This window comes from Anopheles nili, chromosome 3, assembly GCF_943737925.1.
Source record: "Anopheles nili chromosome 3, idAnoNiliSN_F5_01, whole genome shotgun sequence".
Classification (NCBI taxonomy): Eukaryota; Metazoa; Arthropoda; class Insecta; order Diptera; family Culicidae; genus Anopheles; species Anopheles nili.
Window position 1 is genome coordinate 53,690,765 of NC_071292.1, and position 241,469 is coordinate 53,932,233.

General features: G+C 50.1%; 2 protein-coding genes across 2 annotated transcripts; both read left to right on the forward strand.

Moving 5' to 3' along the window:
- Window positions 1–22,734: 22,734 nt before the first annotated feature.
- LOC128725874 (uncharacterized) lies at window positions 22,735–43,574 on the forward strand. Its single transcript, XM_053819644.1, has 6 exons — window positions 22,735–22,845; window positions 32,283–34,368; window positions 39,174–42,100; window positions 42,165–42,560; window positions 42,974–43,201; window positions 43,353–43,574. The coding sequence occupies exons 1-6, from the start codon at window positions 22,735–22,737 to the stop codon at window positions 43,482–43,484; spliced, it is 5,880 nt and encodes a 1,959-aa protein (XP_053675619.1). The 3' UTR covers window positions 43,485–43,574.
- Window positions 43,575–50,600: 7,026 nt separating this feature from the next.
- Window positions 50,601–235,658, forward strand: LOC128724611 (collagen alpha-1(XVIII) chain). Its single transcript, XM_053818333.1, has 24 exons — window positions 50,601–50,608; window positions 129,139–129,230; window positions 129,910–130,451; window positions 183,041–183,115; window positions 190,562–190,627; window positions 201,193–201,426; window positions 201,613–201,627; window positions 201,719–201,880; window positions 202,007–202,198; window positions 202,393–202,422; window positions 204,746–204,910; window positions 206,159–206,563; window positions 207,786–207,899; window positions 208,165–208,233; window positions 212,071–212,320; window positions 212,639–212,716; window positions 213,509–213,648; window positions 215,563–215,655; window positions 220,049–220,174; window positions 221,941–221,967; window positions 225,439–225,569; window positions 231,933–232,112; window positions 235,099–235,332; window positions 235,595–235,658. Exons 1-24 carry the CDS (start codon window positions 50,601–50,603, stop codon window positions 235,656–235,658), a joined length of 3,492 nt encoding a protein of 1,163 aa, XP_053674308.1.
- The last annotated feature ends 5,811 nt before the right edge of the window (window positions 235,659–241,469 follow it).

A 241,469-nucleotide genomic window follows, 5' to 3' on the forward strand; every position in this document is an offset into this window, starting at 1 on the left:
GCCATTCGAACGAACCCATGTATAGGTATGTGTGCTTGTGGGATGAGGTAAGGTTCGCACATGAATTAACTGATGCTGCCGGAAGGAATCATTTTCATGTAACGCTCGCTTTTATGCGCGTGTTTGCTTAACGCGCTTTTTATTGAGGCCGAGCGCGAGGGGCAGATTTCATCAATATTCATGGCGAACGGACGAACCTGCCGGTCTCATATTTATGCCATTCCGCTCGCATTTTCGATAATAGCGCGAATGTATGCATTACGCTTTTCGCAGTGTCACACGAAGCGAGCAAACAAACAAGCCAAAGTTAAACGAGGGCCGCTTTTAGGTTGCGAAATAATTTCTGGATCAATTAACCGCGACCCACCCAAAAGCGGGCCTTGTACCTGCATTTCGCAGTGCGATAGCGTAATAAGCAGGTCCCTGTGCAGGAAACCTCGCACGGGGCGACAATTTAATCAGCTTAATGATATTAGCACCAACCGACGACTGCGAAATGGGTCTGTGATCAATTGGCAGCGGTAACAGCAGCAGCAAACCGATGTCTTTTTTTCTTTGTCTTCTTCCTTCAGACCTGCCATCTTTATGCAACATACTGTAACCGTTCGATGTGGCCACCGCCACCGAGTCGCCGAGAGCGGTTGGGCGAATGTTTTTCCTCGTCCTTCGACGTCCTGCAACGCCCTCCACTTCGGGTGTTCGATTTTTCGAACCTTCCCTGGCTCCCGAGAGAGAAAGAGAGAGAGTGTGTGTTGTTCCAATTTTCCCTCGTTGGCCCTTGGGCACGGTGACCGGCGCCCTATATCCAAACCCACCCAACACCATCGCCAGTGACACACCTTGGTTGGGGCAATTGGGTTGCGTTCTTTTTCTTGTTTTTGCGCTCTCACACGCGCGTCTGTGTCCTACAGCGATCGGTGATTTTTATCCATATTTTTAACCGATTGCCTTAAACCAGTTTTCCTGCAGGGGTCTCGGTGTTCGCGCGAAGGCACCGTGCACTTAATTTTCTTCCTAACTCGATGACTCGCGCCGCTACCACCGTTCGGTGTGGTATGCCGTTGTGGCGTTCGGCATTTTGTTTATTTTTTTTTTGTTTTGCTCTGTGCCGCTGTTGCACGCCTCTTCTGGTTGTTTCTTTTTTTTCCCCCCATCACAACCATAGAGCGCGACACTCCCTGAACGGGTCGTGAGTAATTTTAGGGTCCGTGGGAGTGCTGCCGTAGCAGGGTGGCGCACGTCATCCAAACGACGGGATCGAGAAGCAGCCAATATCGGAGCGGATGGTGCGGCTGCTGTGGTGTGGAGGATAAAATAACTCCAAATAACTTGCTGCAATCGCCATCAGCAATCACTGACAACATCATCAATGTCGGTGCTATCGATCGCGTGGATAAATGCCGCCCGGATTGGTGGCGAAAATATTGGCACTATTTTTGGTACGGATCATGGTAGCCATGCAAACGGTCGCCAGATTGACAGCTGTCATTCTCCAAGCTTTTTTTGCAGCACCCAGGCGGTGTGGTTAGGAGGATTGTGGTTTTTTTTGTTGTTCACATGCCCCTAAGGCACTCTGTCCGTGTGTTTGCAACATCGAGCATAATGCGGAATGATAATGAATTTTTGCACACCATAACACCACTGTGGCGTTTGTGCTCGGTGTACGGTTTTATATGGATTTGTTCTCATTATGTTTCAACGTATAAACAAGGGAGCTTTATCGGCATGCTTTGGTCTCATGTTGTCGTGTGGAATTCACGCAAACCGTTTGACCCCATTTAAGAGTGGAGCTTTTGCGAGCGATCGATGGTGGCTTATCTTCTCGCACGATCTTCCACCGATCGCAGATGCATGATTTCTGTGGCAGATCTTCTCGTTTTACACTCCACCCCCATTCGTGCCCATTCGAGCTGGTTCGAGCGCTTGGTTTCGATTCATTTGACCCGATTTCTTCGCACGGTAGGATCGTGAGTCTCCCGGGGGCGAGAATTTCATCGACTGACTCCTCGAAACCTCGCTGGGCTCGTTTGCTTCCATCGCGCGGTTTCACGAGCGCTCCTTAAAGAAACCACACGGTGCCGGTTGGGGGCCTATTTTGCACCCGCAAATACCAGAAACACGGGCACAAGCTGCTTTTGCAGTTCCACGCCAATCCGCGCGGTCGAGACTCCACACTCTCAAGATGCTTGCATGCGCCGTTCGGGTTGAATTCCTGCGTAAATTGAATCGCCACTCGTAAACGGATGCCGATGGGGAGCTTGCGTGACCGCACACTAATGAGTGGAATCTTCCCATTTTCCTCCACTTTCAGCGTGTGGCCGTGTGTGCTTTCGTCGAGTGACCCCACCCAAGGCAGGGAATCGCTACCGCTCGTCCGAAACGACGCCTTCAGAAGTCATAGAGAAAGGTAAGTACGCGCGAGGGTATCGAGGGAACGTGGTTTGAAAATTCGATTGGCCGTGGCCACTTGCAGGCTCGGGGAGGCGGACGGTTTACGAGGCTCTTGCTTCGGTGTTCGAACACACGAACTGCAGGCTAGTGGTCGTATTTTGAGGCCCCCTGTTTTTTCTCGTTTTTTTGTTTTACTTTTCCGGAGACAAATCTCATTTCACAGCTCGCTAAGCTTGACGGGGTGGCTCGAGCAGATTGGTCACTTCTCGTTTTCGCTTTACCGGCTGCTGCTGCGTACTGGGCACCGAAATTGGTCGAATTACTTCATCGAACGCAACCGGTCGAGGGATGCGGCTCGGTGGAAAATATGCACCCATCGGATGGGCGGCTGTTCTTACGTCAACGTATTTTCCACCCGACCGGAAATCGACCTGGGACAATGATGGCACGATTTTGTGGCCGATGAAACTGGAAACGAAAGTTTGATTTTTTGCTGTTGTTGTGCGTAAGAGCCTCTTCGGTCGCTTCAATAGTTTGCCAAAGAGTGGCCAATCGAAGTCACGAAAGCTCCCCATGAGGGTGGTTTTATGGCAATGATAAGGACTCGTAATAATAAACTGTACTGTTGGTTTATGCGAAACCGTATAAAAGATTGGTTGATTATCTTAAAGCTAACCGAATTTCATGGTCTCTGACGTTGCTATACAAATTATAAAAATTGCAATAAACTACGCCTGCTCGAACCTTTTGCCACTAGACAAGAATCGTTTTCAGCATCCCATGTCATGGATGACAATACAGCAACCACGTACCGTGGAAGTTGTACAAATCAATTACGCGTCTGCACCAGCGTTCCGAACTCAAGCCAACCCAAAATGAGAACCCTAACGGCGAAACCTGTCCCTGTGCACAAAGCTGCGTGGAAATGCACACAGCTGGTCGCGGAAAAGGCAACTGTGGCCTCCCGATTCTGCTGGGATGTCGGGAGCCCGTTCCCAGGTGTCCCCAGGGAACGAATGTTTTCTCGCACCCGGGCAACGAATGGGACACGAATTTGCCAACAATTAAATTATAGCCCTCAACCATAGCGAACAGCTCGAGCGTAATGGGCAGCGGTAATAATTCCGCACGCCATTCTAATTAAACGCCTCACGTGAGTTGGAATTGTGTTCGGGTTTCGGCGTGTGTGGGTTTTTTTTCATCGTTTTTTTTTCATTCACGCTGTCCGCGTTTTTCCTTGGGTTTTTGTACCCGCCTGGAATTTGAGTGGACATTTGTGGGGTTCGCAATGCTATTATGGAAATGTGGTAGATTATCGAACGTGCGGTGGACCTCATGTTGGTGGAGTTTGTAATGTGGTATTAATTTCCACTGTTTATGAAGCCATGCGCGATGGAACTTCACCAAAACCAATTTTAAACGCTCCAAACTGGCGTAATTGTATTTCACGAATAAAACTTTTGCTCAATTCTAAAGCACTAATCGCTTAAATGTGGTGCTCGTACAGCTCAACCCCGTTTGTAAGCAGAGCGTAAGCTTTCGATTGCGTGAAAGCTGCTTGTTTCGTTTTTTTTGTCTCGTCAACCAAAAACGGTTTTCCCAGCTTCTGCAAATTGACAGTAATCGAATGAACGGGCTGACTGCCCGCGCTTGCAGTTCAATATTTCATGCATTTCCCTGAGCCGATTTCCGGGCGCCGGAGTTTTGCGAACCCGCGTGACAAACTGCTCACGGTACGTACCAGGCGCCTCCATCGGGATGATGCGGGCCGGCATCGCAACAACAAACAAAAAACTCTGACGCTCGGTTTCGCAAAGTTAACAACAGCCACCGTTTCCATCGATTTGTGGTGCGTAAACTATATTTCCAACGGAAACACATCCCGTAAAGCTGGCATGTTGCAGTGACGAACGAAAGAGACGCTCGATGAACGTGTGGAGTTCATGTTTATTCGTAAACCCGGCCGCGTTTCAGCGCCGGTGGCCCAGCGAACGGTGGCTTTCTGGGAAAAGGACTTTCGATGTGGCCCGTTGCTGAGTGACATTGATGGTTGTAAATTAATTCAAGGAGCGTACGCTTTTCCCGTTCCTGTTCTGCGTTCAGTTCTGCGTCCGTGGTTGGGAGCTCTCATCGACCGGTACAGAGTGCAGGCTTGTGTAACATTTATTGGACGGTTGCCCTCGAGCGGCTGTCGAGATTTATCGCTCATTCAACGGTCTGTTTGACGGTTATGATTTTTTAAAGACCGTACCGTATGAGTTTGATTGCACGTTGGGCGAGGCTCAGCTGCCGAGCTTATCGATGTTTGACCCTCTCGCTCTGGCGATTATGTATAAAGCCTTGAAATCAAATAAAACACATTTTAATTGTGTTTGGGAAAAATCCTAATAAATCCTCCTGTCGTCTTAAGCTCCCGGAACAAACGCTCCAGTGGTTCGAATGTGTCGAATTTTACTTACTGCAACGAGCAAAACTGTGTATTTTCGAGCACCAAATGTTGAACAAACTAATACAAACGAGAAGCGATCCTTCCCGAGCAAATCTGCCCGACTCGCATCCGGTCTGCGAAACGATTACGAAACATTTCGCCCCCGAAAAGCTGTCGAAAAGCCAAAACATACATTCCGAGCCTCGGGCAGCCCCGTGGGAAGGGATGTTACGGTAAGGGCGAGAGTGGGCTTTTAAATGAACGTCGACGCGTGTAGAATGTTCCGTTTATCGATGAGCCTCGAGGGAACTGGCACGGCCGTACGATGCCGCCGTCGGTTTTGGTTGTTTGCATTTGTTTCCGTGTCACGTATCGGAAAATTTATGCCCCCGGGGGCGCACTAGCGGAGCAGAAAGATCTCCGAGCTCGGGGAGCCGTTCGGGAAAGGAGCTGCCAGCACCAAGGGCCGACCGAAACAGGTATTTAGAGGCGGGTGTGGGCGTTGTGTTTCGTTCGCTTCAAGTGTCTAATTAATGCCGGAGGAAAGAAATCCTTAAAATGCGTCCTCGCTCGCACATGCTTCAACTGCTGCCGGTGGAAGAGAAACCGAACCGAAGCGAGGCCGGAACCGCTCGCTTCCGGCTGTCAGCTACTGTATCTGACAGTTGGAAGCTCGCACGCAAAAAGCAAACCGAAACGGCACCAAACACAAATAGCGAGGGGACACTTTGAAGGCTAGCATACCGAAAATAATCCACACACACACACACGAAAAAAAAACTCACCCCTCAAACAGCAAGATTGAAAATCTTCCGGCATAAAACTTTTCACCCTCCCCAAAAACCGGAAGTGATTTGTCAGTGGCCGGGCGAAAGTTTCGGCCGTGCTTTTCCTCACTCCGGATGCTTTTTTTTTTCTTCTCTTGACTCTCTTGATTCTTTCCAACCCCAGCGTGCACATTTTAAGGGCCAAGTCTCCGTTACCTTCACCAACGGGTACGTACACGGAATGACAATCGGCCATTCGTTTCCCGCGCGTCATTCGGCGTGTCACTCGAGCAGGCTCGCCGGAAAATCCTAAGAGGGTCAGTACAATGGAGAAGTACACCAGCACACTAATACAATCCCCACCCCCAACAAAAAAAATAGTCCCAAAGATATAAATTCCTGCCGAGAGGACTCCCACCACGCCGTTTGTTAGTTTTTACGTCCTTCGGCTTGGCTTTTTTCGTCGCCTTTTCATCCTTCGTCCTCGTCGGATTTGTCTCCCATGCCGGCTCTCTGCAGTCGGCTTCTAATCGCCCGCTCGTCATCATGATTTATGACGCCTTCCCCCTCCATTTTTTGTGTGTGAGTGTTCCACCACCGGAAACGAATGGGCGCTGATTTTGAGGCACCGAGAAGGCACTGCAAGGATCGCTTCGAGAAGTTCTCGCCGACGGGTCTTCCGGTCGGTGTTGGGCAAATATTGAAATTGGGCCAGTGCCAGCCGAGAACGATTCAATAAAAAAGGGGCTCACACCATCGGAAAGAAGCTTTGAAGCTTCGACTCACCCGGCAGCTGTCAGCGGAAGGTGTTGAGATTTGATAGCTTCACGCTTTATTGACACCGGTCCACTGATAACTGCCAAAAAAGCGGGAAACTGCCAAAGTCTGTGCGCGTCGTTAGATGCGCTTGGGTTCCATGCGTTGGTGCATCAACTCCCAGCACCCAATTATGAAGGCAAATACTCTTCTGCACGCGCTTTTGTGAGACGTATCAGCGTCAGCCTCCCACTTGTGCTTCCGTGCCGTAGAGGGAAATTCCAAAATGAGTTCGTTAGCACTGGATTTAGCTGGTGACGTCCGTGTCTGATGATGCTGGCAGCCGAATTCTTGATCCATTTCGTGTCAATTTTGCAACGACGTGGAAGGAATTTCATAACGAAAAATATGAGGTAACCTTAAAACAAAAAAAGAAAGCCAGAGCATATGCTCACCCACACAGTCCCACTTTCGACTGGCTAATGATTTTGGGTCGCGTTTGCATGTGTCCCAAAGGACGATGAAGCGCAGCAGAGGATTTCGTGGGGAGAGTAGAGATGAGGATTTTTTTGCCACTTTGTTCCCATTCCATCGATTGGAGATTTTTCACACAAACTCCAATGCAAACCGACCTGATCGGGGGTGCCAGCTGCGAACGCAGGGTGGACGGAAAATGTGTCAAGAGATAAAGCAAGATGACGGAAAAATTTAAATAAAGCAAAGTGTTTCAAACCGTTGCACACATCGAGGCAGCATCCAATCGGTTTTGGTGGAATTGACGTTTCATCGATTCCAACGGTTGCGCTGCTCGGCTCAGCTGGTTGGAGTTATTTCTCGCTCCCCTGGAATCGAGGTCGCGGTCCCGCGTGATGCTTACTGTCCCGTCCGGCCGTCCTGGGAGCCGATCGGGCACCGCGATCGAAAAGAACGAGCGGAACATTATCAAACCATCAAAACCCGACGACGACGACGACGACGTCGACAACGGCGATTGGGGACGACCATCAAAGCCAAACCGAATGGGACTGGGAAGCGAAGGGTGATTGCAGTATTTCTTTTTTTTTTTTGCCATATGCCATTGAGGCGCCACATGAAATGTGCACTTTTTTCCTCCCACCAACTGGACTGGAGTGGGCGCCGTTTGCGCGAAGTCGCGGCGGTTGCAAGCCCGACCGGGATTGCACAACTTCCAGTGACATTTTGATATTATTTTTCAATCAGCACTTTCGTTGGCTCGATCATGCAAACGCAGCCACGGTACGATGGCTCGTCCATTCGTCCTTTTGGCCGGGTCCGTGGGGTCACTTGGACGGGACCGATGATGCATGCACTCGATCGGGCGCACGTTTGCATAATAATTATTGCAAGCGCGTAGCTGCCCCGAGCGGCGGTGAGTACGATGAGCGCGAGATACTGGCGGGCATATTGTGCCGCTACGGGACCGGCTTGGGCGAAATGATTATGCCACCGGCCATGCACCATGATGTTCGGTGCCTTCTATCCTTCCCGCCTGGAGCAGTCACCTTCCCGGTGGCATAGTTTTTTTTTCACGCAAACAAACCGTGCTGTTGCGTTTTTCTTGCTTGCAATTTCTTCTTCTGCGCGCTGCCCGTGCAAGGTGACAAGCATGTTGCAAATTGTTTTTGAAGCGCACCATCACGTGGCCACCGGTTTGTGGCAGGACGATAATGGGAGCTGGTTTTTATTTTCATTGTGCCATTTCGCTTGCTGTCGTTGTCGGGGAGGAGGAGGGCCTTCGATCGAAGGAATTGATTGCGGTTTTGTCTCGGTGACCTTGTTTTTACTGCCGAAGCACATCGAAAAAGGCTGCAATTTTATGCACTGCATCTATGGTTGCATTCGACAAGCGATTCTTTTATCATATCTCGTTGCCAGTTCTAGCGCTTCGGTGTATTAATACATTTCATGGCTTGCTGGAGCGGATCGTACCAGCGAATGAATGCATTAATTGCATTGCATTTTCCCAAAATTCACGACTCGTAAAGAAGAGCCAAATAAAAAAGGAACAACGAACGTAACGTATCGGCCCTTCAGCAATACCACAATCCCGATCCGACAGCACGACGAAAGATTAAAAGGAATAATTCCCAAACCGAGCGCACCCGATTTTCCGTGGCATCTGCATATTTTCATTTGCATTCCACGCACACACACACGGCCACACGAGTGAGCAACAACAAAAAAATACTCGCGAGCGAATAATAACGGACGGCTGGGCAAACCCATCGAAGCAGGCTGGCAGATGTAAATTTTCCGACAGCCGCACAATTACCAACCGATGTCAACCGATGGCACGCCGGAAGCCTTTGAAGGACGCGCGCATGTGTGTGTGTGTAACTTTTGCCGCACATTCTCTACCGACATGTTGAGTTTTTCCTTCCTTTGCACCGGGCAAACTCCTGCCGCTGGAACAATCGTGCTTGTGCAAACACAACCCGAATGCAAGCGAACTGCATTCCGATGGGAATTTTTCCTTCTGGTTTGTGCTTTGTTTTCCGCCCACTTCGGTCTCGTTGGGTGGTTTTGTTTGCTGCAACTTACGCTTCCCGGTATCGGTTCCACCCGCACTGCCTCGCGCTATACAGCCGTTGCATAAATCATCACTCGCTCGGGCTGACCCAGCAATCAGTGGCGGAAAAACGAACGGCGCGTTCCCTTTCCGAGGGCACCCCATCATGGGGGGCATCATGCACTTTCCGACCTCGGGCGGCCGGGCTAGTTTACCGCCGAGCAAGCCGACCTCCGACGGTTGTTCATTTGTTCTTCGGCCATTCGGCGCTCGTTTATTGATGATTTCCATGTTTGCGCGCGGGGAATAATAATTTATTGGTTATGATTTTTTATCCGTCACAAATCAACCCGAACCCCGGACCGGTGGAGATGGATGGATGGTGTTCGATGGCGTGATTGGATACACGGGCGGTTTTTTCTCTTCCGTTTTCGCAACACACCCTCGGGAGGGGGATAGTTTTTGGAGTTTTTGGCCAAAAAGGAAAACATTCCTCGCCGGGGTTCGCTCCCGCCCAAGGATTGTGGGATTGATGACATTCTGATACTGTAATAAATGTGCGCCACGCCGAGCCGCTTTTTGGAGTCATTTTTCGGCGGTGGAAATGTGTCATGTGTTCGAGCGTGATAAATCACAGGCATCGGCAGTCGTTACGCTCGGCAAATGGTGCATTTTTAGCTTTGCCAGCGCCCCGTGAAGTGGAGTAAATAGGATGTGGATTTATTCGCAAAAGCTCCCACGGCAGTGTTAATTTCTTTTGTGCTTTTGAGTGTGTGCCGTAAAAGTCACACGCAATTATTCTGTTTGGTTGTGGAGATCCTTTTGCCATTCCAAAAATAATGATTGAGAGGATGGATAACGGATTGTTTTTTGATTAAAATTCCAAAATCATACCTACCTAAAAAAAGATACTAGATAGCAATATTTTATTTACAAATGTATTTTACATTAACATAACCTTCAAATCGCACCCAAAAGCCAAATTATGAATGCTTCTCATAATGCGCCCCAACGTAACCTCTCCATAATGAAGCAGGTTTTTCGGCGTAGCGACGAATTTTCCATCGTGAATTTTCACCACATTCCCACGAGGCTCTTGGGTCAAACCCGGACGCTACAAGGGAACTTTCTCACACCGTACAGGTGTGGGGCTGGTTTTCCGACGCATTTCCGGCTGTATTTTCCAAGCGCATAAATTACGCTTCCTTTCTCGAACCAAAAGCGTCACCACACTCGGCCATGGTTCCACGACCATCATCGCCACGGGTGGTCTGTTCGGTCGGAAAATTCCCTTCACAATCCGAGACCAAACCGGGCATTTACGCTAAACAAACACCCGCGCCAGGTGTGCCGCGAAAATCCCACCCACCCGCACACACACACATCGTGGCTGGTTTGGTGGGAAAATGATTACCATTTCCACAGGACCGGCCGCACGTGGCAAGTTGGTGCCACAGGTCGCACCACGGATAAGAAGCACCATCCGGTTCGGCGCGAAGGCGAGAACGTGCCACGATCGAGCCGGTCGAGATCCGTTCCGTTCCGCTTGCCGGCAATAATAATGAATGCCTTTCGGTTTGGCAAAAGCGTGCGATAACGAACTGGGCACCTAGGCACGCGCAGGTGCATACCGCGCTGTTTGCGTATGCACCGAAGGACCGCTTAACCCGCGTCGGTAGGCCAACCAACCAGTGACCACCCGGTGAACGGGCAATAATCGAGAGAATGACGAATGACGGGGGGTCGCACAGAAAGATAATCCGTACCGTGGCTCGCGACGGTTCCGGTGACGTTTTCCCGTCCACCCCTGCAGATTGGTGCGCTGCATGAATTATTAAATTTGCCATAAAAGCATATAATTACGGGTGTGTGGGTGTAGGGTTGGTGTGCGCCTGGCGTCCGTAATGAGACGTGTGGGTCTCCCAAAGCGAACTGAGCGAGCTATGGAAACCTAAACTACAGGGTGATAATGGTTTTCCCGGCAAGCGCGCCGCACGTAAAGTGTGCCATTGCAAGCCTCTTTACACGCCCGTGCTGGTTGTAGAACACGGCCACAAAAGCCACCCAACTGCAAAAAGGGGCGCATATTTTCTTATCCCGACGCTGGCGCGTCTTACTTGGACGATCCCCCCTAGGAACCTGCCAGCCGGGTTTGTCCTCTGGCAGGTGTTATCTAATCGTAAGCCAACCAAAATGGCCTTCTTTCTTCTGGCCCTTGTGAGTATGCAAATGCACAAACACGGCATACGGTCGGGTCTGGCCCGCCTTCTTAATTATGCCAGACGCATTATTATGCGACATTGTGCAAAACCCGTACCCATATTTGGTTCGGTTCGGGTTGGATCTTTTGTTTCGCGCTTCGTTTTCGCGTTTTTTTTGTGTGTGCTCTCTTGGCTTTTTTATCCCTCCTGCTCGCTGCAGTTTTGCATTTCGTTGACATTAAGCGCGCGAAACGTGCTACGGAATCGCGAATCGAATTTCATAACACAGCGCCTCCCATCGCGCCAGCCCACCCGAGGGAAACCCCTTTTTTCACCGGCTATGTTGGTGTGTGTGTGTGTGTGTTTTTTTTTTTTCTTTTGGTTTATTGTCATCAACTTATAAGCACTCAAACGGTCGTTATCGATTCGGTCGCTCCGATATGTGGTGGTTTTAATATATATATATTTCTTTTTTTCGCTTTTCGTTAACCAGTCTGCCTGGTGGTCGAGCGTCCGAAACGGTTCGATTAATTTTATGCATTTTCACTTTCTTCCAACGCGCGCCGGACGAGTCTCGTCGCATTGTGCCGGTGAAGCGTAAGCTCATTGTGTCATAATATCGGATAATATCGGCTTTGTATTCTGGCCGTCTGTTCCCAGGCGCGAATCGCAGCCGAAAAGAAGCAAAAAAACAACGAAAAAAAAGAAAACACTCAACCAAAATCGGATAATCTCTTATCCATCCTTGTAGCGTCTTTTCATGCATTCGTTATGTTTTACGAGCACATTATGCTTAAATCCCCATGCGATAGAAACATTACTAAATCGCTTCGAAACGATCCGCTCCGCGCAGGGGACAGGGAATGGACATTAAATACGATTTCCTTGTGGTTTTTTGGTGCAGCGAAAACAACATTGACCCGCCCGGGGGGCCCACACTCGAAGAAGATGAAAGCACACGGAAGCCTATAGATGGGCCATTTATTTGTGTTCCAAAGCCTTTTAAATTTGTTTACCAGTTGACGAAGGTCAAGTGTGTGCATACACACACACACACACACGTACACGCGGTCATTCCGGTTGTTATTTCGCGGGGTGCGCCATCGGCCTCGGGCAGGGCAAAATGTGTCTTAAGTTCGGGTTACTGCTCAGATGCGTGTTTCCTGGGACCATCCGTTTGGCCCTTAATAGGGATAGATCAGAGGGAGCGCTTTCTAAAATTTGGGACCACCAAAAACCCTCCCAAACTGACGGAAGCTGCTCCCGAACAGCCCATTCGGCGGGGATCGTTATGTCCGTATGTATGCCCCTCCGGGCTGGCATGTCGTTCGGGTGTGTCGTTTTCACTCGAATAGTTCAATTTCTCTTCCTAATTCCGACCACCTGGTGCTCTGGTGGTTGAGCATGAGAAGCAAGCGATAAAAAAAACACACACAAAAAAGGGCAACCACGGTCACCCAAAACATTCACCACCACCCGGTGGTGGTGCATTGTTTCTCGCTGCGCGGATCGCGTGGCCATCCCAGAGCTTTCGGGGCGAAACTGCAGCGTGTTAAAATTTAACCAACTCCCTCCTCGAAACGGCAATCCTGCCCTGCGGCCAGGAAGCTCAAAGTCCGTTCACCTTTACGACCAGCGCCACCGTCTGCCAATCCGTCACGGGCCAACCCACGGGTGCGCAAGGTTAGTTGCGGCCGCGTACAAAAAGCCGGTTCCCACCACGAGACTCGCGGTGGCGAAACCTTCCGCTGGCCAAGTCCAAGGCACCTGTTCAAGGGTGGGCGCGTGTGTGTATTACGAAGCGCCCGAGACATTGCTCTTTCGGGTCCGGGAGATAGTAACAGATGAAGGAGATTTCGAGCTTCACGCACGTGGTCGTTGCCATTCATTCATCTCCCGAACGCCATCACGGGGCGCTAAGAGGGCGCGAAAGTTTCGCTTTCCGTCTTTGGTTTCTATTTGACCATTTTTGGGGGAGCACTTCTCGTTCAGCTCGAGCTGCGAAAGTGCGAACGCCTGGTGTCTTTCCCTTGATGGAGGGATGGTTGTTGGGTTGATTTTCTCCCGGTTTTGGTGCGAACAGTCACCCGTTCACCCGGGGTTGGGAGACGAACCGCAGACCCAAAGCCAATTAGTGGCACTTGCGAGCGAAGGTTTCGTTGACCTTGCAGTGATTGATGAAAGGCACTTGCCGGCTCGACGGGTCGACGAAAATGCCATCGACGGCGAAATGGCCAAGGTGCAAAAACAAACAAATGGTGGGGTGTTTTTTTTTGCAAACCCGCTGAGGTGCTTTCGTGCAGCATAAAAGGCGTATTGTTAAGCGCTGAAATTAAGCCGTACCGTCTCCCGTAGCCAGCCAAGAGTACAAAGCTGCGAAGGATTAATAAGTTGCCGTTGGGAAGTTGCGTTTTATGTATTTTTTATGATTATTATTATCTCACCCCTAATTGGCATTATGTTTGCCGGTGTCGTAAGGACCGCTCGTCAATGCGGCTTTATGTTGTTGGGGCAATTATCGATCGGCTGTCGATATCGGCCTGCTTGGATCGATCTCGTTATGACAGCGGAATGTGTTCGATCGTAGTTGCCTTTGAAATGGGCTAGCGCTAGCCAAACGAGGGATTAATTTACGACCATGAAATTCATCTCGCAAGCACGCATCGAACGATAAATTTTCTGTTTTTCCAAAGCGTTGAAAATATTCATTACCATGCACCGCGTCGCAGCTGCTCGTGCATCGTGCAGGTATCCAGAATCGCTTCCAAACCGCGCTGGCTCCCAAAAAGGGCTGGAATAACAGCTAGAGGGTGTTTTTTTAACAACAACAAAAAATCAGTACACCTATGGCCGACTCTGAAATATGACAGATCGGTTGGCGTGATTTTCCACATCCGCAATGCCGAGGCCGCAATTCGGCCAGCCGCGAAAATGCCACTCCACTTTCGATGGAATCTAATTTCACCGAGTTCTACCACCCTTTCCCACCCCTCCTGGAGGCTTTTCGCTTTGTTTTTTGTTTGCGTTTGAGGGAAAATGCAACCCACCGCAGGTTTGGGACACGCGTACCCCATCGATGGTGATGCGAAATGTTCGGAAAATTATGCCGATAAAGAGATGCCCATCCCTGTGATGCTGGGAGGATAGGATGTGAGGGTGAATGTTGTGATTAAATTTGCATAACAACGAATGACATCGAGTGGGATCGTGGGATCATTCCGCGGTGCGCGTGTGAGTGTGTGTATGTACGTCGGAGTTCATCAGACACGTCATCGAAGCGCTAGTCCGTAAATGACTACGCGGTGGTTTTTGGGAAGTTCGTCCAATGTTTTCCTTTCTACCCGGCTATTAACCACCACCCCTTTGTTGTGCCTGACCTCTCCCGTGTGTGTGTGTGTACCAACTCGCTACCCTTCACCTCATTAGCGGTCCAGAGCCCTTTTGCCCAGGACGCGCGATGTCGGTTCTCATCGTTTAATGTGGAGCAGATTGAAATTGAGGGTTTCGACATCGGCACCCCATGGCACTCCATTCAACGAGTGTGTGTGTGTTGTCCAGAGCTTTCCATTACATGCGCCCCGAAGCACTCCGTCCGGTCGATTCTAACCAGACCCATCAGGCCTTTTACAAACGGGGCGCGCGCACTTTCTGGGCCAGTGGGTCGGGTCGAGCATAAGCCACAAGGGGGTCTGGGCTCTTGGTTGCCTGGACGCCGTGCAAAACGTGCCAGAAAAACGGCTCCACCCTGGTTCATTACGCCGGTGAAGGACAACGTCGGGACAAACGGGAGCGAAATTCGCGCGTATCAAACCTTCGCACCCGTACCAGCGCGCGCCAGGAGCACAAATTAATGATCCATCTTTGTGGTGTAATAAAGGGCTCATTGCGCCGTGCGGTTATGAGTCGATTTTTCGCCCCACCCGCCCAAAAGCGCACCGGATCGGTGTGCAACGGTGCATGCGGTGCAAATGTCACGCAGGCAGCAGGTACTCGCGCGATTGCGGAATTGCGCAACACCGAGGTGATCCATTTTCGCGTTTCCCGTCGCGGACTAGACGCACCGACGTGCGCTCGACGTTTCGGTGCATCGTGCGTTGCATATGCAAAATGGAGCCCAAGCCTTGTGGTGCGCGAGTATTTATGCAAATATTTGACCGATATACCCGCCCGTGGCCCGTATGTGATCGATCTTGCGGTTGTTGAAGGTTGATATGGAGTAAAATAACGCAAATCCTGCCAGCAAAATAAGAGCTTTACTTCGCACCGATCGAAGGAAACGTTCAAGAGTGTTTCCAATCTTTCTGCTTATCCCAATCCCACGGCAGCGTTGTAAATTACGGCATGGGTTAGGTCTTAATCGCAAATCCCTGCTCTTTACGATCCACCTCTGTCTTGTCCGTTCTCCCCCCCCCCCCCCGCTAATCCCGCTCGCTAATCATCGATTAATCAGCCTAATTCGACCGGATGGATGAAATCGCGCTTGTGTCCTATTTTATGACCCCGCGATTCGGGGAAATTTTTCCGCTTCGTTACAAGGGTTCGAGAGCCCTTGCGGATGTATTTCGACTCCCTTTTTTTTTGTCTGCACTCGCCCAGCCCACCCACTCCCAGGCTGGAATACAAATTCGTCTGCTCAAAGTGGAGGGGCTTTTTTTTTGGTCGCTCAAAACATTTTTTTCTATGCCCGATCTAACTTCCGATTAGGAAGCGCACCGAAGCGCGAACGTTGAGCGGGGCTGGTATGAAAGTCTTTTTTTGTGGTGCCTTCGCTGAAAGGAAACATCTTTATCGTCCCGGGTTCTGCGCTGACCCGACGGGGATGGCTAAGGCAACAGCAAAAAGAAGAAGAAAATGTATAACACGAAACAGATGAAAACCCACTGCAATGGACTGTGAAGGATTTCGGTCGAACGGAACCGAAACCCCGGGAGCGATCCCAAAACTCATACCCGTTGTGTGGGTGTGTGTGTGTGTGCGGGTGGGTGCGTTTGAAGGACCGTTGTAGCGCAAAGTTTAGCTATTACGGCCCAAAGGAGTGGGGCAATTTGTAGCAGAAGAGTAAATGCCCTCCGGGAGCCAGGGCAATAACGAGTTCTGCTAAAGTACTGCAGCGAAACCACTTCATTATTACGCACTTTGGCGCGTTTGGTCGGTCTTCCGGCGAGCGAACCCGGCGAAGGGCGAAAGCTTGCAGCCACTAATTGGACGTCATCATTCTGCCATGCGGGGTTGGTTCTAGGAAAAAAAAAAAGACAGAAGCGTGATGACTTTTCCGACGGATTAATCACAGCACCTTTCAATCGCGAATGGGTCGCAGATAGCCAGCCGATGATCTGCGGATGAAATGTTTCATTAGAATGTCCACCAGAAAAGTTCTGAGAAAGCTTGCTGCTGAATAAATGTCATTTTCTCTCTCCGTCCTTTTTTGCTTGCTGGTGAAAAGATAGCAGCAAAAAATGATCTCCGTGGAAGGATCAAGGGGGCTCTGACAGCAACGAGTTCTATCTGTCCCATTGGCGACACAAAATCATTAGGTCGAAATCATTTGCCTTTGCATTGGAATGAGAACAATCCTTGCCCCATCGCAGATCTATTACTTCGCTCGGTGGTCGGATTCGTTATGTTCAATCCTTTATTCTGCGAGCTCTATTTTTCTCGGCTTGCCAATCAAAGATAACCGACCGGCGGACGCTGACGCGAAATGGACGCTCGCGTTCTCCACCGAGACCGAACTCGCCTGCGGAATTGGAAAATGGAAGAAAGTTTTCCAATTCCACCGTCCGGTACGGTTGCGATTGCTGTGGAAAAGTTGAAAATTGGTCAATTCGACGAAAAGTCACCCTCCCGTCTTGACGCAGGACGCCTCTTGATAAAGCTGAAGGACGCCTTTTGCGTAAGCTCGCGTCCGATTTCGGTTTGGTTTCGCCTCATTTCAGGGACAGTTCAGCACTGATTCATTGCACCGACGTGCATTTTGGCGTTCGCATTAATAGCCGTCCTTCATGGCTCATCAAATCCGGCCATTTGCCTTTTGAGACTCGAGCCCTCGCGAGCTGGCCAGCAAAAGCAAGCACGTGTGTCTGTCCTCGTGAAAGGGTTCCGCCGCAGGCAGGTGAAAACTCTCACTTTCGTCGCGGGCGTTATCAAAATCGAGAAAGTTTCTCACCACCGTGGTGCGGCTGGACGGAACCGGTTCGGGTGACGATTCGGTCGAAGTCACCGGAGGCCCAAGATTGGATGCTGGGGTCCCTTGTTCGGCCTGGGGTGACGCTTTGGCTTAGCTCCGTGGTCCGTTTTTGGCGATTTCTGCAACCAAACCGTTTCCAGCGCGTGTGGAAAGGGCTCGGAGATATCTTTCTCTCTCTCGCTTTCTTTCTTTCGCCGAGGCTTTCATCTTACTCCCAACGTGGTCTCGCGGGGCTTTCGAGCGAGTTCCGACGCGGGCGCGTCGGTAAGAAGGTGCGTGCGACCGAGGTGGCAGTGAAAGTGATGCCGAAAGTTTATGAAACGATGAGCGAATTTCCATTTCATTTGAATGTCTTACGAGACGAGACGGTGCGGCCAACCATCCTTGGCGAGATACGGGACGCGCGCGTTGCATAAGCGAAGTTAGAAGGCTATCCGAAATATTATTCAAATCGAAAAATCTGGTTCATTTGCTGCTGTTACGCAACCGGGACGCATAATTTATTCTGTGCGCTTCATGGCTGCTTTTTTTTTTGGTGTCTTATTTTCGCCAGTAACACTTTTGAAAGCCAGAAAAGTTTGCGCCGGTAAGTCGTTTGCTGTCGATCGGTGGCGGTGACGAAAACCACATGGTTGATGTTTGCTGCGAGCAAATAAACAGACACCGGTACGTTCTGGCATTATTTATGCGACACGACGACGAACTCGGTACCGTATTCCCTTCGACGAGACCGGGTCGGGTAACGCTCAGCTCAACATGCGCTTGATTTCTCCCCCCGGAGCTATCTCTCAAACACCGAGCGCCACTAAATTAGTTCCCGTGCATAATGCATCTTCGTTGTTCTATCGCCAGTGAACTCGTGTGTGTGTGTGTGTGTGTGTGTGTGTGTGTGGTAATAAACTATTGCTCCCGCCTTTGCAACAAAGCCCCGACAGCGATGTCGATGGTGGTGTCGAAACATCGATGAAAACCCCCATTTCGGCGGTGGAAAACGCCTGGAGAAGTCTGGGGGCAAAGAAATACATTCCCCGGTTCGATATGTTTCACCGATGCATCCAACATCCACATCACTGCTTGCAGGGAAAATGCATCCCCCCCCCACACACACACACACACATACACTCCCATCCAGGTGTTGGTCGGCGGTGGAGCTTTTCTTTTCCTCAGCATCCCTTATTCTATCGCTTGGCACCCTCCAAAAAAGGGCGTTCGGTGCCGTCTTCCCTTCCCGAGCATATTGGGACCACGATTCTTTCCCGAATCGAAGCAGGCTGCCACCTTCAGGATCGTCGCGAATCGAAGTATCGATCGGTTGCCATGGCACTGTTGCACGCTTCCAGCGAGGCACACCTTTTTTTTTACGGCCCGAGGGAGCGTGAAAACTGTTTTGCGCGCCACAAATTGAAATACTGCTCACGTTCGGTGGCCACAAAAACCGCGAGCAACAGCACCATGCAGCGAGATGATGAAGACGATCGACTCAACCCCCCCATCGTCGTCGTCGTCGTCATCGAGCGGTGGGAGATTCTTTCTCGTTTCCACTTTGCTTTCCAATAGAATATTGCCGCCTCGACGGGCGCGAAAATCGAGCGCACGGGTACGCGAAACTCAATTACTTTACCTAGGTTGGTGTGGGTTGGGAGCGTGGGTGCCACGGGTACCAAAGCATTTACTGTTGTTTTCCCTGGCGCTCGCATGCAGCTAGCTTAGAAAGGAAAATAGTTTTTCGGGCTCTGGAACAAAACGCACCCACCCGCGCGTTGGTTGATTCTACCGAGCGCGTTCATTTCCGATGCAGATCGAAACTATTTCAGCTAAACCATTCGCCGCAATCGCCCTCAATCAAAGAAAACGGTTCTATGGTTAAGTGTAGCGGTGCGCTTGCAAAAGTCGAAACGATTCACTCCGCAAAAAAAGCAAAAATAAAATGGTGTACTTTCGCTTTGGCGAAAGGGTTCGAAAAATGGCGCTGTCCATAATGTGACTTGCAGCAAGCGCAATAATCCCGATGAACAGCGAGCAATGTAACCAGGTGTGCACAATCCATGGGAAAAAAATGGCTCGCAAATGCAGTGCCGTGTGAAAAATCAACCCCACACACTCGCCGAAAGCGCACTTTCTCCGGCCAACATGCGTCCGTTTTCGGAATCGATGGCGTGGATTTTGTTTACCCAAACATTTATTTATGCCACCCGCGCTACCCACGGCAATAGATTCGATATGCAGCCGTGTGAAAAGACCGCTGGGTTGACCGCTGAGAAGCGATCGAGGGCATTTTTGGAAGCCCGAACCAATGCACGGACCAGTAATCCTTGCCCCCGTGTCGGTTGTGGTGGCGTAAAATCGCGCATGAAGTAGCCCTCGCCGATAATGGGTTTTGGGGGGTTGGTTCTTTTTTTTGTTTTTGCTCTTCCATCGTGGGATTAGCAGGGTTAAGCCTGATTGTGGTGTGGTTAAAATTCTACCCCGTGGGCTGCGAAGCACGTGCGATTCAGTTAAGTGCGAGGTGATGTGTGTCGAGCGAGAGAGCTTTTCACGCCGGATGGTATTGGGTTGAATTTGAGTCATTCTGGGATGCGAATGTACACCATGAACATGACGGAAAATGTCCTAAAGTAACGCCTTTTGTGAGTTTTAGAATGACTTAGCATAAATCTTTTTGAGAAATAAAATAGGTTTTGCTTTATAATCGAGGTTATCTAGCGAGGTTGCATAGAAGTTGTTTTCTAGATTGTCCTGTTTCAATTGCCATCCGTACAATGCGCTACACGCTCGTCCAATTTCCTGCACTAAATTACTCATGCAGCAATTATCGGTCGCTCCTTCAGGAAATAATTGGAACTCTCCTGGCTATGGATTAAACGACACACAGCTGACTTCCTCGTGCGGTGTGGTAGATTGCTGCAAAACATACTCCATAGCATGCTGTGCAAAACATACCCCCCCATGCTGCATAGCATCGCTGTGTAGTGGATTATCTGCCACAATGCCGCACAGTTGCTACGGGCAACATGGGCTATATGGAACAGGAGCACTCTATCTTTTTGGAAAGTAGGCTACGCCTTTTGCAGAAGAATTTGTTCGTAAAAGGATTCCGCCCCACAAAAGCTCACATTCGGCATGAAAAGAAGCGCTCGTTTTTCTTTCCTTTTTCTTTAACAATCAGTCCCCCAGCCTGCACCAGGTTGCAGTCACTGCGGAAACATTGTGTTCCTGTCTCGTTATGATATTTGTCTCAAGTACACTAAAAATTACGACAGTGTAAATCATTAGCCACTCTACGGGACCGTCCTTTACGTTCAGCTCCCGTGCTTCCGTTTCGCAAAGATACCAACGAGGCTCATTAATGTTCAAATAAAGCCATAAAGTGCTCGCGCCAATAGCACGTGATGGGGTAATAAAAAAAATATCCACCCACCTGTGCACGGGTGGGATCCCTTTTTTCCCTCCTTTTTCCGCACGTGAGTTGGTGGCGCCTTCAAAAGGTTACGGAGCTAAGAAATGGATGAAACTTTCTCGGAAGCAACCGTTCGTTTGCTTTCTCACGCGAGCTGCATGCAACAATGAAAATGAAATGGTAATGGTTGCCGGCTGCTGCAGCGCATCCCCGAAGCGTATTGAGATGTAGAACATTAGAAATTCAACGATAATATTTTACTTCTCGTCGTAACTGTAGGAAGCCCACGCGCTGTTTTAAGACGCTTCTGTATGGTAGAAAAGATCACATTGTGCATATTTGAGAAGCTCAAAGCTGCTGAAATGCATGGTTCACCTGTGATTTCGTATACGCTGAGCTACAAAATCATACTAATTCGATAACCGAGATAGATGCATAATCAAGGGAAACGGTATCTCCAAGAATGAACGTCTTTAAGTGAAGTATGTTCCACCGAGCTTTTGTATGCTGATGCTGAGATGAATTTTAAACACATCACCATTACAGACCGCTGACGCTGCATGCCCTTCAGTTCAAACTGATTTTCCCCCTTATTTCACGGGGCAGCTTTATCGCGCGGTTGGCCACATCGTTCATGCATGAAATAGTAAATTATGGATGGAAATTTAATTAATTAAGTCCAAATGTAATGACTCGCCCTAATCGCGCACACATCATCTCAGTTCCGTGTGGTGGTAAATCCGGCCGGTAGGTTGCGGGACATTCACCTCGACACATCCGCAAACCAACGGTCGGCGTCGGCGAAGGTATTGAACCAAAATCAAACATCATCGACCGAGATCTCTCTGTCCCTGTCTCAAGATCCCATGCCTCCGGCGGATCTCGAATACATTTCGGTGGCTGTTAGATATTCGCTTCGACACTGACCGGAGTGTGTGGCCGGAAGCGCATTACCTCGACCTCGATGCGACCGGTTCGTATTATCGCAGATCCCGAAATTAACACTCGTAAAGCGAACGGACAGCGGCCGTCGTTTGTCAACATGGCGCGGTGCGGTGCGAGAGTGTTTGGCGGGTGTTCTCCACCCCCAGCATGGGGATGCGCTCGCCGATGGAGCATAATCAATTTAATGGTTCGTTGCGATAAATAAATCATCATCGATAATTAGAAAGCAGTAACGTGTTTATCGTGATTTGTTGACGTCGCTCTCTCGGGGACGTGTGTGGGGGGCGGTGGGTGGCTTTTCTTCGCAGGACGAATTTGACGCAAACAGGGGATCACGCCACCCCTAGAACGGTGATCGAAAAGCGTTCCGTGAAATCACATCCCTTTTGGGTGTCTCTTTTAGCGAGGGATGAAATTTCAAAAGCGTCCTGTTGCTCTCGCATCGTAAAGCACACGCATCCTTCCTTCCTTTGGTTGGCTGCTCGAGGAACGTTAAAACGCGGTTACGATACCAGTTATGACTTTTCGGTGTATGTGTGATATGTGTGTGTGGTGTAACATTCTCCAACCACCCACTGCCGCAGGGAACCGTAAAACCTGCCAAGGGATGATTTGGCAGTTCTTTTGCAGCTTCAGCATCGCCCGATGACTTTCGCACTTCATTTGTCAGCTTAATAATAAATTCATTAGAAGCGAAAGGAAAACTTCCGAAAAACACGCCTTTCATCTCCCAGCACCCCGACATCCTGTGTCGGAAAGGATGGAGGTCCTTTTTCTCGCACTGTCGGCACCCCCAACGACCCACCGAACGCCTTGACGTTCGTCTCGAAGGGGATTTACGACTCTCCCGGGCGTCGTTTGCCACGGACGGTCGTTCCGAGTGGTGTTGTGTTTGGAAGTAAATTAAAAGATCATAAATAAATTTGGCACGGGCACGTGCATTTGGGGCGGAATTCCTCGGTTCCCCGGAAAGGTGTCAGCCGAACGGTTGTGATAAGAAATGACAGTCCGATAGAGGGAGCGTTCTTTCGCGCCCGTGTATTCGAGTAACATGCGAGTAACGAACGTATATATGACTTGTTTTTTTGTTTTTGTTTTGCTCCCGTTCCTATTCGCAGAATGATTCCGTCCGATGGCGAAAGTTAGCCATCTACCAATGCGGCGCTATCCCTCCGACCAGTCAGCAGCCGTCAATGTAGATCCAATCAATTTCTACCCACCAGCGAACGCGACCCACCAGCGGGTAAGTTTAAGTTTGAAAAATTACAGGCTACGGGCATCCCGGCGCTAATTGACAGCTTTTGTGCGACAAACGTGCGCCATTTGCTTGCATTTGATGCCGCTTATCCCGCGCGATAACGGCAGTGCACTCGATCTCATGTTGCTGATGTAAACACGCAACTTGGGTGAGAAAAAGGAGAAATGGTTTTTTTGTTGTGCGCTGCGGCACGAGGGCGAAAAAAAAAAGCGAAACATTATGACAGTAATAAGCAAAAAGCACATTAAACGAAATAAAATTTAAATGACCCAAGCAAAAAGCGCGGATGGGGGTGCGAAAACAAAACTGAACAAAAAACACTCTCAACCACTCATTAAGTGAATGTGAGTGTGGTTGACGGAAGAAGAAAAAAAAAGGTTTATGCTCACACCTGGCGCTGGACACGAACCATGGATCGAGTGCAAAGAGGCAACACGAGCACCACGGAATGGATGAAGCAGCATATTCAAACGACTAAACAAACAATCCGTAATCATGCACGCAAACCGGGCGGGACTTTTTGTGAGCCGGCTTGGTGTCGTTTTGCTGCCGTGCCCGCAGCTCGTAGCGCATAATCGGGGAACGCGTACAGATTGCAGCATAAAAGGTCATAAAAATTATGTATCACGGCGAAAGCAAAACGGTTGATTTAACTCTCGAACGGCATGGATGTCTGGGTCTGGGATGGAAAGATGCCCTCATTTATGGTCGATTGTTCTCGCCGGTTCGCCGGTTCGCCGGTTCGAGATGATTGAAGCTAGTCCCGGCCAGGTGGGCAGACATTGCTCGGCCTTATGTAACCGGGTTCGGGTTAGGTTGCAGCGTGTGTTTGGTATTTTGGGAGGAAGCAAAAAAAAAACATTCGCAAAATTGGGTTTCATTTGGCATTACGCTCTAAAGTCCGTTCGTTTGAGTGATGAAAATCGTTCTTTTAAATGGTAATGTGCGGTATTTTATGCCGTTGAAGTGCAAGCGATGAATTACTTAAAACTCGCTTGAAGCGATGAAACAAAGTGCGAAAAAAAACGCTGCCAATAGTAAGTTCCCATAACGATGCAATTCGACAAGCATGGCCTACTTATTTGTTACTCCATTTAGGTTTTTTTGACAGATGGATTAGTTAAGTAATGGCAATATTGCTTCTAAACGCGTTTGTACGTAATATTCCCTAACGCAATTTGGTAGCGCTTTCGCCTACCAGAAACCTGTACATGTACTCCCGTTCATCGTTTCAATATCATCCTTTTTTTTGGCTAAAAACTCTATACACTAAGCATTGTATATTTCACGCAGCCTCTTCGGGATTATTCTCCCCGGTTGCACTTGTGCATGGATTCGATACCGATCCGATTGTTCTTTTTTTTTCACGCCCACATCAAACCAATAACGTATGGCGCTGGCTAGATCCTTCCCCTGCCAAGGATTCCGTGACCGGAATGTAAATATATCCCCCCTGATGTACGGTGTAGACATTTTTGTTCCCTTTTTTTACACACCCATTTCGAACCGAGTTTGCAGACGGCTTTACCTTCTCGAAGAGGCTTTCGCTCGACCAGCGGCAGGGATTCACATTTCATCGGCGGCTTTACTGCAGTCCGGGCACATTGCTTCCCGTAGAGGTGTCCTTTAGCCATTCTTCCTGTGGCTTGTTTTCGTTGCCATTTATCCTGCCAAACGAGGACCCGCGTCTGCTCGTCGTGCATGAAGTAGCAGAAAGATTTCCCGTTACCTTTGTGCGCAATAAACGAACGTTGCGTTCCGTGCCAATATCCGAGAGTACTGTTACGCTTCCGGTTCGGCTTGCCTTGTATCGCAGTGCATCCGTCGGCGTCGGTGTGCGTGTGTGTTTTTTTTGTGCAAGTAGAAACCGGAAGAGCCTTCCAGTGCGCTTTCACGCACGTCCCAGCTGAAACACGCCACTATCGAGGGCGCAGATATTTTTCCCGCGCTGCACGCCAGTTCTCATCTGGGAGCCGGCCTTTCCGAGGTATGAACGGAACAGGAGCAGCGATTCGAGCAGCAAAAAAAAATATCACAAAAACCTTCCTTCCCGTTGAACCACACGGGAATAGCAAGGCGTACCTTCCGGCCATTTCATCACGTCGCCATCTCGCGGCCCGGGACGTCCTGATTCCACGGGCGTTTCTCGGAAATCGAAACGATACCACGCGGACACGTCCCAGGCGAGGTGTCCTCGGTTTGGCATTGTTTCGGATGTATATTTTTTTTTCTCCTTCTCAAGCCCGGTTTGCGCTCCACCGATTCACGTGGCTCCATGGGGGATTCCGCGCATACACGAACCTTCAAGTGGGAGCCAAAAATATCCTTCCTTTTCGCGCCATCCGATAAGCGCTTCGGTCGGAATTAGTTCGATAGCGAGAGCTGTGGAGGTTTTTTTTTCTTTTTTTTATCCGCATGCTTCACTTTTTCGCTCCAGTTCCGTTCCGCACCGATGCCGTTTCGGAAAATTTTCCCCCGAGAGTGGAGTTTTCGCCGCCGGAAAAATGTGACATTCATGGACCGGCGGAAGTTAATATAACTTCGTTCCGAGTTCCAACCCGCTGCATTGGGAGTTTAGCAACTCGCGAACGACAGGCAAGGGAGCATGATTGATCATATCGTCCTTATCGGGCGCGATTGTGCCACCGCGAGTCCTGCCGGTGCTGCACGACGAGAAACTAGGTGCCCTTGATTGCGTTGCATAAGCGTCCCCAGGAGGTGCTGGTCAACCGTTACAGAGCTGAAACATATTTACAGCAAAACCGACGCGTTTGACAATATTTATGATCCCTTCGGCTCACTCGGCAGTCAACGTAAATTGTTACCGGTTTATAGTTTGTCAGACATAAAGCTCATGTTTTGTGCCACGAATCCTCTTGACCTTTTATCGCACGATCAATAAACCCATCCCCCCTGGCCGAGCGACACTTTTACGATCGCTTACCACTGATCGATCGGCGAATCGGCATTTTCCGGTCACAAAATCGTACAAAAATTGCTCCGGGGCGTTCATTTCGCGTCACCTTGCGAGTAACCTCCTGCAGGAGAGAGAGAAAGTGAGTGCGAACCGTTGCGAAAGCTACTTTGCGCGAAACCAAATTATCCGCATCCGATCGGTTTCCGCTGGCCGATCGTCTCTCGCCGTACCAATTAACGGTGGCGGCGCACTTTTAGGGTCGTGCCCTTGGCTTAAGAGGCCAGAAAACCACTCGAAGGAGAGTGCCCGGTGGAACATTGACTGACAATTAGTGGCGAAGTGAAATGAGCCCCACCGCCTAATTGATGCGGCCTAATTGGTAAAGTGAAGCCGTGACGTGACCGGAAAATCTGCGCCCGCTTCGGTGGAAAGGAATACGTGACCTCAGGCGGGAATGTTCGCGCGTTCTGAGAAGCAAAAATTCGAGAGGCTTACGGTTCGGTGTTTGGTAGCGAGATTTATGATTGACCGATCCGACCACACCCGGAAGGACACACCTAACAGGAACGATCTGGTGCGCTTTCACGGCGCTCATCGCAACTCCAAACTCTCGTTCCTGTTTCGCCGTCTCATCCGTGGCGCGTTATGCAACCTCTTGCAGGGTGACATCCCATACGCGACTTTTCGACCAACTCGAAATTAGCATCACCGACGGATGGCAGGAAATGTCACCGGCGTCCGGAGATTGGCGCCCGTGATTTCGTAATTCGTCCCGCCAAAAAGGGTACGCCTAATGTGCGCGATTTGATAATCGTTCGGCGCAGATATTATGCGAACCGGCGGCGTACGGTGAGCATAAGCGTTCGATTCCCGCCAAAACCGGAAGACATTAAGGAACGCGTGGGGACATAATTCGGGCGCTTCGGGGAGGCATCTTCTTCCCGAACGAAAGAAAGGAAAAAAACATATTCCACCCATCAGGAGCCGGCTTTCGGCGACCTCGGGCGATGGGCGATAAATATGCTAATTTGTTTGATTCGATGATGCCGCGAAGAAATGCGAACGAATCTGCACTTCCACTTACCGTGGGGCGATGGGGTGAGTAAAAAAAAATAAAAAGAAGCCCCCTGCTGAATGTAAATGAACCATTCGAGAGGGTCTCGTGGAGGAAAATTTTTACGCCTACCCCCATTTCGAATGATAACGAATTTTATTGCGATCGCGTCTGCTTATTGGGTGTGCTGTTTTTCTTTTGCTTTTCTTTCTTTTCTGCTTTTTCAAGTATCATTTTGTGTTCCGCAATGTGTTTTTTTTTAAAACCCCCAAGCTCAATCGCGAGCTTCCGGGATGCGCGTTCGATTTCCGGTCCGGTCTGGGAACCCTCTCCCTGGCAGGACGCACTCATCGAAAGTGTCGTCCTCTTTCACTCGATGTCGATTTCGAATGTCTTTTTTATGCCTGTTCCCGCTGCGTTTGTCCCCCATCCGAATCGATCCTTTCGGCATTGGCGTCACGCGAATGTTGGCACTCGGGGGCTTTTATATTTCCGATACTTATGTAATCCCCAAACCATTGATGGGCGAAATGGGCGACGGCGTCGAGTTTATATTTATGCGTATCTGGGTAAAGCACGGCTAATGAAAAGGTTAATACGGTTATCGTAAATTTGATGGAAAACATCTTGCGCGTTCCCCGGGCTTTGGGTGTGCAAATTTCGTCCTTTTCCCGTGCCGCTTTATCGCTTCGCGCAGGGTTCACGATTTTAGAGCGCAATTTATTTCGTGCATCATTTATGGGCCCCTGTTTGGGGAGGAGTCTTCGTGCGGCGTGTGCCCAGTTTGGGAGGAATAATTTAGGTTCGGGATGGCCTTTAAAAAACCCGTTGCGTGTATGGTTTCTTACCCAAAAGCTCACCCAAAAGCTCAACAGCTGTGGCAATTTACTTGATACCGTTGGCTCCCATATCGTGTGATTTAATCACTGTGAAATGTCGTATAGTTTTTCCCATGTGGGCAGGAAATGAAACATTTGGAGCGCTCATACGGAATGTGGGTGGTGATTTGCTGGAATTTAATTCATTTTAATGCGCTCCATACAAAACCGCATGATGGACGTAAAAGTTTCCACCCCCAAAAGACGATGTTCTCCTCCCCCGAGCGCGTGCGCTTATTTATCCGAGGTGAAATGAAGAACCACCCTGAGGGAACTTTTAATATGCATGTGTTATCTTCGTGTCTAATGTTTTCAATGCATATTTATGAAACTGCACTGCACTGCAGGATGAGCAATTTGCTCGTGTCCTTTTTCCGACCACCTTTTCATTCCCCAGTTCCCAGTTCCTTGCGCCAAAGAAAACTTCCTTCGAAATAACGCTCGCTGAGTTGTATTGCACCTTATTTTCTTTTTCGTTTTTTTGCTCTCTTTTTTTTGCTGGAGCACATCGTTGGGCCCGTTGGGTGTTGCCGAAGAAAATTAGTCGCCGAAAGAAAAAAATAGCTCCCCCCCACCCACACGCATCTAACACACATCCTCACCGCATCCGTGCTGAAATTTACATTTAATGAATTTCAACTTTCGAGCCCGAGCTCTCTGGAGCGCGCGCGCGCGTGTGTGTGTCGTTTACCGCCGGGCTCGTGCCGTGTTCATTTGCCAGGCACCAAGCGCCGAACGACATGAGGGAAACATATTTCTGCACCTTCGCTGTTGCAATTTTAATTTGATTAACTTTTCTCCGGTGGAAAGTTTTGCCCCCATTCTCGTCCAGCCCACGCGCCAGTTGCGTCGCGCGTGCATTCCGAGTCCTGCCTCCCAAACAGCCGGCGATGGGTTTGGAATCTTTTGGTTCCTGTTTTTTTTGTTTTTCATCTCCCCCCCCCCCCAACTCACCCTCGCAACGATGATGATCCTCGCTCAAAACGCGCAAAATAAACTCGGCCGTGATCCGTGTGCCGTACGCCGTTGGGTCGTAATTTGTGCGGTTCGTGTTTGGTTCGTGGTGCTCCCACCGAGATGTGTTGCATCAATTTGCATAGATGATCCGGGTGTTCGTGAAAACGTGCTCCCACCGGTGGGCTGCTGCCACGGGTCGGAGCGAAAAGGGCCCGGTTTTCACTGCCAAGTGATGGCGAACAAGCATAACAAAAAAAGGATATATGAAACATGTTGGCACATTCCGGCGTTTAACGTTTTTTAAATAATTCATCTATTTGCTGCGGTTTTCCACAGCTAACGGGCCGTAGAGGTACTCCCATTCGCTATGCTTCGCTATGCAAAGGAATTTTGTTGTAAATATGTGCCTTAAAACTACGATTAAAAAAAGCATTCAACTAAATTGGAGCTCCACTTCCACACGAACGTGACAAAAAAATCAAATTGTTCCTGCAAAGCAAGGTTTCGCTGGTGCACAATTCCAATATGCGACGTTCGAGAAGTTTCCACGCAAACTTTTCACCATTATAGCCTCCCCGGTGGCTTGCCCCCAGAAGACGACCGTACGCGAAGCTCGGTGTCAATCGGAATAATTTCTCATTGCACCGTCTCGGCTCAACAAATCTCAATACCCAACCCATCGATCGGAGGGATCACACGCTCCCGGGATTCGCTCGTTCGTTCGACGGCGGCGGCATCGGGATGCTTCCCAGCCGGTTATGCTTCGCTGCGGTAGATTGAATTCATACGCCGTAACATAACTCCTCGCTGTGGTACCGTGGCACCCGTAAGGTGAAATGGAACCAATCCATATGGAAATGGGATCGCACGGCAGCTGCCGATCGTGGCCGGGAGCTTGCCAGCAAAGCGACCGTTTACGTGGCGCATCGGCACGTCGTTCTTTTATTTTTCTTTTCCCTTTCTTTCTGCATTCCTTGCTGCTGCTCACTCTCTGGCGATGCTCTCACGAAGCCCTCCCTTCCCTCACTCGAGGTGGTCGGAAAAGAACAGAGGAAAAATCGGACCGAACGGAAAAGGTTAACTGGAAGCAAACCGGCCGGAACTTATGAGCGCTTCCGGTGCAAATAAGCGGAACCAAGTGGGGTTTCGGTTTTTGCGTGTGCGCTGGGTTGAATTTCATCTCGAAGCGCGCGTTTATAGGTATTTTGATCGCTTCTGTGCACTCCGGTGGCTTTTGTGATGCGTTCGCGGGAAAAGCGGCCAGCTTTTCATAGTCCTTGAAGCCGAGGATTTGGTTTATTTCGGGACATTTTCGAGCTAATTCGCCGTTAACTGATATCACATAAGTTTGATTGAATGTTGGTTATGCGAGCTCCTCGCACCAGCAGAAAAGGAGAGTTCTCGGAAGGAACGACATTATACGGTGTTGGGAGCGGTGAAACTCAGAATCGATGGCGTTGAAGCGCACCCGGCATATTTACTTCGTACGCTTCGTGCGAGTCCTCAATAGCCGCTCGTGAGTATCCTTTCACGCTTTGCAACGTGGCGAAAAGCTAATCCATGTCGCATGTTGCGGTCGGCCTTAAATGCAATAAATGTAGCGAGTGACTTACGCCGCAATGCCATCGTGTTCTCCTTCTTGGGACCGGAAACTCCCAGCTGGCTTTTGACGCCGGTGGTTGAACGTTCGAACCGAGTCAAACCCGCTTGGCAAGAAGTCACGTCACCGGATCTGCTCGGGCACGTCACGAGCTCGAACGCACGGTGGCAACGGACGAGCACGAAAGCAAGCCCCGTGCCGTAAAATCATGTGTAAATACTATCATAAAGCTCGTCCAAGATTATCACCATAATCCACGATGCGAACCTTCGCCCGCGCACAACCCTCCTGTACGGTGGCGCCATAAATCGGAAATTCCATTTCGGTTCGCAACCGCCAACGACGCTGTCGATGATGTTTTCAGCGATGCGTCCCCATTCCAGCCTGTATGTGTGTGGGTGTGGGTGTGTGTGTGTGCGCGCCTTGGGGAGGAAAATTGAAAAGTTGCGCTTGTGGGAGGGAAATGAGAAAATCAAACATGACGCGCTCGTGGTGTCGGGAATCGTGGAGGGTGCGCGAAATCGATACTGTTTAGATTTACCTCCCGCGGAAAATGGAAATTCGGTGGAAATGGGGTGGTGGGAGTTGCAAGAAAAAAAATAGATCCTTCCGACGCCCGTATCAAGTCGGTTGCTGCCGCCTAAGCGCCGACCGATTGTTGCCCTTGGCAACGGAAGCATAATGTAGCCAACTTACGCAAATTGCTTTGTCTTCAGGATAATAGAGTAGGCCATGGCGCCTAGCAGTGAGGGTGAAAATCTCAGCCAGCATCGATTGCCGATCGAAGCGCATCGAACGGTGGGCTTGCGACCGCATTTCATGGCTCGCGTTTCAGTTCGTAAAGTTTGATGTGGTGACGGTTACGATGCTCAGTAAGATAGAAAGGAACTAAAGCGGAAATGGTGCACGAACCAGATGCAAATTCTCATTGCCCGCAAGTCACGCAGTATTGGCAGCTCGACGTGAGCCCAGTGGTTTTATGAGACGGTGGTGAGTAAAGTGCGTACAAAAAAATACCATGGCTCCTTGGGCCACACGAAAATCCTCCTCCGGCGATGGTCATAACCGCGTGGTCGCAGTACGTGCTCCCGATGGAAGACACTTTCGACGAAGTCCTGCGGTAAAAACCAATCTTTGGAGCTTCAAACCGCACGGTTGCTGCTGCTGCAGGCAGACGAACCGAATCAAGTGGAACCCGAGCACGATCGGAGCCATCGAACCGCAGGATTTGTGTGCGTGTGTGTGTGTATGAAACGCACCGAAACCACGCCACCGCGCCGTGGCGTCTTTTAGATGAAATTATCGCGAGCTGCCGGAAGCATTCTCTTTCCACCTTTTCGTGTGGAATACTCCCAGCACAAGTAAACCAACCTTTTTTTGAACGTCAGGATGGTGGCTTGTTTCATATAAAAAAAATTCGTTCCCGGGTATTGAACAGCGGCAGGAACCGTCGGTTTTGCGGAGTGCTGAAAATATCTTTTCGTTTTTCGCCCTTTCTAAAAGCATCCTTGCCACGCGTGGCGAAGGCCGCTACGTGACCGAAAGCGGATTTCTTGAGCGAAAAGCAGAAGCAAAAGTACCCAAAATTGAATGCCACGCTACGGCGTTGCGTGTGGGTAACCCTCGGAAAACCCCTTTTTCCGACCAGCGGTACGCGAGTACGTGGGCAAGTGCATGGTCGATTGCAGCTCCAAAGGGAAATTGGCATACGTTTGGGAGAGTAGGAATTGAGAAATTTGCTCATCGATTGAGCCCTGCTGCTGTTGCGCTAAGGAAAATTGTGGAAGGATTCAAATTCTAGAAAAATGTGCCATTTTGTTCGCTTTGTGGCAATTTGCGTTCACAGAGAAAATGAATGAATAAAAAGGTGCAATAAAATGTTGCAACTGCTTCGAAGCAGCTAGCGCGTAAATGCATATTACAACCTATTCTCTTTACTTTAGGACGTCTTTTTCCATCATCAGCCACCATTGTGCGCCTTGCTCATGTGATATTTTCTTCCATCTACCCTTCCAGGTTGCCAAGCCTTCCGACAAGAGCAAGAAAACATGGGGCCAGCGTCTTAAGCTCAGCAAAGCATCTCCCGCAGCCGACGAAAAGCAAAACGGTACCACAAACGGTGCCAGCATCGGGTCCTCCCTCATCCCGTTCGGTTCCCGTGGGTACACCCTCTCGCAGGACTTTGGAGGCAACGGTCCTGCCTCCCTTTGCTCCTCAACACCTTCGGCCGGAGCCAATCCTGCGGCGATCTCCAATGTGCACCAGCTGGCCGCGATGAAGTACACGGACACGTGGCTGTATGGGACGGTGCGCGGAATGCCACCGCCCCTGGCGATGTCCCACCATCCGCACCATCCGCTTCCGGCAATGTACTGTCCTCCGCCACCTCCACCCGAGCTGGCCGTCCTCATTTGCTGCTGCCCGGAGTATCTGACCGGGACGAAGCGCGAGATTAAGAAGGCGAGTGTGTGCAAAAAATGCAAAGGATCTCGCCTTCCGCTGGCACCGATCGGTGGTACGGTGCGTTTGACGTCCGGAGCCACTTATCTGGCACCACCACCGATACGTTCCAGCGCTGGCACGGTCAAGCTGGCTTCAAGCTACGGCAAAAAATCACGCCCGACGATCCTCGGCAATGGAAATCCCGATCCGTACGATTTTATGCGTCGTTCGCGGTTGACGCAACCCTCCGAGGCTGGACCTGGCGCCGGTGGTGGCTCGAAATCGGTTAAAAGTACGCTGAAAGAGAAGCTTCGAGGTCGGGCCAAGAGTACAAGTCCTTCAAGAGGACGCAGCGGATCAACCGGAAAGCGTGGCTCGGCTGCTCGGTCGCCATCGCCGTCGTTAAGCAAGAGCGGATCTCGAGTTGGTGGTCGAACCACCTCCAAGCATGACTCCTTCCAGGACTGTTGGGTGGGTGAACCTGACCGAGATGCGGACTACCTAGCGGAGCCAACGACACCGACGGCACCGAATCAGACGTCGGGCGGCCGCAAGTCGATCCTGCGGTGTGACGTGAATCCTTACGATCTGATCTCCCTGAGCGGGCTCGGCACGAACGGGCACGCGGGCATGTTGAGTGAGTTTTCGCCCACCACCACCGAGGGTGACGAGTTCGATCTTCACTCGCAAAAGTACGAGAACATCCTGGACACGCTGTACGCGAACCGGTACAACCCGCCGGCGAGCAGCATCGCGGCAATCAATGGCCAAAGAATCAAGCTGTTCGATGATTCGAGCGCCGGTGCGCCCGTGTACGACGATGTCGATGAGTTCGTGTACGATCCAGTCGAGATGCCGGGTGTTCCTGAGGGTGATAGCACTACCCACGCCGGGCCAGAACCGTCGCCCGGCGTAACATCGACTCCGGAGAGGCCACCACGCGCCAAGAAGCAGGACGCAACCAAAGAAGACGACAGTCGTTCCCTCCCGACGTCACCGATCTCAGCTGATCCGGCGGCGGTGGCGCAAAGTGCAATAAAGTCGATCCTCAAGCGACCGGTTTCGATCGAGAAGGAGCGAGCTGTGGTCGAGAAGGACTCGAGCGCGCCCGGGTACGACACGATCCGGCTCAATCAGAAGCTGGTGCAACGTCTCGCGAAGCTCACGACAAACCAGGGAACTGCCGAGGAGAGCAACAGCTTTGGGAAGGTTGGTACTGTGAGTGCGCGAAACCTCGCGGAAAAGCGCAATTCTGGGTCACAGTTTTACTTGCCGACACCATTTCCGGCCACGTTTCCGGCGGGTTCTGGTGAGGGTTCACCCGAGTCGATGCAATCTCCGGCGTCTGTGGTTGGTGGACGGAAGAAGGTGCACTTTTTGGTCGAGAACGAGATCATCCAGGACGATGATCGGTTGTTCGCGCAGATGCTCTTCACGGAGGTTACGCCAATGGTCCAATCGGAACCGGTCGGAGAAAGTACGGCACTGGAGACACGTGGCACGGATCAGCAGCATTCGACTGTTAATGGGACAGAGCTGGAAAAGCCCAACAAGGAAGAGTCACCATCGACGAGTCCATCTCAAAACGGAACCAAGGAGGAGCCTCCGAGCAGAGTGATCCTGCTCCCGGCACAGCCCACCACTAACGGCACTAATGAAGGTAAGTGCGCCTATTATTCTACAGAACGAAGAACGGTTAAGTGGACGGTAAACTTGATGAGACGATGCCAATCGCTGTGATTACATCTAGCTACGTTCGGTTGCTTTTTTTTTGCATGACGTGAATCTGTAGGGAAGTGATCGAAACGCACGCAATCGTTGTTTGCCGTAATCGCTTCTTATCAATTTACGCAACACGCAATTCTTGCGTTTTATTGAGCCTCGATTATTCGAGCCTTAAAGTCAACGCTCGAACCGGTCCCAGCGTAGAAATGCCAATCCGATTGCTGGCGACCGACCGGAGCCGTCTGCTTTGGTGTAAATGTAATGCCAAATCATTCTCTTCTGCTTTCTCTGGCTCTCCCCGGGTGGGGGAAATGATTCACTGGCCACCCTCAAAGGGCAAATACTTGAGCGATAAATATTTGCACTGGCAATCGAAGTAGAGACGCCAGAAGTGGCCTGAACGTGGCGGGTTTTGCTCCTCACTGGAAGCATCCAATTAATTCCGAATCGAAGCGATTTGGGAGGAGCCCGGCCGTTTGTCGGCTTTTGATTAATTTCTACGATAACAGTTCGGTTTGGGGCTCGGGTTTTTCCAAGCTGCCGGTGCTGGTGCAATTTCATTTCCTTCTTGCCACTTGTGGCGTTCGATGGGTCCTGAATACGGATGAAGATAAGCCGGCTGAGGGCAGATTGCGTTGTCCTGAGAGAGCCATCTTTCCGGTCACTCCCGCACTCTCGAAAACAGCCACACCACGCCAGGGAGGCTTTGACTAATTGGATAATTTACACCTATGACCCCACAGGCCCAAGGCCCCCGAACGCCTCGACGGTTGGTTCGATCCGACCGGACGCTGATTGAATGATTGGCAATTAGTGTCCGTTCGAGTGGTGCTGAATGTCAGGCGGACTTTTGATCCGGTGTCGAATCCCGTGTCAGTTTACGGAACCATCTCACGAGCCAAACATACACCCTCCGATGTACGATGGTTTGGTTTTGGAATTGACCATGGCCTCAAAATGGGCTTCGTCCTTTCCCGGAGGGGCGGGCGTGTGTTTGATTAGATCCACAAAAATGGGACACATCGTAAATGGCCCACAAACGAACCCGGGCCACCAGGAAAGCGTCTTTTTAAAATAGACCGTAAAGTATTCGCTTCGATGGGCAGCGGGTGTATTTGCATATTCAAATCTCCCACTCCCGATGCAAATGAATATGGTTTTGTGCCCTCTTTACAAATGGCATAAAACGTCCGAGTTCGTCCGAGTTCGTCTTTCTGCTGGGTGCACCCAAGCGAATGCTGCTTTCGCTCCGGACGTTCGCTTCTTCCGGATGACGAGGTTCCGAAAAACCTGCCGGCGAGTCCGGGTATCGGAAATTCATTAATTCGCGAGCGCGTTTCCGGTCCTGCGACCCGGTGCGATGATGACCCAGCTAGCGTACGGCAGCAGCCACCTAGAACCTTGCGCCTGCAGATGTCGCCGCATACGCGCTTCGACGCGGCTGGTCGGAATTGATTCGACATAAAATACCGCCCATTATGTTGTCATTTTTCCCGGCGCGCCCTATACACAGGCAGGCACACGTTCACGGGAAAATATTTGCATTGTTTGAGCAACACCGGAACCGGCCGTTGGTTTCCACCCCGAGGTCCTGTGCTGTGGTTCCGCGTGTCCAAATGAGCCTCGAGGGCGTGTTCGCGAGCATCATGGCGCTAGAACACTGGCTAGTGCTGGCCAGCCGGTCGAAAACCACCAGCACCGGACGATTGATGTTATAGTCCGCTGAACCTGATGGCCGCTAATTATATAGAATTAGACTTTATGCTAATCCAGCACCGACATGGATCCGCTTGGGGCGCTTTTCCGCGCCACGTTTTGGCGCGAGGTTCGAAGCGCCCGCCATTATGGCCGCCACCACCGCGATAACGACCCGCGCGGTGGTGTGGGTCCAACCGTACAAGATGCGTGCGATTAATCGCTGCAGTGGTTTTCGGGTTCCCGGTGGTCCGTGCCAAATCGAATGCACTCGATCGATTTTGGGTGCAGTGTGCGAACGTGTGCGAACCCCCACGAACCCGGACGGACGGGTCTGGAACGGTTCCGCTTTCCATGGCGCATGTGGATGCATTCGAATGAGCTGTGCCACCATTTTGTTCGTCGGTCATTTTAACCCTGGATGCTGGTGAACTTGGGTGCTTTGTTCGAGGTCCTGTTTGGGTTGCAAGGTTGCAAGCTAGTTTACTAAAGCCATCAATACCCATTATCGAGCGTATCAGCATAGAATTTAAAGCTAATTATCCTACCCATCATCAGGGTCAGCATTTTTTTTTCAGCCATTCCCACCTGAGTGGGAACAAATGTTAAAAGTTTATCTCGGTATCGCGCTCACCTTCGATCCCGGGAGGCACCGGAACTCGACAGCACCCAACCGATAAGCCATCGATCCTTGTTACGATAAAACCTTGACCCTTTTTCTTTCCTTCGGTGCCTTTGTGCCACCGAAATCACCGAGATAGAATCTTTTGGCCCAGGTCGGGTGTCCTGTATTGCTGCTTGCCATTCTTCTCAGCCGTGTACGGATTGGAAAATTTGCCTATCACGAACGGAAATGGGGTTACCTCAGGGGCGTAGTAATGCCGCTGGGAGCGCCAGAGGGATGAAAAATTTGCCAAAATTATTTGCGCCTCCACACACACACACACACATACGTTGTGGTGTATTTTTTCCCATCCCTAGAGGTGAATTTTTCCTGAGCTTGTGAGATCCCTATCCTTGTCCTGCGGGCTTGGGGTGAAATTATGGCAAATATTTCACATCCCGCTGGTTCTGACAAGCGAGGAAGGAAAAGCCCAAGGAGGCAGCAGGCTCGCTTGTCGATCGTAAGCAGCAGCTTTGAGCCATTCGCATAAATCACGGCCAAAAGAAGCAACAAAGCAGAAAGAGAAAAAGAAAACCGAGTATAAAATAACAGCGGGACTGGGACATTCGTGCCGTTCCGTCCCTTCGATGAAGGATACTGGCAGGCATCCGGACCGTTAGAAAAGGCGCGAAATGGGGCGTTGGGAGACACACACCATTCACGAGGGTGGGTGGATGCATGTCCTTGGGATTTTCCAGGCCCCAGGTTCGTTTTCCCGCATGAACGGTTCCCGTGTAATGCCACATGTTCGATGCCAGATCGAATCGGTGTACGATTTGGGTCGCAGAAAATCCCCTGCAACTATGAAACAAGTTGCGATAAACCTCTGCCTGCCTGGCGCTGCCACTCGTGCCGTTCCGTTCCGACCAACGAACGTTTGGCCAACTATCGAGCAAAAGGGGTTGGGTCCTGATTTATGCGCCGTACGACTCGAAACGCTTGGGACTCGATCTGGATTTCCCGGTTTCAGCGCGAGCGTGTACGAGTATTTACATATGAGCTTTGATTACGATTCGCTTCCCTCCGGCCACTCGAAGTGGGGCGAGATGTCGAGAAGAACTCGCAACAATACCAAGGCGGTATGGTATCGGCAAAGGCACCACCCAACCCCAGGTTTGGGTGAGAACGCGCGCGAGCACGCGAGGATAACGATAAGAAATTCGGCAAACAAGCGTTTGTCTTCCCAGAAAACGCCAGCGATGGGTGGTGGATCCCGATTATTGCTCGTTGCTCGTAAGAAAATGGACGCCCTCCGGTCTACCGGAAGCTTTTGCAACCGTGTGTTGTGCCACCGTATGTGGTTCCGGTGCATGTGGAAACTCTCCGTTCGTTTCGTCCTTTCATCAGCGGGTGCTGTAGACGGAACCTTGTTTTCTCAGCTCCTGTAGCCCCGGTAGCCTGTAAGAACAAATCCGCAACAATAGCACAACTACTCGGCTGGCTGGTTGGCCAACTGGAACAACACCAGCGCCAGTTTGGACGCTTTCGACTGCTTGGACCGCCTTGAGCGCTCCGTTGAGGTGTTGGCCGAATCGTTCAACCAATCGGTCGGTTCTAATTGGCTCTTGAGGTTGGCTTTGATGCTGCTCTGTTCGCTCGAAGCCTTTTGGTTGTTGGACCGAACCCAAACAGGCCACATCAGCAAAACCACCACGCTGTATGAATCAGTCGAGCGCCTATTTGTGACTGTTTGCTCGGGTAAGTGTGTCCGAAGTGTGTGCGATCGAATGTTTGCATAATTTATAGCACCTCCTGCCAGCGATGGGCATTATTATGCTCACCGAAGTGGTGAACGGCAACAAAAACAAACCACACCGGGTCGGGCAAACCTGCCAGTGCTCATTACTGTCGCAGTTCGAAAAGCAATCGCACCATCGCACGTGCGGATCATTATTCATTCATCAAATTTGCGCACGAAACGGGACACCAAACAAAATGCACCCAACAACCCGATCCACCCGATTGGTTCGACCGCTTTGAACCGCCCTCCAGCTGGAGCTAAATCCGGTGCGAGCGAAAAATGTCCATCTGGTGCAGCTCCGGATATTGGAACGAACGCTTGCACGGGAGCGAACGGGCACAGCCGTGGTCAATCCCGGTGTCCTGCGGCACTGTGTTGGCATGCCAGTGCAGTAAATGTGATCCGCTTCAGCAAACACCGACTGGCACCGGCAGTCGAATGCAATCGCAGCTGACCCGGAACGAGGACGACATTGGCATGGTCCTAATTAATGTTAGCGATTTGAGCGCCCCAACGAAGCGAGTCCTGCTGGTGATGGAAAGTTTTCCTCCATTGACCCTAGGGACGGGAGCATCGTGAAGCCATTCGAATGGGTTTTCCAACTCCGGCACTAATTGTTTCGTGTTCGCTTGTCTTCCAGATCGACCCAAACCGAGCGCGGTCGCGACCGTGTTCGTCCAACGGCGGTCCTCTGGCGGTTCCGTTCGACGTAGTTCCAGCGACAGGACCTCGCCCACTACCGATGGTACCACCGGTGGTTGTGAAGCCCTTTCGTTGACCCCAAGGCGGGATGCCTTTAACGATACGATGGCTTTACGCGCACGAACCACGCGTATCGACTCACGCACGGCGTTCGAGGACGAAACGGCTTCTTGCACGTCATCGTCTTCCTCGTCGGAGTCGTCGCTTGGATCGGTGGCATCGTTGCTCGTTGCTGGCACGTACGGTGGGAAAGCTCGACCGAAGTTGCCTCCCCCACCACCACCACCACCACCGACCACCAGCAACGGGAAAGTGTCGGCGTCTCCATCGCCACCCATTGAGCGATCACCGACCGGAAGCGTGTATGAGGATTTTTGCTTCGGCCTGATGGCGGGCGTCAGGCGTTCAAGCAGTGATCGCAGCAGTAGCTCCACTTCGGCCTCATCCCGTACGGTGGTGCGGGTGGTACCGGGTGTAAGCCCCCCGCCGGCCGGCAGCGTGAGTGGTTCGATACATCGACTGGAGATTCGTCACGCGCCGGAACCGGAACCCGAACACTATCAGAAGAAAACGTCCATCCTGATCACGGGTGACGATTGCTACTCGACGGTGAACGTGGACGGCGCACGTGATTCGCCTCTGTACCAGTCCTCGGTGGTAGTGACGGATGGGAGCGGGATGTCGTCGACACCTCCAGCTGAGATCCGCCAGACGGCTTCCAACACGATCACGATCAGTGTCAGTTCGCCGACGTCAACGCTCGAAAACCGGAGCAGTAAAGCGGCCAGTCGATCGCAATCTATCCGGGAGTCTGAGAGCGTGGAAACGTTGGAGTCATCGGAACAATGTTCAACCGGTGGCACGGTTGTGTCGATGGGTGGAGAAGATAGCAGAGTGTCACCGCTAGCGCTCGGGACCTCCATCATCCCCATCGGAGCTCCGAGCTGTGTGATTGAGACGCCGAAATCCGGGAGTAACGGCGGCCGTACACTGATCAATCTGGATTTTGGTGAGCAGAAGAGCGCGAAACCTCCGGAGGATGTCGTGGAACAACGGGCGGAGGATGCCGTAACGATCGCACAAGTTCCTAGCGATGATAGCCACTCCAAAGAAGCACCGGAAACGCCCGAGTCACGTAGTCAGCAGCAGCCAGCGTTGGCGGTAAAACCGACCATGATCGATCAGCAAACACCGACGCCAGTTGTCCTGCGGCGCACGATCAAACCCCCAGCGGAGTCGATTTCCTCGACGTCCTCAAGCCTGCAGGCGAAGGTGTGCCGGAACAGCTTTATCGCGAAGTTGCTCGAGGATCCGTCGCTCAGCCAACTGTCGGAAGGGCTGGACTACGAGTTGATCGCGAAGTTGATCGAAAGTTCGCTGCTGAGACTGAAGGAGTCCCGCAGCGGGTTGGATCTGAGCGGCACCAAAGACGCGCACGACGTCTCGAGGCTGATCGAGCAGTCGTTGTTAAAGATACAGGAGGAACGTGGCCGATTGGGCACCAAGTCCGGCTGCGAAGCACCTGACGGGAGTAAGCGTAGCAGCGTCAGTTCGGGGAACAGCTATGGTTCAGCGGCCGCCTACGAGCTGATGGAGTTCGATCAGTCGATGGCGGACTTGAGCGATTGCTACCAGAGCTGCAGCAGCGATCTCACCGTCGATGAGGATGCACACTCTTCGCGCAGCAAGTTCTACCAGATGCTGGTGGATGCGACACTGTCTGAGATCGAGAATGGCGCTGCAAACGATGAGGACGATGAGGATGGTGACGATCACCATTATGAGTCGATACGGTTGGGTGGTGATCCGATCTATGAGGAGATCAACGACATTCCACCGCCGCTACCGCTGACAGCGCCACCCATCGATGATGTCGATCTTGAGAAGCAGCGAAACGCGCGATCGATCTTTGAGGGTGCCTCGAAGTACGACATCCTGTCGTACCTGGTGGATGCGAAGGAGCGTGGCATTGCGCAGGAAGACGGTTCGTATGGGGGTTTCCAAGGTTTTGGAACCTCGCGAACATCCAGCGACATCATCCTCGAGGAGGAGGAATCGGAACCGATCACGGAACTGCGGCATCACCAGCGTCAGATCTCGGACATTAGCAGTCGGTTGAGCCATCTGTCGGGTATCAGCGATTCGAGCGAGGATACGCCAGCGTCAACGCCGTCGAATGGCATCGTCGGTGGTGGACGATCTTGTAAGGCGTCGGCTGAGATCGAGCGGAACGACTCTGGTGTTGGATCGGAGACGAGCAAGACGTCGCGAAGTCGGTGGCAGAATCCAACCTCTGCAGCTACACTGCTCACGAAGATCACACCGATCCACCTGTGCGAGGACTGTGACGGTCCGGTGGAGACCCAAGTAACCGAGTCGGGCGTGATGTACGCACCGCTCGTGTGCCGCAAGTGCGGGAAAAAGCGCGCCGAACGGAAGGAGATCATCACCGAGGTGGTCGAGACGGAGGAGAAGTACGGGCGCGACCTGCAGATCATTCTCGAGGAGTTCTACCAACCGATGCTGGTGGCCGGCCTGCTGAACCAGGATCAGCTCTCCGCAATCTTTTTGAACGTGGAAGAACTGCTGGAGAACAACCAGTTCCTGGCCGAGCGGATGCGCGACGCGCTCGACATCGCCACCGAGCAGGGTGACGATGATCTGCTGACGGTGAACATCGGTCGGATCTTCCTGGAGGCGGCCCCGATGCTGCACGCGTTCGAGAGCTACTGCGTGCGGCAGGGTGCGGCCAGTCTGCTGCTGGCGAACCTCGAGAAGGAGAAGGAACTGCTGCGAATCTTTCTGCGCGTCTCGCAGATGGAAAACGCCGTGTTGCGGCGCATGAATCTCAACTCGTTCCTGATGGTGAGTTGATCTCGAAAAGCGTCTTGAAAGGCGATGTAACTGATCCTTGTTTGTTCTTTTTCAGGTCCCGGTACAGCGTGTCACCAAGTACCCGCTGCTGTTGGCACGCCTGTACAAAGTAACACCGGCTCATCTCGAGGGCAAGGAACTGCTAAAGCAATCGCAGGAAAAAATCGAACTGCACCTAAACCACATGAACCGGGAGGCGAAGGACGTGCCAACGAAGCTGTGGCGACGCATCTCGTCCTCTAGCCCCGGTCGCCGGTTGTCCTGCGAGCTGGACATGATCAACATCAAGCTCCGCAAGATGGCGGTCGACGTGCTGGAATGGAACCACGAGGAAGTCCGGTTCGCGATCGAGGGCCGGTTGCTGTTCACGCAACCGAACGATGGCAACTGGAAAAAGAGCCGCACGATCAAGCTGACCTCGATCAACGCGCTGCTGGTGACGAACGGGAAGGTACGCCAGGCTAAATTATCCTTAACGCTTTGCTTTTAGTTGACTTTTTAGGCAAAATTTCATTCCATCTCTTGTGTAATGAGAACAAATGTTGCCCTAAGCGAGGACCGTGAATAACCGCTCGCTGCATGATTCCTCGGAACGGGCAATAAAACGACGCGGTCGTCGTCACGGTCCGGTCCTAAATATTCATTCCCGGCCACGAGGATGACCTCCGGGGGTTTTTCCCGTAGCTTTGACCCAGGCCAAAAGGGCAGGTGTCAAAAAAGTCGCGCCACAAATCATGATGAAATGCACGGGGCTACTTGACAAACAGAGGCCCTTTATCGAACGGTGTGGGGTGGTGGACTTTTTTTCTCTTCTTTCTCTCTCACACACTCACCTTTTCCTTTTTGTGTCTCTGTTCGTTCCAGCCCACGGCTAGCTACAAAGCGGACCGAGCCCTGTCGGAAGCGCTCAGCTTTCCACGGCACACCGGCATCCGCGAGGCGTCCCTGCTGCTGGTGCGCGAAAAGGGTGGCCGGTATACGCTGCTTCGCGAGCCACTCTTCCTCGATCGGTGCATCGTTTGCTCCGAGCACGACTGGGAGGACTATTTCGAGGTGCAGGAGATCCTCTCGAAGGAGTCCTTCATATTCAAGGTACGCCGCCCACCCGGGGCGAGTGTGTGCATCAATCAATAGCGGGCGGATTTCTAAAGCGTGTTCTTCGCGCGAAACCCTTTCTCTCTCTCTCTCTCTCTCTCTCTCACACACACAAACACAACCACTCATTGCTTTTCTTCCGTTGCAGGCTGAGGACGGCACGAAAACCAAACAGTGGTACGCCCAGCTGCAGTACCACTCGCAGGGCATGGGCACCTGGCGTAAGCGTCGAAATGCGCTCGCCAACATCATGATTAATGGCATGATGACACGAACGTAACCCGGAAGCGAACCTCCCACTTGATAGCCACCCTTCCGGAAGAGCGAAAACCCCGACGTGCCAACCCATCAAGGACCTGTGTGTGTGTGTGTGTGTATATGCATGCACGTGTGTGTGTGTGAGTGTGCTGTTTGCGTGGAATGTGTGCCTGGGAAAAGGCGTGCGATGGAAGCAAACGGAATTTGTGCAGACAGTTGGGCAATGGCAAATGGCAAAGGGGGCCAGCGAGGACTCTACGGACGATGTCCTGCGGCCATCGGCATCCTTGCGTCGGCGTTGCATCCAAGAATCACAAGAAGCAACCACCACTACGTGCATCGGCGTGCCGGCACCGATGGCGGATGGCGATCCCTCCCGTGCGAGTTATTTATTCGATTAGCGATGTTTCCTGGCCCCGTTTAGCAAGCGAAACAAGCAGAAAAGCTTTGTGTTGTTGCTGCTGTTGTTGTATGGCGGTCTGTGTTTTTTTTTTTTATTTGTGTGTTATCCTTTCCACCCTGCCAATTGTCTTTCGGAGTACAGAACGGGCTGCCCTGCGATTTAGAGGCAGAATTTTTATATGCTGCATGTCGATGGCACTTGGCGTTTCATTTTACTTTTTTTCCCCCTCCCAACATACGCTCTTTCTCTCTCACACATTCACCATCTCGCTCTCGTTGATGGAGATAAATCAAGCCTGTGCTTTTTTCTTGTTGTTGTTGTTGTTGGTTTTGTTTCTTCTGCGCTACCGTTAACTGCAGGACGCAACTGTAAACTGATTGTAAGTAGCTCGCCAGGCGCCAGGCGCTCTAGAAGGCAAAAAGGACAAGACGAAGCATATTCGTAAGCATCACGTGTAGGGTTAGTAAACGAAAGAGGCGAACGAAAAGGCGAAGATTATGAGGAAGCAGAAAAGAAAAAAAAGGATAATGCGATAACAAAATACGAGAGTCGAGCTAATTTATCTTGCTTAGTGCAACGGAACAGGGGAAGCTGGGGATACTCGAGCGGGATCGAAAACAAATCGATTCCGGTGTCCGGTGGCACCCCGTGCACCGATTAGGGAAGGTTACGGCCCCCCAAAACGAAACGAAACAAATCACAAACGCGGAACGATGAAACGATCCGAGTAACGGGAGAGAAAAGAAAAAAAACACGAAAGGCACCCGGAGATAAATAATAACAATATGCAAGAAGAAGCAAAAAAAGGAAGGAAGGCAAAAGTAACATCCGGAAAACACAACTTTTTACAGGCACTTTTGAGAGAAAAAAAAATGCAAACACAAAACAAAGTGAGAGAAAAGAAAGCAGCAACCAATCGCCGTTTATTTCCCTTTTTCCGCGAGGAGCTAGCGTTAGTGTAGTGTAGCGGATGTAAAAAATGATACAAAATGAAAACAAATAAATACAGAAATGAAAACGGACCGTAGCTTTGCGGTAGGTGGAAAGGAGAAAGGGATTTACGAAGGTAGGATGTTGATCTGACCGGTGGTTTTTGGGGGTGGTGGGTGTGGGAAAGTCCTAGAACATCATTCATATTCATGTCGCTTCGTGGCACGAATCGCTCACGAAGATTCAGGAGGACGAATGATGGCTTATGATTTTTTCATTTACCATCAGCCTTTCCCGCACGCTGCCAACTGCCTGGGACTGCTGGACAAACAAACGCGGCCGAATGATGGTCGGGAAGAGCGGCGAACAAAGGGGCGATGGGAAAGCGAAAGGGGACGAGTAAACCCGCTGGCCATATTATCCTGGCGTGGAGGACGATGGAATCCTGATTCTAACATCGGTCCCGGTTCCCGGAACGGATGAGGAAGGTTTGTATTCAAATACGTTCGGGATCGGAGTTGGACCCCCGAGAGCCTTCCGGACCGTCTGGGACGGCACGTAGAATAACAATTAGCTAACGTGTTCCGTGAGGCCATGTACGCGGGGAAACCGGGCTTTCCACATCTGCAGTGAGTTTCACCGGTACCGGAAGGTCGTGTCGTGCGTTTTGAAAGGGAACCGCTTGGTGGATACTTTCGGTGCTCGAATGAATTGCTGGACGGACGGACGGACGGACAGACGGATGGATGACGGCTGGTTGTTCAGTGGAGTTAGCTAAACTGTGAGAAGATTACAAAACCACCTAAGCAACGGCGTTTACAGAGCGACGGTAAATTAGGCGCGTTGCAGGCAAAAATTCCGTGGTCACGTGGTTGCTTCGTCATTTTGGGGTAATTTTTCCAAAAAAAATCCGTTTATCACGGCGTAGCGCAATAAGTAATAATTTCCAATTTTCACTGATAATTTTTTCCAGAAATCGAGTCACGCACTTGGAGTTCATTTGTGACGAAAACTCGACACAGCATCAGCACCCGAGTGAAGGATTCCAAAAATCTGAATGCGTGCGAGGCTTTTCGAAGTAGAGCCACAGTTTCTGAGTAGCTTTCAACGGCCGGATGGTCACAATGGTTTGGAAGATTGTACAGATGTATATATATGTACTTTAGATACACCTTCCAGAAGGCATGCATGATGAGTGTAGTCCGGGAAAAGAGTGTTCTGCCTGTACGTGTGGGACGAGCACATTTCAATGAGATGTGGATGTTTGCGTGGAAAGCGAGGAGTTTTCCTCGTACTTCCTAGTGCAGATCGGCAAAACGAGTGTTTTTTGTGCAGTTTATGCTTTGTTTTTCTTTTCATCCACCTACCAGAGACCGTTAGTGGTACCGGCTGATGCACTTGGACCATATCCCCCGGAGGTGGTGCGAATTGCGAGAAATAAACCCACCCGGTTGGAAAAAAAAACGGCCGCTCGTATATTGTTCGATAGCCATAGTTTTCATACCGCTGTCGACAGGATACACACGCGCTAGAAGAAGCCCCCCCCCCCGGGGGTTGGCAAAGGAAGCAAAAGCAAAAAAAGAAAGCTTTCCTCCCCCTGTCTAACACGATGCATGACAGACTCCAAATACGGTCGGCGGTGGCGTGTTTTATGAGCCGAAACTAATACAAATGTTTGCATTGCCACGAGGTGCGAGCGTGGGATTGAGCGTGGCCCACAGCCGATACCGGGGCAGAGTGGGCCGGATTGCTTTTCTTGTCGAACGCACCCAAACGGAATGACCCTTATTTTATTTCATACTCATTTCGAAACCAAATCCTCCGCCGGCCACCCGGAGGCGCTTTTAGGCTTGCCGCGGCTAGGCGAAAAAGCGATGAACGGGCGTGGGGCTCGCTCTCTCTCTCTCTCTCTGCTATGTTCTGAGTGGTGCTTTTGGGTGGTCGATGGTGGAGGAGAAAAAAAAAACTACCACCCCGAATCATCCCCATTTCGAGCCACAGGTTGTCTGCGGGTGCGGGAAACACGGACCGAGCTCGTCCTTTCTCGGGCTTCAGTGTTCGATCCGTTCGACACGTTTGTACTGCCGACTTCAAAGGTTTGTTGGTCGGTTTTTTGTTCTCCTGGTGCAGGGAAAACGAACTAATCCTGCTCTGCAAAAGGAAGGTTCGTCTTTTTTTTTTTCAAGCCGCATTCACGCGACCGCCCACCCCTTTAAGAGATTGATTAATTCAAATGGGCGAGTTTTGGCACGGCTTCTTATCAACTTAAAGCGTACTCAAAGCGCAACTTGTGGCACAACCCGGAAGGGGGTGTAGATGCTCTTCATCAATCAATAGCACCAACCCGGTCTGAAAAGGCGGTCTCGTGTCGCTTTGTAAAACATCCATCCTGGCGCCCACTTCCGGCGCAAGCCATTAATCACCTTTCGGCAGGGATTCGGGTCTGGATGTGAAAGTTTCACAATTTGCTCAATTCGCTAGAAATAAACGAGACAATGCGCCGAGCTGGACGGGGTTTTTGGCCAGTACAATGGGCTTGGCATGCCGTGGTCCGAAAAGTTGCCCCAGTTCATGGGAACGTGGCCCATTCCGTGGCTGAATGCTCGCTTTAGGTGTTTAGCTGAGACACCGCGTTGTGTGGCTGTCGGTAAGTTTTTAATTATTTTAATCACTTCCATTGTGCGTTTTGACATGTTGTCGGATGCTCAGGTCGTTTGCCATGAGATTGTTTGCAAAATTCGCACGGCAAGTGGCCATGTCCTGAACGCCAATTTGAAAATGTGCTACGAATTTCGCAATCGGTTCCGTAATGAAACGAATCCAAGGCATCCCACGCCCAGTGTCTCGATGCTGGCATCAGTTTCCAACTTGGAAAAAAAGCGCCTCAGCTATTTTTATTTCGGACAGGAAAATGAAAAATAAAAACCCTACGCCCTGTTGCTTTGGCGAGCGCGCTTCTCCGATACGGCGTTATCAGGGAAACAACAGCGCGTGCTGCGACGGTCGAGCGTTTGATCTCGTGCGAGTAGTGGAAACGCTCTAAAGCACCTTCGTACCGTCGAGTAATCAGCAGCTTACAAATGCTCTCACGCCACTCGGAACCCGAAGAAAAGCCGGAGCATCCTCGTGGAAAATTGAGGGGAAAACTCCTGCTCGGAAAAAGGCTGCAGGTTCGGTTGTGCTTCGCAACTTCGGTAGCCGGTAGTTCATTCCGAACGCGGTCACCAACGCATGCGCTAGAACCCGGTGCTATCTGCATCATTTTTGTCGGTCGACATCTGGCGGGAAATTGCGGGAAAACGCGGTTTCATTCATTCCATCACCGGCTGTAGTAAATTTGGCCAAGTGACCCAGTCTGGCTAGGAGCGCTAGCCATGCCTTGGGGTAGGGGAGTCGCTTTCCCGCACAAGCACAGCAGTAAGTATGCATACCGTCCTATTGCCTCATGAAGTAGGGGAAAACGCTCAACACTGACTTCTGAACTTGGGGTAACGTTGACGGATTGCGTCGCGACGGACGGCACTAGAGGTAGTGGTTTGAGTCCAGAGTGAAAAATAGCTCGTTTATATTGATTTATTACCGAGGAGAAACACACTCACGACTCCTTCGTACCGTTTCTCGTCCGGCAGTGATTTTTGTCTCGATTTTTACCCCCATTCCAGGAAACGGTGAAAAACGCGGTTGCATGCGATGGGCTCGACCTGCTACGAGGACCCCCATGGGGAGTTTTTGAGACCCTTCGTGGCGGAAAATAGAACAAGCCCAAATTGTCAGCTGGCAGCAGGCTTGCTGCTAATGACATGCTGACAATAAAATTGAAAAGAAAATGGGCGCGTATTCGGTTCGGTTGTTTTTCGATTCGAATTTGCGGTAATGATGCTGTCTCCCTTGACGGGATTGGAAAAAAAAGCGTACGCTTTCGATTAAAATCGAATCGGCAACAGTTTAAAAGAGACACGACATCCGTTTCCGAAAGACTAATGGTATCGTTTACCGGTACGCCGGTGTACGGGATTGTTGATGACAAATGATCGCATGTCGATGTGCATATGCGCCTGAAGGTATGCACGTTACGCGTTATTCCACCATTCGGCAATATGGCCGCTTAGTCGCTGACCCGTTCGGCGCATCGTTCCCAGTTTAGATTCGCACCCGACAGCGTAAACGCACGTGCTTTTCATAGCTGTCATGCGTCGTAGCACATGAAGTAGTAGTTTGCGCGTGCTTTCCGAAAGGTGTAATCGAGAGTTCATAAAAGTAAGTGATTTCGTGCATAATTTGTGGTATATTGTCACTTTCTTCCGTGTCGCTTCGATACATACGGTAAAAGTCCAGTGTATTTCGTAAAATGGTGCCAAAAAAACGAAAGATAAACCGTAAACAGATCGCTGAAGAATCGCACGCTGACGAGCAGCAGCAGCAACAGGTGGAAGATTTAGCAATGGCCGCCGATGATACACAATTGTTCACCTTGTTCGGGAAGAGTGTCTCCATGTGCGGTTTAGAAAACGCGTCATTTTACGCGAAGGCTCGAAATTGGTTCCAGAATGCGTTCGTTTCCGGTGTGTCCGAGTCCCATCCGATGGGTGTGCCATTCCAAGCGAAGGGGTTTTCATTGCCTTGTAACGAAAGCAACCCATTCCACGAACAATCCGAGAGTTTTGTGCAAAATAATTCCAACGTGTCCGAGTGGAAGATGCCTTCGCCGCTGAAGACAGAGATTCAGCCGTATCCGATAGTGGTTCCGTTTACAGAACCGTCCGAGTTGCCGTCCAGCGTCGTAAGTTGAGACTGGCGTGGTTTCCGGGGGGGTTCTCCCTCATGGCCAAATCGGATAGAGAATTCGTTTTCATAGCCACTTTTTTTACTTCTAGCTAAGCGACCATCAACTTCTTCTCTTGCATCATCTTGCCCGCTGGAGACAGGTACGGAAGAATTGGATTAACCATCGCCGAAACTACTTGAAAAGATACCAGCCAAGTTACGAATTTCTGGATTTGTTGTTCGTTCGAAACAAGCTACCACACAAATAGCTGTCCATTTTACGGGTTTTTGTTTTTCCTAGACTAATTGCACATAATAAACATTAGCTCCCGGCGTGCTGCACATGTAAGAGCAACAACACGCTCGTCTCAAGGCCAATCGTCGTAGGATAGAAAATCTCGTTTAGGTCAGCAAGGGCATATAAATTTTCTTAATTTCATCGATTGCCCTCGTTCGTGCGGTACAAACGAATGGACGAACTTTACGTATCAAGGGAGGGCCGCCTGTCCGCGCATAAATAACATCCTTATTGATTAGCCACCGATCGTTCTCGGTCCCGAAGCCCGTTGATTAATGCCCGGTGCAATTAGTTACCGTCCGATGTACTAATTTTATTACGCTACCTGCAAGAGTGTGGGTCGAACTTGGCACCAACTTGGGCGTACATGATGCATTTGCGGAGAGTGACCTTCGGATGGCAAGTTCAACCTTGTGGCACGATTGATGGGTGTCGCATCGCAGGTTGAGCGCGTCGATAAAACCACCACACCAACGCTCGTGAACGGGTTTTCCAATGGCATGTTTATGCTTTTCCAGTGCACCTGAGCTAACCCTAACGCACGTGGCACGTATTTGTTTTGATGTCCCGAATATGTTTCTGATATTCGACGTACCCGGCAGCACCACTCCCCGGCAAGGACCTCGCCATTATCGGATAACATTGATGATCCGATAGCCGAAACCGTCATTAAAATGGTGTGGTGTTATCTTTTGGTATCGATTTCGGCTTGCTACTGCAACCGTTCTCGCTGAACCGCCGGGATGGCCGGGTTAGCCGATAAGGAGCGTGCTTTGGGCGAGAAGATTTAATCGTGTAAATGATTATGATGCCGTTTATCCGTTCCGCACGTCAGTAGCCACTGGGGGGAAATTCTTAATAATGGCACATGCTGTGTGCGGTAAAATAAACACATGCGTGCGAACGGGTCGACGGGATGCTTAACCCATTGACAGAGCCGACACACGATAACGGGGCGGCGATAGTTAATGAAAAGTCCATTTCATTTAATAACCGCCAAGCCCTGAGCCTGATAATGAGTGGCGCATTTATGCGCTACACTCGTTTAAGCTTCCCACCCAGCCAAGTGACCCATCCAGCCGTCCCGGCGAAGGGTTGCTGCCTTATGGAAAGCTTGTTGTGCCGCGGGTTGTGGTTGTGGCAATAAATCCTGGCCCTTCAACCGAACCGAACAACGGAGGCGCATCGTGACAGGCTGGAAGGAATTACGCGAAAAAAGGTTTAAATGCGAGTAAAAAATGGCTCCCGTGTAAAGTGCGCTGAAATGGTCTACTGGTTACCGTGTCCGTGTCCTTTTCCGTTCGCGATTCGCGGTGAAGAAAAACGAGCATTATGTGTGGGCTCCCCGTCTTCAGTCTAAGGCTCCAGCCACTAATGCCGCGCAAAAGTGGTGGGATGTTTTTTTTTGCTTCTTCTCTCTCTCTCTCGCTCTCTCACCAACGAGCAGTAACGGCTGGAAGCGATACAGCATTGTGCGAGGACATTTTGGGGGGCTTACCTGGGTTGCGTCGTCTTGGCTGTAATTACCGTTCCCGAGTACATCCTTCCGACGGTCCTTGCGTCGAGTGGTTGAACGTTTTCTCGAGGAAGTGAGCAAAGTTGAGCGCAAAAAAGGAAAGGTACACGTTGCACAGCGCTAAGAGGATTAATGGTTTGGCTTGCCAGTTTTGTTGCCAGTGCTGAAGTACACCCTTCAGCTCTCGTCCCAGCAAGGATAGCTGTACCGGTGTGCAGGTTATATTAGCTAGCCTACAGTTTTGACGATAATAGTAAGCCCTCCCAAAAGGCTCTTCTCACACTCGGAAAAGGCCATTCGACCGGTCGTGTGGAAGTGCACCAAAAAAGTGCTACTTTTTTTCTTTCTTTCAAACAAACCTCCCACATGTCGTCCAGCATCTGTTTAGCCCGGCAGGGTCGCGCAATGAGACAAAATAGTTGGTTCTCAGGAGCAGCAGCAGAACGGGGTGGTTTGCGTCAGCTCACGCAACCTGCACTCCCCGGTACGGTGGCTAATATGCGCCCATAAATATTGGAATTTGTTTTGGCGTAAACGCAAAGCGCAAAATAAAAGCCTGGCCGGGGGTTTCCCTGTTCGTCTGGCAGGTGTACCACCGATCATGGCCGGTGACGTTGCTATATGATGCTCGTTAATTAAACTAGCACGTGGAAATCTCATCGTAATGGAAATGTTCGAACAAAACACCGAATGCACGGGTAGTGCCAGTGTAAAATAACGCTGCCACCGCTACAAAGTACGCGCAGTCGGTGTTAGTCCCGGAAGCGATTGCAGCAACGATGAAAAATTGTGTCCATTCTCGTCCAGTCGCGCGCACCGCCGTAACACGTGTGGCGGGGGCCCATGCGAAGTTGATCCTGCTATGTTATTCGGGCTGGTTCCGCTCGACTGGACACCGGCAATCCTCGTGAGTACGTCGTAAATATAAACTAATCCACCGTTCGCCTTTCAACAACGCAGGACACACAGTGACAGTGGCTGAAAGTTGGTTGGATTTGGAAGAAAGCGGCAGAGTCCGAGTGGTACGGGAACGAAGCGCAGTTGCATCAGGTCACAGCTGTTTCAAACCCGGGGTGTCGTCCTTTAGCGCCCGGTCGCCCTATGTTCCCGGTTGATGACGAGCCGTTCGGGGCGCTTAATACTGACGCTGATGCAGCAGAGTGTCGATGCAGCAGCAGGTATGAAAAACTAACTGCATAATTGCAAAAGTATGTCCCGTTCCGGCGCACACTGGTTTCAGCCAGCACTGGCCAGTTCTCGAGTCAGTGGCCGTCTTGTCCACGACCGTAAGCTAAGCTTATCATTCGTGTTCCGTAAGCGGCCGGGTGATTCGGAACTGGCTCCAGCAGTTCGTCCGTCCGACCGACCGGCGTGAGAGTTTACCGGTCCGGAAGTTGGCTTTGATACGGTTTTGAAGTTTATCATCACGTGTTCGGTTGATGATTTGCCGTTTTCCACTCGGTGGCCCGGGAAGACCCCATTCGTACCCTTCCAGGGAAGTCCGGTTCCAGTGTCCCGTACCCGGTTCTCCCTGTTCGAGGCCGTCGCACGAAAGCGAAGCGGAAGCAGCAAAGCTCGTCTGATGATGCCAGCGTGGAGAACCCCCGTGGGGACCGTACTTCTTTCTGACAAGTTCAATTTAATCAACAGCCATTTTCCGAAATGAATTTAAGCTCGTTTCCCGTTTTTGTGCCTCACCGCTGTTGGATGATTTCCGGACCGGGCGTTGCCGGTGACTGGGCCAGAACCTTCCGGCGACCTTTCGTACAAGCCGCACGTACAACGGGACGCGCATGATTGGTGAGGACCCGCTTCTTGTCGGCAATCGAGGAGGGGGGAGGGTTTGAGTGAAAATCAAAACCGCCACACTCTGCGGTCACTGGCAGTGGCTCGTGCACGTCAACTCTCGACAAATTAATACAATTTCAATCATTGCCGGCTGGCCCGTCAATCTCGGGTGCCCGGGTTTGCGATGGAAGTGCCCTTTTGTGCTAACTATTTCCAACCGAAATCTGGCAAGATCTCGTGCGGCACTTGGCGTCATTCCTGTTGCGTAAATGCAACCCGAGCCACGCACCACCCTCTCTTTCAGGGGGTGGGACGCGAAAGATTATGTAAAACTATTTATTTCTCGCGTCGGTGGTTCGGGGTCGGCAAAGTTGAAATTTATCGCGCAAAAGTTGTAGCGAAGCGCAGGGCCGCAAAAGAAATGGAACTTTCATGCAGTTTTCGTGCCGATGGACAGCTGAGTCCGCGTCGGCAGCTGCCAGCCGTTGGCTTCCGGCTGTTTTTTTTTGGGGGGGAGTGGCAAGGGTAATCTTGGGGCTTTGGGTTGGCAAAGTTTAGTGAGCGATACTGACAAATTCTTCCCGCCGGGCTCCGGGGTTGGCCGGAACCTTTCCCCGGGTCAGCGCGTTGTGCGCGCGGGAACATTAATAACGGTGGCGTGGAGTGTCGCGTAAACGGGCCAAAAGCCATCGTGATTAAACTTTGGCACCACCACCGGTGGTGGGCCGGCAAGATTCGTCTGAGTCCTTTTGCGGCCGGAGGTCACAGCGGATGGATTGGGTGGGGGGGCACGTTTTCCTTTAGCTCAACATTAAACTTCCTGGATAATGGCCTGCTGCAACCGCGGACTCGTTTCGCCAGCGAGCGAATGGAAAAATGGTTTACGGAAGATTGCCGCTGCGGCTGGAAGCGATGGCAAAACCCGGAGCAAAAAGAAGATTGCAACAAAAAAAGAAGAAAAAGCGAACACGAAATGACGCTGCGATACAAGACCAACACTATTCTTGAGTGGATGAACGCAACGCAAAAGCAAAAAAAAAAGGATCTATGAAGTGAACTTAGGAAAGATTGAAAGTTTGTCTTCCGGAAGATCTGACCTAGTTGGTTAGTCAGCTTTACAATTGTTCCGTCCGGCCGGTCGGCCGGCAGGGTGGAAATCGTTTACCAGTCACTCATCTGTGTGCGGTGCGGTCGAAATACTGGCTGCGACTTGCCCGGGAGAAAAATCTCATCAACGCGAATCGCCGCCGTTCGTTTCGACGGGAGGGCACCAAAGTTTTCGCCGCCTGCATTTTGCCGAGTGTTTGAATGGAGAAGTCGTCGTTGAAGAGCCACGAAAAAACGAAGAAAAAAATAAGGAAAGCAGAACGGGAAAAACGTCTTGACATCGGTCCCGGTGGACGAAACAATTATGCAAAGCTTAAATGAAATTTGTGTGCGCGCGCCCGCTAGGCAAAAATTCTATTTTCTCACTCACGAACGAAAGTTTGCCCGGATTTGCAGCCACCTGCGCGAACGCAATCGCATTCCGGTGGGTGCTTCCGCTTGAGATGGGATACGAATTACGTCTTTGTGGGTTAGGTCGCTAAGTTATGCATTGAAAAGAATGTATCAGGAAAAAAAATTGTTCACAGTTTTACAAAAAAAAATAAATAAACGATCACATTCCTGTTTACACATCCACGTTGGGGAGGTGGCTTTCGTCCAGCCACCAGCTACTGCTTTGCTGGGGGAGGACCATTGAGAGTATTGTTTTAAAACATGATTAACACTCTCGCACGAACGCTGTTGATGGCGCCAAAGTGTTTCAATTTACCAAAATCACTCCAATTTACGTTCGTTGGGCGAAAGCTGTGGCCAAGCTTTCTGCCAGCAGGAAACAAACCGGCCAAGCTTTGCATACATTTCCCGGTTATGCCAATGGCCCCGGAGGGGGGGGCCAAAAAGTTTGCCACCCGTTTTTCCAAAAAACCGCCATCCATAACCTGTTCTTTAATTGGAAATGCTCCTTTCTCTCTCCACGCCCACGCTCACAGCACGCCGGTTGGGGGTGGTGGTCGCCGATACGCAGCGCAGGAGTCAGCGGGATTAGTAATTTATACGCAGCTGAGGCCAATAAATAAAATTTCCAATTAACAGCAACGCGCTCCCCGGCAAGGAGGAGGAGTTTTTCCTCACGGTTGTGGGTGGGTGGGTGGTGAGGTCCTTTCGTGTGGGGTGAAGGTGGCTGCCATCGCCGTTAAGCGGATAAGATCCCCACCCGATGAAGGGGCCCCCAATGGTGCGTTGGTCAGCTAAAGTCAGCTATCGTCAGTGCGTTTGGGGGGGGGGGGGGGAGGGGGGGGGGGAGGTGTGTCCACCCCCACCGTAGGTGACATCATAAAGCAGAGTCCGAGAGTCCTTCGTTCAAAAGCAGAACGGCACAAAAGGGGGCGGCAAACTGTCGCAAAAATGGTTCGGCCCGCTAATTTATGCTGCACAAATTTATTATCATTTCGCTGCTCCTGCCGATGAGTGGGAGGTGTGTGGGTGGGTGTGTGTGTGCCCGTAGTATTTTTTTTTATTATTGCCAAGTTTGCTTAGTTTTATTTCCCTGCTTTTTACACGGTTCACGGCAGGTCGGGCCCTCCTGAGGGCAGATCTCTTAATTTATTTGAAGACGGTGCAGGATGGAAGTAAAACGATGCTAGTGAAATCGGTGGATTACTTTTCTTTTTATTACTACCTTTTTTGTGTAGCCACGCTTAAAGAAAGAGAGAGAGAGAGAGAGAGAGAGCAAGTGAGTGAGTAAGGAAGGCATAAAATGACGAATATTGACGCACCCAAAGCAACCCCGAGGACGACACGGAAGCGGCTAACAAATGTTGCGTGGTCGGTGGACGGGGAAAATTTATTGTTTCTTTTTTGCATATTTTCCCGCCCCCTATTTGCAACAGCTCAGCTTTTTTTTTTTAATTCGCCCTTCTCTTTCACTCGCACTCACACTCATACGGGGCAGCATCCTTGCGCGGTGCGATGGCACGCAGCTCCAGGGGGCCAGTTTAATCGTGTTTGCGTAAAAGTTCGCTCATCTTCCCAGGATCCGCGTGCGTTGACGGCACTGGAGGTGTTTGATGGAATTTGAAATTGATTTCGAAAACGAGAGTTTGTCCGCGAGTTTGTGTTCACCGTTCCTTTTGTACGCGTATGGGCGCGCGTTTCGGTGCGCCTACGTTAATGAACCACTCGCACCCTCGGGAGAGTCAATTGTCGCGCAATTGTTCACGGCCCAATTGTTTTGCGGTGTGTGTGTGTGTGTGTGGGCGTGTCGGGCGATGGAATTAAGGCGTAGGCGAAGTAATCAGCGCTTGAAGCGAATAATCACTGCGATGAGTTCGTGACGATGTTCCACTTGAGTTCACAACTGCCGGGAAGTCTCCAGTCAACAACGGGGGGTTTGCTATCGTTTTTTTTTTTGAGAGGGAGGACGTTATTTTCTAATCAAGTCCCCATAGCATTTTCGCGCGCTTTTCTAGCACTAGAGCAAACAAATTTGCCCCAACCGGTACGCGTCAAGTGCGTGCCGTTGTTTGCCCGTTTGGTTCCTGGTAATCTCCGACACACCGTGGCGGGAAATCGCGAGACTCGCCCGTCGATGGGAAGTTGGAGTAGGACTCTCTTTTTTTTTTTTGCTCCTTCTCCCCCGCCTTCGGGAAGTCTCGTTATCATTCACAAAACCCCGGGCAAACGATGTTATGATGCCTGTTACGGTGAGAAATTAATTTTTGCTCATCCCGGCCCGCCCGTGGCAGGACATTGGGCTCGTGACGATGGTGGGAAGTCGCCGGCGTAGAACCACGAATGCCTTAAAGCCACGATGCTGCGGGCGGCAGTTCGTTGTGTTTTACGATGGAGAGAGAGAGAGAGAAGCATAATTGTTGGAGGTGCCATCTCGTGGGCAGCGAGATACGCGAGAAAATTGTATTATCACTTCCCAGCCCACCACCCCGTGGTAAGGACACGCTGATAATGGCCGCCATTACGGGTGGGTGGTTGGAATGGTCGTCGTTTGGTCGTTAAAAATGGAAACACACCCCCACACACACACACACAGAGGCACACGTGGGTGCGTGTTTATTCGCCACAATGTCGCTTAAAGGTTTGGCATCGGCAAGGGTCAGAGGCGGTGCGTTTTTAATGCGTGCGTGCGTGCGTGCGTGCTTGAGGAGTTAATTTTGTTTAATTAAATTCCGCTTTATTTGTATTGTTTTGCGATGAATTTGCAGCCAGTCCAACCGCAACGGGGTCGGAATGTTCGACTCGTGTGCTCACTTTCGATAGGCCCCGGGAAGCTCAGAGGGTGAGGGAAATTAAAACGAAACAAAAAAACGCAATACCTTTGTGCCGGAACAATGCAGATAAAACGTGCCTGTAAAACACCGACCGGCACACCGGTACCGATTGATTGGTTTTGTGTCGTTTTTTTTTCTGCTGTTTGGGTGTTCGCACGACGCACCCCCGCTAACGATGAGCATTAATTAAATTATGGAATGCGAAGCGGAATGTTTCTATTAATTAGGAGTAAACTAGTGCCGGCGTGGCAGCTGGGCAGTTGTAATCGATCTCAACCCACTTCCTAATATGTGCGTGTGGGTGGGTGGAGTTGAGTGAAATCAAAGCAATTTTCTGAATGCCTACTAGAAAGAGGGGGGAGAGCAAACCAAAAAAAGACAATTCGGGTCGCTATTACCTAAGTTGCTGTTAAAGAAGAGGTCATTTTTTTCTCTCTCGAAAGATGGCAGCAAAATACTTGGCTTGGCTCCATTCCGCGTTCCCTTGATCGGTTTGATTAATTTTCGCAATCGACCCTTACGAATGGTGTCCCTTTTTCTTTGTTGGCGAGGCTCCGAGCTATCCAAACAGGTCTGTCTGGTTCTGCTTGGTCACGCGAAGACGTCGCTTTTCAACCGAACGAACATCACTCCAACTTCCTGTCATGCCAGCGGAACACGGTCACGAGGACACGATTAAAGCATTCCGACGGAGAAGCGGGAACTTTCTTATGTCATGTTTTGCCCACGGAACGGCCAATCCCTGCTCGCGGAAGGTCAACGAGCAAAAGTGATTTCTTCATTAGCTGGCACCGAGCGAACGCCTCGGCCTGATCCTGCCTCCGTTTGATGCGTGCGCGTGGTCTAAATTCAACCCTTGCGTGAGACACGAGCGGCTGGAGAGTTTCTAATGAAATCTATTAGTGCTACTTGGACATTTTTATACGCCGCACAACCCTTTCGGTGTTTGCGTTACCCGGGCGTTCATTAACCGGTAGAAGCCGGGGTTTGATCGATACTCGTTTGCATCACCTGCGAAATACGCGTGGCGCCGCCGCTTTCTGGTCGCTCGGAAAATTCCACCCTTGCGAGGTCAGTTCCCGGCACACTAAGACACCCGCGTGAAATCCGCCCGAAAATCCGGCTTGCGCGTCCAAACGCGCGTAACGCGGCGGTTGATGATGTAAACTAATTAACATTTCAAGCTGTCGCCTTTCGTTCCCGGTAGCGCACCGGGCGCGGATTTGGTTTGGGACCGCTTTTCTCGCACAAATGTGCCGGTACGCGGCCTAATTTGAATTTGTAGCAGACAACAGCAAAAAAACGGGAGGGAAAAAAACCCCTGCCCGTTCGTGAAAGGATGCTCCTCGTAAAGGCAAGGGTGAGCATATTTTCCGATCCCCGAAAGCTCGAACTGAAAGCACGGATAATCTGGCTGTAAGTCTGCCCGGTGCCGATGAAAGGTTGTGCGCGCGAGTCATCCGGATTTAGGACCACCGGGGCTGAGGGTCCTTTGCGGTGGTTCGCGAAAAGATTGGGCTGTGTGGGTGTTTTTTTTTTGGTTTGTTTGTTTGGTAGGGATACCTTTCCCGTTGAGCCGGTATGATAATGAATGTGAAGAAAATTTGTATAGGGCTTGTGATTTTGCAAATGGACGCGCGCGCCGGTATTCATACTGCACATTGGTGGGAAATCTGTGCGCGAACCCGCTGCCGGGTACTTGTACGGTGTTTGGTTGCATATATTTTCTATGAGTCTGGTTACCTTTTCTCTTTTTTGGTAATTTTATTTTCACCATCGTCGCCCATGCTTCAAGTTACACAGTGTTCGTTTGATTTGGGCTCGGATTCCGGAACAATACGATCATATGACACGTTGCTGCACACCTGCGCTCTTTATGTTTGCCTTTCGGCGCCTTTGTTCATCCACCCACGCGGGAGATAAGCGACGACGGTTTTTGGTCGAAATGGTCGCCAAAAATTGGCACATCCAACGCGCCCCCACAACTGCTACAATTACTCGACACCGTGTGAATCCTGGTCGCGGTGGAGTTGGTGAACACATGGTTAAGGAGCCACCCGCGAGCCAGTCCGCGTTTTCGTAGTGTTTTTCTCTCTCTCTCTCTCTCTCTCTCTCTCTCTCTCGTTTGTTCCATGTTTTGCACTTGTTTCGCACAACCCCCCACCCACAAACAGTGGGGCCACCACAGACGACGTTAATGGTGCAGTGTAAAAATTTCAAATAAAACTCTTAATTCGTGTAATAATATTCATGAGCCGTGCCGGCGGCGGCAGCAGTTGCGCACGGGTAGATTTTACGACGTTCGACAGGCGTGTGAAAGTGGTCCGGTTCAGGACAGAGTGGGGGTGTACTTAAAACCAACAAAAAAACGGCGGGCACACCATCGGCAGGTTGTTAGTATCCCCGAACGCTGTGTGGTGTGTTTTACGAGGCTGCGAGGATGCGTGGCGTTTTGGGCGCGTTCGAAATCACAGCTACCGTACGGGAAAAGTGCAATAAATTCACTCCCACGGCACCCCACTTTCTCATTATGCGGTCCCTCCTCAAACACAGGGTGTTAACGCCAACAAAATGCATTGGCACGCATTGTTGGCTGGCCGCGCTGCGTGTGTGTGTGTGTGTAGGCTTTCACGAGGAGGTGCCACGTGGTTGTTTATGGGGCATTTTACTTCGGCCCATGAATCGTAATAACTCCTTATCGGGTGAGCGACTCCCGGTTGGGTTGGGAACCCTTAACTCGATTGTGTTGCCCGTAGAATTATCATCTGCCGTGCAGAGTGACATGGACGTGTCGCCGACGTGAAACGATCGCGCATGTCATTCACTTTCAGTGGACGCTAATAAGACGAGCTTTGGGGCATTTTAAACCCACCAGCGTTCGCGTGTAATTGCTTACAGGTGCACGACGAAAGCTCACGTTCAAAATGATGCGCAAAATTGGCAAACATCGCCGCCCCCAAACGATCTATCAGCATCGCGGGGTCCATGATGGCTTGAAAAATAACTACTGTCCGCGTTCCTAGCGACCACAAATCATCCGTCCGTGGTCGTCCTACCTACCTGGCCACGGTCACGCGTGAACCTTTCCCTTTGTTCGACGGTGCGAGGACCATTTCGAGGATCTTTATGTTTATTTGCGAAAGAAAGCAAAAAACACACACACCAAACCCTGTGATGCGCTCCATTTCGCGTCATTGTGTTTTATTCTTGCGCTTTTCGGGCGCCTCCACGTCCGTCGTAGCCGACTCGCGGTGGCGCGCTTACCGATCATTATTCATCCGGATTGGCAACCGTCCGCCGGGCTGCTGGATCTCGAATGCATTCGAATGCTTGGCGCGTTTTGTTCGCTGCGATTACACGACGAAGCCGGCCAGGAGTCCCCCGACCCCCATCGGTGAGCGGATTTCGCTTTTCCCCAAATTGCAAGTAAATGACTTGGAAATGAAACGCAACTCTCGCAGCTTCGGTTTGGCGAATCGTTGTTGATTGAAAATGTTCGTGGAATGGTTTCGAAAGGCGGGTTTGTTTTTTTTTGTGTGTGTCTTTTTTTTGCATGAAAAGCAAATTGATTTTGTGGCGGCAGGTACGGGAAAAAGTAATTCCTTCCCTTCACGCAAGAATGTAATGAGAACACAAAACGGTCCCGATGGGAGGCTGGGGCTCTAACAAAGGAAAGAAAGAAAAAAAAACAAAACAAGCACAACAGGCAATTGTGCGAATGAGTGTAAAAATCCTGAACGCAAATGCAAAACGGCGCTTTTATGTCTCCAAAACGTTTATGGATGCATTCCCCCGTCGTGTGCGCGAAGGGATGTCCCCAAAAAAACGGGCTTCTAAACAGTTTTCCGAATGCGAATATTATTACCCATCCGCCCAGTGGCGCACCGGAGCTGCTCGGTGCCATTTATTGTTTGGCGATCAAAGTTCTCCCTCACGCGACGTACGTGGGCGCGCTTCGCGTGCAATAAAATCATGCCACCTTTAGTATCGCATTTATCTGTCTCGTTTCCACGCCAGGCTCGTCTCCCGGTGGTGCCCCATTTCTGCAGAACTGCATTCCCTTCGCGTGGGCGAAGGCGGACAGTGAATGAAAATAATCGTTAAACTTAATTCCGCAATAAAGGGAAAATTGAATTTCTCCTATTGCGCGCTCCCGCTCGGGTGGCACTTGAGTGGCCTCCTCCCGGTGTAAATGTACCTGCCGGTGTCCCCGGGGCGAAAGTGGTCCCCGATATCGAACGGACCAGGTGGTGGTGGCCCGCCGGTTGAATGGTAATTTGATGGGTGATTGTGGATTTTCTCTCACTCCCTCCTGTTTATCCGGGCCCCGTGTGGTCGATTTTCTCACCACCACCACCTGCTGGCTCGCATGGGCTCGGAAAACGGGGCTGTCCGTCAATCTCGGGTCGAGGACGAACAGAATCCAACCAACCGAGACGCCAACCGGTTGGCAAGCGCACGTTCGCAATTCACGCGGGCACCAGCTCACCACCTTTGATAAAAGTCGTTCGAGCAATATTCTTATGATGTTCAAACGTTTCACGCCGAACACCGACCGGCTCTGCCGGTGCCGATGTCAATTGATTTCTCATAAAGATGCAATCAACTTTATTGTGCACGTGTGTGCGCGCGCGCTGGCGATGCGCTACCTCTCGGGCACGAGTGCTCGAATCCTCGCTTTTCATGTGGCTGCTCATCAGACCACACCACCCCCAACGCTTCATGTCTGCTGGAAATCAATTCAGCCGGTGATCGTGATTGGAAAGGTGGGTTCGGGGGCAAGACATTGACTCCCGGCACTAATCGATACACCGTCATCGTGTGTTCCCTTCTGCGCGTGAAGGACGCCCGGTGCCACGGATAGCAGACGAAACATGAAAGATAAATAGAAATTACAGCCACCGGAGTGTACTACTGCTGGTGCTGGTGGTTGTGGCGCTCGCAGGCCACGGATCAGTTCTCCGAATCAAAGGCCCCGGGTGGAAAATTGATTGCGAGGAAAACGGCCTGCTGGGAAAGGTCGCGCAGAGCAGGGCGAACAAATCCTCCGTTTGGCTCGATGGTTCGGTTTAACGACCCCACGGGGGGGGGGGGGGGGGGGAGGAGCTGGCTCTGTTTTGACTAATTTGATTTGGCATCTGAAGAGTCGTTTTCAGCAGTAATGGGTTGCTGCTTGCACACGAAAACAATTATTCTTTAGCGCGAACTGCCAGCGGCACTACTGCTGCGATGAAGTTGTTTTAGTTTGCGCTTGAGCGGTCGTGGATTGTTTTCGATTTCACGAGCGAAAATCTATCCAGCGAAGCGAACAGGGCGTGTATTTTTGCTCGGCGTGGTTGATTAGCTTTTAAATCTTAACGCGTGAAAGTCTCGCTGCTCTAGGTGCAAGATGGATGGTGTGCTTTGGAGATCGAAAAAGGACTCGTCTCGAAATCCGAGCAACAAATAACGTTTGATCCGGCCACAGAAAGGCGCCTGATTAGTGGTTACCTTTCACATTGTCTCGGGAAGTAAAGGGATTTTCTAGCACCGAAACCACCCCCCTCCCTGCTGGTTTGATTGATTGCAACCACTTGACGGAGGTACGCACACGCTGGCCGTTGCGCCGGTGTTCGACATGGACCGCTAATTGAATGGGGCATAATTTAGCTCCAATTAAATTGGACCCTTTTTTGGGAAGCAACCGCCCGCCGGGAGCAAAGAAAAAAGGGATCATTTAATTTCTGATCTCGAACATCCGCTCGCAAACCCAACCCCCCTGGGGGTGTTGCTCTTTTTGTGCCCTTTACCCGGGTATTTTTTTCACCTTATAAAAGAAGAATAGCGACTTGGAAAACGCGCGGTGAATGCATCGAACGCGGAGTGAAACGTGAAGCGAAAAACCCCATCCGGTAGATCCTTAATTTAATTGAGTTGCTTCGAATTGTACCCTTCCCGTTTAGGTGCGTGTGTGTAACCGGAGGTCATAAAGCAACATCCTCCCGGTTCCCGGATGCCGGGTGTCTTCGGGTCGTTGGTCGGTTAGTGTTACATCATTAGAAACATCAGCAGGCATCAAAGCGTGCATCGACTTCGACAGGCGCATTAGCGAGCGAAGGAAACTAGATCCATTTTTTTATTCATTCCATTTCATTTTCCTCTCTCTCTTTTTTTTCTCTCTCCCTCTCTCTCTCATTCACGTGGCTGGCGCTAAACAGTATCGCATCGCTGCGCATTGTTGCGCAGGGCGCGGTAGAAAACATTCCGCCTGGAATAATCATCCGCCAAAGAGCTGTTAAATTGGTCAAGTGGAAAACTTCCACCTCTGCTGGGCGAGGTTTTTTCCGGGGATGATGAAACAAAGCGAGCAAACTTTTAGCCGCCACACAATCGCACGCACAACATCCAAAGCCCGTGTGTCCAGGTGGCTGCGCGCATCGCAAAAGACAAAACGCGCAAACGGCGGTTCCACGTGCTTGCGCGCTTAGAGGGTTTCGTTTGCGGCACATTTTCCACATCGTCACAATTGGGTTCGTTTTAATGCGCGGCCATCGAGGCTCGGGGCTTCCACGCGATGGAAAGTGCCCCAAAATGTACTCGGTGCAGCAAAATGGCGGAAACGTGCGAAAATTTCAAATTAACCGACGATTGGAGTTTACTTGTGTGGTGCCCCCCCTTTTTTTTGCTTTTTCTTCTTCTTCGTCTGCCTTGCCTTCAGTGTTCAGTTGCGCCCCCGTGCGAGGATGCGAGGACGAAAGTTGGTCCGTTCGGGTGGTTTCCGTTTGGTTTGGTTAAAATTTTCACTCCGTCGTCATGCGGTCATTGGGGGACACTCTCTCTTGCTCTCTTTGGCCTTCTAAACCGGGGGTTTGGATCCGTTTTGGTTGGTTGATGTTTTTTTTTTGGGGGGATGCTTCGAATCATGGGCAGTTTTCACGAGAAGTAACTGTGCGAGCGAAGTGTTGCGAACAAGTTTTGGCCCGTTGTCCGCTCTTCGGCCACACCGGTTCCGAACGAAAAGGGCACACTGTGCCTGCATGACGGTGTGCAATCGCTCCCTCCACACACATAGATGGAAGCCAAAGCAACCAGCCGTATGCTGCAGATTGAGGAAGAATAAAATCCAGAGTGCAATCGAAGGAAAAGTTTCATTTGAATTGCGGTGATGAATACCGAGCAGCACCAGCGAGTTGTCCGGCGTTTTTCGGGAACCGAAAACCCCGGCCAGCCGGAAGTTGGATGGTGGAGGGAGAGAAAAAAAAAATTAAAATGTGGTAAAAAGCGTTCAAACTCTAAATTACATTCATTGAGTGGGATCACGCCGAGGCGACTGAAATCTTGCTGAAGTGCGAGTTTTTAGAAAGTTTTTCCTGGCCCAGGCTCCGGTACCGAATTCCATTGTATCTGTTATTTTTTTTTCTTTGGTTACGTAAAATATGAGAGTCAGTTTGAGGAATGTATTCTTTTTGCTGTTGGAAACAACCTGGCTACAACCCAACGATTGTTAAACCAATATGCAACGTGCCGAGCGTGTACGTTTGAGCAGCCTGTGTATTTTTAGTTGAATCGTTATTGCATCTGCTTCTCGGAACATTCGGTTGAATTACCGTAAAAATCTCATTCCCGGAAGGGGAATCATCAATTTTCAAACCGTTTCGTAAGCCGAGGTTTTTCCAGAGAAAAAAAATCTCGTTTTGAGTGAGCATGTGCCCGTGCCCGGTCAGTCGCATTTGATCGATTTTTCAGCGTTTGTTATACTTCACTCGAAGCAGCATTGTCTCGTTTTCGAATTTATCGGATTATGCTTCCGTGCGACTGCTTCGACTTCGGTGCATCGATGGCCAGTAACCAGTGGGGGCTGGTGAGCCAAATGTGTGATCTAAAATTAGACTCAATTTTGGAAAGGGCTCTCTCAGCGCTTATCACACTCCAGCTTCACGCTTAGAGTAGCCTTAATAGACAGAAAAAAATAGACAGTTTGAAGTAAAAATTCGAACTTGCTGCAAAAGGTCCAAACCACCTGCACGACGTGATAAAACGCCGCTGCAAAACGATGGCGGGCACATAAATAAGAGAGCACCTGGGGGTCCGCATATGCGTCCGGTGTTGTGCTCGGGACATTCCTCTCGGGGTCGGAACTGCGAGCTGTAATAACAAATTATGGCGATTTGCACGGCGATGAAACACAAACCTTCCGGAAAGCGTGTTGTGCCTCAATGGAAGGGTGTTAAAAATAGAAGAAAAAAAACCTTTACCAACCCCACTCGGGCGGAAGTCGGAAGAAAAGCTCATCCCTCCGCAAGCGGAAGTCGTGGGGGAAGCAACCCTGGGCGACAGTTTTGATTTCGTGTACCTTCGGGGAAGATAGTAAAGCCTTGGCAGCAGCTGGTCAGTTTCATCTCCGCCGCCGGTATAAGCAATATAAACACCTCCAAGCTCGTCCTCGGGGCTGGCTGGTTGTTTTGCTAAAGCGAAGGACGCGAAGGGATGAAGTAATACCACCCTCCACCCACGTGTCGTGTCTTCGCCCAGCACCGGTGGAGAAAGGGTTTTCCGTGTGGGTGGAAAACTTCTGGAAAAACTCGGAAAAGTACGGGGGATAGAAAAAAAGAAGGCAACCCCCCGATGACGACGGGGAGGCAGAATGGCGTTGCGAACATCATAAATTATGCACAAGGTGTGCTTTATGTTCATTGCGATTGTATTTATTTTACTTTCGCCAACCTCGGCTAGCTGCTGCTGCTGCCCTGGTCCTCCGGCACTGGCCACTCGTTTCGGTGCCCTCCCCCTTCTTTGAAAAGGGATGACCTTTTCCCGTAGCCAAATTTTCCATTACTGACCAGCAGCTCGTCGTCGTCGTCGGAGATGGATCGTGAAAATCCATTACGACCGATGCTCGTTTTCCGTGACCTATTAGTGACACACCTGGTTGGAACAGAGACAGAGAGAGAGAGAGAGAGAGAGAGAGAGAGAGAGGTTCGGAACTAAAGTTGCACCAGTGGCGGGTTTTAGCGGGAAAATATGGCCCCTCGAACTTTTCGGGCGGTGTCCTTTCGGTTCCTCGAGACGGCCCTACGCGACCCACCTGCCCAGGGCCGAGTGAATGGTTTCCAAGAGGAGAATGTATTTTGTTTTTACGATGGGTCATTTTTACTTCGACCCCCTCGGGGGAGAGGGCTATTCGATTTTTAAAGTCATTGGGTGATTTATGGCGCAAAAGGGTGACCGGCGGCATCGCGGGCGCCACTAAGTATGACAAATTGTGTGTCGCCATGGGCAAAAACCGCCCTGGGGAAAAGGAAACTGGCCTGCGAGAGAGGCTGAGAGTTTTAATAGCCATCGGTCGGGGTTTTTTTTTTACGCGACCAAAACGGTAGACCCTTTTCACCCACGCAAGCGCCCCGCTTTAGTGTGTGCGTTGAAGCGTGGGTTAGCCAACGCCGGTAGCCTAATAAAGCATTCCCTTTGTGGGTAGATTTTTGTGTGCTCGTTTCGGTGAATCCTTAATCGTCGGTTGTGCAAGATTTGGCCAAAAATCATTCCACAGCGAGCTTTTCCACGAAAGCTTATTTCTGTCCATTCCTCTGCGGAATGGGTTTTCTCTCGCTTGGTTAGGCTTCGTGTTGGTTAGGATGTCTGGTTGATTTTGTGGACGCACGGTTTCGTTTGCATTCGTATCGGTGCTTGATTCTACCCGGGGTTAGCTGCATCGATTTTTGCTTTTGCCCCCCCTTTTTTTACGCTGCCTGAAACACGAAATGATGCGATGTCGGCTTATTAGTGGAGGGCTTTTTTTTTACGCGAACCACCACGAGGTTATTGTGCTTGATCCTTACACACACACACCTGCGAGCCATACTCAAGGACATACTTTTTGTGCATGCACACACGCGTTCCCCCGCCCCGGCACCGGACAGATCCTTCCTGTGTGTCACGTACTTGCTTGCAGGCTCCTGGCACACACCGGCACATCCGTTTCGATCCGATCCTCGCCGATGGAATCCACACCGCGAGTCACCTTCCGATAATCCTCCGTGACCTGGACCACATCAGCCAGCGTCGTGCACTTTCCTATCGCGGCAGTTTCGTGACCTAATGCTTCCGGATTGGTTACATTAACGAGCGCGACACACCGGGAGTAAATTCAAATCATGTATCGCGTACGCCCCGGGACGAGACAAACCCGGGAAATGGTTCGTGGAACGCCAGACCGACGTGTGCTGCCCATATGTGTGCAGGTTGGTCGTGTTCATCCCATCCGGTGGTTTACGATTGTCATCTGCGGTTGTGATCTCACGAAAGGCTGCCGAAAGCGGGGTGCGTCTGCGTGGCGACATAAACGTGCACACGCACGTGCACGCGGTACGCGTAAAATACGGCCCATTCGAGAGGAGTGCTGTGTCGTGCGTACCCTCGCGCGTTGTTGTTTTCGAAGGATCAAAGCACAATGCCATGTGAAGCTCATGGGGTTTGGGGAAGTGAAGGACTTTCTTCCGTACGTCCTCCTACACACATCCACCCACACACACGCGGATCGTACGGGAACGTCTTGATTGAGCGCACGTACACGCGTGGAATATTTTATGAACTCATAATCATAAATGATGTGCCTTTGTTTGAATATAAATTTCACATTATTCACTTGATTAAACGAATGAGAACGGGCGGGCCAAGTTTTGGTTTCGGTTGCGCCCCAGGAGACAGCAACCATTTCATCTTCGAAACATTCAATTCCGTCTCGGAAGGGGCTGGACCTATGGAAAGCTGGTGGCGGTGCTTAAAACAAGCACGGTAAATTGAAAATCCGTCAGAGGACCGCCGTCTAGCACGCATGGCGCTAGTATAGGCTGTGGTGTTGTGACGCGCGAAAAACACCCTTTGAAGAGGGCGCCCTTGCGCGCGTGTGTGTGTGTGTGCTGTGTTGTTCTTCGTTTGTCTCAGGCGTCCGACGACGACGAGGACTTCCCTTTTCATGAGTTCATTCTTTTTCCATCAACTGCTCCGTTTGATGTCGTCCGGTGGGAAGCGGTTGTTGCAGCGCTTGTGAAAATAAACACCTTGCACCGGGCTGGCCGTCCGGTTGGTTGGCTCACTTCTTCGCTTGATCGGCCGGTGGGTGTGTGTGTCCTGTTTTGCGCGCGCGGAACCACCCCGCGACTGGGTACGACGCACCCGGGACGGACGATATAATTCAAAGATTTAAGATTTAATTTTAGATAGTGCCCAACAGAACGAACGACGGCAGCAGGATGGAATGGCCACGGTGAGTCTGAAGTGGGACGAGATTGCTTAGAAAATTGCACATCAAGCGGGACCCGCGAGTACAGCAGTCAAGTGACGACATTCTCTCTCACTCTGGAAAAGCGTCCTTTCTCTCTCTCTCTCTCTCTGGTGCATCTCACAAAATGGCCAGCGACGTTTCCGTTTCGTGTGTGTCGGTCGGGAAAACCACTGACAGTGGCCCTCGGTGGCCCCGTTGTCGAAAGGAAAAGCGAAGAACCGAGGACGCGTGATTTAGCGCCCAGCACCCGTAGTGCAGCAGCCGGGAAAATTGCATCCGAAATAGCAAACACACAAACAGCGCGCGCGCGCGCGTCCGTCCAAAGGGTTTTGCCAGCGGCCGAACGGACGGACGGACGAGAAAGCAACGCAAAGCCATATCACTTGAACCTTTCGAGACGGGCTGCTATCTCGGGTACATTATCTCTCCACTAATGAAGCTCTGCGGCTGACTCCGGTCACTCCGGTGGCTGTTAGGGTTGGGGAAAGTGAAAATGGAGAGAGAGAAAAAAAACGATGGGGAAATTGCTTTCTCTTAAACGAACGAAACGAGGAAGCTGTTTTGCGCTGATGCGCGGATAGTGGTAATGCTCGTGTAAGGACGTGGTGAATCGTCGATTAACAGGTCAGTTTGAAAGTGCTCCTGCGATTGCTGCTGCACAGTTGATGTAGATCAGTTTAAAGAAAAAAATAAAAAAATGGAGTACGAATTCAATTGCTTCCTCTGTGCGTTTTTCTCTCTCTCTCTCTCTCTCTCCCTGCAAAATGATACTGAAATATTAAACAGATCCCATCGCATCCGGTGAACATCAAGCAGCACTCCAGCACAGGATATGTCATGCAAACATCAATAATGCCAATTGCAGGCTGTATCTTCCCAGACCGGGCCACCCCATTCGATGGGATTTCCATACGAAACGAAATAAAACTTTCCCCCGCAAGTATTGCCCTGCCGTCGGGAAATCGTGCACAAATCGGCGACCAAAGGGTACGGTCGATTAAGTTTCAATACCCGAAAGCCTTGAAGGTTGACGGCCACGGACTACCACGGATGGTGAGTGGCATGTGCCCATTGCTAAAAGGCACCGAGAGTGCAATGAAGAAAGCAAACGGAAAGAAAAAAAAAAAAGACAAGCCAGTTCAGCAATCCCGGGCCCGATTTATGCCAAACGATGGATGGACGGGAGGTGTCTTCCCTTTCGAATGAGACCGATTAGAGGTCTAGACTGAGCAGCAGCAGCAGCAGCAGGAGAAAATGGAGGAACTGAAAAATATATCCTCCCCCCTTGCAAGGGGTGATATCCGCTACCCTCGCCCACGCACAGGTAAAAGCTCAAGCGCCTCGGAAGAGCGGACTCGAAAAGAAAACGAAAACGAAACGTTTCGTGAAGCGCTCGTTTGCAATGGCACACGGGTCGAGAACGGCTGCTGGTGGTGACACAGTTTCGTGAAGGAACTGCAGTCGTACAAATGTTCCCAATGGTCTCGCAGCAGAATAAGAAGAAGAAGAACCTCCACCGGCGGAAACCTTTTCGAATCCGTTCCTGCTCGTGTTGGAAAAAAGAGGTGGAACGAAAAAAAAACGGAAGGCAGGCGGAAAATAAAACCCGACACCGAAAGATGTTCTACATTTATTTAGATGAGCTTCCTTATGTTCGGTTTCATGTTCGTGCCATTTGTATAATGCATGTTTAGTAGTGGAGCTTCAGTTCCACCCCCACCTGCACGGGGCCATCGATTCGCAAGATGTGGGGGCCGGAAATAGAGCGCACCGAAAAGCGAAGCGAAGCCGAAACGAAAAAGGGGCAAGAGCAAGCGAGAAACCTACCCGACGCGCGACGATGAGTGCGATAGAAGGACATACGGGTGGATCAAGCGCGCATTGCCAAATGGCTCCGGATCGATTCCCGGGCCTGACGACGGAGCACGGAGCAAGACCCCGTAATGGGAGGCGGCGTATATGTCGCTGTCCTGGAATGGTCCTTCCAGAAATGGCTGCACTTTCAGGGCTTCGGGCTTATGTTTATGAAGCCAAACCCGGGGAGGGGGGGGGGGGGCAAACGACCGGATGTGGGAGGGGCTAGGTTGAAGAAAAGACGTAAAAATAGACTCTAACGTACACCCACACACCCACTCACACCCACCTAAGTTCACTTCGACCCGGCCCAGGAAGTGACGATTTGTTGTCACCGGAAAGCAATCTCGTAGCCCTCGTGCGGCCTCCTGGATGCTCCTGCCGGTTGGGCTTTCGTGCCGGTTCGGTTTGCTCGGACCGCCGGATGTTGACTGCAAAGATACAATTTGCCAAATTGAACAAACTATTAAGCGCACGAACCATTTAGGATGATTGACAAACCGAGTGGCTGCGGCAAGGGGGCGATGTTGGAGGTCGTCACAAGGGAGAGTCCCTTCGGGGGCTGGGGTGGGAGTGAATGTAAAATGCAAATTCGCCTCCCAGTGCCCAGTCAGCCAGGTCGTGCGGAAATGAGTAGCAACAGTTTTGTTTACATTTAATTAAATTCGTTTACCGTTTCACTCGAGGAGGAGGGCGTGGGTGATAGTTGTGCGCCTTGTGGCACCGTGCTGCGGGTTTATAAAACGAATTTAGAAGTAATTGTTTGTGTGGGGGATTTTTTGTTTCTTCACTTTAATAAAAAAGCTCCTTCAATCCCTTTAAAAACACAAAGGCAAGCTTTAAGCGTGGGGCGGGGAGTAGCTTGCACTTTCAAAATAGTAACACACCTCTTTTTTTTTGTTTGCTAGTGCGCAAAGAAAATGTCAGTAAAGCTGCTAAAATATCGTCCCATTGCCTGTGGCTGTACATTCCCGCTGTGCCCCCGACTGAGGTCGGTCGGTCGTTACCGTAGTTTAGGTACATCGGCATCATTTTCCACCCAGCGGGCGGCGGGAAAAACCTGCAAAGAAACTTCCAATCAACTAGCTGCGGCTTTCGAAAGGGGGTAACGGAGGCTAGGGATAGGGCGCGTTTTTCTTACGCCACGTCGCCCTCGCTTTCAGCAGGTACAAATTTGCATACTAAACTCCGTGCAAAATGCTTCGATCGGTCGAGCGCAACCGTTGGGGGGAAATAAGAAAGGAAAGGTAAGGTACGCCACGGGAGACAATGCGGCGCCGGTGGCGAATCCGCATGGGTGTTAAATGATGGGAATCTTTACCTTTTATCGTTCCCGTTTTATTTTGTGTGCTCTTTTTTTTGTCAGTATGTGCGTGTGTGTGTGTGTGTTTTTGTTTCGAAACCATCCTTCCCACGGCCCTGGGAACGATGGGTAAGTACGCAGCCAGTGCAATGCCGTAAGCCACTGGGCGTCTCCATCGGTTTTGTTTGACGCAGCTTCTCGCACCTGGACGTAGCGCGCCAGCGATCCCTATCGGTTGGTGTGGTGTAAACGGCACCGTTAGAGAGCATCTGCCTCCATGTCCCTTCTCCTGCTACCCTTCAGCCTGGAGGCTATGTGGGAAAAAAAGCACAAAAGCGCCACCTCCCACAGACAAGCAACAGCGACCAAAATAAGCGGACGCTCTTTGGGGGGGGGGGGGGAGTGAGAGCTCTAGCTGGTGCAAAAAAAAAGGGGGAAAGGGCGGTTTGCAGGAAAAACCACACGAGTGCCGGGTAGCTTTGTGTTGTGCCGAGAGGCAGTTGAAAAGACCACCCTCGGGGTCGTTCAGTGCTGGTGACGCGCCCCATTTGCTCCCGGTGTAAACTAGATGTTCCGCTCGAAAGGCTCGTGCGGCTGTTCCAATGGAGCTGGTTTATTTTTTAGGTTATGTTTTCCGCTCGGTGCGTTTTTTTTTTCGTGCACACCCACGCGCGCGCGTGTGTGTTTGTGCCTCACGTCTCCCGCAGGAAGCTGACGGCATAGTTTGCGGCGTGGCGGCCTCATTCACCATGTGTCAGGCTTCCCGGGGAGCGTGTTTTGCAAAAAGCGAAAGGCCGCCCGCCACCATTTTTTTTTAACGGCGCTGAAAGAGCCACTCACGTTTTCCCAGGCCCGCCGCAACGACCACAGGCAGTTGATATTTTTCCCCGCAAGGCAGAACGTAACATTTCATGGGTGTTTAATCTCAAACGACCATAAATATCATAAATAATAAAGATGAACTTCTCCTGCAGGGCCGGGCCGGGCCGGGTCGAGGGGCCCGAATGCCATTCACTGCGGAAAATTCTTGCGGCTGCTGCGTGAAACAGCCGGGCGCGAGTCCGGTGCGAGAAAAAGAGAGCGGGCAAAAAAAGTTTTGCTTCAAAACAATGGGAACGTCCATTCCGGCGCATCCTCGTTCTCCGTTCGTGTCACTTCGGTCATCTCCTTCCATGTGGTGGCTTCTCTTCATTTTTTTTATGATACTGTGTATCCAGCCGTTCGGAGGCCGCTTTTTTTCCACCACGGAATATCCTGCGGCCCTGTAGCTCGAGGTGGGGTTGGGTTTTTTTTATGCGCCATCCACCCTCCCACACTCACAAACACACTCTCGAAGGGCGGCGCAACATGAGAGAGAATTTAGATTGCTGGCTTATGAAGCACACGCGGGCACACGTCGTTATCGGTGGTTATGGTCGATTTGCTCGAGACCAACCGGGGGCGGCGCACCCATTGCTCTACGGTGGCCACCAGCTGGACGCTGTACGCCGCCTTGTTCTAACCCCGTGTGTGCAGGGAAAAAGAATCCTTTCAGTGGGTTTCGTTTGCTGTCGTCCTTCGTTTCGTAGGGTCCTCTGTTTGCGTACGAGCGCAAATCGGTCTCCATTCGGTGCTCTTCGGTACACCGCAATGTTGCGCTCGCAAAGGAACACAGTCAACTGAATTGGGTGTATTGGCTGATTTCTGTTATCCGTTTTTCCCGAGCATAATTTCCCCTTTGCGAAAAGTTCATGAAAAAAAAAACTCGCGGATGAACGCTTTCCGTTTGGCTTAGTGTCGCTTTTCACCGCCACGTTGTCGAATGGCGCTACCATCGGATAGAAGTATTACTTGCTAAAACGTACATAACATTGTGTTTGCGTGGGGAAATTGAGGGGAAACCCATTTGAAGGTGTGTTTGTGACAGGTTGTTAGCAAGTATTTTCCCCTTCGAGAAGCGTCATCAATTGTGTACATATGCTTCGTTTGTTTTGAAACGAACTAAAACGATGACGTAGCAAAACGATGCCAGGTTAAAGGAGCGTAGCTTTTTAGTTTATCTGTTGCAATAAACACTATTTTTCTTTCTTTTTTTACAGCAGACGTGGTATCGAAAATGCTTGGGTTAATGAGTAACGAGTTAAAACCCAACATGATGCGAACGTCTCCAGTGGTTCTTCCATCAACTGCTGATCTTCTATCAAATGCAACTGATGCTACTAGTGCTGTTGAGTGAAATATTCAATATAGTCGTTTAGTGTGTGTGAGTGTTGCAGTGTCAGCAATTCCTAAGAAATAAATATCTGAGTGAGTGGTAAGCGCGTGATAAAGGTGTGTGATAAGAGTGTGCTTAGTCTGTGGAAGATTAAATTTCTGAGTGTGTGAAAAGCACTAGCTTTAAATGCCAGTTTTAATGATTTCCTAGCAACGGGTGTCGATCGCGAGCGGCTCAGCAGCATAGCTATCCAGACTCAACCAGATTCCGTCCCTCACAAGTAAGTGCCGGTTCCTTATAACTCGCAATTACACTTTTTGTTGCGCTTTATCACCCGCATTAATTTCGACTCATCATCATAATTCATTGGCTCTGCCAAACGAATCAGTCGTCAATTTGTTTTGTCTGTTTCACTTTCATGAACATTCTGCTTTGGTTTGCATGCTGTTAATAACCCAAAAGAAATTCGTTACAAGCTCCCAAATGCCGTGCTGCTATTGTTGGGAGTTGTTTGTAAAACTCCTTAATTAAGCGGACAAGTTTCTGCTTCACCAGGGAAAACTTCTTCCTGGCGCTTCGCCTAGCGCTCTCGAAGCTGTTTGTCGTTCGAGCTCGACACGTCATTCGGTCTCCGGTCGATCCCCGGTTTGCCTGGAGACTATTTTTCATCAAAGGATAGCGACGATATCCATTCGAAAGTTGTCCATTATCCAGTGTGCCCTTCCGAAGCCGCCGGCTAATCGGGGGTCGGTCTGGCGATGATCGATGTCACCAGCTACCAACGCTACCCACGCTCTCATGAGCACAACTTGAAGCAAACAGACTAATTTAATTGCATCAAACCCTGGCAGCCCTCTGGTACGCTGGAGGTCTGTAGTCCATGACTAGGAATGGCCCTGTTTGACCTGCTTATGTCCATATCCCCTTTCGCACCCGCAATCCTGCAGTGCAGGTAGATTACAGCCGAAGGATTGATTAAATTACTTCAAAAACTCATCCTTCAGCAGCTATACGGCTGCGTCACACGAGATCACGTGGATGGCTCCCCGCTTCGAAACGGCCAGTATGAACCAATGCCAACCGAGTAGCTCGTACCGTATCGCACCGAGCGAGCGGGTGTGCGAATATGTGTACGTACTTTCGCTTTCGAAAACCTCAGCTGGGCGCTCAGCTAACGAGAAAAGGCGGGTCCAGCAACGCAGATCAAACATGACAGCTGGAAGTGTAATTGGCATTCATCGAATACGAACTCGAACAAACACACACCACACCAGGAGTGGTGCCGAGAACTAATGCCACACCCGGGCGAAGATCCGATGGAACGGAACCTCCGGAAGGTTCGTCCCGTTCCGGGCTCATGTTGCACATTCTCCGCACGCAATTCTCCGATGCACTCTCTAATGGTTGGCATTTGTTGGACAAGCAAAAACCCCCTGCTGCCGTCTTGCGTCCTCACCGGTGGCGGATCCTTTCGGTTCTTGTCGACGAGAACCCCAACACACGGTCTCGGGACCTCGGACCTCGGCAGATTGGCATTTGGAGAAAAACACCAACCCCACGCCGAAGGACTGATCATAAATTATTCCGAGCTTCGCTTCCCCGTTCTCGAGCGAGTAGCCTTGGTGGTGGCCCTTTCGGCCTCACGCCAGAAGGATGACATTTGACTTATGGCCCACGTGCCCTACGCTCTCGTCCCTTGGTCGTGTGGGACATTTTCTCGGCAAGCGGTTTGCATTATTGTTATTTTGCTTTTTATTACGCTCGAACCGCCGCCTCTCGAACGGACGAACCCTCAGGTCGGATGGGTCGGGTCAAATCTGGAAATCTTCCCAGTGCGCTCCGTTTGATGCACTATCGGATGGATGGTGCATTCTTTCGGGGTTTCGATTGACGCCGTTTCGGGGGTATCCTGCATCCTGCTGGTACGCTACACAGCGAGCGAGCTGATGCATGTATATTGTCGTCCCATCAAGCTCGTCAGTACGTGTCCGGACTTGATTACCGGCAGCGTCCGTGAGTGCAATATTTTGCATATCGGCACGGCGATGGTCGCCCGGGTTCGCCAGAATTGCCCTCCGTGCTCTGTGACACTGTTTCGCGCGAGATCGAAGCGCACCGTTTCTTGCGTGCTTTTCCCTTTTTCCGGGTCGCTTAAATTTGTTAGGAACCCAGGAGCGACAAATTACTCAGCGAGAAAAGGAGCATTTTTGATACGAATTACTTTTGCAGCAATCCACTTGATCAGTGGCTTTGTTGGCGTAAATTCGCGAATCACAACCAATTGGGTTCTGACTCATGCTGACTCATCCCCCCCCTCCGGCGTTTGTTCGTTTCGTTTCGTACAAAACATGCGCCTCTGAGTGTGGGAGTTCAGGCGAAAAGTAAAACCTCTTCAATTTCTATCACAACCACGTCTCATGGGAACGTTTTTCCGCCCACGGTTGAAACAAGCGGAAACCAACCAGCTGACACTTGGACACCCGGACGTGATTGCTCAAAGTTATGAAAGCTCATCCAGCGCGAGACGTTTTGTCGCAGCATCGATAATGGTAAGAAAAAAAAATGAGCCGGATAAAAACGTCGATCCTGTCGGTCCACACAAAACCACCGTGTGTGCTGGTACGTTAAACCACCCGTGCAAATGGGGTGCAAAATTGGCGATCAACTTTAAAGCTTTCATTCGCATGGCAACCCGTCGTAAATAACACAATCACCCCAGTGTGGTTGTCTTGCGATAGATAACTGGCCAATATATTTCCAATCTGCTCCATCCAATTCGGTGTCGTAAGCAACTTTCCTCGTCGCCGCATGATGTGGTCGCAAATCTCGCAAAAACATTGCGACGCGCATATAAATCAACGCAAATCGGTCTTTACGGGTGAGCGTTGGAGATTCAGTTTATTTTTGTTGCTTCTATAAAAATGAAACTTTGGCCGAGTTGCGCCCCAGAGGCGGCGTTGTGTATGGTTGTGTGCGGCGGCGGATGCTCGTTGTATACGCTCGGTTTCCATGGTTCATTCTCTGCGTTGTCGTACTGCATTACTTACAGTTCGTTGATGGCGCGATTGTGACAATATTGTGCTTAGCTCATCTCGACCATCGCGACCAGCGGCTCCCAGCCAGTCCAATCGGGCATTTGCTTCTGCTCGATCCGAAAGGATTGCTGGTGAGTAGCAGATCCTGGTGGCTCTTTGCGCACCGTCGGCGGGAGTGGGTGTTTGTTCTGGGGACAAAAGAAGAAAAAATTAAAACTAAACAACACCAGACCAGATGACGGAAACAAAACTGATTTGTTTTGCTTGCTCCAACCGCTTGCTAATGGGCGGAGGGGGTTTTTGGGAAGCGAAATATGCCCGCATCGGTGAAAAGCATAACATTATTTATTTGTCTTCTATTTTAGCGCGAAACATGCTAAACACACAAAGTACACGAACAGTCAAAGGGCACAAGTGGTGCGCGTGGTATGAGAGCGAGAGAGTAAACCACCGATAAAGGGTGTTTAGTTTAAAACTTTCGATAAATGATCGGCAGAACCTGACCACCCGTGGGTGAAGAACAAAAAAAAATCCCCGTCAAACTGGGCGCCGGGACAAAAGTTTGCCGATGAAAAATAAACAACCAATCGGAATGGCGAAAAAGAGCTTCGAGCTTTTATTGAGGAAAAGTTTTTCACGCTCTCCGGGGCCATTTTTAGCCACCACGAACCGGATGCACATCTAGCACCACCTTCGCGCTGTGTTCGACGTGAAAGTTTTATTTACCGACAGACCGGCAGCAACTGGATTGACCGGCTTCTCGTCGTCATCGTCGTCGTCTCTAGCTGCCGGCATTCAATGGGGGTGGTTCAACTTATTGAAATTTCATTTCCTTTCAACCCCCCACTGCATTGCCGGGGTGGTGGTGCGCGATAACGGCTCGATTGTCCGGCCGTGGTTCCGAATATAATTCGATTCCGAACCACGCGGCTAAGCGCACTGCCCCGGGAGGGGTGCAATCGCAGTCGAACGGTGCGTTTGCATGGATGGGTACAAAAAAAAGAAGGTATAAACGCTCAACGGAAAGCGCAATTGGTTGAAAAGACGCGATAAAAGCGAAAGAGCACGCGCGAGCCTCCTGTGTGTGTGTACGCTCGAGGGAACGATTCCGCGTGTCGGCATTACTACTCCAGTGGTGTGGAATATACGCGGTCTCTCTCGTAGCCAGCCGACGTGTTGTGGGGTTAGGGTCCCTGTGAAAGGAATCGAGACTGCTGCTCGTTGTACGCGCGTATTCCGTTCCATCGTTGCGTTCCTTTATGATTTCCCATTGTTCACCACCAATTGAATGGTGCGATGCAGCTCTGGAGCACATGCATGCGCGCGCGCGCGTGGGTGTGTGGCAACCGAGGTTGGAAGCGAAACAATTTCCAGCGAGATGAGCAGAATGAATTGATAATTAAATATGACCCGAAGGGAAAGGCACGAAATCCAACAACTGCCGCGCTAACATTACCTGTGGTGGTTGTTGGGCTGGGTACATTTTTTTGTTTGTTTGTTGTTGTTCCTCTTCCTTTTTTTGTGTCTGGTGTGCGAAAATAACCACAACACGCACGGGGTGGGAGATTGTCGAATCGGGATGTCAATAAATCATTGTAGAACATTATCGAAACGGAAAGAGCTTCCGAAGCAGGAACACACCTGCCCGTCGCTCCTGTGTCCCATCCACGTTTCCGCGTAATTACATGCGTGCGTTGTAATTTCCCCACGCGCGCGCCATAAGTGCGTCCGTCCCCCCGTTAGGACCTCACACGTGGTTGGGTGTTTGAAAATAACCGCCATTAACCATCGCGCTCTCAACGGCATGCTTGGGTGCGTTTTGGGTGAAATAAGAGAGTGAGCACCCGGTGAGAGTAATCTATAGTGAGCCGGTGAGCGGTGAGTGTCACAACAGCTCACCAAGTCGGGGCTTTGGTGAGATGAAAACGCATCTCATCGCGTCGTGGCACGCTTCCACATTCGGTGCATTGTCAACAAGCGCGCGCGTGACTCAAGTGTGGTAGGCGTTTGGTGATTTGCATAATTTCGTTGCCAACGAAACGAAACCCAAGAAACCACCGCCGACTTGTTGGGGTGGGAAAGGACAAAAATTTACATGCCAAATTAAAGGAGAGTGATAAAAAAAATACAAAAATTTAGCTCCGTTAGTGAAACAATGAACGCAACGCGGCGTTGTATTGCGGGAATGGTGTGTCTGCTAACTGGTGCCACGAGCCTTTAATCAATTTAATTGCAGAGCGGCATCTGATTGAGTGGCGTCGTAAAAGAGCCCCCGCAGCGATGTCTGGGATAAAGAACAAGCGACAATTGTTGCACTGGTAGGTGGAGCTAAAATGCGACAAAGGATCACGATCAGCAACGTTTTGTTCGAATTTTCTGACCCCACCTTGCAAAGGAGGGTTTGGCTGTGGATCTATCGAGTGAACGTTGAAAGTGAATGCTTATTAATCCATCGCTAAAAAAAATGAACTGAAAGCTTAATGATGGGTTGAGTCACAGCGAGAACAACTCTCTGTAACCCAATGATTGTGATTGATGAGATGATTTCCTTAATGAGATTTCGCTTCTATTTTTTGTCTCTCATGGATTATACGAGCACATGAATTGTGTCTGTATGACATTTTGCATGTTATGTTCATTCCAGAACTGATTACCAAAACCCGCCTTGTCCAGCATACCCGAGCTGGCTCCCCCTTTCTAGGGACCCCGTGTGGTTTCGCTTCATCCGTCAATTTTGTGCTTTCATCGATCCATCCATCCGTGCTGTGACCCAGGCTCAACCCACGGATGATTCCCAGCGCGCTCGTGTCAGTAATTACAACCCAGAAGTGTCAATATGCGCCCCGGCCGGGACCATTCGGTAACCGCTTCCTTTGATGCCCTTCGTTGTGTGACATCGTGCTCCGGCTGTGCGTTCAAAACCACAGCCGATGTGGCGTAGCTTTCGTGGACATCGAGTGCACCGTTTCCGTTGAACGGTCGAGAGCCTTTCCTTTCGTTCTCGAGCAGGTGCCGTACCCGTGGACTTTTATTAACGCATCTTTCAAGGACCACACACCCTCGGGGCGAGCGAACGAAAAGTGTGATCTTTTTCATGGCTCAATGAATGGCATCATGCGAAAGAAAAAAAAAATGCGGGAGCTATGTTGCGCCCCTTAATGGAAGCCAATCCACCATCCACCGCGAGGATGGGACACGCTGATATGTCGATACGCTGGCCACCTTCGGTCAGGATGGTGCGTTTAATAACGGCTCAAACACGGCGTGTATGCCTCCACCACCGCATGAGCCACGCGCGCGTGCGCGCGCGAATGATTTTGCGAGCGTTTGTTCGTTCGCCTCGTTTGTTTATGTTTGCGGGTTGGCTTGCGTACTATCGCCCTAGTTCGCCACACGCCTGTCCATTTAGTGGCTGTGTCCAGAAACAAGAGACCATCCAATGGACCGATCTTTGTTTCCTGTGCGGGTTGGACCGATGGCAAAGCGCGGGTGTGAATATGGTTTCAATTAAAAAGCGCGAGCTCACGGCAAAGGGGCGCGCCCATCGAGGGTTTGTTTTGACTGTTGTATGGTTGGCGCCATTCCACCCACGCACGCGAGAAACTGCAGCAGACGAATGAGGTAGATTGAAATTAGACCAGCGTTTTGAGCAGGCTTATGAAAAACTCGCACTCTCTTCGTAGACGTTCGGAAATTGGAATCGCTGGTGTTTCAATTCCTCGTATGCCCAAAATTAGGTGCAGTATATCATCAAAGGCGCATGTTTCCTGGGAAAAGGAATCGAATGTTATGACATTTCTGACTAAACACACGAGCGCTGGCAGGAATTCGAGAAATCAGTGCTTTATCGTTTTGGTGTTCGATTTGGTGCGTGAATTTTATGGCTTTTTTGGGCTATTTTGCATGGAGAAGCTTCGCCGTTTTAGGAATAATATTGTAAAGGATAATCCACAACCAGCACGCACTGGTTTTATTCAATTTGTTCTGCTTTGCATATTCAGTTTTGTACTTGTTTTTAATTATTCACCCGTGTGAATATTAAACGCTGCACAAAGTCCGCTGTTTTACGGTTTGATTTCCGGAGCGAATGTTATACCTGCGCTGGTGCCGTTTGTACGCTGCACACTCATAAACCTCGCCGGCATCGATTGTTTCGGAGTGAGCTCATTTATGATTCCCTAGCTAATGATCAGTCAGGCGGTTAATAGTGGCTACACGCGCGTGGCTTCATGCATCATGCCATACCGGTATTCCTCAATTTCCTAGCCGAACAAAAACGAAATACCGTCACCGGTATGACGTGAGCGGCGTAAATTCGCTCCGACCGACCATGAAATCATCGCACGCAAAATCGATCCCGAACTAGCACGTGGCCCCGACGCCGTTTTGTGCACCGACATGATCGTTATGCAAATGAGACAAAACGCTGAAACGGCCCTCGGGTGCATTTTGGCCCGAGTTGGCGCTGAACCCGGGAGCGCCTTGCCGTTCGATTACTCATCAAGAACGCGGCGATGACGAGATCAAACCACCCAACCCAGAACCGGTGCACTCGGATCCTTAGTGCAGTGCAATCTTAGACACAGGGCGCCTTGGGCGCTCGATAATTGCGCGACATTCTTGGGACCGATGTCATCAAAGAACACCCAAGCGCGGGAAGAGGCCATCATAGAGCCACAGCAAAAGACGAAGGTGGTCGTGCAGAACGGGAATGGCCAATAATTTTCGGGTTCCATCGGCCACCGGGGCACATTGGGCGCGCAGCACATGTGGCACCAATAAAGGCAGATTTATTACCCCCCCAGCGTTTGCTAGTTTTCACCGATGTCGCCAAGCTCCCGAAGAGTGGCACCCAAGCCAGGCACTGACACACGGCGCAAGTGTCGACCGGTTTCTCGGCGGTTCCGTTCCGACCCATTAGAAGAGCCCCTCGCTAGCGGCTGGCAGGCGTCGACATAATTAGCACACATGTTTTCCGTTCCGGTAATTTCCCAGCGGGAAGATTTATCATTTCCTTCCGATAGCATAAATTGGATTAATGTTGCGCAAAATTCGCACCGTCCTGGAAAGCAGCCCGGGCGTCTACTGCTCAATTCCTGGCGCCGGATTAGACCGCCACAAAAGGCCGGTTTTCCACCGCCCGGAACGCATCTTGCGAATCGATCCATTCACACTCCACACCCTTGGCGGTCGGTTATGAGTCATGGTCAAGATTGGGCCCCTTTCTATCGTTGCTACTAGCAGCGTGTGTCTGCACTTGCGTCGTCCAGATGTCGGGATCCGTCTCGACGTTCTCGCTTTCTCCGGTGGCGCTATTTTTAGCACACTCAAGTACGTACTCCAGCGGGATGACTAGCAACGTCATCTTCAGCGTGTGCACGGCACGGCTCTCGTGCTAGCTCAGAAACAGGAAGCCTGTTTTGGAGCTGTTGCTCCTCTAGGCTCCCATTCGCACTGATAAGACGTGAAACCGCAAAAGGGAGTCTGGTACGTTTGCCGGCACTCCATCATGAGCCACCTTCAAGACCTTGGGTGCACTTTCGGGGGCAGGTATGTTACAGTGCTCGAATACCACCGGGGGGGGGGGCTGTGTGCAGCATCCTTCCGACTTGTGTCCGGCTACGAAAATGTATGATGTGGTGGGAAAGTGGGTCGTAATTATCGGAATTCGCTTCATCACCGCAACCGTCGTGGTCTTGGGTCTTGGTACAGCACAAGAACGTGGGTCACATTCGTCGTGCCAATGTCGGATTGATTTGATCGATATTTCTACTCATCAACGGCCGAACGAGTCCTTTCCTTCCATGCAATCGGGCTCTGCAAATCCTGGTGCTCCTGTGTTACACATGCCGGTTGGGTTTGATCAATTTTAATTAGACATTCAACCGGCATCCCCTCAAAGATGGTAAGCATCCACTCGTGAGTCTCTTCATAAGATCGCTTCCTTTTATCCGCACAATGCTAGGCTACCGGATGGTGACGTCCTTTGGTGACCTTCTTCCATGACACCATTCTTCAGCGAGACGTTTCTGTTGTTTCAGGTGTAAGCTTTGTTTGCTCCAGTGTGTGTATGTGTGCCAAGGTGTAGTGCAGGTGTCGGTGATGATTCAATTTACAATGGACCACCCTCACTACCGCCAGTGGCGCATCCTTCCCGTCGACGGAGACAAACATCACTCGGTTACCCATCACAAGCCCAGGAACCACCAGGAACACGACGGAACACCCAACAACCTGTGCGCCCTTCTGTTTGCAGTTGGCAATGTATCGCTCTGTTTCACGCAACCCCCCAGCGGATGGATTTTAATTTCGCCAGCAACCGGTGGAAAGCTCTTTAATGTTGGGCGCGTTTGTTGTTTCAGCGCTTGGATGTTCGCTTTCCCGAATTCACGTTGCATTCGAGTTAATGCAATAAGTGTCGACCGGGGGCCGTACCTCGGCAATGGGCTTTCCGGCCAACGGTGGATAGCAGAACCGGCGACGGAGGACAGAAAGCTGCCTAAAACACTTGTCGGTGAAATCGTTCTGCGAAAGAACCGACGCTTCGACAGCGAACAGCGCCAGGTTGACTTCAAAGGCAGGTACTGGGTTCGGTGTGGCATGATGCGGGCGAAGGACACAATTTAGACACCGATTTTAGCTCAGCCCGCCATACAGAGAGAGAGAGAGAGAGAGCAAGAGATTCACGGGGCCAATCCCATTTCGTATCTGACATTTCATTATGGCGACTCGGCGGGACGCGCGCGCCAGCATCAAACGTTTCCCGAACGCCGGAGTCAACTCTCGGCTTGGCATTTGCCTAACACGGTTGTACCATTTTCCTTCTCATCAGTTCAACGATCGTCGGATAGAACAGCAAACCCGGGCAAAAACACATCCTGTCTCCTGTGCTCGCTCCGGTTCACGGATGCGATCAACGAGCGGCCACTCAGTTAGCGGTCAAATTTGGACCGATTCCGGGGGTGAATAGATAAAAGTGGAGACCCACTCGTTTCCTTCCTGTTGCTGTGGTGTGGATGCTCGTTCTAGGCTCGTTTTTTTGCGGGGGCGGGCTCGCTTTTTGTTGGCTCGTGTCCTGTCCGGTAAAAGCGAACCACGTAAAGGCGCGAGCTAAACAAGAGGATCGTGGCCTGCGATGGAGGTGGCAGAATACAACGGGCTGATTCTGAAAACTGCTGACGCCGACACTGGAGGCTTTTTGGCGATACACACTGGCCAAATTCTGGCGCTTTATCCATCGCTCCACGTGGTTGATGATGGAGAACAGAGTCTTTCTTTTGTGACCAATCGAACGAAGGTGTAACGATGATTTTGATGATGCCAGTGGACTATTGCTGGCTGGGAAACGAGGTGGCTCGAAGCATGGCTGGGAAAAGCGAACGGTCAAAAATCGATGGAAAAGCGGATGTATTTACACCTCTAATTTTGGAGCTGTTTTTCCCGGTAACGAGTTAACGATCAATTCGCGCTTTAAAGTACACCCATACCTTGGCTTGGCCTCGTTCCGATGAGGATTTTGTATTGCCTCATCGCGCAGAATTTCCCTTAAACATAACGTTCTCCCTTGGGCGTGGGGCTGGGCGTTCGAATGCATGCTTCGCTAATTGGAATTAACTCGTCAATGATGCCCTTTGATAGAGCGTAGTTCCATGGTACGGAGCGATGCTGGATATTAATATACCCTTTTTATATTGAACGGCTTAATTGGAGAAATCAAATTTCAATGGACCTCTTTGGACCTCTGTGCTGACTGTGCCAATATTTGATCGGTGTTCAATCAATGGCATTTTCACGCCAGATCAAACACCGCGTTTTACCATTCCACGGTAGAGAGTGATAGTGCGCTTGCATGTTCCGTTTGTAATCGCATATTTTGGTGTGCGTGTTTTTTATTCTATAAAATCGTTCTGAATAAAATGCCCCGTGTGCGCCATTTGCGACGAATTAAAATATCTCCCAATCTCGCTCAAAGGTCATCGATATTTGAATCCTTTGTTTAGATGCTGGCGCCCTGTCCGCGCTGTACTAAAACGGAGTCAAATTTATGCCCTCCATTTTTCCCCTAGGGGGATATGGCTCGGAGGGATAAAATTGCACTTTACGATTGCGGCACCCCCAACCGACCGGTGTGGGTGCGTCGTCCTAAACTGCCCACCCGGACGCTGCTGACCATGTGACACCAGTTTGCCCTGGGCTCGTTCGGGCTTTTATTTGCCACCAGCCCCGAAGCGCCGATCCGATTTAATAGGCGACCAGTTTCCGGTAGCCAAAAAACCGTCGTTCAAATGTGTCGCCCCAATCTCTCGCCGCCCGATTTGTCCCGCCATTTACTTTAACACAAGTGTGGCCGTTGGAATCGCACGCGAATGCAATCTGGCAATAAAATAATAAAATACCCGCAAAACCCCGGCCTGGTTCGTCCCCGGTTTTGAGGACGTTTTTCGATTCGATCGTCGCAAAAGTGCCAACGAAACCGTCCTCCTCGCTTGGTCCTCCGGGCTTAGAAAAGCCGGTCATTGCCGGCGGGTTCAAGTGCGCTTAATGATACGCCAAACTGCCCTCCAATATGCGGCCAGCCGTTTAGCGGAATGGTGCAAAATGGTGTTTCCTATATATATCCTTTTTTTTGGCTCCATCGTTTTTACCGACAAGCTATTGGTTTTTTTTCAGATCCCTACCGGCCATCAGGCACCGCTCACCAGCGGGAACCCTCCGGGGGTTTGGGAAGAAAAATTGAGCCGCAAATCGGTTGACGGGCACGCTGCCACGTGGCCACTGAAAGGGGAACCCCACTCAAACCGGCTTCGGTCGACGGGACCGGCTGGTTTCTCGGTTTTCCGAGCATGCTTTTGCACCGGCCCGTGTCACCCGATCCCGTGCTCGAAGCTCAAGAACCCGGCCCAGGTCGTCGCGACGGTTGGTTTCAGCTTTAGCCTGCTCCACTCCTCGACGAACGGGTGTAAACGGGACGCGCACCGGTGCGATAACAAACCGTAAACATGTAATTTTATATTTTATTGTCTCCACGTTCTGCTGCCACGCTGGTCTGGGGGATTTTTCCGACTTCCGACCGGCTCGGTTTTGTTGTATGTGTGCGTGTGCGCGTGTGTGTGTGTTTTGCTCTTCACTGGATGCACTTTTTGGCGAGTGCAGTTGGTGTGACGATGGGAGAAGGAGGAATTTACACGCGCCTGACCCAGGGTAAGGGTGCTTAAGGGTTGACCACAGACATGGCTTGCGCAACTAGGGCCTGCGGTCGGCTGGATGCACATGGTTCCCGGTGGAATTGGCCCTCTTTCCTGAGGGTTTTCCTATTGCACCGAGTTTGTTTGTTTTCTCTTCCTGCTACTGCTGATCCCCCAAGGCCCTCGAGGGTGCGTACACACACGGTATGGTACCGGCTTTTCACGAGTTCATTCCACTCCTGTTGTACGTTCTTTTTCGTATTTTTATTTCTCTTTTTTTGCTGCCCTTGCCTCGAAGCATGGCGGAGGAAACACGACGAGTGAAAGTGTAACGAACTTTTCCAGAACCCTGCTTGCCCTCTCGGTCGACCTGACCCGCCATCGGCTTCCCGGGTGTAATGTGAGCTGATTGGTGAAATTGAGCCGCAAAATGGCGCTCCTCGGTGTCCTAGTGGGTAGAAAATGGTGGACGGACGGAGGAGGGCCAAATCCGATTGCAGAAGTATTATCCGGCCCTGAAGTACGGCACAGGTATATGTGCCCATCCCTGGGTATACCCGTGTGCGAAAGCCATGAGCCCAACGCGCCCCCGGAACGTCTGCATTTCGGTGCTAAATATTAATTATACCTGCTGTTGTAAGCGGAAGTAATGCGGATTTGCTGCCCATGATTTATCCCTCAATCGGAAACTTCGGCAAAATGCGAACCCAACCGACCGGACACCGGCTCTAAACAGCAGGATGGATTAGTGGAATGTTTTGCAGCTAATTCGCCCTGCCAAGAGGCAAAGGTATGCTGCTAGCTATCAACACATTCTAGGTGGTGGCTTTAATGTACTATATTTCTCGGATTAGAAATGTTCCGTAAAGTATTGTTTTTGGTGTACGCCACGTTGCAGGTTTTAAAGTTTCATTCGCTATCGCTTATCGTATTTCAGCGTTCGAATCAAACTAAAATTAAATTAAAAATAATTGTGTATCCCACTCACTTGATTTCGCCTCGTCTCCGTGCAATCCACTTTGCAAAAGCGCTTCAAGCCTTATAAGATTAAGTTATTAAACTCTTCTAAACCCCGTTCGAGAGGAATCAAATGGGCAACCGCGACTGACGCGCTCCATTGTTTTCCATTCTCATGCAGGATCTCCTTTCTCTCTCTCTCTCTCTCTCTCTTGATGGGCCGGCACATTCCACAGCATCTCACCGCGCTCGATGGCGCTTGTTTGAGTGGTGAGTGCCGCGAGCAAAACATAAACATTGACCACGCGGTTGCTATGCTGGTTGCTATCGCGCACATGATGCCGGCATTTTTGGCATCATCCCGGCCTACTACACGCAGCACCCCCCTCACCGGGTGGTTTCTGGGGGTATCTACGAGATTGTACTCGCTCCCTCGGTGTCGCGTCACTCACTCTCTTTCGTGCGTTTTTTCATAAGCTCTCTCTCTCTTGCTTATGTTCGCACTGCATGCTCTCTGCCAATGCACTACAGGCAGGGAAGAGCAACAAACATGGTTGGGCTGGTGGTAAGACTTTCATCGATTTACTACACAAAAACAGGACCTATTTAAGGTTGATGAGGTAACTTTTCCACTTCAACTGATGCTATGTAGCAATAGGATCAATTTAAAGTAATCAATCTGTTTCTCCTTCGCGTTAAACATCACCTCTTAAGGCTGCTGTGATCACCAAACCACGAACCCAAACGGTTGCTCATCCCTGCCACCGGCAGCACTGGGGCCGGTTTCGAATGGAACGCAACCCAAACCGTCAGTTCCATTCCACCAGTCGGCGTGGCAAGGGTCCTGTGAAGCGCTCCGTGTTTCGCGTTGCGTGTAAAAAAGCACCACGACGTTCTGTGTACCGGCGACTACTCCGCACAGTGCAGTGTGGCTAACAAAAGGGCGCCTAAACCAAGGTGGGCCTCGCTCGGTTTAATTCACCACCGTGCCGCAGAAAAGCACGATAATCCCGAGCGCGTGTCCGTGGCGTGGTACTGATGTTTCGCAGCTCGGCAGGACGATTCCGCGGGTGGGCCAGGATGATGGGAAAAATCAACAGAAACCGCGTGTTCGATCGGAAACCGGCATCATAATTTCTCCCCCTACACACACAAACACGCCGAAGTGCAGCGCATGTTGTGTCCATTAGCCTGGTTCGCTTCCGCTTTTGCCTTTCCGTTTCCGTAGCGGGAAAAGTGAAATTTGACTGACGGCCAAAGTGAAGTGCAAATGATGTCTGGTACGCGCGGGAAACCTCCGGTGTCGGTGGTTGTTGTGTTGGCAATATCCCTGCACCTCCGGTGGGGCACAAGGTGTGGAGGAGGTGGTGGTGCCATTACCCCAACCGAAAGGGTGGTGTCCCTCGTCACTGCATGATTGCATGTTTTCCTTCGTGTTTCCGGGTTCTATGCCAATTGTGTTTGCTTCGATGAGGTTGCAAGTTGTCGTGTTGTGTTGAGCGCAAAAGAAGGATACCACCGTCCTGATAAGGAAAGGAAACATCGAAAACCCATACTGTGTGGGAGGCTATTGATGCGTGGGGCGGTGGAAGGGATGAGTGGGTTGGTTTGTGGTTGTTGTTCATCGCGCATTCCTCAGCGTGTTGCCGTTGCGGATGCGTACAAATTGAACGGAATTGGAATCGGAACCGGAACACACAAAGCAACCGAAACAACCCATCAGAGAATGGTGGGCAGAAAAATTAGCTTCCCTTTCCCGCGGAGTTTCCTTCACCCCATCGAGTGTGCAGAGTGTGTGAGTGTGAAAGTGTGTGTATCTACAGAAGACTGAAAAGAAAAGAAAGAGAGATAAGAAAAAGGAAAAACCATGATTATTAGCTTTTGCGGGTGATGCACACTAGCAGCGTGCAGGAATCGCGCCCGTAATCAAATTGTCGGGATGTAACGTGAAATTGCTTGCTGTGGATGTGAAAAACGCTGCAGGAAGCCTGGCGGAGCAAAGAAATCACTAAAAATCCGCACGGATTTTCGGAACGTTATCCGTTTTTTTCCCTCCCGGACGTATATCCATGCCCCGATGGTGGTGCTTCATTTTTTCTGGGGCTGATTAAAAGAACTCATCCAACGTAGATGGCAACCCACGGTGGACGATTTGCTCCGCCCGGCATCTCGTTGGGTCGAATCGAATGCATCCCCCAGTTGTAGACGAAGTAACGTTTCGGGCCCAGAAAGTAGTGTGCCGCCAGTGGGAATTAATTAGAGCTGTGGAAAATTCTCATCAGCTTCCGGTGGTAGAACTGACAGCAAAGCCTGGCTGCGTACTTCTTCTCGTATGCTTTTGCGTTTTGGTCAGCTGAAATTATAGCCCTCCTCCGGCTTGCGCGTCTGAGAAATCACGCACGTTTTCCACTATGTGCGAAGCGCACGCATTCACACACACACACACACACACAAACACAAGCCTTCAGCATCGTTTTGGCAAGTGAGTGTGGTGGGCTAGGCTTTCGGGTGTTATGATTCTATTTTGGACGAGATTGATAATAATCTGTGCGCGCGTGTACAGCCGGCGAAAGGTGGAAACCATTTTCGAACGTTCGTTTCATCCCCAAACGCCGGTTTCGGTGACACCATGATTCATGCTGCGTGCGTGCGTATGCCCTGCGATTGGAAATGGCACTTTCCACCCCGTTCTCGGAGGGTATTTTCATTTTAGATTTATTTCCGCACTCCCTTGCGGTGGCGCGCACGCTTACTTTCCGATTTCGTCCGCGGTTGCTTGCTTGACCGCAAGCGTGCTATTTATCGCGAGAATTGCACCCGATCGGTTTTTCGCGCCTTATTCCGAGTGCCCGTCGCTGACGATTCGCTATCAGAGATGGTCGCGCGTTGGGGAGGGCGTTGGGCGCCATACGCAGTTTGCGAGATCGATGAAAGAAATATAAGCTACAATGTGTGTGGGTGTTTGCGGGAGAAAAATCGCGGCTCGTGGTACCGAAGCCGCGAAAAACCACCTTCCCGTGGAGGAAAACTCGAGAAACGCGTCGCCAGTGTTGCTGGTGAATGTTGATTTATGGCGGGCGTTTTGATTGTGAAATAATACTTTGGCCATTTTTTTTTGTTTCGGTGGGTGGTATCAGAAAATAGTCACGCCAGACCGAGGTGAGCTGGCTTTCCGTAGCCGTCAGCTACACGCTGTGTGTTTTATCCAATAGTCAAGCGCTTACTGGTGGAATTTAAATAAATTACGCTCGTGCCATCCCTGGCTGGATGCGACTTCGGAGGAGTTGAGTTTGAGTTGAAAACAAAAAAGCCAATTGGATCGGATTAAAGTGAAATTCAACGGCGCCACGCACAACGAGAGCGCGAGCGAAAACAAAGCCAGTTTTGATCTTCGAACGGAGGCGATTGTTCCGTCCCACGTGGCGTTCTGTTCTTCTGCGTGGCCTGGCATCGCGCAGATAACGTCAGCAGCGCGCGCTAGCAGGGCGTGATTCTAGGCGGTGAGCAGCAGCAGGAACCAGTACAGCACATACAAATACGCGAGTGGCGCATGCGCAAGGCGCACGAGTCGGCTCGGGGGCAACGGAAGTGCATCGTAAATGCTGCAATGAAGTAAGTAGCCGCCGACACTAATCTGACAAATCGCTCACTGAAGAAATAATCAGCGCAAAAACAGTCCCCTGGGGTTCGGGACGATCCCGTCTTCTCCCGCGTCCGCGCGTGTGTTGGTTTTGGGATTTATTTTGGTTTCGTCTCTTTTTTTACGAGGGTTTTAAAAAACGGCAACACTCGCCCCGAATGGTGGCGGGTAAACGTTCAATGTTTTTTTTTTCTGTTGGTTTATTTTTCGTTTGTTTTTGGAGTGCCTCAATTTAATCTGCCTCCGAGGTGGACACTGAGCAAAGCAAAAAAAAGCCACAATAAATAACACGACGGCACGTAATACGATTACGTTTTGAGCGCGCCCATCAGCGGTGGTGTCAGTGCCGCGCGAAATGTCCAATGAAAAATGGACTGCGGGGGGATCTTTTCTTTTTTTGTTTGTCTGTTTTGTTCGATCAACCGACCATTTGCTGCAATGAACAGACAAAAAAAAGGACATTCAATGATGGCCATTTAGTGAAGAGCTGTGGATAGCGTGCCGTTGTGTAGTATATTCGTTAACACGATGGCATTTAAGTCAGTTTACGATAGCCTTTTCTGTTTCTGCGTTGTTTATTTCTAAACTGCCCTCAATTATTTAATGCTCACGTTCATCTGATGATTTGATTGCAGTCTCAACTAGAGGTATACCTTATGGATTGATAGTAAACAGCAAAAGCCTGTTTGAGAGCAGTTTTTTTTAATATTTCTGATGCAATTCTTGTAGCCACTTGCTTGCAGCTCACTCTCTCCCAAACTGGGTCATTAATTATCACCTGTGGTTCGTTTCGTTCGGGATGTATGTCAAGCATAGAAATGCGATCCGATCACAATTTGTGCTAAATTAAATTTCAGGTCAAAATAAGACCGTTCGGTTAAGATAACCTACGCAAGCGATCGCCCGGAAGTAATTTATCATGTTCTCTTTAGACATTGGCGATACGTGGTTTTTTTTTGGCTTTACAGCTTCTCATACCATCGAACGGATAAGCTTTCTTTTAGACACCAATGGTTCGGTCACGAAAAGCAGCTATTCTCGCCGTTTCACTCACGTCGAGCGATGGGCTCCTGGTTCTTCGGGCGATCGCGATACCAGCTCCCACTCATGCACTAATTGCTGGAAGCGATTACGATGGAAACCGGGTGCAGTGGCTGTGAGGACACAAAAAAAAAACCGGACACTAAATGGGTCGGCTGCTGGTGAAAACGCGCCCAGCAATGCGCTGCGGAAGGCAGTGCCAAGCGACGGTGCAATTGCCGGAAAATTTGTGAAACGATCCAAAAGTTAAGTTTCAAACACCCGGCACGCCACCCGGAAGCCGAAAGAGGCAGCGTTCCGCGGTGGAGGATCATTCTGTTTGACGTTGTCTTTAACTACCCATTCGGTGGTTCTGGTGGAGGAAAGAAAATGAAAGACAGAGACGGATGGTGCGATAGAAAGAACAGGATAAGACGGTTTCAATGCAAAAAAAGCGGTCCTTCTTGGTGCGCCCCACCAGTACGAGCTCGTCCAAAATATTCTCCCAACTTTTGCGCGGCAGCAATGGTGGTGTCCCACAGGAAACCGGGATGCTTTGGCGTTTTCCGTTTTCCGTGGAATTCGTGACAATCCCGGGGAAGCTTCAGCCGTTGCGCTCTCAAAGATGCCCGCAAGGAGTAGCGGATGTCACCCCCGCACGTAACAGGTTCAGGGATCTTGCTCGTGCTTCTTCCAGTCGGTGGTCAACCAGAAACCAGATGCCAACCCACCCACCCGGCTTCCGCACTCAACGTCACTAACGATTTTTGCCGCCACGCGCTACCCCGATTGAAAGGAGGTGGAAGATCTTGCACGTGACAAAATATGGCTCAAACCCGGAGGAGTCTCCTTCTAAACTTGCCAAGCGACGCAGATAACCGGAAGAGTACATCCTCACAGCCCTGCTGCTCCGGTGCCATTCCTGATCCGGATTAGTTTCTGCGGCAAGGCGACACGAAGCCATTGGGGTCGGTGGTTTAAGCAACGAATGTTGAAATGTTCCCGATATGCGCACAGAAATCACTTATTCCGTTATTCCGGAGTGATGCGAATGTGACGGTCATTACGGTGCGAAGACATGCACACGTACACAACCCCACCACGAACGTGTAATGGGGCTTTTTTTTCACATTCTGTAGGGCTTAAAGGTTTATTCATACGGCAAGTTAGTTGATAAAACATGCAAGCTTGCGTGAGATGTAATCCTTCTGGGTTGGATTTTAGATGAAACCCTCCTTCATGGGTTTTATAATTTAATAAAGCGTGAAAGTGGATCGATTTTGACCACCGCCTCTACCGTATCGACCAACTGTTCCCTAGCCGGAACGGATAAAAGTTTTCCAATCCACAGCTGGAACATCACACCGTCTGGTACACCGCGGCTATACGCACACCCATCCGCTTCTCTCGGTGCCAAACCAACGTCACCAGATTTTCGCAATTTTCTATTATCGATATCACCGGGAGATCATCGCCTAGCAAGCAGCATTCCGGGGGGAGAGTGGCACCATTTTGCTCCACTTACTGCGGGCGTGTGCGGACATGCCGCCGACACGCGGGTCCAACCCGCGAAAGTCATTCGTCGAAAACGGAGACGGAACATCAGCACTCGGGGCACAGGTTTTTGTCGCAAAACTTCGACCAACGCCACGGCGATCTCAACACCGACCGCCCGCAGGTCGTCCGGTGGCAGGAAACCAAAAACTTTGCTCATTCCTTTTTCGCACTCCCGACTGTGCGCGTGTGTATGTGTGTGTGTGCGCACGTGGGAAAGTCAGTTGGTGTTCTCTGTCCACCCGGTGCTTGCAACCAACGACGACACGACGACACCAAAATGGCGAGCACTATCTGCGATGCGATGAGATCTGATGCTTCTGAAACTACAAGATAGCGCCAGGGAAAAAAAAGGGGGCGAAATTTCAATTTGTGAAAAAGATTTCCACACCATCGGTTGCCGGGGACCACTGCGGTGGGGAGGACCCGAAAAAAAGGTGCTTACGGGGCAGGTTTGGTTTGTTTTACAGGAAAACCTTTCGACCGCCCACAAGTCGCACAGCTTGCCTGCCAGCACGTTTCCACCATGGAGCATGGCACTTGAATGGAAAGAGTGAAACATTTGCCTTCTTGTAGCGGTTTGGAATTGGTTGTGAATCGATGCCACCAATCAATCTGTACCAGGTGATGAGCGTACCAGTTGTTCTCATCGAAATAGCGTAACGCTATCAACTTGGGGCTATGGGATTTTTTTTGAATAATAATCCATCATTAGCACGCAGCCAGTGGCAGGTCGAGGAAGACAAGGCGCCTCCATTATGCAAGTTTGCCTCCAGCGCCCTATTGATGAGCTGTTTTATCCTCGTTCACTGAACATATGCATTTCTTTGGTTCATTGACGCTACAAAGAGATATACAAGAAGCATATTCACAATTTTATGTGAATATACATTTTCTTATGCAATACAAAACCTATACCGATAGATGAACAGCATTCTAAGATGCAAATCGATGCTGCTTTGCTTCGCACAACTGGAAATGATTTTTGTTATCGGTTACAAGTTTTGATGAATTCATTTGCAATGGAAATTTTTGTTCATTGCGCCACGTCCGTTAGAAAATTGTTTCCTTCCTCGAACGATGGGGTTTGCTTTAAAATCGCTCTGTAGTCTATCAACCTATTGTACCCTACCAGAAAGCCCTTCCAGGAAGATCTCTGTGCTTAGCCAAGATAATCAAACGTTGGTCGTGTGATAAAAGGATGGGTGTCGTGCAGGTATGTGATCCACTAGATAGTATACAGAGACGTTCAACGGAGAACCCCATTTCAGGTAGTAAATGCGTCAAAGAAGATAATTTTTTTATGAAACCAAACTCAGGGCAAGTAAAGTATTCCAAGTATTTGTTTTGTTTCGAAAGCTCCTTCAGCTGATGTTATTAGTCCCAATCTTCGCAATCTGTTTCGGTTTTTCATGCAAACACCAAACTTCTCATGTCCATTCCTGGAAGTAGTCATTTCCGTCCCAAAACCTATGGCCGCTCATCATTTTACGCTCTAAATCGTAACGAGCAGCTCGTCAAAACTCTGGCATGCTCGCCAAACGGTGCTTAAGGATAATCCATTTATCCGATGAGCAGCAGCAGGTTCGTTTGTTCGGGAGCTGCCGAAGGGTCTGTTGCGGATCTCGCTTCCTCAGGTTCATTAGCTGCAACGCGTGTGGCAACGCATGCAGGCCAAACCACATTTCTGGCTCGGTAGATTACGGTGTGCGCCAAATCGGATTATATCCCTTCGAAGGGTGCATCGCCCGCCTCCCTCGCTGACGACGCAATGTTGACGCGCAATAGCCTTCCGGTGTTGGGTTTTCGCGGTCTGTTTGGGGCTAAACGGAAAGCTTAGCCTCGCATGGCGGGTGTAATATATCGCAAATTATTCCGCACGAGCGCCTGAAAATAGTACCCCCTTCTTTGAGCGAGTCAGGCATCATACGGGGTCGGAAAGAGCAGGCCACAATTGTGTTCGCAAGTGGAGCATTTGCCTCCCCGCAACTTGAAGAGTGACGTGCTTGAGCCGGATCAACACAAAAGAGTGTTTTTCCCAGTTTTTCCCGGCACGCTAACGGTTCCCGGGCGCGAATCCCCTCTGCAGCGACGAAATGGCACTCACACCCTCGCGTCGTAATCTTCGTCACATCAACAGTAAATTTGTGAAGCGATTTTCATTTAGGGCTAGCGAGAAAAAATGCGCCACTCGCTTGTCCATGAGAACAAACGAGCCTTATTACATTTTCTCCTGGTGTAACGATTGGCTAAGAGAGAGAGAGAGAGAGGGTGGGAGAAAGGCAGGAGGTTAGCAAAAAAGCAAACGCCCCCAACGAATCCGCGCAACTCGCTTTGATGCTCATCGCTTCTTGGTGCAGATGCACGGCAGGGCGCTTTGTGCCGGGTTCAGAAAGGATTTTCAGCGTAACATCATAACTAACGAGGCCGCGTTAATAATTGACGCGACCGAAAGAAGATGACACCGGAAAGCGCGAAAGAACCAAGACGAGTGAAACCGTTAAAACCGTTTCCCCTAGCAGCGATGCTAGCACAATAGAGCGTGGCGGCGTAGGTATGCAAAAATGGGAAGAAAAACGACCTTCCTCGCAGCGAAAATCCTTTGTAGTCGACGGTCCCCGTGGTCGTCGGTGTTTGTTTTTCGTGAAGTTTACACTCGCGCGATGAACGGTGATGTCGGTGTTCGGGAAAGCCGGCATAAACGGAAGAAAAAAAAACGAATTTGCCAACGAGACTGTGCTTGATCTTGAAATGCCGTACCAGAGGTCGAGCTAGTGAGCAGCTTTTCGAAGCGCGAAAAATAAAATCTCGGTACAATCTGGCTCATGGGAGAACGGATATAAAGGGTGCGAATGAAAAAAGCTCCGGAAACGTTTCTTAGTCACATGTTATGAGCGCCTTTGCAATGAGTTCGTTTTTGCGCTGCTACGCTCCCCAGTAACAGATAACAACGACGTGACGCTCCCGGGGATTCGGAAGCGGATTTAAGTCATAACACAAAAAGCACGGGTTGCTACAATGAAAAATAGAACCCGATCTCGGCTCGAGCGCGGCAGCTCCATGGTAACCGGCCGCTTTTGAGCGTTCCATCTCCAAATCAGTGCAGCGAAGGCAAGCAGAGTATCCTGCGCGACGACGATGCCGCCGCCGCCTGCTTTGACCGAAAAAGTGGCACCCTCCTGCACCGGACGGAACATGTCGATTCATCAAATTAGATTTTATTGCGCTGTTAAGGAAGCGGAATGGAAACATAAAAAAGCGCGCCACACACTCGCTCGGGCCCAATTCTCTACCATAGCGCCAAATTTGGGATCGATTTTCGCTAACGACGGCCAAGCGGGCGCAGCCGATGGTGGGAATGTGCGATTCGATTTCGATTCGGTGGCACCACTTGCCTACCCCAGAGCACTTACCACACCGGGTGTGCGTGTGTGTGGGTGTGTCGTTCGAATTTCGCACCCCTTGCTCGGTCCCCCAAAACGGGGTGGTGGAAAATGCCGGAGAAATGTCATTCCAATCATGATGGGTCATAAATGTAAAGGAATTACGGGAAAATGAATATGTCCCCCCGGTCGAGAACGGGGTCCGGTCGCGTTCGAACGAGCCAAAGTACGCAGGCAAAAGGGCCGAGAAGAGAACCTGCAAGTGAGAAAGTCCGGAGATGGTGGTGAGGAATGTGCGACATAAAAAGATGGCGAAATAAAATGATTTGCCCACACGCGCCACAGCCGTTACAGCCGAGTTACACCACTTTTTGGGTGCGCCACTTCCTTCCTACCACGATTTCGTCCTCGCTTCCTCGTGGGCTCCTTTCTTTCCCTGTTCGCTCTCTTTTTTATGACTCCCATCCTCGGCACTGGACTCCGCCTGCGAAATTGTTATTTAATTTTATTTATACACTGGCCTTACTTTTATGTTCCTCCCGTAGAACTTTTCTGCGCTTTGGACGGGTCCGCGATGACGAACTCTCGTTCTAGGTTGTCCTTTCTCTCTCTCACACACACGCATTCCCTTTCTCTCTTCTTTGCTCACTGAACCGGTGTGATTAACTCAACGACGACGGGCGACAAAGGGACAATTCCTTTGTGGGTTCTGCGTGCGGCTTGGTGCTGAGAAAGCGACAAGATGGAGATATATCCCAACTCGGCCCGGCGGAGTTCGTTCTCGATGGTAGGAAGCTTCGGTTTTTATTGTATTTTCTTCTTCCTTGTTGTTTACACACCGGTTGTTGATTAGGATGGATTCCAGGCAGCCGGTTATTGTCTCGCTCGGTGAGCCTGTTCTGCCTTCATTTCCGGTAAACATTTATCCACTTTCCAATGAGGTTTCCCAGCTTGGTTTACGAGTTGATTTTTCCGTTCCGATCGGATGGCGGTGGAAGCGGTTGGTCGGGGCGAAAAGATTCCGGTTGAATCCTTTTCCTCCAGCGTGTGTCTGTGGTTTATGCGAAATCACACATACACATTAGAAAACGTTCTCTTTTTTTTCGCATGATTGTACAAAAGGTCGCCTGTTGTGGGTAGCAAAGGATTTGATTGTTTACGCTGTGATGGAGGAGGATCCAAATTGATTTTCCAGAAGTTTTAGCTCGTGATGCTTTTATTTCTTGTTTATCCGATCGAAATTCAATTGCAAACAGCCCCCATCTTTGGGCTTGTGTTTGTGTGAAAAGTTGTGGCTGCATGCATGTGAGAAGTTTTCTCAAAACGGAACGAAGAAAAACGACGAAAAGGGGCTCGCTGGTTGCAACACATTTCAATATCAGAGCTGTTGTGGAGACTGTCACGTGGAAAGAAATATACGAAAATTATGCTGCAACCCTTTCGCAACCGGAAGCAACAGGAAGGGCACTTTTTCTCCAGCATTCGCCTTTGTGTCATACGCGTGTAAATCACTCACCAAGGGATGGCCGTTGGGTTTGGAACGTTTTGAACCTTCCACGAAACTGGCGGAAGGAAATTCATTTGAATTTCAGTGTCCAGCGGAATAAATTGCTGCCCTACGGCCCTAGGCAGGCTGCTAGAATGTCACGTTGCGCGCGCCATAAGCCATTACTGAAAATCCTTCAGACAAAATGCTCCCGAACGCACTCTCGAATCCATATTTTGGGAAAGCGAGCACCAACAGCAGTGGTACCTTGGCTGAAACTGCAGATGAAAATATTCTTTCCTGGCCATGGGAAAAGCGCTGCACCGAATGCACCCGGATTTTTCAGAAATAAGTTGTGTGTTGTATATCGTCTTGAAAAAAAACTCGGAAACTCAAAAAAGATAAATTTAGCATAGCATTTTAAGCTACCGGTTTGTTTCTGCGAAAAACTGAGAATTGGCGCAGTTGTTCATTCGCAAAATAATGTTCCTACACGTCTTTCTCTTGTGCACTCGTCTTTAGATGGATTTTTCTTTTTACGCCGACATCCATGGAGCAAAGAAGTGGACACCCAGGGATCTGTTAACCTACTGGAAACAGAACCCTGGCACAAAACTTTTCACACTTTCCGCGAAAGTGGCGAATGTTTCGAATTTCCGCGCACATTCTTGGAAAAATTCATCAACCGCAAGCGTAAACAGCACCCCCGCCAAAGGTGCGCGTCGGTTAATGCAGATCATATCATCGGGCCGGCGTTACATGTGCCGCTGAGAAAGTTTCTTTTCCGCCCCTTTGCCGTCGCGGGTAGGCCACCAACCGACCAAAACTGCTTGCCCTGAAACTGACTGTTGGCGTGAACTCGCGAAAGGCTGCCGTGTTGCGGTGTAGCATTTACCGGCAAACGAACCTCGTAATACTCGTGCGAATGATGCAGATCCTTGTGGGAAGTGGATTACCTTCGCGGGGAGGGACAATACTCTGTGAAGAGATATTGAAATGGAACCATACGCGCGGCGGGAAAAGTTAAGCCATTTACCTTCACAGCCAATCGAACTGTGCCGGTTTGCTGATGATCACCCAAGCCCAGCTCGCTCGTGAACGGTTATATCGTTCGTTGTTGGCCATTTTTTTTTTCGTCGGTTGCTGCTGTTGCCTCGAGCCAACGGGGGATGATAACATATTCGAAGAAGATCGTCGCCTTCCGAGACATCGCAAAAGAAAGCGATGATGATGTGTCAGAACCTGTCGACGAAGCGAGTCGTTTGGCAAAAGCAAACCCTTTTCGCTGTCAACGACTGCTCATCGTACGGACGGACGACGGTGGGGATGATTTGCTGGTAGCTGGAGCTGGAGGCTTGTGCACACGCACAAAAAAAAGGAGTTGTAGCTGGGAAAGGATGATTTTCAAATGAATTTTCACATTTTCGGTCTGACAACATTTCCCTTTGGGAAAATAGATATTTCAATAAAACCAAGGAAGAAGAGCTGGAGTTCGTTACACTCAAAAATCCCCTCAAACGAAACGTAAACTAACACGTTTGAATGGTTTTCTACGGCTGCTGCGTTGTAACCAACCGCCTACGCTGTTAAGCTGCTCCCGTATGCTGCCAGGGAAACAGCAACGGCATGAGAAGGATCTGCGCCGAGTTTCCCATCTGTCACTTGGCTGTGCCACGAGTGTCCCGTCTTTATTTGGTTGAAGGGAAAAACCATCAAAGCAGGCACTTGCATCATTGTGTGTATGGTGATGAAAGGTAACCTTCCAGGCGAGCCCGCCGGAGACGGCTTTCGAGGAGCTTAGCATCCTTAGCTGGAGAGCTTCATTTTTTTCTCACTCTCGCTCGCTAGTTGAAGCCAAAATACTTACATTCCCGCCGGCACGAAGGGTCATTGGTAATTCAAATCGATGTTGAACTATGCTTACATATGGATTAGGCTGTGCTCGCAAGCCGAGCAGCGTACAAACACCGCTTAAAGGCGTTAAGCGCGCTTCCAAATCGATCAGCCCGTGCAGACGACAGGACGGAAATCTTACCCCGGGCTCGGTATTGCGTTGGCAATTTCTGCTCAGGCTGCGCTTTTGCGCGCCTGCTCGAGAGCAAACACGGAATGAAATCCCCAATATTGCTGTCGTCTGGAGGGCGGATTAGAAATGGACGTATTCCTGTACCGGTGTCTACCGGCGTTGGCCTCAAGGATCACCGAGGGCGGCTTGCGAATCGATTGTGAATACATCCCACAAGTACCACCACACGGTGGAGTGTTCATTTTTGTCTTATTACAACATTTTTCTTTCAATAACATCACTGTTGGTAAAATACTCCATTAAAAATATATTTTTTTCGGCCTACCTTTGAGCCTTCAACCGCGTTCTGCGCTTTTGTTCCACTAGCACAATTTGAAGCCCTTTCTTTTCGACAAGTGTCCCGTCACAGTGCTCTCGTACCTCCGCTCGCTCAGGTCAGCAGAATATTAAATTTTCCACCACTCACATTAGGGGTTTTCGTCGAGGTCGTTCAGGATTAACCCGTTGCTTTGCGCCAAGAAACTTTCGGCTGACCTCACAAACTGCTTCAAAATTACCATAGCATGAAATCCGGGGGCCTATTCACATTCCCTGGAGTCGCAGTCGTCGATTTTGGCATACAAAAAAAAGGGGTTCAACCGGAAGCATAAGAAACACCCGCTCGTCTGCTCGCAACCGTTCGGATTCTCCCAGCAAACCGCAACGTGTGGTTAATTGAAAAACAAAATTAAACAAGTAAACAAAGACCCGGGCGCCCTGAAGGGCTATCACTTTCTTTCTAGCGGTGGCTCACCGATGAGGGGTTGGTGTTTTCGTTCAAAAAAAAAAAGAAAATTTCCTAGTTCCCTTTCCCGCACATCAAAGGCAATATGCCATTCGTTTACTAGACTGGTGTCCGTTTGCGAATCCCCATCATGTGCCTGTTTGTCTAACAGGCAGAAGCCTCCGAGAAGATCCCTTCGAGTTCCCGGTAGCTTTGTGCCTGTGCCGGAATGCTTTCACAGGACAAACGCGCACCATAGCATTGACGCACACAGCAACATCTGCCTGGAAAGCGAACAAAAAATCAGCCCCCAATCGGTAAACCGGAGGTGACTTTTTACCACACCCGCAGAGGAGATATCCTTTTTGGCGAGCTCGTGCTAGCCGTGGGTAGCCTGGCCCCCGCGGTGGTGGGGGCGAATTAATTGAAGTCTAAAACCATTCCGCTGTTACGGTCATTATGCAAAATTCACGGCTCTCACGGGGATGATTAAATAGTAGAAAAGCCGACCCCGAACCGGCGCGTGGTGTCCTTTCAGCGTGTGCGGGAGCTGCATAAGGACGATTTTTCGCTTTCCCGCCTTGCTGCCGTCTTTGGCCGCCGGTCCTGGCCTCTGGAGGTGTGGCCTTATAATGAATCCAAGAGAAGCGGGACATGCACGTGGGATATTATTATAAAAGGAATTGAATGTTCTACCGGTGAAATCCGACCTGCGCTCGTAGCTGCAGCAATACCCATCGCTAGATGTCGTTGCCTTTGGGAAACGAGCCGTGCCGTATCGTAGGGCATAGGCCGAAAGGTGTGAAAGTGCATGCGACAATATTCTTACCGAATGGGAAATAACCATTTTATTGATCGGTGATGCCTTGCACAGGGCACCTTTCCACGGGATGTCGATAAATTCCATTGCAATGCAGTTTCTACCTACTGCTGCTGCTGCTGCTCCCTTGATATAGCAGAGGTTACGGAACGGTTCCTCGATTCGGTGCCCAATCCTTTCGCGAGTCTTCGAACTCGATCGTCGGCATGTTATGTATGATCCAGCATGCAATGCCGCGCGAAACGTACTTTGATTTGCTCCCGAAATCGCTTCCAAACTCGGCCGGGTTTTTTTTTGTCCATCCACCAAACACCTCGTCTAAACGCTTCACAGCTCCCCGGTGTGGCGATGAATCGTGAACAGCATAATAAATGTCCGCTGCTGTTTGGATTGGCAAGGACAATCTGGCCACTATCGGTCCCAGGAGACGCCGCTGTGCCTAGTGCCTTGCGAGAGTGCACCATCTCGATGGTAAAACGAGCGAACGAAGGAAAGACCACCGGATCACCCCCCGAGGCAACAACAATACACCGAACACCGGGGAACCGTGGTGTATCGATCGCTAGTGGAGTGTGGAGCCTTTTTTTCTTTCATTTGGCCACCTCTTCTCGTTCCGCTAAATGTATTCCTTTTTTGGTGCTCAAATCTTCATCGTACCGTGTGTTGCTGCGGTTCGACCCAGGGCAGAAGGTGTTTGCGGTGCATCCCCGAGGCCGATCGCATACGAAACGACTCAATCAATTTTGCACGGTTCGTTTACTTTATTTACAGCCGGTATGCAAAATCGGCGGCATTGGCACATGGAATGCAGGAAGGCACATACACACACACACACGAATGCACAAAAAACGAATGCAAAAAACCGCATCTGGTATATTCTGGGAGTGCAGATAAATTTCCCGTATATATCACCCCATCAGTTCCATTTATTGATCGATTTATTTGAACAGCAAAAAGTTAACTTTAATCCTACGTATCGTTGCATATTTTTTTTTCTCTTCTCTACGATCGTTGACTGTGTAAAATAATTCAAGGCTCTTCTCTAGGCGTAACGGAAAATAAATCAAAATGCTTTCCAAAATTCCGGCGCCGAACCCTTGCAAGGACCTGCAAAGGTTTCTGATGAAACGATTCCGCTTTTGCACGCCCGATCGGGCACAGATTGTATTACATTTGACAAGAGTATCATACCGTGGGGTTTCTTCACTTTCGGCCCGGTTCGATCCGTTTGGTTTCCGAAATCCGTTCCCAAATGTCTCATCCTTTTGATCGACGGATCGGCGGCTCGGCTCGGATCGTTTAACGCGCCCGCCTCCGGTTCGATCCGGCCGGCGCGTTTCAAGGGTAGCGTAGTGTTGCGGAATGTGTCCGATTTCAAGGCTGTCATCGGCATCAAACGGGTTGCATTTTGTAGTAACATTCTTTACCGGTTCGGGGAAAAACTTGCGCGCCGGGAAAACCGTCCGTGCGCTGGATCGATTTGATTGGTTTTGAGGTCAATTGTTTGATGCGCTGTTTCGAACACCATTTGTCCGGTCGGTATGGAAGGATTCCTCCCACGAGTGCGTGTAACATAATGTCCACGTTCCCAGCCAATTGGTGCATTAATCGCCCAGTCCCGGTTCGGCGGGTTGCGGTTGGCAAAATTTACACGCTTCATTTAGCGCCACCGCCAATTCATAATCAAGTAACTGCGGTCGGTGCTTCCACCACGCTGAATCGCACCGTTGTGACACTCCGAGGGACAGGGTATTGATTATACGCCGATTGGAGCGTGCACACGTACAGTTGACTAATTAATACGCGCGAATGGTGGGAGTCCGAAATCCCGCCCTGCATCCTGCCTGCTAGAGGGCTTTATCCTGTCGGTGTCAGTTCAGTTGTCCGCTATCGTCACATCAAAGCGTATAAGCCATCAATCCCACAAAAGGATATTTTTTTGCTGTCATATTTATGCTGAAACATTAGCCACAGCTAAAACCCACTCGTGTTGTTTTGTGCTGTTCGGTGTTCGAACTTCTTGCCGAATTATACAATTATTCATAGCTGAAGTCGATGTGGGAGGGAGTTTTTTTATTATCTCCCACTCTTATCTTAGCTTAGCGGAATAAGGTTATGCTCGTCCTGATACACGTTCGATGAATATTAATTTTATGCACATTTATTCGCGAGAACCCCCATGGCTAAAGAATCCATCGAAAGAATCCTTCCCCGCGCAGCAGCGATGCGATATAAAAGAACAAAGCACGTCAGTACGCACGACGGTGCCATTGATCTTGGGAAGCCGGTCAAGAGGCGGGCTAAATTAAAGTAAATTTTTCCATCGTTTTGCAGCACTCCAGCTCTCGAGCTTTCGTACACGAATAATCCATGCGCGAGGATAGCCCGCTGGACAGAAGAAGGTCGGCAAGGGCGTAATAATGAGAATTAGTTCGTCTGCGCTAGCGATCACGCGAACCAGCCGGGCTCAAGGAAGCGAAACTCATTTACCTTCCGTCCAAGGTCGTCACTCGCTATGCCAACGGGCCAGAACGTCGGGTCTAGCGTCGGTCGCAGGAACGCAGATGTGCGCGTCCGGAGGACGGATAACATTTTTTTCCCTTCCATAGCTGTAAATTAATTAAAATTTATTAGCATAGCCCCCCTGCGCATGTTGTCCGTCGAGCGTTGAGCGAGGTTCAGTCGGCGAGAGTTTCAATTTATTTGCAGTGCATCCACACCATCGGGAGGGCGGGTGTTTTTTTTTTCCCAGCGTGTATTGACACTTTTAATCAGGTTGCCGTCCCATCCCGACTTATCAATTATCGCCATCGATGACTTCCGTTCGCGCACGCCACTGCCGCCGGAGTGTGAACATTAATTTGGGGACCGATCTTGACATGCTTTTCTAGCGTTTCCCGTTCGCTAGCGGGCCATTACGACCAATTTAAGGGATCAACGCTGGGGTGTGGCGAGCGAAATATTGACCGCGTCTCGTGATGCTGTGTGCTCGTGACCGATTCATTCATTCTTTTCACACTTCATATAGAGCGCACCGCTTGCTGGGCAATTTTAGCTCGCGGGTAGCAAGCAATAATTCACCTCAAAAGCTGTATCATGTATTCCGGTCGTTCGGGTCCCACTCATCATACCCATTACACGGCTCATTTAGCGATCCAATCAACCGGCGTGTTCTTATCGCGTCGCGTACCCGTTGACCCGAAAAGTCAAACGCCCGAATAAATCCTTCCCTAAACGGGGTTTGCGGGGGACGATGGGCGATAATGATCAAACACTACCGTCGTCGGTGGCGTCGTGTCACGGCAAATCCGGAGCAACCAAAGGCCGAGAAGACAAAGTTTTCTCGCCTTCCGGAAGTCGGTGTCGCGAGTTTCGCGCGCTCCATCACGGCCGGTGTTAGGGATGCTGAGGATGAAGTAAGGCTTTGAGAGAAACAAAAAAACGACGCCTCACCCAAGTGTCAAACACTTGAACCCTCGAACCCACGCGGGGACACACACCCGGAAGGGAAGTTTGATGTAGTTGAACCGTTTATAGCCCAGGGTTAGCGCGATTACACCGCACCAAAAGGCCATAAATGTCCCAAACAGCACGCGGCCGCCGATGGCACTTTAACGAGGGGACCCGGGAGGAGGTTTTTGTCACTGGAAGAAGGTCCATCTCAGGACGCAAGGGTTAATGAGTTGACAAGCGAACCACTTTAGCAGGGCGCGCGCACCATTTTTCGCTGATAGCACGCGGGAGCGCATTCCATTCATTCGGTCGCTTTGATTTCGATCGGATTTGTTTTCGCTTCTCGTATGTGCTCCCGCTGTTACACGATTGGCTGGGTCGGCGCCAGCAGTGTCTTGTCAAACAACAACAGAGCTAATGCTTCCGGTGGAGCGCGTCGCTGAGGCGAGCATCCCGAGAGCGACCCACAAAGTTGCACAACTTGTGTGCGGAACGTTTTAATCTTTCTCGGCGCTCTAATGAGCTTGATTCCAAGGGCTTCAAGGACGGACGCCATTGATCTGGCCCAGTCCCGGAATCGTCATTCGAGCGAGCAAGGTTGAATTACCTAATATCCGGCTTTAAGCTATGGCTTAGGTGACAACAACAATGGCAGTAGACTGCTTTGAAGACTCTGCCCAGCTTTATGAGCCATCCAAGATTTCTGCCATGATCGGTACCCCGAGATGCTATTTTACATACAACGTTGGTGTATGTAGAATTATATATTTTTATACGAGCAAGCAACAGTGTTGTAAAACCTCTTAATTTGCGTTGAAACACGTGTGTGTGCAATTATACGTTGAGACTCGTATTTTACGCACCCAAATGGATAAGAAATCTTCTTCACCTCACCCGAGACAGGAGATTTGTAAATTTGTGTAAATGTCATATCGCAATCTCGTGGGCAGCTACCCATATCGCGCATATTGTGCTGTATTATGGCATTCATAAAAAGCAGTCCTTATCTGCGGTGTCATCAGTCGGCTCCGTCCGGTTGGTGGTGATCATATCAGCCGGCGATCCGCAGCCGGTTAGACGAAGGATCGCATATATTACTACATTCGCGAGATGATCAAAAGTATGGCTCGACCGTTTGACCAAAAACAGCAAACGCAAAACCCGCGCAAACCAGCGAAAGGGATTGCTTCGGTGGCGCGCGATTAGCAAAAAACCGATTTGGACGTGACAAAAACGATTCCCTTAACCGACGGGATGCGGCGCCGGACTAGGGTGTTTAATGCTATTTATAGAAGTAAATCCCTAAAGCACCCAAGCGCCATATTCGGTCGCCAAAGTCGTCCGTTCAGGGTGCGATCTTCTCGCAGCCTCGCCGCATATGATCCGACCCGGCGTTAATCCGCAAGCGAAGGGACATACCACCAGCGCGCGCGGCGGAACACGTCACGTTAGTCGCGACCCATCGCTTCTGGACCGTAAACTCGTTTTTGCATGACGCGTTTGGCGGCGTACCGGGTCCGAAAGCATTAGGCACGGAATGACCGGTTGCCTCAAATGGCGGGCGGTCTAATGTTTTATTGGATAATAAATTATGCTTCTACTCGGTGGTGGTGTTCCTTTCAGGCGGCTGGTGGGTGTGCAAACGAGCGAACCGCGGAAACATCGGATGATGTTGTTTCGCTTTCATGCATGATTGAAGTGCGCCGATTTGACCCCGCGAGGGTCGTTCGTCTCGAGGAATGGTTTTCTAATTAAAATCGTTTCTCCACGCTTAGGGGGGCTGAGGCCGGCCACGTGTGTGCGCTCTGAGGGGGTGGAAAATGATCGATTAGAATCGAACCCGGCGAATTTACCCCAACCATGTTTACATCGTCAGCACCATCGGTGTCGTGTAGAAGCACCGTGAGTGCCCTTGTTTGTACGCCATTTCGTGCAATAGGAACCCGTTTCACTTTCAAGGTGCAATTGCAGGATCGATTGCCGCTTCAATAAGCTTCTCACGAGAGGGCCCCCAATCGATGCTCTTCTCGTAAAGATCTTAGCAAACTCCCATCGCGAGTTCGCGGTTTCATTCATTATTTACACACTGCTTCAAAGCCGACGCCACACTTCCAGACAGGGTTCGCGCGATGGGGGAAAACATTCCACAGAACACGCTTCACGCGATAATTTTCCATTCCGCGTGTGCTATTCCGGAGTGGTTTGCCATCGTGGGCATTTCCAGGCGCCATGCGGACCGCCGCGCGTTGCCGCATGTTTCTCGAACTTCCGATGACTAATGGTGCCGAACGGGGCGCAGCATGCGCGAGTGGCATAATTCACCGCGTGTCTGACGTTCGCGACCGCGCTTGCGATAAGCGATCTTGCGCCAGTCTCGGGTTTAACTTTATTCGAGCCCCATGAAGCGAACCAAACCGCTAGGTACGCACACGCAGCAGCTGTACGCAACGCTTTCGTATGAATCGCCAACCGACCCGACCAACTCAACCCGTCGATAACCTCGGCCGCTTGCTTTTCCATTCACAAATTGGAACTCTCGTTCCCAAAGGAGGGAACAAGGAAACAACTGCGCTGGCTCACTCGGGCGGGTTATCAGGGTGTTCTTTCGTTATTTAACCGCGCGCCTCGATGCTGCAACACTCGGAACTGGCGCACGGTTTTATGATTCGCATTAGAACGAGCGCTGATAAATTGGAACGCATCCCCGCTGTGATGGGCTGTTTGCTTCCCTGGCGTCGAATTGAGCGGCCGAGCGAATGCTGCAACGATTAAGCGCCTTGCTGTGGAGCCAATCCGGATAAAAGCCATCTCTTCAGGCCTGGCTGGGGGTGGGATGAGAATGCGTGCTGAAGAAAATGCGTACGGTTTTGTCGCACCGGAAAAGTAAAATAAACTCCAATCATCATGGCGCGATTCACGGTTCGCATTTTCCCGGCGCGCATGGGACGCATTTTATTTACACATTTTTCGGTCAATTTAACGCTGCAATCTCATTTTTGCGCTCCCGAACGCGCCCGCCAGCGCAAACAATCCGTTTATGATACATTGAAAGCATCTCGGCCCCGCTTCGGGGGCGGACGAGCTGCTCGTAATGCAACACATGCTTGGGACGGGAATCGTTGATGCAATAGCCGGAGAAGATGCGCGGCCCCGGCACGGAAAGCCCATAAGCCACCGACAATCTGGAGAAAAATCGGTTACGAGAGCGATAAGGCAAATGAAACGTGGGGACACGGAGCAGCTCTCCTGCAAGCGCTGGAATCCCCTTGGGCCGCGGTGGAACGTGAAAACACAACCGAAATGCGAATGAGAATGAAATCTCATAAATAAAGTGCCTTCGGCCGACGCCGGGGCTGGGCTGGATCGTCGTCGTCGTCGTCGTCGGCGAGATGCTAAAAGGGCCCGGAGAGATGCGTCTTCGCGTGTACGACAATCGAAGACGAGCAGCTGAAGGCAACGAACGTCGGCAGCTTGCGCCATGAATGCTAATGCCGAGCCCCAATGCCCCAAAACGTCAGCCCCCAACGGCGGGATCATGCGTTTTATGCTGTTGCTGCCATGTGCTGGATTTCTTCCTTCGCTGGCCGCGCGTTACAGCGGGTTTGCTGTTGCGTGGTGCCTCGAAACGGCAAAGATTTGATTTGCTTTAGCTCTCCACCGCAGCGTATGATTTGGGGGCGAACGGTTCGAATGCTTTTATGCCACACTTCTCCGGGGGTTGTGGTGCCACCGCTTGCTTGTGTTTGCATATGTCGAGCCCATTCCGCGATACCGGAAAGGTACCGGAATCCAGTTCGAGCCACGGCAAATCAAATACGAAATGGCACGCCGTAAACCGATGGGAGGAATTTCGGCGGGTTTGTTTTTGGTTCCCGTTCTCGTGTGAGCCAATTTTGAAAAGTCGTCCATATTTTTCTTCCAATTCCCACTTTCTTGCTGTTAAAACAACGGCGATCAGAACGGGCGCTCGGGAGGTTATAAATGGGAAGCGTTTTGTTTGTTTTTGCGCTTTGGCATGGAATAAATTGAATTCTCCCGTGGAGTGACCGCCCACCGATGAAATATCACTTTGATGTCTTCACTCCGCGTGCACCCTGGGATGAATACATCGTGGACGGTGTGAACTGAAAACCATCGTTCCCTGAAGGCTTGAAATCGAAAGTGAAATCAACCGCTGGAGGAAAAATAATTCACCTGAATGGAACGAATCTCCATTCGTTCTTGGATGGCTTGGGTTTTGCGGTAACAGCGGCTGATCAGCGCTCGAATCTCGGAATTTAATGCGAATGCGATGGCCGCCCGCTAGGAAGAAGAATATGGAACCGAGCTAGTGTGCCTTTTTTGGAACAGGTTTGTAGACATCTGCTACACCGCGTCCTCGTGTGTTGTGGTGCGTTTCGTCATAGTACCTCTTCGAGAACGGGCTTTAGAAAGGCAACTATTTATGCGCACCCCGAACCCAAACACTATTACGGTCTCGATTGTGTCCCGTGGCGGTTTTTACGATCTACCTGACTTGTCATTCGAATGGCGTTCTTCCCATATTTCATCCCAAGCTGCCAAGCGTCAACCGGCTTCCCGGAACGCACTCTGGACCTGGCGCAATCGAGCGCTGACATTAATGGAAATCGTTTCTTAATTTACAACCGCGCCGAACAAACCGTATCGTTTTAAATGGGATCAAAATGATTAGGGGAAATTAATTCCACATCTTGTGTGAGTGTTTCGTGTTCTGGTTGATTCGACGAACAAAAGTTTTTCGAAGAGAAGCTCGTGCTAAATGATAAACTCGTTTTTTTGTTACACATTCCGGTAATCAGAAACGCATTGTGGGCGCTATATTGTTGATATTTTGTTTATTTCAACTCCGGAGGTTTAACATCCTTTTTTGGCTAAATTTGCATTCTAAACAAGTTGCTAAAAGAACAAACTATGGACTAACTTTTGGCATTTTCTTTATGATGCTAAGTTTTGCATCAAAAAGAAAATGCTAAGAGTTAGTCCGTAAGTCAGTTATGGTTTTTAGAAAGGCAAAAGCTTTACAGTAAAAGAACAATTTTTTTTAACATATAATTGGTTTGAGTTAAGTGCTCCTATCCTGTTTAAACAGAGTACACAGTACAGATCTTCCAAAGAGGCCATAAATACGTACGACCAACCTACAGAACATCATCCTGAACCATGTCGAGTGTCCTTTTTCGCTGCCTTTGAACTATTATCCGTCGCTTTTCACTCTTACAATTTGCGGTCAGTAGACCAACCTACCTCTAAGGTGTTGAAAATGGAGGCTGCAGACTTCACTTGCCGGTTGGTTTCAGTGGTCAACCTTTAGTGCGGCTCTCATTAGTGGAGCGTGCTCAATTTCAAACGATTTCCGAACTACCGCTGCAACTTTGAACGTCGTCCTCGATGCAACGCGTCGCTCTATCTCACGAGCCAAGCGAACCCTGTGTGCTGAGCGGGTTTAATTGAATAGTAACATGATCGCAGCTGTCGTCGGGATCTCACCAAGCCACACACTCGCTCGCAGCGGGACGAAATATCGTGTGCACTCTGTCATCGGTTCGATGTAGGACGCAGAGTGGTTTTAGCATACACGCGCGTATCAATGCCGGTGCGATCCGTTGCCTGTGGGGTCAGCAGGGAAATCATAAATAATCACTGCTTGCGGATGTCTCAATTTTTGTGCGCTCGCCTTCTCCCCGAAGGGAGAGAGCACCTGATTTATGCACCCTGGCCGGGGAGTCGATTTTTGGTGATTTTTCATCCCACAAAATCGATGAAAACAGCAGATGAAACACCGAAATCCCACATACATGCACACATACATCGAGAAGTGTGCACCTTTTTTTTCCACCGGGAAAGGTGTCACGCGGAAGTTGATCGATCGGTGCGTTCATCATTCATAACGAGCTACTTCCCGCCGAACCGTTCACGGCCTGTCATCGGCGGTATGCTTTTTTGTTCGGGGTGCCTTTCTTTGGGCGAAATTTGTTTCCCCACTTGTTGTGTCGAAAAAAGGCACAACCACCCAATTCATTGGTCCTTTGTTTGGTTTAATCGAGCCCTTCCACGGGGACGATCGGTCAATCCCATTTCAAACCGGCAGTAGGAATATAACAGTAAAAATAGTAAAAGAAAACATATCCTTATTAAGTTGGTAAAAAATGCTCAGTGCACTGTTGATCTTCTTAATAATGTTTATTTTCAAAGTAGTATAATATTTCGACGAAACTAGCTTGATGCACCCGGTAAAAGGTAGCCTGTTTGTAAGAATTGTTGATTTGTTTAATGTATCATACGCTAAATCGACCGTCAACTAAAGAAATAAGATATGTCCGGTTGTATGCTTTAAGTAACCCCTTTTGATTCATTTTTCGCTCCTCTTTCGATCAACACGCTGTGACTAATTCACCATTTAAATAGCAATCATCGTACCGATCCAATGATCACCATTAGAATGTCGGATCGAAAAACGCATTCCTTAGTTCCTGGTAGTTGTTAAAATTTAAATAAAAAATACCTAACGCACTCAGCACGATCGGGGAATACCGTCAAATTGGAACCCATTTGAAAGCGCACCAAAATATTCGATCCGATCGACGAAACATTAACGCGCTGTGACGTGATAAATCTTCATTCGAGCGCATAGATACCCGTCGCGTTGCTTCCGCGATCCTGTACGTGTTCCCCGATCCGCTTTTGTGCTTTTCTTTCAAACGGAGTGGAATAAATAAAACGCCCAAACCAGATCTTCGCAAAAAAAAAACAACAAAAGACAACATGACAACATTAACGTCCTGCCGCTCGGAGGCAGTTCTCGTCGTTTTGTTTTTTTGGCAATTCTGGCTTATGACGGCCCGATTCGTGGCGAACGAACGGAAGCCCAACGCCCCACGGCCGCCCATGGCACACAGGCTGCTCCGGGCAGGCAATTAGGACGTTGGCGATTTGTCGTGATTTGTTTCACTTCAGAGGATGATCGGTTTTTCGTGCTGCAGGAGGAGAACCAACGAACCGTCGACAACGAGTCAGACGAATCGTGATTGCGCCCCTGTTGCATTTCAATCGATTGCCCTGCGGGAGTTGCGTCGACCATGCATGCTGCTGGAGTTGTATGGCTTCAAGGTGTATTCAAGGATGTGTTTCCCCCCCCCCAACACTAATCGTTTCTTAATCGGATTGGAATGATTTCATTCAGCAAAACACCACCAACCATCCGTCCAGGAAGCATCCTGTTGTAAAACTCTCGACCAAGGTTTAGCACGAGCACGATTTACGACAACCATTTCGTCGTCGGCTGGCAAAAGTGCAACGAAACGAGCAAGCCAGATCGCTCAAACGTCGGATGATGGATGGCGATTTGACTTTGTTTTCTCATCGTTTGCAAGTTCGGTTTGAAAGGCGAAAACTCTGCGCCACCGAGGCGAACGGATGCTTCCCCTTCAAAGTGCCCAGTGGCGCAAAGTGGTGGAGATTTTGTGTGCCTTTTTTTTTTCCTCAACCCACTGCTCGTCGTCGACTGAAGCTGTCGGATGCACATGAGTTTGCACTCGCTGCACGTTAATGATGGTCGAACTGCGGTTGCATCTTGACACCGTTTGGAAGCCGTTCCGGGGAATGAAGCGATGCGAATCGGCTTTACTGCACTTCCCACAACAAATTCCAACAGTAGTAGGAGTCGCTCGTTGTAACCTTTTGGGTGGTTGCGTTTGAATGGAAAGACTTTCATTAAAGCGAAGCTGAGGTGCGATCTACGGGAAACCGGTTTTTCTGCATCCAGCATTGCCGGTGTGCTGTTTTTATGTTTGCACAACCGTGAGCGCATACTGGACCTGCGGGTGTTAAAGTGCAAACACTCGATGGGGGTTGGTTACGGGAAGCGATTTATGCTCAACTTCACACTATTGCTGTATTAATTTAACATGCTGCCCCACGTGCATGTAGTACATGTCTAAATCTTACCGCTTCCGATGAAAATTGATATTGGCTCTAGACTCCAATCCTTCTGCAGAAGGGTTGCCTTGCTGCGTGTTTAATTTGCAAATTTGGCACACTTCCCGGAGTGGCCATTACTGCTCATCAATCATTTTACATTCTATTCGCTTGTTTTTGCATCCCATCACCGCATCACGACGCTGTTCGACATGCTTCTCGCGCGCTTGTCGAGCAAAAAAAAGAAATAGAAACATCCCCGGAAGAAGGAGGCGCCTTGCGCAGTAGAAAATTTAATTTTGTCAACGCCCGACACGCTCAATTTAGCGCTTGGGAGCTCAATGGACCAATCAAGTCGCAAAAATCAACAATCACCACTCGCTCCGTCAGTGGCCGTGTGGCGGCTTAATCACACAGAAATTCCGGTCTCTCGGCGTGCTTCGGCACCACCCATTTGATGAATGAACGATCGTCAGCTGTCCGGTGTTTGAAGCGAACCCGAAACGGCCACTTGGGCACAAATCACACGCGAGCTTCCAGCTATTAATGCAAATCACAAAATGTTGCGATGAGTCACGAACCGGTGCTCTGTGTATAGCGCTCGCATGCTCGAAGTATTGCAAACTTTCTACACGGTCGTGATGGCGCAATGGCGAACGTTGTGAGGAGGGACACCAGCAGCGGGGGAACATCGAGTGGCACGGGCACGGGATCGACACTATCATGCTCCTTTAGCTCGCTTTGCCGCACTCATGACAAAGCATGACAAGTGGAGAGCCATCACACTTCAATCAGCTAAATAAATTTTCATCACGAAACGCTGCTAATAATCCTGGCGCTCGGTCGATTAACATCAACAATGAGTGGCACATTGGATTGCCGGGAAGAGGCCCGATGAGCCCCCTGTCCGTTCTGCCGAAAAATTCAACAACACGCACCGATTCACGGTGCATCGAACTCCCCTTCGAGTGGATGATTGTTTCATTCTTATTTTTATTGCCCGCAACAAAACAACAGCCAGGCGGCGCGCGGAATCGGCTGGCAAACAATAGGAACATGGGCAATTTGTGTATCGCATCATTCACATCTTGCCAAAGCCAAATTGCACGCAGCTTTTGCTGATGCACTCCCGCCCGATGCACTTTTCGCTGAGGCACGTCAATTATACACCTGAACGCCGCGCCGGTTCAGGGAATCAGGGATGGTTGATTTGCGATTGATTTGTGGCGCAAACGGTGCCTACGGGAACGGAGTGAGTCGCTGCTTTTAAGTGTGTCGAGGACACGCGCAAAATGTTAATTGCATAATCGCGCAAACCGTGCTGAATGCCAACGAGGGTAATCTTTATACAACGCATTCTGAAGTGCAAGACAAATGCGAAAGCATAAAGTCGCTGGTTGTCGTTCTACAAATGGTGATTAATCTCCATTAAAATATGTTTTTTTAAAAACCCAGAGCGCCACATATCAGCTCTTAGCAATTAATGGGCAGCAAATTTCTCCCGATTTGGGAAGTACAGCCAAGTACAAGCCTCCCGTTATCAGTTGTCGAAATGGAACACCAATTGTACGAAACAAATGCGAAAAAGTACGTCTGGCTATGCATTAGCAGCAGGCAGGCAACGCAGATAACCTCGTGATGTAATCTAACTGAACCCGGGCGAATATGATCGGTTTACTTTTGCGCTAATGAATTTTGACAAATGAATACGGGTACGAAATTACCTGGAACATTCTGATAGCGTTGCGTGCAAATCCAGAATGTCCCTGGAGTGTGTAGATAAAAATAAATGAATATGTCTATGCCACGTTCGGGATAGGGGCCCCTTCATGCATCCTGTGAAGCGGCAAAACCCCCAAAGTGACGTTGATACACCACCGCAATGTCACCTTCAGCGAATGAGTGTTCTAGTTGGCATTAAATCGGCGAACCGAACGAAAACACACCTCATTTATCAAACCGCCTAATCCATCGTAACGGCGGCCGTACGTAAGTGTTTATTCAGCGGTTTAGAGTGGGAAACCCCGCTAATAGGACCCCATTTAGCACCGGGCTGTTAACGGAAATACAATCATTTCTCTCCGGTGGCGCACGAGCGGCCTCAAACGACATGACATTCAACCCACACAAATATCCGGGGGTGTGCAAAAATTGATAAATTTCATATCACGCGAGCCCCCGATGCTGCGTAACGGTAAAAAGATGTCTCCGGCCGGGACTGGCTGGCCAGCCCGAGCAGTCTGGCAGGAAGAAGTGGACGTGGCGCGGTGAACACGAAGATATGACAAATTACTGCCGCCGGGGTTCAGTCCAGGCAGTCAAACCGTCAGCCGACACGCCGCCCGTCACCAGGGGACCAGGGACGACAACGACGGACGGGCTGTTTGCGGTTGGAAAACATAAACAATCATAAATGATAATAATGATATACTTTGTGAGTTCATTTATGCTGGCGCACGCACTCTACCGGTCACCCCGCGTGACGGGGTTGCGGATGAGATGCCGAAACCCGGCCACAGGATGCTTCTGCCCCTGAAGGTCTGCAGCACGCATAGCACGACGCCGGTCGGGAACAGGATAACGCACTGACCCGGTGCGGCCTTGGTGGGCGACCCGGGAATGACGCGAATCCTGCCGACCACGCCACTAGCATGTTATTAACCGCTTTTGCTGTCGTTGGTTCGGCGTTCCACAAACGCATGACACTCGGCGTACGCAGGACGACAATGGTGGCGCTCGGCGCAAAAGGTACACGCAATCGCACGCCGTTCGCAAATGGTGGCCACGGCGCGTCGTCCCTGGGAGGCCAACGTCGGTGGTCGGTGAACGTGTGCCGAAGAGGCGCGATGATTTATGTGTCCGCGTGGATTCGCGTGGCGTCGTGCGATACGGGAGCGGGACGGATTCGTTTGTGCTAAAATTAAGACATGTGCGGATGCTGAGAGCTTTCATTGTTTTGTGGTTCCGCGCCACAAAGGTGAAGCGTAAACGAGCGTAAATTAGAGGACCCGCTCCACTCAAACGTCAAAGCAGCCACCTTGGGAGCCACCGAGCGGCTGAGTGAATCCTTTGGGTACGCGTGGGCTTATTTTACGGTGGCTGCACGTCACCGGCGGATTAGGTGGCATTCTAAAGAGCTAATTATCTTAACGAACACAGCCGGAGATAGCGCAGCATTACCAGCAAAAAGCAGCGTGTTGTTTTGCCGTCGAGGGATCTATTTCCCGATCCCGGCTTGAATGAATTCCGGCCGTATGGTAATCCTTCTCGAAGGAACGGTTTTCCTCACGCACGAACGGTTCCGGGTGGCGTGCCTACGAGCGCAAGGAAGGCAGAGCAACCGACGCTGAGACATTCCATTGGGATTATCTATCACGTTTATTGTTTTTCTTCGCCTCGCTCGATGAGTAACAACAACAGTCCTTGAAAGTGACGCACTCCGCATCGTCATAGTCTGAGTAAAAACCGATTTAGCCTCCGATTGAGTGCATGGCGAAGAATGCGTTGCGTATCGCAGCTGGCCCCATTTAAGAACGAGCGGGAGGCATCGTTTTGCGAGGCGAATAAAACACGCAACTTTATGGCCACCCGGGAGAGCAGCGAAGAGGCTCTTTGATGTGATAATAGGCGTTCAGGACGACCACCTACCGCTACGAAGCCAACTGGCGCACGGATTACGTGACGTGGCCGATGGCCATTAAAACCGCTAGATTAAAAACATCCGTCCCCAAGCCGAGTCGAGTGGTTCATCGACGAATCATCGGTGGTGTAATGATGCAACCTCTCGATCGCTGTTTGTCTTTGGGGAAACGAGTTCCCCATGCTGCATCCGTATTGTGCACGCTTTACGCTCGAATAAAGGACGCTTTTTTTTCTCAATGGCATCTAAATGGAGGAAGTTGTTTTTTTTGACCGGAAATGAACGCCAAACACGAACCCGTTTCGCTTCATTACGCTCCCGCGGGGACGAATAAGTGCTATTATTTTTCACCGATCCGCGAGAACGAACGCCATTTTAGCCTTCTTCCATCCCATGAATAAACAAATCCCCTGACCTTTTCTCTGTCGCAGGGTTTTTTTTCTTCTCGCATTTCTTCGTATTCACTACACGTAGAAGCCTCCCTCACCCGGAAGGAGTTAATTTTGCAATCGATCTGCGGCGTTCATTACGATTCGTTTCCCTTTTCAACCGACCGACGGCAGTTTTCGACTTTGTAAGCGAGAAAAAAACCTCATTGAAGTTGATATTTCCAATAAACGGAAAAAATGAAACAAAAAACTGCCGATTTCCCGAGTGGCTTTATTTAGCTCGACGTGGGCTCACAAATATGCGCACCGATAAACAAACAAAACCCAGTGGACAGGAAATGGCGGAAACCACCCGATCGGCGGCAAAAGTTCATTCGTCAATTAACACCGCACATTCGGTGCTTTAACAAGTTTACGCAGCACTTCGGCTGACGAAGCGAGCGCACCGGTTTGTACGCAGATAATATGTGCTAAATGGTGTACAAGCAAAACTGCCCGATTCCGTTCTCCGGTTCCGGTTGCCCTATTGTCTAGGGTTCACCCTCACGCAGGCCACGCGAAGAAACACATATACACATGTGACACATGCGCACATGAAAAATGGATCTGTGGTTTATCCCGCGAGAATATCGATTCCAATTAAAAATTCGTCAATATGTCGAACTCAACAGCGCATTGCTGGGGGTGAACGCCACCCCCTTCGAGGGAGGGTGGATTTATGCGCCCACCCTCCGCTCAGATCGAATTGCATTCCTCTACCGCAATGTGATTGATCGCTGACACTGATGGTGACACATTCTCACTGTCTCACGGTTCGCGGTCGCTCTTCGATTTCCGGTCCCGGTTTCCTCGCGAGAGTCGCAAACATCCGTCAGTATCCGTTTCATCGGATCGACGGTTGATAGTTCCTTCCCGGTGGTTCTAAAGCAAACCCCCCTGGTGGGTCCTGAAGGCACGAAACAAACGTTGCTGACACCTATTTTCGGAACAAATGTTTGCCCGCGAAAACCCTCGCTGTCGTCTCGGTTTCTTGTCAATTGTGACGATAGCCTTGTGTGTTTGTGTGGCGTACGTCTTCCAAGGCAAACAGCGGCCATAGCCATCGGGCAAGGGAACCGGGTCAAGGCTCAACATGACATTGTTGGGTGCTAATGCTAAAGTAAGGGCTATTGTAAAGGGCGTCAATACACCTTCGGGAGGCCATCGGGAGAAAGCGCCATGAGTGAGTACAGTTCATCCGTAGCGCTTTATTGCACTGGGGGTATTATACGGTTATTTACCGATTAGCTTAAATATCTCGTCGATGAAGCCATCTTAACATCATCACAGTCCATCACGTAACTCACTGGGTTTGAAAATGTATAAGTAGCTATTTAAAGTACGTTTTATCAACTTTAAAGCAGCCTCCTACTTAAACGTTTTTGCATCGCTCACAATCCTTTAAAAACTCGCCCAGTATCCTTCGAAACAATCTTCCAATCGGAGCAATAATTTATTGCCGCTATCATTGAGCCCCGATGCTGCTGCTTAACCATTGCTGCCTATCGTCGGTTTGCTTTGTGTTCTCCTCGAGCGTGGTTGACGGACAAAGGCCGTTTTTTCTTGCGACTCGCGAGACTTTCCATCCATTGGAATAATTTCCTCAGCTCTCGGCTGCCTCAAATCGTTTAGTGGGAAGGAAAAATCGACCCGTGCTGCGGGGTGGTTGGCTCGAGCGTTCCATCGCCTTTCGCAGACCAACTTTTCCCATTCATTAAGATGCAGCGTCAGCTCCCGCGGCTTATTCTGAGCCCACCCAGCCCGGGTTCTCGTACCACCGGAGCCAGTTTGCCGCGAAAAGACACACTCGCTTGGCTTGCGAGCCAATCAGTCAAAAGTCGATCAAAAAGCAGCCAGCAAACCGAAAACGCCAAAGCTCATAATCGCGCATAAATCATACCGCGCGCGCTGGTGGAAAAGGTTTCCCTCATCCGAGTCGACAGATGGGCAGGGGGGCCACGTTGTTGCTGACGTTTGGGGGGGGGCGAGTGTCACGAGTGCCGCCGGTTAGTGTTTAACTTTCGTAAACACACAGCTTCCCCGTGCATTTGTTCACCATCCTCGTTCGAGGAGTTGCATCTCACTCTCGCTTTCATTTTGTGTTCCATTTTTTTTTTCACCATAACCACCACTGCGATGTATCAACTGCTTTGAAGGTGAACCGTGTGACCACCTGTCATGATGCTTCTGGTGTGGTTTAGGAGGAGTTCGAAAAGAAAAAAAACATCCAGTCACACGCTGCAGCGCAGCACGGGTTGAAACAGAGAGATTGTCAACCGAGCGGGGTCGGCTTTTTGGAAGCTGTGGGCGGCGCAAGCGAACCGACTAAGTAGGTGCGATCATCATCTGTCTCCGGGTCGGCTTCCAGGCGATTGCATGGGTAAATATTTCATCCCAGAAGTTTGGTTGATCCCGCGATGCTTCATGGCATACAAAAGTTGGTCAACGAACGGACAGGCAGCGGGAGTTGCCGTTTGTGCCAGTTTTGCGACCGTCTCAACGCGGCCGTTTGCAGGCACATTATTTATATGCACCTTCCGAAAATGGGATGCAGAATGGAGCGAGAAATCATGAACTCCATCCGGAGTGTCTCCGTGCTCCATTACCCCAATGGCGTGCCAGCGAACCATGGCGGTGGGAAATGCGTCATAAAAGTCATAAGGCATGCAGAAAACGAACGAAGAACGAAAAAAAATCTTAAATCTCACTCAAGAATACCGCTTGAAGCGCCCGTAAAGGCTAAGAGATGGTGGAAGCGAACGCAAAAAAAAACAAGACAGCGCCACAAAATGAAACATCCTCGCAGACGGGAGATAAAACATGATTTACGAGACGATTCCAAGAGCGCGCCTTGCACAAGTGCAATTGTGCGAGATCGATGCTCGATTCCAAACGACCTATTAACGTTCGCATCGAGTGCCACTCCAGGGTAGCAGCAGCGTGTCTCCTTCGTGTCAGCCAGTTTGGATATTCAGTAAACATTTCTTTTGTTTTGCCTCTCTGTCGAGACGCGAATGGCGGCAAATGGTGTGCCGTTTTGCGTGTGTGCTTCCGCAGATGTGTGCCGCAAAATGGGACGCCTGGGACACAGATATCGCGAGGGAAAGACGCGCAGCCAGAAGACGTCTGGGTTGGTGTGTGCCGTGTAATTACGCCCTTTTTCGAAGGATCCTTTCGCAGCAACGGTCGTAAGAGCAGCGAAAAGGCGGGCAGGCGCCGATTGCCATCGCGATGATAATCTCGATCCGAGGCATTTAGCGTTTGATTGTGGAGATAATTGAGTTAAGAAATGAAGAACGAACTCTTTTCGATTCTTGCGGAGTTCGCGTGTGGTGTGGAATTTCTATTATTTCGCTCGCCATTTCCTGCTCTTGATTATGTATTTTTTTTTCATTTCAAACGGAAAAAGACTGAATTGGGGCTGAAAAGCTTTTTGTATAAATATTTGCTCCTTGTTTACAACAGCGCGCCGTGGCCACGAATTTGATTGTGTTTTTCTCGTGCGACGTGCACGCTATTTTAACACTCATGAAATTGTGTTTGCCTTACATGTACATTTGCCCAAGCAAATTGGGGGTTAGACAAACACTCGCCACGGTTTACCTTTGTGTGGGAGATGTGCAGGAAAAACCACCCCCAAGGTAACGATCGATAATTTCAATGATGAACCACGACATGGAAATCGCTCTTTGCTGGACCATCCCTTCACTCAGTGCAGCTTCATTTTCCTCGAGCCAAAAGAAGTAATCCTACCGGTTGCTTTTAAAATATTTAATCCATGCTCGTGTTTCGAAGTTTTTGGGTGGATGTTTTTTTTTGTGTTTTGTTTTACTACAATGTTCCCCGACTCGTTTCGTCCTTGTTTTTGTACCGCGGCGATCAATCGACACACGAACACACATACACAGAAACTCGATCACCATCGTACGGTGCATCGATTCACCAAATTCATCAAAACGTGCAGGGCAGCGTGTTCGCTCGAACCGAAACCCTAAGCCGAATGTAAAAATAATAAAAATCTCGAACCCCACGAACGGTGTGTACTTTCCATTAACGGTGGACGGAAAACTTTTGCGTCAAATATTTATGGAAAGCGCGCTACCAACGGATGTACTTCCAACCGTTGGCGGCTACCGTGTTGGTAAGGTTGCGCTTTCACGAAGAAGCAAAAGGATTCGAGGTGGGTGTGGGCTCCCGAATCATATCCTCGTTATCCTGCGCACGAGCTACACGGATCGGGGGAACGTTTATCTAATCGGCCGAGTAACGTGAGGAAAATTGATTTTCTTTCTTGTATCGAATCCCTTTCCGTGTGCAAACCCGCCGCATGCCTTTGTTCGACCTACCCCCAGCATTTGGTTTTTGTTGTTTATTTTTTGTTGCAACTTTGTCCAATTAAAATAGAAAGATTTCCCTTTCGATATCTACCCTTGCGTTTTTGCGCATTACTTTTTTTTTCGGCACTTCCCTCTTCGCGTTCTCATACGTACTCCTATTTTTGCTCATCTATAATCCCACGTATCCTTTCCTCTGGCTTTAATCGATTCCGTGTAATCTAGTGCCGGCATATTCGACTGCTTGTTTGCCAGCCTGTGCAGCACCGGCAGGGGAAAGCAACAAATTAATTTTCCATCTGCGCGCGGGAAACGTAATCCCTTTCGGCTTGGTTTCGGCTCTCTCTCTCTCTCTCTGGTTGCGGTGGGCACCCAACATAAGCACTGGCTACACTTGCGACACGACACCCTAGATTAGGCGTCAAAACAAGGTTTTTACTTCATAATATTCGGCTACCGCGTCTCGCGTTGTTGCCATACGCGGGGCTTATTGATTTTCCTTGCGTGAAGATTTAGTGCCCGTATCCGGTTCCCTCGCTTGCGGTGGCCTCACCAAGAAGCGCGGTGGAAATTTTCCTCGGTAATCCGTGCCGAAACCGCGTGTCACTTCCCTCCGCGATCAGTAGCCCTCTAATAATCCAATATGCTAAAAGATACTCAAATATTGCGGCTCATAAAGCAAGCTACGAAACAAACGGAGCGAGAGTGCCTTCGCTACAATCGATGGTACACGCGTTTATGCTTCCTTTCTTTTCCGTGCACGAAGCTCGTATGTTTGCGGGCAGTAGTAACAATTAGCATTCTGCACGCCTGTGAGCCTCAAACTTCGACCAGAGCACATAAATGACCCACCCGAATTACATAAACACCGGCGCGGCCTGGTCCGGATTGGGAAGCGTGCCGAGCCCATTTTAGGCTCCCTTTTGTTAACCTACCATCTAGTTAGTCGTGCACGTGTTCCCGTCAGTCGCGAGTGGCTGGTTCTATTTGCGACCTGTGCGCGAAGGTGCAGCAGCCACGGGCACCGGAAGAAAAATCAATAAATATTCAATTATTCAAACCGAACGTGGCGGCGATCGGCAGAGGGCCAAAGCTACTACGGCATGGGCATGGCTAGCAGAACGCGCAGCAGCAACAAATGCCACAGAATTCAAGAGAGGGACGTGAAAAAAAACCTTCAATTGCCTTTTGCGCGAATGGTGCATCTCGCAAGCGCTTAGAAAACGTGCAAAAGAAATAAAATAAAAATCCCCCGTGAGCTTAACCGCATGGTGGGAGAGGTTTTTTTTTGTTTAACTTGTTGCCCACACGAACAACTCAATACCGACCAATTCAAAGAGGAAAGCACGTTTTTATTTCATTTTTAACGGTTTCCTCTCCATTTACTGGAACGATCGCGGGATTGCATTGTGCGCTGTTACACCTCGGTTGTTCGTTCCTTCTGCCACTTTCAATTGGCATTTTATAATCGAGGTTTTAGCCCTAGCACCTTGCCGCTAACTCCACCCAAAGCACCAGCAGCTTGAATTGTGTAGCCCTACCAGCGATATGTAGCTTGCACTGTGATAAAAGTCCAACCTGCAGCTGTCGGGGGCGGGTTTGTTAGCATAGTTCGTTCTCGTAAGTCAATATGGACCACCTTGCTGCCGGGTGGTTCCCCGTTTACTAGTGCGCAGGATTCTAATCAATCTAAAATGTGTTCCAACATTTCCATTTGGCGATTGCGTTAAGGTGAACACGAGGTGAGCTGTCTATTTTTGAAATGGAACTCCTGACGTTTAGTTCCAATCTACTGCCCAGCCATGGCACTTGTGTACAGTAGGCTTTGCTTTTTTTTGACGTGTTGACTGCCACTTGCAGCTTGATCGTAAGTAACGCAGTAACACATGACACGTATATGTCACTAAGGGATATTTTGTAACTCTATTTGGCAAACAAAAAATTGATCATTGAAATAATTCACACTTAATTGTACGCAAATAAAACCACGTCATAGTTATGCGTCATTTTGCTACCAAACGGTGGGTGGTTCGGGATTTTTGTCGGTATGCCCTTCATCGCAAAGTGGCTCTGTTTAATGCATCATATAGCAAACAAACGAAGAATAAAAAACCCACTCACATGTTCGATGAAATGCATGATTCAACGTTCGAGCATAAATATAACATCACGCATTCGATTAGCTTCTAGCGAAGCGATAGAATGCAAAGAAGAGTAATAGTCATCATCTTCGTAGTATGCAAATGTTTAAAAAAAAAAGGATCTTCCATTTGATTTACTTCCTCCAAAGAGCTGCCTCCAGCGTCATTTCTCGACGTCCCCTAACGCAAGTAAATAGAGAGAAAGAAGAACAAACTGAAGCTGAATCATGCGGAAGCAATTGTTTGATGTTGTGCAATTTGCGGGGGAATTTTGCTGCGCGAAATGAGCGGCATAAATAAAAGTTCCTTAAATTAACAACTTTACCCACAACGCGCCACCGTTCACCGGGGGAGCGTGTTCTTTCGCGTGCCGATCGCGCTCGACTAGGAGTTTCGAGAAATTGGCAAGAGCCATCAAACGAACGGAAGTCGTTGCATAGCGAACCGAATGCTTCACGTCTCAGTGAAGGCATTCGCAGAATAACCATCCAACGATGGTGAAATTTATCGCTGAGATGAATTTTATACTATTTTCCTGTGAAAATGAATCAGATATTTTCTTTATTAATTTCAATGAAAAGTGCATACAAAGCGAAACGTGTTGCTTTCATCCACATACTCGTATGGTGTTTGCTTGGGTTTTAAAAACTCACAGGAAAACACCACCAACGATATCCCACATTTCGCCCCAAAGCGTTCATTTTGTGGTGTTTTCGAGTGCAGGAATGTTTGGTTTTCCCCTTTTTTTGACCATCCATTTTTTGTTACCCGCAATGACTTTCAACGCATGGAAAAAGTGTCCACCGCACTGTCCATTTAATTTGACACCTCGCGTTCGTCCTCACTGCCCCAGGATGTTTTAATCGTGTGATAATCCTCCCCATCAAACCCTTACAAGCCGATTAAGAACTGCCGCCGTGTTTTAATGCGTCCACCGCAATGCTGTTGACGCCGGGGGAAAATGGATGGAAATCATAATAAAAAGAGCAATACTCCCCACCACCGGTGGTCCAAACGGATGCTGTTTTAAGTCGCGGGAAACGGTAGAACACTCTGTGGCACGTGCCTGAGAGAAAAAGCGCTACGTGTAAACGAAAACTAGACGATGGACGTCAGTCGGTGTCGTGCCGTTCGCGGGACCGGAAGGAAAAATAAATAGCGCCCGCTTGAATTAAACGGCGGGGAAAACGAGATAGAGAGAGAGAAAGAGTGGGAGAACAAAAACAACCACCCAAGAAAACGGATGCCGCTGGGATGCTTTACAAAGTTAATGCAAATATGAAACGCTTGCGGAAAGCAGCACCCACACGCGAAGTGGAATCGCCCACTGTGGGCGATGGGAAGTTGGAAAACTGAGCTCGTGCCCGCTTCGCCATGTCGCGCTGGCTTAGGGGTCCTCTGCCCGCCGGAAACGGATCGAACATCAAACGATCGAAAGAGCCAGTCGTGTCGGGGGCGTACGAAGCCACCGACGGTGAGCCCGGATCACGTCAAAACTGAAACCACAGCGTAATGGAGACGACGCACTGGCTTGGGTTGATTTTTCCGAACGGAATTTTCCGATCCGATAAACGCGAATCCTCACCCACCCGAAGCGCTGCTGGGCGTGCTGTGGGTGGTACCGCTCGGATTGATTCGAGAGATCAGAGACTTTACGGCTTCCTTGTCACAAACTGAATGCGATGAGAGAGAGGGAGACAGACAGAGCTGATTTGATGAGACTTGGAAGCATGAGAGAGCAGGTCAGGAGGGAAATTGAACTCATTTTGCTTTTTTGGGATCGCTCATAATTTGTCGTCACCGAACGCCTCATCGACCATCAAACGGTACGCCATCGATGTTGATGGGAGAGGATGATGATGAATGGATGGGAAAAAACTTTTCCACCGTGTCCGAGGGGGAGAGATGTGGCAAAAGAAAAATGAAACTTCCGCCCGGTACACTGGTTCGGGCGACGAAAAACACGGAAAACAAATTCATTTCCCTAATCACGGTCGCTTGGGAGGAGTCTTTTTTTTTGGCTTTTCTTTACGGACAGTGGTTTTAGGCAAATAAATCTCCACCACCTTGCGTTGTGGTGGAAAATTTGAAGATGAAAAACCGGCGTCCGATGCGCAAAGAGACAGAAAGAGTGAACCAAGCAACCGAGAGGACAGCCAACCAGCAACAAGTGGCTCGTAAGAAATCCGTTTCCGAAACGGAACCGGTTGGCTTTTATCCTCCTTAGGGAAAGAGGGTGGCCACTTCTCCCCCATTGCCGGATGAAGCGAATGGCACAATAAGTAATTAAACCCATCCATTCCCGGAGCAGTGCGTCCGACAGGGCAATACCACCGCCGTTTGTATAGGCCGCGGAAAACCCGACTCGGAAAAACGTCGGATGAATTGTTACCCAAGCAAACCACCACCACTCGCTTATCGAACTCCGGAGTGGGCGGCGGAAAGGCTGGGGCCAACCCCATCTGTGGTTTCCCTCGCACCGACCACTAAAGACACACACACACACTCTGTGCGAAGGGCTCCGGCGAGGGGTTGCGATCTTTGAGCGCAACATCTGCAGCAAATCGAATACCGTACCAACGAGACCTCGCTTCTCCGTTTCGAGAAGTGCCCTAACTGGCTGCTCCGGCGGCCAGAACTGCTCGCGCGAGGTCTGGCAATAGTTTCATAATTAATTACGGCAAGCAATTGTGGGGCAACGGCGCCGGCTTTCGGCCGGGAAAACCCGAAATTGTGAGTAGGAAACGGCGCACCCCCCGGAGCACGGTTCTTGGATTTTGACGAAGATTGCGAGGGTCATAAATTTATGGCAACTCTGCCACGGCCGCTACTGCCGCTTCTTGTGTGAGAAATCTTCTTAGTAAGCAGCACTCTTTACGCATCCACTTCCCGGGAAAACCAACGCGCACACAAAATGTGTACCGCGGGATTTTGTGTGACGAATGCGACTGTTGGCGGGTCTCGGTGATCGTTGTTTGTTTGGATGATCTGCTACGCCCTTTTTCTTCCCCGAAAGAGAGATAATTTTCCAATCCTGCTTCTCCGATGACGTACGGAAAAGCGTATACAAAGCTGTGGTGAGTTGTTTGTGAATGAAATGCAAAAAAAACGAAGAAAAAACCTACACACTTTGTGTAGGATATCAACTCGGGAGGATTAAATCAAATGGGCTTGGAATTAAAATTAATTGGCTTGCTATGATCAGATGTTTTTGTACTTTGTCGTGTTTTGTCTATAACCAAAAGCGTGTGTTGATTAAGTGATGTCAAATAAATGCTTTAGAATTGCGAGTGCTTTGATGATCGTGTGAGTAATTGATAGAAATCTGTGACGGATCGATTTTCATGTGTGAAGGGAGATATGTTTTTAAAACGTACACAATAGTATAATGGGAAATGTAAAATTTACGTTTGGTCGGGAAACGGAACAACGTTTCGCGGAATTAGATCGCATTTAGCGTGTTTTTTTTAGAATAGTATCCATCCTGTTCCTAAGCTGTAGAGTGATGAATAACACGAAAATTGCAGTTGGCAACATTTAAATGATGCTATTTGCTACTGGATGATATCATACCGAGTCTCTCCCACCACCACCCCGCATGTTCGTTTTAATGACGGTATTTTGCTACGGTCATATTTTTTATTATTTCTGGCCCGCCTGCGCCCGCTGTTGATGGTCATGCGAACGTCCATACTTTACGATGAAACCAGCCGACTAGAAGCGTACTCGTGTTTATATCGTTAAAGCTCACGTCGCAACGGCATAAAGGTCACTGGAGCAGAGCACAAAAAAAAAACACCTCCCCCAAAAAATGGATCCTCTGCATTCGAGCCGCTTTTCCCGCTACGGTGGCAAATTTATGGCGAAGAAAAGCGAGCCACCGACCAGACGGTGCAATATTTTTCTTCCACCACCACGCACGAGGCAAAAATTCATCAGCTGTCACCGGGAGCTGCATGATTGATCAGTTTTTACGAGTCTCGAGCCTACACACTCGACGACGCCACCACGTCGGAGGCTTCTTGTTGCTCGGGGCACGGAACCCCTGAACAAGTTAAAAATTGGACACACCTGTGTCACTTGCAGCGCCAGACTGCGATTCATTTGTGCTGGGTGTGTGTGTGTGTGTGTGAGTGAGGGGTTGATTTACAATTTTTTTTTCGTTCAACCCTCACCCGTGCCTTCACTCAATGCTGGTTCTTGGTTTCCATGATGGATCATAAAAGCGTATGCCACAATCACCATATGACGGCAACACGGAACGAAGCATTCCGGAAGCAAGCGAGAAAAAAGAATGCCCTCACGACCCGCCTCGGCGTTACACTCTGCCCCTTTTTTATTGTAACAATTCAAACTCTTCCGTCACAATTTGGTTAGAATGTGCCCGCGGGCGTGTGTTTTGTTCTGCTTCCGGCGATGGTTGCAGCTTATGCCCGGTTGGGCAAGTTAGGCCTCTCACCGAGAGTTTGCTCGTCTGTTTTCATTTGTCACCGATACATTCTTCACCTTGACGGCTCTTTTTTGGAATTTCGCAAATTTATAGCCTGGTTTTTTTGGTTGTAGAAGTTCCGTCTGTTTTTATTATTAGCTATGGTATCTACCAACGAGTGTGCAATGTTATCCAGCTTTAACAGCGGTGTCTGAGCTACAAACAGCCATGTGTGTATGTTTGAATTTTTATTTTATTACGCAAACTTGAACGCGCACGACGCCACGTGTCAATCAAGATGACACACGTGGCCACTGGAATTCGAGCGGGGAAAGTTTACCGGAAAAGTTATTCGACCGGGCCGGTATTGATGTGGTTGGATTGAATATTTTTACCGCACGGCGTCGAATAACTTTTCAATAAATATTTTCCCCACACACAGGACGCAATGCGTGGAGAGAAAAGGTGACACACGACGGCCCTTGTTTGGGCGTTGTTTCGGCTTAATGAATAGAAAGAGCCCTCTCTGTAGCCCGGGTGAATCGTAAATTAGAGCCGAAATGGCGTGTGGCGTGTAATGAACCTCGTTGATCCGATGTCAAGCACCAAAGCTCGTAATCTTTACTGCCCGATTACTACATCCCTGAACCCCGGTCGACCCGCATTCGGCAATCTTTCACTACTCCATCATCTTCAGCATGCACGCAACTAAATGACATTCGGCCCCAGGAGAGGGCCCTGATTTAAATTCATATCTAATTTCGGCCAACCCGCTCGTCTTATCTCGTCTCTTCCCTCTCCGGCAGGTGGCTTTACGGAACGGTCGTGACGTTGATTTGCATCGCGCACAGGGTGACCTCATCGGAGCTGAACATATTCGGCGGCCAAGGCATCCGAGGTAAGTGTGTGACTCAGAGCTGTGTGGCGGCGACGAGCGATCGCAGCATAGATGGTGGTGGTGGTCTTTGCTGATGCTGCTACTTCCTAATGCGCACCGACAGCTTATCGGTAATTTCGATCGGAATCGAGTGGTCGAGGAACCGGCGGCAGCATGATGTGTGACAGTCCGGGTAGCCCAAACCTATCATATGTGTGTGTGTGTCTCGCCTGGTTTCGGTGGATGAAGGGTGGAGCAAGGCGCGGTCATAAAACAGGCTTAACGTGGACACCTCTGTGGCGTTGTTGAATAAGCGTTTATGCTACCGCTTTACCATGATTGCAAATTCGCCTCAAAGTAGCAGGGTTAGGTTTTTTGGCAAACCATCCAGTGGCTCGATAATCCCCCTGGCTTATCGTTCGATTACTAATGGTTAATACTTAGCATTAAAATGTGAATCGTTTGAAAAAAATACCACAGATTGGGGAATGGCCCAATTACACTACTAGAGTAACGTAAAATCCACTGTGTGCATGCTTTTATTGTGCACGAATTGAAACATTTCATCAACCTGCTAAACGCCAGCAAGTATGCAATATGCATGACACAGCAGAAACCCCTTTCACCGAGTAACATTTCACAGCAGCTTAGCGGTTCAGTTTAACGAAGGACTCCTTCCTCTACTTTTCGACCCATCCAGATGCCCTCGCCGAACGCGATCTGATGGGTGCGATCCAGATACCGCTGCAGAACGGGGTGAAGTTCGTCGATGGACTGGACGGGTTTCCGGCGTTCGGCGTCACCAGCGAGGCGGACCTGAAGTCACCCTTCAAGCTCATCCTCTCGGACCATCTGCAGGATTTCGCCATTATCGCAACCGTCAGACCGCAGTCCAGCTCCGGTGGTTGGGTTTTCTCCGTGGTCAACTCACTCGACACCGTTGTCCAGCTCGGCTTGCTGCTGGAACCGACCGCCGATGGTGAACAGTGGAACGCCACGCTCTACTACACCGACGCGAAAAAGGACCGCACCAGCCAGCCGCTCGCGTCGTTCCAGGTGCCGTACGGCAAGAGCTGGATGAAGATGATCTTCAAGGTGCTACCGGACCAGGTCGTCTTCTACTACAACTGTCTCGAGTCCGGCATACTGCCGGTGAAGAAAGAACCACGTAAGTTAGTGTTCGACACCGCCTCAACGGTGTACATTGGCCAGGCTGGGCCCATACTGAAGCGGAAATTTGAGGTAAGTGATTTCAATTGATCCGTTAAAATTGCCACCGGAATCCGGAAACGGTACCATTCCACGCTTTGCTGACTCGACGAGAAATCCCGCGCAACCGTTTCCAAGCCAACGAGACACACGCTCGAGGCGCGGTATCTGCGCCACCACAGCCATCATCCGGTTCAACGCAAGCTGCAACTAGAATTAATCATTAATTACTGCCAACACTCTCGACACGGTGCGAACAGAAAAGGCGAGGTGACTGCAAATAAAAGCTCGCGCGTGCTCTGTCCTCTGTGCTGCGGGAACGGACCGAAAAGGACAGTGGAACCGCAACGACACGAGCGTCGACCGACCTCTTCCGTAATGGCGCTCGATTACACGGCCCTGGGAGATTGTCGTGATTCCGAAAAGTTGTTTGCCAAAGTCGGCAAATGTGTCCTCCCGGCGGCGGTAGGTGGTCACGCGAGGTCGAGACGCGCAGAGGGTTCACACTCACCGGCAAGTGTCAGGTTTTGCCGCCGCAGTTCCACAGAAATGTGTATTAAAATTTCATCACCGTACCTGACGCCCTTGCCATGCGAAGATAAGGACTATCTGAATGTGGGTGGGCCAGCTCTTCAACCCAAGCGCGCCAGGTCACCCCCAAAACGGAATGCAACGATTCCGACTGGCCGGGCGTTGACGGTTTGACGCGTAAAACTTCCACATTACAACCCGGTTTTTGATGTGGCCTAGTTTTTCGCACCCGGGTTTTCGAATACCCGTGAACGAGAGGCAAACGCAAGGGAATGTAGGGGGGAAAATACACATCCCATTTCACGAACCCACCCGCGCACAAGCACTCACAGTCACAGGACACAAATCAGGTTGGAGAGTTGGTTCAACGCCTACTACGAAATGGGCAGTTTGGGGCTACCGATCCGTTCCGGATGGCCCGTTACGAGGCAACTTAAAATGGGGAATTTATATTCATTATCATTCAACACGGTGCCCCTTCCGTTTAAACAAACCGGGAAAAAAAGAGAACAGAACTGGAGAAACAAACATTCCACCATTTTGCTACCACCCACTACCAGCCTCCATCGTTGTGGGCTTTTTTTTCTCCTCTGTGATATTACTTTTTTTTTCTTCCTTCGGTTTCATCTTCACTCACCACTACCTGACGGGGCATCTCTTGGAATCGTTTCCTGATTAAAATTCTTTCCACCTACACCCTGCGGGCCATTTCCCATTCCTTGAGCTCTCTTGGTTTTACGGCGCCACGTTGTTGCTGCGCAAAATTACTGCACCCAAAGTAAGGGGGAAAAAAACGTGGTACCCCCGTTTAGGAGCCCATCGGAACATTTCGCGTCAAACCGTCAACATTTCGCGGGCAAAAATCGATCGACTGTCAGGAGATGCCTGCCGTACTGAACATTCCGATTCTTCCGGGGAATCGGATGTGATTTTTAAATGTTCGCTTCCGCCTCATTTCCGTCCTGAAACGTGATCCCGTCTCAGGATGCGGCCTTTTTCCAAAGGGAGACTGTAATGATGGTCCTCGGAAACACCTTCCAGCAAGTGAGGCGCGTCGGTTTTTGCTCAATTTAATTGGCCCAGTCCTCTGTTCCGACTCATCTGCTTTGCGACAACCCTTGAGCCGGTGTGTAAGAAAAATCGACTGCCTCAGCGGATAAGGAATCCTCATCTCGTTCGCACGTGTTATCACGGTGGAAAACGGGAACTCTCCTGGTAAAAAGATTCACGAGACACAGCGTTCCGCTATGCTCCCTTTTTTACCAATTTCAAACGCAACCGTTGCTCCTCGAGCGTTTCGCGGTAAAAGTGCTGCAACAAATGATCAATATTCATTCCGCGACATGTTCAATATTCATGTAGCTCCCGGGGATGATTGCCGTTGCGCCGTTGTATAACATTAATCGTGAATTAATAAGCTTGTTCGCGTGCTCACCCACCGCACGCGCTGGTGTGCGTTCTTTTAAAGCATTCGGCTTCATAAATTGGTCTCACCCTCCCACACGCACAATATGTGATGCGTTCTGCTCGTCATTTGCGCTTTCCCGCGTGTTACATCGGTTCGCTTTAATCTGATCCCTCTCGGGACTTTGGGGGGGTTCATTGCCGAGTAGAAATCAGTTCCCGTCCTCCGAGCGGATTCAAGCGAGCGAGCGAGCGATTAGAATCTACCGGCATCCGGTTCTCTTCCACAGGTGACAAATGCCAGCGACACGAATCCAGCGCCGCTAAGTATGTGCACTTTCCCGGGTGGATAAGAGGGCCCGAACCTCTCGACGGGACGCGCGAGTGTGCGGCTCAAGTGCGCTCGCCCAAGGATAGGGACCTTTTCCGGGCGGTTTTCCACGAATCGATGCCAGATGCCAACGTACTTCGGTGGCCGTTGTGCCATCCACGTCGAAGGTGCAGCACATGAGGCACTCGCGTGGTGTGCCGCCACTATGATTGATCCGATTCCTGAATCCGATATCAATGCCAGATGGCGGGTTTCGGTGAAATGTGTACGGCTTCCGAGAGCCGGCTCATAGCCGGCGGGTACCGCTACAGGGTTACAGGTTTGGAAAATGGTTTAGAAACCGGTTACACCGATATAGTTACGCCCTTGATTGATTCCGGCTTTCCAAGAAGTGACCTATTTTTGAAACATTATTCATCCGTCGTCCTCCAAACGGATGCGTCATTGTGAACTCACTTCCTGTAGCGTTTTGGAAGCGGTTCAAATTTGTGGAGATTCATTACCAGTTTTTTTTTCTCTCTCTATCGGGCAAATTCCGTACACCTCGTGGTGGTTGATTTTATGAACCCAATCAGGCAGCTTCTCTGGGGGCGCATGATTCATCTCGGACCAGCTTCATCATCATCATCGTCGTCGTCGTTTGCACCCATCATCATTAGCATCGTAAGCATCGCTACCGTTGCGGCATTATTCCTAATGCATGGCGCCGAAGGCCGGTTTCATTAGCCCCAAAAACCAAGATCTCCAGCGAACCACTACTTGAGCCGCTGTGCACGAGCAGGGAGCGGATAAATCTATTTGGGGAATTTTTACGACCCACCCCGATCCTTACACAATACAGATAATGGAGCGCCAGCGTGGTCAGAATTTTCCACCACAACGGAACCTGTTGTACTTCGGAGAGGAGGGTTTTGGAGTGCTATCTTCTGCTTCTCCCTTTTTTTTCGCAACCATTTACAAACTCCCCTTAGCCAGCCAGCTGGGGATGCTTGCTAAAGATGCTCGGTTCGGAAAGTAGGTTAATTCGGGTGGGTAAATTTAGTCCGCACCCGTGGGCTGGTGATACACGTTGGAGAAGGCTCATAAAATCGGCTACTAAATACTGCACTCACCGCTATACTTGCGGCACCGATCCCGCCCTTGGATCGCACCCCTACTGTTCACACATTCGACCCACAACACCCGCCTTGGGCGAAGTGAAATCCCTTCGGAAATTCGCACTAATTTCGTGCAATCTATTTGTCACGTCACACGCCGACGCGCCTCCCCCCCAGTTCTGCGAAATTGAGGAATCGGCTGTGGTCTCCGGGACAGGCATTTTACGCGAACTTCCCTACCATTAAGCCAGCCAATCCTGTCACCCTGTCGGGGAAGCCAAGCGTGGGGTGCTCTGGGACGTCATTAATGTGACATTACTGGTGAAGGAGCGTGGCGCTTAGCCGTAATCCTGGGAAACATTTTGAGTGAAGCTTTCGCTGCATGACTTCATTCGCTAAGATGTAGCTTCACACCGTACGTTTGAAATGAGGAAAATTCTTATCATCAGCGGAGTATTGTATGATTTTCTTGTATTTTACGTTGGCAAAAACATGTACGAAAGGATGCAGTGGGCCATATTTTGCTCGAACAAACCAGCTGATCATGTGTCCAAATACGATCGTGATCTTTTCTTTTTCATCCTCTTTTGCCCGCGGTAATGCAATAACTCACAGGGGGGCTTGCCAGCAATCATCAGCCCCATTGAACGTATGTCGGGCTGCATATGAAGCTACCAAAGCTGATCAATCGTATTGTAAAATAAACAGCATTTTCGTGCCATGTCCTCTCTCGTTAGGACCTCACTGTCCAATCAAGGCTCAACCCAATCCAAGACAGAACATTTGCAGTTACTTCCCTCGTTTCCCAAACGAACCGAATACTGCTACTGAGGGTCAGAGAAACATATAATAAATGCATGAATGCATTGATGCTTTGTCACATTGCCTTTTCTCACACGACAACCGGCCGGCTTTCAACCCGGGGAAGCGCTCGCTTCCGGTGTGCTATTTTTTCGTAAACATCAACAACGCTCGAGCGCTCTGACATCCGGGATTGGATTTGGGATAAACTAAGGTAGCCAAAAGCACCGCACGCTCCTTTTCTCAGCGAACCAGGCGCGTCGACCTGGGAGCTTTTGCCGGCAGGAGTTTTCCCAGTTTTGCATAATTCATTTTTCACGTCATTATGCACTGCATTCTGTGTGGTATGGCTTGGGAGCCGGCGGCTCGCCTTTGCGGCGGCGTGTCTTAAGGCGACCCAGAAAGGCACGCATCGCCTTCGTAGCGAACGAAGAGGAGGGACGGGATTTTCTCAGGCCAAGCAAAACTTTGAGCTTTAGTGTACGGTGGTGTGCACTTATTCTTCTTCACCCGGTGGGACGAATTTAATTTTCCACCAATTTTATGTCCACCCCAATCTACGGAGTAGAGAGAGAGAGAGAGAAAGACAGCAGGTGGATTCGTTGGCTTATTGCTTTCCGCCGCACAAAGACACACAGTTCCTTAGCCTGAAAGTGCCTCTGCCGGTGAGCGAAAAAGCCGGACTCGGTTGTCAATATTGATAATTCATACGAAATAGTTCAGGGAAAATTTAACAGTTAACCAACAGGACATAAAAAGCAATCTTTTTTTCTCTCTCTCTCTCACTCAAACGAGGCGTATAATTCACTATTAAAATCCGTTCCACATTGGATTCCAGCCGGCTATAAGCTCGTCATTATTTTCTCATCAAATAAACGAGGGAATTTCCCGACGATTTGCATAATACGATTAAAAAATATCGTTCCGTGAACGATCCCACCCATCAAAGAGCTGCTCCAAACGGACGGACAGCGACGACGACGACGACGACGATGAGCAACAAATGCATTCCTCAATTCCACTGCGCTGTGGCTCAAAGCTCGCTTTCGCGTTCCCATTATCAGCGTCATCATCGTCAGCCGTGGGTCGTCAGTTTCCGGCCTGCAAGCCTCGACGACGGCGACGAAATAGGATTTCCTAATCTCATTCGGGCGGCGGAAAAACATCCAGTGCAGGTAGGAAAATGCATACCACCCCCGAGGGGTCGGTTGGAATAAAAAAAAACGAATCCTTTCTCCCAATGGCAGCACGGTCGCACAGTTACCCTGTCCGTCGTGTATGGTGCGCCATGCTATTGGAGCGAATTTTCCCCTTCATTAGCCCGGTCTTGTCCTTATGCCAAGGGCGGTGAAGTTTTTGGATACTTACCCGCAAGACCCGTGAGCTGGGAAACGAAGTGTGTGCCTGCGGGAAAGGATGGAAAGGCAAAATAAAATGATTTATGATTTATGACGAGCCACCGGCCACGGTCTCCCTGGCACTCGAACTCCACCCGAGCGCTGCACGGGGACAGTTTATGGCCAACCACAACCGACGTCAAATCGGTGGGATAAATCATCGTTCGTATTCTGAATCCGTCGTCCGTTCGTACCTTCGTATTTATTTTGTCCCGCACCATTTTAGCCCGTCTCGGTGGCATGCAGCTTCGCTTCTCGAGACACGAGTGCCGGACAAAATACCTACCAAAGTATCACCGGGCCGCGAGACGGCGAAGAATTCGCGCACAAAAGATCAGACGCGACGGAAGGATACGACACGCGCGCCACCAACGCCCGAGCGCCGTGGCAAGAATTTGGATTATTCATCAGACCGCGGGTGGACTAAGCGAACGGTTGTGGGGGGGGGGAGAGCAATTTAGTAGCCAATTTGTGCCAGCGTATCCTTCCTCTAGGACGTCGCCACGGCTAATGATTAACTCCCAACAGCAGCAGCAGCGCCGGGAACCGGAGACGTCCCGAGTCGTTACTGTCTGATCGATGAACAATGGCGAGATTGATGGTTTTTGCGGAGTAGAATCCTTAGACTGGCAAACTGAGATGGAGTCTGGATTTTATGGCTTTAAAATTATGTCGCACGTTTGGTTGGGGGTGGTAGCTTGGGTTTTAATTAAATTATTCTCAAGCTCCACGAGCAAAATCTCCATTAACACCACCGAGAGGTGGGGTTTTTTTTTAACGTGGCACGCCATCGCAGAGGAAATAAATATTTACAACATATTTCCCGTGCGCAATCTGTAGTAAAAATAGCACATCTCTTGCTCACCGATAGATGAATATATGGCGGCGTAAAATTTTACACAACTCACGCGCCACGACCGTGGAAAGTAAATGCTGGTCGCCATTCACGGGCACGGCAGGCTAATGGAATGAGATCCATTTTTAGCGTCCACTTCACGGCCAATTTCCACTCATCGCCAATAAAGGCGAGTTCATTACCGACCTCGCTGGCGTTGATTTTGCAAGGCTCGTCGTGCTCGCCATACCCATAAAACCATTCCCGGATGTTTTCCAGTTCCCCATGCGGACGGAAGGGAGGACTTCTAGGTTTCCACCTAACGTCAGCAACGCCTCGGAACACGGCCTTTCTCCGCACGGTCGGGGGAGGCTTATCAGCGAAACGGCATCTCGCCGTTGGTGCCATTGCCACAAATCAATGAGCGGCAAATCTTATTCAAAACAGCAACAGATAAAATCCCTCCCGGCCCGGCCCGGTGGTGCGAACAAGCAGGACATCGGGGGAGGGTATCGAGCAACAACAGCAACAAAAAAAATGTATATGAAGGAATCACGAAGCGGCTAAGGTTCGATTCGATTTCGCCATTGATAGACCTTCCAAATGGGGCTTCACTTTTCGCCGCCACCGCTATCGGAAAAGCCCATCATCGAAACGCCATTAACCTAACGGTTTACCGGCCCTCCTGCCCTGGTGCGGGGACCCCATTAGGGCAATTTTCCGTGCGTAGTGGTGAAGGTAAAAGGGGTCGTTGGGGGGCCGCTTTTCCGTCGCCATTAGGTTCGGATTTCTGCAATGTTACCGGTACCGGCCTACTTTAAACGATGACGTCAGACGCCGGCGTTCGTTGCCCAGTTGCATTATGTACCAGCCCGTCATAACAAGCCATGCGCTCACCAACACACATTCGCAGCAGCAGCGCTAGTAGGCTGTGGGGAAGCCTTTTTAGGGGAACGCATTTGTGCGCATGACGAGTTTTAGCCGAGATACTACCCCCAAGAGTGTGTGCTATTCTCGTGCTCTCTCGCTCGCACTCTCCTTCTCTCGATGGCTGGCAGCGCCATTTTGCGAACGGGTGGCATTTCCTGCAAGGTGGCATATCCACACGGCGTGAAATGAACGCGCGTGCCCCCCAGAAGGACTCGATGTAGGTCGTTTTTCCCCACCCAAACCCGACTGATAAGAGGATGGAGGAGAAAAACGACCGAGAAACGGCTCGTTCATCCGAGCGCGCTAGTTCGGGCGCACGAGATTCGGGTTCTAGCTGCGGCTGCTGACACGGAGCCAAGGCAACACCAGAACACCCAGCGGCACCGGTCGGGAGTTTTCTGGTGACCCGCGATGAAGTTGCACGCACTTCAACCGAGTTCCGTTCTGTCGTCGTCGCCGTCGTCGCCGTCGCAGTCGTCGTCGTCGTCGTCGTCGTCGTCGTCGTCGCCGTCGCCGTTGTTACCGTTCGATCGATTTCGGGTCAATTTCGTTCGCGATTTCGCGTGTGTGGCCGTGCCATAAAAAGAAGCGAAAAGAAAACCCTCCTTTAGAGTACCCAGTAACAACTCGTACAAACACATATCGGTGTCCTCGCCGCCGGAAGCGACGAGTGGCGATATCAGCAATCACGCTACGGAACATATTCTGCACGCTGAACTGCGGCATCCTTGTGCCGATCCGTGGCATCCGTGGCACGATTTTCCGTAACAGGACGCTGTGCTGGTATTATGTTTGCTTTTGCCACCGCCTGGCACCTGTCTGGCAGGTTTACCGCCACCGGTCGATCCGGTTAGAGAGTGCGATTCCGCGTCCGGCTCTGGTTTGTTTGGTGCCCGAAAACCCGCCAACTTTGGACGGTACTTCGTCCCGAAAAAGAACAAAAAAACCCCATTAACCATTAACCAGTGCGTGGGGGTTCGAAAGAGGCGGCCTCCGTTGCGTTGTGAGAGGATTATATAATTACCATAATTGAATATAGCACTTCGCCGCGTTCGCAACCACCACCACCCTCGCATTCCGAAGGGACGGTTGCCCAAAATCCCGTTCCCCAAAGGCAAAAGGGGGTGAAGTTTTCCCACGTGCTGCCGACAGGTGTGTGTGTGTGTTAACGCGTGTGTGTGCGCCACCAACGGGTGCAAGTCCACGTGAGCACGGTGAACCCCGGTGCGTGAAGCGAGTCCTTGGGACGCCGCCGTCGACGTCGACGTCAGCAAATCATACAACCCGCCAACCCGGGTCCGTTACCATTTTAGGGGTCTGAGGTCCCGCGTTTGTTTCCCTCCCCAATAAAAAAAAAAGTGCGAAAGCTGCTCGCGTCGGTGTTTGGTGATTTATGGTTCTCCTCCGTGGTCCGATTTTCCGAACGCAAAGCGGGACTGAGAGCGTGGCTACTGAAATAAAAAAGAAACGGGAACCCAAACGGTAGGGCAGTGGCTTTGTTGTTGATTTTTATGCGCCTTTCGTGACACAACCGGGCGCGAAACTCGCGTGAAGCAACTGTGATAAATACAACAACAACAAAAAAAGCCCACGCTCCTTCTTCGGTCTCTCCGGTGGCCCACACAAGAGGACGTCGTGGCGTGTGCCGCGGGAGCGATCAAAAGCAACCACCCAATCTGCTGTCTCGGGGATGGGGCGTTTTCGGTTGGTTATGGGTTCATTTCGACATTCGCCTCACTAACCGCAACCGTTAACGGGCGTTTTCCGTGTTGCTAAAACGCGACTCCGGGGTTAAAACGGAACCCACCCAACCAGCCTTGGCTTTGTTGCACCAGTCGCGTGAGAAGACCGCGTGCTCCTTTTCTTCCGGGACGAAAAACGCCGCCCGTGTTCGCCTCGTTTCGTGTTTTCGTCCGTGACGTCGCGCGGGGTTTTCGCACGTGCGTGCGTGCGTGCGTGAGTGTGTGAGAGAGAGAGAAAAAGGGAAAAGCAACGCGCGTACAAAACAAAAACACCTGCTACCAGCCAGACTGCGCCGGGGTATCAATACGTTCTGTGATAAGCGCGTTCTGCGAGAGCTTTTCCCGCGTGGGAAAAGAACATCCCGTCGAAGAAGAGGTCCTTTCCCTCCAAAGAGGAAAAAAAGGGATATCGCAACCGCCCCAAACAGCAGCCGTTATTTTTAATCGTTACCCACGGCTTCTTTCCCACGTGGCTCTCGCGTGGGTAATTGTTTGTTGGCTCGGCGTTTCGGTGGGCAAGATAACGAGTGTTTAGTGCCGCGTTGGCGAGTGGTGAAAGGTGAAAGGCTGTACGTCGTTTGGCCTCAATCTTAAGAGACCTCTTTTTCATCGCCTACGGAACATACACGGTTCCGGCAATCGCTGCTCTCGCTGGGGTCGACCGAACTGACGGCGGCGTGTCCAACGAGCTGAGGTTTTGTTTCGGGTGAAATAATTAAGTTATCAGACCGCGGGCTTATCTTTAACGGCCGCGTGGTTTCTCCCCCCCCCTCCCCACCCACCCCACGCATCGAAGGAGGCTTTTCCGTTTTCCTGTTCGCGTGTGGAGTTTTCCGGCTTCCGTCAGCCGCGGTTTCGGCTCGGTGGCCCGTTTCGGATTCGGAGCAACAAAGGACGAGAGATAATTTATACCCCGCCTTGGCTCGGCTTTTGCCCAGGAGGTGTGGTGCCTTTAGCCGGCCGGCAGTAGTGCGTACCATTAATTATCCCTGGGACTGCTACAGGATCCACCCACACACCCTACCCCCCCCCCCCTCCTCCCGGGCCCCGGGGGTGGGCAGAATAAAGGCTTAAACTTTATTGCCGCCCAGCATGAACGCTCATCAAGTGACGATTGTTTGCCGGCTGTGTTCCGTGCCGGTGGAAAATCCTGGCCACCTCGTTCCCATCGGTCGTTTCGTTTACGCCCCGGTGAAGGTGTGAACAAACAAACAAATAAAACCACCAGCACGAGCCGAAAGAAAACGGTTAAAGAAGCGGGTGGTGTGCCGGTGATTCCGCCGCAGTCATTACCGGAAACGGAACCACGCGCGTTCAACGCTGGCGTGGCGTAAACGCACATATGCGCATATCGAACGACCGCTTCGTCGGATTTCCGTGAGTGTGCTGGTGGTCCTTCCCCCAAAAAAATCGGAAGGAAGTGTGGTGTGACGACATATCAAAGTGGGTCAACGAAAAATATCCCCTTCGCGAATCATATCACAAGAAGTGATTGTTTACGTGTGTGTGTGTATGTGTTTGTTGTCGTGTCGCGCACGTGCTTGTGGTGTTGTGGTCGACGCGTGTATGTATGTTCAAGCGATCGTGGGAAAAAAAAATATTCCTTCACACATATCTCCGGCACATATCAGGCTGAAGTGAACCTCGCGCCACCCGCGGGTCAAAGTGGAAATTCACTCCCACTGCCACACACACAAACACACCAACTCGATGGGGCGTTTAATTAGGGCACAAACATCAACCACCGATCGCTCGTGCCACCATCGAAGCGCACCAACCGGCTGCCGAAAATCGCTCCAAAAGGCGCCGTTTTAAATCAACCGAACCGCAATCAGGGGCACCATTGTCCCGGAAGGACCTCTGCCATCCGCCACCCCAAAAAAGGGGGTTGACGCGTTTCACCAACCAAGAGCGACAGTGTGTGTGTGTGTGTGAGAGAGAGAGAGAGAGAAAGAGATAGTGCATCGAGGGAAAGACCGCCGCAAACCGGCACGCACGCAGGCAAGATGGCGATGGTGGTGTCGGGCCGAGCGAAGGCCGTCATTGCGGCCTTTGTGTGTTTCTTCCTGCTCGGTATCGTGCTCGTGACCGGCTCGACCAAGGGTTGGTTCGTGCCGATGCGTTACAGCGAACGAGTCGCCGCCCGGGTACAGGTAAGCCGCAGCAGCTCTCCAGCCATATCTTCTACCACGCGTCATCCATTCTCTCCCCACTGGGGGGGGGGGGGGTGGAAAAACCGCATCCCAGGACCCCGAACGTACGTGTGTCTGTGTGGTGGCTCGTGCGACCAAACTCGCTCACCCAAACCGACCGTGTCGTCGACGGACCGTGTCACAAATTAAAGCCCACCGGACGGGGTCTGCTCGTTCTGCTCGAACCGTCGTCGAGCAGCCCGGCCCTGGGTGGGCTGGATTTAATTAAAGTTCTTTTGAAGTGCGCCAGGGCAGATTACAACCGGAGAGCAGGTCCTTTCGCCCGTCAGATTATCCATCCGCTCAGGAGGCTCTCTGCGTCTGCCTTGCGGGAAAGCCAAGAATCAAGCTCATTGTGTACGGGTGGGACGCGAACCACCCGAGCTGTGGGCTTTTCGGGTGAACTGGAGTAATTAAAGTACCCACACACACACACACGCCACCACCTACTGCGCGCATCCGGCTTGGCCAAGCGGATGCAATCACTTACCGAAATGGTACATCCGGTGTTGGGCGCGATGTGGGAGAAAGAACGCGAAGCTTGCGCACATAAATAAACGGCTTAGTACGGTGGACTTTTCACTCTTTTCACAAAGAACATTGTTAAAGCACATAATAACGTGTATTCAAACTTACGCTTCGTTGCACGAAAATCTCAATCAAACGCACAAGTGGTTTCGTATTTCGTTATCCCGACACCGCCATTCGTTCGTTGTTAGGTTCTCCGATCCCGAACGCAACATCAATTCGCTTCCACGGGGTGGACGCAAAGGCGAAATTCACAGAAATCAAGTCTCATCATATTACACACCGCCCAACGGGTCCGAAGCTTTGTGGACGGTCGGTTTTTCGAAGCGTTCCAAGCTCGTAAATGGTATTATTTTTCATCCCAGCAGGCTGGGAACAACGCATCCCTGGCCTACTAGATCGCTGCTTGGTGGTGGGTCGGCGATGGAAAAATGGACCCAAGGTGTAGGGAAATAATTTTCAACTTTTCCAACAGACCGGGCGCGAGGTAAAGGTAACTTTATCGTTCGACTTAAAATTATGCCCCCCTTATCGCGATGGGCTCGGTTTCATTGAAATTCCGGCCGTGCGGTGTTTCGCAATTCTTCAGTCGACCCACGGACCCAAGGAGGGCTAGGTTTGGTCCTTACGCAAGCGAGTCCCGAGTACCCGAATTCCGAGTTTCCCACAGCTTCAACACTCGGTGGAACCGCGGCCGGTAAAGCGAGCGCGGAATGTGCAAGATATTTTATAAGCACCGCCGTGGCCGTTAAATCGGCCAACATGAACCGGCATCCGGTTTTGGGTGAAATAAAATGTATCTCATTCGCGCCATCCTGCGGGTGGCACTGATTCGTGATTTGGGCACCCGGGCGCCGATCTATCCTTGATCTATCAAAATTCAATAAATCTCCATTAGAATAATTTACGATCAAACGCCGTACCCTTTTACGGACCAGTTTGAGGGCGACCGGGACGCCAGGAGCTCGGGGTTGCTAATCACCCCTAATTAACCCCTACGCTCAACCCCTTTTTTCACCACCACCACCACGCACCTCGAAGGGAGTTCTTCGTGTGTATGTGGGAGAGAGAGAACGAGAGATCGTCCCATGTTTTTTTTGGTTACCGCCAATGACGAAGGACACCTCGAATCCCTTCGCGAACTTATCTCGCATCCGCAGAGTGGCCACTCGGCCGGGCGGAAGCGTTCGTATCGCTGATGAACCTGACGATTCATCGTGTGCGGACCAGCAGATTCCTTCGCCCGGCCACGGCTGGAGATATAATTTGATTTATATTCCATAACAAAATTATCCTTTTATCTTTAATTCAAACACAAAAATCGCCATCATGAGCACCAGCTGTGCGAGACCGATCCCGGTGGGAGAACCATTCCGGATGCCTTTCTTCCGCATTAAAATACTTCCACGGTAAAAGCGCTTGCTTGGAGAAAGCCAAAAGCAAAAGAGACAGTGAAATAGAGAGAGAGATCGAGAGAAAGCACCGTGGCGTACCAGTGATTTCCCGCCGTTTACGGCGTGTGGCGGCCTGGTCAAACCGTCGATCCCAGGCTGCCCTGCGCACCGAGATGAAAGCCCGTCGTGCTGTAATTGAAGAGATTCTAATTTCAAAGGAATTTCTTCATCGTCCCGCACGGTGACTGCTTGCAAGCGCCCCAGCCCCGGCTGTGCGAATCCTTTGATTAGGGATTCAAGCGGGTGGGCTTTCTTCGAGGTGGAACAGTTCTCGAGAAGCTGCCTTTCTTTCGCGGTATTTCCCATTTCGCCCAGTGGTGGGTGGCGAGCGTTTGAATAGCGGAAGCGTCCGAGTTGTTGGCCACCTACACCGAGATCGCAATCGAATCAAACGCTGACCGTGTGCGGCTGGGAAAGCGGGCGAGAACTGCCAGCAAGTACCGTCCAACGGATGGTATCAGTAATTCCGCTTTCTATATCATTTTTGATGCGAACAAGCCATTGTCCAGTTGCAGGCAACGCAGCGTGGTGTGATTAATTTACGTGGTGAAGCATTCGCTAGAATTTTCCATCAGCATTGCCCTCAACGGAAATGCTAACTCTAATTGCTGTTATACTTTTATAATGAATAAACATCATTACGTTAAAATGCCACAATTAATGCATTGATTAAACAGCGCCCTCGGTGGTTGTGATTGCCGGAATAAAAAGGCATCTCGTTCATTTCACTAATTAAATTCATTCCAAAGAATACCCGTGCGCTTACCAGCAACCAGGCGCCTCCATCAGGTGGAACGATTTCGCTGGAACGTTCGATTTATTGACGAAAATTGTTCCGAAAATCAAACTGCTACTGCAAACGTGTCGCTCTCGCATCCCCGATCGATTCCGTGTGCCTCCTGCGGGCAACATTATCGTCCCGTTTTGGGTGGGAGTGAGCGAGGACAGCTCTTTTGCAAAGGGCTCAGGCGAGGCAGCAAAAGCGAACGTTCGATTTCCCGATTAGAAATCTCAAAAACTCGACAAAATATCGATTAATCGAGCCCCTCTCGCGCCCGGTCGGCGAGCCGGGCACTGGCAATTGCTGCTGAATTCTTCATATCACTTGCCGTGGCCGATTTTTCCCACCCGTTCCCCCCGGGATAGGTGGGCAGGGCAGCTTTTCATTCCAGCCTAACCGGTCTAGAAGTGAACCTGGTTTCGGACAATACGGAAACAATACGCTTACGCGTGCACACACACACACAAACACACGCATACTACCCAATGCGAGCGGGCGGAAATTGATTCATTGCGCAACGAACGGTTTGGCAGACGCCCACTCGAACGGCTTCATGACCGGAAGTTATCGAAACCGATCGCCGGGCGGACGGCATGCGTAACGGGAATGCAACCGGGTTTGTGCAGGTGGCAAACTGAACAAACTGTGCTTGCCATGGGAACCGACTCCGTGAATTACTCATTCAGCGTTCGTTTGGTACGCTTTTAGCTAAATGAAAGCACTTTCGCAAAAGTGAGCCACGTTTGGGTTGGTCCGTTTTTAAGGGAAAAGCGAGTCGTTTTTCCCGCGAAACACCCACCACGTGTCGCGTCATTTGGTGAAGAGAAACACTGCACTCCTAAAACTCTGCTCCGAGCTGACAGATGATCCGGGAAATGGTGTTTTTGGGGGTCGCAATAAATAAAGCCACACCATGGTTCACGTGCGTACCCGTGCGCGAATGGAACGACCCGCGCGAGGTGGTTCAGTTTTAAAGGTGATGTACCGCGAACGAACGGAAAATCTTTTCTTGCGCCAGCCGGATTACTATCGCATTACGCGAGATGAAAATTCCACCATCCCGGGTGGACACACGCGGTTAACTCAACCTCTCCCGTCGGTCCGTTTCCGCGAAACCCAATCTTGCTTTCCACCAGCCTCCGATGAGGAGGACCTTTAAATCCGCTTTTCTCGAAAACCACCCACCCACCAGCGCACCCGATTTTCTCCCTCGGAGGGGTTTGCGCCCGCAGAAGTAAATAAACGACTCCCATAAGCCCACTATTAAAGTTTAAAAATGATTCAGAGCAAAACCCGGGCCATCTTGCGGTCGGGACACCCCGTCTCGTTGTGGTTCGATGCGCTGAGTTGGAAAAGTTTTTTCCCTAGTCTCACCCCAGTTTCTCGCCTCACACGGGTGACCCTGGCGGGTGAAACCACACACACACACATCGTGGCCCTTCACGCTGGCTGGGGTGTGTTTGCGAGAACGGGAGTGCCCTTTTCCGAATGACACATCACCGTCATTGGAACACACGAACTGGTTGGGGTGTTTTTTTTTTCACATTTCGGTGACACCGAAACGAAAAGGAAGTTTCATCTTCCTTCCTTTTTCCTGCGGTTCAACGCTGCACCAGTTCCACCGAAGGAAGCCGCCAGGCGTGGCGTGACCTTGGGTCAACGGATTCCACTATCCTTGCTTTCGGGGAAGTTGATGCGGGTTTTTCTTTTTCTAGACCACTGCTGCTTGCGGCGATATTCCCTTCTTCGACTGACCGCCATTAGGGCTGTGGTTTTGAGGGTGCTAGAAAGGGAAGCACTCGAGGCGAAACGAACGAAAAAAAGCAAAAAGAGATTCCTCCTCCCCCCATCCATGGTGTGGCGGGAAAGCAAACTCGTCGAGATCTAAAATTGATTGTCCGCATGGGCAAATCGGTGAAAGATGGTCCGCCGGCCAACGGACCACGCCAAAGGGTCGGTAACGGAATGTGGACTCAGTTTTCACCTCATTTTTCACCAAATACCACCTCCGACAAGAGGGAACACTTTGGTCGACCAGGGACAGCAAGGCACGCGTGCCCACGCGGGAACGGGTTGGTCCGAGCCGTCACGCTAGCTTTCCGTGCGATTGAAAGGATTCCCGGCTCGGAAGGATTCAGTTTCCGGCGGTGGTGCACCCCTTCACGCATTCACGTTCGTTCAAGCGAAATGGAACGATTTCCACCGATCGGACGTTTAGCAGATACTGGGGAGAGAGAGAGAGAGAGAGAGAGAGAGAGAGAGAGAGAGAGAGAGAGAGCGAGAGAGAGCGAGAGTGATTGGTGTTCAAAAAGCGGCAAAACATTTCTTAAATTCGAACCATGGCCCAGCCTTAGCTTAGCCTCACGTACGCACTTGAACCGGCCCGGAAATATTAGCGTTCGGGGTTTTGGGCTGAAAGTCAACTATGCGTCGGAGAAGGAGCATGTTTTTTTTTGTCATTCATGGAAGGCAAAAAACCGATATAAACCGCATGTGTCTAACACACCACACGCGCGGTAATTCAACGAACTTCCCTGTGCCGAAGCATTTTCCCAGTACCGACGAAAAACGTTTATTTACTTTTTTTGTGTGTGCTAGGTACGGTACGATGGAAAAAAAAACAACATTTTTCCCCCATAAAAAAATGTAGCTTCGCGCCGGAAATTGATTTACTTCCCCTTTTATCGAGCGCATGAGTTCGATTTGGTGGGTCGAACGCGACGCACGGGACGTGAAAAAAAAACCATCCCTAATTCGGGCTCAACCCACTTTACACGGGTCGATCCGACGGGCTGCGTGAAGCCCGTTCCAGGATACGTGCAAAAATCGAGGCCAACCTTTCCGTCCGGGACCCGGTTCAGCAGGGTGAGGGACAGTTGTGTAGGTAATGCGGACGCAGAAAAACCGCAGCATCCGCTCCGGAGGAGGTTTTCCGGGCAGGGGGGGTGGGGGCCCTTTGGCTTCGGGAGGCGGAAAGCATAATGTCATCTCCTCAAATATTGACTGCTACCGCAAACGAGACCCCGCCTGGCGACCGGGACCGGCGGCTGAGGTTCAATAATGGAGACCTATCGTTATTCGGCGTAGGCTGATAAAAATGGACGCAAAACGGTGCCTCTGTGTGTGTGAGTGAGTGTGTGTGTTCGGGGGGGAAATAGGGAGTTTTTGGGGACGGCTTTTTACCACTCGGCACGGAAATAACGTTTTTGTAGCAATTTCCGCTCCCCGACACGCATTGTGGGTTTGAGGGTGGTGGTGATGGCGCACGCTGAGCGGCGCATATTTTAGCATAAGTGAGGATTAGGATAACGCTTAGTGCAAGGACTCATCCTGGGTTCTCCGCACGCGCAGGGATTATTTCCCGATAAGGCCTAATTCCCGGCGTAATGCCGCCGAGCGGGGAGAAACAAAATTCATCGCGCAAAAATAGATTCCAAAGTAGGCCATTCCAGGGCAGAGGATGTACTTTTCGCAAATTTACGGTATCACCATGCTCACCGCGAATCAAAGGAGGCGACGCAGCCGTTGTAGATGTCAAATTAAAATCGCAAGCCATCCATTTTCCGTGCGTCGTACACACAACCACACATACCGGGCAAACTCGGTACAGCGCCAAGCTACCAACGGGAAGCGATTGTTTGAACTAAATGGCCACCAAAAAAGGAACGCAAAACGAAAAAGTTTGCTTCACCACAGAACGGTGCAGCCTTCGCGCTCAACAGACCGGAGGGATGTGATGTACATTTATTGTCTTATGCCGGAACTCACAAATATTCCCGGGCCGCCAGTCTGTTGACCAACCGAGCGAGTGCACAAAAATGTTCCGCTTCCGCTTTGTGTGTTCGCTATCTTCGCAAGTTTTATTCGGCTGTGATTTTATTTTATTTTTCCATCTGGCTCGATTAGTTTGCCGGCGGAGGGGAATGTTGACCGAATTATTTCGTCGTTATTTTAGTACGCGTGAGTGACGCGCGAAAAATGCATTTCCAGCTGATAAATCCGATTGGGTGCAGCATTCCGTTGCGTATTTGGGAAAGCGAATCTCGGGAAGGTTTCCTTTTTTTTGACTACTATATTCGTTCTATCGAAACGAACAAAAAGCGGACATTTTTCCCAAACAAATGCTTTACTAAACGCACGCTGCGCGTCCCATCACCGAGGGCAATTCGTTTACGGTGTTCCGTTCTTTTGAACTGAAGTCTGCTAGCTGCAACAGGACAGGAGTAGCAAAGAACAAAAAAATAAACCGAAAATAAATTCATACACTTCGGACGGTTTTCGGACGAGAGCAACGGTAAATATTTGAGAGGGCTCTCTATGAGTGTGCTCTGCCTGGAGCAGCTTTTCCGGCGTCTCGACAGGCACGTTTTCAATTTATGATCCATTTTACAAATTAAAGTAAAAGTGCTTTGTATTTCCCCGAATGGGGCGCCGCTTTCGTGCGATTCTCTCACCATCATCGTACGAACAGAGCACCTTCGGGAAGTGATGCTGCTCTTCGCTGCATCATTCACCCGGTCGTGAAGCATTTTCTTATCCTTTTTGCTGTTGTTGTTGCTTCCGCCGACATTCCACCGACAGCTTCTGATTGAAAAAAGGCATCAACCTAAGCCGCCTTATCTGTTGATATCGTGCGAAGTGCTCTCCGGCGTCGTTTTCAACATCAAACGACCAGCCACAGGGAGTGCCAGTGCCGGTGTCGGAAGAACTTTCATCAATTTGCTCCTCCACGGCATGTCACGGCTCGGGCTCGGGCTCATGGCTCTTCCGATGGAGCAATCTTCGCACATTGGCCTGCTCGCTGCCTTAAGACCGTTTGCCGACGATAATCGACCGCCCAGGGGCGATAGAACGGGTGAAAAACAAAATGGTCGGCAAAGTGGAGCTGACGCGCGCGTGGGCTTCGATGAATACGGCCGTCGTGTAGGCAGTGTGGCGGATCAAAAAAGTACCGATGTGGCTTCCGAGAGGCCGTTGCTCCATTCGGGACAACACAAAGGGAGTGATAACGACAATGGCGGCAAGCCGTTACCACAGACCTAAGGGCAACGACACGAAATCCACCCGTTCTCGATAAACGCGCGTTCCAATAATGGGGGAGGTTTTTTTCGTTCACTTTTGCGTCGGATAAAAATGCACCTTTAATTTGATGGTAAAAAGCAGTTTAAAACTATCCCTAACGGAACCTTTCCCATGCTCCCCATGGTAGATGAAATTTTTATTGGCCACAATTTATTGGTGTAATTTATTTTTGATGAGAAAATTGCCTTAATCGCACGGGAGGCTTAAATCCTCGAGCGCTCTTTTTTTTTCTCCGTCCGCCATTTTAATCCAATCTGTCACACCATGCTCTCGGTCACCTCCACGTCCGGTGGCTGAATCCGAGTAGGCTGAAATATTCACGACCATGATCCACGAGCGCGTGTGTAGCGTTTGTGTACGTATGCGTGCGCGTGTGTGTGCTCGCTTCAACGACCAAATCGCTGCCAATGACGTTTATGCTGCAGCTTTTATGCAAATCCTTCATACATGTAAAGTTTATGACGCTTTAATACGCCACAAAACGACCGCCGGATCTGCGACCGCCCTTCTGTTTTCACTCCCTCTCTCTTTCTCTTCGACAACCGCTCGGAACCGAGTTTTTTTATGCTGAATAATTTATTTTCCAACCCTCCTCAAATTGTCCCTCCATCTCTTCTTCTCTCTGTTTTTCTCTTTTTCTGTCTCTTTTTTCTCGCGTCCCTATCCAGTGACGTACATTAATTGAAACCGGTTCTAAACTAATTTTAAGGCCCCCCTCAAGAATGAAGCATGTGGAGCTTTTCCTGTTTTTTTCTTCTCTCTCTCTCGCCTGCGACTTCCGGCGAGCGGCGGATGAAATGTTTTGCTCCACCGGTCACGTAATGGTTGCGAATAAAAAATGTTAAACAATTATTTATTCCTTCCGCCTGTGGCGTCCTGTGTTTTTTATTTTGCTTTCTCACCACCCCTGCGTCAGATCGATAGCCGCGACGTGGCAACGCCTTCAAAGACTGACAAATAACGAAGTGTTTAATGGCGTTATGCGGAGGCAGCCTTCTGTAGCCCTAGCAGGAAGAAGTGAGCACACACACTGAGCAAACAAAAAAAAACGGTATATGCTTTATGCTAATGCTCAGCTTCGCGTGCTCGCGCATTCCGGACCAGTCGGGTTCCGGGGGTCCTTTTTTTTGCTATGCCCGGAGAAATTCCCACGCCCGTCCACAAAATAGGCAGCCGAATGGCCGCGTACGTACGCCGGCAGGTATTTTCAATGTACGACTGCTAATGAGCTTGTGAATGTGGCGTTATGTGTTGTTTTTGCCGTCAGAGGCATTTCTTCTGCGCGCGCGAACTAATTGGCTGGTAAAAGGGGCGCCATTTACAAGATGGCAAATTGTGACCTCGCTGGCTCGGAGCGATTCAAAAACAACAACAACAACAAAAAATGCCTTCTTTCCTTAGCCAAAGAGTTGGTGTGTAGTTGGATGGCATTATTTCGCCAATTACAAACCCACTCCTAAGATGTTACTCACGCCACGGACACACACCGGCACGTGAACGCGAATAGTCCTGAAACTTCGTGCGAGCAAAGTATTGGAAGTCACTTTTCCGAGGCGAATGGCCAGCTCCCCAAAACCCACGGGGTGAACTCACGAAAATGAGCCCAACAGTTGGGAAATCACATCGTACCACCACCTCTCGGTTTGCTTTTGCTTCTGCAGGACAACCCTCGGAAGGGGGGAGTGTTGGGCAGGAAATTGTTTGTTTGTTTGTTTGTAAATTTTCACAAAAGCCCTAAAGACCCGACCGGGGAGACACCGCAGTTAGGGGACAGGGTGCCCTCCCAAACGGTCGTCAACAGCGAAACCACCGGAAAGTGCGCCGTAAAGTCGACGTAACAGTCGACGATAATAAATAATTTTTCCCCTTGTGTTGCCCCACCCAGCCGCACGGCACCCAAAAACGTCCCAACGGTGGTGACACCCGCCCACCGAAACCGGGGAGTTGGAAAAACACCCACCAAAACCGAATCGGTAATGGCCTGCTGCTGTTGATGCCGGGTGGCAGGTTCGCTTTTCCGGTGAGGACACACAGAATCACGGTACGCGACGAGGGTGAAGTGGTCGCAGTTGTTCGGAATCGATGTCATTTTCCCAAGCCCCACTCCCCAAGCCTTAGTGCTACCGAAAATGATGCCATTTAAGCTGCCCGGGCTCGTGGTGTAAGTGAAAATTATTATTTTAAAGCTTTAGCGATAAATTAATGTCCTTTTTCCGAGGGGTGTTCCACCCGGCTTGCGATGGATACAGTTTAAGGAGTTCTTGCGTCCGGACAAAGACGACGATGACGATGACACGGTGTGGAGCAGTGGAGGTTGAAAAACTCAACACGGCTTTTGATTCGGAAGCGTTCGCTTGTGTTTGTGCCGGAGAAAATTGGTACACCCCCTGCACTGTTGGAAAACAGAATTGTCGATACCAAAGCATGATTGAGTGGTGACTTTGGATGCTTCGGAGTGGCCAACCTTGATGGCAAATCTCTTTCCCAATGCGGATGTCGTTTCCTTTCGCCATCATCGTAACGACGACGGGTTCCCGGAATTTCCCAGACCACCGGTGAGAAGGCTCGGCCGGAAGAGCAATTGCGAGGAGCGGTCAATGACAAAAGGCTCGCGTCAACATGCGTACTTTTCCCGTGCCCGTCCAGCAGCTGGTGATTTTTTCCCATTTTTCCCAGCCCTATTGCGGAAGCGGGAATCGTTGTCATTGCGGCCTTTGTCCTTCTCCTTCTTCCCGCTGAATAAAGCCGACAGGGAGGGAGATGAGGGAGGCACGAGAATGAAGCCACGCGAGGGCTGTGCTGGGAACGGGTCTTAATCTTGTCCCATTGTCGGTTTTGTTGCCGTTACACTACTCCCCCCACTGGCCGGGTTGTTTCGCGTGCCACCGAGGGGAAATAAACCGATAAACTCACTCGTTTCGAGTGAAAGTTATTGTCGTGTTTCGAGAGGACACTTCATCAGCGCAAAAGGTCCTTCTTGCCCGTGGTCGGTTGGCTCTCCCGATCGCCAGCGCTCCCGGGAACCGGCGGGTAACAATAACTTCCTCTCCCGCGGGACAAGGAGGACGCGCTCAAGCAGCGTTTCATTAATTTCGCTTTTATATATATTTTTTTGTACTTCATTTTTCCATCCTCCCCGAAAGCGTGCTAAAGCTTTGTTTCCGGTGGAGTGCTTTTTACACAGAGCGAAACAATATTATCATTTTCAACAATGCCAGCAATTTGGAGGATGGTTTACCGGAAAATGAGCGACCGGGATGGGCCGAACACAATGTCCTCATTGTCTCTCCGTGATTGTACGATTGCTGTTTGATGAAAGGTTAATGCCTGTCGCGGTGTGCCATTATTGCGTGCGTGTGTGTTTTATTTTGGTTTGCAAGACACAACGCATTGATTTTTTGACATGCCGGTCTCATTCGAAAGCAATCAAATTAGCAGCGTCCCACTTCTCGCAAAGGTAACGTCGATTGCCATGCAACGCTGTGGAAATTCTGGGAAAATAGAAAACACTGCCATTTAAAAAACGCCAACAAACAAACCCTCTCCGTCGCGCGAATGGTTTCACCTGAAGCTGCTTTTCAAGCGCTCGAATTACAAGTGTAAACAGGCTGACAAACCCTCCAACCACGCCTTCTGTTCGTCCTTTTTCCGTCATAATAATTCCATCTTCTCGTTCCACGGTTCGCGCGGCGTGGCCTTCTTTGATGTTTGTTTTTCCACACAGCGCTTTAATCAGTTGCCGATGGCAAGCAAAACCGTCACGACAACCGGAAACAACCGGTTTCGTTTTCCTCCTGCCCGGGGGCAGACGACCCAACTGACATAATTATCATCGCTCAACTGCGGGTGTGTGTGTGTGTGGGTGTGCGAGCGCCTCTTCTCGGAAGACTTCCGGTGGGGGTGGCAAGCGATCCTCGAACAAAGTGTGTCCAGTGACATCATCGCATGCGGTCCGAGGAAAACGTAGAACCATCGTTCTTCAAGTGGAACCATTTTTCCCCACCCCAAAATGCGCTCGGAAAATACGGTACAAAAAAGAGATGTTGCTTCAAGAAGCGTGTAGTTGAAACAGCGCAAACCGGAAGGCAACACTCGTGTCGCACGAAAACACACACACGTACACCCGTGGTGCCGCTCTGATTGTTGTCTCCATTCGTTGACAGTTTTCATTTCTCCATCCGCCCTTTATCCACTCCACGAGGCTGTTGGGTTTCCGTTTATTTTCCGTTTTTGCGTTCCCGTGTACCAGTGTTCCCGGTGTTTCCGAAATTTGCTTTCATCTTTCGGTCGGCCTTGCGCACTTGCACCTTCACTTTTAGCTAGAGAAGACCAGCCGAACCCGCTCAGATGTATCGCTTCTGGCATTACCGGAGACCGAAGGGGGAGAAGGACTTAATGCAGCGCGCACACACCCACACACATACACACAGAAAGAGCGGTGGCACCAGTTGCTCGGGTTCAGGAAGATGGAACGATGAGGCAACACGGGACTCGGTCCTAGCACACGTAGCAATCTGTTACCCCGACAGCCGAACAAATAGCGGTGTTTTCCGGTTCCGGAAAATGCTTCCCACTCCGTGCGCAGGAACCGGCACGGAATCACTCGCTGACGCAAAAGGCATCCCGTCGTGCGCTAAAGGACACCGGCACCTTTCGAGCTTGGGCGCTGGCGTTCGAAAGGTCCGACCCCGAGCGACGGACGTCGAGGGAAACACTTCGAATGCACCCCCGGTTTTTTTTTTCACCGTGCGCCAAAAGGGAAGTTTTCCCAAGCCTCGATGCTCACCGAGTGCACAGGTGCAGTGATTTTTGTTCCGCGAAATGCGTTTCAATCATTACGGCACACCAGCCACGAGCACATCGTATGTGCCGCTGGTGGACAAGAAAATGCAAAGCCCCGTGAAAGCGGATGGCGCGAGAATGGCACTTTCCGGAAGATGCATGCGTTTCGTCGGCCCATCGGTTGAAAAGATTTAACGCGGAACATTCGCTGGAAGCCCGCTGTGTGTGTGTGTGTGTGTGTGTGTGTGTGTGTGTACGTTGTCGAGAAAAGCTGCTTTTCCTTTGTCCAACGAACGCGAAATGCGCACTAGCTCTAGTCATTAATAAGCCTGCGAAAGCTCTAAACTACTATCGATCGAGGGTTTGCTCGCGAAATGGTTGTGCGTTTTTTATGTCTCTGTTGCTGATACTTCCAAGTGCCCTTGAGAGCTTTTCGCTAGTGAAATTTTCCTTCGAAATCGTACTCAATTTCCGGTATCCTTTCCGGTCCCAAAACACCCGGTATCATTGTTCGCGGAACACGAACACGCGTAATTCGACAACAAGCCGATGTTTCGGCGACCGAATGGACAGAAACGCTCGCCACTAATCCGATTTTGTGCCAATAATTATGTCTCTCAGCATCGGATTCAACTCAAGCAACAACTCGCGGCAACCGTGTACCGCTCACAGAAAATCGATCAAATTTTGGGAAAGAACCGGGCCTGTTTCACCTGTGTGAGGAAAACTGCCGAAGGAAAAGCGCACCCCCGGACTAACCTACAACACCCGACCAATGTGGTCTATTCTCCGTGGGGAACGACTAAAGCCTACCCGCAAGAGCCACTAATGCCTACTTTACGTCGGGGGTGTCTAGCCCAAAATCCGCGCGCCATCGTCGTGCTTCCCAGCCCGCTAAATCCTTTAAGAAAACTTCCCTCATCCTTCGCATGATCCCGGAGCCCTAACACGCCTCGCCTCGACGGGTTCCAGGCGGGGAATGCAAATTGCGCATCATTTATTCAAACTGCGCGCCTAACACCGGCACGTCCGCCAACGTCCGGGCGCCCATGTTGGTGGGCCACGGCTTGGGTGCGCCACCCCGCAATCTCTTCAATCCGGTTCCGGCAGCCGTCTGTCACGCCACGGGCCAGCCGCTCGTCGTGTGGCTCATTCGGCATTCAATTTCAGCCGGTGCAAATTATAAGCGAAAGTTAAATTGCTCCCATCGCATCCCCGGGCCCGGTCGCCGGGGACGGCTGCAAAATAACGATTCGGAATCGAGAAAACGGACAAGAATTTTCACTTTTCATCCATTTTCCATCACGCGGCGTTCCGTGGTTGCTTTTTTTTTTTGGGAGGACGCGACGAATTCGGTCCACCCGCCCCTGGCAGGTGTGGTGCGAGGAAGCAATTTTCCGTTTTTACATTTTCACACTTGCTTCACCGTCTCTCATGCCACATGCCGGGGAAATGGTCCGCGAATACGCGAAATCCCGGAACCCGCGTTGATCCCGCGCCGCCGGCTGACTGGCTGGCTGGCACCACCGTCCATTCCGACGAGGGTCGCATCAATATTTCGGGTTCGCTTTCTAGACGCGCTTTTTTTCCCAATCGACGTTTATTTTTTTTTTCTTCTTCTTCCTAGCACCCGGTCCCGGCCCTCAGTGGCCCGCGACGGAAAACCACAAATCTTCTTACATATTTTATCGATATTATGCGCCATACCGGGTTGGCCAGCCTGCTAACGACACTCTGCCGCAGACGTTGATGTCGGTGAGGTGCGTTCTCGCAAAATTGTGCAGCTTCCGCGAACCCCGGGACAGGTGAGCGAACGATTCGAAGGACGAGAAACACGCACACGTGCGCAAACGAGCCCACAAATCGTTATGCCACACCCGGTGTGGCCAGTTGGGTCGAAATTTTGTGCCGACTCAGCACAGGCCCGTGCGGGAAATAGGAATGACTTTCTTTCGATACGATGTGTTCCTTCCTTCACTGAATTCGCCGGCAATATGAGTGATGTTTTGGTTCGACTGCCTGCGTCGACGTGCGTTCGATAGTTTGTTTATTCGCGAACACTTTCGGATCAAGATCGCACACTTTTGTACCGCGTGTGTCGCATATCGCGCACCTGCAGCGATATTCCAGGCCGGGCGATAAATAATGAAACGTATATTATACCATTCCGATTCGGTCGATCGGTCGGAGTTTTCCGTAGGTGCGTTCTTCGCTTTCTGACTCACCCACGCCGTTGTTCGCGCGAGCAAAACTTTCCGTTCCTTTTGCACAACTTTGAGCGAACTTTTGGAGGGGATTTTTTTTTCACGTTCTCCCACCGACGACTGTTGGGTGCCTTTTTTTTGTTGTTCTGGTTTGGTAGGTCTCACCGGGTAGAAACAATCCACCGAGTTGCCTAAACTTTGGCGCAAATCTTCAAAAGAGATTAGATACAGCTCAATACGTTCCTGGTGGTGGAGGTTTTTCGCATTCGCTTGTCGACGGTTGCACCAGCCAGCAACCGGTTTGAAACAAGGCTTCAGTGACTTTCCCGTACACACGAAACGCGCAAAGTTGCGCCGGTGGAGAAATTGCGTTTTTTTTTCTGGTAAATCTTCACATCCACTCGCATTCTCTGAACCGCCGGTAGAGGCCGTTTGCTAGAGAATGTAACCCACTGCGCAAAAGGACGCGATGGGTGCGTATTGTGTGGGAAATAACAGCCTTTGGGCTGAGCTTTCGGGGCTGAACATTTCCCGCAGTAAAATATTTTTCCGTGCAGTTCCTTGGCATCGTCCTGGCGCGCAACAAATAAATCAAAACGAGAAAGAGTGTTTCGCTTTCCCCACGATGCGCTAAATAATCTTGAAGGCGGCATTCCTGCGACGGCCGCGCATTCCCAATGCGAAACGGACGGGACTCACCATCATCAGCGATTAAAGGAGGCGTTGGAGTTTCGTTTTTTTTTTCGTTCGGCTTCATGTTTTCCTGTTCGCTTCTTCCACAGGGTTTCCGTTTCAAGGACTCCTTTGACCTCGAAACCGCCCGGGTTGTGTGGTGAATCATTTCATCATTCATTCATCGCGTTTCCATCATCCATTTCCGCGCTTGCTCTCGGCAAACAACGCGCTCGCCGGTGTATATTATATTTCAATATTTGATGAAGAAATTAGCTTCCGGGCACACCAGGCCAACAAAGTCAACACTCGAATCACGTACGCCGATTGCGAGTGGCGCTTGCGGGCGCATAGTGTGGGTTGTGTGGGTTGTGTGCCTAGCGGATTCGCGTGAGCGCACAAATAATCGTCCGTTTTCCGCTGGCACGCGCGCTCCACCGGTAGCCAAATATTGCAACAAATTATTATTTCTTCTTTCATTAAGTATTTATATGACCCCCGTGCGCAGTTTTGGGCCAGTAAATCATATTTATTACACCTTTTTTTTGAACCAATTCGTCAACTCCAATGCCAATGGGCTCGTTTCCATGCGCGGGCGTTAGCTTTTCTCACCCGAGCCCAAGATTTTTTTTTGCCCCACTTAGCTCAGCTTTATTGCGCTTTCCAAAGTTAACTTTCAATTTTTCTTTCCGTCATTTCTGCCTGCGAGCCCCAAACGCAAGGTAATTAGCGTTCGAATGAGCTAGTTAGCGAGCTTAACGGAGAGCACCGTCGGCGTCGGTTGGTTTTATTTTTGCATTTGGGTTTTGTTTTTTCTTCCCGCGAGCCCCTCAAACACGAGCCTTTCACCCATCCACCGGTATATAGCACGCTATTCAGCTCGAGCCGGCTTTGACGGTAGAAGGGTTTATTTTGTGTATTATTATAACATCCTGCTAATAGGCCTAATTATGTGCAATATTACGCTCAAGGATTTCCACCCACCACCCGTTAGCTTGATCGCTGCCGTTAATCTGTCTCGGTTCACTCAACGCGGGTTTTTTTTTTTGTTGTTAAACCGAAGCTTTGGAGAGAAAAAAAAACGACTACCGAGCCAAGCGCAATTTATGCTATGGCGCCGCCATGCTCCAACACCATTCCCTTCAATGCCTTGGGACGCCATTTTTTCGCATCAAAACAACGACAGACACAAACAAAAAAAACGACCGCATCCTCGCTTGTTGTACAGCGCTGGTGGCGAAAATTCCTGCCACACTCTGCACCGTTCCGCCAGGGCTCTCGGGCTCGCAGCGATGGACACATAAGCTCGGCAGGGTTGCTAACGAGCGGAAAATTTCTTCAAAGAGCTAAAAAGCCCCCGGGCGTTTTGTAGCTTCGAATGCGCGCGGCACCGGGTCGCTCTCGGAGAGGCCCTGAACCCTGAAGAAAATAAGCCGCGATAGAAATGTGATTAAATTCAGCGCCGCACTTTTCCGCCTTGAGCGGGCAACGCGAGAAAAAGCCACTTTCAAGCGCCTCCACCGAGAATGGAACGTCGCCGTTAGCCACGCCGAGAAGCCGCACCAGCCGGAAGTGCAGCGGAAAGTTGATGAAAAGTTGCCAACAGTGGCGGCGTTGCAACTACAGCAAAAGCCAAAGAAGGAACCAAAGTCATGTGGCTCTCCTGTTGCTAGCTCAGCGTGGCTGTAGGAAAATTTCCTTTATCACCGCGACACGGGTTCTTGCGTGTGCCATTACACGATCCTGCAATCCTGCGTGGGTGTGTCCTTGGGCTGCTCGCTGAAATTGATAAGAGTTGATAAACCGATCTCTCGCGAAGGACTCGCGCGGCTGCCAGCGCAATGATCGGCCGCGCCGCTCGGTGTTAAAAGTAATATTATGTTTAGCGGAGAACAGATTAATCTTCACCCTCGCTGCCCGGCATCCTGCGGGCATCCTGGCGTATCCTACTCGTCGGCACCCGCTCGCCGAGCGTTGCGTTTCGCTTATCATCATCATCATCATCATCGTCATCATGCTCATGGTACGCTTCGTTTAACGTTCGTTAAACATCGCCAAGCGAAACAACGGCACCCAAGCGACGTAGGCAGGACTGTTTTCTGCCATTAAATTACTGCGCAAAGTTGATGTCATTGCATGTTGGGCGTTTTGCCACGTTTGCTTTGCGTTCGGTTGCGCGGGTGTCTTCACGTCAAACGATTCGAGAAACCCCGGGAATCGAACCGACCATCTGTCACGCAGCGCACGGACAGCGCCATGAATGCTGGTGACTAATTCCTGTTAAATGCGTGCGGAAACTTTTTGGCCAACTGCGTACGGCTTTCGTCCTAGCCGCGCGTCCCCGCGTGTTGTCATTCAGCGAGGTGTGAGCCAAAGTGGCGTTCCCCGTGCTCACGAAACACACGCCGGCAGCAGAATGTTGATGACGTTGCCAAACTGTCATCGGATGAGTCCAGCAAAGGGCAACCACCCGTCCCCGAAACTTTGCCAATTCTTTCGCCAATCATGCGACTGAAATTGAAAGTTTTCGCCCAACCACACTTGAACGTTTCGACATTCCAGCGGCAGAGTTTACGCGTTGTGAATTGCTAAAATAGTTCGTTACACAGCAAAATCGCTCAACCAACCTGTGAGTGTGTATGTTTTTTTTCCTCTTCCACACCAAAAGCTTTAATTATGGATCCTCGGATGGTGCCCCGAAACATGCTGCAGGCAAAACACACAAGAGGACCGGGTTTTGTGAATCACGCTGAAAAGTGAATTCAAAACTATACCCACCTGACGGACAGCTGACCCGCTTTTCACCGTACGAACCTCCCCCTCACGAACCTGCAGCAGATGGCTGCTCTCCCGCTGACCGCGGGCTAGGTTTTCCGCTGGCTAGGATTGAACCGCTTCTCGGAAAATTTAAGGCATCGGAAAAATAGAAACCCACACACACACACTCGCTTTGCCACGTAAAATCACCTCTCCTACACCGGAGTGTGGGCTCGGTTGGCTTCTTGGAAGAACCAAAACAAACAAAACCCCAAAGCCTGGGAAAACGTCATGTTTTTTTTTGTTGTTTTTGTTTGTGGGTGTGAGTGCAAAATTTGCCACAGTTTTCCGAACCGGCGCAAGGGGAATAACCGGCATAACGAGGCAAGCGGGGGGAGTGCCGGTTAGTTGGAAAGCATAATACTCGCATGCCAGATCCGGGCCGCATGCTTCGGGTTCGCGCGCACGCCCATGTGTAGGTGTGTGGGTGGTTGTGCTAGCACACCTACAACGCGCACCCTAAGCACCCTAGAAACGGGTGCAGGAGCTTTTCTCGTTTCCCTCGTTCCCCGACAGGTCTCCCGGCAATATCTTAACCGCCAGAAGTGGAAAATGAGTCCTTCGGTGTGCTCCTTCTCCCCTTCGTGATGCGCGTGGGAGTGGGTGCCCGTTGGAGGGACGGCGACGGGAAATAAACTATTTATCAACTTCTTTCATTGTGAGGCCCCCCGGTTCATAACAAGAAACCTATTACCGTCGGCTGCCTGATAAAGCGCTTGACGTTTGAATAGAGAGCCCCCGGAATAGAGCAGAAGGCAGGCACTCGTCGCTGTGTTCGCTCAGCTTGCCGGCGCTTAGGGCATGTGTGTAAAGTTTTTAGCAAAAAGCTTTGCCTGTTCGGTCGGAACAAGCATTAGATGGCGTAGCATTCGACGAGGAAGTCGAACATTAATTTTTGCCGCTTTAATCACGCCGTGGAATGTGTTGGGTGCCCTTCGTAATTAAAATAACAAATTGGATGAGTCGGCGAACGTCAAATTTAGCTTTAGTAATGGAAACACGCGGGGGTTTCCTAGTAGCCGTGGAAGTTTTGCTTCATTTTGTTTTCTTTTGCTTTAATTTCTGTAATGCTTGCACCACCGAACACCGAACACCTGCATCATGCAACGCCGTGTAAATAATTGCGCCAAGCGCTTGCCTATCCATTACGCTGTAATCAATTCGGGTTGGGGCGGAAATTAAAAAAAAGCGCAATCCTTTCAGCGCTGCCGCACGCGAACACACACACGTGTGAGCACACTACACCGCACTGTGCAAATAGGAGCCACTATCTATCAAGTGGCAATTTGCTTCCATTTTTTATTTTATTTTTGCACCACCACCACCACTCGCCATGCGCAGAGGAGGAGATCGTCTTGAGCGGAGCGCCAAGAAAAGGGCAAACGAAACGGTCGAACCCCCTTCCTGGACCCGAGCCTTGAGGGAAGTTTCTGGTTCCGGCTTTCGTGCTGCTGCAAACTTTGCACACCTTGTTTAAATATTTGGCATCAGCACGAAATCAGCGAACGAACCGGCGTCGTTCAGCGTGATTGCACCGCTGATAGTGCCCTGCTTCTGAGGCGTGGCAAGGACGACCGGCATTTCCTCCCGTGGAAAATGGCTCACTCGAGCCGGTCGGTGCCCGCCCCGCCGGATGTTCATTTTCCCATCATAACGCCGGTGCAACGAAGTCGCGATCCGTACAGGAGCTCGCTCGCTGCGCAAACTAATGCCACTAAGTCTAATTTAAAGCACAAACGGTTCCGTTTTCTGCTCGCAAACGCTCGAACCGAACCTCCTCAACCGGGCGGAAGACGAACCGCATTTGCATCCGGGGGCGTCGGGGTCCGTTTTTTTTTTTGCGAGGCGTCATTCTCGAGAAGCTCGTTATCACTTGCTGCTGTGGTTCTACACACCGCGGGCGAGACGAACCACCGCGATAAGCGTCGGTTACGCCACCGAGAGTCCGGTTTCGAGTGGATTCACTTTGCACGCGCGCCTGAATTACGCGGAGTAGGCTTTGATGCATTAATTACGGCGTCGCTTAGGCAACCGCCGGTCCCGGAGCTGCGGTGCCTGATTGTCATGCGATCTGCATAATCTATTTTTAATATCTTCTGATGTTTTACTTTCCCTGCTCGCTTCATCCGTCGGGCGTTGCTGGAGGTCGCAAAAGGAAAATTTATTCAACACCACCGTGAAAACTATCCCCTCACCGAGCGAACCGAGCGATGGCTATCAAATTTAATCCGCCTCCAGTCCGGACCCGGGTTCGCATCCATTTTACGACGTTTCGTTGGTGTTTTTCTGCCTTCTTTTGCCTTTTCTTCTTCTTCTTCTTCGTCCAGCAGGACTTCGGTTCAGCGATCAGTTTGGGAGGCAAAAAACGTTGAACAGCCCTCGCGAGACCGCCGAGCGTTTGCCTGGGCGCGTTATATTTGGATTGAAAACTTACATCCCTCCTTTCGGTTTCTTCCGGAAAACTTAGCACCAGTCAGTCTGCGACCCTTTGCTCCTGCGCCATCGCTCAGCTCCAATTAGAGTGCCCGGTCCTATCTCGTGCTGAAAAGGCTCGCGAAACTTCACGCCAATCCCCGGGCGCAGTTGCGTCTTCTTCCGGGGCCGAAAAAGCGAGAATCAACTTCTTGCCAATCGTGCCACCGTCTGGTGCACCGTTCTTCGTTCTGAAGCTGCATTTCTCTATCCCGGTGAAGGCGTTGCAGTAGTGGTGCGCTGTTTTTGTGACTCACACCCGCTCACGCGCCTCCCATTTTCATCCGTTTGGCGTTTGGCAAAAATCGCGTTGGGAAAATTCATTCGCAAACGATTAGCACCGTCACCCGCGGCCGGGAGTGGGAAAGTAAACGCAATTAAAAACTGTAATAACGTTGTCTACTTGACTCGCTCATTATGATTCCGCAACCGGATGGCGAACGGGCCGGGCCCGCGGAACCCTTCGGCGAAAGCGCTTGGCATGTCGGCATCGATGCGAACTCGTCGCCCGATTTTCGTGCCAACGGGGTGAACTTTCGACAACGGGCTGTTGTTGACAAAATCCGTGTCAAAACCCGCGTCGTTTCCCATGGGGCCCGTGGAGAGGGTTTTCAATTGAACCTGCCCTAACCCTGGTGCCCTAGTCGCACCCTAGCTAGCTATGTGTGTGTGTGTGTGTGTGTGTGTGTGTGTGATAGCTTCCGGTTGGTTGTGACATGCCGTCGTTTAACTATTTTGCGAGCGTGATTGCAGCCCCATGGCATGCTTTGGGCGTCGGCTGGCTGGGGAAGTGTTTTATTCGATTTGACAGATGGTGTCAACGAGCGCCTGGAAGTGCTGCAACACGCAAGTCACCGGTGTGGTTTGGCAGCCAGGCGGAAGTGGATGGCAGAAATTTTCACCAACCAAACGATCCAGCCCACGGCCGTATTGTCGGCGAGCATGCCGTTGTTACGGTGCGCGAAAATGAGCGAAAATGTTAGTCAACAATCCAAACCGTCCTTAATTAAGGCATCGGTGGTTGTTGTAATTTGTGCCGGGTTCATGCAACGCTGGCAGCGATTTTCTCGACTACCGGCTAGCTCTATTGAGCGCAAGAGGTCATTTTCCGATCACAACCATACCCTTCGCTTGCAGCTTCATTTAATTAATGACTGCATTTGCTAACGAACGATGCGGTGGTTCTCAAGTGTGTCCCGATTGTCGTTCGACAAACCCAAAAACAAGCAGGCAGTTACGTAAACTTTGCGCCCATCAAAAACGTGACAACTTCGTGACTGTTTCTCCATCGCTCTCTTCCCAGTAACCCAGTAACGCGGCAAGCTATTTAAGTTAATTCCATTCCGGCCATTCGGGTTCGCAATGAATAGACGCGCACAACCAAAAAAAACAGCTCAATATTGTAATAGCTACACAACTGCTCAAAGTAACGTAGCATTACATCGACTTACCGCCATTAAAATGAACGGGCCACATCGGGGAGCTTTCATTACAGCAACTGTCGAAGGGCGCGGCAGTTCCCCGGTGGGAACTCGCTCGTAACTGTTACGCGAATAGCGCCGACCATAAAAGTGAATGCAGCTGCATTGCCTGCCCGCAACTGCTGCTGGGGCCACCCTGTTCTCACCGCACGGTGCACAATGCAGCGCGCATCCTTAATTGGTTTAGTTGTGCAAACTATCTACTATCTCGCGCAGAGCTCTAACCGCGAGGGAGAGCAGAAAAACGGTGTGATTCCAGATGCACAGAAGGTCGCAAGGCATAGCGGACCAAAAACAAAAATGATACAAAAAAAAAGACGATACGATGGCTCATCTCCACCCACTGGGCTGCCAATTCGCAGAGATAGCAAGCAAAACCACCCAAAAGCGCACCGCAGCTGTTGTTGCTTGCGGGTTTTGGGTGTGTGTGTGTGTGCGTGTATAGGATACTATTTTATTTTTTGCTTTCTTTATCCATCCGCTCGGGCTTAAAAAGAATAGTTGATCCAGACGAGAGGGAGCACAAAAATTCGAAGTACCACCGTGGGCATGCCGCATAGCGTATGACGTTACTTCAGGGTATGAAACCGAGCGAATTATCTCGTGCAAGAGTGCACCCTACGCAAAAATGCCTCACATTCGCAACAGTGGGCTGAGTGGGATGATCCATAGACCTCGGGTGGGAAAAATAGATGGACGAAAGAGTAGCGCAGAAAAAAAAAGCACGCAACGTGATACTTCGAAACAGCAACAAATCCACCATTGGAAATCTCACCCAAACCAGCACGAAGGACCCCTTTCCGGAAGGAAAGATAAACCTCGGCAATCATTCGGGCGCTTTTTTTGTCCCCACTTTTTTATCCGGCTCCATAATTTATGACCACAGCCGGATGTTTGGTGTGCAGTTTTCCTTCGGGTGGTTTTTTTTGTTGCCTCCTTTGCCACTTGCAGCATTCCTCGAATAGGCACCCCCACAAGGCATCCCGTGCAATGATCGTAAACTTCGGTCTCGAATGGTGCGAAGGATTTTACCACCGAACCACCCCGGCGGGTGGGACGCTGTAACTCCGGATGGACCGGCGGCCACAGGCCAGCAAACTAGCCACCAACGGCCATCGACAGCCGCCCACCAGCGGACAGAAACCGGATCCACAGACGGTGAAATTGAGCGCGCCCGCAAATAAAACTGCAATCGTCAGCCACAATTGGCGCCCTCGGAAGCGCACGGTTGCCACAAACAGCGACCGGGTGGGCCCGGGAAAGCGGAAAAGCGAAAAAGCTAGTCCTTATCCTGTGGATTCATTTTTCCCGGTGTGCATTTTGCGATCCCTAACGTGTGTATGTGTATTTGTAAGTGCAGGAATTCTCTTCCCGAGAACTCTCCACCAAACCCCCGGGAGAAGCCAGTGTTGCATGAAAATGGTCACCCTTTCGCTTACAAGTGATCGGAATGGCCGGTAAGGAATTCGAAAGGGCCCAAGAAGAAATTGGCCCCTTTCCTACCGGCAGGGTCCGGTGTGTGGGAACACAGCTTTTTTGCACGTTTTTACAACCATCCCTCGGTCCCAAACGGATCTGAACGGATTTTTCCTACTTTTTTCATGTTTTTTTTTTGCAAAATCGAAATATTCCCTACCGCTTTTCTAGAGAGGTTTGCCCGTAAAAAGGGGACCGAGAAAAAAAACCGATCGAACGAATCCGATCGCAGAAACCCCAGCTGCCAATTTTCGCTTGGTTGCGTTTTGCTGTTCTGCGTGCCTGTGGCTCTCGAAAGGCTCTCTTGTTTGGAAGCCAATGAAAATTGACACTCCTGTCGAGGGACCACCTACACGGTCTCCTTCGGTCGCCCGCTCGATCAATCCACCCGGCCCAAACGACCGGAGGAAATAAATCCGACCCCCGGTCGAAATGGGAGGCAGGCAAAAAAAGAAGAAGAAAGCACACACGAATAGAAATGAGATCATCGAAAATAGAATGCAGAGGCTGGTCGTTGCCGGGGCCGGTCAACGATTGAAGCAACCCAAACGCATGGAACGCATGTGTGGTGAGGAAGCGTTCTTTCTTTTTTATGCCTTTTTTTGGGGCGTAGAAAAATGGGCCAATATTTCATGGGTTGCCTATTTATTGCAATCAGGAGGAAGCGTCACTGAGAGCGCATCTGTTGAATCCGTGAGTGCTTGGCAGGGATCTGAATAATGTGATTTTTTTTTGCAAAAACAAAAAAAAAACAACCAAAAGACACATCAACCATTTTTTGCAGAACCCGGAAAGAGGGACTACGGACCGGAAGGTGTATTTTCGAATATTAATGCCACTCACATCCGCGCCATCTGGTGGGGGGTGGTTGAAGGAAATTTCGGGCGCAATAAAACTCCCTCCACCCAACAAACAGGGGGTGGAATAAGTTGACGGATGGTTGTCACCGTGAGGAATAATCAAAGCAAGCAACGCCATCGGCCATGATAGATTGCTTGGTTGTATAACTTCCTGGTTGAAAACTTTAAATGAACTTACTCAACCCACCCGGAAAACAGTCATTACCGGCAACGACTTTCCAGAGCACAAAATCGTTATACGACCTCACCTTTGAATCACTCACACCCGCCCGAAAAGGGCACAATCGTAAGCGAACGCGCCACCCACAAGACAGTTTGACGTTTAAAAATTCATCCCTTTACCACTTGACGGTCGGGGGTGGCAAACCAAGGACGGGGGTTGGCTGGGTCGTTGGCCGGTGAGCCACCCCACCATGAAGGTAGGGCTCTCGTATCCTTCACGCGTGACTAATCGCCACCGCGACACCTTTCGCTCGCGGCAGCCGGGAAATCGGAACCAAATTGACAAATGGCCGTGCCATCCATTTTGTGTCGTTTTCCACCGTTTCTTTGGCACCTCGTCACGGGACAGCACGATGGTGAGAACCTACGGTTAGAACTAAATTCCAACGTGAAACAACAAACAAACGGGCGCTGAAGGTTGCTGGCGATAGCGTGAGAGTGGTTGGTCCGCGCTATCTGGGAATTATTCGCTTTATTTTCCATACATCACAATTAATTATGCTGCCACTCAAACGGGCTCGCACGACCATGAACGCATTGCGTTTGGTTTTTATGTGTGTGTTTATTTTTTTTAAGTTCTTTATCCCATTCCGTTCTGTGGCCCTTTTCAATGGGAAAGGTTCCGTTGGGAAGATGGGATCCGATAAGCACGATACATGCGCTCCCATGGCACCGTTTCCACGTTCCTACTATTCCCAACCTTCGAACCTTCGATGGTCCCTGGAGGGTTTTTTTTCTATACTTTCATCCACTGCTACAAACGCGCCCGCCCATAGACGAAAGGGATGGCTCGGTGGGCTAACTTATCGATATCGAGCTTGTTTATACTTTCACCGCAACCGGCGGCGGTCGGCTAGCCAATTTGGCGCGCTGTGACGACCGATTCGATCGCTACGGACACGATCGAATGCGTGCGGCCGGCCTGCCCCATCGAATGGAAACAATTTAGATGATCTGTGAATGTTGTGTTTATCGCCGGTGAAAAGTGGGAGCCAAATGGAATTGGATTCCTACATCCAATCAGCGAAGGGCTGCGGCGGCACACGGTTTTACGAGCATTTCAAATTAAATTTTGATCGACTCGTTTCCGGAATGCTGTTTTGTTGGTTTCCCTTTTTTTTTAATTCGCTTTATTCTATTCCGTAAAGTGCTTGCTAGGGCGTGTAATTAATTGTTTTTTTTATGGCCCTTGTCTACTACTAACTCGTTACTATCATGAAACGTAACACGAAATACGGTCGAAAAACGTTTTTTTGCCTCCCAAATCCCCCAATTGACTTGCTCATTGAAATGGGTGGCCCATGGTTTATGTGGTGGCTTGCCCGTTTCACTTAATTTCTAAATTATTTTAAAACCACACCACTAAGCTTCTACCGACGAATGGTCATTTGATTTCACTGCCTACCACCCAGCACCACAAAATCGCCTCCTTATACAACCGAACCCTCCGAATGTCGTAAGGCGGCCTCGTCGGCCAGGCACCATTTCAGGTCAGGCAGCCTTGGCTAGTTTTCTTTTGCCAAAATGTTAGTTTTTCATTAGCCAAAAGCTGGGGCGAACTTTGGCCATCGTCGGACTCGTTTCCGGTTTTCACCAGCACCGATCGCCTGCCAACGATACCAACCACCCCCAACTTCAGCTCCTTTCAACAATGCAATTTCTTCCGTGGATTATCTCTCACCCATTACTCCTGGCGTCCTGGCTTCTTCCGGACGGCCGGGCAGCGTGTAGCGCCGACCAAAAATCTGCGCTCGTAACTTTTCGACCCTCCTACCGGCACCGCCACCGTCGGTTTCTTATCCGATTGTTTCCTTGAGTGGTTTCCTTGAAGTGAACAACCGGCCCTGAAGGAGAACCGACGATCGTAAGAAAACGAAACTACATTGAAAACTGCAGCGCGCAACACAAGAAACAGAAGCCCTCCGCTGGGCCTTTCTTCGTCCTGCTGTTCCTTCTGCTCCCGGACACGACAACGCGCGTTGGGTGGCACATTTGTTTTCACCCACACACCCACACACACCCACCCACCCACCAGCTCGACGGCGACGTGCAAAGTGAACCGATTTACAGTTTGCCCATTAGTCTTCAACTTTATCTCGCTTCCCCATTTCCGGCCGCTGCAACATTCCGGAATGCTCTCGGTAAACGAAATGTACAATCACAACACCAGCTCTCGCTGCGAAACTTTCTGCCATCCAATTGTGTGCGAGAAAAACGAGGACCCGGACGGTGGACGGGCGGGCCGCAGGATCGAAGCCGGGCATGGATTCCGATGGCTTTTCGCCGGCGTTTCCGGTTGATTCCGCTTGCGTTGCACGCCCTTCAATGGCTGGTTTGGCATAATTTTTCATTTGGGAATTCTTCGAACCCCTGCCGGAGTTGCCACAAGCCGCCGCACTCGTCTTTGAAATGTCGTCACATAAAATGTGCAAGAAAAAAAAACCAACACACACACATACCCCGCGGGAAAGGCGGACGCGCACCGGTTTGAGGTTGGGCCGGGAAAAGTCAAATAACGATAAAACAACACTCAACGATCCGCTCGCATGGCAATGGAAGACGCACTCGTGCCGTGCGAGATGGGCAGGCTCAGGAGAGCATTTAAATATTCATCTTCGTATCCCCCAACCCAACGAGATGGTGTGGGGCATGACTCGTTTCTTTCGCCTTTTTGTTTTGTTTTTGCATCCATTTATCTGTCTCACTAGATGTTATGCTTACTACTTTTTGCTGCTTCCCGTGAGTGTGTGCGTGTGTGCAATCTTCTCCACCGGCTGACTGATTGCTTTGTAGGCACTGACACGAGGCAAAAACCTGTCTGCTGCCCTGGGGGGAACCATTTCATGTCTGACGGGTTTTCCTCCAACCAACACACGACGCGTGTTGTGGTGAAGGAGGAAAAATATTTGAATGCCAGAAAGCTAAAACCCACTCGGGTGTACGGAGCGGACCGAACCCCGGGTACGCATCATAAGAGACCCGCCCGGGGAGATCCTGAAAGCGAGTGGAATGGCGGGAAAATATTGTCATAAGAAGTGTAAATATCAACAGCGCCCAGCTCGCTCGGGCAGGAACTCTAAAGTGAGGCGGGCTTAAGTCAAGTTTTATTTCAATTTGCAGCATCGTGCTGACGAGCGTCGGCAGCAGCTTAGAAGAGAGAGAGAAAAATAAAATAGGCCTAGCAAAAAAAAGCGATTTTCTCCAAACTACTTCCACGCATCAGCAGCAATCATAGCGGCTCAAAAAGGTTAGGCCACCGTTTCGGAAAATTAGATAAGTTTGAATATAACCATTTTCCGGTTCGCACATATCAAACGCTCTGCCCAGGCTCGTGCCGAGGAGCGAAAATGGAACCTGAAAATATTCTGACCCGTGTATCGGAACGCAACCACGACCACGACGCTTTTTAAAACCCATTCGGCGTAATGGGGGAACATTGAAAATAACTGTTGTTCTAAAGCATCGACTAGCTCAATGTCACCCCCCAAAAAAGGACCCACTTTTCTACTCACCTGACGGCCATCGTTGAGTGGTGTTCCGCTCGAGAATGTCCTGCTCTTTCTCGGTCTGCTAGAAAGCACCAACGGAGGTCGTAAAAGTATTACAAAATTTATGGCAAATATTGCGCCGATCAGATTCATTCGCTCACACGCCGTCCCGGTGCACCATCGGAACGAAAGGCGTTGCTATTACGACCGCAACTACAGCCACTATTACCGTTATTACTACTACTGCTACGATCGCTATTACCGCTGTCGGAACACGGTGTGGCTCCGGATGCGATATGGTGTGGAATAATTTAATAAACTGTGCGATATTATCATCTTCTTCAGTTGGGCTGGGCTGGGTTGAGCAACCCATTCACTCCATCATCTCCACTATCGAGCATGCCTTTTATTCTTCCTCGCGTGCGCCATTGCCGGTGTCTCCGTTGCCGCACGAGGCGCACGAGCATAACAACCAAGCGCCCAGCATGCCCAGGAAGAAGGCGCCCGTGCAGTGACAACTTACGCCACATCATAGACACCACCAACGGTGCGATGGTGGTTGGAGCTTTTCCATTCGATGGGATCCCTTTTTCCCGGGATCCATCGTTCGACAGTGAAGGCGCTCGCTTTTCCTCCGGTTATCATTTGCATTGAATATATCAACGAATCGCTTCGCCCAGCCGTGAGCCCAGACTTCGATCGGGTGGCACAAAACGTGCTCGCAGCCAATTTACTCGCCAGTGAAAAACGACCGCCACAAACACCACGCCCGAAGACGGTGCTTCCGGCGCGTTGTTCTCTCGCTCGTCGATTAAGAGTTTCCGCAGCCCCCAGGTCTGCAGATGACTTTCCAATGGGTTGCGGGGTGCCGGCGCTTGATCGGGAGGGGTTTTGCGTCATGGTGGGAAAATGACTCCGATCAGAGGCAAACGAACACGACCCGTGTCGGATAATATATCTGACGGGGCCGTAATTCACACGCTACCTTCAAAAGCCAGTTCACGTCGGCGTTTGCGTACTCCATTTACCCGACTAGTGGTAGGGAAGTAAATAATCGATGAATGTTTGGCATCGTAGGGGCTAAATCTATTAGTAAAAATGGGGAAAAAAATACTAGGAAAAACTGCAACATAATATCCATGAGCTCGCTATACTTTCGCGAAACGTCCCTGTGCAATGGAGACGCCTGGTACGCTCATACAAAACGAAACACACGAAAATTCAACTGTGTGATGGAGACGCCTGGTGGTTCGTACAGAACAAAACAAACCTGTGCGATGGAGACGCCTGGTGGGTCGTACATAACGACTCCCGTTCCTTCGTGACAAGCTAGTTAGTGTATAATAATAGCGATGATTCTCGAATTTTTGCGCTCGCGTAGAAATGGGTTCTGTACGAGCTACCTCCACCAAACGAGTCAGTTCGCGCACAACACGGTGAAATTTAACAACTCACTCGCTCGTGAAGAGTCGATAGGTTTTTTTTTCTCTCTTCTATTTCTTCGAATCAACTTTCACAACTCCACGCCATCGTCCCGCATGGCCATATTAATTTCTCCTGCCCGAATAGCAGCAACATTCACTACAATCAATTACTGTTTCCGGCAAAATCTCGCATGGCGAAAACCAGGCGAGCTGTCACCGTCGATGGTGGGAACACACACATACACCCATACACATGCACAAGGACACGGATACGCCAGCATTAACAAAACCTAGGTCCTGCAGGAAGCGAACTCAACCGATACCGCAACCATGCAGAAATGATAAATGACGTGGCGTGATTGGCGGACGGAAACGGATTTGGTTACAAAATTGACGCGACATGTTACGAGTGCGCGATGCCGCCCGTTTGAACGAAGAAAAACGTCCCCACGTCCCGAAGGAAACCGTTGGGAGCGAAAGGATGTGCGGGCGCGCGGATTTTATGTGCTCCGTGCGGCTGTGTATATACGCCCTGTTAGAGCGATTGGATTTTGATTTTGATTGACATACGCCGCCTCGAAGCTTCACGTCCGTCGACGGTGGACGCCCTGTGATGGAAAACTATCGCGCGTGCCGATGCCACACACACGCACACACACCTACGCACGTAACCATCGCTGCGGTAAGCAAGCGAAAACTAATTTGCATGCGACGTGAAAACATAAATCTTGCGAGATCTAAGCAAAAAGGAAGAACCCTAAAAAAAAGGAACTACCATTTCCCATCGTTGGTGTTCCTCGGCATGTTTGATTGTTTGATTTATTTGCCGACGGTTCAAGTGACAGACGCTTAAACGTCCGCTTTGTACCAAGCGGATCTCGCTTTCAACCAACAATGGAACCTTTTTTCCTCGAAAAGCTGTTTCAAATAAACCCCAGGGCGGGCCAGCGCGCCAAGAACTCAATCATTTCAATCACACGTTGAAATTGATTGAGTAAAGAGCTCTAAAGAGCTCCTAATTCGCACGTACCCAACCACCGTCGGCCGGTTTCGCTTCTGTCCAGCCCAGATCGGCCGTTGATTACGAAGCGCCCTCGTGGGGGGGGGGAGCACCACGTGGACCACGATTTCGTAGCATTATCATCATCATTAGCCTAATCCAACCGAGCAACAACCTCGGACAAGATCGTATCAATTACCATGTCCGGGCTCGGGCCTGAGCGAGAAATTCGATACGACCGGAAGCGCTCAAATGGTTCGCTATTCCGACGCCCGAAAACCCCGAAACCGGATGGCACCGGTGTAACACACGCGCGCGTGTATGCGTGGAGGGATGAGTGGATGTTTCGTTTGTATCACTTCACCCCCCAAAACGCCCAGCGGGGGCGGTAAAGGGCGCACCCATTGTGTTCTGCCCATCGGGCACTTTCTTCCTCATTTCCTTCGTAAAGTATTCGGCTAACTAACGCTAAACGAAGCCTCATCGCATGCCCAACTCAGCCGGGTTGGGAAGGATTGGCCCGTTGGTCCTGCGCCAACCGATCGACCGTATGTATGGGCGCACTCCCAACTCCCACCCACACAGACACACCGCCGTGCACAATAGATAGCGAAATGGAGGTAATTTGGAACGGAGGTGCCATTCGCTCGCGCTACCGACCGCGTGGGGCGATTCGGAGCTAAATTAACCGAACGTATAATCCCATTTCCGGTGCTTCTTGCTCGGGGGTGGCTTTGATTATTTTCTGCGCTTCCACCCGGAGCGAGTAACTGGGGGCCACTGGCTGCTCTTTCTATAGCTCTAGCAATGCTACTGGTAGTGCTATAGCGGTCGTAGAGGGCAGATTTTGATTACTAATTATTATTCATCGGTGCCGAAAGTCGGATTCACCCCGTCCCCGTCCGGTGTCAAATTGGGGCCGAGCACAATCAATGCCCCCTCCCAAAACGAGGCGGTTTTTCGGCAATCTCGGGAAGCATACCGCCCTGCGGGTGGTGGTTGGTGGCAGCGCCTGAGATGAGACCAAACTATCGATTTTTCATCCGAGTCCAATTTTAGTCTCGTTACAACTAGCTGAGGGTGGCGAATAAGGGACTGAAGTATGGTGTATACGATGGCCAATTCTGCCCAAAAGGTAGCCGCTCGTTTGCTCGTGTCGTAAATAATGGATGCAGATGGCGTCTGGGTGTTAGGCGAGCACCCCGTTTCAATAATCCACCGACGGTTCATTGCCCGTGGCAAATGAGCAACCGTGTGTAGAGGCGATTTTATAACGAACCAGCCATCTCCCGGCGGCATTCGCATCATTACATGGTCATATGTTGAACGAACTTCGGTTAAAATAGGCTCGCGAATTGTATTATTAACAATCTCGACCATGTACGACCCACGGCTACTCACGTTATCACGCCTTGCGGCCATGCAACCACTAATGCGATGTCGAATCATCATGTTTTCGGTAGCCCTCGAAACATATCATGCATAGCTTGTTTTCCATTCATTTTCTTTATGTTCAGTGATGCTTTTGATAGCGATTGAAATTAGACTTGATGGAGCTCTGTGATGCCAACGCCATACCAAGCGTTGCCCCAGCGGCGTTTTTGATGAGGTCAATCGATGCAATATCTCTCCAGGCAGGGTGCCTTCCAATTTATTATTCGATCTACCAGATCTTCTCCCCATCGCCATAATGCGCGAGATGACGAATCAAGCTGGCACAATAAAAAACCACAAACTTTCCTTCCGTCGCGTCGCATTCGGTGATGCGATACGTGGCATTTTTCATCGGCCCAAATCGCCACAAATCGATTGCATGGAAATTGCTTCCTTATCTCTCGGTCCCCCGGAACACGCGCCCTTCTTCGCGGGTGCTTCACGTTCGCGCTTGCCCCGCCTCGAGCCATAATCCCTCGGCTGGTGAATAAAACACCGTTTTGCATAATAACGAAGGCTCATCAAATGTCCCCAGTCTCGCTGGCCCCTTCTTCGGCATCCTGCGAAACGTGGCGACAAGGCGAAGGCTAAGGTCAGCCAATACGCCGGCGACACAATATGCTCCGTTCGATAAGCTGCGGATCGTTACCGGCCTCCGAGAACTCGATTGGAAACAAATTCCGACCGGTGGCACATACGGTGGACCCACGGATCAAGGGCATGGGAAAGCGACAACGACAACAACAAAAAAAAAACAGCTACAATCCTGCTGGAAGAAAACCCATCTTCTGACCGAATTTTCTTTGTCCCCTTTGCCGAGATGGCGAGGGGGTTGCTTTCGCCGCGTGCTTTCCTTTCTAATCCTGAAAGCCACGGTGCTGCAGGAAGCGAAGCACGAAAATACAGATATCCTCGGTGCACGACATGCCCTTATCTGCGGTGTTCGAGCCCCGAAATGTGGCAAAAAGTGGGCCACCACCTTCCGGCGAAAGCATCTCTTTATCTCTCTCTCTCACTCTCGCTCTGTCGTTACAACCGTTGGCCGCCGAAAGCGGAGACTGGCCGTGTTCACGCCGGTTTCTGCTTCCGAGCTCATCGAAATTCGACACTTTGCTTTGCCATCTCATCCAGCGTGACAGCTAGTCTCTGGTCCCCATATGTCTGAGAGACTGTCGTCGGAACTGTCTGTTGGCGTGGCCCTTCCCGGTCGCGTCGAAAAAAAAAAAATAAATAAAAGAAAAAGAAAGCCCAAACGGAAAACGGACCGAAAACTTATCCTAATGGTGGTCCTCCGGTTTAGTTTCAGCCGCATGGGTGGTGGGGTCGTCCTTTTCCGATCTCGTGAGCCAAATGGGAAACGGCCCCTTCGAAATGAACTTGCCTTGTGGGTGGTGGGAGTGGGTGGTTAAGGACGAGAAATAGGTTAAAAATTTAATACTAACCAGCTAACCGTACGAACGGTGCCACGGCAAACTGGCATCGTCATCTCGGGCCCACCGTAACGGATCCGGTGACAGGAGCGTGTTCCGAAGAAGCACTTACGTGCACGAACACCCTTCTGCACAAACACCCCCTGTGGGAGGAAGGTTGGGGGGGGGGGGCAACATATGGATCCAAATCGCATCAGAATGCATAGCCCGATCACAAACCGGCACAACCCCCGGCGGGCATCATCACACATACGGTCGCATCGTACGTTCAACTATCCCGGGAAACCCCGAAAGATTCCTTTTCGATTATGCGAACGATCGAGAGACCGAAAAATATACAGCTATGCTGGGTTGGGAAAATGCTAGAGAAAGAGAGAGAGATTTGTGAACGAAAAGCGAATGAAAGAGACAATTGCGAGACCCGCCCGAGGATCTCGCGACGAAATTTGGAAACGGCGTACTAACGGAGGGTAGAAAAAAAATCAAAAAAAAAAATGTCCCCTTCACCACCCACCCAGTCGAGCCGCGGGAAAAACCTTCCATTTCGGTGTCACGGAGCAAAACGGAAGCCAAAGTTTTCCGCTTCCCAGGGAAAAACTTTTACGACGTAACACCAGCTGCTGCCCGCACGATCAGAGCCCGGATCAGGGCTTTGCAGGGAGAGCTCGAAAAACGTCTGGAAAATAAATATTATCAGCTGATTGTTATTAAGGCCAGCTTTTTTTTTTGTTCGTGTAAAGAGAGGTCGTTTTTCTTTAGCCTCATTTATTGGCCAATCGGAACGCGGCGCGTCACGGCGCACGGGGACAACGGAAGTGGATATCTTCTGTAGCTCATAAAAAAAACGAGTGTTTCCTTACATTTTTATGAGCTTCAACAGCTTATTCGCGAGTCGGGTTTGAGAGAGAGAGAGAGAGAGAGAGAGAGAGATGAAAAAAAAACTCCCGCTGAGCAAATGCGGCTCAATTGTTCATTTGAACGGCGCGCTTTACGCCATCGTGAGTCGTTATGAAATGAAGCAACTGACGAATTCGGTGTCGATTGTGACAACTTTCAGCTAGTTGGAAAAGTCCCTCTGGAAAGCACTTCGACACGGTTTGCGGACGTTCGCCACCGGCGTTTGTCGACATTTCCAGGTACAGCCGAGTGTCCAAGTGCCCAAAAACTCACTTATACCCTTAGTGGTTCACCACGACGGATGCGCTTCCCTAACCCCACACTTATGCTCCGTTGGCACTAATGTCTTCTTGATGGACATGAACCGAACGGTAAAAAAAAGAGCACACACAAGCCAAAAGAAAAAGCCGACCCACGGGCACGACTGCAACAACAACAAGAAGAAAAAAAGAGCGCCATCGCCAGCGGGTTCCGAATGCCCTGAAGGATTAAAGAAGAAACACACATCCCGAGGCGAGGCCATCATGCAGAGCCGTGTCTCTCTCTCCTCTCGGGCCGGTCGTGAAGGACCGTCACGCGATCCCCCGGGAGCGGAGCATAATTCCATCATTCCGAGCATATTTACAAAGCACTTGAAGCGTCACCGGCCGATGGCCCATTGGCCGTCCTTTTTCATCCCGCTGACCAACGACGACTCTCTCGGGTTACGGTCAGTTTGAGCGCCACCACACGCAAACGGTCGCTTCCCGGGTGGCCCTGGGAGACGTCATGCGTTCCGCAGCGCATTAAGTACGGTCTTCGGATAAACTTTCCCCCGCCACCCACACCCATTTTTTCGCAATCAACCCCGCAGCGCTGCTCCGATGACGATGTTCCGGACGGTGAGCCGATCCGTCCAGGAAACTGTTCATGCGCACGGTGACACGTGCCAACCGTTGACAAACAACCGCTGTCCGTAACTTTGCGCATCCTTTTGCCCCGACGATCGCTAATGGCATTAGGTGGGGCGCGATTTGAAGCAACCGGGCAGAGCTGCTGCGGTGGAGTTGTTGGGGACGCTTCTCCCGTCCAGCTACCGGCGGGAGGATTAACTTTTTCGACAGCTTTCCTCCTGGTTGGTGGGAACGAACGGGTCCCCGAGTCTGAGCTGCGGGAAAATGCTTACGAGCTTGGATTAGTCCTGTCAGGGACGGTTAGGGTTAGAGCTTCCTTTTTTTTCTTTCTCTTCACTTTCTCTCTCTCTCTCTCACTTTATGGAGTGTACCCTTTTGTTTATTCTTTAAAAAAGCACACACACACACGCAACCGGAGTTCGACCTTCAAACCCTTGTTTCAATTTCGAGTTTCAAAGAACATCCCACGGTTGACGGCGCTAGTTTGTATGTGTATGTGTATCGCAATTCTGCAGGACCTTGCGGTCAAGCGTTGGGAACCGAACGCCACCGCAACGTGTCCGTTCGGTTGGTTTATTATTCATCTATTCCAACCAGCCAGCCAGATCGATCATTTTCAATTATCGAGCTCCAGCACATGCGAACGGTCCGCCACGGGGCCATCTTCCACTCTAGGTCCACGGGTGCGTGCGTATCCTTTTTCTGCGAATTTCATCCCTCACACGAGCCCTCGGTCACGTACCAACCGGTACGCCCGGTTGCCCCAGATAAGATCGGCCATTGGGCGCACAAAAACCCACCCAAAAAGATCTGCATCAGCGCCTGCATAGGACTGGGACTGGGAGATGTGCGAAACCCATCGGCTCTTCTTGGGCTGCAGCAAATGCCGAAGCACCCGTACACAGGGTGCGTGCATTCCGTGCATCTGCATCCGGCGGCGCTTAAGAAATCAACGAACGGGAATAAATCAATTCACCCTTTTCAATAGCGCCGGTTCCGATCCACAGAAGCGCCATCGATCGCTCCAAGTGCGCCCGCCAGACGCTTTCGTACTGCAGAACAACGGACCGGAGAGTCCTCCCTTTGGCACTGCACGGTTCCACCGACCCACCCGAGACTCCATCGTGGCCGTGTGTAATCTGATTTGGTAAATTGAAATGTACAAACAAATCCTCCGCGCAAACGATCCTTCCACGGCCGTCGACGACCTCACTTGACTGCGAAGCTGTCCAGCGCCAGCAGGCGGTTGAAATCGGACCGACATCGACTCCTGGGGCTTGGGCTACGCCTTCTCGAGAAGCCTAAGAATGGTATCGTCCGTACACCGGCCCTAACTGGTTCCCTGGCCGACCGTGCCCAGCTGACACGTTCCATTACGCACGGTTCAGTGATGATAGTAAATTAATGCTAACGAGTACACTCGCAGACGCATCCACGCTGAAGAGAGCGGAATGGTGTCCAGTTGGCGACCGCACGGCTTCTTCTTCGTTCCGAGCGCCTTCCCGTCGTTTGCCCGGGGAATTGTATTTACTTTCGCCCACGGTAGCGACTGCGATCCACCCGGCAAACCCGGCGTGGTCCATGTGGTGGCGGCTATGTACGCCAGCATTACACAACCACCGCAGCCGGACCCGTGGCTTGTGCCAATTGATTATGACTTATGGAAGCGGCTCGCCGACAGGCACTTTCACTTGCGCTTGGCCCTCGAGATCCAAAGGGCCTAGCGGCCGTCGTTGATGATTTCATTTAATATACCATGGGCTTACGCCTGCGTTTATGGGATTCCGGTTCCAGAAATCCCGTACGGCTAGTGGCGCACGATTTGTATCAATCAGGACGAGTTTGTTTGACGAACGATAAGACGAACCCCCGGCTTTCATTCCCGGAATTCCCATTGGCCAAGCCCAAAAGGGCCACGCGCGTGTCTGTGTGTGTGTGGGTGCACGTTTTAATTGAACTCGGGATTCTGCCGCCCGATCGGTTGGATCTCGCCTTCGCTGATTATTCATAAGGCGCTTAGCAAAAGGGCTGTTTGTGTCAGCAAATTTAATTGATTAAGCATACGATATTGCCTCGGGTCGTCGTTCAGGTGCCCCGAGGCTCTGAAGCACACCTGGCCGGGAGGCTTCGGCACCATGCGTACGAGCCAGCCAGCTCGAAAGTGTGTGTGTGTGTGTGTGTGCTTCTTAACTCCTTTATCAACGCTGCTGCCGGTTGGTATTAAAGTAATACAAACTCCACCTTTCGATGGGGGAAATTCCACCCATCACTTCGTAAGAAATAGAGAACGCATAAATACTACCTACCACCCACCCGGTTGCTACGATCGAAAACCCATAAACTTGCGCAGACGTTTTGATTCATGTTTGCCTCTCCCACTGTGTGTTTCCTTGACAACAATCTTACCAATCGCAGGAGGCCAAGGGGTACGTACGCAAGCAAACCGACCGGGAGGGGGTGGTTTCTATTTATACGAAAACCACCCCCCGAGCGGGACGGGTGGGAGTGTGAGGACGATTGCTCAACAATTCACACTCCGCCAAGCGATCATACGGCTTCCTGCAAACGGCAGCACGTCGAATGCAATCGAATTGATTATCCAAACTGGCAACTGGCGGGATGAAGAAAGAGACTCTGGAGAGTGTGTTTGTGTGCGTGTGTGTGTGTCATTATAGCGACTCCCGGCTACCGGCCGCGCCTTTATTTGCTGATGAGTACCACCTTCAACGGCACGAGGACGCACGCATCAAAGCATAAACATATCGCTGTCGCCGTTCGCCCTGACATGGTCCGTATGCTCCAAAGGGTTGTTGCATCGCGCGGGTAATGGCCACCCCGGGCACACGCAGCGAAGAGTTTCAATTGTTTTTAAACACTCGACCGAACAAACCGTGCGTGTACCACCGACTGGCCAACCGACGAGCCAGCCTGCCCCTGCTCATGACGTCGACATGTGACGTCATATGGGCTGGCGGTTTTCGAGCTCGCATTTCCACGCGCATCGTACCGATCAGTCGCGGTCGCGGTCAACCAGTGCGCGGACACACAACGCTCGTGCAAGCCAAAAGCTCGTCGGGTTTTTTGGGGTTGCCAGCAGGCAGTCAGTTCAACAGCAACAGCGCCAATTCCTAGGTTGCAAGGCGAACCAGTTTCGGTGGTTTTGGCGGTTGGATTGAAAATTAATTTTCCGAATTCCACCGCTCGGTCAGCCGGCCGGAATGTCACATTAAGCAAATGTTTGTGCGCCCATTAAACGGGACACACGATTTGCATCACCCGGCGCTACCCGGATGTGGTGTGCCATCGGTGGTTTGTCTCTCTCTCTCGAGCTTTCTTGTCCGTGCGATGCGTTTCCACAACTCTCGCGGGTGACATTTCGATTCAGTCAAGCCAAAACCCGCCCGCCTGGGGGCGGTAGTGGTGTCTGGCATTCGAGCCACCGGAATTAGTGACATTGTTTCCGGATCTGGTGCGTATTAGCGACGACACACGGCGCTCCTGTTCCATCGTCGGCCATTACGGGTCCCGGAGATTATGAATATGTTATGGATCCACGCGCTGACATGCTCGAGTGCGCGAGCAACACACATGTGTGGGTGGGTGTGTGTGTGTGTGTGTGTGTGTGTGTGTGTGTTGGCAATGGGTGCAATATGTGATAGAGTTGACCGGCGAAGAAGCCCAACTTCTCAATCGAGTGCGAAATCTAACAAGTCACATGCGGGGGCTCACTGTGTGCAGGGAAGTGCTAATTTTCATCGGTTCGTGCGATTTCCATTGTGTATGCGCGGTGTTTAAACAAGCGAGGCGAATGAATCAACGCGCAAAACCACCCGCGCCTTGCGTCATGTGCGCGTCCACGGTTTACGGTTTAGATAAACTCAATTTGGAACTCGACCAATTAGTCGCCCGGGTGATGGGGGTATGAATATGGAATAGCTTTAGCGCACTACTCGAGCGAATCGGCGAGTGAGCGAAATCTGATCTGTCACGCGAGTGCTTTGGAAGGACGCAAAAACCACCAAAAACACAAAGGAGCGGTTGTTTTTTTTTTTGGGTTGCAACGCTTTTGCTAGCCCCATATCCCTATTCCTATTCCGCGCAGGACATATTCACATATGCGCGCGGTCCAATAAAGCTGACCTGGCTCTCTCTCTCTCCCCCGATAACGATCGCAATCCACCGCCAGGACACGAACGGGGAACAGGAAAATCAACAAAGACATTGGCGTTTAATTATTTGACTATCGCGCCATCATCATCATCGTCGTCCTCTTTGCCGTCCCTTTGGTGGGTTTTTTTTTTGTCTCTTCTTCATTGCGATTTATGTGCACCACCACCGGATGGGGGAGAAAAAAAAGCCCGCTCGCAGGACAAATATAGTGCACCCTTTTGTGTGGCGGTGTTGCTTTGTTGGCTTCGCAGGCCCACCGGGTCGTTGTTCACCCGTTCACCTCGCAGCGATCCGCACGGGGAAACGATCGTGAAACGATTATGGGGATAGGTTGTATGCATTATTTTACACATTTATCGCCACTCTCGATGCAGTTGACATTCTGTTCCTTTTTTTTTTTCTTCTGTGAGGACGCTTTTTTGTGCACCCCACTCTGCCGTCTGTCACTTTCGGGGCACTCGAATGTTTGTGTTTCGCCTATCGCAATTGTCCCCCATCCTTGTGGCACGGTTTGGCCGCACCATATCGAAGCGCTGCCATTGTGAAATTGCATTCTGTCAGTTGCAGTGAGCGAGGGAGAAAAAGGAAGCTAAAACACACACACGCACACAAAAAACAGGCATCCTGCACCTGATTCTAATTTCAACCCAACTTCGCTCCACTCGTGGGAAATGTGGCGTGGAAAACGGTCGAGGCAAATTGTTCACCACCCACGCTGTGGTTCCGGAGTTCGCTCATCAAAGAAGCGAAAAAAAAGCACGCGTTGAACCGAAACTGAACTTTGAATGCGATTGCTTTCGCGCCTGTCTCTCGTATACGGGGTCATGATTGTTCCGGTTCTCTCATTCCTAACTCGACGCGCAAGGACAATATTCTGCGAGGATTCGTTTTGTTTGTTCTGTTGTATTCGACTTATTTGAACTTGTGTACTTTAAAGACACCGACACACACGGACGTCACCGACCGACGTGTGGAAATCAATTTGAAACGCATTAAACAAACTACAAAGGCCACCGGGACACGAGGCGACCGCATTCGGGGCTCATTATCTCAGCGTGATTGATTGAAACGATAAGCGGAAACCGATGCCAGCTGTCTGGGTTTCGAGTGCATTAACGAGAAGGAACACGGACGAAATATCGCTTGACCGCAAATTGACAGACATCATAACGGAGTCGGTGTTCTTGACACGTCTGACACCTCATCCGGACGTGCCAGGGTTGGCCTCTTCGCGCGGGTTCCATATCGGAAAAATCCCATTAGCACCGCCAAAGCTCCACGCGAACCTTGCGCTCGGGCTGCCATATTAATTAATCTAATTCTGCATACGCTGCCGTCTCGCTTTTGGGCGTAAGGTATACCCTGTTTAGTTTCACCCTCGCGATCGACTTCGCGTTAGCTTAAAGTGTGTTAGTAGACCGCTGAAGTGGCTGAAACCCGTGGAGAAGCAGGATAATTTGGGTCGTTTACTTTCCGCTCCAATACCGCGCCACACCGACAACCCAGTGGCTCGCATATCGAGCGCGAAGAGAAAGAAGAAAAAAGTGATAGCTCAAACGTAGCGCAGCAAAAACCAGGAGCACCGTTGCCACGTGTCTGGCAGCAGTGGCGAAACCACCAACCGGTCGTCAGTGGTGGCCGCCGATCAGCAAAGCGTGGAATGACCGGTCGAAGGATAGGACTCTAGCCACCGTAACACACTCTGTGCTATCGGAGGTGCCAGCCGCAGTCCGCAGGGCTGGCTGCTGCCGTATAATAAATGTCAAAATTAATTTTCATTCTCCTCATCATCCAGGGAACGTTTCTGTTCCTGAAGATCTACGGCTACCCGGAAATCGTGAAAACGCACTGTAACCGAACGTCGCTGCCAGTAAGTAATTATAATGAATAGTGAGCCGCCATTAGCGCGTGCGGTGGCGCAAGGCCAGTTCGTTTTTTTTTTCTGTTACCTCTGCAACACAGGAAAAGGAGCAAAAAAGAGGGAGCATTTTCCTTCACTTTTGCGCACACCGGTAACCAATGGCAACGGTGGGTGGCGCACTAGTGATGGTAGTGAAAAGCTCTTTAATGGCTCCTTAAAGCCGCAGCCAGCCGTTGCTGCATCGGAAACGATGCATCGATGCTTGATAACGAACCGGCGGATGACAGTTTCCGAACTAAAACCATCTAATCCCTGCATCAAACCGAGCGCACGAGCGCAGTTTTCGAGACGCCAAAAATCATTACAATTTTCCCCATTATATACGGGCGCCCGTTTTTTTTTTTTTTTTGACAATCCAAGCAAGCTTATCCCTACTTAACCGTGTCAGATCCGGCTTCATGGCTCGTGGAGACCAACTAACGTCGATCGAACTCCTCGCCCACGGGACACATAAGGACCATTTTCTACCGTCGACCGTCGTCGTCGTCCCCACCCGGTTTTGGCGTCCTTCTCGCGCCCGTATTAATATTTCAGCACAATCTGCACGCTCATGCATCTGCGGTTCCGTTGAAACTGGTACGGGACCATCCAGTAACACTGCGTGTGTGGCAGCGTACGCCATGGCAGCAACGATGCGTTCACCCGATACGTGTTGTTTTACACAGTTTGGAAGCGAAGTCATCGAACGGCAAATGCTCGGGAATGTACTTCTCCAGACACATCGAGAGTGTACAGGAGTTTTCCCCGTGCACCGTATCGGTATTGCTCTCTTTTTTTTTTTTGTTTTCTTGCTTTGCCGTTAGTCGAGCGCAGTTTTCGCAGTGTGTTTTTTTTTTCTCTTTACAACATGTAACAACCACCTCCGTTCTTCAAAGGGCGCATCCAACACCGGAGAGTGTGTCTGTTCGCGCCGCTTTCGAGGCGAATTTTCTATTTTTGTCGGTACCATTTTATTCACTCCCGTACACTGCCAATGCCACTTGTGCTGGCTGCAGTGCTGAATCCGCGTACAATTGGGAGCAGATGGTTTTGCTTGGCTTCCCCTTCAAACCGTGTTGCTTCCAAAGTGTTACTGCAAATTGATCGAACTGCCAGCCAAATTGGGGCAACGACGGTTGCGAAAGGAAGGGTGTCGAGTCAAGCACAGCTTTTTAATACACTGCTCGTCGGTGGTGCTGTTGGTTGCGAATAAAAATATGCCATCGTACGGTCATCGCACGTGAGAGCCACGTGACCAAAATGACACTCTCGCCTTGGCAGCTTGCGGGTCGCCCGAACCGGATGCAGTGTTTATTAGATTTCTGCCATCATGCGCCCCTTCGCCCCTTGCGGTAATTTCCTTCCACTCGCTTTCAAGCTGGCTTGTGCCAAGCTGGAAGAGGGAACCGTGCCATCCCGGAAAAAATACTCGAAACGAACGAAAGCTCTCCTGTGGAGCGAACATCTTACACCCGCGGGGATCACACTATAAATAGACGGTGCTCCCGAGGCGTGGAGCGTAGAAATATAAATCGGTTTTTAAAAACACAAACGCCCCCACACACACCCGTCTGTCGACGGCGAAAGTCATTAGACGCGTGATGTGGCGCAGCTTAATGTACTGCTGCTCCATCCGAAACGGATCCGCCGGTGACCGGAAGTGAATATAAGTTTTTAATTAAACTTTTTAATTACATTTCCCACGCGTCACCACCCGCTCGAGCTCGCATATGCTTTCACACGCACGATTCGCCGCGGTACGAATCCGCAGCCGGGACTGTTCTTCCCGGGGTCATATTGAGCGGGCCGGCAAAGCAGGAATGAAAAATGATGCCGCACTGAAGCGCGTGTCAGAAACGGTAGATCCTTGCAAAGGAATGGTGGGTGGTACCTTCAACAGGATGGTAATTTATTACAAGAGCCAATTAATGGAATCGGAAACGATGGCAATAAGAAATTCGATCCCATCGCACCGTTTCCGACGAAAACAGGCAGAATCAATTTTCCATTCACCGCCGATTCAAAAACACAAATAACTGTCTGCGTCAAGTTTGGCTGCGACGGTGGTGGGTGGGTGGGCGCATTCATTTCCAGTTCCTGCGCTGGAACGGTGAACAAACTGGTGCCCGAACCCCGCCACGCCGTAGATGTGGTGAGAGTCGGAATCTAAAATATGATAAAATATTGCAATCCCACCTCCCACGCCGTGAGCGTGATCGGCAAAATTGTATTTACAACATTATTATGCACAGCCCACGGAAAAGCGGACCCGAAGGTTCTCCCCCACACCATCGCCATCGATTGAGGCGGCTCGCAAAGTGCGAAATTTATACGCCCTCGCTCAGGGAAAGCCGCCCCAGGGCGACCCAGTACGCTAGCCGCGTGTCTTCGACTCGCCCAGCTAGTAGCTGGCCGAGCTGTGAAGCGGTCGGTTAGTCTGAAGGTCCTGGCGCTGCCATAGTGACGTCTTCTGAAGTGCAATTTTATTCCCTAGCGACCGTAACGAGCTGGGAGGAAAAATTGGGAACAATTCCCAAACGCGTGCCGAAGCATCCTTGAAGCTTGTCTGCATTCCCGGCGATGGTGTGTCGGCTGAAGGCTCTAAAAAGACTCGAGTATTCAACGAATGATTGTAAAAAGGGAATCCTCCATGGCATGCTTGGGTTTTCCGTGCCGCAAGTAGTGATCGCATCTCTAATCCACGTCCTCATTGTGTTTCGATGAAGAAAGGATTAAAGCTCTTTTTGTTGATCCTCGAGAAGGAGCACCGGCACGGGTATTTTCTTCTCTTTTTTTTTCGTTCATTAGAACGCAACGTTGGTTCCGAAAAGTTTCGGAGCACCTATACCGAGGCGGCGGCTTAATCCCCATCGTTCCATCGTGAATGATTCCTGCCAACTCGGGGGTTGGATCATTTTTTACACTTTCCCCAGCGCACGCTCGCTCCTTCGGCGGCGTCGTCCTCCCGAGAAGGAAGTGATGTGCAAAAATAATGAATTTATAAAATGAACTTCTTCCTTGGGCTGTGCGGTAGGTCCTTCGCACCGAAGAGCCGCCCCGGAGACGCGAGGAAAGCGTGAAGGATCCCTTTTTCTTTCCAGCCAGCTTCTTTCCCAAGCCAACACGAAGGTACGCAAAAAAAAACCCAAAACACCAACCGAAACTCGCGCATTGGCGGAGTGACGAATTTTTGATGCAAGCAAAACCCTAAAGAAAGAGAAGACATTCACGACAACACTGGTGGAGAAAAAAAAGCGTGCCCCAATGCCTGGGAGAGGGCAAACAAGAAGGGCATAAGCGAAAGGAGAGAAAAAAAAATCCCTCGCCAATTGCTCTCGCTTCTGGCGTGTTCGAATGATTGAGATTGAAGTGAGCTGAAGTGCAGAAAGTCGCACGATTGTGTAGTGTCGAGGGCAGCAACCGCTTCAAGACCAGCGTTCCCAGTGGCAGTGTTGCCACGTTCGCTCGGTGCCGTGCGACGGGCTTGTTTGCATAAAATATTTGCGCTCCGTACCGACAAATGCGGCATCCATATTATTTAATTCGACGACCCCTTCCCGGTCAACCGGGAGCGAGTAGATATCATCCTCCGGCCCATTCCCTCAGTGCGGACGGGCGTGCATACGAAATGAAATTTAATTTTGATCAAAAGCAATACCACAAGCCCAACGAAAGCATCGGGCGAGGATTTCGGTTCGTTTCGCGCGTCGAGCACTGTCACGTGAAATGAAGTCAACGTCGTCCGCGTCAACGACGACGATGATGATGATGAATCGAAGACTCGTCCGAGGCGGGCGACCGGCGGTGTCGCCACCATTTCCATCGCACTTCTCGATTCAAATTCGAGAAGTGCTTTTTCCTGTACCCAATCCTCTTCGCGCATTTCTTTCCCGACCCTACTACATACCCCTATGGTCCGGGAAACAGTTGAAAAGGAAACATGACGGAAGAAAACGGTGCACACTTTAAAAGCTCAAGCTCGAGCTCAAAAAAAAGGGTGGCTTGGGGATGAAAAATTGGCCGCAGTTTCTTTTTTTTCTCTTGTCCTTGCTGCCCCTTGCTTTGCCTACTCCCACGAAATTGCGAAGACTCAAATTTTCGCGCAAAGAAACCTGCTTAGCAACGAAGGAAAACCCCTTTCCATCCGGCGAACGACACGTGCCACTCGCGAGGAGCGCCACTCTGCTTCGGTGGCGCAGTGCTCGCAAAACGGTTCTCGATTTAAATCATTCACGGATGAAAGGAAATTTTCTCTTTCATCATCATCGTCATCCTCATCATCCTCATCATCGTCAGCAAACGACGGCACCATCCACATTCGCATGGTGTGCCGATGTTGTTTGCTTCCACTTGGCAGGAGTATATTTGACTACTTCGTCCAATTGGCTGATCGCACGGGAAAGCCACGGCTCGTCCTTGTGTGCACAGACACACACACACACACGCGCACTCGTTCCGAAGCCATTTAGTCCGGCATTGAGCGTGTGGAGAAGAATGTGTGTGCCTGCCGTGCGAGCAAGCGAAAACATGACTGATGCTTGCCACCTCCGGAATGGCAAGGGCTCGTTTCGCCGTGCTCAAGCAGCAAGAGGTAGCAAAATGTAGCAAATTAAAATATCTTTCACTTACGTTCGCTTCCCTGCCGCATCGTTCGTGTACTCCATTTTTCTCGAGCTGCAAATCACTGCTTCAAGAAGGGAGGCACACAAAAAAAACGCCTCACCCGAAGCAGGATTCTTAGAGCTCGCGCGCGCGATAAGAAAAGCTCCCCGACGCTAAGCCTTGGGAAAAGCTCCCGCGAGGAGGAGTGAAATTTATTGCCGAAGATTTGTAATATTTCCCGGCACTTGCTCGCTTTCCATTTGCGTCGTCGTTTTTTTTTTTGCTTCTTCCATCCACCATTTGTGCATTCGGCCAGTTTCCATCCGGTGCCGGTGTACGATTTTCTTCAGCGAGCGGAACAAAAAGAACACCCGAACCCTTCGAAGCGATGGGCACCACCTTTCGCTTGCGTGTTTTTCTCTCGCTCTCTCCTTCAGGCGTATTATGGCTTTCTTTTCCTTTTCATTCCCATCACAAACTACCACTCGACTCGAGCTGGTGTTTTTATTCATGAAGCGAAACTTTCCACGTGCGCTCTCATTTGTGCGGAATGATGTATTCTCCTCGAAACTGGCTCGATCGGCGCACGCCCGGAACAACGGGGTGTGTGTGGAAGGAATCAGTCATCCATTCCATCATCATTTGTATCCGTTTTCCGGTCTGACCTCTCCGCGTGGCACCGGATGTCCCGTCCATATGTGTTCGCAAATGTGTTTCAGGCGCAAATCTCCATTTCGGCGCGCTTACCTTTTCCGTTTTCTCACTCGAGCGAGAGTGATGAATCGGAAATGTTGTTGGAAAATTAATTTCCCACCATCGGCCGGAACATGAACCGTGGAGTGGCCGGAAGGAACTCTCACGCACATTCATCCTTAACGCCGTCAGTGAATAAGTCAGTGGCAGTGATTTTGCTAACTTTTTCCCAACCCACCGACCGTTCGCACGCGGGTGCCCTTTCTTCCACCAAATGGAGTGTCCACTCGGGCGCACCTCTCTTGAAAGGGTGAAATTTTTCATCACCGTACGGTCGATTTGCGTGTTTCCTGCTCGTTGCGAACCGAGTCCCTTCCGTCGGTGGCAAGCGGGCATAAACTTTACCGAGCTGTTTCTTCGTCTTCGGCTAGCTGCAGCGCTTGCTGAGGTAAATTTTAATTTTCACCTAAATAGCCCAAGGACCTGCGCTATATTACTTCTCCTTGCTGCAGGTCATTTCAGCTCGATGCTATCGCAAACCGCACTCTTCTCGATCGGGGTAACTTTTGCTTCCAAGCGTGCATGCAAACTTGCTCCTTGCGAGCATCGGCGCACCGTGCCGTTCCTCTCACTGCCAATTGAATTGGGGTTCACCCACGCCCAAGGAACATATTTCATCTGGCAAGTGTGATAAAGTTCCTTCCAAGTGACCTAGAACCCATTAACCTTCTTCTCTCCGTGGTCGCCCAATCGCACTTCGCATCCTTGGAGCCGTCCCTGTGCTGCGTCTATCGAGCGTATCGAACGTTGCCGAACGTGGACGGAAAACTGGCCCCCGTGACTTGACCACTATTACCCGGTCGGATATGGAATATCCCTTGCAGTTATTTGCCGTTTACACACCCGTCCGGTCGACCGGTCGATGGTCGCCCGTGTCATGTGCCCGGGCCCGGTTTCGGCATCGACCGCTCGGTGAGGCCATCGAGAAGGACGCCTTCGATTACTCGTCTCAGAACACTCACCAGAATGCCCATTCACAAACACCCTGCGTGTGTGCTGAATTTTCCCTTCAAAATCCATACGCTTTCTCCTCTCATTTCTTCGTCCTTTGACGCATGATCGTACATGATCAATGGTGATTCTTCGTCAAACAAGCCCCATTTCCGATTTGGGGTGGTTTTCGTCCCAAGAAGAAAGAGAACGATACGCACCTCGAGTGTGGCTCCATTTCTCCATCTTTGCGGGTGGTTCTCTATCAACTGGACACACAACGCCACACGCGTTCTGAGTCCCGCACCCGACGAGTGCAAGAGGATTTGCTATTCCTTTGAATTTGTAACAAGCTGCCTGGCTCATGATGGTGCTGCCGTAGGTGGTATGGCGTTGCCTTTCCTTACGCGCTCTACTAGAAATCGATTATCTGGTTATCGAGCTATCTCTGGGTAGGACGGAAACCTTGATGACCTAGACAGATTTTTCATTTCGCCCAACGCCAGTATGGCCAGTCCATGCCCAAAGCCCAAAGCCAAGCCAACTAAGACGATGCAGCAGCACGGGATGATCGGAGCAATTAATTCGATTCGATGGAATAAGCTGCTGTAAGCTGCGTGTTTTAGCTCGGACCATGGTTCGGCGCTATCGAGTTCTCGGTATGCATTTACGATTTCCCATTTCCGTACGGGGAAAATGCATTCATTTTGATTAGACTCGCTCGTACGCGATGATCTAAATGAACATGAAAGAAGGGAGTCATTGTGCGGGATGAAACGTGATCGCGCAACTACTGGGAAATAATCCCAATAGCGGGATGGTACAGTATCAGTTATGGAAAGACGAGATCAAACGAGATTGGCCTCTTATCGGTAGCAGCCTTTACAAAAGGCATAGGTTTAGTTTTTACACTCACACTATTCAAAAATCATTCGATTTGGTTTGATTTGAAATTATCGATCGATTTAGTTTTATTTTCAGTTTGTTTATGATTATAAGTTTTTTTTTACCTTGTGATATATATGTTGTATTAATTTTATTTTTTGTTTTGTTTTCGTTTCAATTTTTTTTTCTTTTTTTTTTCATTACGTGAATCTTATGTTTGTTTGTAACCGATGTTTACTGTCGAAGGTTGACGAAGAATTCGAAGCAACTGATGAGCTCGGAGATGACTTTAATTCCGAGATGGTGTACGATGTAAGTAGTGCATGAGCCAAAAGAAAATCTATTCGTGCGTAAACGCCAGCGGCTTGCTCCCATCCATTCACACTAACTCGTGCCACGTCATTTGAACTAACTCATCTCTGCTGTGCTTCGCATTTTGTTCGTAAAATAATCACGATACCGTTAAGCCACTGCTAAGGCAGTGATTATCTTTCTCGTTCAGGTTCATTTTTAGTCAACATTTTCCATTTTTTGTTTGCTTTTTCTCTTTGCTACATTTAAAAATCAGTGTGATATCTGATTTGATGATTTTTTTTTTTAATTTTTTATCAATTCATTTGAAATCAATCAACGGTCTGTGACTCATTTCATTGATGCCAAATTGATGAAAAACATCGGAATATCAAATCGTTTCTAGATTCATTCGTAAATTCCATCGATTTGTTGATTAAAATATAATCTTCATTTTGAATATCAACCATGAAATCGATTGATTCATTGACACATATAGTCATTGTTTACAACAGTGCCCTCGCATAAAGTGGGACAAATTTTCAAATTATCACTCGAACTGCGTCCCCGTTCCCGTATGCGAATGCTGGTAGTGTGAATCGGGCGTGTCATTGCATGGCACGCATCGAATTAAGTAGATTGGCCAGCGACACGCAACCGAGGCAAATTGCATCCATTTAGGCTTGACGTCCGGGAGCGCAAACAATTGTCAAACAGCGAATTAAACGCACGCCATTCAAGCGGAAGCGACTTAATTTGTGTTATGACTGTGTGTATGTGTTTTTTTGTGTATTCCTGCCATTGGCTATCGATGCAGTTATCATACAATTCACATGCGCTCACCTTCGCATAAAACGTCCATCACCAATTAATTACTGAGTCCGGTTTATTGACCGCGTTATTCAATCAAAAGCCTGTGATGGAAAAATGAACCAATCACGGTGCGCACGTTTACTGACATCGATACAGCCCGCTTGGCACCGAGTGCTAGCAATTTATTAAGAATATTTTTATCCCGCCACTGCACTCAATCTAAACAACTGCTGTGAGCAATGAATCACAAAAATGGGGCTGTAATGCAGATTGCTCGTTCGTTGTTTTTTATTCATTAGTAAAATTCTATCTCCCCCGCGTTTGTGGGCGTTGTGTGTTTTCAATTTTCCCCCATTTTTTTTTGGTGTAAAAACTTGTGCAACCTTCAACCCCACGCTAACCAAGCAAATTCTCACCAGCTGCGCAATATTCCCGCCACGCAATATTGTACCAGCATTCGGTGAAAGGAACGCAACGAGAATCCTTCACCGGGCCAAACTGTCCTCACTTCCGGTTATTTTGACCAAACTCCAAGGGTCAATTTCTCATGCCGGCCCGTCGTAACTCAAATGAGCGCCTCGCAAATTATGAGCTTCCAGATTGTTGCCATTGTGTACGGGCGTTTGGGCTTTCGCCGTAACGAGAGTCCTTTCGCTTCTGCCTCGGATTGCGTGCCGGAAGGGCAAGCGTTTCCTTTATCATTTACTTGGATACACTATATATATATTTTTTATTATTATTAATGCCACGTTCATTTTCATTCCTTGTGTGGCCGCCTCCCCCATTCGGTTGTTGGACGTTGGCGCAGTTTGTTTTACTTCGACTGACCGTTCTCGGTGCGGTCGCTGCGTCGTCTCAACCTTCTCCCGGGAACATGCGTGCGGGTTGAGCTTTGGCGCGATACCTCGGCAACTTTGCTTCCGTCCACCGTACGCTCGAACTCGGCTCGGGTCCGTTCGTCAAACAAAATGGCCAACGCAGCCGCAGCGGGCAGCGGGCAATCCCTCAGAACTGTGTTTGATCGTGGTCCGGGCCCCGCCGTCGATGGGTGAAGTTAATTAAATTTGTTTAGGACAGCAACGCCTCCGGGGTTTGGGTTTGGGTTTTCGGGACCCTCATCCAAACCGGGACCGGCCGGTTGCCGCTCTTATGAGGCCGTTGTTGCCTTTTTTTTATTACGCCCTCAACCGGCCCAAGCTCCAAAGATCCCGACGATCCTTGAGCCCCCATGTCGGTCATTGTTCGCAGTGGCCAATCGAGAGAGAGAAAGAGCGCCGTGTGAACCGCGGTTCGCATAACACCCTGCACTTCTCGATGGTGGTGGCTGCAAAATATAGCAGTCCGAACTCTAGGGCCCCTCCACAAAGAGCCGGCTGAGAAGGTACCGGAAAAGCGAACCCCGATTCCGCATTGGAACGTAAATAAGGACGGAAAATTAATAAAATCAGCTCTACCCTTACCTTCGCCTGCAGGACTCTGACCGGGACACTCGCGCAACGGCCGTAGTGAGCATGTCTTGGGGTAGTTTTTTTGTTGTTCCTTTTATTCCCCATCAAAATTCTCGCCCATATCCATTTCCCTGCTACGGCTAGATGGGGATCGGCAGGAATAAAAAAACCCTACGACACGCAAAACATGCCCCAAGTCCACCCCAAGCTTGACCGAAGCGATTGGATGGGAGGGCAAAAAAGACGATCCCAGTGAAAACCAACAAAGAGCGCACCGAAGCTCGTAAGCACCTGTTTACGAACTGGCACCAATTTTCCTCCAGCTCGCAGCCGGAAACCATCCATCCGATCCTTGTCATTTAGTTTTCTCTCTCTCTGGCACACACACGCAAGAAATACCCGGAAACGATGGATTCCGGTGCGTAGGGAAACAAAGGAACAGCGAAGCGATTTAAGCCAACTGTCGAACGTCAACGGCAAGCCCCTCGAAAATTGGTCACCATGGCCTGCTTGGATTGGAAAGGAATTTGGTGATAATTTGAATGCAAGAATCATGAAAATGGGTGCCGCTACATCGCACGGCCACACAAAGGCCGATTTTCCTAGGAAACACACCCTTGCTGTTCTATTTTGCCTCACTTTCTTAATCGCAACGCTGACCTCGAATTCGAACCGTAGTTCGTAATGATGCGCAGGCATGCATCATGTGGCCCCCACGAAATGGCCGGCCAGGTTAAATATTACCTCGCACGCACAGCACGTCGAGCGGGTCCACTTTAATAAAGCTACCCTTTGTTCGCTTGTCCATTCGCTCAAATATGATATCGCTGTAAGATTATCATTTTGTTTGATTCTTTTCGTGATGATTAAATGATTCTGTTGCCGGCATTTGGAAGGCTTTCATCTGCCTGTTGTAACGAGTCTCAAAAGCCTCACTTCTCATTACGCAGAAACGAAATGCATTCGAGATTCACAGAAATTTTAAACTAATTGCGCGCTACCCCCGTTGAATGAATTCACCAAAGGTCCGCGACATGCGACTAATGAGCAGCTGTGGCCTGTCCGGGTTGTTCTCGAAATTACTACTGAATGAAAAGCGATCGGGTGCCATTTCCACGCACGCTCGCTGTGGCCAATTAGACGGTGCCTCATTAATCGGGCCCCAGAACAACGCGAAACTGACGAATGGTGCGATACGCCGTGAGGTACATCGGAGGCACGCGAGAAAAAAAAGGTTTCCCATCGCCGGTGGCGTACCAATCGGACGAACAACAGGTGCGGATAAAAGATAATCTCCAATTACGGTCACGGAAAGGAGAGAAGAAAAAAAAAACAATCAGCCAAGCAAATCCGATCGTCCAACTCCATCGGGTTGAGCGAACTCCATACGTCCGTTTTCCGACCCGTAAAACTCACCCCCCCTACTTGGGTGCGTTGAAATGCCACAATCCCGATAAAGTCACGGTCAAGAAGCGGTATCCACTTAACTCATCAAATGAACTCCGGGGGTTCGAGTTCCGCCGCACCAGTAGCACGCCGCAAACTATCCAATTTCGAAAACTTGCTTCATTTGCCGCCACTGGGCGGGGTGCACCTCGTAAAATGTTATGTAAAGTGCAATTAATCCTGGAATCCAGTGATTTCTACCACCAGGGTGGAGAGTCGACATTGAAACGCATATCGTACGGAAGCAGTTTGAGCCGAAACCGCAGCCATACGCGCGTACGACTCCGTTCTCGGGTTGCTCCGAGAACGTCTAAAAAGCCGAAAAGGAGGACGTATGCGAAAAGCGCTCACTTCAACGCACGAACGAGAGGGAAAATTTCTTCAAAATTGTCTTACCTTCTTCATTAGCCCAGCCCGATGGGTGCTGCTGGCAAGCCCCGGTTAGTGTTACTGCCACAATGTTTCGACAGCGTGTACGCTGTACGGTGCTTCTCTGCAGCAGTCGAGCCGCAGTTTATGGACGTACCGCGTACAGAATGAGAATGCGGTGGCACCTACCTCATGAGGTGGGGTGACGTGGATAGGCCACTCGGCAGCCCACCAACCAGCCTAACGATGGCATGACGTAAAGAAGCTTAGACAACGCCATTTAAGGGATCCAATTTCCTCCCGTGCTTCGGCTCGGAAAACTCAAAAATTACCTTCATTCGCACCACCACCGTGCCTGGTGAGTGTTTGGGGTGGTGAGGACGTTCTCGATCCCACGGTACGGTGTTCCACAAACACCCCGGCAACCGGCGGGCCCTCTGCCCCTCGAAACAACGGTTCCAGTACACGCAATGCGCGATTTACGACTTGGGCAATAAAATTTATACCCCACCAGCAAACGGCATCCATCCATACCGGCGGATCGACCGAGGGCTGCCAACATCGATACAGGCCGCCCGTGGAGGCCACGTTTCTCTAAACGAACCGTTGGCACAACTTCCGGGAAGTCCAAACCCTCAAACCCCCTTTTTCCAAAAGGGCGCCCTCGGGCGGTGGGTGGCTTGTGGGCGTCAACACTCGCGGAAATCATCAACCGTTGCGCTTTTTTTTGCTTCTTCTTCTTTCGTCTCTGCTGGTGCTGGTGCTGCTTCTTCCCATTGTTGCCGCAGCTTTTCGCTATTGTGACATGGGCACCGTGCCGAACCGATAAACGAACCGTACCGTGTGACTCGGTTGAAGGACTCGCTCTTCAAAGCACGTTGCGTGGCGTATCATTGTCAGCTCGTGCGCTCCCGTCACGACGAGCCTGCGAATGTGTAGATAGGCCGGAAAAGTGTACCTGAATTAAATTTCTTACCCTACGCGTGGAAACGCGCGCGGGCTCCTGCTAGCTGGTCCGTTCACGGGAACTCCAACCGCCCATCTGCGAGATCGCGGGGACGAAATCGGATGGATCGTAAGTGCTCCCGAGAGACGTGTCTCGCAAAAAGGGCGCACCGGAGATCCGGCTAGTGCCGCAGCAACCATCTCGACCGAAACCCCGGGAGAGAACGTATCAAATATGCGGGTCGTGTGGAACCGTGTTTGGTGGATGAGCCTCACCTTTGCCGAAAACCGAAACACCGCACACACACCAACCACTCTGCGATGGTTTTAAGGGGTGGCCCCCTTTTTCCAAACCACAACGGCAGGTCGATAAGAACGTCGATCTCTGACAGCAAGCGTCGCGAGCGTGGCCTACTGACATGTTGACAGCCTCTCGCCAAAACCGTGACGTAACCGATACGCCCGCCAACTGAGGATAGTGGATGGGTTCGTTTGACATTTGAGGTTGTGAATTTTGATTGCAAAAATCCTCCCGCTTCTGGGTTCGCACGCGAGCGCGCGGTAAACGGGAGCTTTGGGAGGGTGGCCTTCGGTCGATGGCTTCCGAGATAAGTATTACGATCAAACGCTACCAAAGCTTCCCACACACGAGCACGCACATTCGTCTAATAACGTGCCACAGGGTTTCACTTTGCGTGAGCTTGGGTAGGGCCAATTTTCGGCAAATTTCATCACATTCAAAGTCTGCCTGCCGACCACGAACGAGAGCTTTTAGGGACTGGTGCGATGGAGCTAATGTATGACAGGCTCGCGTTCCCAGCACGCGCCATTCAGAGGTTCGATAATAGGCAGCAAATAGGATACCCACCACCCCCAAGTAGCTGTTCCCGTTCGTTGCCAGGCAACACAAGAGACCATGAGCGCTTGTCAATGAGCCTTATTGACGGATGCAAAATCCCTTAGCTGGGGCTGAATCTAAGATAGAAGCGGTGGTTATGTTTCTAGCCCTCTCGCCCTCAGCATATCGTAAAAGGGTGCATGCTCAAAGGCACATGTCCACCGCAGCACGAACTAGTGCTCATCATTCACAATATCATATCAAACCGGGCAGTGTAGCGCATCAATGTCTGTGTTTTGTTGCGCACTCAACAATTACGCTCGGTAAGCTCGCAATATTGCCATATCCTTGCGAGGGTTCTCAAACGAATCTAACACGCACGGGTGGAGTAGAATAGATGGATAAACTCGCCGTCTGCCCGCAAATACATTTGCTTTATGTGGCCGCGGGCAACACGCTCGAACAAACGCGGCTTAACTTGAAGCTGATCTAGTATGAGCAAATTTGATGAAAGCATTATTGTTCGAAATCAAATAATTCATGCATCACCTCCGAGTGGATTATGATGCAAGCTGCTTTGTAGGATAGCTGTCTAAGACATAATACCAGCTCTTTACAATGTCCTTTGACTTCAATGCACGTGGGTCTGTGAGCTGGAGTTTATTCGATGGGATGGCACAAAAAAATGGAACTCCTTCACACACAATGTTACCAGCAGCGTGAACAATTTCTCTTGCGTGCCACTAGTCCCTTCGCGCGCACGTGCGGGTTTCCTTCTATCACCTGCGTTTTGTACGAGTTCACCACAAAAGTGGCAAGAGTGGCACAGAAAAATATGACACTCCGACCCGGGAAGCTCAATTGTGACGCGCTCTTCCGGCTGCTCGGCAGCTCGCAAGACTCTGCTTCTGTGGTTGCGAACACCGAGGACCGAAAACTACCGGGAAAAGCGACGACATATGCGCCCGACTGAAGCTGGGGAGATATTCCCGGTCGTGAACTGATCCCGCTTTGGGCCCGCCCGGAGAGATGTAGAGAACACACACGTGCATAAATGGATGCGGTCGGAAGTTGCGCTTCATACATTAAATAAGTAGTTTTCCGTGGTCCCGGTGACCGAGCGCCGCCACCGGGCGAAGGATAATCCTTTTCGCTTTTCTCGCACGATCGCCGAGAAAAATGTGCGGTTTTTCGTTCGACCCACGGGACCGAAAGTTCCCGAGAACCAGCCCGCCCGCCCGGGTGTGTGGTGGCCATTGCGGAAAAAAGCACTCTCTACGCCACTCCAAGTGTCTGAAATGGGAAGAAATTAAATTAACAAGTTTATTGTCCCATGCGGGCGGGTGGGTTTAATTAACTTATTTCAACACACTTACCCGTCCGGCACGCTAACTAACGGTGCGAAGACGTTAGCATAAGTGTTGACAAGTGTTGGGAGCGTTCCGGCGTGAATCCGGAGGGCTTTCCGGTAAGCAACCGCATCCTCGCGGGAAGAATTTCCGAGCAGCTGTTCGGCCGCGAAAGGGCCCGGATCATCGTGTGGCCTAAGGTTACGATCCTACCCCCCAAGCAACCCAGGGACAGCAGAATGTTCGTTCGGTGCCACTCCTAAGGGTAATTCAAGACCCTCTGACCGGTGGGTTGGTCCGTTGTTTGTTGTGCATGCCAGATTTGAGCGCCACGTCCCGAAGTACCTCGATCAACGGTAATGGCATTACCGCCAGTAACGTAGAGTGGCAAAACTTTCGGCTAGATTGCACCGTGCCCTAATTCCACGATTATCCCAGGGGAGGAGGCCGTTGCGAGTGTCCTTACTAAACGTCCTTTTGCCACCGAGCGATGATTCAATTCGAGCGATTCGCGCACGGCGAACAAAAATTCGCCCAAAACGCCGTTCATCCATAACCTGCCGCCTGGAGCGGGTGGGAGTCCATCCTTTGAGTGTCGTTCCGCTCGGGAGCTTACGAGGGCCAAAGCCCAACGGTGGCTCGTTGTCAATTTGCTGACGAACTTTTAATTATTCTTCAACAAATATTTGAACGTTCACGTCCGAGTGGCGCGACAGCGGCGACGGACGAATGATCACAGGATCTTGGTTGGCTTTTGTTGGAGTCGTCACCGTTTCCAAGAAACCACTGCTTCAAGAAAAGCGTCCTTTCAGAAAACGCGGCCCCACGGAACCATCGGAGATATTTCATCACCCACGCTCCCGATATCGCGACCCCCCTTCTGGAAGCGATGAAGATATTTTCAATTTTTCGTCCCTTCATCTTGTGCTGCGATCGGTAGCGACGCGAAAGGACCCATCTCGCCGTAGCCGTACAAGAAGAAAGGAGTCGAGCGCAGAAAGCGAGCGGGATTTTTAATTGCCAATTCTTGTACCCATCCTTGTCCTTGTGCGCGCGGTACGGCAACAACCGCCATGCCGGTGGTATTATCCTTCCAAACACACTTGCTGCTGGACGCTGGGATTTTAATTTGTTCCGTAGCGTTTTACTATCCATTCGCCGCCCCATCGACCGACCGTACGCGCCTTACAATCCGGTCCCCCGGGCTATGTGTACCATTCTTGCTTCAATATATCTGCACCGAGACCGGGCACTTTCTTAATTTTCTCTTGGCCGAGCGGCGCAAAGCAGCGCATTAAACCCATAATCCAATGGATTTGGGTGTTCTGAAAAGAAACAGGACATCCTTGCTCGCACCGGCACGGCGCATGGCTTGCTATCGTCACACGAAACAAAACCGATCCTGTGTCCTGAAACGATATCCTTCGGGTGGGCTGTTCCCTGGCTGTTCCATGAAACGGGAGTGGGCCGTCTTTACTGTTGATATCTCGATGTCCTTGCCAGTGTCGTGTGTTTTTTGTTTGGCTCTGTCTCAAGGCTCTCCGCTCGGGTTCCTCCCAAGGACGACGGCCAGTGTCGCTTCCGCATTCCCGGCCAATAATTTCTCACTCGTTCCGTTGGTGAAGCGTGTAGTAGGGCTGGCAAAAAAAAGGACACCGAGCGGCTATCCACCAAGGCAAAAGCCAGACGGCGGATCCCTTGGGCAAGGACTCTCCCCCCCTAAACTGCATACCAATGAAGAGGAAAAAAGAGAACAGCTCACCCACCGCCTGAGCTGGGCCGCAAGGGCTGCAGAATGTGGTGTGTTTTTTTTTCTCCGCTCCCTAAGCTATTTAAATTTATTGGAGCGTTAATGTTTTGCTTTTCATGTTCCCTGTTGCGACACGGTTACAGAAATGTTCCTTCGGCTCGGGGGAGTTTTTTTTTTCTCTTTCTATTATTGTTTTCGTTATCCATTTTTCTTCGCGGTCCTTCTGCTGCCTTAGCTTGTGAAGCTTTTAAGGGTGGATTGTTTTTTTTTTTTTTTTCGAAAACAAAAAGGATGGATATCGACGCGAAGCTTAACTGGCAGCTTATACGGTGAGAATTTGCCGCTCATTAAGGCATTTTTAAGCACCCGAAGCATGGGAAAGGATGAAGCTATCGGTCGGATTAGCGAGGAATGCTCTTCCTTCCTGGAAGGAAAACGCTTGGAATCTCAAATAGCGCACTCCTCTCAAGCCGGGTTTAGTGTTGCCGCTTCGGGGCTTGGCCTCGTTTGTTCGTTCGCTCGCAAAAGTATCCTGCACGAGGGCCAAAATGCACGTCATTACGATGATTTATTCGCGAATACAAACTATTTATTTAGCACATCAAAGTCGTGATCCTTAACGATGGGTCGTTTCCCATTAGCACCCGTTTTGCCGTTCAATCGCAATCGCAAACGGAGGCGCCTTTCGGTGGAGAAACACGCCACTAAAATGAATAGAAATTGTAATCTCATTTCAATCCTCTCCTTCTTAACGCGCGACATTCGTCCGTCCAGAAGCCGACCCCAAATCAATGCCCAATCAGTAGCGCACAATCGTTGCCCATTTATTCGGTGGCACCCGACCCATGGGAGGCCTTCTCCACAAAACGGCCCGGAATGAGGATCAAACAGCACCCAATCAGCTGAAAATGATTGACTAATCAGCATAAATTAAGCGGAACCTTTTGCCATGAGCGGGACCAACTCGCAACAGCACACGCTACCAAACCGTGTAACACGCACACTTACCCACGCACAAGTCCACGCAAAGGCGGCAAGTGTTTCAAAACTCACACCACAAACAACGCAACTTCTTCGATTGAATGATTTTTGGAAGAAATTCACCTCCCCAGCACAGGCGGGGCCGCTTCGCTTCGAAAGCAATTATCGAGCCCCTTTCCGCATGAGAACGAGCCTTAGACCGGTCGGTCACCGCTTGCTTTGATTGCGAAAAGGGCGAAAGTTTTTCCTCGAATCTCGAACACAAAATGGCGACCTTTCGCAACCGTGAACGATTAATCGCGTCGGCTAATTACGCTAATCCCGCTCATCTGCCCAATCGACCGAAAACGATAAACGATGGCGGGACCTACGCCCACGCTATACGAGCCCGTTTCAACGGGCGCAACGAATTTCTTCCGGCGCGAGGACCCTGTGAAAAACCCTAAAAATAACCTTTTTTGATTTCTAATTTTGTCCGCGCGAGCCGATAATGGCGAGCGCGCGCTCGCGCCCGCTTGACTTCCGTGCTTGGGTTCTTTTGGGTGATTGGGGCGGAGGTGATCGCGTTAAAATTAACACCATTTTGCACTTTTTCTCCTTTCGAGTCGATACTTAATCCAGGGTTTTCGTCCTTTTTCTCCACACAGCAAAGCGGCGACGACGATGGATTCAATGAGCCGCCGATGATATCGCCACCACCGCCTGATTACGGCTACCGGATGAAGGGCGACAAGGGCGAACGGGGCGTGAAGGGGGAGAGCATCCGGGGGCCACCCGGACCACCGGGTCCACAGGGACCGCCGGGTCCACCAGGACCACCGGGGGCGGCCGGACCCAAGGGAGGCGGATACTTCGACAGCGATGGATCCGGCGATGAGTTGGTAAGCGAGAACCTTCCGGCGAGAAGCTCCCGTTGATTCGGGTTCGCTTTCGAAACGCCGCCGTCCTTGGTGTGGCAGCTTATCTAATGCGCTTGTACACTTTGGTGTCGGTTATTCTAATGCTTTCTTCCCACGCTAACAAACCCATCTATTGGAAATAACGCAATCGCAATCGCAAACACACAGAAACGCCTGTCTCAGGTAAGGCATCCGGTGACGGTCGTAGCGCTTGTTTAAGTGTCCGCAACAGGGTCATCGAATCGACACTAATGTCTCATTCTCTTCTTTCCAGCTCTACGACACCCTGCCGAACCGGAAACACGGAGGACAGTGCTATTGCAATGCATCGCTCATCATCGAGGAGCTAAAGATGGACAGCAAACTGCGCGAGTATCTTCGCGGCCCTCAGGGCATGCCCGGCAAAGAGGGAAAGACAGGATCCCCCGGTCTAACGGTAAGCTCGGAACGGTCCAGCTCGGAACGATCGATAGTCCTTTTTTGTCCCCAGCATCTTATCCCCTTGGGGAAGGGGTTTTGATTTTGAAAAATAACGCTTATTGCTTATCTCTCGCTCCCGCAGGGCGTCACTGGTGCGCAAGGTGAACGTGGTGCTTCCGGCCCGAAGGGCGATAAGGGAGACCGCGGCGACCAGGGCGCTGCCGGACCGGAGGGCCTCCAAGGAAGCAAGGGGGAACCGGGGCTGGATGGGGCACCCGGCGTACCGGGCCCTTCCGGACCACCGGGACCTCCGGGTCTTCCCGAGAACTACGATGTAAGTATCACTTCGAATCGGCCAGTATCCACATTTTATCCTGTTACCGCGTTTAATCAGCTGCTAACAAAACCCCTAACCAAACGAAAGCTTACCTTTCAGCGAGTCACTAACACACCAGTTGTTTCTATCTCTTTTCTGTCTGTTGTTTTGTTCTACCATAACGTGTTTTTTTTGTAACCGACTATTTCTAGACTAATTGGAATCCATCGCGGATGTTCAAGGTATAACCGCCGGGGATATGGGTGTATGCGTATATTTTCAGCTCTCACTAGAATGTCCTTTATTTGTTTCCTTTCCCAACCGCTGGTGCGCGAACTGTGAAATATCGCGTTGTTTAATGTTGTCCCCGTTCAGGAAACAGCCCACTGGTTTTAACGAATCAGAACGAAACAATAACAGCTCCGTGCGGATTGATACCTCCGGTGGACGTTGAATGCGACTCATTTCACTCTAGCCGGTTCTTTTGCCGGGTGCCGGTGCGAAAAGCGCACGCTAGCGCTCACCCGAAAACGATTCGTCGACCAGCTTCAACCGATGCGGTAAAGAGCAAGTTTCCTATAAACACCGGCAAACCGATAAACTTTCCCTATCCGGTGCGAATTTGTGAGTGAATGGAAACTTTCGCCACGGTGCAGCACGGGGTAGTCAACGCACGGACTCTTCTTGTTTGAGGATGAAATTTAATTTGTGGCTAAAGGACCGTAAGCAAACTTTTAAAAAGAGCGAGCAACTGTTTCCCCGCGCTAGCGAGTTGCCTGTAATTAAATACCGGGGTGTGCGGTGCGTGTCTGTATCCGAAATCCCGGCGTAATACAACCTTCACACGGTGCAGCATACGATAAGCAGAGCCAGCAGCATGCCGACGTATCCGAGGCGGTATCTTTGACACCGGAGCAATAGAGAAGGTGTAACACCATAAATGCCATCATCTCCCCTGCACACAACGTGCACCGCGTGATAGTTAAGCTGGCGGAACAACCTCCACCGTGAAGGTGGCAAAGACAAACCCAACCGGAACTGGAATATGACAAATCCAATTTCATTCAATTTGTGCCTTTTTATTTATTCAACACACTTGCCCGCGTCCCGTTCGTCTCGAAGTACATGAAACGCTCGCTAGTTGCCGGCATCAACGGCCCTGCACACCTGCACACACGTGCCGGAATCCTTTTGACGGATGAGCAAAAGTTGTCGAGGAACAATTGTGTAATCTAAAGCCGGAGCAAAGTGTAGAAAAACACACAACCGGCGTCGTCGTGTAGCAATCAAAGCAACCGGTGCCGTCGGGCCAGCGTTGCCAAGCGAGAAGTGTTGTGTATGTGCGCTACAATAAAACATTATTTATGAGAAGGATACGCTACGTGGGAGTATGTGGGTGTGTGTATGTGTACGAGAAAAAAAAGAGTAGGTGTGAGCCAGTGTTTTGCTACCGGATGCCGGAAGGGGTGATAAAGACACAGCTTGCCCCGACGACGACACAATCGACGATGGCACAACGGAACAAGGGAGATTGAAAAATGGCTGCTAGGACACGGTGCCGCAATCAACACACAGATTCTGCAGGCAATATCCTCGCCTATTGTTCTACATTGTAGCGGAAAATCTGCTCGCAAGGGATGGGTTGAAGCGCCCACACAACGGTGTACATTCGACCAAAAAAAACAAAAAAAAGCGAAACAAAACAATATAAAAACGTCACCTTTTGCTACCGAAACAACGGCGAGGCGAAATCTACGTCTGGAACCAACGAACAGGCCGGCTCGAAGTGAATGAAAAATCGGCGCAAAACTTCCCGTTCCGGGGGAAATTTATAGAAAGTAGTAGTGTGTCCGCTTTGAGGTGCGCGCTCTCCGGCTGTCTGTTTGAACTTTGGACAAAATTACATTTCTTCGTCGTTTTTTTCACCCCTGCGCTGTCCACCGTTTGCTGCGAGAGAAGGCCTAACAACTGTGAGGGCTTCTTGACCCGGTCAAAGAACATTCGCTTAACCTTTACGGAGCATCGCAGGTTGTAGGGCGCGAAAACAATTCCAAAATCGGAAGGGTACGAAAAGGCCTTCCGTGGACGGTGTTGTGTTTTCGTTTCATCTTTTTCAATGTCTTTTTTTTCTCCTTTCTCGTCCCATCTCGTTTTGGAGGAACTCTTTTGTCGCTTTATGCCGTGTTCTTTCTCCCGGCGTACAGCCACGACCCACTTCACGGCAGAAGGGCAAAAGTTTGTCATTGTGTTTTGTCTACTTCAAACTTGAGCCGCGCACCGTGCTCTTTTCGTTTCTCCTTAATTTTCCACCGAACCTCGGCGAGAAAGTAGCAAAACGAAAGGGGTACGCGGTGGTTTCGCATCCACTTTCGGCTCGCGTTTCTTTTGTGGGACCCCAAAGCAACTTCTGGCCACCCTCGAATTCCGGCGACTGTCGTTTTATTGAAAGTTGCAATCAATAGTGCGCTGCGATTCTAACCGGGACAAAAATCTTTCTTCTTCTTCTCCTTCTGCTCTCTTTTTCTTCCATTACCTTTCCCTTGTCGTCGTCGTTGTCCTCCTCAGGAGTCCATGCTGGGAGCACCGATCCAGGGAATGCGCGGTGGATCACCGGGACTAAAGGGCGAACCGGGCGAGAAAGGCGAGATTGGATTCCCCGGCGAGAAGGGCGAACACGGCACCAAAGGTGACCGCGGTGATCCGGGTCTGACAGGTGCCAAAGGCGAAAGGGTACGAACGAAGTCAAAGGAAAACCTCCGCGGCGGAATCACCATGCCACGAGCATCGGTGTTTTCTGTCGATTTTTGTTTTTTTTTCGAGTCTGTAGTTTTATTTAGTAGTAGCTCGATCGATTTATGCTTTATTTTTTTTCTCTTTTCCGTTGCACCGATCAATTTGTGCACTGATTCGAGTTTGATTTAATGATCGTGTTCGCTCCGGTGATACCACCGACGGCACGTAGCACCGATATCCTTTTTGTAGCGACGTTTGCGAGTGCGTGTGTGTGCGAGTGTCTGTGTGCTAGTTTTCATTTGCATTTCCCGCGTTCGTGTGGCCTGTTTCCACCATTTTCCCTGCGCTGCGTAGAAGTGGAAAATCGCTTCAACTGTCTCCAAGGATATGACTTTTTCTTGTATCCCTGCGCGACACTCACCCCACGCGCCTCGTTTTGGCATGAAATTTTATTCATTCCCGCAACATCTTCATTAGCTCCGGTGATGCCGCGACTGTTTCACGAAATAAAAAGAAAGTTGAAACGAAATTCTCTCCCGACCCCCTTCCAAGCACATTCCGGAATGTCACCGAGCGTCAACCTTCCGGTGTGGTTGCGAAAGAGGAGGTGGAGGTTGATGACAAAACAACGGCCGCACCGCACCGAGGAAAACATCTTGACCTTCACGCCAGTCGCTTGCCAGCACCGGAATGGCAAGCGCGAATGTGGAGGCCTGTGGAAAAAGTTTTTTGCTTGCAAATGCTGTGTTGTTATATATTTTAACGACGTTGTTTTGCGTTATGGGCTGGCACCAGGCGAAGAAGAGAAGCAGCAGCAGCAGCAGCAAAAAAGCACCTCCTGCGGGAATTTAAAGCGTTCAGGGCCGCCGCCAGGGTGTTAGGAGCGTGATTAAGCGATGAAAATTGGAGAAAGTTCGGAAGCTAGGAGTGAAACGAAAATATGATTTCAGCACGAAGAAACAAACATATCCTTTGGCAATTAAACTTTCGTATCCGGCTTCCGTGCGTTAGCTATGTCGAGGTGGTCATGTTTGGGGAAGTTGAATGTAAAATGGCTCTTATCGTGCTCGTCTCATTCGCGCATGTTTGTGTATATTTAAAGCATGTTTTATATATTTTATTCTTTTGATTTTAATTAACCCATACTAACCGTAAAGGTAGCTGTTTTTTTATTCTGCATGTGTTTTTGATACCAATTGAAGCAAGTTCCTCCTACGTTATTAATCGAACGTCATTCCGATACAGGGTCATCAGGGGGCGCACGGACAGATGGGCCCTAAAGGGCCCTCCGGAACACCGGGCATCCCCGGTCTTCCCGGCCAAACGGGCGCTTCCGGTCCGAAGGGTGAAAAGGGCAACACCGGAGAAGCCGGCCCACCGGGACCAGCCGGACCGGCGGGCACGGTTATCCACATGGACGGAGGTAAGAACGGAACGAAGGACTGCCAGTGCCAGGCGGGTCCTCCCGGTCCACCCGGACTTCGCGGACCATCCGGATACGATGGTGCGCCCGGGCTTCCGGGCGAAACGGGACTTCCGGGACATCCGGGGCTGCCCGGGGACAAGGGCGAACGTGGGCTTCCGGGTCTAAAGGGCGAGAAAGGACCCGAGTTCATCATCAACGAAAATGCCGCGTTTAACTCCTCGAGGGTAAGTAGCCTTCCATTAACGCGCCCATCTCCCCCTTTTAAAGTTTCCTTTTTTTTCTGTATGTGTGAGGTGGCCGGGAGTTCGTCCCGGTTGCGACCCGGTTGCACGAAGAACGCGCGCGCATAAATCACAAACCGTGCTACCGTAAGTTGCTCACCGGTCCCTTTCCGGGGGCGCAACATTATTGGACAATTTATGTGACATCATTCACATTCTCGTGACACGGTGGGGCGGAACGGGTGGAAAGAAATCTGGAAGCATTTCAACTACCGCCCGCAGCCGATCGCGTCCTGGTCAGAGCGCGCAACTAGCGCGAACTTGCCAGCGCATGCAAACGAGACGATTCCAGCAAACGCCCTCTGGTTTGCTGAAAAAAAAAACAAAGATCTCCCCCAGCTTACATGCCAGCAAAACGAATCGGGGGAGATGCTCGGCGTTTCAAACAAAAGCATCCTTCCGTGCTGCGGCCATCCCGGCAGCAAGCGAGATCCCATTTTTGTCGGGGAATGTTGCCGAGCTCCTGCCACACACCGTGTGCTACCCGTTTCTTTCCGAACTCATCTATTTGTCCATCTCATCACCAACTAGCTGGCGAGCGTAAAGCGAACGGAGTTCCAGTTGCAGTTTGTACTTTATTAGCTTCCTAACATTGTTCCCAGCCGGTGATGGTCTCGCCGGAAGCTCCGGACCGTTCGTGTCCCGTAAATGCATTGTCTGCATTCATACGTGAATGGTGGTGAGAGAGAGAGAGAGAGAGAGAGAGAGAGAGAGAGAGCGAGAGAGTGAGGGAGCATAAAAAAGAAGCGTTTCCAGCTTCCGGAGGAAAAAAAACGCCGCTCAGAGGCACACAATATGCACATTCTTGCCCGTACACAATTTCACCCATTTATAGCATTTCATAACGTTGCCGCTCCAACCCCGCAACGCTGCACGATGCGATGCAGGCGCAACAAAGCAGACATCCAGAAATGGGGTTGAAAAAATGTTTGCTGAATGAAGCATTGCACAATGCTCCAGCGTACAGAAACCGTACCGCATGGCCACCGGTAGAGAGGGCTAATTTTCGACAATTTAAACCGCATTACACTTACGCGCGCGCGCGTGTTCTCTGTGAAACCGATCGACCACCTGCCACGGAAATCTTTTGCTTTCATTTTCGAGAGATTAACAGAACAAAATGCGTATGCTAACGTGTCGATTTTTCGTTCCCATTTCGCAACAGGCAAACAAAGGCGACAAGGGCGAACGGGGACAGCGTGGACGCCGGGGAAAAACGGGCTCACCGGGACCGATCGGACCGCCGGGAAAAGCTGGCGGCTTGGGCGAAACGTGGCCGGTAAGTACGACCGTAAGCCGTAATAAATAGCGAACACTGGGTTTCCGGTACAGAGATTAGCGGAAACCCAACGTTCGGCGCCTGACCTTCCGGAGGCTTTTAAGACCGAAGGAAAGCCGTGTGGAAAGTCGGGCTACGAACACCACGCGTTCCCGTTAACGGGGTTTGTCGAGGTGTGTTGAGGCGAAAACCAGCACCAACACCCCGTGGCAAAGCTCATTAGTGCGCGCTTTTATCGTTTTATCCACTTTTTTCTCTCTCTCAGGGACGACCCGGACCGAAAGGAGATCAAGGACTTAAAGGCGAAAAGGGTGACAGCGTTGCACTGCGAGGAGTAAGTATTGGGAAGTCGGTCCTTACGGGAACAAAGACGCAGATTGATACCCTTGTTTGCTGATTTCATTTGAAGGATGTCTGTATTTCATCGGTCACTTTTTGGAATCGTTCAAATGACAATATCAACAGCAAATTGATCGCAGTTGTGCCGTATGTTCGCAAAAAAAAACAGTTCTTATTCACAGTCCTGTCGTTTCTAAGAACATTCATTATCGTACCAACACCATGTTCGGCAGTAATTTAGTACCATCCGGCTCTACATTTTCATTAGAACAAGGGTAATGTGCTTGGTCACGAGAACAATTCCAGTTCTAAGTGATACCACAATTCGCTCATACAGCGCACTTTGGCTTCCAAGAAACAAACGCTATGTCGCTGCTTCCTTCACAACAATTGCACTCTAATAAAGCCATCCAGGAATGCAAGGCTCTGCTCTGACAAGCTTCTGTATTACAATGCTTAGGTTACCACCGACGCACACCGCCGTGCAGGGAGCAAAGCATTCGTGGAACGCACGGCATCATGCTATGCCTGGCTTCCTAACGCGCTCCTAACGTCATTGAATCAGGAGCTTTTCACTTCACCGTACCATAAAGCGTATTACGCTGGCGTCGGTAGAAAGTGGTGGGGCTCCTATTGCGTAAGCTGTGTCGACTTACGTGTGTCGCAAAACTTTATCCCACACCCTCGCTGATAATGCAACCCAAACGGTTGCTACTGTCGGCAACTCGACACGACGCCCGTTCACCACCCAGTACTCGGGCACTTGACACCGGCCACAGCGCAGGGGGCGAGGTTGTTGGCCCCGCACAATGAGACTCACAAAGGAGGGGGGGAGGGCCACTTAATTAATCATGACTTTTTAAAACTGACCGACCGCATGGTTGAGAAAATTTTCGAAACGAAAGTTTATCGTACCCTGCGTCGTCGTCAGTCCGGTCAGACCTGACAGCTCTCGTAATGGATGAGTTTGGGTTAATTTTTTCACCGAGCTCCGTTCCCACGACGACAGTTTCACTTGGCCTCCGCGGGTTCCTTTCGGATTGTGTTTTTTTTTGTTTCTTTTTTGCGCTATATGTACTCCTCACACATATACCTTGCTCAAGCGCCGTCCAAAAGGAAAACGATATAATCTTACATCCTACTGGAAACGGCAATCAATGCCACTTGCCACCCACCACCCCCAAAAGCCCGCGTGTTTGGTGAAACTTTCGCTTCACGCCGTCGCCTAAGGACGTCCCACAAATCAACCGAGCTTTCCATGCGGCCACGGTTCGAGCGAGAAATCAAGGCTCACACAGCACCAGCTTTGGTTCGTGTCCCGCGCGTCCTCGAAAGACTGACCCTCCTGGCAACCGTAACGCCAAACCCGCGCGCGGGCATGCGCTAAATCAGTGGAAAAACTTCCACCTCAACACTTTCACGCTGAAAACCTGCCGTCGTCCTTTCGCGCAACGGGGGCGATAATTTTTCTTCCCATCGGACAAGCTCCCCGGACAGCCCTCGGGGGTAGTTCTCGGGACTGCACGCAAGCACAACCCGACCGTGCAGAAGCTCCCGATGCACGGTAAAACCTCCGTCTCTCCCACCCCAAAACCCGTTGGTGATGAAGAAGAAAAAGAACGCTATCCTACGAGCACCGGGGCATCCTTGGACGATCGCGGGAACGCCGAACAGCCGGCAGGAGGGAAAACATTTTCCAAGCAAAGCGAAGCGAACATTCCTGAAATCGCTACCGTTTCTAGGTCATAAATTTTCCATCCTAAATGCCAGTCCACGCAGAGTCACACTGGGACCGGTGTCGGCGATCGTGGGGCCAGTTGGCCAACCACGCCAGCCAGCCGGCGATGCATTATCCTTGGCATGGTGGGACGATTATTTGAATCGCTTCTCTGGCCGCGTTTCAGCGTGCCCGAGTTTTGCTCCACTTATTTGCCTTCGCTTGTTTTATTCACCGCGAGACAGAAAGAGAGAGAGAACGAGAGAGAGAGAAAAAAATCTGCCAACATCAACCCTTTTTTCACCACCCACCACCGTTTGAGCACTACAAATTTTGCAACATTTTCGAACCCCTCGCGAAGAAGATATTGTATGAGGATGTTTTGTTTTGGTTTTAGTTGTTTTCTCTTTCTTTCTCTCTCTCACTCACTCCGTTTGCCGCCTACTTCGTTTCAAGTTTTGACAACTCGCGAAGCACCACAAAGAGATCGTTTGTTGGACGAGAGGCCGCATAATTCATGTTCTGCTTAGCATTAAATTATCCTTTTCGTTCAAAGTGCTGGCCGGGGTAGAACCAGGGATAGAATAATCGCTCTCAGCGTCCGTAAATTTCAGACGTTTCGAACCTGTGCCGTCCTAGCGAGCGGTGGATCGATGTGCATTCGGTTCCGATCGGTTCATTAAAATGCTGAAATAATCGCAAGCTAACTGGTGTGGAAAATGCTCAGTTCCCAAGAACGAGCGAAGCTTATACTGCATTCGCCTTTTCCGTGCGCCATTCGAGCACCCAACCGGTATCCTGAACCGTCTTCCAGTCGTGGAAAGCTCCCATTGAGGGAGGAATCGATCGGTAACAAATTAATTTTACGAGCCACCTCCTTTTCGTCCACCGGCTCATCTTTTACACATGCTTAATTCACCAACCTCCCCTCGAAGGACTGCTTCATCCCGACGCTCTAGACAGTGAAGAGCGACCGCAGTTCCACCCACTGCCACTTCTTCTAGTGCTGGAGTGCTAAATGCCCACCTTCCCTGGTTGTGCAGCGTGTATTGTCACTTCACACCAGCAGAACTTGTCCGCACCACTATGTCTTGGCATTTTGCGCTCGAAAGTTTTCCCCGTCAGCTACTCGCCACTCGCCATACTCCGTGTCAGTCCTATGGCAGGGTGCTAAAGCTGTTTAGTAACAGCGGTGCCAGTCGAAATCTTGCCTGACACAGTTGCCTTCACTTGGAATGTGGTGTGCGCGCTATACGAGGCGCAGAACAGCCCAACCGGTGCTAGCTGCAAGAAGAAGTTAATGCACTCCATAAATAATGCATCACATAAAATTGGGAACGCTCATTCTCGTGGCACGCGAGCGGGAAGGTGTCCTTGTGGGGGTGGCGGGGGGGGGGGGGGGTTTCAGAGCAGCGCCACTTTACTTTCGACCTTTACACGATGCAAACACGGGCGGCTGTCGCGTGAAGACGCTTGCTTGCAGTTGGACTTGAACTTGCCCGGTACTCGGTACCCCCCGGTGACGCAAGCACCGTAGCGCGCGTTCTCATTTGTTCCATGTACATCCCACGCCTTCGCTAATGTAGGATTAACGAAGCAAATCTCGGGAGCGCACCCCTTCAGGACCGCACGTCACAGTCTCCACACTTGTCAACCGTTTTCCCGAGGGCTCATGCTTGGCAAGTGCTTCCTTCGGGGCTGGCAAGCATGACTTATACCGTGCAGTGGACGGCAGGTGTGCTCCCGCGAGCACACCACTTCATTTGCAGTTGCCATACTTGAGTTGAGCCGACCTAGACAAGGCCAACAACTTAGCCCCCACACACACCGGTGGGCGGTTGTGGCGATCCCACGCGAAGGTCCTTCGAGCGATGAATAAACAATGGGAAACTTTTTCCACTCCGGGAGCTTGTGTGTGCCCTTGGGCCCGTGGGTGTGTGTATGTTTTATTTTTCTGTTTCCAGTTTTCCCCATGTTTTGATCGCGGAGAACTGAAAGGGTGATGAAGCGTCGGGCTGAGATTAATGCGAGAGCCACTAGCTAGCCAGGGCTCTGTTAGCATGGATTAAGCACTTTCCTCACTCATTCTTATTCTGGTTCTCTCTTCCCATCCAGCCTAAAGGCGACAAAGGTGACCGTGGTGTGGATGGACGCGATGGACTGCCAGGTCCACCTGGGTTGCCAGCCGCCTCGGGTGACGGGGGCGTACAGTACATCCCGATGCCAGGACCTCCGGGACCTCCCGGGCAACCGGGACCGCCTGGTCCACCCGGGTTGTCCATCATTGGCGAGAAAGGCGAACCGGGTATGGATTCGCGTAGTCCTTTCTACAGTGAATCCCAGCACGGATTCTACGGTCGACAGGGTAAGTGAAGCAATGGGTCGCGTCTGATTGCGCCATGACACCGATCACTTCGTTCATCTCACGATACAAGTGCCTTCTCTGAAGGGCGGAAGTTTTTGCACATGCACTTTCATTATACACGAACACCATTAACGAAAATCATCTCTCTACCTTTCTCTCTCTCTTTGTCTATTCCTTGTTTTAACACAACTGCCCATTTGTCGCTATTGGAAACTAATAAACCATCAACAACTACACTATCCACCATGGGACACGAATCGCACAAATTAATCGCCAACTTACACGCGCCCGTTGCACTACTTTCCACTTTCCACAAAGGAGGCCGGTCCAGTTTGGACGAGCTGAAGGCCCTGCGAGAGCTGAAGCACCACAAGGACTTCGAAGACAGCACGCTCGGTAAAGCACACTTTGATCCTCGTTCGTTTCGTTCGATACAGTGGTGGTGGTTCTGCATTCCTTTCCCCGGGTTTCTCGATTCGGTTGCGTTATTCTCTTCTTTGGCACAATTCCTCGCACGCCGTTCATCTTTCTCTTTGATAATGAAGAGTGGTGTTTGCTTTTCAGCGTATTTTCACAGCACCCCACGCATCTCCGTAGAGAGGATTCATTAATGACGATTGAGTTCTAAGAAAAAGTTAATTGATATTCCACAGTTCCACGGTTGAGTTCTCTGTTTCATGCATCGATGCACCATCATTAACATCATCTACATGCTGAATACATGCTGTATAAATAATATCATTTGAATGCGAATTAATCACCATACGAATCAATTCGTTTAAATACATTTAATACACAACATGCTTGACAAAGTATTTCACTTCATTTTTTTTGCACTTATCTTTTTGTATTCTTTGTCCTTATTGCATGAAGTTTTTGAAACTCAAACTTATAAATAATTCTTCATTATGTCCCGTTACTTTACCTAAGAGGGTTGCTCTTGAAACTATTGCACATTAACCACTATCATTATTCGCAAACCTGCAGAAATCCTACTTGGTTCTTTCGACAACGAGCTCTCGTCGTCCTCTTGTCGTTTTTTTTTCTGTCGCCTTGGGTTGCGTAGCACTTAATGGAAGAATTATCATTCCCACTTACCGTAATCAATCTCTAATGCGTGTTCCTTTACTGCTCCCCACGTATCCCTCCATCCCGATCCCGTTTTCTTCTTTTCGTTCCAACTCGCAGGACCTCCCGGCCCCCCAGGACCTCCGGGGCCAGCCGGACGACCGTTGCATGACAGTGACGAAATTCCAAACAGCTACGGGGCCAACGTTCGCATCGTGCCCGGGGCCGTTACCTTCCAAAATGCAGAAACGATGTCAAAGGTAAGTTTCACCGTTTGCCCTCGATACAGCACATCTTACATTCCCATGCCGCTGTGTCGCAGTGCGCGGTAAAAAAGGGTAAAGCAGAGCGAGAGAGCGAGAACAAAAGTGATGTGATTTCGTAACCATCTCCATGACAGGCTGCTGCTACCTGTCCGCATTAAATCCAGCCCGCGAGCGGTTGACATTCGCATGTGTTATCAATTATTAATGCTTTCCCGACCCCAACCCCATCATCACCAAATCGGACGCAAGATAAGCCCGGGCGAACCCTTTTTTCCCATGCATTTGAAAGAAGAGAAAAAAATCAATTTCAACAAACGCGCGCTCCGGGACGCTGATCCCGGTTCCAAATCCCTGCCGTACGCAAATAAAGTTGATGAGCTGCCATCGTACCATCATCATCATCAACATCAACATCAGCATCATCCGTGTCGATTCCATCGCAGAATGAGATCCCATCTGCGATTCACGCAGGCAACTTACTACTTACTCGCAAAAGGGCGGTTTGGTTGGGTTCGCTCTTTTGTATCACCACCGTCAGCCGCCCGATGTTGCAACGGCGAGCCACGCTCCAAACGACGTGACCGACGTCACGGCTCGCTAGTTTATCTCTTTATGCTGAAGGATGCTAATCCTGCTGAGAGCTCTGTTTGCACTCGTCCAACAAACTTCAGACCGGGGCGCTGCGGTCGTCCAATTGGCATCGCAACGCTGTGGGTAATCTAGCAGCAAAGCGGCTGGCGTTTCGGGTGCTGCATTCCCAAGTGGTTTGTGCCCAGCTGCATGACCCGTCGTCGACAGGGCGACCTAGGTAGCGTTGGCTGCGTGTTGGGTTGGGCAGGACCTGTGCAGAAAAGAGCCAGCCAGGGCAAAGATGTCTTCATCCATAATTAAACTGATTATTTAGCAACTCGAAATCAAGCATGGGCTGATGGTAATACATTTTATTTGATTGTACTAACTTGTACTAAAATGTCCTAGGACGTGGCCCTTAAGGCCTGATTCGGTTGAGAAATTTCCACTTTCCATCCCCGAAACTAGCATCGTTTGGCAACTTTTTGCACTGTCGCAAAATGTAGAGAGCATGACAATTTATACGATTGCATCTCCACCGCCATTACTCGCGAAACATTATGAAAGGTCAGTTTGAAACACAGTCTAGACAAAATTTGTTACATTCTACCACGCACGTGTACCACCTTACTTGCGAGGATTCGCTTCGCCCCGAATTTCGTGCCACGACTTAATGGCACGAAGGGACACGGAACGTTTGGAAAAAATTTTATCGTTATTCACGTGGCAGCAAGGAAAAAAAAGCAGAAATCTCATCGTCAGAAACATCGGCCTGAACAACGCATTGTTCCACGCTGACTGACACGCAAGTGCGGGCTATGGTCCCCATTGGGTTCGTGGGAAAATGAGCAGCCGGCTTCACACGCTCCAAATGTTGAACCGTCCGTACTCCGTATGGTTGTGTTTTTCTTTCGGCACCCGACCTACCCGGGCCGAAATAAATAAGACCTTATCGTGAATAATAAATGCTAAGACACCGGGGCTGAAGGGTGTCGGACCTATCCGGGTACCGTGTTTGGACGGTCCTGTCGGTTTCTGCTCGCTTTGGGGTCTATTCGCGCCCGAGCACACGTAGAAGATGATACGAAAATCTCTCCTGCATCATACTTAATGCCAGCGTACCCTCGACCGAAAACGAAGCCGTCTGCATAAGATCAACCGGAGTGCGAACAAAAAAACAGCCTCCACATGGATCTATAAAAATTCAGCCCTCCTATCTCGCTCTCGCTCTTCGCCTATCGCATTCTCTTGGTTTCTTTACGTAGCTTTTCGTGTCATTACGTTAGAGGAAGTAGCGCATCGCATACACTCATTTGCCTTCCAATTTATTTCGCACAGATGTCTTCCACGACTCCCGTCGGAACGCTCGCTTACATAATTGACGAGGAAGCACTTCTGGTACGAGTGAACAAGGGCTGGCAGTACATTGCAGTAAGTATACGATTTCCTTCTGTGAACCTTCTTTTGGGGGGTGGCAAATGCATGCCCAAGCTCCTGCCATCCTCCATCGATTCGTGCCAATAATGTGTACTTTATCCCGATCTTCGGGCTCTGTCTTCCGTCGAAATCAATTGTCCTGTCGCACCCGTCATCCCGTTCCACGATCCACCGGTCGTTTTATGCCATGTCTTACGACCCATCCTAATGACCATCTCCGGCGTGTCTGGGTCGGATAGAACATCCACTTCAGCAAAAAAAAACAGAAGTGTACCCCTGCAAAGGATGCTTTCCCGCGCACGTGGATACGCGGGACACGTGAGTGTTATGCGGAACGAATTACGCTGATTATTCGCTCCATCCTGCTATCGCAGGAGGCCGTGGCTCGGATGACATTCGAGCGAGGTTTGCACGTAAATTGACTGTCATGAGCTGCTAATGGCGCCGCACTTGGAGTGGATTTGTGAGTTGTCCGATGAGATATCAACATTTGCATCGAAAAAATGAATCCCATTAAAGGTTCTTTGGAGTGATACAATACCAATGGAGGAAGGGTGTTTTTTTCTGTTTAGGGAGGAATAATGAATGCACCCCAGTTGTAATAAACCGCCTTGTAAAACAATTACGAATGTGCTTTTTTTTGCAAATGCTAATAATTGCAATTAAAATGACACTAATCGGTACGGTGCAACGGTGAAAAAATGAAAATTGAAATTAAAATTCCTCGTTTCCAATTGCTCGGGGTTATCAATCATCCTCGCAGCGGAGCGGAAGGAAACATTGTAATAAAACATTGTTGCACCGGCCCATTAAACTATCGGGGATTTTTTTTTCTGTTTTGTGGGCACCTGAAAATGACCAGTGGCTGCCCTCAAATACCATCATATCAACACTTTCCTGCATAATGAGCAGCTCCAATGGTCCAATGTGTTCCCGGCGACCATGCTGAGTTTAATTGATTAACGTCATTCTATTCATTTTTGCCATCCGGTCACGCTTGCTCTACTCCCTCCTGCGGTTATTGTAAAACACTACAATGATGCGGACAGTACCTAAACCTATCGCAATTCAATTTTGCCCCACATCATCCATACGGTACAACCCGAACTTGACGAGTTGTTTAATGTTTCCGCAGAAAAAAACAAAAATCCTCTTCCTGTAGGGCGCACGTCAGCGTGATCACCACCGGTAGCGGTATAGTGTGCATAATGTGTGGCTGGCATAATTAAAATCGCTTTTATTTCCGCCACCTAGGAAGCGCCACTGACACTGCAGAGCTGCTTTGTTTAAATCCACCTATGTGGGTGTGTGCATGTGTGGGTGTTTATTTTTTAAATCATACCCACAAACTCATCAACATTTCCCTGCAACGGAAACCGGATCCCCGGGAACGCTCTTGCCAACATCATGCTAGCGGAAGCGTAGAAACGCATGCCCCAAAAACCACCAAGTGAATAATTTTGCGCCCTCCCCCTGTCAAACTTCCGAGGGGTCTCTTTTTGTCCACTTCAACCACCAACTCGACAGCCACTTCATTTTGATCGAACTCGAACGGGCTGTGGATAAATGGAACGAATCTGACAAAGCATAAAAATAATCACGCCATCCACCGATCGCTCGAGGCCCCGCCTGCCAGTCCAAGTTCCGGTAGGGTCCATTTGACATGAAAATTACGCGTAATTCAATTACATTGCGCTGAAAGCAATATTGAACAATAACGGTGCAAAAAAAATGGCTCCCGCAAACAGTATGCAAACTCACCACACGCCAACGAGCGGCAGCGGAGGGCCGAGCGAAAATTATAATTAAGAGCCCGTTCCGTAGAGCAAACGTGAATGCTTGAAATGATCGCCCTGCTGTTCGTGTGCATGTTTTCGGTAGTTGAAACAAAGTGCTTCAGAAGGATCGTTTAATTTACTTTATATGTTGATAGTTTCTTTTTTTTTCGTGCCCGACATACAATACCATGCCCCACAAAATGTTACATGTCCTTTTGCTCATGTCCCCCATTCATTTCGAACTTGTTCGTAGCCCAATGCGTGTGCTCTTTGTGGATGAGTTTTGCTTTCACCAGATTCGATTGTGAAAGTCACAGAATTAAATCCCGTAGCAATGCGAATGCACAGCAGCGAGATCATTATAGCATTAGAGCTCGCTGCATAAAGACGCTGAATCAGGCTTCCTGTTCAGCGTACAGCGAGAACGAAAGTCACATTTGTTCGCGACTACCATGCGCCCTTTATCCCTTTTATGCCCGTTAGCAGCCGGATTCGCCATCGCTTGCCTGCCACCGGAAGACTAATTAATAATCTTCCTGTGTTCCAACACATTGAGCAAGCGCGCTAGCGAACTCCAGCGGTACCGGAATGCATACGTGCATGTGCGAACGACGAGATTAATAGTGCCCGAGCATGAAAGATCGCGCTGCAATCCGAAGAGCAACGCTGCGAACGTTTTGCACATGCATCTGCGCGCGGGATTACTCATTTCGCTGAATGCATTTGCGTGCTCTGGTGCAACTGAGCCCCGCGTGTAAGCTCGACTTCTACGCGAAAAGACTCTTTTCAACGCCGGCAGAACACGACCACGGGAGAAGGGCAGTGGAGAACTGCGAGTGTGGCAAATGTTCGGAAAATTCGCGCCACAAGAAAATCATAAACCACCAATTTGTACGCAAATGGATGGAGCTTTTCTTTTTTTTTTTTTGCTTCGTTTCAAATGCACACGAAAATGATGCCCGAACCTGGGAAAAAGCCGTCCGCTCGCCCGCCGTACACAGGCGAATGTAACAAAAGAAGCACCACCTCTTTCTCGCGAGTGTACCCCCATCCCCAAGCGCATCCAGGATCGGGATTTCCGGGCATGTACCGTGGCGGGGGAAATAAATGGAAAATGCTCGCCCAACCACACGAAACAATGGGCGAGTAAAATGGCATTAAAAAGTTAACGCAAACTAAAAGCGGTGCACTAACTTTCACATTACATCTGCCCGCAGAAGGTGTGGGTTGGGCGTTTTCTGCATTTACGAAGCGAACAAAAAGAATGTTGCGCTATGCTAATGCACGAGGAGGATGCTATTTTTTGTGTTGTTGTAATCTCTAAAATCACTTTCACCCCCACCAGATTCGGTGGAAGGAAAAGCATGTGCAAGCCAGGGGGGTGCAAATGAGTGCAGCGTCGCGTTTGGGTGCGATCTGAATAAACCGAACCGGACCGAACACCTCAATTAGAGCGAAAAGCTTCCTGCTCGCGTCCATTCCGAAGTGAATACTAAATAAGGATTTGGTGGGAAAAACATGGCCACTGGCCAATGGAGTTTTGCCATCGGTAAGCCCAGTTCCAAAAGAGGGTATATCACGTGCAGACTGGAGTCCCTCGAGAAACGTTCAGATTTTGCTTGCCTTAGAAAATGTTAAAGCCACCCCAAACCAAGAATGCTCGCAAAAAGGAGAACACGTCGTATACCACTGTGGGCTTTATATAGGTCCCGGAAAAACGAGCACAAAACTTATTAAACGCGTCTCAAGCCGCCAATTTCGCAGTGTCCTTTGCGTTGCAACAGTGCATAAGCATAAAAACTACTCAGTGAAGCCATTCCAGCAACTTTCTGTACTCGTTTTGAAGAAAAGACCTGAACCTGTGTGGCTGAGAACAGCGAGGGCGCGATGAAAAAGAATAGCTGAAAAAATAGCTCTCCAGCTCGTAATTGCAACGAAGCGATGGGAAATATTATCCGTTGCACCACAAAATGTTATTCTATCATCTTCCTTATTATCTGAGCGAACTTTTCTATCTGAACTTTCCATCGCAGCGGGGCCGTAGATCAGGAAAAAAAGTGTATCAAACAGCTGCTTTCCCATGCGCATCGTACGATAAGAGCGTCCGATTTTATCGGGAAATATATTACAGCTGAAAGATATCCATCAGCTAGCAAATATTTGCCCTATGCCGTATTGTGTGATGGTGGTGAATTTTGAATAAAACTTTGCACTTCGGCCACAAACAACACGCCAATTATGTCGCACTGGCTGGTGAATAATTCATGTGCCTGTAAATAACACGGAAGCTGTATTAGTCACAACCCACAACCCTCCACTGCAAACCTTTTCCCGGATTTACTCACATTCCTTCTCTTTCTAATCCACTCCCTTATCGGGGTTACCCGTTGACCGATCGGTCGCATTTCGGTAAACATTTTACATAAATAAATAAACTGTTTTGATTTGATTGCTGACGGGCAGCACCGGTGTTCCCACCTCAACCCAAAAAATAAGGTTCCACGAGTCCCGTGTCGCCGTGGACTTTCGATTCCGATCGGAGCTGACCAAAGGGAACATTTCCGCATCGCAATATTATTGATAAATTACGTTTCCATTTCCACTTGCAGCTCGGTACGCTGGTGCCCATAGCAACGGTACCGCCTCCCACCACCACCGTCATGCCGCCACAGCGCTCCGATTTGCAGGCATCGAACCTCATCCACAATCTGCCCCAGCCGGGCGATGGCTCCGTGGTAAGTTTGTTCGTATTCTCGCCCCAAGGGTTGCGGAGATTTGGTCACCAGGACCGGATCCCGTGCGCCGGACTGACAGATGTGACTAATACTATTAATATGACGGAAACGGACGCAAACAATAACAAACAAAAAAAAAGCGAGTTCCCTCCCCCACAAATCCGATCGACAGGCGGGGAAGCAACCGCACGAACAAAATGGAATACCGATTTCATTTCCTGTTCCATCGCATCATCCTCGTTGGGGTATCGAAGTAGGCCTCTTCGGTCGAGGTTTATGCTTTGTTTTCGTTCGCTTCGCTCCGGTCATCAAGCCTGCTTGGTCAAAAAGAAGGCAGAAAAACGCGTGTGTTTTCGGGCGGAGAATGCATTAATAAAAACTCATCCACAACCCGTACACTTGTCGCAACGCGTACAATCCAATTTCGTGAAACAAAAGAAACCCCGACGCACAAAACGCACGGCCGACTCGCACGCGCGTGCGAAAGCTCACGCAGCGCGTTCCGGAAGCGCAGCGAAGCTCGCTTCGGTTCCAGTCCGCCGGCCCGGTGAAGCGTTCCCGGGGAGGAAAATTTATTGTGCCATCGCTGTCATTGGAATTTATGTTCCATTTTTCTGGAATAATAATCCAATATTTATAATTTAAAACGGCTCTTCATTACCCTCGCGGTGAGGGCAAAACTCTCGCCTCTGCCCTCCCAATAGCAGAGCGACCGACCCCTGTGTGCGATGTTGCGCGTGTTTTATTTTTATTTATTCAATGTTGTCAGGGCGTAGCGTTGAAAAGGTTAGAAGTTGTCCTTGTTGCCGGAAGGACAGTAGATGAGTGGAACGTGGAAGCGAGAAAAAAAACAAAAGTTCAATAGGGCTCTCTAGCGCAGGGGAGTCTAAGCTAGCAGGAAAACAAGGGACGGGACGGTATTCTAGTTCTCCCGGGCAACCCGATGGTGCCGTTAAGCTTTCCCGTTTGAGCAGTTTGTAAATAAAAATCCCATTCTCTTCGAGTGCCCTCGCTCCGCCCAGTGGACCGAACAGCTTAGTGTTCCTCGGTGTGCGCTCCATCCCTGGGACCGACTTGCCATTTCTCCGTACCGGAGAACATCCCTCAACCCGGCTCAGGGCCTCTTCCTGCTTCCCCGCGGGAACCGTGGAACCAACGATAAGCCAGGATAATATTTTCATATTTTTGCCTCGCAACCATCGCAACATCACTTTTTTTTCTGCGCTCAGCCGCTTCGTTCCATTTGCACTCCCTTCATTTTCCCCGCTATCGGACGCCACTTGCGTGGATTGTGCGATGTTAACAACATAAGCAAGTAAATCATCGCCGGTTCCAGCGAAACGAGCGTATTTCCGGTCCGTGTATCTGGGACGAGCAAATGATCCCATTTCTGGACGTTTCGCTGCTTAGTTATCCACCGCTATTCATCGTAACCATGGTGACCGTTGCCGGACAGTAGGAGGACCATCGAACTATACATATATACGTATACCTTGACTAACGTCATTTGTGCAATTTTAACGAAAATCTGTTTTCTTTTCTTCCACTGCATGTGCTCCATTTTCCGCGAATTCATCGCTAACATCATTCGGCCCGGATCAAACTAACGAACGTAACCTTACACCCCGCCGAACTAACACAAAACAACGGCCGCCTGTAATAACTACAAACTAACTGCATAAATGTATACAACGGATATAAAAACACACTCTTCACCGCTCCATCGGTCACACCGTCGACACCGGCACCTCGTTATCGCGGCACAGTTCACCGCCATGCCGGAGTATGAGTCGGTAAATATTTTCCCAAATGATTCCCTTTTCCGGGTCCGCGTGTGTTCGGATGGGCTCTATCCCGGCTAGGGTGGGCCTCCCACAAACAGGCAGAGCGCAGAAGTGTGCTATTTCTCCTTCGACGTTACCTCTGTCCACATTTGCTCGCTCGGTTCTTCATCGCATTGTCTTTCCCTACTGGCGCGCTCACTGTGGTCGCTTTTCCATCCTGACATGCCACGCGATTACTTGTCGATTGCTCTGTGCTGTTTCGTGTTTGTTTTTTTTTTCCCCGTTTGTTTGTTGCTGTTGTCTCTCGCTTTCCCATAAACATCTTCCCGGGAGGGCCCCTCGATAGGGCGCTTCGTTTAGCCCTCACAACTTCCGTATTTCTCCGCTTTCTCACCGTCGCGTTCCCTTTGCTTGGTTTATTTATTCAAGCATCCATTTTTCGATATTATCTCACCAGCGAGCGTACGAACGACTGGGCGCCTCCATTCGCTGTTCTTTTGCGCTGCCAACCACACCAGCCAGGGTCGGTGGTAGCCGGAATAATAGCGTTATGCCCCCCGGTGGTCGTGATTATTGCCGTTCGCTTTCTGTTTGATTAGTTTGCACGGCCCGGCTGCTTCTCATGATGCACGCTTTGTCTCGCGACGATTTACGATTTTCCGTGGCTTTCGAACGGACGCGAACTCTCACCCACCGGTGGCAGCAATAAGTTTGCATGCTTCCCGTGCCCGTTGCGAGCTCAACTTTTGCAAATATTTAATGAAATTTACAACATCACGATGAATGGAGGCGCCTGGTGCTCCATCGTAATACCGACCAGGCGGTTCCATCGCGCATCGCTTCCCACGTGCGGGAGTTTTGCTCCCGTAAATTGGCTTAAAAAATTTCAACTTCTTTCACGAATTGGCTCTAGATGAGATGTTTGTTAACGCGGGGGGAAATAATACCACCTAAAGCGATAAATCCCTTGCAACCAGCGGGGGACCATGGCTTGTATTATCCGCAGCCTAAAAGCCACCCCTACTGACCCCTTGTTGCTTTCGCGTACCGTTCATCGTTTCTCAATTTCATTTTTTTTTCTATTTATTGTCACTTTCTTTCTCATCCCCGGTTTTGTGCTCGTTGATTGCATAAAAAAAAGCCTACATCCCGGTACCAGCGAATATACTTTATACGCCATCTCCAACTCGAAACCCACCCAACCCGGAAGACAATCTGTGCCGGGCACTGGCGACCATTGCGCTAGCGCAAAACGAAATCTCACGCAGCGCTCCTTGCGAGAGCAAATGATACGAAGGGCCGCCCGCGTAGAGAGGTCGCTTCAAGTGGAGAGCCAGCATTTATTACGATCGTAATTTATGATAATAATCGTAATTTTATAACCGAAATCGTGTACCATTTCTCTGTTCGAGCCGTTCGAGCACCACTCCCAGGCACTTTGTGGCGAAACGTGCCTCCAGTGGTGCTGGGCTGAAAGAATTTGTATGTGCGCACTGCCAGCTTGGTGCCACGCGGCCGAAGCCGCTTGCTTGTTGTTGATGATGGGCGATTAAGTGATGATTTATGCTCTCCCCAAGCCAGATAGAGTACGACCACGGTGCAGTATGCTCTCGCAGACGATGATTACTGCCGTGCGACGTTTAAGCACGCATCTGATTCACGTGCGAACCGGCACCATGTAATGCGCACTTCGATTACAGTGATTACGCTACGCATTTCATTTTGCCACCGACACGAAGGGTGACACTTTTGTTACGCCATGTTCACGTGGGCGAGAGGGGACTCATAATTGAAATCAACCAAACGTCCTTGCATTATAATTTTTTCTCATTCAACCACACACCAATCCACGCTTGCATCTGCGTAGAAGCGGCTGTAGTTTTCTGCTGATTTTAATTAAATACAATCTTCTCTGAATCCGCGTTCCAGGACTGCCGTGGCGTGGAAAAGTGTCCCCAATTTTCATTTCATCCACAAACATAATTAACCTCGTTCGGCACAGTGGACGCGACCCTGGTTCGTGGGATGCTCCCGTTCGCTTCCCAGCACGCCGGAAAGATGGAAAACGTTGCAAGGAGAATTGTTGATGACGAGCGAGAAATACTAGGGCTCCGTTTGCTCAGCTCGTAGCCGCTTAATCCCATGAATATTTGGGTGCTAACGACTCGATTATTATAATTGAGTTTGCGTGATTATGATCCACGACCTACTTCCCGTCAACGAGGAAGAATGCGCTTGAAGCTCGAATGATAAGCTAAGATTTTTGTTTAAGATGCCCTTTCCAGTTTCGTTTTGGTTGGTTTCGTATTTTCAGCGTGACGTATCACTAAAATTGATTATTTCTTCCTAATGATTCTCATTATTGGAAAGGAAAATTCCACGCACAGCAGCACAATCGGCAGCCAACAACCGCGCCGCGCGAAAACATGGAAGCATAAACTTGTTAACGTTGCTGTTTTGTTTTTTTTTGCCACCCACCGCACGCCCACTCGCTCCCGGGTGCCATTATTTCCGGCCAATTCGCTTCGGGTTCGAATTTATCGAAGAAAAAAATGAATCCGATCCAGTCGCATTTGCCTGCCTTCGTCTGAGAGGGCCGTATTTGTTCTCGGTGCCCGGGTCGTGATGATGAAGACGCCCAAAAACTGTGCCTAGGATCGATTGGATTGGAAAATGCTGATTGCTCTTATCCACCCGTAACGGGCCACGGTCCTCCGACAACGGAAACCGGAAGGCAACCCCTCCCATCATCTCTCAAGAGAAAGAAAGAGAGAGAGAGAGAGAGAGAGAGAGAGAGAGAGAGTGAATAAACGAGTGGGAGTCTTCAAGAATGGGTCTCTATTTGTTTCTCGCCTCCCACTTCGTCCGCGTCAAAAGCTGGCGACACTTTTCTTGACGCTCTTTTAAAATCTTTATTTTTATGATAATTTGATTATTTCCTCGAAACTCCTTGCGGGCCGCGTCCCCCATTCCTGGACATTCCAGTTGCCGTTTTCGACCGTTTCCGTTCCCTGATGCCCTTGTGCCATTCCCACTCGCCACTTGAAGCGAAACGGGAGATACGGAACGAGAAAAAATCGGCCGCGTTCGCTTCGTTCCCATCGTTCTATTTGCATTTGTCGCTCTTACCACCCTCGCCCGGAAGCCAGTGGCCACGGAATGCGTTTTCTTCATCAATGAAGTTTTCACTCCCACTGGGTGGGAGGGGAGGAAAAAAAACGCCTGCCCAAGGATGTCCCGTTGCCAGTGCCGCCCGCCCATTTCCGTTCGATTCACGCGCCCTCTATTTGTCTACAAACACAGTTCGCCGTTGCAGTCACCGTCGTCGGACGCGTTCTCGCGGTCGCGCTTTTCTGACTTAATTTTCCGGCCTTTTGGAATTGCGTTTCGCTTTCGCTTCTGCACTCGCCATGATTTCTAAGTTTCCTTGCGAATGTTTTCTTCCTCCTTATTTTTCTTCGTTTCTCGCTCACGTTTCAGTTGCGGATGGCGGCGCTCAACGAACCGTACTCGGGCGATATGCAGGGCATCCGAGGCGCCGATTTCGCGTGCTACCGCCAGGCCCGGCGTGCCGGTCTCTTGGGAACGTTTAGGGCTTTCCTTTCATCGAGGTAAGTATATCTATGCAAGTGTGTGTGTGTGAGAGTGTCGATTTTGTTTTCGGTTTTCCCGCACCACGAACACTGGTCAAAACGTTTAAGCCAGGCGGGGCCGCTTCGCACCACGAACCGAGTGTTTGCTCTTCCATCGCGCTGAGCTACCACCGAAATTCGTTCGTCAATCTGGTGCCTCAATCTGGGGAGGAAGCGTGGCTCGGGATCCTGGCCACCAGTTCTTAATGCAATCACTAGGGATGTGCCAGGCAGCCGTGTCTTCGGGCCTCTTCGCGGTGCGCTCCCACCCGGGAGGGACATTAAATCACGTAAATCAAATAAAATCCGTACGCCATTGGGAGCCTGGGAGTGATTCTAGGATTCGCAGGACCGTTTGTTTGAGTTAGGCTTGATTTTCCTTTTTCCTCACAAGCCCCTTTGGGCTTCTTTTGCTGCGATTTCTGTTTCTTTTTTGTTCTCCACTCTTTGTTTCACTTGATACCTTTCCAAGTGCTTATACCCACTCCTTGGCGTTGCTGCTAAATTTAACATCGACTCCCCTCGCTAAACGCCGCAAATAAAGTGAGTTGAATGTGTTTTTTTTTTTTCCTTCCTGCTTTTGCCGGTCGTTTCTGAAAAATGTACCGACTGCAAATTCAGCACCATCAGGAAAATTACCTTCATCCGGTATCCGATGGATCCAATAAAACGGTGACGCAAAATTGTAGAAATCTAAAATTCCAACTCAAATGCCTCTCCGCGGGTCTAGCGAAAGAAGCATGGCATCGTTGCCCTTAGAAACGGCCGCTTGGGATCGTTTGGAGTGGCGGAAGAAAGATAACCTTCAGCGTTGCCATGGGAAACTCACCTTCACGATCTCTGACAGGTATTTCACGGAGCAAAATAGTTTAATTGAAACCGGCCGTCAAACCGAATTTGTATTGAATGTAAAATGGCAGTGAACGGTGGCAAATGCCGCACCATTTTACAAAAGGAATCCAATAAGCCAAAGATTCTTCGGGTGGCTAAATGACAACAAGGGCACGAATGTAATAAAGTTAAATTCCGATCCGTTGGCTGCGCGGAAAATTTGCTTAATACACCATTTATACGCTCTCATTCCTATACCGCCATACAGAGAAAACATACCAAGTAAACCGCCCCCACACAAACCACAGTAAAATCGCGAAAATTAACTAGATTAAAACACGCAATATCAATAACCCACATTCCGGGCCTTTCAGTTGGTAAGCCACCGTAATGCGAGCGCAACTGTATTTTAATCCTTCATCAATTTACAGCCTTTTTTTCCTGTCTCGAGGGCCGTTCTCCGAAAGCGACGTCCGCTGACAGAGCCCATCCGAGGCACCCCGAAAAATGGACGAAAAACTCATTTTTCTAATTAAACTCCGACGCGTCTGCGGCGGATACCTCTTCCATCGTGCTGTCGAAAGCTTCCCACGGAAAGTGGATTAGTTGGGTGTAAAAGTTTGTTACTTTTATTTTCCCGACTCCTTGTTTCAACGCGCTCCGGCAACGGTTTCCCTTTTCCGAACGTTTCCGCTGGCTACAAGTGAAACAGCGGCGATCCACCCGAAAACCCGGCACCTAATTAATCACACCCGACCGTCGGGTGAGCAGTTTTCCACCGAGAAAATGCGCACCGAATGAGCTCTCTCGGGCTTTTTGGTCGAATAATCTCTTCGCTTAGTATCGCAATTCAATTTAGTTTAAAAATTACGAAATCTGTGAAATTTAAATTAGATACATTTTCCATTTACGCCATCACGGTGTCCCGCCCGCCCGCCCGCTCGTTTGCTCCCCCATTTGAAATGCCATTCATTTTCGGCCAATTTCGAATGCCTCCCACCCTGTGTCGAGTGAGCGGGCGAACGGAAGCTGTTTTTCCCCACACGTCGGAACAAACTTTCATTGCAACAAAATGTTAATCATGGACTCGTGCGGTTGGTACGCAGAAAGCAGCACCAGAAGCTGCATCAGCCAGTTCCCCGTACCAGTTCCGGTCGTCAGCAATTTGAGAGGGAGAGTCCCGTTTTTTGTCTCCCTTTAGCGGAATCGGAAAATAGCACCGATTGTAAGTCCCCCTGCCAACCAGTCTGGGTGAAACAATTTGCGAGAATGGGGATCGTGCGATAAAAGGACACTTTCCAACCCTGCTGCGAGAGTGACTGCCACAGCAGCTGCCTTCTGCCGATGGGTGTAAGTCTTGTGCGAATTAGCGAATTTCCCAACCCCCCCGGTGGTGATGGTGTTGGCAAGGAGGATGGCCGCGAAAAGACAGATTTAAACACCAACCCCCGGAGCATGCACGTCCCCGGAGCCCACGAGCCAGTTTGTTGAATTATTCTTGTTCGTTCAGCATACGTTTACGGGCGGGTTATAAGCCGGTTTGCATCCGCCGGAAGAGAATCCACCGGCGAAAGTGGAGCCAGATGATTCGCCTGAAATTTATAGACAACCATCCGCTTGAAAACTGGTTCGTAAACAAAAAAAAATCCCCCGAACGACACCATACTTCCCGTCGAGGCAAGGCAACCAAGGGTTGCCGAAAACTGGCGAACAAAACCGCAACATTAAACAAAACAACAACAAAAAAAAGGCGAATGAGGCTTATTGTGCGTCACCCAGGAAAAGTTCATCTTGCGTGTTGGTTCTTCGCTGAGCGAACATCACGAAACGACGGGACCCGCAGACAACGCACCATGCGAATGCGGAATGTCCTTGGAGGTTCGTTCGTGCTCTCAGCCACAACAGCGCGCGCCATTGCGAGTCGAAGCCACCACGCCTGGGCTGATTTTCTGAAATGGTTTCATTAAATTGGGAGCCGCAGCGCAAGAAGAAGTGCCGCCCGTTGCCAGTTATGAATCAAACCACATCAAACAAACTGTCAATTCCAGCAATGAATGAATGGGCCTGCTGAATGCTTGGGTTGTGCTGGAGGGTGGTTTGCGCGAAGGCGGAAGTCGCATACCAAAAGGCTCGCAGCTCGCTTCGGCGGTCGCTGGAACGGCGCGCACGATCACAAAAGACGCCAGCGCTTGGGGAAGCCATCGTAATTAGGTGTGCTTTGGATGGTGAAAATATCTTGCCGGGTAGGAAATGCTGCTACTGCCGCTTGAGAAACGCTCTTCCGGGCAGAAAACACACCTGTGTCGGTTGCCGCGGAAAGCGATTTTCGTTTTCTGCAAAATTCCATAAAAGAAGAATTTTTGACGCAAATTTCGGCGCATACCTGTGTCGTGCTTTAACGCGCCCAGCCGCACAGAATTCCGCATATTTCAATTAGTTTTCTATCCATTTTCAGCCCCACCCCTAGGTCTTTCAGGACGTGGGAGGGGATGCAATTTATTCCCTGCACGTGCTTTGCCCAAAGGTGATTCAAACACATCCCGCACCATGCAATCGTACAATCGAAACCACATTCGGGGATCTTTTCCAATATTCGAGGAATAACTGTGGGCGTTTACTGTGAGGTCCGCTGCGGCCATTTACATTTCGTAGGGACGACGTTTCGAGATGCGACGATTCGAGCGGACCATCACACCGCTGGGAAATAATTAAAAGCTACCACCTTAAATTGCACCATTTTCACGGGATGTCGGGATCCTGCTGTGAAACCGCCCAAGATACCGCACGCACCTTCGGCAGGTGCAATCGATCGATGCACTAGTTCCCTCGGGCGATGCAGCACGTCACTGCTAACGAGGTGTGAAGGGCACGCGTGCATTTGTGTGCGCACACGTGCCAGAACCCGGGGACCGATCGAACCGAACGGAAACCACCCTCCCACACACACACCCACATATCGAAGGAACGGTGGCGTGGTCTAGCTGCAAAAACTGACCATAATAAAATTAACACTAACCATTAGAGCCCGGTTTGCGACCGGCTTCGGAGACAAGCGGAGGGTTTGCACAACGCTGGGTGCATGTGTGTGTGTACTATCCGATGGCCGGAAACCGAAAATCACCCGCACTGCTACCCACTCGAACGTCAATCCAATTAGGATGCAATTTCGAGCGTCGAACATCGAACCACTTACTACCGGTCGGTTTAGGTTTAGGCTGTCGCTTGTGGCGTGGATTTTTGGCCCCTTCGGTGCAAAAGGAAACGGGGCCCTGTCAGGCAGATGGGTTTCGGGGTGTTGCGACAAAACACAAACTCAGCCCCCTTTCCGGATCCAGCTCTCTTGCAGGAAAACCCGTGGACGAAACCACCACCGTGGGTTGGGTCCCTTTGAAGACGAACCGCACCAAGCGAATGAGAGAGAGAGAGAGAGCGCGCGCTGGCGTATGGTGGGAAAAAGCGACCACAAAATTAAACCAAACACCGGACAGGGACACTCCGTCGTCGGGAACGTGCGGCCGAGTGCATCCGTCGTGCGGATACGGCCACAACGCGAAGCATCGAGATCGAGACCACCGCCGAAGGGCACAGAGATGAAAATGCAAATTATCTACCGAGCGCGGGAATGGGTTTGTCTCGCGACGGGTACCGATTCCTTCCGCCGGCTGCCGTGGTTTGATAAGTCCCTGGAAGAGCCACACGGGCCAGAGGTTTTCGAGTGGAGCGTCGAGCGACGGCGATGAAGGGCCAGATTCAACCACAACCGTGTGCGGGTCGCTCCCTGGCGCGCTATCAACCCGGGTCGGTTTTTGGCGCGTCGTTCTTTTCGCAGCACCGGACTTTCGTGTGTCCGTTCTTCCGTGTTCCCGGTTGGGCAGCCAGCTTGGAGAAAATTAAACTTCACCAAAGCACGGTGTCGGAATGCACTTTTGCATTCTGCATTTTCGCCAGTGCACCGTTGGCGGGCGAAGGTCCGAAAACCGATCTTTCGAAACACACAGACCGTTCGCGCCTTTCCCAGGTGCCGCCAGGTAGTAGGACGACGACGACGACGTGGATGACACTTCACCGAAGAAGCACAACGGAGGGACAGGAAGCATTGCATAAAAATAGAACATTTCACTGTCTGCTGGAAAGTCGAGCCCACGCTCCACATGTGAGCCATATGCAGCCGTTACCGGGTGCATTCCGGCGCTTCACCACGCGCGTGTGGGACGAAACGGAACGAAATACAACTATTTCGAAATTCGCACCCGGGGTCCCTTTGTGGCTCCCCTCTTTTGCAGTCCATACCCGGACAAAATGCATTATGCAAACGCTTACGCGGTCGTCCGAGCCGTGCTAAATACCGCCAAGAAAGAGCGCCGGCGACCGGATGGGGGTGTCGCGCTAGGCGGAGCGAGTGTATAGGCGGATTTTAATATTTCAACGATGCATTTGAAACATTTCATTATTCATGGCGAATGTTCAGCACCGGGTCCGAGGGTGTTCGGGTGGGGGATGGGGCACAGGTGAGTGGGGCAAAGGTTGGTTGGCATAGTTTATACAAACTAGTCGAAACCGTTACCACACACCCAGGGAGAGCGAAAAGGGATGGCGAAACCAACGGGGCACAACCGGACAGCCACCGCCACTGATGGAGGTTTTATTACTCAATTTTCACGTACCTCGCGTTCGGTCGAGAGGCTTGTGCTTTTCTTCCACCACTGGCACACACAACCGCACGCTGGCATCCTGGAAATAGGTGCAATGACGACGAAGGGAACGAGCCCTGGTAATTGGCACAACGGCATGTTGTGGAGAGGGTTCGCTTGTATCGCCTCGCGTTAATCCGAATATAATCCAAAAATGAGCCAATTTAGTCTAAGACCACGCGTGGGGAAGGTGGCAGACAAGGTTGCAGGCTTTTTGGAAGCCGACAGGAGGCACCTTTCTTTGGTACCCAAAATTTTCCCCGAACCGGGGCGCATTTTTACGAGCGCATGAAATCTGAGAGGTCAAAGGAGGCTAATTAAAACGAGCATAAAAATGAGCGCCTAACGTTAGGCAACCCGAAGCGCCCAAGCGTCGGCAGTTCCTTGGAGGAACTTTTGTTTTCCTTCCTTTTTTTTGAGGGAGAAAACTTTCCTTGGCCACCCTCTAAGGGCACGCCGTGTGTGGTGATTGGGTGGAGTGTACGTGCGCCCGCGTGTGTACGACCGTTCTACGATGTGTTTGCGAGCATGCTTTATGGTCTTTATGGTGCTACTTTGCAAAATTTTACTACTTTCCAACTCCCGGCCCTGCTTTCCAGGTTTGGCGGAAAGTTTAGGCGCGCAAACTTTCGAGGAGAGACCCGCTCATTATCAGTAGCACTGGTTACGTTTCTCTGGCCAAAAGGGACCGCTTCCGGTTATGTGCTTCCGTTGACGCTAAATGGTGTTTTTTTCCACCCTGATTGATTCAAAGCTGATTGCTGCTTTCCCATGGTGACTAGTAAATGATATGCTTCTTTTTTTCCTCTTCATTTTTCAGAATACAAAACCTCGACTCGATCGTGCGGATAGCGGACCGTGAGCTACCGGTCGTGAACACGCGCGGTGACGTCCTGTTCAACTCCTGGAACGGCATCTTCAACGGGCAGGGTGGGTTCTTCTCGCAAGCCCCACGGATATACAGCTTCAGCGGGAAGAACGTGCTCACCGACATGGCGTGGTAAGTAGCCGACGTTGGCCGCCATCTCGACGTCCAGGCTCGAGCAAAAGCCGACCAAAAGTTATTGGCATCATTTCAACGGAATGCCATATTTCCGAGCTTAGAGCCGGACGGATGGATGGAGAAGCCGTAGCCGTAGCGTGCTACTAATGTAGTTTCCTGCTAGGCCGTGCGATATATCATGGGATCGGTGTGGGATGTGAACAAAAGCAGCAAAAGGACTCTTCCAGAGACAACAAAAAATGACACCACCCCTCCGGTATGACGTCGACTCGAGCCATCACCCAAAAGCCAACCGACCATCGACCTAATCCGGCGTGTCACTTTGTCATCGGCTTACCGAACGAGCGATCCCCAGGGAATGGGAATGCTTTGGAACGGCTCGGGGATATGACGACTTCTTCTTTGCCCGCTCCTGTGTGGCCGATGACCCAATTAAGAGGGTATTAGTGTCACAATATAATGAGCAACATGGATTAGTTTTTAACGCCTCCGTTGCCGTTGGCTGGCGGCGGCGTGTGAAGTGTGAAAATGTATAATGGTTTCTTTTATCTCGTCCCCCCTTTGTCATCTTGGTGCAAGGACAACGACATGATACGTCACTTCAGGGCACCACCCGTACGTGGGTGTGTACAGAAAACCTTTTGTGCACCTTTTTTCGTTCGCAATCGAATGTTGTCTTTCCATTCCGATGATCCATCTTCCGGGCGGTCGTTGGAACAAAATTCGATAATTTCTACACCCAACAACAACCGGCATTTCGATGGGAGATATCAGAAACAATGTACCTTCTCTCGATCTCTCTCTCTCCTGGTGGATGAATAAATTTAAGGTTCTTTCTTTTCCCTCGCCCCTACGACGGCCCTCCCCCTTCCCCCGAAACGATTCAATCAATTTCTAATTCCTGATTGGGCCTTTGATGCCTGTCGGTTTTTGTGTGCCGCCTTGAGGAATTTATCGTCCCTTTCCCGGTACACCCGGATGATCATTCATTACTGCAAGCGGCCATTTCTCGTGCGCTCTAAAAGGCGATGTGGTGATGCCATTTTCCGATTTCTAAATCAATGATACCCCAGGGAGAGAGTGGAACGTCTTTCACAAAACCGCAACCACTCACTCACCGGCCGGATGCGCCCATTATCGTTTGCTGGCCGCAAATGACTCTCATGATAATTCACAATTTATCACATCAATGCCCCGTAATTTATTCGACCCACCCCCGGCTCGGACAGGATGAATTTGTGTCTGTGGAGCGGCTTGTCGGAAGCTAAAAGATGCTTAAATAAAATCAAACATCACCGAGGGCCGGAGCGAATGAGTGGTGTTTGGATCTTCGGAATCGGGGAAAAACCACCCGGTCAGACGTCAGGTACTGGGCGCCTCCATTAGAGCGAAACTCTGCTACGAAACGGTCCATGCGAAAATCCAATTAAACGTCTAGCGAGATCGCTTTTGCTTTGGTTCTGTGCTTGTTTTCTCTCTCTCTCTCTCTCTTTCTCGCTCTCTCGTAGACCGATCTCAGCCAGACGTCGATCAAAGGGTCATATCTATCCAATTTCAGCCAGATTGTATCAATCATAGCCCGAACTCCGGGTCCGTACCGAGCCCACGGCACTCTCGCATGGCGGTGCACAAAAGTTCACAATAAAATATGTGTCAAATCGAATTTATCAACCCGCCACGAGAGGTGACACGTAAATCCGTTGCCTTGAGGTTTTTGGGAGCATGAAGAAAAGAAGCCCCCTCAGACTTGTGTGACAGGTTTATTTTTTTTTTTTCGCTTCTTCTCAGTGTGCCTTTCCGTCAATCAAAAAAGGGCCCGGGTTTTTTTTTATTCGTGGCACTGACTGTAGGCTGCCGTCTTTTCACCGGTACCGGAATCGGAATGTTATCTCCCGCCCCACCAATCCATTGTGGGTTTGGCAGCAGCTTTGCATTTCGTTTCTAGGATTGTTCCTTTTTTTCTTTTTTGGAGTGTGTATTTCCCAACTCCGGCTGGCATAGAAGGGAACGTACCTGTCACGGTTGGAGAAACGGAAACGGAACTGGGTTGGGTTGGAAAATATTATTATTACACATCCTTCCCCATCGTGCCAGTGGAGGGCCACTTACGGAGGCCCGGGAAAGGAGTCAAGGACCTTCGCTTTTGTGGAATGAGAAGGCACAGGCAGAGAAAATCCCGATCGGGCTGTGGGATAAGCCTGATACTTTAATTCCATTTTCCCGGCGAATAATGAACGCTTCTCCCTTTGCCACTCTCCCAAGTCCTTGTCCCCGTTGTTTGGGTCCCCACTAAGGAGAGGGAAGGGCACAACGGGGGCGGAAACATGCAAGCAGAGCAATAAATAATGGATCAATTTATTCGATACCGAAACCCGGGGATCGAAATCTTGTTAAGAGCTTTAGCCAAACGGGAACCGGACGGTAATGAAAATTCAATATCCGCATCCACAATCGGATGCAGTAGCAATGGGGGGGCATTTTTGATCGGGGTGGAAAGTGGGTGCGGGCGGGGCGTAGTCTCAAGCTCCCGGATCTTTGCGCACTGAATGATGGTTGGAATGATAAATTCCGCATCCCAGTGCCCCTTGGACGAGTGTATTTAACTGCATCAATACTGCGTCGTTCTCGGCATCCTTTCACAAGGTTCCCAGCATCCTAAAGCCTGTCCAGGGGTTGAAGATTGATTTTCCATTAATACCCTCCCCCGAAACCTTTCGACGGAACGCGTTATTGATCAGAAATCAAATTTGGAAGGCTTGGAAGTTTTGCTATCATTCCGGCTGGGATTTATACTCTCCTTCGTCGCGGAGCGAATGGGTATTTTCTTTTAATTTCCACGGATTTGATGTGCGTGCGGTTGTGTCTCGCTTGGATAAACACTCGTTCATCGAACGTTTTGAAATGACACAGTTTTGCGCAACATCGTATGGGTGTGTAACTAACTCCTGATTGACATTCTCGTTCTCCTGTTTTTCCATCGCAGGCCCCAAAAGCTGGTGTGGCACGGTTCCAGCGCACACGGTGAGCGCGCGATAGACACGTACTGTGACGCGTGGCACTCGCAACTACCGGACAAGGTCGGCTTGGCGAGCAGTTTGCTCGGCAACAAGCTGCTGGACCAGGAACGGTACTCCTGTGATAATCGGTTCGTGGTACTCTGCGTCGAGGCGGTCCCCCAGGACCGGAGGCGAAAGCGAAGGGACACCAGCAGCAGCAGGTGAGTGATTAAAAAAGCTCTTCGAAATGGTTCGGAACCATAACCACTCCCCCTATAATTAAATCCCTCCGTTCCGATTTATGCGGCCAATCCAAAATACGACTCATCGTGCAATCGCTCTAAGAGCCGCTCATGAAAAAGCCGCTCGTCATTGTCCTTTAACCCCGTGAAAAATCCCACCCCCTAGTGGACACTAACGCCGGGGAAATATAGCCGACATTTAATCTAATCGTTTGCCTTTTTTATCCTTTTTTCGTTTTAGCCTACACGAGTTTGCCAACGAGAGAGAGTACGACCGATATTTGCACAGTATCAGCGCACTGTAACCTGTAAGGATGCCGCAAACGCGCAACTAGGAGTAGAGACACATCTCGCCCTTTTCCCGATAATACTCATACATGCATCGTTGGACAAGAAAATGGGGCATCATCCTTCTCACACCAAGATCGATCCTGGAAACGCCATCACACACACCAACCCCCTACGTACACCTACCATGCAAAGAGGATACATAATTTAGCAGTAAAGATAACATAAGATAAGAGAATTTCAACCGAGAACAGAGCGACGATCGCTGTCGATCGCGTGTAAAAGCCAAGCGAAAGGATTAGTTGGGGCGTAGTGAGGCATGTTAGACAAGGGTAGGGCGAAGGAAAGCGACGGTTTAATGACATAATGATAATAAGTAATTTTAACAACTAGAAATCGCGATGCTCTAGCTAATTTGTTTGAATTTTTGTATGTTTTTATGATACCGATGCGTTGTGTTTTTGCAGTTTGTTCTTCCGTTGTTTAGCGAAACTGTAATATACATATATAAATAGATATATGAGTGCGCGCAAACACGATCGTGCGGAAGCGATTTTGCCACGGCACGTAAATGGGGCACATACACGTAAATTAGGCCATAAGTTCAGTACAACCCGAGCGCGCGTCCCATGGAGGAAGAAGAAACAAAAAAACCCAATCCTGGGGCGCGAGCATGTAACAAGGTTCAATTAACGCCCCGCAAGCGGTGAAAAGTCTAGCCATTCGAAGCGAAAACACGATACAAGTCAAATGCAACAAATGCGGCGATTCCTTAGAGGAGGAGAAAATGTACCGATCTGCCATGTAATCGATAGTCAAACGTTCTGCTCCCTCCGGTGGCGTCCATTTTGGGCCTCGGATCCATTTGTATTATGCGCGTCCTGCGCCTGCTAAGCTTTTTTAGTTCTGGTTGCCATGGAAACGATGCTACCCGGCTCATTGCCATCATCACGTTACCGGGTGTTCTTGAAATCACAGGAAGAGTGTCTCTTCCTCTATCTCTCACACTCTCTCTCACTCTTTCTTTCGTATGTCCTTTTTGTTATTGTCCTTAACCCGTTGCACTAGAAACTCGCGCACATATCCCCGAAAACCCAAGCACATATCCTTGAAGACAGAAAAAAAGAAACGTTAAATGGCATCGCTTTTCCCCGCGCAGGGTGGTTTTGGGTGTTTAAAGGATGCTCCCCCACAGGAGCTGCTGAAACCCGTGTTGTGAATAGGAAAACAAAAAATGGAAGGTGTGTCTGCGATACGTGTGTGTGTATTTCTAGATATTTAAAGCAAAACTGTATTCAATCTACCGTGTTTCACCGTACAGAGATCCATTCAGCTAGCGTAATCCATTTCTAAGGGAAAGAAAAACGTCTTACTTTTCGCTCTCTCTCTCCCTTTTTCTGGCTCTCTGTCTCTCTTTCTCATTACTTACGCATCTATCTTTCCCACCAACCAGAAATTCCTGACCCCCTTTCCTGGTAGAAAAGCGTTTAGCGTTTAGGATAGCGAAGGAGATTTTCTTTGGGCCATTTACACGGCGCGGTGGAGCACAGACAGACACACACACACACGTGGGGGTGATGTTTTAGGTGATAAGCAAACGAGGCCCTTGTGGTGTAGAAAATAAGAGAAAAAAAACGTTTAAAACACGATAGGCAGTAAGCTATTTAACTATTTGAACGACTAACTATTAAAGCCAACAGACAGACGGAACCGTGTGGACAGGAGATGATCCATTTTGTGCAAATTGTGTAGCTAATGAGTTTAATTATCGTTTTTAATTCGTTTTTTGTCTATATTCGAAGACCTAGTGTGTAAGAAATCATTGAAACGGCAGTTTCACGGGCGGAAAATTGAGTGTAATAAGCTGTTACGGTGCAGATGGATGGAGAATGAACTGAACATTGTCTTGCTGTAATAAAAATGGAATCCAATCAGCGCAAATTTATTCGTATTCTCTTTTATTTCTTTATTTTTCGCTATTTTTTTCAATATCACACGACTTAAAACCATATAAAATGGTTAGTAACAACAAACCATAAAATTGGAGACTAACCCTGTCTTTCGAAAAATTTCTGCCGCAACTAAATTTTGTCGCAAAAGTAACAAGAGAGCATGCCAGCAGGAGGTCACCAATATCGGAACGATTTGAACGCACGATGCTCATCGGAAGGATTTTCGGCGTCGGATTTTGAACGCCAAAATCGCCTCGTTCAAATTCGCTAGTAACGAGAGACCATGCGTCGAAGAGGATACATGTACCAGCTGGATTATCGCACTAGATTTAATGGATTTCCCCTCCAAATGTTATGGTCGATCTTTCTGGCGCACGATAATCAGCATGCCATTTCGCATCTGGATCATCCCACTAAATCTAATGGATTTCCCCTCCAAATGTTATCGGAACATATCGTCGATCTTTCTGGCGCACGATAATCAGCATCCCATCTCGTTTGCTCTCGTTTGCTATCGATCGGATTATTCTACGCACACTGTAGGATCTTTTTGAGTGTCGTATCTTACCGGTCATAATTCGATCGCAGTATTTTGCCGGTAATAATAAATTGGGTGGATGCGTACATTAAATGCTTTTATGATACAAAACATAGCAGCAAACGGTGTGTGATAAATTACTGTTATTTAAACCATCGCTCCCCATATCATTAAGCATGTTTTTATCACAAAACTATATGAAACTAGCGGGATTATCACGCACGGTGTCCAGCTAACACGCCTCACTCCATAGTGCAAGGAATCACCTACGCTCGCCTGGTACAAAATATAGTAGCTTGTCCTTGTTGCACTCACGTGCTGCTTCCGTTATCCGAAATAGTAATCTTTAAGCCCATGGCACACGCTTTTTATCAGCAGAGCCAAATCTGGCGTCGATGCGCGTGGTTATCGCGCACGTGGATATCACAAAAATTAATTCGATTAACCACCAAGAACGATTTGAACGCACGCTGCTCATCGGAAGGATTTCGGCGTCGGATTTTGAACGCCAAAATCGACAAATTTCAATTCGCTAGTACCGAGAGATCATGCGTCGAGGAGGATACATGTATCAGCTGGAATATCGCTAATGGATTTCCCCTCCAAATGTTATCGGAACATATCGTCGATCTTTCTGGCGCATGATAATCAGCATCCCATCTCGTTTGCTCTCGTTTGCTATCGATCGGATTATTCTACGCACACTGAAGGATCGTTTTGAGTGTCGTATCTTGCCGGTCATAATTCGGCCGCAGTATTTTGCCGGTAATAATAAATTGGGTGGCTGAGTACATTAAATCCTTTTATGATACAAAACATAGAAGCAAACGGCGTGTGATAAATTACTGTTATTTAAACCATCGCTCCCCATATCATTAAGCATCTTTTTATCACAAAACTATATGAAACTAGCGGGATTATCACGCACGGTGTCCAGCTAACACGCCTCACTCCATAGTGCAAGGAATCACCTACGTTCGCCTGGTACAAATTATAGTAGCTTGTCCTTGTTGCACTCACGTGCTGCTTCCGTTATCCGAAATAGTAATCTTTAAGCCCATGGCACACGCTTTTTATCAGCAGAGCCAAATCTGGCGTCGTTGCGCGTGGTTTTCGCGCATGTGGATATCACAAAAATTAATTCGATTAACCACCAAGAACGATTTGAACGCACGCTGCTCATCGGAAGGATTTCGGCGTCGGATTTTGAACGCCAAAATCGACAAATTTCAATTCGCTAGTACCGAGAGATCATGCGTCGAGGAGGATACATGTATCAGCTGGAATATCGCTAATGGATTTCCCCTCCAAATGTTATCGGAACATATCGTCGATCTTTCTGGCGCATGATAATCAGCATCCCATCTCGTTTGCTCTCGTTTGCTATCGATCGGATTATTCTACGCACACTGAAGGATCGTTTTGAGTGTCGTATCTTGCCGGTCATAATTCGGCCGCAGTATTTTGCCGGTAATAATAAATTGGGTGGCTGAGTACATTAAATCCTTTTATGATACAAAACATAGAAGCAAACGGCGTGTGATAAATTACTGTTATTTAAACCATCGCTCCCCATATCATTAAGCATCTTTTTATCACAAAACTATATGAAACTAGCGGGATTATCACGCACGGTGTCCAGCTAACACGCCTCACTCCATAGTGCAAGGAATCACCTACGTTCGCCTGGTACAAATTATAGTAGCTTGTCCTTGTTGCACTCACGTGCTGCTTCCGTTATCCGAAATAGTAATCTTTAAGCCCATGGCACACGCTTTTTATCAGCAGAGCCAAATCTGGCGTCGATGCGCGTGGTTATCGCGCACGTGGATATCACAAAAATTAATTCGATTAACCACCAAGAACGATTTGAACGCACGCTGCTCATCGGGAGGATTTCGGCGTCGGATTTTGAACGCCAAAACCGACAAATTTCAATTCGCTAGTACCGAGAGATCATGCGTCGAGGAGGTTGCATGTATCAGCAGGAATATCGCTAATGGATTTCCCCTCCAAATGTTATCGGTACATATCGTCGATCTTTCTGGCGCACAATAATCAGCATCCCATCTCGTTTGCTCTCGTTTGCTATCGATCGGATTATTCTACGCACACTGTAGGATCTTTTTGAGTGTCGTATCTTACCGGTCATAATTCGGTCGCAGTATTTTGCCGGTAATAATAAATTGGGTGGATGCGTACATTAAATGCTTTTTTGATACAAAACATAGTAGCAAACGGTGTGTGATAAATTACTGTTATTTAAACCATCGCTCCCCATATCATTAAGCATGTTTTTATCACAAAACTATATGAAACTAGCGGGATTATCAAGCACGGTGTCCAGCTAACACGCCTCACTCCATAGTGCAAGGAATCACCTACGCTCGCCTGGTACAAAATATAGTAGCTTGTCCTTGTTGCACTCACGTGCTGCTTCCGTTATCCGAAATAGTAATCTTTAAGCCCATGACACACGCTTTTTATCAGCAGAGCCAAATCTGGCGTCGATGCGCGTGGTTTTCGCGCATGTGGATATCACAAAAATTAATTCGATTAACCGCCAAGAACGATTTGAACGGCCGCTGCTCATCGGAAGGATTTCGGCGTCGGATTTTGAACGCCAAAACCGACAAATTTCAATTCGCTAGTACCGAGAGATCATGCGTCGAGGAGGTTGCATGTATCAGCAGGAATATCGCTAATGGATTTCCCCTCCAAATGTTATCGGTACATATCGTCGATCTTTCTGGCGCACGATAATCAGCATCCCATCTCGTTTGCTCTCGTTTGCTATCGATCGGATTATTCTACGCACACTGTAGGATCTTTTTGAGTGTCGCATCTTACCGGTCATAATTCGGTCGCAATATTTTGCCGTAAATAATAAATTGGGTGGCTGCGTACATTAAATGCTTTTATGATACAAAACATAGCAGCAAACGGTGTGTGATAAATTACTGTTATTTAAACCATCGCTCCCCATATCATTAAGCATGTTTTTATCACAAAACTATATGAAACTAGCGGGATTATCACGCACGGTGTCCAGCTAACACGCCTCACTCCATAGTGCAAGGAATCACCTACGCTCGCCTGGTACAAATTATAGTAGCTTGTCCTTGTTGCACTCACGTGCTGCTTCCGTTATCCGAAATAGTAATCTTTAAGCCCATGGCACACGCTTTTTATCAGCAGAGCCAAATCTGGCGTCGTTGCGCGTGGTTTTCGCGCATGTGGATATCACAAAAATTAATTCGATTAACCGCCAAGAACGATTTGAACGGCCGCTGCTCATCGGAAGGATTTCGGCGTCGGATTTTGAACGCCAAAACCGA

What these genes read in the sequence shown, in the direction of transcription:
- LOC128725874 (XM_053819644.1), top strand. Translation starts at nt 22,735, where the DNA reads ATGGCGAAAGTTAGCCATCTACCAATGCGGCGCTATCCCTCCGACCAG. An exon ending in CACTAACGGCACTAATGAAG is followed by an intron (nt 34,369 to 39,173) that starts GTAAGTGCGCCT and finishes CTTGTCTTCCAG; the next exon opens with ATCGACCCAAACCGAGCGCG. An exon ending in AGGAGTCCTTCATATTCAAG is followed by an intron (nt 43,202 to 43,352) that starts GTACGCCGCCCA and finishes CTTCCGTTGCAG; the next exon opens with GCTGAGGACGGCACGAAAAC.
- LOC128724611 (XM_053818333.1), top strand. An exon ending in ATCCATCGCGGATGTTCAAG is followed by an intron (nt 202,423 to 204,745) that starts GTATAACCGCCG and finishes TGTCCTCCTCAG; the next exon opens with GAGTCCATGCTGGGAGCACC. An exon ending in AGGGCTTTCCTTTCATCGAG is followed by an intron (nt 225,570 to 231,932) that starts GTAAGTATATCT and finishes TTCATTTTTCAG; the next exon opens with AATACAAAACCTCGACTCGA.